At 43.7% G+C, this 288,358-nt stretch overlaps 6 protein-coding genes across 6 annotated transcripts; 3 read left to right on the top strand and 3 right to left on the bottom strand.

Moving 5' to 3' along the window:
- Positions 1 to 29,429: 29,429 nt before the first annotated feature.
- SMIM36 (small integral membrane protein 36) lies at positions 29,430 to 29,759 on the top strand (the record flags this gene model as incomplete). Its single annotated transcript, XM_084273467.1, has 1 exon — positions 29,430 to 29,759. One exon carries the CDS (start codon positions 29,430 to 29,432, stop codon positions 29,757 to 29,759), a length of 330 nt encoding a protein of 109 aa, XP_084129593.1.
- Positions 29,760 to 56,802: 27,043 nt separating this feature from the next.
- On the top strand, positions 56,803 to 75,357 carry MMD (monocyte to macrophage differentiation associated). Its single transcript, XM_084273434.1, has 7 exons — positions 56,803 to 56,913; positions 63,427 to 63,508; positions 69,629 to 69,789; positions 70,514 to 70,588; positions 70,979 to 71,080; positions 71,866 to 71,935; positions 73,158 to 75,357. Exons 1-7 carry the CDS (start codon positions 56,885 to 56,887, stop codon positions 73,356 to 73,358), a joined length of 720 nt encoding a protein of 239 aa, XP_084129560.1. The 5' UTR covers positions 56,803 to 56,884; the 3' UTR covers positions 73,359 to 75,357.
- A 14,234-nt stretch (positions 75,358 to 89,591) lies between these two features.
- Positions 89,592 to 125,327, bottom strand: HLF (HLF transcription factor, PAR bZIP family member; the record flags this gene model as incomplete). Its single annotated transcript, XM_084273435.1, is given in 7 exon segments — positions 89,592 to 91,358; positions 95,513 to 95,733; positions 123,247 to 123,582; positions 124,986 to 125,097; positions 125,100 to 125,154; positions 125,156 to 125,240; positions 125,243 to 125,327. Coding segments are annotated over 7 exon segments (1,110 nt in total). The 3' UTR covers positions 89,592 to 91,142.
- A 23,562-nt stretch (positions 125,328 to 148,889) lies between these two features.
- Positions 148,890 to 219,947, bottom strand: STXBP4 (syntaxin binding protein 4; the record flags this gene model as incomplete). The annotated part of the gene is made up of 22 exons (XM_084273605.1): positions 148,890 to 149,001; positions 164,771 to 164,828; positions 184,722 to 184,855; positions 185,948 to 185,997; positions 186,394 to 186,510; positions 188,556 to 188,732; positions 195,154 to 195,219; positions 196,725 to 196,811; positions 197,455 to 197,567; positions 198,959 to 199,055; positions 199,547 to 199,629; positions 202,387 to 202,465; positions 203,445 to 203,628; positions 204,024 to 204,130; positions 206,813 to 206,945; positions 207,488 to 207,617; positions 208,241 to 208,326; positions 210,572 to 210,646; positions 211,508 to 211,577; positions 212,511 to 212,606; positions 212,797 to 212,870; positions 219,910 to 219,947. The coding sequence occupies 22 exons, from the start codon at positions 219,945 to 219,947 to the stop codon at positions 148,890 to 148,892; spliced, it is 2,166 nt and encodes a 721-aa protein (XP_084129731.1).
- Positions 219,948 to 222,331: 2,384 nt separating this feature from the next.
- On the top strand, positions 222,332 to 225,720 carry COX11 (cytochrome c oxidase copper chaperone COX11; the record flags this gene model as incomplete). Its single annotated transcript, XM_084273654.1, has 4 exons — positions 222,332 to 222,667; positions 222,755 to 222,910; positions 223,619 to 223,744; positions 224,214 to 225,720. 4 exons carry the CDS (start codon positions 222,332 to 222,334, stop codon positions 224,394 to 224,396), a joined length of 801 nt encoding a protein of 266 aa, XP_084129780.1. The 3' UTR covers positions 224,397 to 225,720.
- Positions 225,721 to 227,820: 2,100 nt separating this feature from the next.
- Positions 227,821 to 250,608, bottom strand: TOM1L1 (target of myb1 like 1 membrane trafficking protein; the record flags this gene model as incomplete). Its single annotated transcript, XM_084273684.1, has 15 exons — positions 227,821 to 227,881; positions 228,811 to 228,883; positions 229,162 to 229,249; positions 230,117 to 230,177; positions 230,620 to 230,716; positions 231,584 to 231,707; positions 233,097 to 233,157; positions 235,473 to 235,606; positions 239,065 to 239,181; positions 239,839 to 239,946; positions 241,532 to 241,651; positions 242,073 to 242,222; positions 248,017 to 248,095; positions 250,273 to 250,357; positions 250,551 to 250,608. 15 exons carry the CDS (start codon positions 250,606 to 250,608, stop codon positions 227,821 to 227,823), a joined length of 1,416 nt encoding a protein of 471 aa, XP_084129810.1.
- Positions 250,609 to 288,358: the final 37,750 nt, after the last annotated feature.

Genomic DNA, 288,358 nt, shown 5'->3' with positions numbered 1-288,358 from the left:
CAGCTGTTGATTTGGGGCGAGCCATCAGGTGATGGTGAGCCATCAGCATTGCATGGGGCCTTCTTTTGTTCTCTTTCTTTTTTTTTGAGGCTTGGGACAAGAACTTGCAGTTTCTGTCACTAAGAAAGTAACCAATGGGAAAACTAGAAAAGCTTTCTGAACACAAGCCATCCTCATTTAACTATACCATGAGGGTAATAAATACATCAGAGGGGTAAGCACCACTGAGGAAGAAGAGCTATTTAAACAGGACCGTGTTGGCACAAGAACAAATGAGTGTAGGCAGGACATAAATATACTTGGGATGGAATTTGGAAGAAAATCTCTGGCCATCAGAGAGAATTTCTTTTGGTTAAAGGAGTGTGGGAAAGAAAATTATATTTTTTATCCTAAGATGAAGCTTACTACAAACACATCTCCAAACTGCTGTCTGCAGCTCTGCAGATCCCTTCCTGATCTGTGCTATTTCAAAGGACAAAGGCAGATTTTTGTTACCTTGCCTCAGTTAATTTTCATAAAGAAGGACTTCATGTGCAGTTCCTTGAAAACACATGCAATGGTAGTTCCAACTTTGGACAAAAGACTTCCGATTCCCAATGACTTTTTGAGTCTATTCAGGTCAACTGAGCACACCAGTGGAAAAGCAATGTGAAGAACAGCCAGCAGAACTCTCTGGCATCATTCTGCACTTTGTTTTTCCAGTGCTAAAACCCATGTCAATAGGTAATAAACTGCAGGGAGAAGGTAGTAAATCTATCATGTCTCATCTCTATAAATCAAATGCTTAAATCCTCAACTTTATTCTGAGGGCCACAAGAATGGTTTATACTCAGAGCTGGTTTGCCACTTTAATTTCTGAAATCTCATATTTCATCACATGATGGGATGCAACTCATCTGCTCTGTTGCACTGGAATGACTCACCAGGGGACACACAAGAATCAGCTTGCTCTTTCCTCTCTTTTCCTCTACATCCTTAGAGAAAGGATCAACCTCAGTAGAAGTATCCCAGAAGTTCATGACTCAGTAACTCTAGCTCAGGTCTCAAGCACATACTGTGCTTCACAGCCTCCTAGTTCAGACCCAGGCACAGGTCTACATCTCCACATGAATGAGCCACCTTCTTTCCTGGCTGTTTGCACCCCACAAATCCCTTCCAGGCCTTTGGCAGACTAGTTGCTTCCCAATGGTCCTATGAGCCTTACCCTATCAGCCCAGATAACAGTCCCTACATGTCCTGCATTTGATTTCTAAAAAAAATGCCTTTGGACTGAATAAATTCTAGAACAAGCCAAGAATGTGACAAAACTAGCTTTTCAGGGAGGGGGGAAGTTGAAGCTGAACTTCTGTGTAGGAAAATGCTGTTTCCAACTAAACTTTCACTGGAGTCCTTTGATCTAGGGTGGAATTTCTAGGCAAAATTAAAGTTCACGTGAGGCCAAATCTTGTTTTCTTTCCTCAAGATGTTTGGCTCCTTTGAATCCTTTATTGCATCCTAAAGGCACAACTGTGTGTGTCTGGACCAACCTGCTCACAGCTGCTTTTCCTCTTCTTTGGCTGGCAGTTCTCATACTTCTAGTTGGGATCAGTGTCCCTGTTACTCCTAGATTATCTCCATACTCACTGCCTCTTCTAATCCCAGCTTTAGAAACTGCCTGGTTTCAGACAGGGTAAAAGAATGGTGTGGAATGGAGGCTTTTAGGAAATAAAAGACCTGCCTCTGGTCCCTGTTTGTGGACCTTAAAGTCATTGATTGCAGACTTCCAACCCAAAAGCCTGTCTGCTCTGTCCTAAACAACTGAGTTTCAGAAGATTTATTCCACTTTACCTCAGTAACTTATTTAAAACTGCTAATAAAAATGGATAGTTTCTCTGAACTTACCTTAGCAACATAACCACAATAATTTCACCTGACAATCTATACTAATAATATCAGAAGTACAGAAACAATTGTAAACAAGCAGTCTCTGCTGCAGAGAACTGAATGCATAAGCCATTAGGGAAGCTGATAAATGAGAAGATATTTTTGTATGCCTTTACAATCAGATTTCCTCCCTTGATATGACCTGAGTTTACTTCAACTCCTGCTTCTGTATAATTTCTTGCAGTGATAAATTACCCAGTCTTGGAGATGTTTATGGTTCTCAGTTCATTGAGGGTGGAACAGATGCCAGTGTTCACATCTTCCCCTTGTTCTCTGAAGATGCTGTTACTGACCACAGGGAAACATTGTCAGGAGGTGATCTGTGCTATTTGTAGGAGTCCCTAAGCAATGAGACATGTACACAGAGCCTCTGAGATGGGTTTTAATTAAGTTTTGTAGCCAGTTTCCCTCTCTCTTCTTGTTTTTTTTTCCTTTTTTGTTTTCAAAATGTACTGAAGGAATAAACTGAAAAGCACTGTATACGTTATAAGCCCACAAGGAAATGAGCCAGAAAGTGATAGCATAAGTCTGAGTTATTAAAGTCAGGTCATACCCTGAAGGAGATTACAGCAAGATGAGCCAACATAAATATAAACCATATTTCTGTCATGTATCTTTGTTACCCTGGGTGGCCTGCAGTCAATTAACAAGGCAAGGGAAGAAAACTAGGATACAAGTATTACAGGATCCTAATCCAACTGGTTGGAATACATTTCTCATTAACCAACTAATTTATCTTCTTTCTCTGGGCTGTAGTTTGATATTAGTCTGGTGTAAATCTGGAGAAATGACTGTACTTGCGTGTTTTACTGAATTCAAGTCCCACATCTATCAGAACATACCCCTTTTCCTCTTCTCTTGTTGAACTCTAGAATCACAGACTGGTTTGTGTGGGAAGGGATCTCAAAGCCCATCTAGTCCCATGACTTGCTATGGGCAGGGACACTCTCCACTAGCCCAGGGTGCCCAAAGCCCCATCCAACCTGGCCTCAAACACTGCCAGGGATCCAGGGGCAGCCATATCTTCTCTGGGCACCCTGTGACAGGGCCTCAGCACCCTCATGGGAAAGGATTTCTTCTTAATACCTCACCTAAATCCACACTCCTTCAGCTTAAGGCCATCACTACTTGTCCAATCACTCCATGACCTTGTAACCAGTCCTGGAGCCCTTTTAGGGATGGGAAAGCTGTTATAAGGGAAGCATGCTATATGGATATTAGAAATGCTATTAGGAATATTCCTAATGTCTTAAATAGCAAAATGAGGTTTTTCAGGCAAACATGAGTGCCTTGTGATAAAAAAGCCACATTACATTAAATGCAAATCTTGTTTTATGGACTTTCAGACCTTGATCCCTGGATAACCTATGAGGGAAGGCTTACAAAGGTTTTGGAGATAGATGCTCAGGGTTGGAAGATATGTTGGCCATGAGTACAGAGAGTGTTATCTCTTAAAATGTAGAGCCATAATCTGGTTTTCATTAAACTGGTGCAAATCCAGCAAAAACTGCTTGCAGTGCCATCACCCAAGGTTTACTCTTGGTGTAATAAGAAACAGAATTTGTCCAAACATTAAAACTTTAACCCACACAGCCTTAAGCTCTGGGCATATGCAGCCGTAGGTCTGATTTTTGCTTGGGGCACAAATAAGGGCTGAATTTCCGCTGCTCTGTGTCAAAACCCTTAAAAACCTTACCAGTAATATTGCACCTTTAAGTCCCCTGTGGCAAAGTGTAGCCTTGGCTGTGTTGCTCCAGCCTGGGAAGAAAACGGGGCTGCACTGTTTGCTGCAGGGCTTGGCTCTGGCAGTAGCTCAAGGCCAGGCTGCATGAGATAGCACCAGTCTCCCAGGGGTGGGTGCCAGACCTTCTCCAGGAGGGACACGCAGCCCAGGGTGCTCTGGGGCAACTCAAGTAAGGGAGACACTTCTCACTTCAAGCCACTGAGGAGTTTCATGTTTGAGAGCAGCCTGGTGCACACATGCGTTGCAGGGTGGGTTGGGATGCTGGAGCGTGCTTGGTCTCACCTTGCAGTTTAGGCCCATGCCCTGCTCTGAGCCAGACCTGTGCAGGGATTGGGCTGAAAATATAATGAAACCAGTGCCAAAAGGGAGCAAAGCCTGTCTTCCTTCCTTGGGGGCGGGGGGGGGGGGGGGGGATTTCAACCCAACTTTTACGTGCTGAAGGAGACACCCACGCGGGACAGGGCTGGGAGCTGCAGTGCGCAGGGCACCCCTTGGAGCACAGGAGTGATGGGAGGTGAAGGTTCCTTTCATCCTCCATTGCAAATCCTCACATGCTGGCACGATGGTTTCCTGCTTGCATCCTGGCAGACCTGGGAAAGGGCATTTTAGTGAGCTCAGTAAAGGCCATTAGACAAGTTCTGGGCCACCACAAGCCTTGTACACAAGGTACAGCGAGGTCCTTCCTAATCCTCCCAGGGAACTCACAACAGTGCATGCCAGCACTGCACCCAGGGCAGGGCAGGCAAGGGGACACTCTGCACTCACCCTGCTTCATCCCAAGGCTATAAAAATAAACAAACACACTTTGGGGAAGGGGGGAACAGATGGGACGGACATGACCCCTCCGAAAACATCACTCACTTGTTTTGCTTGCCTATCACAAATCTAAACACAATATTTTCTCATTCCTGGGCCTGTATCAATTTCTGACAGTACAATTGGAGGCCAGCGCCCAGAGCATATTGTCTTGAGGAGCTTACCAAGGAAATCGAGAGTTTGGTCAGCAATTGTAAATATCCTCCCATAATTGAGTTTGTTTGTTCTGCAGGGCGCTCCGGCGTCACGGGCTGTGGGACACCCTGGCACCAGGTTACTGGTGGGAAAGATCCGCTGCTCAGATAAGGATGGGAATAAACTCCACCCACAGAAATGCCACAGAAAAATCCCTGATTTATCCATTAATTGCTTTAAGGGGTGGTGAGTGCAAGTACAACAATGGGGTATTGACAATAATATGCCTTGTTGGCAGGAAAAGGGCTTTCCCCTTGCTCTGAGGCTTTAATGTGCTTGTTCTTGGAATTATTAAATGTTTGCAAATCCTGCACTGGCTCGGGGATGCAAAATGAAAGACAAGTACCCAGCAGAGAAACCACATGTTGGAACAACCGTTTCCTGCTTGGGATGAAGCAAAACGCTACTCTCACTGTGAACTATGCCCAGCACTGCAGGGATGGAGTTAGTCTTGAGGGACTTTTTAGGGTTTTCTAGGTTTCTTTCATTGACATGCTCCTAATTTGTAATTCACAGTCTAGGTGGTGTCCTGAGTTCCCAGTGAGTACAAAGAAATCTGTTAGCAGGAGAAGAGCTGTTTACAAAACCCAGACATTTCCTAACAGGCTGCACAAGAAGTTTAGCAGAACCTGGGGGGGATGGCAGGCCTGGCTGCTCTGCCTCAGGGTGGCAAGTGAATGAAGGAGCAGGTGGGGAGCTCAACCCCATGGATGCCTGAGATGCAGTAACTGCCAGGGCTCAAATAGAAAGAGTGTGGAAAAAACCTGCTCAAACCTCTTTTAAGTCTTTTCAGAGGGATGGCTGCAGGTCATGGGGCTTTCACCCCTGAGCTGTGCTCCTATGAGGACCTCTGATAACCAACACACTGATGTGATGCAGTACGGTGTCCACCCACAGAGACTGGTAAACTGAGGCATGGCCTATCACTGAGCCTTCTTCAAAGATGATAAAGATCCTGAATGCTCAAAATCCCAAGCAATGGCCAGGGCTTTGGATAGAAGTGGCACTCAGCCAGTTAGGGCCCTCCTGCTGAACCCTCCTCCAGGGGGAATTCCCTGCACCAGGCAGCCTGCCCATGGTGCGGTGCTGGGCACAGCAGCCAGGCAGCCTGTCCCCAGGGTTCTGAGGGACTGCTCTGCCTGTGGGGGGAAACAGCTATTTTCTGTGCTGTTTGTCTCCACATGCTTGTGAAACATGAGTGCTGCTGGGATGGGCATGCCAGAGGCCAGCACCATCCAGAAAGAAGCCGCCTGGCCCTACGCACAGCTGACCCACAGTAGCCCTGTCCTCCATTAAGGGTTTTCTTCCCAAAGCCCAGTATAAGCAGTCTCCACTCTGATGAATACATCAATAAATCAAACCCAGCTCCAGTGGACTTGCTAGGGAGGAACTAGGTATGATATACACACACAAGAAATACCTCTGGGACTCCTGAGGTCCATGGCTATGTGCTGGTAGTGCCGTACCACCACCTCAGGCTTGTCTGCTCGCTCAAGGCCACTGAGGGTGCACAGACCCCCACGGGCAAGATCGCAGGGCTTTTGCTTTAAGTGTGAAATGGGTTTTAAAGAGACTTTCTGTTTCACTCTATCAAGCAGATGAAAACCTTTCCAATGCTACAGAAGGTGGCTGTGGCAGGCAGCGGGCATCGGGCTGCAGTTCAGCGGCAAGTCACGCTGTTTCCACAACCCCAGCAAAAAAAAAATGGGCTCAAGAGATGTTTACCTCCTGGGAACTTAATTTCAATATATGTTCCCTTGCAAATGAGTCAGAGGTTCAAGTCTGTTCCCTATTACACAGCATAAATCTAGAAAGCACACCAGATCCTTCTCCTGGTTAAATTAGGTTATGCTGTGAAAGTCAGTGGAGCTTTTCCAAATTTGTATTAACATAATTGAGAGCAGAATAGGGCCCACCAGTTCAGCTGACAGCAGTTGAGTCAGTGCAACGTGACCAAACCAGAGTGACGGCAAACAACAGGCTCTTTGTTGTTTTATGACCAGCCTGGACCACTGTAAATGTTGCTTCTCCACCTGGTGCACCAGGTGCTTAGGAAATGCTTCAGCCCAGCTGTTTCTTTAAAGGCCTTTTGAAAGGCTTCAGACTGACATTATGTACACCTGCAAATGTCTCCATCCCAAGTGGATGGTGGAAGTGGAGTTGTGTCGAGGCATCTGTAGCCATGTAAGACTGGCCAGTGGGCTTCTTGTGCCACTGGGCACAGAACAACCTGTCTCTGCTCAGCGTGCAAGTGTACAAACACCTGAACTCTCAAACCCTGCAGCATCCAAGGGGGTGGGCAGAGATGCAGGACCAGAGCCCACTCTGCTCCCTTTAATGTTGGTAGGACTCATTCACAAGCAGCAGGAAATAAATTACGCTGCAGATCTGGTATCACAGTGCTGACTGCTGTGCAGACAGCAGATATCCGAGGTTTGTGAGGAGGTGAGGTTGGGCATGTTGTATATCTTTTTAAATGCCTATGGTTTGAAAGGCAGGGCTCTATTGTTTGTCTGTTGTGCAGGCTGTTCCCTTGAGGATATCCTGTCTGGGAGTCCCTGTGCCAGTTTGCTCCATGGCTGTAGAAAGGCTGGATGGTCAGTATGGAAAGAATTAAATAAAGCCTTGTGCAAGCAGGGGTTTATCTGCGGGGGGTTATCTGTAGGGTTGAAGTGGACAAGGCAAGCCTGAGGTTTTGTCCCTCTTGTTGGGGTTTTAGCACTGTGCTAACAGTCCCTACAGACAGCTGGGCAGCATGGTACCCACATAGGTGTACAAGAATGTTTTACTGATGGTGATTCTTTGCACTGTGGGAACATGGCCACAAAGGGGAGAACCCAACCACAGCGGAGCCACATGAGCAAGCGCCAGCCCTGGGACTCCGTGTGTCGTGATGCCATTGCCTTATGCTCTGGGGAAAGCCCTTTATTCCAGTGAAACTGCCCTGCTCAAAGACTCACGTCATATCCCAGGTCTGACTCATTTTCTGCCCTGCAGAAAACGTTTCAATTAAACCAAATAACTCACCATGCTAATTGGGATGTAGAACTGACCAAAGACAGCAGAGTTTTGCTCCGGGTGACTTCTTACAGGGATGTGCTGTGCTGTGAGCCTGTCCTGGGAAGGACAGATCCCCAAAGAGCTGTTTGGAGAGAGAGCGGCTGGTGACGCTCAGGGTGGTCTGGACCCTTGCCCATCCTGTAACTCACCCCCTTTGATGCTGGTGCTGCCCACTGCACCATCAGAGCAGTGCATGTGGGGATGTGGGTTGATCCCAGTTTGGAGGGGATGTTCGTGAGGTTGGGATGGGACAGGAACAGGCCCCAGGTGCAGGGGGAGGGTGGCAGCAGCCAGTCGGTTCCCATCATCTTACTGTAAACACAGGCAAACAGTTCTCATGCTTCTTTTTCCAGTGAAAAGTACAGATTTTGGTGACATCAGGATAAACATCTGAGCCTATGTTGTGTTTGCTGAAGCTTTTTTTTAGATATTTAGGTTTTTCTCTAAAAATAACTTCAATGTCCTCTTCTGACCTCAAAACTAAGGTGGTGCCACATTTTGGGCTAGGGTGGTGGAAATAGCTTCAGCGTTTCCTCCAATTGAGAAATTAAAACATAAAAAAGAAGAAAAAGAAAAAATTCAAACCCTCAAAATTTGAAACACAAAGTTGGGTTTGTTGAGGTATTTTTTCAGTCGATCCAGAATTAAATTCCAGTCTCAAAACCTCCTCAGACGTGCTGACGCTTCAGTCTGCACTGGCACATGCCAGGACGGGGCTGAGTACTGCAATCAGTCTCCAGCCCTGCCTCTAGGAGGGAAGAGGCAAGGGATGACCCCTTGCTCTGGCAGTTTAAGCCCAGTTTTGTGAGCAGGGCCACTGGAACATGGCAGTGCCCTTCACTCCATCCCCACCGGCAGCTACAGAGCTGAAGCCTGCAGCAATTTAGCTTGGCCCTGAAGGCAGCAAATTATCTGGCCCTTCCTTCACTTTCCCAGTCAAGTCAGTCATCATTCAACTTGCCTGACCTCAGCTTGCTCTGTTAGCTGGATGATGGTTCCTGAGCAACACCAGAGCAATCGGAGGGGATTTGCTGTATTAACAGTTATAAATCACAGCCCTGAGCTGAACCACCTCACCAGAACTCTCCTCACAGCTCTTCCGCTCTCCCATCCAGCAGAACAGATGGCTGTTGTCCTCCCCTGCATCTGCAGAAATGCATCACACAGGCGTGTGTGGGTAAAAGTCAGGCTTGCTCAGCTTTCAGATTTTACAAGAATCTGCAAGAATTCAGATTGCACTTTCCACAGGATGGGAAAAAAGATCCATTATTTGCTGCTGTTTGGCAAACATGAGAGGGGAAGGGGCACGTGAGCCAGCACTGCGATCCTCCCCTTGGGCTGCACCAGCAAGGATATTGCTTCCACAGAAGTTTTAGAAGAAATAACTTGTTTCAGCACTTCATTTGGCTACAAGTTCCTTTGGAATTGGCTCAAGTCTGGCTTTTAATGAGCTGAGAAGACTTGAGGTCTTCTGCACCCAGGCTTGATATTCATCAGAAATTCAGCTCTTTTTTTTTTTCTATATAATTCCACGAGCAAACTAAGGAAATGAGCAAGGCAGCATTTTGAATTCCCCATTCAGGACATTGTCCATGATGGTGGAGAGGTGCAGGTCTCGTGGGATGCCATCATGGAGTTGGGTCATTGCTACGTGCTGTGGATGTCTGGACATGGTACCACAGGTCCTTGATTTTGGTGGGTGGATGATGATGAGGTTGCTGCAAATGCTGACTCATTTGGCAGCTGGACACAGCCTGTGAGTCACTGTGAGTCACATCCATCACATCTTGGGATGCATCACTTCTTGAAGTCTTTGATGTGATCTATATGTATGATTCCTTGGAAACAACTTCCCTTAATTAAAGCAAAGGAAAAGCCTCACTGGAGGTCAGAATCTTACTTAACAGGAAAAGCAACCTCCAAACATAAGTATTTAAACCCATTTCTGGCAGGACACAGTGAGCTCTGCTTCATGAAGCCAGGACTTTCCAAATGGCACCAAGTGTTGCAAATAAGACAACAAAGCTGATTACAAAAATTGCCTTGATACAGCTTAAAGATGACCAGAGACCAGCAGCCAAACTCAGCTTTACCTCGTGCAGCAGCTCTGCAGGGCAGGGCAGCTGCAGGCCATGGAGGTGTGTGATGCAGGAGGGTAACCTGGTACCTGTGGTCTGCTCCAGAGCCCATCAAGACCATTCATCAAAATCCCAGTGCTTTCCATTGACTTGAGCAAAGGTTGCAGGCAAGCACATATGCTAATTGGCTAATTCAGCAAGGCACTTAAACACATACTTGAAGCTAGACGCTTTTAAAGTGCCTTTATGAGTGGGAGCCAAGACAACAGGGAACACAGCAGATCGTTCTTCCCTGGCTTAAGATCAACAGCGACTTCAGCAGATCCAATACAACAGCCATCTTCACATCCCCTCTCTTCCCACCCCTCCTGCAGGAGCCAGGGAGCTCAGCTCAGAGTTGCCAAACTCGCTGCAGTTGTCACCTCCATGCTGGAGCTGGCAGCACTTTCCTGCCAGCCTGGCCCCAAAGCAGTCACTACTCATCATGCCCAAAGCTGTGCTTTAACCCTAATAGCAACCCTACTTTTATCCATGCTATTAACCCACTCTTTCTTTTTTCCCCAGACTTTCTGATTGTTAGAGACTGCAGGGTTTGAACTGTCATGGGCAGCACTGCCCCTTGGGTTGGGCCAGGCTCTGCACATCTTGTGTGGGAGCCCAAGTGAGATCTTGGTGTGTTGCATCCAATACTGCAACCCAGCAAGAAAGGGCAGATTATTCTTTGTGGCTCCCACTCTTCTTTGAGCTTTGATAAGCCTGTTCACTTTTTTCCTCCACATTTTTCTTAGTTTATTCCTTTGGTTCAGCCCCAGCTGGAGTGGGAGAGATGGGTAAAGCCTTTGGCAAAAGTCTGTGCCCCAGACAAGCATCGGGCCTGCCAAGTATTTCTCCTGAGTGTGCATGTATTCATGAATTCATGACAGTGGGAGTTACACATCCCATCTCAATGAAAAGATCATAAATACTTTCTCCTCTTGGATATTTTATTATCAATGTTTAATTTAATTAATGAATGCCTGCACCTCTTCCACTCAGACAGAGTGTTCTTGACTTGGTGATTTTTGTTTTGGGTGGTGGTTTGTTTTGCACAACAGCTACTAGGAGGCAGCAAAGGCAGTAAACCCAGCCATAAATCCAGACTGTCAGTCCTCTGTGCCCAGTTGTGAAAACAGAAAAGCAATGATTGTGCTGGCTGCTTTGTTGGCTCCACTTGCCTTCACTTGAGGCAATTTCCTTTTGCAGTTGAGTTAAGCCATCCAGGGAGATGGTTGCTGTGAGAGGAGCTGTGCATGCACTGGAGTCAGTGCATCTCTGATTTTGAAGCTTTTGGCATTACAGGTTATTGCTTTTACTGCTCTTTTAATCGGGGAGGAAGTACATAAACTAGGAAAAGTTACTTGGTCTCCAAACCATGCACACCAGGTGATAATTGAATTGTTTTCTCTCACCCACTGAGTCAGACCATGCCACAGCTGACATTTGAAAGAGCATCTCAGGGACAGAGCCCTTCCTTCATAGGTGATTTTGCTCAGAAAGGGAAGCTGGAATTCCCTGTCCTTGTGGTACAATTCCTTACATGGTGAGCACCTACAAGATGACCCAGGACTGGCCCAGATGCCTTCCAGAATGGCTCTGTCCCTCAGGATGGGCTGGGACCTGGAGCTGAGAGTGGAGTATGATCCTGTGAACTCAGAGCCTTTCACCAGTCCTGTCGCAACAGACGAGAAAAAACCCCAAACAACCCACAATATAAAGAGAAGTGTTTGGTGAGTGAGAGAAATGGAACAACTTATTGCCAGTAAGTAAAGGAAATTAACACCAAATGAGCTTAAGGGATACCAGAAAAACAACCCTCTGCATTCTTCTTACCAGAGAGGCACAGACACTGTAGGGGACTGAGGCGTGTGATTCCTACCACAGCTGTGTGGGTTGTGTGGCTGTCTCCTGGCTGGCTGTAAAAACCACTTCCAATACGTATATCTCTGAGGATGTGCAAATTATGGCAGGGAAGAGAGCCCAGTTGAGTTTGCAGCCCTAATCCAAATGAAGATGATGTCATTTCCTACTCTGCTTAGATCCCTCCTGTCACCATTGGTAAAATACTCTTAACTGTTGATGGGCAGGTTGTATTTACTGTGAATCTAGGAACCCAGAGGAGCCCCTCTGCCTGCCTCGGGGCCAAGAGGGGCCCTACCCACTGTTTTTATTGGATTGCAACTACATTAACATCTTGATGGTTGGATTTAGGGTTTTTTTAGTAAAAGTGTGGTGGTGTTAATGAGCTCATGAGCAGGACGTGGATTCAAGGGGGCATTGCTGCAGTGGCTGCACGGGTCTGAGACACTGCACACCCTGCAGAAAGCCCTGAGCACCTTGGCTACAAACCTGTAGCATCTCCTTTTTGCAGCATGGTTTGAGTTACTGTATAATTCCCACTTCTTTTTGCACTTTCTGGGCAGAAAACCCCAGGCTGGTGGTGCTGCAGGGCAGTCCTTGCTGATGCAGGCAGTGCAGCAGTGGCATCGCTGTGGTGGTGCACAGCCATCACCCAGATTCTCACCCACAGCTCCTGGGGTGCTGCTGCCTCTCCTCTGGTGTGCAGAAACCAGCCCATGGCCCGAGCCTGGGTTTCAGCATCAAAGCACACAGCTCACACAGAGCCAAGTGGTCCTGTCCCCACATTCTGCCCTGGGGCAGGTGGGTAGGGGAGGGCTGGTCCTTCCTGAGCATGTCTTCATCCTCTGGCCATGCCAGGCAGGAGGAAGATTTCCTTTGCAATTCAGTGGGGCTGAGGAGTGGCTGTGGCACACGTCAGACTTACCTAAACCTGGATATTGGTTTGTGTGACAGCAAAGTGTGTGTGCTTGAGGCAGGGCAGCTGCTCTGGTCTGGCCCCTTGCACGGCCGCTTTCAGCCCCGGGGTCAGCCCACTTCAGTTCAACCCACTGCCCTGTGTTTGCAGGGTCAGAGTGAAGTGAAACACAGCAGGTCTGAGGTTGCTGCACTAACAGCCTCTGTCATCTGCTCAGGGACAAATGCACACTGTTTGGCTGCAGAATACATAGTTTTTATGTGTGTGCCTGGAATTACCAAAACAAAACCGTTAATTTTTACTTTTTAACATTTCCAAGCGTTTTTTCTCTCCGATGTGTTGCAAAGCACTGGTGCTGTAGATTTGGTCTTTCCTGAGTTAAAAAGAACGTGTGGCTTGCACAGGCTTTCATATGCTCCTTCTCCCTGTTTGTGGTTGTTGAGTTCAGCATTTTTGGTGTGTGTGTTTTAAAGAGTGACTCACTTATTCTTGCTGAGGGCTAGCTCAGTTTCAGCTATGAGCCAGCCAAGGAGGTTTTGCTTTGGTTTTGCAAAACCTCATCAGTGACTTTCATTTTGCTAAACCCAACCCAGAACTACAGGGTGGCTTGAGTCCAGCTTCCAATTTATCTAAAATGAAGTGATTGAAAACCAAAGCTGAGGTTTGCGAACACGGATCTCTTTTTAACCCTCTCTTGCTTCATCATTTTATGTTCTCTTTGTGGAAGGAACGAGCAGGAGTCTTTCTAAATGAGCATTCAATGCCAGAAAAAAAATTGATGGCATTTTTTTTGATTACATGCTTGTTTCCTGATCATGACAAATTTCCAGCTGGCTTTGCTCTTTGCAAAGCTCAGGGACACACTGCTTGGAGGTGTACCTGCCAGGGGGAAACTCAGCACAGAGCAGATTTGTGTCCGGAGCAGCATGGGGGTGGTGGGACTGCGGTGCTGATTCTAGTTTGCTCACACCCAAGGAGGAGCCTGGGCTGTGCCAGGGGATGCGCGTGAGCCCGCGCGGTCCCAGCCAGGCAGCCTCACCCCAGCCCAGCCCTGGCCCTGATAACCCCAGGGTGTAACTGGCCAAGGGGACATTGTTCTGGTTTATGGCTGGGAAACAGGGCTGAGAAGCAGAGTTTGCCCAAGGAGATATGGCAGAGCTGAATGCTGAATTCAGGGTTTCCAGCTCTTTTCCTGCTCCCTCTGACACAGGATCGCCTTTTCTTGCTGGTCTCAGCGCCACTTCTTGGGGGTCCAAGAGAAAGCTGCAATTTCAAGCCTATTCAGTGGCAGGGAGATGCTTTACACTCCCACAAAGGCAAGTGGTGCACAATATAACCCTTCTGGCCCTTTTTTTTGTCCCACCTTTCCTGGGTACATTCCTGCGTGAGCGGAGCAGAGCCCTCTGCACAGCCCAGCACCAGTGGTGGGGAGCAGCTCAAACAAAAGAGTTTGTGTCAGAGGATTTTTATTTCCACTTCAGCATTTCAGATTTCTGAGAGCCTCCAAAACAGTGCTGCAGTGTCTGCAAGTGAGCACGAATTGAACATCTGGTAAAGGTTAGGGTCAAACATATAAATGGGGGAAGCACAGCACATTTCATTAAAATGCTCAATCTGTGACGTCAATTGAACTGATCAAGCCCTTCTGCATTGCAGTTAGGGAACCATTAACTTTATTCAGTGGAGAGTGTTTATATGGAAAATATGAAGCCAGGAAGTTTCTCCTGATTGTGATGTTAAGGCTATCAAAGGAGCCTGCTCTCCCCTTTCTTTTTTTAATCTCTACGTGGTGCGTTTCCACCCTGTTACCGTAACACCGGGCTCTTCCCTGGCCCCTGTGGGGTGCCACTTGCCATCTCCTCACCAGCTGAGCCACTGTTGCTGCCTTCTGCTTCTCATGGCCTTGCATGCCACAGGAGCTGTGGAGCTGCTGCTTGCTCTCAGTTGTCCCGTTTTGCAGGGAGTTGTGTGAGGCAGCTTCCTACCACACGTGCACAGATTGGCCACAGTCCAAAGTACACTTGGAAGAATTAAGATTAGGTTTAGGAGTGTAATAAAAAATAGCTTTCATGGGAACAAAATTTCTGCTTAGTTGTTTAAAAATCAAGCTAATGTGTCTACATGGACATAAAATATCAGGGGATCTCTGTATGACACCCCAGTGTGCTCACAGAGCACTTACAGTTGTTCTTCTGTGTAAAACATTGAAGGCTTTACGTTTTTCTCCAGTAATCCTGATTCATTCAAAACCTGTTCAGTTCCTGGCAGGCAAGAAAGGGGTCTTGATTTCTCTGCTCCAGGAAAAAAAAAACCCTGCTGTCGAATGTCTTGATTACAGAGTTTGGTTCTTGGAAATCTGACCAGTTGTGAAAGTGGAAGCATTCGTTGTGTGCCTGGGGAATCCTCCCCTCTCACCAGCTCCTCCTCATTGCACAGCAGCCCAGCCATGCTGTGGAGATGGCTGTCCCACCCAGACATGCAGCTGTATTTCACTTGTGGCTGCTTATGGTGGAGCTCCTTGAGTTACTTGATGGCACAAGGGTAGGTGGTACCTCCTGAAGGACAGATGGGACTTCATGCTGGCACCTCTTTAGACCCAACCATCTGCCTTGGAGGGTGGTGTGCTATGAATCTTCATCTCTTGGACCGTAACCTGCAGGTCCTCTCCCAGGACTAGTGACCTGACTGTGCTCAGGACAACAGGGCTGGGGAATGCTGGGAGAGACCACCTTTGAGCAGGACAGATGGAGTTACATCGCCAGCTGGATGTCTTATGTGGTCTGGCTGTGAGTTGCTCACAGCTATAGGTTATGCACCTTGATCCTGAACAGTAAAATCAGAGCAGTTACTTTTAGTGTGTCCCCAAAACATCTATGAGAGCTCTGCAGCTGTCTGGGGTGGGACTACCCATTTAGGACAGTGCAAGATGGCCCTGTCTCTATTTTCCCACAGAGCAGGGGCCTGACCATATTCCAAGAAAAACAAAATTAGGAAAGAAGCATCTCCTTCCCTTTCACTCCCCAGGGTATTCAGTGAACAAAGATGAGGATGGGGGAGGATAGCTAGGGCTGAGTCTGGGAGCAGGTGGACTTCCCCCTCCCTCCTTTCTCTGTTATTCAGGTGCCTTAACAGCTCATGGTACCTTGCAGCCAGACGTGGATGTCACCCCTGCAATCATACATGAAGCCTGTGGCTGTGGTGGGAACTGAGCTTCTGTTACAGATCCATCCATTTGAGTTTTGATCTCCATTTAGGTAGTCCCTTATGCCCTCCTTAGTTGATCCCGTGTCTTAAATCCTAAATATATATCTTCTGTTGCTGAAACCTTTTCCTTAAATTATCTTACCTTAAAGAAATAGTCAAATCTCACCTACCACACACACCTTGGCAATGTTAGTCATGAGCCAGCTGGGCCTTGGATTTGTTGCAGAAAGGTCTCCAAAGCAAACTCTTCCTGGAGAAGGAGGATCCCTGCAGGTGGGATTTTTTTTATTTTTTTTATTTTTAAACTTGAAAGAACTGTTGTTAAACTCCTGAGCAAGGCCTTTGCTTTCAGTGACCTGATCAGGCACACAAACCAGCTGGGAAAACAAAGACCTGTAAAAGCAGCAGTCCAGCAAAGACATGGCCAAAACCATGAGAAAAATGAGGTTTTTGCGTGCAACTGGGTGGTCCACACAGAGCCTCAGTGTTGTTCTGAGTCTTGTGAAACTTAACACACGTCTGAGCACCAGTATCTTCTCTGCAGGATCAGACATTTAATTTACCTCTTGATACATCTAAGACTTTTCCTAAATCTACATGTTTCTGCCTTAAAACTGCCCTTTGTGAAGGTGAAGGACAAGTACTGGGGGATGGCTACCAATTTCCTCCTGAGCCATGAGGATTTATGGCTTCTTAGGAGGTTTCAGCCTTGGATCTGAAAAACACACTTTGGTGTGAATCCAGTTCAGCCAGCGTCCGATAACAGCAACTGCAGAGGGTGCTGCAGAAGAGCTGGGGGTGCAAGACACCAAGAAGTCACTAAGCACAGCCTCTCCTTGTGGCCTGAGCTTCTGATGGCCTTCAGCACAGCTGATCTGCCTCTCTACCCTTGAAGTGTGGATCAGGTCACCCAGATAAACCCACCACCCATGCAGCAGCAGACCCCTTCCTTGCTGTCCTGTGGTCACCTTGTCTCCAAGTGCTCCTAGCACAGATCAGTCCCAGCCTGGGGTGGCTCAGCCCTTTGCCTTCCATGCTCCTCCAGCAGCAGGGGTAAGGCAAGCTTGTTGGGGGGAGACTGACCCCTGCCTACGGAAACAACCTTCTCAAACACCTACTCAATAGAAAGGGGAGAGGATCTCTAGAAAGTGATGGGATGTATGGAAAGCCCCAAAGCAAAGTTGCTGTATCTGTGAAAAACACACACCCTCCCTATTTTTTCCACCTGAACCTTACCTTTAAATCCTTGCACTTACAGACATACACTCACATAAGTGAGCCATTCCCTTCATCACTGAAGAACTGTCTGTTTCTACTATGGGTCTTCTTGTACACTTCTTTGTGGTTCACAGCCGTGCAGTTGGAACTGGGGTTGGGATAACATGGCAGTGTGGGTCATTCTAGACCTCTGTGGGACTCCCTTGAAACAGAATCAAGGGGCAAATGGGCAGCTCCTCTCCCCTTAGTGCAGCTGTGAAGCTTGAGCATCCGTTTGATGAGGCAAGGCAAAACTGTATTTTCAAAAACATATATGTGATCCAGGATGGTTTAGCCAATGTGCTGTTTAAAAAGCATTACAGTATTAAAATGAAATATTTTTTCTCCTTTGAAGCATGGCAATCAATTGAAGTGCTTCCAGATCAGAGCCAACTGTTTGAAATTGAATATTTAATTTTTGTGTGGTTTAGCACTGACTCTCAATCTTGTCTGAGCAATTGATAAATAAATACATCTTTCAAAGTCAAAAGTATTTGCCAAACATGAGAATATTATTTTACGCTCTAATTAGCTGATCTATGAGAGTAAGAATGAAAATAACACTTGGCTGTGCTTAGTTTATTGTGGGACTGCCCAAACCCAGACAATATTGGTGGTGGTGGTCAGGCTTTTCAGCATCAGGAGGTCCAGCTGTCACTGCCCAGGTATAGCCCTCATGGGAACTGAAGTGTGATCAGTGAAGTGACACCAGAGAGGAGGTCAGCATGTGCCAGTCTCACACAGCACAGGGTTTCTCTTTGGCAGGTTATGGCTCTGCAGTGATTAGGGCTGTGTGGGCAGCAGCTGCCAGGCTGCTGGAATGGATCATTGATTCTCAGTCAAAGACAGCACTAGAGTGTCTCTGTTCCAAGGGATTATTGATTATCAGAGAATAATTGTGACCAAGAGCTGCTAAACATTAGACAGAAGACAGGTTTGTTATATTAACTTGCAAATAGATGGCTTTATACAGTGTGGCACTCAGCCCAAGACCATAAATTGGTGTATCATCCTCTCTTTTCAGAGGATGACCTACCTCTGACACAGATGGTAGCTTTAGTGCCTGGAGGATTTAAAGCTTTATCTCTCTAAATTTCCTCTTTGACCACCTTTTCTACATAAAGATTAATTTTGCTGTGAATCAAAAGAAGTTGCTGAGCAAGTGCCTAATATTGTTGAAACTGTTCTCAAAATAGCTGGGGAAAGCTTGGGGCAGACAAGTCCTCATTTCATGTTGTGCTTGTGAACGTTTTCACAATCACCTTCCCACCACCTTGATTTCTACTTCACTCAGGGCTTCTCAGCCTGTTGAAGGATATGTTTTAACTGAGGTCAGCTGAGTTTTCACTCAGAGAATTTGAAATACATTGACAGGAACAGAGTGAAACCAGAGTGAAACTGTCTCCAGCAAATGACCCCATACAGTTCAGTGTTACTGGGTGGTTAATTACGTGAAAGCATGAAGAGAAGTAACTGTATTCACATGTGCATCAGGTTGGCCATCTGCTTGATCTGGCAAACCAGAACCTCAGCAGAGATTTGGAAACAGGAAATGCAGTAGTGCTTCCATACCAGATTTTCTACAGCAGGAAGAAGTTGATGCTCAAAGTGAAGTCAAAGTCAAAGCCAATGTGAACAAAAGCAGGCATAAGGCTCTGGCTGCAAGCAGAGCAGCCAGAAAGAGTTTAGAAACAAGGATGTACCCACCTGCATAGCTCTATCCATATGTTCTCTGGAAATGGTATATTGACTTGGGGACGGATGTAATCATCTGGTGATGTCTTTGTGAGATCATCCTTTACTTTGGTCTCTTCATTTCAACTTCAGTTCCAGACTGACTTGCAGCATTTATATCCTACCAATATATTTATTTTATTTTATTTTATTAGGAAAAAGGAACTGGAAGTGTAGAGATCAACCAGATTTCAGAGCAGAATTGTGTTTCAGCAGGAGTTCACAGAAATGGGTCTCTAGAGCATCACAGGGATTTCAGTCAGCTGGGCTTGGCTCCACAGCTCTGGGGAAAGCTTGGGGCAGACGAGTCCTCATTTCATCTTGTGCTTGTGAATGTTTTCATGATCACCTTCCCACCACCTTGACTTCTACTTCACTCAGGGCTTCTCAGCCCATTGAAGTATATGTTTTACTTGAGATCAGCTGAGTTTTCACTCAGAGAAGTTGAAATACATTGACAGGAACAGAGTGAAACCAGAATGTAATGAATTAGCGGTAACAAGATGTCCAATGAATGACGTCAAAACTTGCCTGAAGCTAATCCTACAGTGATACACAGAGAAGACAGATAGGAGCTGCAGAGGAAGCCAGAAAGGAACAACGCAGCAGTGATAAGATAGCACTTGGAAAGAACAATGCAGAAATGACTGGGGCTAAATTTGCAGCAGAAAATGCTGCCTGATGCCAAGAAAGAAATCCAAGGAACATGGCAGGATTGGTCATAGTATAACTGATGGGTCTAGACAAAAGCAAGGGCTCAAGTACTAGGAGCAAGGCTGAAAGGAGGAGCCCAGAGGCCCAAACCTTCCAACAACATGTGGATGTGGTTCCCTCCTCATCAGAGACAAAATTAACTCCCAGAAAAAGCCCCTTGCTGCGGACTAGAATCCTGGTTTTGTCCAAGGGAATACAATATTAAAAGATGGGTGTGGGAGAAAGAGGGAGAGCCCTAAAAAAACCCGCCTGGTGGTAAACAGAGTGGAAGTGGGTGAGGCAGGGGAACAGGATTTGGTTCAGACTGACACATCAGTTATTTATTACTGTTTGTATCTCACTATCTTACATCTCAAAAGGAAGGCAGAGGCTTTGTCCTCAGGGGCTGGTTATCTGCACCCAAGGGCAGCGGGCAGTAGCGTGGTTCCCATGACAGGGGACCACGTCCCTGCGATGGAGGTGACGCCAGGCTGACCTTGTGAGGTCACCATGAGGTGTGGTGATAGGAACGGGAGCTTGGGACGCTGGGTTGGTTATGGGCTACTGTCACTGTCACATTTAACTTTTCCTGTGGGCAGATGAACTACAAGAAATGTGGGCTGCTGTGGAGGGGGGAAACGAGACGTGGCAATGCTGATTAGATTTGAATGTAGTGGGAATGCCCCAGTTCAAGGAGTCCATCTCTGTTCAGCAAAACATTTAGGTGTGAGCCTATGTCATGCATCAACAAGTCCTGCAGCTTTGGTTGAGGATTAGGTATAAGCCTTTTCTTTTTTTTTCTCTGAATTAAACTGATACTTTAAAAACTTTGCAAACTTGCAATCGAAGACAGCAAAGCTAGTCTTGCTCTGTTTTTTGTATTTATTCCCAGAGGCCTGTTGGCAAAGTTGTACTCAGTGTACTTTTACAAGAGAAATCTAGGACATAATTATTTGAATAGAAAGCTATACGTGATAAAAATCTGTTTATACCACAACATCTCCAGCCAAATGATTGACGTATACATTTCTGTCCTTCCATTGATGGAGCTTTTCAATTTCCTGTTGATGTTTAAGCTTGATTTATTTTTCCATTTATTTGGGTTTTACAAAGAGCACTAAAGAGCTTGGCACTTAGGTCTCTTTTTTTCATCAGTTCAACCCTCTTAGTCCTCGATCACTTCATTGTTTCTGCAAACAATGAAAAAGAGAGATGGAAAGAACAGCTGTGAACAGCTGGTTTGTTACCAGGTGTCTGACTGGTAGTCCAGTGTCCTCTTTTGAGGAAGGCCTGTATTCCCTGAAAACCCCCTAAAAAGCTAAATTCAGAGTTTACTTTATTTGCCACCTTCACACATGATGTCACACAGATTTGCAAAGATCGTAGCTTGAAAAATCAAAACAAAGAAGAAAAGCTGCTTCAGGAAACCTCAAGTTTTTTCTCTCCAATTGAAACCCAATGATACCAAGCAAAGAGCTCTGCAAGACCTTTTTAGGCAGGTTTTTAGAGAATCCTTCCTCTTCTCATTATTCAAACCCTCTCTCTCTTCTTCACCCACCATTGTATTCCCTAAGCAGTGGTGAGGAGTCAAAGCTGGAGACCACTCATTTTGCAGGTCTGCTTGGGCAGCATCTGCTCACGACCACGGTGACTCTCATGTTTTATTCTGCCTGCGAACCTGCACGTTAGGCAAAGAGCCTCTACCTATTCCCAGCTCATAAAAGTCTTCTGGTTCCTTGAGAAGTAGCTACATGCAGCCAGTTCTCCCAAGGTAGCAGAGTCTTGAAAGCAAATCACGAAAAAGTGGGTTGAATTCAGAAGCAAAATTGATTTACTGCCCACAGATTTGTAACACGATCACATCAGCACTCAAACATGCCCCAGGAATAGTGATGTATTCCTGACATCCTGCACCACAGAGGTTTATTCAAGGCAAACAGAAAGGCAGGTAAAAACACATGGGTCACCCTGAGGAAAGACACACAGGTTTTACACCAGAGCTGGGGAACTGCTCAGCAGCTCCAGCTGCAATGGCAAAACTTGGCATGAAGCACTGCCAGAGATTGGAGCCTTCAGTTCCTCACCTTTCCTCTCTCAGCCTGGGCACTGGAGTTTCTCCTGTATGTCTTTAGCACCTGACTTTTTCCAGGAGGTCACCTAAGGGTGCCAGCACCTATCTTCTTCTTCCAGCCTGCAGTTATGCTGGTGAAGAGGTTGCCGTCCCAGCACACCCCCACTCTCGGTGCCTCTTGCTAACATTCCTGAGCCTCCTCCGGTCACAGCGAGCCAGCTGGGCAAAATCAAAAGCACACAGCCTTTAATCTTCATAAGCAATACACCAAGAAGCTGCAGTGCTCTAAAATGAGAACCTATGGCTCTCACTTTGTGATTTTTCATATTAAGTGTTTCACTGCCTACGATAACAATTGTATTTCTGGCAGCCACTCTGTAGTTAATAGCCCAGGTTCAGCTAAACACATATGCCTGAGCTGAACGCTACATGCACCTAAATCCATCCCAAGTCAGCAGAGCACACGTACTTCAGTGCCAGGAAAATAAGTGCATAGTGTAAATAAAGACTTGGCTAAAGTTATTTGTGCAGCAGCAAGACAGACCAGTGGAAAGGATGGGATGCATTACGTGGTGTAGTTCTGAGTTTGATCCGAAACTCGGATGGGGTAAGCAAAAGGAGACTCACTACGTTTGATGTAGGGATGTCCATATCGCTCTGACTTGATATCTGCATTGTCTTGCAGAAGATATGTTACAGGCCAGAAGACAAAACAAGAGAGCAGCTCAGCTCCAAGCAGTTGTGCTGGTGAAGGGGGTAGCATCCCAGCATACTCCTTTTGGAACTGAAACCCAATTGGAGTCTGCTTTGCCCACGCATGACTCATTCCCAGACACTTGCATTCAATATCAATTTTCTTCCTCCTGTTTGTAAATCATTTCACCATTAAATTTTCACCATTAAAAATGAGAAGGCATTTACATTTGCATATGCATGCAGGGCAGCTGGAGACAAGTGCTCTGACTAAATATTTCAGGGCACATCAAACCAGATTTGCTGCAATTTGAGGCAGTTGAGCTCTTATATGAAAGTTACATAGAGATGAAGGGTAAGCATATTCCCTTTCTTCAGGTATTAATCCTTCACAGGCTCTCACTCACTGAAGCACTGACTAAAATGCACAAATGCTCTGTTGATATCAGCCTGGTTACACTGATACAGTTGTATTTATCTCACATGAGAATTTTGACCACAGTTCTAAAATTAGTCATGGGTTTTTCCTTTCACATCAAATCTGTCTTCCTCGTTAACAAAAAGTCAATTAAATTCTAGGCTATTTTATGTGGACATTCAGCATCATTTGAATTACATGTTGCTGTCTAACTGTCACACCTTGTGAACTCACTCAAGCTCTCTAACCCCTCATTCTCTTTGCAATGCATCATCCCAGGCTTGTGCAGACTCTCTTATGAAAATTATTTTGCCTGCAAAAATCCTTATCCAAAGGAAAACATCACAGCACAAAATCAGATCCCTTCAGGGTATGCTTGATGCAGGACCAGAGCCAGCTCTAATGCCAGCAGGGAGCTCAGGTGAGACCAAAGACCAGCACCCCATTTCTGTTTGATACATCTCAGCTGGGCCAGGGGCTTGATGAGCACATATCACCTGGAGCCCTGAGACAAAGGAAAAGCCCTGAGAAACGTAGCTGACCAGCACTTGTTGTCTCATGGCAGTTGGGTTTATTTTACTGAGGAGCAAATCCTCTCCGGCTGAGACTTTTCTAGTAAGTTGATTTGCAGATAAAGGAAATTGGATTTAAGTCAGTATGTTGTTTTATTGGGTGTAGGGGGTTGGTTTTGTAAGTGTGGCAGCTATGGGGCTCAAGTTTTTTGGTGTGAGGTGCTGAAGGGGTGTGAGCAGTGTTCATGAGCAATACTTAGTGTGGTAAGACTTCAGTCTTTGTTTTGAGCTTCTGGCTTTGATGGGGTTTTTTCCCCTCTTAGTGTGATTCAGGATACCTTCAAGTGGTAGCTGTCTCTTTTGCCTCTAGGACTGTTCACGGGCTTGGTTGGGTGTTTCACTGACCAGTGTATTTGTGGGCTCAGGGTCCCAGGAGGGAGCTGTAACACATGGAATGAAGTGGGCTAGTTCTGTGTCATAATGACTATACTCTGTTCTTCCTTCTTGAATCTGTACACCTCTCTCAAAAGCAACATCTTAATAGCTGTTTCCTAGTGTCAGATAGATAAGGAATGCACCTCTCAGCCAGGACATGGTGTCACCACTGCACCCAGGCGCCTCCTGGGAGAGCATCGTGTAAACCCTGAGCAGCTGTAGCGGGAGCTCCTTTCTCCCTTCAGATCCCAACAAAGGAGGAACACCATTGACCAAAAGAGCTTTAATAACTAGAAATCCGCTTCTCAGCAAGCGGTGCCGCAGCTCGCAGAGGCGTTTCCTTGCAGCCCGGGTACCGCGCAGAGCCCGCGGCGTCCCGATGCCACCTGCCGGGACCCGCAGCTCCCGCCGCTTCTGGCTGGAGAAGCAGCATGAGGAAAGCAACAGCACCTACGTGTGGCCAGCCCGAGCTCGGCACGGGCAGCGCTGCGGTGACGAGCTGCTGGAGCCCGAGCTGGAAGGGGCTTGTAGGACTAAGGAGGCCTGAAGTCATGTAGTGCTGGCTCTGTTTGCTGTGGGGTCAGGTGCAGGGCGCTGCCGCCTTGTTCTCCGTGTGCTGCTGGGCTCCTGTCTGCCACTCGCCCCTCTTTGCTCTTAGCAGCTCTGGTCATGCCCGGTCCCCTTTCATCACGGTTCCCAAATACATTGGATTGCTTCCTGCACGATGGAAAACAGGCGATGGGGGAGACCTGGATGAGCAGCTCCTTGCAGGACAGGCCACTGACGTACCCAGCGTATGGGATGGGTGCTGAACCCTCTTCCACTCCAGCAGAGCTTGTGCTAGAGAAGGTAGGTAAGTCCCCACAGTGACAGGCTGACTGTGCCTCTGTGTGTGTGTCCTCCACAAACATGGTTCAAGTAGGTGTTTGTGGAGAGGAACTCAGTGACTGTGTTTCTGCTACTCTCATCCACATACCACGTGCTCTGAGCATGTAAAACCTGGACTGTAGTATTGTAGTAACTGGAGTTTGGTTCCTGATCACAACAGGCTTCTCAGTGCCCTTACACCTCTGCAGTTTCCTTCTTAAATCATCGCTTCTTGTTTGAGGTAAGCAATGCACTTGGGCAGCTGCCTGCAGCCTGTAAGCATCCACCTGAGCTGCAGAGACAAGGCAGGACAAGGTGCTGTCTAGGGGATCGGTCTGTCCTTTCCAATACCCCATCTCAGTCCATCCATTATACTGTTTGAAATGTACTGGGATTGCTGTCGTAAGTGTTCCTCTTTCACACTGCACTGGGATTGGAGAGATTTATTTCCTAGGGGCTATTTTTAGTGATGACACCACAGTTAAGCCAATCAAGCCTGGCAGTGGCAGCTATCCCGCTGAGTTGCAGCTCTGCGATGCAGCCGGCAGGAATCGGGTTGCCCATGCCAGATGTGTTTAAGCAGCACCAGGGCTGGAAAATGCTTTGTGCCTCCATATGGCTGAGTCCAGAAGAGTCTGATCCCTTTTGGAATTTCTGCTGTGTGGATCCATCTCAACATAGAATCAAAAAATAACCTGAGTTGGAAGGGACCCGCAAGGACCACCGAATCCAGCTCCTGGGTCTGCACAGGGCCAGCCAAGTCAGAGCATGGGACAGAGGGCATCATCCAGATGCTTCTTGACCTCAGCCCAGCTTGGTGCTGTGACCACTTCCTTGGGGAGCCTGTTCCAGTGCCCAACCACCCTCTTAGTACAGAACCTCTTCCTGACATCAAACCTAAACCTCCCCTGGTGCAGCTTCATACCATCCCCTCAGACAAGGTGCCTCCCTCGTACTGTTTCCTTGCACAACATATTGTGTGATGTGTCACATTCTGAGCTGTTGTCTTGGATCCGCTGGCCAAAATGCTTGTGTAATCAGTCCTAACTTGCTGTAGTCAGAAAGAGAGGATCTATTACTTAATTTCTGTGTTAGAAGAGATGAAGCTGTAGTTTTTCACTGCCTGATTCCTTTTCTTCAGTCACTAACTGCTGTCCCTTTGCTGCTCGTGCTGTAGTTTCTCTCAGAATAGAGCACTTCAACTTTCTCACTCCTCCCAAGACTTTCATTTTAAAATCTGGGGTTGTTTTTTTTCTCTGACCATAGAGAATATTTTTGCTGGTTTTAATAGCCTCTGAACTTTTGTACTGTGAATTTCATGGTACGATGGCTTCAAGCAAGAAACTATTTTAAAATATGTAAATTTTATTATGTACATTTTATTCCTTCATCTCTCATCCCAGATGAACTGGGTGCTTGCAAAAGAGATGCTTTCTGTCCAGAAATGTCTATAAATTGGGGTGGACAAACTAAGAAGGGGAAAAAAGAAAAAGAGGGGAGAACCAAGCGGGAAATTGCACTGGTGGTAGCTGGTGGCCTTAGGTTCCCAGCTGGGAGCTCTGGCTGTCAGGGTAGGCTACTCATCAAACATTAGATAATACAATAGAGGAGTAAATAAATAAATAGCAGACTCCAGCTAATCTACTTTTAGAGGATCTGTCAAGGGTTTGTGCAAAGCCCTGTCTCTGTACTCTGGTACAGCTGGTGGCAGAGCTGATCTGGAGCACTTAGAGCAGAGATAAATTTTGGACATCTGAGGAAGTGGGTCCCAAAGACACTGTCTCACCTCTTGTTGCTAAAGCCAGCCTGCACAGGCTCAAGGCAGCACTCTGACCATCATCCAGGCTCCAGGCAGTGCCTGGGGAAGCACATGTGCAATTTGCTCAGGCTTTTCCCAGTCTTCCAAAATTCTTGAGGCTCCGTGGTGGGGATAATATGCTCCTGCTCACTGCAGAGCTGGGGGAACTGTCAGTACTCCATCTGTGTACATGGAAACAGGGGTTTGAAAGACTTCAAAGAAAAGAATGCCCTTGAGAATAAAGAGCCAGAGGAGGGTGAGATGCCAAAGACTGGGAAAGGATGGACAGCTAGGGAGCTGAGGTCACAGGAGAGAGCAGTGTGGGACAGGGGAGGACTCTGGGACACTGACCCTGAGAGTATCGCCAGCTTGCTGGTGCAAGATTCTGCTATAAAAAGCATGTGTGGAAGCTGGGTTTCCAAGGTGGCATGAGGCTCCTGGGTCAGGGATGCTGGCAGGCAGTATTAGACCCTGGTAATCTTTGGGTGCAGGAATATCAAATGCTGAATGTCTACGGTCAGCCCAGGACGTAGACTGGGAGGAGAGAACTGGTAACTGTGTCAAAGCCAAATCTCATCAAGACTTCAGTTCTCAGCATGCTGACTCCAGACACAGGCTACTGCGAGCAGCACTGGCTCAGGGACAGGGCTCCTGGGAGTGCCCCAATGTGAGATCTCACCTCAAACCAAGCTCTGCGTACAGCCTTGGGCGGGTGTTTTGAAAGTATAATGTATTTATACTCTGAGGCAGTGTTCTGAGAGGCTATGGTGATGTAAAGATGTGGAGGCTTTTTTCTCCAAGACAGCATGTCTGCAGCAACAGGAAAGGTATCCCTGATTTTGCCTTTTGAAAAGTTCCCTTAAAAGCTGGCACAGTGCCTACTGAGGTTAAACACTTAATGTAATGTATCTCCCAGCTGCAATACTAGACAGCAACCTAAACCCAAGCTATTAGTGCTGAGGACTCCAGAGGAGATGATTCAGGTTTGGTAAACTTGCTGGTACTAAATAAATGTGAGGGAGGAAAATCCCATGAACTTTCTTCTGCAAGCACAGTGCTGAGTTCTCAGAATTCCGGGTTGCCATTTGAGGACTAAAGACTTTAACATAAAATCATAGGGGTTGGAAGGGACCTCAAGAGCTCATCGGGTCCAACCCCCTGCCAAAGCAGCTCCCCAGCTCATATTGCACAGGTTGGTGTCCAGACGGGGCTGGAATCTCTCCAGAGAAGGAGACTCCACACCCCCTGGGCAGCCTGTCCCAGGGCTCCCTCACCCTCACTGGGGAAAAGTTCTTCCCCATGTTGGTGTGGAACTTCCTGTGCTCCAACTTGCAGCCATTGCCCCTTGTCCTGTCCTCACAGACACTGAAAAGGGGCTGCCCATTCCCCCCTGCATCCCATGCTTAAGATATTTATAAACATTAATAAGGTCTCCCCTTAGTCTTCTTTTCTCCAGACTGAACAGCCCCAGCTCACTCAGCCTTTCCTCACAGGGGAGATGCTCCAGGCCCTTAATCATCTTTGTATCCTCCTCTGGACTCTCTCCAGGAGATCCCTGTCTTTTTTATCCCAGGGAGCCCAGAACTGGACACAACACTCCAGGTGGGGCCTGACCAGGGCAGAGCAGAGGGGGAGGATCACCTCCTTTGACCTGCTGGCCACACTCCTCCTGATGCCCCCCAGGATCCCATTGTCTCTCTCAGCCCCCAGGGCACACTGCTGGCTCATGGCCACCCTGTCATCTATCAGGACCCCCAGGTCCTTCTCCACTGAGCTCTTCTCCAGCAGGTCATCCCCACCCTGTACTGATACAAGTGGTTGTTCCTTCCCAGGTTATTCTGTCCCGTATCTTGCTCAACGTGTGAGTGTATAGTATTTACCACCTTGCTATTAGTATTTTGTAGTGGAAGATGATTGAAATTTAAGACCATGAACCCTATTGCCTTTCAAAGGCCTTTGTGCTTCTGAGGGAATTTTGAAAGACACTGAGTTTCCCAGCAAGCACTGACACCAAGTCCCAGCTTCGACTCTCGTTGCTTTGGAAGAGAAGTGCATAATCAAAAGCCTAAACCTTGAAGTATCTCAGCCTCATCTAAGCCACACTGAACAGCCACATGCCTGGTCTGCTTGAACAACTGTTCATTTCTGTACAGGCTGGGGATGACCTGCTGGAGAAAAGCAGTGTGCCCTGGGGGCTGAGAGAGACAATGGGATCCTGGGGGGCATCAGGAGGAGTGTGGCGAACAGGTCGAAGGAGGTGATCCTCCCCCTCTGCTCTGCCCTGGTCAGGCCCCACCTGGAGTGTTGTGTCCAGTTCTGGGCTCCTTGGTATAAAAAACTCACAGGTTTTGTGTCTAGGCAGCTTGGCACTGCTCCCAGGCATGGGAGAGTCACATTGCAAACTTGACCTTTTTTAGCAAGCAGAGGGTCTGCACAGGGAAAAGAAACTGGTGGTGTCCAGGTTACAGAAAAGCTCGAATTGTGTTGCATGTTCTGTGTGGGAGACTCGAAGGGGACAGGGCAGCCTGTGGAAAGTGGATTCTGCAGCTCGGTTTGTGCCAGGGCTGGCTGGGCAGCGTGTGATACAGTGGTGTGACGTGTCCCAGGAATCCCAATCTGCAATTGGGTAAAACAAGTCTTTCATTCACTCTAAAAGCTCTTCTGTAGCATTAGGTCAGGGCAAGAGGGTCTTAGTGGAAGTCAGAATTGAGCTCATTAGACTCTGAGAAAAGTTACCTTGGAAACTACTGTCTACCTCATTTATTTCTGTATTCGTTTACTAATCACACAGTTTTCTTTAGCCTGTGAGCCCAAAGCCACTTGTAGAAGGGAGGTTCTGCAAAATGCCCTTAGAGGAAACCCAGTTTGGTACCTGCCCGTCAAGGAAAGAGAGTCCCTGACCAAGGAGGATGTTTTCCTGCCAATATAGCATTCAAATTTAGCTTCCGCCGCTGTAGGCAACGTGGCATTAAAAGAAGGAGCTTAAGTTATTAAACTGAGCTGCTTTAATCATCCAGTTCGGGGAAATCCATTGCTACAGGAGACCTGAGGATTAATGTATTTTTACCACAAAGCCAATACATCTACTCTGATCAGTTAGCGGCCGCTCACTCGTGCGTATGAAACTTCATTCTCTGGGTTTCCACTCAATAGCATGGGACCAAATGGAGTTTTATTTGGAGATTGACCCCGTTACCTTGAATCTCATCATTCTGGTAGCTAGCTATGTTATTTTGCTTCTGGTTTTCCTGATCTCCTGTGTGCTCTATGACTGCAGGGGGAAGGATCCCAGCAAGGAATATGCTCCCGAGGTCCCTGCAGACACCCAGCCTCCCATCCGGCTGGTGGTAATGCAGCAGGGCTCCCCCAGCACCCGCTGGGCAAAGGGGCTAGTCTCTGCCTACCAAAACTCCTCTGACCTACCAGGGAAAAGGACTACTGTTGTGTAAGGGGACCCTGCCTCGGAGCTCTGGTTTCTGCTGTTCAGCTTGCCTCACCTGCTATGTTTACTCTCCATTTGCAGAAGGATAACGCGTTCACAAGGTAAGTTGAGACATCACTTTATTTGATACGGTGCCATAGCCAAGGGCTGTGTTCTGCATTGACACAGGCTCACAGCCCTGCCTGCCATCCACAAAGAGACTAATTTCCTTTTCTGCTGCCTTGGAGCCCACTGGCAGTCAGGAGCAGTGATGCTGTTATCCACCCAGGCACTAGAGAAGGGCCTTGGTTTAGTTGTGAGTCGTGCTTGGTACTGTAATTCTTGCAGGAATACGGTGTTGTTCAAAGCATCCCACCTCTGATGGGCTGAGCTGTGCTGCCCTGTAGTCTCGGCACATCTTCCTTGGTCGGCAGAGTGCAAATGACCTTGGTAAGGTCTTCAGCAAGAAAAGAAATGCTAAGGATTTTGAAAGGATAGATAATGCCTTTCTGGTAAAGCCAGCTGCTGCTCCCATCAGAATGTAATACTTTGCATGTGGTCTGTAAGGTCCCAGGGGCAATGCCCAGCCTATCTTGGCACTTACTTTCTGTAGATAGAACATGAGCTCTGCTCTTACAGGGCAGAGTACTCATGCCCCACAGAAATTCCCTGACAGGATACAATATGCTTCCTGGAAAAGCTGGGCACAGTGCCTCCTGCCCAGGGGAAAGAGTGAAGCAGGGTAAATTTCCCAGTAACATGACATACATGAGTCATCCCCACTGGCCCCACTGAACAGGAATTTCTGACCCTCTGCAGCAAGTGAGATCCACGTCCTGGCTTTTGATGCGTCTGTGCCCCTTGCATCCAAGCCTTCCTTCAGCTCTACCACATTCCAGTGGGGCCACATGAAGGCCATTAATGGATCTCCTATAAATCTAACATCATCTGCATCAGCTCCAGTTATTCTTCCAATAATTTGGGAGCTATAAGCTAAAGGCCTTTCTGGTGAACAGGCTTCTTCACATCCATCTTGCTGTTTTCCTCCTTTTGGTGCCTGATAGACTTAAGTTCATGTCTCTTGAAAAGGGAAATGTTTTCTTTGTCTTGCAGGTGAAGCACAAAGAGACAGAGACATGTTAATCCTGAGGCACAGAAGTGGTTAGGGTGTTGTGTACCTGTGCCCAAGCATACCCAGCTCAGGTCCTGCTCTGTTCCCATCAGCCTGGGCTGCAAATCCCACCCGAGAAGCTGGGGAGGCCCGCGTGGGTCCCTGCTCTGCCTGTGCCAGCAGAGATGCTTCATCACTGGTGGCCGAACAAGCTTCTATAACTAATTTGACTGCAGGGAAATTGTTGCTTAAATTAGTGTGTTCTACACAAACTCATCCATGGTTGAGCATGTAACTGAAATCTGTTTTCTGAAATCCTGAGATGCAATGCTTAACACCAGGTTACTGTGTCCCTCTAGACAGGGCCTCAGTTGCTGTGTAAGCTACTCTAAAACTGGTGGATTTTAACTTGATCCTAGGGGAGAAATAGCACTGGACCCACACCATTGCAGATGCCTGACCCATATGCTGTTGTACATCTTCCTAATGCAAAGTACTCAGAGTCCTATAGAAAGCTTTAGTAAACACGGTGAGATTTATTACCTGTCTACGTCAGGTGTTGTGGATGACTCAGTGGATGCAATGGCCCTAATGCCTTCAGGACAAGCATTTTAAATACTTCCAGAAATAAACTGCAGCAAAGTCAAACCACAGTTGAACAAAGTTATTGTCTGGATTCCACATACTTCAGCTGGGTAGTAACCAGCCACCTGCACTACACCCCAGACGTGCTGGTTTATGCATCACTCATCAGAGCATCCTGGCACTGGCCAAGAAATCTTAAGATAATGGAGTATCTATCTATATCTTAAAAGAATCAGCTAGTGGTTAGTGGGTTTTCTCTTGGTTTCTAAATTCCTGAGGGTGAACCCAAGTTTTGTTTTCAAGATGTGCTTTGCACACTGTAGGTTATAGACATGCCTGATTTTGGGAAGAAGGCTCCTGAGAGCTGTGGGCTTGAGTAAAACCCTTCATGTGATGAAACTGGTATATCAGAAGCTGGCAGGATGATCCTCTGAAAACGTATCACACTGAAATCATTATGTTGAATGTCTCATTTCAGTTATTTAGCACTGAAGAAGTGCAATTAGTTAACTGCAAGCTGTAGCTGCTTTAGCAAAACTTGGCAGTGCCTTAAGCTGCTGGTATGTTATGGTTGTTCTCACCCCCATAGGTCAGCGTTATCTTTCCTTGGGCTCTCATGCCCGTCTTACCTTCAGCTTGTAAGCTCTTTAAAGCTTTTGGTGTGTTCATAGATCATCTAACATGCTAGGAGCCTTCTTGGTGATAAGAGATCCTTGGAGTTAGGGAACAGAAATAATCTTTGCTCAGATGACCTTGGGGAGGGGACTAAAAAGAGCTTAAAAATATCAGTGTGGCACAGCTATGTGTCGATGGTGAAATGTCACATGAGATGCCACACCACCAGCAGAAAAGTTCTGCAGTTCTTTAACAAAGGTCCTGCAAATGATCTCACAATACCATTATGTATCTGTTGTACCTTTGCCACCATGTGTGTTGATGTCAGCAGCTGTGGTGGTTGGGGGGCACCTCATGTCCAGCCTGGGTCAAAGCCACCCTATCACTGCCCAGCCCAGGTGGACAGGGGAGAGGAAATACAACAAAAGGAGCCGAGATAAGGGCAGGGGAGAGATTATTCACCAATTCATGGGCAAAACAGACTCAACTCGGGGAAATCAGTTTAATTTAGTACCAATCAAATCAGAGCAGGATAATGAGAAATTACAAATTACACAGCAAACCTTTTGCATACACCAGCCACAGCCTTGTGGCTCCTTGAAACTGGGTGGCAAAGCCGCTGATTTTGGCACAGTCACGTTTTGCTGGTTCAGCTTGAGGAAGCAGGGCTGTAGTGCTGCAGGCAGGGGAGAGGCTGGTAGGAGCACAGTGTTATCAGTTGTGATAGAGCTGGTGGACTCTGCCCTGAAATGTGGAGGTAAAACCATCAAATGATGCTTTCTGCCTGATAGTGTTTCTAACCAGTGAGCAAAATTCCCTTCCAGAAAATGAGAGGCTAAAGCCCATCAGGACTTTGTCTTCCTAATGGGAATAAAATGGCTTGCTTAAAGCTTCCTCTGTACTACACCAATACTGGCACGTTAATGCTGTGAGAGAGCCCTTGAGTATGTCCAGAGAATTAGAAGTAATCAAGTCACTGTGAGTGAAATTACTGCTTTGTGAAGGTCTCTGCTCCCATGCTTTACTTAATGACTCTGGCAGGATTAATGCATGCAAATGGGCATTACCAGGCCCAGCTTGCAGGAAATCACCCTTGAAATCTGCATTGCTCTGAGTGCTTGCAGTGCTCTGCCATGTCCTCAGCATCACTGTGAGGAGATGGGCACGAATGTTCTCAGAGCAGTGCAGCTATCTTCCCTAAACTGTGGGGTGAAAGATGCACACCCCCTTGCTGGAGTTCATGAGCTATGAGAAGCAGGCTCTGCTGATGGCTGTACCAAACCGAGCTGTGCTGGGAAGTTCTGCAGAGACTGATAATTCCCTCTGAGATATCTGCAGAGCCTGGCAAGCCTCTGGACCAAAGCTTGCGGCAAGGGGGACCAGCTGGGATGTTGTGCTGTAGAGATCCACAGCTGCAGTAAAACAGCACTCGTGTAGCTCCTTGCACATTGTCTGTATCCGGCTTTTCCATCATGGTTCAGTTGATCATGGATTTGTGTCTTGCATAATCTTCACTGTGCCTGTGTAGGCATGTGTTTTGCCTAGACAATCAGGCAGTATTAAGGTCTGGATACCTAGCATAGAAATACTGTTTTGAAGTAGGTGCCATTTGCAGTCAGAATGGTTCCAAAGAATGTTTATCTACACAGTGATAGGCACTTTATCTATAAATATATATATTTAAAATGTTGGTTAAAATTGTGTTAACGTTTACTCAGAAGCAATACAAGTTGAAGAGCACTGGATGGATTGACAAACATTTAGGAAACATGTTTCTAATTCTGCCCTTGATTTATGGGGCATCCTTAGACAGCTCATGTGCCCATTGCACTTCATATGCCTCTGCTCTGGGTTAATTTTTGGTGCTCTTCTGCCCTCTCCATTGAGATTTCTCTCTCTTCTTCAACATTTGTGCAGCCCATAATGGGGTTACTGCCCAACTGGTGTTGTGGGGCTGTACTTGAATTTCACTCTATGAACTAATCCCAGTAGGGTCAAAGGAACAAAAATTATATATGTTAGAAATGACAAAAGGTACTAAAAACAGGACTTAAGGTAGACAAGTAGTGAAGCAGTAATTTATTATACGTTCTTGCAAGACCGGGTGACCCAACAAAGTAGGCACACTTTTGGTCAGTGCCTGCAGCCTTTTTATACCATACATCTATACATATTCATCACCTGTCCCGCTTCGTATTAAGATGAGTTCAAAGAGGTGGTTTCCATAAACTCCTCCCAATTGCGTCTGCGCGTTGTCCTGTGGTAGTGGTCGTCGGGGGTCTCAGCGATGAAGGCTCCGAGTCTTCCTCAGGTTGAACCTTTCACCTCCTTCCTCTGTTTGACTATGGATTTTACAGGCTCAACCCAGGCGCCCCATCCACAGCAGTACACAGTATAATACACATGGCATGTCTGGGACATTCCCACTTCCATTGGTGAAGTAAATTAAAACGTATGAGTCCTTTTGTCTGGGACAACTGCTTACTGGCAAGTAGTTGTCTTTATCTTAACTTTCCCGGCAACTGACATGGCCCTGGGCTGAAGGAAGTCAAAGCTCCATACAGGTTTCAGATTGCACATGTTAATTTTGTGAAAGGTTTGTTCACTCCTGATCAAAATTATTAGATTTATCGAGACCCCACATTGTTTTTCCTGTTTGACTTGATGTACAATCAACATGATTGAAGCCTGTTCGTTGAGCCTGATTTCCTTAAATTCCAGCCCATGTCCTCAGTCGCGATTTAACCCCTTATCTCATTGTCCAGGATCATCTGCATCTTTTAGCAGAGCTATGTACTCAAATTGAACCCTTGAGAACAATATTCCCCCTTATTTTCCTAAATCCTTTAAGCCAGTAAATAATACAATAACATTTTTCAGTTTGCAAAAGCAACATTTCTTAGCACTTTCCACATATATATATATAATATAAATAAATATAAGTATATATAAACATTATGTATATTAAAAAAAAAAGTGTGTGGAGAAGTTGATGAACAAGCCACAGTAAATCTGGGGAAAACAGGGACATGGAACCTAAAGACACTTGCTTTGGATGAGCTATGGTCACCATGGAGGTCTGTCGATCCGTAGTTATGTGGTTAGAAGGGAACTGTGTGGTGGTGGGAGGATTTATTGCTGTGCTGCTGGAATCAGGAATTCACTGTGCACTGGCTTGCTTTCATTTGGCTTTAGCACCTTTATTAAGTTACATATTACTGCTCTGTAAAGCCTTTATTAAAGGGTTTCACAGAAACAACAGAAAAAAAACCCACCACATGTCTACGTTTATCCAACATTAATTCAAGTCAAAGGTGTCATTACATTCACTGACAACACATCTTTCACGTGAGCCTGTTCCACTGTAAATATACTGTCTAAACCTTCTGGTTTGTTTTTTTTTAAATCCCTAATAAGCCACTACATATGAGTAGAGGATTAGTCCAGACAGACTAACCCAGATTCACCAGGGAGAATTCCTTCCCATGCAGTGATTTTTATGGTGTTTTTTTTTTTTTAATTTGAGGAGGGATAAATCTTCTCCTTTTTTTTATTAGCACATTGTTCTTATGGTGCAAATGCTCATCTGCTGATAGTGCTAAGTATAGAAGCAAAGTAACATGTCCAAGCCAAACCCCTTGGCTGTCAGAAGAGTTTAAGAATACTCTTTAATGCCTAGAGCCACGTGACCTTGCATTATCAGCTACTCAACTTGTGTAATGTTGGTGCTTTGATGGGAATGCCAGGAGGTAAGAATTGGTGCTGGGTGTTTAGCTGGAGATACTGTTCTTCCAGCTGTGAACTGACACTGCTTTGTGCTTAGGGGAGCCCTAAAGCCCAGCGTGCCACCTTTTAGACAGATTAAAACTTGCAAGCCTGAGTCTCTCCAGATTCCTTTGTACTTTTTGCACAGCAAAGCACTGACTTGTCTCCTGGCTCCAGTGCAGGTGACTTTGTGACTCTCCAAAGTGCTTGGCTCCCTGTGCTGAATCTGTCCCATTGGGTCTTGGGTGTTGACAGCAGATGCACATGTGCTGCTGTCCCTAAGGCCCTCCTGCATCATCTCCCCAACATCGCTGCATCTCTGTGGTGTGTGGAACGCCAAGCCAGAGCTGCAGTGAGGGTATGAACTGGAGGAGGATGTGGAGGATGGAGTCTACTGGTGGTTGCTGCTGCAGGAGGAGAGCAGGTGGGCTCCTGGGGCAGCTGTCAGGACTCTGAGGTAGAGATCTGATCCTTCACATCTGAGTGATAGGAAGCTAAATTAATTGTTTTCAAAGAAATGGCTCTGACATCCACAGCAGAAAGCCAGCTAACCTACCAGGAGAAAATCATACCAGGAGTAGAAGAAGCAGGGAGTCAGAACGGCTGCCATCTCTACCTTCTGTTCCAACTCCTGGTTCAGTCTCCTTGCTCCCTCCTCATGTCTGCTGGTTTCCTTGGAGATGCTGCTGCTTAGTTTCCCTCTCTAATAATGACACTGTTTGACATTAACCTTTCAAAGAGGCATTTCCACTCTGGTGTGACCGTACGGATGCAGTTTTTGGAGGCAGATACTTGTCATGAGGCATCCAAATCCAGCATCTGCTCGTTCAGCCCAGGATGTGGATGGGTCAGTCTCTTCCCAGATCTGCAGCAGATGTTCTGTGTGGGCAATGCAACTGTGCCCTAGTTTCTCCATCTGCTAATGGCAGTAATAATTGTTATGCAACTGGAGTGTTGGGTTGATTTAATTAATATTTATGAAGGAAGATGAGATCCTTTCACAGGCACTGTTACAGAGATATTGTTAATTATAAATGATTATATATTTGTGTCTCTTCCTGAGCACATATGAGGCTTGGACATACTGTTTAAGCACCCACATGTCACACTCCTTCAGATTGAAGCTTATTAGGCCCATGGTATAGCTCTTCATTAGCCTAAAAATACACTGAACTTAACTGTGATTGACTTCAGCATGAGCAAAGAATATAGGCTTAGCATCCACCTCTCTTTGTATTGATGATTTAGGGAAAAAATAATTATTTTTCTATATTACTAGGTAGTATTTTTCATGTTCTTTTTTAGCTCAACCACTTATTTTTATATAAAATAAATGCAGAAATTCAGGCCAATTGTATGCTTGCAAGAAAGCAGAAGGGAGGCAGGAATAGGGCACATCCTTCCCCTTATGTCATCTTCAAGTGATACAACAGAGCCCCAAAGTTCTGAGGGATTAATGTGAGTTTATTGCTGGAATCCAGGCATTTATAAATCAAATCTGGTAAGCATAAAGGTGGATCCAAAAGTAAGATCTGTGAGTAGCAGCACTTGATTTAATGTCTGCATGTACTGGTTACCTCCCCAAGAGGGGAAATAAAGCCAGGCAGTGCTTGATGGAAACACAGTAATAGTGCTTATTGCAGGTGATTTCTTCCCTATGCTCTGCATGTTCTTCCCCTCTCCAGAGCATGTTAAGCACAGGCTTAACATAAGTCACATACATTTTTTTCCTCAAAAAGAGGAAACATACTCCTCTCCCTTCCAAAAGAAGAGAAGACAGGAGCGACCTTGGCTTGCCAGAGGACACACACTTCACCTATCCGGACCTTAGAAAAAGCATCTGTTGGAATTTCAGTTGGCTCCTGGCTCACAGCAGTGCAAGGATGTGGTTTGTTACCTGCAGGGCTCGTGGCAAGGGTTCCATTGAATCATTTCTCATCAGCTACCAGCAGCTTTGCAATTTCCAGCCCTCCAGGCAAAGCACACAGGTTACAACAGCAGATAAGGTGTGAACCCCAGGACACCCGAGGGAAAGAAAAGCTTTTTACTGAGATGCAAATAGAATTTTATCACTTTTTAGACCAGGTTTACACTGGAACCAAGCTGGTTTAATGAAGGGGGGGTGTTTTTATTACTAGCAAAAACTCTGATGTGGATGTGATTACACCAGGAGAAAGTAATTTGACATTAAGCCTTACTTTACTTGCTGAAACTATGTGTTCTAACTGGGCAAATAACCCCCTTAATTAATTGAAGCTCTATTTAAAGTTGATGAGAGAGCCAGCTTGTAGGGACTTGCTATCAAGTCTTTTCCAGTGCAAACAGGGCTCTCTAAAGCTGCGTTTTTATTTAGATACATCTGCAGAATTGAAAATCGAGGCAATACTTGTAAAACCAAGTGCTTTCTCCCTGGGGGTGTTGAATAGAAGGCAAATCTTTGGCATCAGGAGGCTCCGTGTTTGTTTTGGGAGGGTGAACTGGCAGGGATCCAATGCTAACTCTGAGGATCTGAGGAAAATGCTGGCTGGAAAGAATGATGTTGTGACGCAGACAGGGGAAAGCCAGGAAATCTGAACCCAGGACAGAGGCTCTGACCTTAACTCATTCTGGCATGGAAAAAAAACCTGTGTTACCACCACATCCTTGTCCTTGGGACACACATTTATGAAACATGCTGGTGGTTAAGAGTTCCTTAGCATGATGGAGGTTTTTACCAATTCATTATGGCTAGAGAACTGCTTGGACAACTGTGAGCTTCAAGCCGTAACTGGAGGTGAAGATACAGCTTGTTGTTGTCAAGTCTGTGTGTTTCTGCAACTGTCTTGGCAGGGTTGCTCAGCCTGAGAGGACCCACACTGCTCTCCTGTTTTACCTCTACAGAGTTCAAGGGACAAAGGACCCTTTTTCTTTCCCTCTGACTAAATTTTTCTTGCCAGCTTTGCAATGAGACAGATCCCAGGGGTTCTCCTCTCTCGTGATTTTGTGTTCTAACATTGTATTTTAACAGTCTATCTGCTTCTCAATGACAGTTAAACTGCCACTAGGAGGATGCAAGATACTATCACAGGCTGGTTAATGGGAAATGGTTTTGCAGATGGAGTTTCTGCTCTTCCCCTTTCACAAACAGAAAATGCTTTGCCTGCTTCGTCTTCTTAAGGTGAATGGCTGGGTTTATTTTGCTGCCAGTTTGCTCTGTTGATGTGCCATGGAAGGGAGGAAGCCCTGGTGTGTAGCATCCAAAGGGAGTGGGCAGCAATGGGCAAGAGGGCAAAGAAGGGTTCCGGCATGGGGGGGGCTGACAGGGGCCTGTTAAAGCCTCCCCCAAAGGCTCCGGAAGCCTGTCCCTCAGGGCAGAGCTTCAAAGCCTGGCCACGCTGTAGCGCCCTCATTTCCTGTTTTGTTTAACAGCTGCTTGGGAGGAGACGACTGGCAACGTGGTGGTTTCTGCGCTCTCTCTGCGGGGCAGCGTGTGGGGTGACCTGGGGCAGCGTGTGGGGTGACCTGGGGCAGCGTGTGGGATAACCTGGAGCAACAGGCGCTGGAGAAGCCAGATACTTTCTGGGGGTTTAGAGCAGAAGCCCAGGCACACTTACTGGGTGAAAAGGATGAAGGAAAATGACCTAAGGCCAGGCTGTGCCCTCACTGCACAAGGGTGGGGTGCCTCTCTCTGCACCGCAGTGTCCTGCTTTTACCTGCACTGGACCAGGTCCAGCTTTCTGCTCTTAGGTGCAGGTGCACAGCAGAACTCAGCGATGCACTGGGCAGGCACCCTTTGATCTCCAGCTACTTCCCACCCCATGGAGCCCAAGCTGGTTGTCAGCAGGTGCCTGCATGTGCTCAGGGTGCAGATCCCGACAGAGGAGCACCCAGACCTCTCAGGATTGCAGCAGTACGTGTCCTGAGCAGGGACAGGTGGCACGTGTGCTGCCAGTGGCATGGCTCCGGGTCAAAGCAGCGTGTGACAGTGCTGGGGCAGCTTCCTGTCACTGCATCCTGTTCTGCACAGGGCTTGGCAGCATCCTCCTGGGTCAGAAGCGTTTTGCTGCTCTCCTTTGATGTAAGCGCTACCCCGGCAGGTCAGCTCTGCTTCTGCAGGGCACCAGCTTTTCTGTCTTAACGGATCAACCTCTGTCAGCCAGATCGTGTCCGTCTTGAACTTGCCGAATAACCTGCCAGAAGGCAATGAGGGCTCAGATAAGCTCCAAGTTCAAAGGGGCACTTTGGGCTTAAAACTCTCAGTCTGCCTGATCATGACTTTAACCTGAGGTGGGGACAGCTTGTGCCCAGGATGACTGGAGCAGGGCAAGGCTGCCACACTTCAGAGAGATAACCAGGTTTGTAGGTGCAGCCCGTGCTGCTGGCAGGGCACAGGCTCCTACAAGGGACACGTGGCAAAGTCAGAAAATGCTTTATATGTTTTGCTATGGATTAAAAAAATTGCAGCACTTATAACACGTATGTTCTAATAAGAGGTAATCATAGAATCAAAGGGGTTGGAAGGGACCTCGAGAGATCATTGGGTCCAACCCCCCTCCCAAAGCAGCTCCCTAGCTCATATGGTCTTACTTTTAGCAGAAGAATGAGTGCAGATTCTTTTGGGTTGGAATAACTTGATTGTTTGCTTGACATCTCAAGTTCTGAACTTCTCTTCCTCACAGTGAGTAAATCAGAAAAAGTCCTTACTGAACAGAAATAGCTTGATCATTACAATCTACTCGAGAGCCACAGAACACCAATATCTTCAGATGCTTACAGCTGGATTGTAAAAGTTGGTTCAACAAAAGTAGGAAGGTAAAATTTGATTTGATAAAGGCTCATTGCAGCAGAGAAAAACGAAGCTTGCATTTTGTTTGCTGGCAGAAAAATAATATTCAATTCCCAAGAGCACATATAACAAAACCAAACATGCAATCTATTGCTTTAAAAACTTTTACTGCAACAGAACATTGAAGTGAACAGTAATTAGATCCCTATCATACAGAAGAGCAACGAGCAGCTGCTTTGGTTGTCATACCTGTATCAGTGTGCAATGCATGCATACACCTACACATGCAGAGACATATGGCTTTGTGCACAGAATTACAGGTGGTTGTATGAAGATGGCAGGTGCTTCTGTTTTCACCCTGTATTACAGTACCTTGAAGTCAATTCTTAAGTCACCCTCCCCAGCTTGATTCTGGTTCTTCACCTCACCTGAAATTGCCCACACTCTCTCCTCTAGAAGCTCCTGGGACAGGACAGATGATTTGACAGTCAACTGTACAAAGCAACTACTATCCTAAGCTCATCTTTCCATAAAGCATTTTCTGGGACACGGGTACAGCCCATCATGCACACTTAGTGTCTCACCATAAATCATTGGTCTCTCTGTGCTTCAGTTTTCAGATTTGCAGGGGCCAAACTGTGCTGCCTGGGACTCAGGCATGAACCTGGAGTGGCTCCAAAGCCAGCTGGGCTCTGCTTTCTATTTCACCACTGCGGGCAGAAGGTTACTTGAGGTAATTCAGCAGGATTTCAGTGGAACTATCCAGGGGTGACATGAGTGCTATGCAGGAGATTAGGTCCACGTTTGCATGGGTACAACCACGATTAATATTTGGACATTGTACTTCAGAGCCTGTGTCAAGATAGGATCTGGCCACTGGATGTGGATGTGCTGCCTGGGTGTTTCTGCCATCCATCTGGTTTCAGGTCAAGCAGCTCTCTGGCTGTCAGTTTTCACACTCCCTTTGTTGCTCTTCCTACAACATGACCACTAATTGCTCCAGCTAATTAACGGTTAAAAGACAATGTCTTGGTCCTCAGAGCAACCCATGGGCTTGAGGAAAGTGTTCTTCAGAAGCAAAGGCAGCTACAGCTGCCATGTCCCTAAGCTCACTCATCAGAGCATGCACCCCACAGCACTGTGCTTCCCTTTGTTTCCCTTTCAAGGGCCTCGAGCAATTTCTTTTCCTTAATCCTCAGTCAGGATCCCTCACAGTGGACAGGTGGCCTTTTTCGAGTGTGGATGGGATGAATTAAGTATTTGTTTAAGTTTGAACTAAAATAATTTGTCTAATCAGACTCTTTTCCTCTGTCTATGACATGCAAACTACAAAGTTGCAAGGAAGGCTCTGGGCTTAAAACTCGAGTGCCTCCCTAACAGAGTGTCTTGTTCAGCAGAGGTTGCACTGTGGTCCTGGGGCTTTCTTGCATTATTTGAGGTCTGATGCAATAGCAAAGTAACTTGCTGCTTTTGAAGGCTTTTATACCTGGCAGAGCACCTCATTCTCAGAGTAGCTTCCCACCTTCAGAACCAGGGTCCTATGGATAGACACCCCCCAATGTCCCGAGGGGATGTGTAATGTCATCAACAAGGCAGCGCTGGGGGCTCCTTGCCCAGCCTGGGACGACTGCTGGTAACAAAGCCCTTGGTTTTGTCAACCAGAGTCCTCGTGTCTGGCAGACCTGTGCATCACAGAAGGCAGACTTGTACACAAGCTATAAATCACAGGGTCTTTTTCTTTCACTACCTTTTGCATATAAGGTAATAGCAGCAATTTACCATTTGACAGCAGCTAATGAAAACCCTGTGGTGCTCCTTCCTCACTGGCGTTTGAGAATTGACATCACAAAGAAGTCCTTCCTTGACCTTTCCCTCTTGGCCACTCTTGGAAATTAGAGTGTCTTCATTTTAATGAGCTCAGAGGATTGGGGAGTTGCAAGAAAAAAAAGATCAGCTTCAAAAATACCTGGCCTCCTCTTGTGAATACGCCAGGACATGTTTTTAGATCCTGAGCTTTCTTACCTGAACAGGCTTGTGCTCTTCTTATTCTGTGATTTCTCCAGCTGAGCTATTTCTTGGCTCTAGCCTGTGGTTTATGATGCAAGGCCACATTTATTTTGCGTGAGGTATGTTGCAACATATAGACCAGATCTTCAGCTGGCATATATCACCCACACCTTTGCTCCCCTCACTCTCACTTCTGCAGTCAAATCTGGATGGCAAACCATGGGGCACCTGTCTGTGTGTGTGTGTATATATAGCTTTCTATACAGACATGCACATGCCCATCTGCAATATATACAGACCTCTTTGCAAGGCTTCCAGGAGCTGTGTCTGGACTGACACTGCAATCACAGAAGCAAAATGGAGGCAAGCAGACTAAGTGGAAATGACAGTAAGAACAGGAGGAGGTCAGGAGATGCTGATTTCAGGGCTTTCCTCTGTCCCAAAGGCAGGTGGAGGGGACCCTGGAGCTGCATGGTTCCTTCCCTGTGGATCTGTTCCTTGACCTATGCCCACGGGCTGGGAGGAACCATGGCTAACGTGGAGTCAGACAGAACGTGGTGCCTGGAAGTGCTGCCAGTCTGCAGCGCTGGGCTCACACTGCCTGGGGTGTCACTTGTGCTTCAGGGCCAGGTGGCTGCTGTTCCTGTGGAGTGATGGTTCGTGACCGTGTACCCGCTGGTCAGAAGGGGCTGTAAAGGAAAACAAACTATTTGTCAGGAGTTGGAAAAACTCAGCTGAGTGTTGGGGTCTTTTACCCAAAAGTTTCAAAATTGGCCAAGCATCTTGTTGCCTTTCAGGGCACTGAAAATTTCCCTTATTTTGCCTTTTTTATTGGGTGAGAACTGGTGCAATGGGGTCAATCAGGTTTCAAGCCCAAGCTCACAGCTATGGAAACATTCCTCCTCTCTTTTACCACCCTGAGCTCCCAATTAGAAATCCGGTCTGCCTTCCCAGTCAGAGGAAATTCAGATCTTAGGTGGGTTTTGCTGCTTCTGACAGAAAGCTGAAGGGGATGAGGCTTAAGGTTCAGTGGGAGGAACTCTGGTTTGGGCTCTACTGTACGTTTTGTGTTTCTGGTCCTGATGTTGGTGTGAGCACAGGTGTGAGACCACTCCCTGGCTTAGAAAATGTTTGTTTGTGTGAACTATACCTTTGAATTTGTCTAAGCTTGGATGTTGTGTAAATAATGATCTGTCTTTCTGGGTATTTGTTTAGTACCAAGGTGGAAAGCTTGGAAGAGAAATGTGTTTGCAAAGGGCAAATGTGTTGATGCACAGCACATAACAGAAGCCACCATATAACTGGGAATCTGTAGGGAAGGTAATTTATTCTATCAACACCACATGCACATACAGAACAGTATGTCTCTATATTTGCAGAGTTTATTAGCACGAATAATGGTGAAATGAACAAAAAGTAACCCCAGTGAAAGTAAAGTAAACCACACTGAAACACAGGAGAAGTGTCAGTGAACCTTTCCTCACTGCTCCTCCTGTGCCCTTATCCAAGGTGAGCGCTGAGCACTCCCACAGCAGGACTGAACTAAAGGAGGGAAGGTTTAGATGAGATATTAGGGGGAAGTTCTTTACAGAGAGAGTGGTGAGGGGCTGGAACGGGCCGCCCAGAGAGGGGGTGGGTGCCCCGTCCCTGGGGGTGTTTAAGACCAGGTTGGATGGGGCCCTGGGCAACCTTGTGTAGCTCCAGGCCTGGAGGTTGGTGTCCCTGCCTGTGGCAGGGGGGTTGGAGCTCTGTGATCCTTGGGGTCCACTCCCACACAGACAATTTTATAATTCTATGAACAGTTCAACAACAAGGAGAGCCAAGGAGGAAAAGATGGTGATTATTGGTTATGAAATCCGTATGAAACCTGGATGGAGCAGCTGTATGTAAATGTGGACTTTGCCATGTAAAGGGATGAAGGTGCTTATATAGAATTCCCTTAGGACTTAAATCACAACAGGAGTCCTGCACTGATGCTGCCCAGGATGGGACTGGTCTGCACAGAGCAGGACCTGCCATCAGCCAAGGGGTTCTTTGATAAAGGACAGCTTAAGCCTACGCTGGGTTTGGCCCATTTTAATCACAAAAAAGAGCTTTGCTTCTACATCTGCAGGACAGCAGAAGATAGGGCTCACTCCTTCAATGCTGCCTTAGGTCCCAGCATAAGAGAAGTGATTGCAATTTCCTTGATCACTTCAAAAAAAGTTTGCCATAGCTGATAGATTCTGACTGTGGCCTCTCTGGGGACCTGGGTGTTATTTTTCAAGTGGGATGGTAAATGGATTCCAGCTTTGCCACTATAAAATGAGGAAAAGAGCTGCAGTTTTAACTATTTTTTAAAAAACAGTTTTGCCTGCAGTTTTAACTGTCAGGTAGCTAAGCAAGCTCATCCCCAAGAAGGAATATTGTGTTATGCTCACCTAACTGTGGCGCAGTAGAAATTATACATGCCTCACCTCCCCAGGGATTTTACAGCCTTGGAGCTGAGCACATTCATTATCCTGCCGTCAAAACAAACCATCCTGTGGCACTGAGGACAAAGCTGCTGCTCGGAGATGGCCTCAGGAGCTGGAATAACAGGGGCTATGTGAGGTCAGGGCTGGAGGTGAGCTGGCAGAGCTCTCAGGGTGGCATGCAGAGTGGCTGCCCACATTCCCACGTGCTTAGCTCAAGCTCACACTAGGCCTCCTGCTATCATGCCCATTTTTGACAAAAAAATGAATAGCTTCAGCACCTCAACTGTGTGAACACTGAGGAAAGGATGGTCATCATCCCATTCCCCTCCAAGCTGGGAAGTCTCTCCAGAGTGCAAATATTTCCATTCAGCGTAGACACACCGTAGCTCACGCTGCAACCAGCCCTTTTTCAGCAGTCAGGCACCTGGTGTTTGTGTTGGGGTCACAGTGGGCACCCCAGCTCAGAGACCATCCTTCAGAGACCTCAGAGACCAAGCTCCAAAACCAGTACCACACAACTGGGATGGAGTCCAAGGTAGGCTGATCATGGGTGGTAAGACTGCAGTGATGATGAGCAGAGCTGGTTTCTTCATGATGCTGTTCTCCATCCCTCCTCCACCAAACCCAAACTGCAGTGGGTGAACTGTGACCGAAACAGCCTCTGAACTGCTTGGTTTGTGTTTTACACTTCAGTATGAAAAGCAGGACTTGGGATGTAAAGCTGCCCAGCTAACCAGCTGGAATAGAGAGCCAGAGAGCAGCCCAGGCCAATACCAGCTGCACTGGTGTCGTGGCTCTCGAGACCAGCTGAGGATGTGCCCTCGAAGCTGAGCTGTTTCATTCCTGTCAGGCCCTGTCTGGTGTTGAGCACAGCACTGCTTTCAGCTGCAGGCACGTTTATCACCTGCAGCAAAGTTTAATGGAGAGCCAGCCTTTTGGCAGCTTTTTATTGCAGGTTGGGGAGAGGGTTTGTGTGAACTGGATTTGCGAAGGCAGTCGTACAAATATTTGTTCTGTGCTCCTTAGCAGCAAAGGGATGAGCACAAACAACATCTCCATTTAAGGCCCTACTCACTTGTTACAGAAGTCTTGATCCAATTTTGGGTTTGTTCTATTCCCCCAGCTTGTTCTGTGGCTTGTGCAATGCGTAGCTCAGCTCCCACAGCACTGAATGGAGGCAAGAGTCTTGCTGGAGCGATGCTACAAGGATGGAAATCCTCACAGGCAATACCTTTGGTCTGGGTAGTGGCTCTACAAAGGGCACCCTTGGGATCCCCAGTCACTAGTCCAACTCCAGCTGTATCTAGTCCTCATGAGCATTCACCTGCACCCTGTGAATTCAGGATCTAGCCACAACCACCCAAGCAACAGCATAGCTGGGGTAGATGGTTATTTACCCAGCAAGACTTGGCTGCTCTAGGCAGTTGCTGCATCAGAAGATGCTGTTCTGACTACAGGCAAAGAAAAAACATATCAGTGCACAAGTTAGATTAGGACTCTGCAAATGACCCAGGATCAGACCAGATTACCAGGACTGCAGTGTGTAAAACCTTCCCCTCCCAGCCTGGCTTAAACCTCAGACCACTTATTGGAAAGTAAAGAGAAGATGAAATATTGACTAGCTGCTCCCAAAGGGAACATAGTCTGTCCAGCGTGTGGCTTTTCCTACAGGAAAAATACTGTTTTATTATGGCCTTAAATATCACCATGTATTAGAAAGACTAAGCCAGAGGTTACTTTAGTTCTGGTGCTCCCCTAACATTAAGGCCTTTGATTTTACAACTTTAGTACTGTTCTTTTATGCTGTAGGTAGAAAGGCTTTTGTGCTTGGAAGTGTCTATTCTTAAGCCACTCCTTGTGTGGTGGAGCACAGGTCTGAGCTGTGCCTGTAGGAAAACTGTAATACAAGTAACAGAACAAACTCTCTTGGATGATTCCAAAGCCATTTAGCCTTGATGTCTTCTGGTGATTTTACACTGGACTTATATCATCCCTGTAATTTGATATTAATATTTTTGAAGTTTAAGTGCAGGAATACTTCCGACAGTTGTTTCTACTAAGTTCCCCATTAATGTCATCTTAACTGGAGACAGAGAGTCAAGCACACATTTAATTACTGAGATGTCTGCATGGCAGCATAACCTCTCAAATAAAAAAGCAGCACTCTGAATATGAAGAATCTGGAGATTTAAAAATACCAGTCATCTTTAAATAGCAAGATATCGATGGCTAAAAGCAGCACTACTGCATATTGCCCTATGCAGCTGGCAGTGTAACAGCCAGTTAGTTGAACCTTCCCCATGGCAGGAATGCTCCCTGAAACTGTCCCAGTGCCGAGGGAGCCGGTGGCTTTGGGGTTCTTTTCTACAATTTAAAAAGCTGGTATCTCAGGAACATGCTATTGCACGACTGCAGTAACATTACAAAGAGCTGGTAACAACTCAGGAACAGCTGCTCCCATTCCTATCAGATGTGAGGCCATTTGAAATGAGTCCTGTGTGCTCCATACGAGTGGTGTGGAGCACAGTTGCCAGCTGAGACCCTGGGCTGATGCCACGGGGGCGGTTAGCTGGGGGACGTGTACTGCCCACACACCGGGCGAGCAGCGCTGTGCCTTCCTCATCTGTGCTCCCACACCGGGGCTGCACCTCATCCCAGAACTGATAAAACTGATCCTGTTAAAAACAAACTGTAAGGAGGAGAGTGGTGTGACCTCAGCCAGGAGGAATGGTCCGAGCATGCTGCAGGAATCTCCAGGCTTCGCTCCGATCCCACTGCCACATCCCCCATCCTGAGAAAACAGCGTGGCCTTCCTCCAAGGCTCTGGGTTCCATTCCCAAAAATGTGGCCCTGCAATTTTGCATCCCTGAGGAACAGCTAAGAAAGGTGTAATGCCCAGTGCAGCGCAGCAAGGTGAGGACCGCTGAGGATTCCCACTCCAGAAAAGCAGCAGTTTCTGCAAAGCCACGCTCAATGCGCACAGACAGCTCTAATTCATCTCTTCATCAGGGATGTTGTCTCTTCATTTCTTGACTTTGTTAAACCAACTTATCTTCTCTTTGTAAATATTGCTATTGAGCCCGGAATACAGAGGACAGGAATTTGCTGTCTGAGGTCCAATCCTGTAGACTGGCTCAAGGGACTCCTGTGACCCTTGGGATTGTTGTTTGCCCACTCACTGTCCAGCTAGCTCCTAAAACCCTCCCTATTATCAGTGGTTTTGTCCCCTTTAGATCTTCTGGCAGTTGTGTGATGGGTCAGAGTCTCCTCGGCGTCAGATAAGTCAGTTGCATCACTGGAACGCTGTAGACTTTCATCCACCACAACAGAAAGAGAAGTCAGGTCAGAGTCTGTCTGAAAACTTATCCCTTCCACCAAAGCTAATACAATTTATAACTCTATTTCAAGGACAAAGTGACAATTAACTGGATGGTAGAGGCAAGGCCTTGCGAAGCTGTCAACAGCTGTAACGTTTGTTCTGCAGTCGTTCCATTTGCCAACTGAGCAGACAAATTTGTGCTGCCTCCATCTCTTGGAAGTCCCCTAACCTCTCCACAGCTTGGCTTGTCCACCAGTAACTAAACAGTACATACCAAGACTTGCCTGCCACCCAGAAGGGATGTTGTGAAACACAACTCCCTTTCAGCTTTGCAACATACCACAGCCAAGAGAAAGAGCCTTTGGAATTTTGTCCTTGAACACAACAGAAACACTGAGAAAAAGTCAACATATGAGGGGAATTGCACATCCAATGATCCCCCAGCTCTTCTTGGCCCTGCCAGCCCCTCCACTCGCTCTTTCCAAGGCTGACAAGTGTTATTTAGTTTGAGGGATACAATAGGGACAGTGTGCCCGATGTTTGTGGGGCTCTAATAAAGAACATGTGCATTTTATTGCTGAATTAAACTTGTAAACATTTGCAAGCAACAGAGAAAAATGGATTCATATTTTATTGCCTGTTTACAAAACCCAGACCACCTGAGATAATGCTGTGCACTGGAGTATAGATGTTTTCTCCCTTTCCAAATGTATTCAAGGAACCTAAAAAAAAGAATAAACCAAACAAGCTGTCAGCAAGAGGCTCTGTGAGAAAGCCCCACACACTGCTGGGAGGAAGGGCAAAGTGAGTTCACAGGCTGCCTGGCCTCAGAGCGGTCCCTGCCATGGAGACTGAGTCTCCAGCAGCCCATGTTTCACCCAGGCAAGGCAGTCAGGCACCTCTTCAATTTAACTGACTTGCATTCATCTTGATCTTTGTCTCCTATATTTGTGTTTTCCTAAACTATTAAGAAAACTAGGTACCACTTCAAGCTAAAATACAATCATAAAAGAATATATAATTGAAGCACACTTATCTTAAATATCTCAAAATGAGAGACTACCAGAGTTAAATTTCAACCATTCAACCACTGACAAGAAATCAATTTGTTTTCTTCTGCTAAATATGTTTAAAAACCCTACACTGTGCAAATGGGATGTGGAAATCATTTCCTCTCAGATGACAAACGATGGGCTGAATTCCACCCCCTCTGTTCACTTTAGGCTTGACCCAGAGCTGATAGGAAACAAAGAGAGTCTTGAATGGATTTTATGTCAGACCCATTAAGTAACAGCTTCTTTCACTTCATTGATTGCGATGTCAAAAATGAGGTATTAAGAGTGATTATGGGTGGCAGACGTTCACAAAGCAAAAACCCAATGGTGGGAAAAAAAAAGGAAGGTGAAAGTTTTTGCATTGTCAATGAAAATCTTGATTAAAGATGGTCTGCTTTGCCTGCAGAACTGGGTTTAAACATGGAGCTGGTTTGTTCTGGCCTCACTATAAGCGTGAATATTTTTTCATTTACTTTTGAAAAGGCAAAAATCTGTGGATATATAAAATATTGGAGCAAATTTGGTGAAATAATTTGTTCTGCGTGGGTAGTACGATGCTAAACAAGTCTTCAGAAGCCTCCACTTTTGGAGGCTTAGTGTGGATGCCAAAATCCAACATCTTCAAGAAGGCAATTCATGCACTTTTTTCCCTCAAGTGTGGGGTGCAGCTGGTGGCAGTACTTTTCTTTGCAGGCCACAAGAAGGAGACCACATCAGTGCAACTGGAAAATAGGGTGGGAGGCTCTGTCTCCTGGGATCTACTGACACTGTAAGTTGATACTGTTATAATATAGCAATTATTTATTCTCTGTTGTAGACTTCTTAAAGGCAGGCTACAACACTGAATCTCATCATTCCAGTATCCCTTTGGTTTAACAAACTCAACCATAACCAGCAGGTTCAAATCCCTGACGATCTTTTCTATGGTGCAATTATGAAAGCCAACCTGCCCCCCCTGCCCCCCAACTTTTGATATTACTAAACAAGTCCTGAAGAATTCTGGTACCTTTATGACTAAAGCTTCCCAAAGACGATGCTACACAATCAATATCTGAGACCAGGGTATTTCTGTATTTTTTGAAGCAAAAGTTCTCTGCAGTCATTTCCAGACTTGATTCATCTGATGACTCAGAATTTGTGCAGCTGGTCCAAGGCCGGTATGGAGACTGAGAAGTGCTGCTTTTCTCTCCTCATTCTCTAAAGACACGATCTTTTCTCCCTTACACAAAGGACCTCCTGCCCTTCTTCGTCTGCGGAGAAGGTTGAACGTGTAACATGCAGCAAGGAAGAATTTGCTTTTTCACCCCAACAGAAAGTTCCCTTTGTAACAAATACATCCTTGTGACCCTACAAGAACATGTCATGGATTGAAATACTTCTGAGGTACATCATGAATCCAGATGAACCCAAATTTGCTAATCATAAGAAGGAAAAAATATCAGTGTTTTTGCAATGGCCTCAACAACTCATGTATCAAAGATGTACTTGTAGGACCAAGTGTGCCATGGAATCTTAGCAACTTTCAGAAAAAGACCTTGTCCTGTGTTCCTTTGATTGAAAAGATAGATTAATCTTGAATTTGATATTCTTTGGTTGCCTCAAAATACATTTTGAAATCTATGTAATTTTGTTTACCGCTGACTATACAATACATGGCAGGACTATTATTGGATACACAGACCAAATGACTGCAAAATAATGTTTCTCCATTATTTTCCTGAAGATGCAGTTAAACTTCATCAGTCACATAGATAATCCAATTGTAATTTCATGTCTGTCTCTTGTTCAGGAGCATTGACATGAGTCCCTAAATGAGCAAACAGCCAACATATATTCTCTCTGCAGTTTGTTAAAGTTTTCTAAGCAATCAGAGCTTACATTTTCTAGGATATATTTAGATTTTATGTTCATTTAAAAAATTCCAAACTCACACCAAATTTGAAAAAGTTCATAATTCAGCCATCGGTTCCAAAGGCATTCAATGGCTCCATTCATGGGTGGTTTAAATAGTCAATTTTAAAACATCACTCTCTTCTGAGAGTTTATAGCTACACTCCTCATGTCCCATTAACTGCTCTCATATTAAAGATTCCTATCGACTTGAAGTACATCCATATCATTCCCCAAGGAAACTGTTTGTTGTCCCCTCAAAATCTTGTGGGTTTGTAGCCATGAAAAACATGCTTTTCTCAGAGATACTGACAGAAGAGAAACCTTCAGCAGAATCTGAAATTTCATTATCTCACCTAATCTAATCTAATACAAGGCACATCCCTCTACAATGACTTGTTTTACTTGCAGTAAGTCTTCTCTATCGTATTACTAGGTGACGCTGTAATCCCATTGCAGGTTCAATGCTGGCAGCCAGAGCGCTGGGACATCAGGTCAGTGTTGATGTTTCAACATTTCCACTGCAAGTGGCTGTGTGTGCCAAGGAGCCAGCCCTTCTTAGATACCTGTGTCACCCTGGAAAAATTGTCCAGGCCAGAACTAATTCCATTAGTGTTTGGAAAGCTATTTATAAGCCTGCCTTCAGTGGGATGACCTTATTAATTAGATTGGGGGAAGGCTGAGGGAGGGAGAGGAGCTCATTTCACCAGACCATTGACAGGTATTTCAGTAAAAAATGCTTCTCCTTTATGCTCAAAAAAAAAAAAAGACTGTTAGATAAGGTGAAATCTGGGTCAGTTTGCAACAAGGAAAAAAAATAAGAATAGCTTCACCATGCTGCCTGCAGGACCCTCATCCCGTTCAGACTCAGAGCATCACTTTTTAGAGGGTAGTTCTGCTGCCACAGGTCCTTGGACATGCTAAGTCCAAACCTTTCTCTGAAAGGCTCTGGGTTGATTTGCACACTTGATCCATTCTGCAGAGATGTGTTTGAGGACATGCTAGGAGGCAGCACAACCTTGGGCTTTCCCCAGTGCCCCAGAACATCCCAGAGCTCGCGCTGAAGTGGAGCAACACTGTTTTACCTTGGGCAAACCTGAGACTTGCTGCTGCCCTGGTCTGATTATTGCCAGTCTGATTTTGTATTAGAAACCTGAAGAAGAAATAGAATTTCTTTTAAAGGCTGCATGGGTAAGTTATGTTTTACAAGTCAGTAAGATCTTTCTTAGAATGCATTTGGACGATAACCACTCACACGTCAGGAACAGGCACTCAGTTACAACCACACTTCAGAATGCATTCTCTAAATCTCAGGAAGGGAAAGAGCTTTACCTCAAGCTTCTAAATCAAACCTTAGAGAAACCACCACCTTCCTCCATTACCCCCTAAAGAGGAAGGCTAGATCCTCAGCTTCTGTTTAGCAGAAGGATTTTTATTTTTTTTTTATTAGATTTTTTTTCCCACCCTTATTTACCAGAACTGCTTGATTTATACACCCATGTAGACTGGGAGTGGAGAGGAGTTTCACCTGTCAAACTTGTTTCCTGTGCCTCATTAAGGGCTCTGTGCTGCTCAGCCTGTCTCCTTGCTGCATTAAATTGGCCAAGAGCTTCCTGAGCCCTAGCATGCTGCTCTGCTGCCTCCAAAGTCAGCCCATCACCACTAGCAACTCCAAAAAGTAAGTACCAGTGAACATTAGTCAGTGATGTCTTGTCACCAATATGTCTGTTTTGGCAACCACAGAGCTGCTTATGTATGTTTGCTTCCCTGTTACCTGTTACCAAATCAGGAGGCAAGACACTGTGAGAACTTGTGTGTGCCAAACAGCTAGAATAAACTCAGCTTTTGTGTGAGATATTAAGTTTTATTAATATAACCTCCTGATAGAATTTCAGTCACCACTGACATTATGTGTCACTTAAAATTTTATCTTGGGGAGGGGGGAAGGCAGCTTTCAGCAGGTTCTGCCTATTTGTTGGATAGATCTCTGCAGCCCAAGCCAACTTTGCAGTTGAGAATTGCCATTGCTGTAGTGACAGACCCTGCTTTCATCTCCCTATTGCATAATCCTATAAAAGCATTTGATGTCTGAATCGGAAATGACGTCTGTCTGTCCATTTAATGTTCATAAATAGTCCAGGAGGACAAACTCCTCCATCCCTAAACAAGTAGATAGTGCCCATGAAGGACCAGCAGGAGATTCTGCACAGGTAAAATGTGACCTAGAAATAAGGAGGGCAAACCACATAGCTCATGTACTCATCGACCTGGCTACTGAGGCCATCAAGAATTGGGATTAGCAAGAGATTTGCTATGCAAACACCTATGAGCTGTCAAGTGGGTGTCTGGTAGGTATTAAACTGGGATTGCCTAGTTCAGTTTGGACAATCCATTTTACAAACACCTCACGGCCCAGATCAGAACTAAATTCTCTTTTACCAATTTAAGAGTAATAGGATAAATTTCTTATTAACAAGTCCTTGGCTGCTCATTCTCCATACGTTTGCTCCCTCCTCCAAAGGCACTGCATTGATAGTGCCCCACAGCAGGGCAGCATTCACTAAGGAAAGTTCTTCCCTCTTCTTGGACCTCTGACTCATTGTTTAAAATACATTTCTGGCTGAGCCCACTATGATATAATTCTAGTCTTGAGAGCACTCTTTAATCAGATGGACAGCGGGTATTTGAAGGAGGATTTCTCTTTTCTTTCATACTTTGTAAATAAGATTAATGAAACTAATACAGTGTTTGCTGCCTTAGGTTTGTATGCTTAATGCCAATTTTTAGGATTTAGATGTAATAGTTACCTGGCCCATAATAAGGGGGTTCTTTTGTTGTGCTTTTATTTATTTATTTTTACAGGCATTCTGATTCATTAGATCATAAAAAGCAATTACTGAGATGAGTTCAACAAGAGTCACTGGTGCTAAAAACCTGTTGCTGGTCAGGACCGCTGTAACAGTATCTGTGCAGAGTGATTTGATGGTTGCCTTAAGAGACACAAACATTCAGTTCAGAATCTTCCAGTCTGACCACTGCTGTCACAACGGTTGGTGGTGGTCTTAGCCTGGTTTCTCTCAGTCAGGCTTCATGGTTTGAATGTTACTGTTTTCATTCAAAACAAGTTTGAAACAGTGGGTTTATTGGGGTTTTTTCAAACTGTATCTTGAATCTGTAAATCTGTGATGCTCCAGCAACAGGAAGCTACCCCAAATGTTTTTAAAATGTTAAAAAAACATGTTTACAGGAGTTAATTAAAAAAAAATAAGTTAAAGATGTCACAGTCTGAGAGCACAGAACAAAGGTGGAAAAAACACACTCTGAAAACCGCGAGGGGAAAAACTTTGTGACACCTTTGCTGGCAGAGTCTGTAACGTGTGAAAGGCAGCCCGGAAGGAAATGGCAGTGAGTTGCTTGGGGAGAGGCAGAAGAGTTGAAGAAGAGCAGAGGGAGTGAGAGCACATAGAGACAAAACTCAATGTGGGCACCTTTTCAGGTCTCAACAGATTTACTCTATGGGAGCCAGTCCAGCTCTTGACCAGATGCACAAAGAAACCAGCCTTCCAGTCACACTGTCTGTCGTGTCACATGTTCCTCAACATCTTTACAGCCTGAAAGTGAATTGTTGGGGCAGTCACAGAGGGATGCAGGGATGGGTGAAGGAAGGGAACTGCGCCACAGGTTCTACCTCAAAATAAAGCCACACCATTAGGATACTACCAAAGCTCCACATGTTCGAATGCAGCTGTGTGTGCTGTCCTCAAACTTTGCTCCTTGTGGATTCACAGATAACACAAGCAATACGGAACTTTATTGGCACTGACAGTTAAATCAGATGACAGATTGTACTCACTTATTAACAGTGATACCTCACTGAGATTAATGGAAGTATTTCTTAAGGAACTGGCTTGGCTCTGCATTTCAGGAGCATTCCTTTCCAGCAACAAGCTCTACCCTCCTCTTTGAGCAAAGCTGACAGTCTGCAGCAGTCTTCTGGCCCAGCCATCCTTGCAGCAAGCCCACATTGGAGACCACAGCCTGCAATTTGTACCTTAGTCCATCCTGAAACTGGAAAATCCAAGGGGCGAGCAAGTTGTGCTGCGGCAGCTTACAAAGTTGTTACCACCAAAGCATTTGTTCACTCTGGCATGGAGGAACACTTAGTAAGAGGGACTGAGAGCCGTGTGAAGTCAGAATTAGCCTGTTGGCCAAGTCACTGCCCACGCTTCCTGCTGGTGCCTGTGGTGCAGGTGGTTACCTGGCAGAGATGGCTCCTTCGGCTCGGAGGGGACTTACAAACCAAGGCAGCAGCAGCTGGCAGATGCCATCCGTCTCTGTCCTACCGTAAAAGATGTTGATGCTGGACACAGTTTACATGTCTAACCTGGTGTTTTGCTTTGATGTGTCTATATTAATTGCTTTTATTGAGGGCTGGAACTGTTCAAGATCCCACTGTAAACAAGATCGTAAATTAGACAACAGAAGCTGGAATTGACCTAAATATTCTCCTAATTCATGCCATGATTTGTACTATACAAGGCAACGCTACGTTCATCTTACACAAACATGCTCCACAATCTCTTCGCTCACATAAAACAAAGGAGAAGTTTGGTTTGAGGAGGTAAGATTATGGTTTACAGCTGGGGTAACAAGATAGCTAACCAGGCTATGGCAAGCAGCCTAGCCACTGCAACCTTGATTTACAGCAGAGTAAACTATTGCACGTGTGGCTTTCTGCCACAGCAGAGCCACACGTTGCTGGAGAAGAGCTTTGCCAGGCCGGGCGGGTTCTGTGTGCTGGGGCAGGCTGGGGGCTGTGGCGCTGCACAGAGCTCAGCCTACGCTGGATCCCTCGCCGAGGGGCTCTGTCAGCTTGCAGAGGTCACACAAGGCATCGCCAAGCCAGCGGCTATCTGCTCATCTGGGTGAACGTGTGGAGACGAAATTTCACCGCCATCTCCCATCGCTCCGTGACGTTAGATCGCTGCCACCCCCCGGGGGGATGAAGCGCAGGGCCCCGGCCCTCGGGCTGCCCCCGGCCCCCGCTGCTGCTGCTGCTGTTTCCTCGTCTGGGGCCACCCTCGGCGCGGCCCCGCGGCCAGGCCGCGGCTCCCTGTGCCCACCCGGAGCTTCTGCTCCGAGCCCCCGTCTCCGGGGAGAGAGGTGGCAGCCGCGGCAGGCCGGGCCTCCGGCAGCAGCCATCACCTCCCTCGGCCGAGGGAGGGGGCTGCCGTTGCCATGCCACCTCACCTCCTCGCCGGCATCCGCCCCGCGCCCTCCCGCCATTGCCGCGCAGGGGGCGGGCCGCGGCGGGCCCAGCTACTGTGGGCGGGCAGGGGCGGAGGGAAGCGCGGGCCGGGCGGGCTGGAAGGAGCCGGGACGCCGGTTAAAGCGGCCGCCCGCCCGCAGCCTCCCACCCGGCTCCCGCCTCTTGCCGACGGACGGCGTCGGCCGTCGCTGCGCGCCGAGGAGGCTCGCACGCCAATGAGGGCCCGGACTCCGGCCCTCGCCGCCTCAGGAGCCGCCCGCAGCCTCCCGTCCCGACCCCCCGCCCGTCGCCCTGCCGGGGCGGGCGGCCCGGACCCATGCGGCGGCTCCAGGAGAGGTTCAGGAGGTGAGGCCGCCCCCTCCCCCGGTGGGGATTCCCCCCGCTTCCTTCGCGGCGCGACACCCCCCCCCCCCCGGGTTGGGTCGTCCCCCGGCGGGACCGCGCAACGCTGCTCCCCGCGGCTGCCCACAGGGCCGGGACCCCCCGGCCGCTTCTGCGCCTGCCTCACGGCAGGGTGGGCGCGCTGCGGCTGGGGACCCGGGGCGGCCGCGGCGGGCCCTGGGGTAGCGTGAGGGCTGCGGGGCTGGAGTGGGGGTACCCGCGCTCCTCTCGTTCCCCCGCCCGATGTCGCCTGTCCTGGCGCGGCCCCGCTGCCGAGGGACCGGCCGCCACCCACGGGGCTGAGGCCCGCAGCATCGCCGGTAGCGAGCGGGATGAGCGGAGCTGTCCCGCCGGGCGTGAGGAGGGGGGTGCGGGGGGGGGGGGGGGGGGGGGGCTCTGCGTGTCTTTTGTGTTGTTTCGTCGCGTGGGTTGTTTTTTTTCCTCCTTCTCCCCTTCTTTAAATGGGTGAAGGTTCACGCATCCGGCCGTGTGTCACAGCCGCGGCCCCGCTGCCTGCCCCGGCCGCGGCTCCTGCGGAGCCCGACCTGTGGCTCCCGAGCCGGGCAGCTTGCTGCCCGCCGCAGGGCCGGGTAGAGGGACGGCACCCCCACCGCCTCCTCGGGCACTGGGGCTCTTCCCTGAGGCGTCTCGGGGCGGATCGAAGATGTGTTCAGCGGTTGGCTGGGTAACTCGGCGGTCGAGGTTCTCCTGTGTACATATGCGGGCTCTGGGTACCCAATTGCTCAAAGTCCAGACGCGAGGCCAGTAACTGTTCAGCGGCAGGCGATCTCCTAGGTAAGACGAGCTTCTGCAATGGTTTCCCTCAGCAGGTACGCTGCTGTAGGGCTGCCCGGCTCGCTTTTCACCAGCCTGCTCAAGATACCGAAGCTGAAGGGAAATAACGTTGGAAGACAGAAACACGAGCGTGGTCAGGACTGGGTTCTGTAGTACCCCACACCTAGACTGTTAGGCTAGCAGGTACCCTGCCCCTGAGCCCAGAGGTGCTGCAGCACTTGGTTTGACTTTTTTTTCCTCTCTTCACTTGAAATTTTGCCCTTTGTGCTTGACTAAAGGTTGAGGAGTCTTTTGTGAGGTCAGTGGGATGCACAGGCATCGTTTTCTATGATCTAATCTGCCTGTGATACCACAGTTGTTAATGGATTCCCGGGCTATGGCATTTTATCTGTAGTATCATGCTGTAAGGACACAAACCTTTGCACAGCGTGTGGTCTGCTTCAGTACCCATCTGAATTATTCCTGTGACTCAGTTGTTCAGTGATACTAGAGGTTATGTTGAGTTGCAAACCACAACTAGGTATTTTCTAATCCAGGAAGGAAGATACCTTATCTAGGGGAACGTGGCTCTAATTTTTAACTGAATAGACTGAGTTTGTAAAGAGGAAATACCTGCCAATTTGTTCAAAGAAAGCAAGCTTTTTAAAAACCTACTTGTTCCTTTCAACATCTTATTTAACTGGTCATGATGAAAATGTAGTGCTGATCTATTTTGACCTCCTTATGATTTATTTTTCCCTACCAAATACAAAGAGCCTAGGTAACGTAAAAATTGCTTCAGTGTCTAAGTATGTAACCTCATTTAATGTATGCTGCTGCTGGTTTTGTGGAGTTATCCCCACCCTGTTGCAGTATCTCATATGCTGGTATTTGTGGCAGGGGGGTTGGAGCTCTATGATCCTTGGGGTCCCTTCCAACCCAGACCATTCTATGATTCTATGATTAGGTCTAAATGGCCTCTCCTGCTGTTGGAAAGCACAAGGAATAAAAGATACAAAAAAGGGTAACGTGCTTTTAAGCTGGTAAAAGGAAGTATGAGGCCTTTTGAGCTGAATAAAGGAAACTTACTTCCTGAAAAGGCTAAAAAAAAAATTCAGATCTTTGAGCAACCGCTATTATCAGTGCTTGGTGTTTTTACTGATGCCTTACTTCATGCTTCAAAGAACAATTTGACAGATGGGAATTGGAAAGGTGCTCTGCAGTTTGGGTAGAAGCTTGCTGTGATACCAGGTAAATGCCATGCAGATATGTGCAGTAGATTTGGGCTTTTGTAATTTATTTTTCTAAGCTGGTTTGCATGCAGAGACAAAGCATTGCGAATTTTTCCTCCTTCCTCTCTCAAATACTGTCACCTCTTAATTCTGGAACCACTGTGAAACATACAGCATTTATTCCTTGAGTATGAACAGGAGCTTGAGACCATGGGTCTCACAAAGGATGGCTTAGTCCATGTGTTTAGCATTTTAAATATTTAAATATTCGAAGTGTTTCAAGATCAAGGTTCTAGGAAGGTGAGGAGAGGGGTATGGGCTTCTCTTTTGTCTTTCTTAATGCCCCTTTTCCACTTACAGGGAATGTGCTCATCAGGGAAGGTGGTTTGTGTGCTGTGAAATCATGAAGCTTGGACTTCCTTGGCCTCAAGTTGTTCTTGAGCCTTCAGAATACATTTAGAGGGTGAAAATAAACTCATAACCCAGTTCAGTGCAGAAGCATTCTGTTCTCATGGCTGGCTGCAAGTAGGCTGATAATTTAAGAAAGTTCAAATTCTGATATTGGAGGAGCTAATATTTTATATTGGAGATCTTAGGTTGTTAGTATCTTAAATAGTGAAGTATTTGTGTGTGTGAGAGAGAATTTCTATGCATCTGCTGATGAAATTATTCCAGTTTCACAACAGCTCCTATTAAATAATATATTAGAGATTATCTAGAGAATTAAAAGGCTTCACTTAAAGATGTTTCCTGTAAATTGTGGTCTAGTTCAGTGAGACCTTATCAGACTGTCCTGCATTTGATAAGAACCTTAATGGTTGTGTTAGAGAGCTGTTATTTAGGACTAAACAGTATCTGAATGCTGTGTATCCAGTCTCCACTTTTAGGAAGGTGAGATTATATTCTTCACAATTGTCTTTTTTCAGAAGAGGCAAACCTGACTTGTAGCTGGGAGGAAAAACAATGTCCCTCTGTTGCAGTATTCATGTGGCAGAAAACAAAAGACATCCGTTGGTGGTGGTGTGGGACTTCTTTATTTATTTTTCTTTAAGAAAGAACGGAGCAGTTTTTGCCTCCGGACTGTGAATAAGTCTCCATCCAGATTCCTCTGCCTTCATATTGCAGAGGCATACCTCTGTGTGACTGCAGGAGTGTACAAACAGCATGTGTCAAAACAATTTTCCCTGCCTTTGCCAATTACTCTAGGTGCTGGCAGAGCAGCTCTTTTCAAACCCCAGGTCTGTTTTCAAGGCATTAGCTGGGAGCAGGAAATGAAGCAAACTCAAGAAGCATTGGCTGGAATTACTGCCCTGTTCAAATGCTTTTTAAATTGTCCTTCCTCTCAAGTTGTTCCTGGTAATGTCTATAAGTAGCCTTATAAAAAGGCATAGGGAAATGGCTGAACCTTTGCTTTACTGAAGGTGTCTGAGAGTGATGACCTGAGTAAAGATGCTCCAGCATTAGGTGCAGGGGTCTTGCAGCCTGTTGCAGTTGATAACCTGTGGAAAGGAAAGGTGCAGGAGTGTCAAATGTACAGTGAAGGTAGTTTCTGGGGTGGTGTGAGATGTTTTCCTTGAAGGCAGAGGTAAAGCCTAACTCCTCCTGTCCTGCCAGAATGCCCCAGCAGAGGTATTGGCACAGACATGAAGGTGGAAGGATAGGTGAGGCATCACTAATGGTGATGTCCAGTAGAAAACTGAGTAGCCCAGTAAAGCTTTCTCTTCAAAAGGCTGACCATTTTTGTTGTTGTTTTAAAACAAATAATCAGCATTGAAGTGCTTATAAAAAAAATAAAAAATGTTTGAACTGTCTTGCAAGTGAAGTTTTCTGGAACCCAATGCTCCCCTGTTTTGCCAGCCTATGGTTACCACACAGATGAACAAATATTTGCATCCTTCCTGTGCTGGCACAAACAAGGGGGAAAACCCCAAGCCTTTGTGTAGATAACAGGGAAGGGATAGCTTTGTGGATGTCTTTGTGTTGTTTCACTGCTAATAACACTGTATTTATTAGGACTTCTTATTCTCACTAATTTAATAAATGGACTTTTCGGAAATTTTTGTTAATAAATCTGCCTAAAATCTAACATTAGCCCAGGCTCTGTTGTGACTGCTTTAGAAAGGCCCAGTATCTTTCCTGCTAAATAAATATAAATGGGAAGAGAAAGAAAAAAATCATCTAATGGATAATAGAAGGTCCCATTAGCAGGCTGCTTTCAAGTATTTATAGCTTTTTAGATGGTGATAATACCTTCTCTAGAAAATTGGAACAACAAAAGTGATAAAGCTAATACTGAGCATAAGCTTATCCCTTTGATTACTTTAGTTGTTGGGTTTCTTTATTCTGTGCTGTGTGAGACTCCCAAGGTACCACTGTGGCCTTTGGGGAGATGTAATAATACTCCAGACGTAATCGGTGAAAGGTTTCTTGTGACTTTGAGTCTAATCCTGGTCACTCAGCTGAGCCAACAGATGCTTTTATTTTTAAATGCTGTCCTAACTTGGAAGCAGAACTGAGTAAACCCAGTGTTCCCTCTTCACAGGATGCAGAGATGGTCTGAAGCAGCTGTTGAAGAGCTGTGCGTGCTGGGCAACAAAATAGTTTTCCAAATGCTCTGTGAGCTGGTGTATCTGACAACAATGTCATCATCCTCTTGGAGATGGGAGCACTGACAAAGGGATTGCCATTTTTTAACAATATATTAACTGGTGTGGAATTATTCATGTGCTAATAACTTTTTATACTGTGGGAATGAAATTCATGTTTTTCTCATCCTTCTGTATTAGTAACAGTAGAAACCTTTTTGAAATTGCTACAGTTTTGGAGAAACATGGTGGAACTGAGCAGTTCTATCAATGCTGTTAAAATTTGATACATCCATTTAGGAAAAAAAATTGTTTTACTGGCTGATTTAGTAAGTCATTTGTAAAGAAAGTGGTTTATATCCCAGAAATCTGTAACTGCTTACTCAGGCTATAAGATTCTAGTTGGATTTTTTTGAGTTTTTTTGCTATTTTTCCCTAGTTTGAGATTTGCCACTATTTTATGGATGTCATAAAAACAGGACTGGTTTTGACTAAAACCAGGAAGCAGATGCAGGAGGACCAAAGTTTTTCTAACAAGCTCTTTATGTAAATGCAGCTCACAAAGCTGCTCTCAGTCCTGAACGTACAGGCATGTTCTGTATTTGTTGTGAAACTGTTCCTGGCTTGTTGGATACCTGACTAATTGTCAATGCATAGTTTTATAATAGTCTGGAGTGAACTGGAACGTGTTGGTGAAAGAGAATCACTCCATAGCAGACTGTGCTGGGATCACATCCATGCTAAGGTAGTTGGAGTAGTCCATAACTTTGGGTGTGTATCAATGTGTGCTGTCTTCTTGAGGTTTTTATCACACAATTTAAACCAGGTCACTTCACAGAAACAACTCGAGTGGGGTTTTTTAGAACAGTTAAATGCAACATTTGTTTTGGCAGGTTCTTTGAAAACTTTCTCCAGTTTCATCATAGTTGGTTTGATTGGCATAGGCTGTGTGCGTTAGGTACTGGTGGAGAATTCATAGAGAAAACGAATGTCTGTGCTAAGCCTCTTGAAGGTTTTCCTCTTCAGAGTTAACCATTAGGGTCTCCTTTCACCCTAGTGTAGCTTGGGTCTCAGGTACAGAAAGAAGATAGCATTAGCTCCAAAGGAAAACCCAAGCCATCTAATGCTCCGAGCACAAATACTGCTTGCTATAGGAATTGGAAAGTCAGGGTTCAAGTTGGTTTGCTCCAAGGTGTAAGAGAATCATAGAATCATAGAATGGTCTGGGTTGGAAGGGACCCCAAGGATCACAGAGCTCCAACCCCCCTGCCACAGGCAGGGCCACCAACATCCAGCCTGGAGCTACACAAGGCTGCCCAGGGCCCCATCCAACCTGGCCTTGAACACCTCCAGGGACGGGGAATCTACTACTTCTCTGGGCAGCCTGTTCCAGCCCCTCACCACACTTTCTGTAAAAAAACTTTCCCCTAATATCTAATCTAAACCTTCCCTCCTTTAGCTTTAGTCCATTCCCCCTTGTCCTGCCATTATCTGCTCTTTTAAAAAGTTGAATCCCCTCCTGCTTATAAAATCCCCTCCTGCTTATAAAGAGAACTGGAATATTGCTGTAACTCTTGGCAGCTATGATGAAGCCTGCATTTCAGGAGTCTGTATTGTGTAATTTAAATAGGAAATAGTTCATTCTTTATCCAGCCAAGCTTTTGGTGAAGTAAGAATTTGATTTTTGTATGCAAAGTCCTGTATAAAGATAACCACCCACTGTGAGAGGCACTCACAGAAATTTATTAATCTATGTTTCTGTTAAGAGAATGTACAATTTACTTTTAACATGTCTCTGCCTAAAATACCTAGGAGGTATTACTTCATGAGACTCCAAAGAGATGGTTTATTAACTTTCCTAAAAATGCTTCTTAATTACTCAACAGGTTCATGAACCACCCAGCTCCAGCAAACAGCCGCTACAAACCCACTTGCTATGAACATGCTGCTAACTGTTACACACATGCAGTAAGTACACTTCCTTTATTATAGCTTTTTTTTTAAACCAGAGATTTTGGGGGTTTTTTTCCTGTTTGGATGGCTAAATACTTCCCTTTGCCTGTGTGTATTCACCTTTACAACCCCTCTGGTTTTGTTATATAAGCTCCAGCTATTACAGTCCAGAAAATGTAACATGAATTAGATGGCTGGTAGACACTAATGCCTCTTCTCAGTCTCTCAGAGCTCCAGATCCTTCACAAGATTCCTTTTCACCAAAGTGACATGTCTTCAGATGGTTTTCCTCTATTCTGGTGAAAGGATGACTGTGGTGAAGTAAATGCAGGTCTAACTAGTATAGACCTATAAGGCAGATTTCCTAACACTGTGTTCTCATGCTATTGTGTGATTTATCCATGTCAGAAGTAGAAGGCTTCGTAGGACTATCACCTGGGTATCAGCTAGAAGAGCTAGAATGGCTTAGTTCTGATACTTAATAACTCTGAATTCATTCTTTGAGAAATCTATTAATTTCCAAGAGGCACTAATAGTGCTGACAGCCCTTGTCAAGACATCCTACTCTGTCCTTGTTTTTGTAATCCAAGGGCCCATGCAAGATTTGACTATACCATATAGACACCATTAGGAAACCAGTCTCTTTTTCTTTAGTAGTTGGGAAGTTTAATTTGTTGTCTGGCACTTTGAAAAGGACTTAAATGTGTGTGTTTGTTTTTAAGATAGCATTTGCCCTTTTATAAAAGCTGCTTATGCTTCTCAATCCACTGTTTAACTCCAAATATCTGAAGTATGTTTGACTTTGCCCTCAGTCTCTTATCTCCAGCATGTCTGACAGAGCTACAGATAGGAATGCTCAAGCTAATGCATGGGACTGTTCAGTTCTAGAAAGAGCTGTTCTTAAAGATCCTTTGCATATAGTTTATAACTAATGAACATATAGCTCTGTGTTGCTGGTAAAGAAAGAATCACCTTGGTTTACATACAGAAAAGCTAACTGAAGCTTATGTTTTTAAGCCAAGGGTCTCAACATACAGCATTGCGTCAATATATGCCTATTTAGCTAGAGAATGAAGCAACATTCTGTTAGTTAGCACAAATATGTAGTTTATCTCATAATCCTTGGACAAATCCTGTTTACTCTGGCCAAAAAGTTAGATTTCAAAATATCTGGCAGAAGTTGCTGTACTCCTTAGCAATTCTAGCCTTCATCTAGTTGAAAAACAGGCATGTCTTATTCTTGCCTGTTATCAGGAGGTTACAGCCAAGATGTCATCAGTATTTTCTGGTATGCTGCTGTTTCTGGTGAAGCTAATTACTTTTTGAACAGTCAGGCTATATGCTGAAACCTACCATGAGCTGCTAGCAGCCTGGGGATATGTGATGTTAACTTATCTTTTAGAAGAGAATAAAATGTAGTATAATAGTGGGATTCTTAGGCCTTAAATAAAATTGTGTGCAATAAATAACCTTTAATCAAAATGTAAAGTTTTGAAATAGGAATCTAATCTGGCAAAGCACACTGTGTTACACAGAAGCAGCTGTGGGGATGCTTGCTTCTCCTCTGTGTTTGCTAAGTGTTAGAAGGTCAAGTGGTTGGGTCTTTGCTGGTATATTACAGTATGAGTTTCCAATTAGACATTGATGTAACTTTTATAAAACAGATTTTGGCAATGTTTCCTCTTTTTTTTTTCCTTTTTTCCCAAAGCTTTATTCATAATTCAGAAAGTACTTACCTTGTATTTTATGACTGTGGCTGTACTCCTCACTGTGTATCCTTTCTGGTTTCTTCCTTAAAAATACACAACAGGCAGATCAGGCAGCTGCTTGAAAAAAAGGGGGGGCACACAAAGCCCCATGCATAGGTTTTTGGTACAGTACTTAAAAGCTGACTGTATAGTAAGGTATCTTCTACCTTCTAACTAGTAAGGCTATTTAAAATGTCTTGATATTTTTAGCTTTAAATCAAACACTGATTTGTCTTTAGACACTAGGAGACAGGAAGGGCAGCTATGCAGTTGAGTACAGAGACAAAAAAAGCTCTGTGTTTAGAAGAACAGGATGGAAACAGTGTATGAGAGAAGCAGGAATTGCAAGAATTTAAGTTGTAAGGTAAGCTAAATCTAAGGGGGGAATGGCTCTTTCATTGTGAAACTTTCTAGCATACATAAGGTATCAGACAATATATATATACACTCTGTTGTATTAGAATGTCAGAATTTAGACATGACTTGCTTTATACTGCTCTAAAAGTTTCTTAAACTCTCTTTGGAGGAGGAACTACTCTTCAAGTAAGTTACAGTCTGAGTTTGTGCATGCATGGGAAGAAGTAGTACAAATATTAAAAAAACATTACCAGGCTGTTTGAGCATGGAAGAAGGGGTCATCATTCTACCTGATACCAGCAGATTCTCTGCTCTGTCTATTGCACAACCCAAGTTGGCAGTAGGCTTCCCACTCCATGATGCTTGTCTCCTTATTTGAGAAGATTGATGATGTTGTACTTGGCTCTAGGGCAGGTGGCTTGAGGTTGACACAGTCCTTCATGGTTCCCTCCAAGTGTCATACATGGATTTGTGAGATTTCTTGATCTTTCCCACGTTCTCCTTCCCAGAGAGGAAGTGTAGGGGGTATTATTGTGGCTGACTACATAGCCTTGTGTGCAGAAAGAAAGTAACTCAATATGATGTGAATGTTCTACAGAAAAGCAACATTTTAAACAGATTTTAAAAAGTCTTTACAGGAGAAATGCAGATAAAATACAGTGTATCAGTATCCTGTGCACCCCCAGATAGGTGAAGGATCCTTTGCTGTAAGTTAGTAACCAGAGGGTTTAATTTCCATGAAATATGTCTGATGTTTTCTGTTACTGTTTCAGCATCCTGCTCTGCCTAAAGGCTTTTTGCAGTGGCTCCTGTTTGTGTCATTAGGGGTTGTTAGTTAGTTTCCCAAAATACATCATGTGGGAGTTGTGCCAAATCCACCTCTTAAAGTTTCCCACCTGTAGCTGTAAATAAATATGTTTTGGTCCTTAATGTTCTGTATTGTAAAGGGGTTTGTAATGTCACAGTCTCATTTTGTTCTAGCATTGCTCTAGAAAACTTAGTGAAACTGTTGCCTGCTCTCTTGTTCTGTAGATCTCTCTACCAGCCCCATTTCTGATTTAGCAAGTAATAATGAAGGTGCTAAAATTAGTAAACTGGAGCATCACAGTTTTGGTTTATAGTACATTAAGTTGGTGGGTTTGACAATATCATTTGGAAGAGTTTCACTTCGTGTGCAGCTTTTTGTGACTTGTAGTGACTAGCTTTGCTGCTCTGAATGTTGGCAACTTAAGATGCTATGTCATTGCTGTAAAATGATATGGCACAATCACAATTGTTCTGTTAGTTCTGATTCTCTGGCTGCTTTTTTAGTAAACCCCCCCTACTTTCAAAGGAATGATTGACCACTTCTCTATTCTGAAGATTAAAATGCAGTTCTTGCACCAGAGATCCTTTTCCAAATGAGCATGAGAAAATCTTCTTTGTTCTGTTAACTAAAGTGCTAGATTTCTTTTTTGAGATGGATGTTAGGTATAATGAAGTAATTTGTGTGATGGTACCTGGTATGGCATTAGTACCTGGAGAAGCCTTATCCAGTTGGCTGGAACAGCAGGGTAGCATTTCTGTATTTTGTCTTTAATCTAGCTTTTTTGGTCAGAAAATGAATAATAAAACATTTCTTGTTTAGTCTAGCTTGCTCCCATGGAGCACATTGGGCACAGAGGGAGAGTGTTTCCAAATAGAATACTTAGAAAAAGCAATAAATCCTTCTCATGGTAGTGTAGTGCTGTTCCCTGGGAGTCGAATCATCCTTCAGAGCCAGGACAAGGCAGGAAAGAGATGAATTCAGGTCTTCATCCACCTACTCAGTTGTAGTTGTATTCTTCAATCTGAAGATGTGAGGAAATAGGTGATAAGAGAATTCCTTATTTGTTTTAACCCTGTAACTTTATACACAATCATTAATAGAAAAAATTATTGGCAACAAACTCTGTAGGCTCATTTGGGTATTACACATCATAGCTTAACAGGATCTGTTTGCTTACTCAGACTAGTAAAAAGCTGGCATAACTGTGTAAGAAAAGCAAGTTGTTCTGTGTAATAGTGGAATCTGGTTTCCAATGAGGCCTTCTGTCCTGTAAAACTGTTTTAATCAGAGCTCCAGGCAGAATCCTTGAGCAGCTCGTGCCTGGTCTCCTGGTAGGGAATTAGCAGGGATTTGCTGTTTTACCCAGTTACTGGTGCTCGTGACACCTGCAGGTACATAATCCCTCTGAAACCTTTTAGTTCTCTGTCAAGTTTAGTCAAAACTGACATTTGCACCAGAAAATGGGAAGGAAACTGATAAATGTGGATCCAGCATGATTGCACAGTTTAGAGAAACACAGCTAAAAAAACCCTATTTCTGGAGCTTAGCATTTTCCTGCCTCCTGCAAAACCCAAATGAAACTGTCACATCTAATCAGTCTCAAGGGCTTCAGTAACACTTTAATCCATATGTCATCTGTGGAAAACAGGAGAGATTCATCTCCTGAGGAGTGAAATGCTTTAACCTTTCTTGAATTTGGGGGCTCTCCAGGATATGTGTGTGGCAGTTTGTGTTTGTGATAAATGAGAAGCCAGATGCACAGACTATTTTTGGCCTTAAAGTGCATGAGGTCAACTTCCATAGTCCTGTTTCAAAACTCAGACCAGAGGTGAAAGCAGTTTCTCCATTCTGTGGGTATGGGAATGCCCTTGTCTTCATTTCTGTGGCTCTACAGCCATTGGTTTAAAAGTAGTAAATTTTGCAAAGAGGAAGAAATAGTAGTGAAGCTACAGTTCATGAACTTCAAAAGCCAGTAGTAAAAGCCAGTTGTTTGTTTCGGTGTTTTCACTCTCTGGATTACCTGGCTGCTTTCCAAATTGACTCAGTATTCTCTGTATCTCCTGCACTGTTGCTGTGATCACAGCCTCAGTTTCTTCTAGGCTCTGAGTAGGTAAAGGATGAGGACAGTGCAGAACCTGCACTCAAAGCTCTCAAACCTGTAATGCAAAGCAGAGTTGCCACATTTGTTTAAACATTACTTGTTCCTAGCCTTATTGTTTAGCATGCAAAACTTGACTTAAACTGCAAAGAATTTCTCTTATGAAGCTTATTTACAATTCAAGTGAACTAATTAACATCTTAAGACATACCAGAGGGGCTGGAAGGGGACTTATGTGGAGGTTTTAACTTAGAATCCCAACCAAGATACATCTTCATAGTGAAAGGAGACAGGTAGAGATGTCTGAGGCAGCAGGTTATTTTCTTTTCTTTAAATACATGTTGGACATGCTTTTTCTTTTTGGTACTTTGGGTTTTTTCTGCATTAGACAAAGGTGTGTGACGTAATTTATTCTGGAAAGGAGGAGAGTTTTAAATGTATATGTAGCCTGCAGCCCACTTCCTAGATACTTATGTGAGCATGTGGTGATGTTCTAACAGTGGTTGCTTAGGAAGATAGGAATTAAAGCTGCTTGAGAGGAGGGTGGTGAGGAAAGCACTTGGATACAGTGCATTAAAAGAACATCATCTTTGTGCATTAAGAATCTGTGCATAAAAGAAGTCTGAAGCTACTTTATGATATCTAAAGCCTAGGTTCTGCAAAACCTTTGTTTAATTCTCTTCTACTTAACTGCATATTTCTAAATTTCTTAACTTAAAATTTAAGTTTCTTTTGGTCTGCCCTGTGCTGCCTCTCTGTGCACAAGTGGTGGTTCAGACCCAGGCCTAAGGTCAAAACCTCTTTTAAAACAGAAAACAGAGGTGAAAATAAAAACCACTACTCAGACTGAGCAAATGCTTTGGTTTGCCTGATTTTGTCATGGCTAAAGCTAGTAACCTAGCCTAGCACCATGTGAGGAGACCTGACACAGGTATAACCCAGGTGTCTGAGATATTGTTGAGGTCTTGGAGCTTGTGTGTTGGCAGATAAACAGCTGCAAAGCTCGCCCCAGCTAGGCTGGGCACACGGGTGTACTGCTGTGTTATCTCCCTGCCGTTGCTGTCCTGTGGGTGATGCTGTGTTGGCTGCCATAAAGACTTAACAAAGGCCTTTTGTTTTCTTAGTTCCTCATTGTTCCTGCGATTGTGGGCAGTGCCCTTCTCCACCGGCTCTCGGATGATCGCTGGGAGAGGATAACGGCCTGGATGTATGGCGTGGGGCTGTGTGCACTCTTCATTGTCTCCACAGTCTTTCATATTGTTTCTTGGAAGAAGAGTCATCTAAGGTATGGCTGTAGCTCTTGTGTAGGGTGATGTGTTTTCCTGTTCTGTGTGGTGCTTCTTGGGTGGTCAACAGAATGGTTTTACAGAAGGCTGGAGTGGTGCCTTGTACTGCATCATGAGAAAATCACCTTTGATTCTGATGGAAGAAATAGCAAGCCAAGCTGATATCCAAACAAACACACAGTGTCTGCTGCCTCTCTGCAAGTAAAATAGGTGTTTCTCCAGGCTCCTTAATCCAGAAGTTCCATTGGAAAAACATAATCTAAGGGCATGATGGTTATAATCCATAATCCACCCATTGCAGAAATGAGAACCCTATCTGGACTATGGTATGCAGAGCACAGCTAACTATCAGAAAGCCTTCTTGGAAGCAAGCCAATAGCAAAACTAAGGTGTGGGGCTTTATTTGGGGTTTGTTGTTGGGTTTTTTTGGTCCTGTCCTCACTCCTGTGTAGGTCTGGACCATAAATTGGATGTAACCAGTAGTCACTGAATAGTAATTGTTTATGGATTAGGCAGAACTGATGTGACAGCTTTCTGCCTCCTTGCCAGAGAGCAGGATGTGTGATGGAGTGGAGATGGGGAGAGGAATGGAAGGATGCTCAACTCCTACATGTCCTGAATGACCTCCTGAAATTGAAATCATCTGGATAGTTTTAAGAGGTTATGGAGCTGATGGTAATTTCCCCAAAGTAATTCTGAAGTGTGTTCTCTCTTTTTTACTAGGACAATGGAGCATTGCTTTCACATGTGTGACAGAATGATGATCTATGTCTTCATTGCAGCTTCATATGCACCATGGTAAGAAATCTGAAGCACAGCTTCAGAATTCAATCTTTTTCCAGTATAAACAGTTTATCATTGCAGCTTCACAAAATCTAAAGGGATCTTCTTAGATTCAATAGACCACATCCTGCATTGCACAATGTAACATGATGTAATCTCCTGGGATTTGCTGAACAGAAAGTCATACTAGAAAACAGCAGAAGGGAACTTACTTATATTCCACATACCCCATAAACACCCCTCTCATCACCACAAACACACCTTTGGTCTCCCTGTGTAGAACATCCACATGTCTTCTCCCCCATCATGGCTAAGTGACAGCTCTGACTAATTTTGTCAAGCCCCACTACTCATGTCACTGAGGCCTGTTCATTCATCTGTCTCTGGAAATCTTTGTGCCTCCAGGTTAAATCTACGGGAACTTGGACCTCTGGCGTCTCACATGCGTTGGTTTATCTGGCTGATGGCTGCTGGGGGAACTGTTTATGTATTTCTCTACCATGAAAAGTAAGAATTTTTATTTGCATTTAACTTTAAAATGAAATTAAAAAATGGGGGCTTTCTTGTGTTTGGAGTGTCCAGCCTTTCACATGCTGAAGTAAGAGCTTTGAAACAGTGAAAATAAGTGATGAGCACGATGCAGACTTACATCTTATCAGAAAATAGTTGTATTCACCCTGTCATAAATGTGTCTTTAGGTGATACTCTTACCTGCTCTTAAAGGGGTGGGAGGAAAGTATCCAGTTTTACCATTCTCTTAAGTTTTGCTACAAGGGAGTAAGGTAAGAAAACAGTTAAGTGATCCTTATGCCCCTAACTTATGTGCATTTTGTGTAGATTATACTGCAACATTCTGTTGTTTTTATATATATATCTGTACACTGATGGTTACTGACTCCTGCTGCTTTCTTGATTTTGTTAGAGGTGCAAGTCCTTGGGTTTCAGATTCGAATTCTTGAGCCTGCTTTCCTTCCTTATCCTCAGGAAGCAGGACCCAACTGGTTTTCTTTTCAGAGATGAGCAGTAGTGTCAGTGCTTTATTCTCACTAGTACTTAAAGCAAATGACTGCATTTGGCAGTATTTAGAGAAGGTGTTGCCTGCAATGTAGCATGTAGAGAGAAATCCTAGCTTTCTCTTTCTTATAAAACATGAGTTGCATATAAGCACGGGAGCTTTTTGAATAGTTTAATGGACCCATGCTAACATTATGTTTGAAATATTTCCTTTACTGTTGAAGGAATGTTCATTCTCTTGCACACCTCCTCAAATGGCTCAAATTGTTCCTTTTTAGGTATAAGATCGTTGAACTCTTTTTCTATTTAGCGATGGGATTTTCTCCGGCTCTGGTGGTGACATCCATGGTAAGGAATGTGACCCTTAGCATTGCAAACACACCAGCTTTCCTTTTATAACCAGCTGAAGTTCCAGTGCTGCACTCCTTCTTCTGAAAATATGTTAATTTTAGGCTGCCATAATTGTAAATCCTCTCTGTAGAAGAACCAAATACAGTCAGTTGTATCTTGGGCTTAGTTTACATTCAATGAAATGTAACCTGGTTTCGTTGAGTCTGGAACACTGGGTCTAGATAGAGAGCTTCCATCCCAAACTTCACCTGGGAAGACCCTCATTTCTGAAAGGACATGGGACCTAAAAAATTCAACCAGTTCCATTTTAGTAAAAATTTTAAAGATGTGCAGTACCTTTAGCCTGTCAAGGAGTGTTTTCAAATTTTACTCTTCATGAAATTCCTTAATGCTCACCACTAAAACTGGGAAAGAAGCTTTGTCTTTAGGAGAATGGAGTGGACTTCTGATAACATGTTGTCCTTTTTCTTGGTGTGGGTAAGAATTCTCTGGAAAATCTAACCTAATTGGTGCTGTGGTCTGAACCAAGATGTGGGGAGAGTAAATCGACCCTTTCAAAATTACCCTTTTCTTGCCTCTTTGAAAACGACTTAGAGGCAACAAAGTTAGACTTTGTCTCTTACTAGAGGCTTCTTTTTATCAGTGAAGGAGGGGGCAGTAGAGAAGTGGTTGCAGTGCATGGGTTTGGTAGGGTTTATACTTGGATCTGTCAGCACTTGGGATGTAGATTTATTTTTTTAAAAAAAAAAGGTTTCTTGGTGAATATGTAAAGAATCTTACTCCATCCTGTCCACCTCAAATGTTTTACTATTACCTACAGTAAAACTCTAACAGTATAGACTGTATATAGTATACTACAGCAAAACCTTGCTGGATGCTTTATCCAACTAGTAGGAGTTGCACTAAACTCTGTGCTTACACACAGTAACGTGGTTTCCTTTTCTGAATGTCTTGTCTGTTCTGCTAATGAGTATGAAGCAAAACCCCACCTCATCTGAATTCTTGAGTTACCCAGCTATTAGCTCTACAGTAAGATAGAGCTATTGAGACACAGAACTAACAACTACACTTCACAAAGCACAATATCAATATACTGGTTTTCTCCCTTGTCCGCCTGACACATCCAAGATGTTCTGAGTTGACAACCAGCTTGCTTGGTGCATAAAATACCCTTGTGATGCTTACACTCCACCACTCATCTTTCCTTGTTAATTGACAGAGCAACACTGAAGGACTTCAGGAGGTCGCCTGGGGAGGTTTGATATATTGTCTGGGCGTGGTGTTCTTCAAGAGCGATGGAGTCATTCCGTTTGCCCATGCCATCTGGCACGTGTTTGTGGCCACAGCAGCTGCTGTTCATTACTATGCCATTTGGAAGTACCTTTACAGAAGTCCTGCAGACATAATTCGTCACTTATGAGATACAGATATTTTAAAAGAGAAATCATCTGCACTTGGCCTCTGTAACAGTATTATTTTGACTTCAGGAATTCGGGGAGATTGGAAAGTTGCACAGAAAAGCTGCACTGACTTTGGTAGTTCTCTGAACACAATTACTGTGAACTGATGCTGTGTGTGTCCTGCAGTTGCCCCTCACATGGCAAGTGCTGTAAATGCCCACGGTACTGTACTGCAGTACCAAGAGTCCATTCCATGTTAGTAGAACTGGCTACCTGATGTTTACAAATAAATTTTGTATTCTAGTGTAATGTTACGATTTTTAACTACATGAATTTTTCTAAATTAGTGATTCAAATGGTGAAGTCAGTGCAATAGTGAAAATGTAACTCTCCTAATTTGACTTGGTTACTCTCACCTTGCCACTAGTCATTTATTAAACGTGAATCCCAGACAAATAATCCACTTTTACCACTCGTTATCTTGGTATAATGTGACTTTTATAGAAACTTACTATGGTTTTTTGTAAACTTTAAAAGTACATTTATTGAACTGAAAACACACAACTGTCATCTATGCAGTTCCTCATGTTGCAAACTCTTGCAAGAAATGGTTACATTCCACATACTGTACTGACAAGCAGACTTGTACCTCTTCTACAGCTTGTATTACAAGTGTAATTGTAATAACCACTTTTACAAACTAAAACCTAAATGTGATTCTGCTGAGTTTTAACAGGATAGCATTCTGCTCATCTACAGTACCACTTAGCACCTGAATTTTGCTTCATCTGAGTGGAAATTAAGTGCTTTAAAAGAAATAGTTGACACGAGCTTCTCCTGGCGCTTCCCAGCTGTGCTCCGTGCCGCCTGGCCGGGCAGCGGAGGGATGACAGCTGATTTACCACAGGTCAGCAGTACTGAGGAGGGTGGGCAGCTGCTCTCCCCCTACCCAAACCAGTCAGTCATTTCTCCAGAACTTGTAGACTTACACCGGTGCTGTAATATTAAGGCTGGTATTTTCAAAGGGATAGAAACTGACCAGCAGAACCAGTTCCCACCAACTTTTGCCGGGGTTGTTCTGCTGGGAAATCCTGGTCAAAGCAGCAAGTACAGGGCAGTTGCTGACCAGCTGGAACTCATGGGTATGGGTTCTTCAGCAAGTCCTTGAAGAACTCACTTGGCATTCTGGGACTTAGTGCTGGGTCAGAGTGATCTTCAGCTGCATCGCTGGCTTTATGTGCAGAAACCCACCTGTGGCAGCAGGACCTGGCTGTAGAACATGTGCATTAAATGACCAGATGTAGGAAAGTCCCTGTAATACTGGTTGCCCGACACTTGTATGCTGTCCCACTGTATAATGAATGTCTTATATTAAGATTGACTTTATCCTTTTTCTAATTTACTCACTTTTTCATGTCAGTATTGAAAAACAAAACCAAAACGTGTTGCCTTTTTCAGATTTTGTTCTGGATATTGCCTGTCTGCAAACAACAAGTAGCAAGATAGGGGAGTTTAATACTGCACCAGAGGGTTGCAGGTGGGATTTACAAGAGGGACAAGCTTTAAATCCAGGGCATTGGAGGGGAATTGCTGTGCGGTGTCAGCAGGCGGTGGGAGAAACGGCACCACTGCAGCAGACTAGTGAACCGCCCCGGCAGGCACACGAGGAGCAGCCGGGCGGGTGATGAATTCCCAGTACGAGAGTCGCACATCTGGATGCCTCAGTTTTTTTTTAACATTATGTCTATTTTAATATTTTCCACTTTTTTGTGAGTTCATGTGTTTTGTTTAAACGCAGTACTGTTAAAACCACTAAAATACAGGTAGTTTTCTGTAGTGAGAAGTGAAGGTATTGCTGGGCTGTGTGTTGTGGTTGAGGTCTCCATGGTGTTGCTTTCGGGACTGTTTGAAATGGTTTTTAAAAAAATTCCAATTCGCCAAAAAGATTTTGAATGACTGTATTCTAGTCAATATGGTAATGAATGTACTAGACTAACAATAAACATTTTGTGCAATTTGGAGACTTCTACTTGTGGTAGTGGGTTTTTGGGTGGTGGTTGTTCCCCCCCCCCGCCCCTTTCTCCAACTCTTAGGCAGGGAAGGGACTGACACTGTTGATGCTCTGGACACAAGAGATCTGGTGTTGAACCTCATGACCCTCGTGTTTGCTCAGTCGACTCTAATGAAAACAGTAGGAAAGATTTCACTCCACATCATTCAGTTGCTGGGGAAGACAGTGTGTGTGTGTCTGTGTGTCTGTGTGTCTGTGTGTCTGTGTGTCTGTGTGTGTGTGTCTTGGTCAGTGCTGGGAACTTGCTGCTTTCCCCTTTGCTGTTCCAGAGCAGGGTTTCCATACCAGGTTTTGTCTCAGTTACATAACACAGAGGTTTGCTCCTGTCCCTGTAGGAGTGTCAGTGCCTGAAATACAGACAAGCTGGACTGAAAATGTGTTTCTGTCTGGGAAACGAGTATGTTGATCAGCCTTTGAGCAAGAAATCGGGAAAGACAGGCAGAAGATCTGCGTGGATGAGCAGGGAGCTAATGAGTAAACTCAAAGGGAAGCAGAAGGTTTATGAACTGTGGAAAAAGGGTCTGAGCAGCTGGGAAGAGTATAGGAATGTTGTTAGGGCTAGGAAGGCTAAAGCCCACTTGGAAATGAAGCTGGCAAGGGACATAAAGGATAATAAAAAGGGGTTTTTTAGATACATGAATAGTAAGAGGATGACCAGGGATAATGTGGGTCCCTTGCTGAATGAGGAGGATGTCCTGGTAACGGAGGATGCTGAGAAGGTGGAGATACTGAATGCTGCCTTTGCTTCGGTCTTCACTTCAAAGGCCCCCCGGGACCCACAGATCCTGTATGAAAGTTGGAGTGTTGGGGAAATGAAGAGTTTCCCTCTGGTTGAGGTAGGGGAGGTCCAGGAGAGGCTCAAAGGGATTAATGCACACAAATCCATGGGCCCTGATGGGTTTCATCCGTGTGTGCTGAGGGAGCTGGTGGAGGTGATTGCTGAGCTGTTCTCTATCATCTTCAACAGGTCTTGGAGGACAGGAGAAGTGCCTGAGGATTGGAGGATAGACAATGTCACTCCAGTCTTTCAAAAGGGCAGGAAGGGAATCCTAGCAACTACAGGCCAGTCAGCCTCACCTCTGTCCCAGGAAAGGTAATGGAACAGCTTGTTCTGGATGCCATCTCCAAGCACTTGGAAGAGAAGAAGGTCATGAGGAGTAGTCAGCAGGGATTCACCAAGGAGAGATCGTGCTCGACCAATCTCATAGCCTTCTACGATCTCATGACAGGCTGGGTAGATGGAGGGAGAGCAGTGGATGTCATCTACCTTGACTTCAGCAAGGCCTTTGATACTGTCTCCCATGACATCCTGATAGCAAAGCTGAGAGAGCAGGGGATAGATGAGTGGACAGTGAGGTGGGGTGAGAATTGGCTGTCGGACCGAGCCCAGAGGGTGGTGATCAGTGGAGCAGAGTCTGACTGGAGGCCCGTGACTAGTGGTGTTCCCCAGGGCTCGGTGTTGGGTCCAGTCCTGTTTAATATCTTCATTGACGACCTTGATGAGGGAACAGCATCCACCCTCAGCAAGTACCTGATGATCCAAAGCTGGGAGGAGTGGCTGACACGCAGGACACTGCGCTGCCATCCAGAGAGACCTGGACAGGCTGGAGAGCTGGGCAGGGAGAAACCAGATGAGATTCAACGAAAGCAAGTGGAGAGTCTGGCACCTGGGAAGGAACAACCACTTATATCAGTACAGGCTGGGGGATGACCTGCTGGAGAAGAGCTCTGTGGAGAAGGACCTGGGGGTCCTGATAGATGACAGGTTGGCCATGAGCCAGCAGTGTGCCCTGGGGGCTGAGACAGACAATGGGATCCTGGGGGCATCAAGAGGAGTGTGGCCAGCAGGTCACAGGAGGGGATCCTCCCCTTCTACTCTGCCCTGGTCAGGCCCCACCTGGAGTGTTGTGTCCAGTTCTGGGCTCCTTGGTATAAAAAAGACAGGGATCTCCTGGAGAGAGTCCAGAGGAAGCTACAAAGATGATTAAGGGCCTGGAGCATCTCCCCTATGAGGAAAGGCTGAGTGAGCTGGGACTGTTCAGCCTGGAGAAAAGAAGACTAAGGGGGGACCTAATTAATGTTGATAAATATCTTAAGCATGGGATGCAGGGGGAATCAGCCAGCCCCTTTCCAGTGTCTGTGGGGACAGGACAAGGGGCAATGGCTGCAAGTTGGAGCACAGGGAGTTCCACACCAACATGGGGAAGAACTTTTCCTCAGTGAGGGTGAGGGAGCCCTGGGACAGGCTGCCCAGGGGGTGTGGAGTCTCCATCTCTGGAGAGATTCCAGCCCCGTCTGGACACCGACCTGTGCAATATGAGCTGGAGAGCTGCTTTGGCAGGGGGGTGGACCCGATGAGCTCTCGAGGTCCCTTCCAACCCCTATGATTCTATGGGGTTTTTCCCTCTGTCTAATTGCAGCTCTCCAGGCTGATTCCTCCCAGGAGTAAAAACAGTGCTTCTTCCAGTAGTGTTTGCAGCAGTTTTTAGCAGCACTTGCATCTGTATTCTCTACGCTTCTTGGCTTTGGAAGTGCAACTAGTACACAGAGTCTAACTGCAGCAGGGGCAAGGTGTGTGTTAGTGTGCAGCTGGACCTTGCCGGAGGGTGCCTAGGATGCAACAGGGTCTTGCAATACTGGATGCTTTCAGTCTCATCACTTCCTGGTTGTATTATTTTAACATAATATTGTGTGCATCTAAAAATTCAGTTATCTGAAAGGATTAATTTAGGGATTTATCCTAGAGTGCACTTGGTATTGTACTGGGTTTCTAATTCACACCAGTAGGGACTGCACAGTGGATTAACTCTGCTGTCAGCAGCAGCAGTCATGACAGCTTCTATTCCAGTTCTGTCCTCCCCACATCCCTCTCTCTCCTTGTGTCTCTTCTAGTTCCAGGTGAGCACTGAAGTCCTTGCAGAGGAGGCCCATGTCTAAACCTGGCGTTTGCGCCTTTCCCCATGCCTGCTGAAGGGCTGCTGTCAGAACAGGGTACTTCAAAGACTCTCTGAAATGGTTGTTTACCATGGTTTTCCAAAATCTTTAAAGGTTACCAAATCCAGGTCCTTGGTTTGGATGCTCAGGGTTGTGCCAGGCCATGGCATGCGGCTTGTTCTCGGTGCTGCAGTAACAGAGTCACAGAACTGCAGGGGTTGGAAGGGACCTCCAGAGCTCATCAGGTCCAACCCCCTGCCAGAGCAGCTCCCTAGTACAGGTCACACAAGGACTTGTGGAGCTCGGGGCCATCGCAGGTCACACTCTGCAGCATGGTGGGTTCTTACGTGGTTTTCAGAGCCGGTGACGGAACTCTGACACGCTGGGAATCACACCGCTGTCAGCATTTCCAGAGCTCTCTGTGTGTGTCAGGGGCTGGAATGAGCAGGTTAAAGCAGAGATACGCAAGTCTTTCATAGAGATTTTCCTATTAAACCTCTTGCTTAAATGTCAGGACCCTGCTGCTTGTTTGGGAACCTCTTTGAGTCACCCACACAGTTCTTTTCTTCAGGCCTGGTGTGTTTAGCCCCGTGACTGCCACCTTCAAGTCTTGTCTCCAGGACTGGCTGTTTTTGAATGAGTGGAGGACGTCAGGGTCTGCTTGCTAATTGCTTTCACCATCAACAGGTGTCATAAGATTAAAGCTAAAAATAGTTAACAAAAGGATGACCGGGAGGGTGAGGCAGCCACAGCTCCGCAGCCCCGGCGCCTGCAGCCTGCCTGCTGCCCTGTGATGCTGAGCAGGATGCTTTGCCTGTGGCATCGCCTGTGCTCCTCAGCAGCTACAGCCTCCTTGCTGTCCTTCTGCTCTTTGGAAGTGTTTGTTGTCATTTGACTAACTCACTGAGCACTGTCACAAATCTGGAAGGGGAATGTACCTGAAATGTTCGCTACTGGCTCTTGGGAAGCATAGAATAGAATCATAGAATCATAGAATTGTAGGGGTTGGAAGGGACCTCAAGAGATCATCAAGTCCAACCCTCCTGCCAAAGCAGCTCCCTAGGACATATCACTCAGATAGGCGTCCAGACGGGTCTTGAATATCTCCAGAGATGGAGACTCCACCACCTCCCTGGGCAGCCTGTCCCAGGGCTCCCTCACCCTCACTGGGGAAAAGTTCTTCCCCATGTTGGTGTGGAACTCCCTGTGCTCCAACTTGCAGCCATTGCCCCTTGTCCTATCCCCACAGACCACTGAAAAGGGGCTGGCTGATTCCCCCTGCATCCCCTGCTTCAGATAATTATAAACTTTAATTAGGTCCCCCCTTAGTCTTCTCTTCTCAAGGCTGAAGAGTCCCAGCTCACTCAGCCTGTCCTCATAGGGGAGATGTTCCAGGCCCCTAATCATCTTCGTGGCCCTTCTCTGGACTCTCTCCAGGAGATCCCTGTCCTTTTTAAACCAAGGAGACCAGAACTGGACACAACACTCCAGGTGGGGCCTGACCAGGACAGAGCAGAGGGGGAGGATCCCCTCCTGTGACCTGCTGGCCACACTCCTCCGGATGCACCCCAGGATCCCATTGGCTCTCTCAGCCCCCAGGGCACACTGCTGGCTCATGGCCAACCCTGTCATCTACCAGGACCCCCAGGTCCTTCTCCACTAAGCATCTGGATGCTTTTAATTTAGTGTTGGAGCAGTGCTGGGAGGACGGGTGGCACAAGTAGCCGGGTGGTGGTAACGCTGTGCCTGGCACGAGCTACCCCCAGGCTGCTCGGTGTGGGGTTTTGCTGCCTGTCTTGAAAAGCAGGAGCAGGAAGCCTGAGATGAAGTTCCAGAGTATCTGTAGCTGAAGGAATGGAGGCATTTAAGCCTTACAGGCCCAACCTCTGGGCAAACTATGGTTTCTTTAAGCGTTTTCAATTTCCTCTTTGGGAAGTTGGAAGCAGGCTGACATTTGGTTACTGAGCTGGGTGTCTGCCTGCAGCCTTGTTTTCACCCCAGGCACCCTCACACTGCACGTGGGGAAGCTGACAGCGAACAGCAAGGGTGGCAACACTTGTTCCCTTTGTAGAACCAGGGCACGTGTTACTAAGGATAAGCTGGGGAACCAAAATCCTCTTGCAAAAGGCTCACAGTGAAGCCAGCACCAGTTTTATAACCAAAGTTACATCACTGACTCTAATGAGGGTAGCACACTCTCCAAAGGATATATTCAGATGTCTGTTGCTTAGCAGCATGAGCCTGCCAGCACTGGGTCTGTGTGCCCAAACCCGTCAGGTGCCTCTGAAAATCACCCTCAAATTTTCACATAGGTGAGAAGCCGTTAGTGGAGACCTACTGAGTGAGTGGGTTTAGCTCCAGCAGACGTCTCCTTGTGTCCTGCATGTCATGTTTGCTGCCAGGAGGGATGCAGCACTGTGGAGCGCAGGCAGTGACCAGCTATGGTCAGCCAGCAGCCTTGTCTGCAACAGGATGTTCAGCCCATGGGATGTTTGGATGGAGAGCTGTAGTTAGTCATTAGTCTTGAAACACTGACACCCAACCCACACCACGTGCTGAAATTTGGGAGCCTGTGGTATCATTGGCTTCACACAGCCCTGGTTGAGAAGTGTTGTGAAGGCTAAAGGACTGAGCATCCTTGCTGGGGGAGCTCAGCCACCTTCTCAAATTAAATACCATGCACTTGGGAAGCTAAGGGTTTGTTTAGAAAGGGAATATGGCTTTTATTGAAGAAAAAACTCCCAAACAACTGTGTCTTTGTATATGAACATGGTGGAGTGAAAATGGCTTTTGTCTTGAAGCTGAGGGTGGTGCTGAGTAGCTTCACCAGCTTCCTGCTAAATCACAGAAAATAAAGCTCCAAGGGACTCTGAGCTATTTTTAGCGCATCCTCTGCCTGCAGGCAGGACCATCTCTGCCTGTCATTCCTGACTTGCTCGTCCAACCTGTTCTGAGCAGCCTCTCACAATGGGCATGGCACAGTCCTCCCAGGCAGCTTGTTTCAGGGCTTCACCTGCTGCCCTCTTAAGATTTAAGCCTGTTACTCCTTGTCCCGACTGCAGTGGGCTCAGAACAGCCCTCACAGGCAGCTTTTATATAGCTGGAGAGCGTCACCTCTTCTTTTATTCTCCCCAATTTAAACCCAGCCCTTCAATCTTTCTTCACAGCCACTTTGTCTAGTAGAGCCAGTGGGATATTCCAGAACTTCAGGCAATTTTCCTGGCTGATAATGTGATAGAGAGACAGGAGGAGTCAGTGACGGCGCAAAAGGAGGGAGAGGTGGAAGCAGGAGCTGCGCTGCCGCGTTCGGAGGGAGAGGGAGAGCGAGCAGGGGCCGCCCATCCCCAGAAATCAGCGGAGAGCTGAGAGGGGAACCGCTGTGGAGACATCGACCCCTCCTGGGGCACAGCATCATCTCAGGGGGGAAATCCCTGAGGGACTGTGTGGGAAAGGAAAAGGGACCGATACTGGCTGGGGAGGGGGCTGTAAATGTCACCTAGTGACTCCCCTGCATCCCGGGGAGTGGGAAACCGCGGCCTCTGGCCATGCGGTTCAGGGCAGCCAGGAGCTGGGCCGGGGCACCGGGCACCCGCCAGGCACCTTGGCCACAGCCCAGGTGACAGAGTGACCTGGGGCTGGGTGCTGGGGCCCACCCGTGGGCTGCGGGTGGCAGCGGTGCCGCTGCGCCGGCGCTGCCCGCCCCTGGCCGGGGCTGCTCCAGGCACGGAGCTGGGGCCTGGGATGCCGCCGGATGGCAGAACTGGAGGTCTGGTTCCTCCTCCTGAGCCGTTTAGTTTGGTTTGTTCTATTGTGAGCGGGGCTTTGGGGGAAGGTGCTGGGGGGGGGGAAGAGGGTGTGAGGGTGGTGTTTGGGGGTTTTTCAATTATTATTTTCTGGCTTGCTTTACTTTCCCTGCTGCTTTTTCAGTATTTTAACACGCTCTCTCCCTCATCTCCATGCCACTCCCAGCAGCATCTCCAGTCCAATCCCTGCCCCAGCCCGGGGAGGGTGGGGGTGGGGGTGGGGGTGGGTGTCCCACCAGACACACCTCGCTGCTCTCTGCAGCAAAGCGCTGCAAACAGCCATCCCCATGCTAGCCAAGGGCAGGTCAGGGCGAGGGGTGGTGGGGTGGCTGCGTTTGTCCCCTGACCGCGGCTGACATTTTAGTCTTTGACCCTGCAGCCCCTCACCACGCGTCTGGTCTTTGGGGGGGTGGGGGGGTTGGGGGGCTGTCTCTTTCCCTGCTGCAGCGTCACACTGGGAGAAGAGCGAGAACAGAGCAAGTTACTAAGCGGGAAAACCGCCTGATGGTGGTTTCGAGCGAGCCCAGCGCTCAGCAGCCGTGACGGCTCTTGCGGGACCCCTTGTGTCGGCGCTGCCGGGGGCAGCCGGGCCCACGATGCCCACGGGGTGATGACGCCGGGACACGGTGTGTGCAGCACCGGAGCTCCCGTGTCACACCCACCGGTACCTCCCAGCTCCCTCCCACACGTTTGCACTTCAGGAATGATTACAGGTAGATGTGAAATGTAGGGGTGGAGCAGACACACGGATCACACTCTGGCGTGGGGGCAACTCCTAGTTAGTCCGTTCAGGTATCACTCCAGGCTGGCTGTTTGGGTGTCACTGGCTGCCAGATGTACCGTGGGTGCAGCTGCCTGTGCAGCCCCCTCCTCGGTAACGTTTTCTAAGCATCTGTGTAAGTGCAACAGAGGGGCTAAAGCATCGCGAAGCCTCTGACATGCTGACAGGTTTCATGGAAAGTGGGTCTTGATTTTAAAAAAAGGAATGGGGAGACCTGGCAGAGCTGCCGCACGCACCCATCGCCCTGGGGGATGCTCGGGGATAGTCTGGCTGCGACTGGGCAGAGCTGGGCAGCCCCCGGCGCTCTGGGTGGGTCCCTGCGGTCTCCGGAGGCACCAGAACAAAGCGAAGCTGCGGCGGTGTGTGAGCCAAGGTCCCCGCAGCACCGTGTCCAGCCACCAGCGCGCCCAGGACTAGAAACTGGTGCTTATGTCACTAACCTAAACCATCTTCCTTACACCTCAGCCGGATGTTTGGGTTATACCTCTGGGGCGTGGGAGGGGGAGGAGGAGCGGGAGGAGCTGGGCTTGGGCGATGGGCACGGGCCACTGGGGCTCTTTTGGTCCCGGCCCCAAGACGTTGGGGTGACCGTGGGTGGGGATGGGAGTGGAGGAGCCGCCGTCCTGGGGGGGGGGTTCCTGTCAGCGTGTCCGAGCCCCAGATGCCTCCAGAGGGCAGCAGGCACCGCCCGATTGAAACTCAAACGCTGCCCCGAATGAGCCGGTTCTGCGCCGCGGGTTGTCCCAGGCGGCTGCACCTTCCTGGGAACCGGCATCCCCACGCCGGCGGGGTTTGGGCTGGTACCCCACCCCCCCATCACCTGCCCCGACTCTTCTGTGGCACGGGGCTGTGGACCTGGGGGGGCTTCAGCACAATCCTGCAGCTTGCTGGGGCCTCGGGCGGGCCAGAGCTCCCTGCAGAGAGGCCAAAGTCCCAGGGGATACCAGCGGCCGCGGCACAGACGCACCGGGCGGGCTGCAGCCTGTGCCGCGCCGGCAGCGTCACACGCGGGTGGCCAGAGCCCTGCGCGACACAGCGACACGCGTGTCGGAGCCCCGGTGACATGGGCGGGGGGGGAAGGAAGGAAGAGGGGGGGATGGGGAAGAGGGGGGGATGGGGGGGCGGAGGGGTGAGGAGGGGTGGGGGGCAGTGAGGCGGGGGGGGAGGGGGGGGAGGGGTGTTGTTGTGGGGGTGTCTCTCTCCTGGGCGCTGATGGCTCAGCGCATTACAGGCAGCTGGCACCATGCAAGCCCCCACCAGCTTCACCCCCCACAGCCCCGCGAAGGGCCCGTGCGGCAGCTTTGGCCTTGGCAGCGTGTGAAGAGCAGGAGCCCCTCGAATGATGGGGCCTGACGTCACCGGGCGCGGGCACACGTGGCCATGGGGGACACAGACACCCCCACACCCGCCTGCACACGCAGCAGACTTGCTTTGAACACGTGTGTGTGTGTGTGTGAACACACACAGTTACAGCTATGGCTACAGGGGTGTGTGCACATGCAGCTGTAACTATACACCTGTGTACACACATATACACAGATACTGACAAGTTTTATCTCCATAAGCTCCATTATATACCTAAAGACAACTGTTCTGTGTACTTTGTATGCTGTAAAAATGCTACTAAATAGGTTCCATCAATAGTAAGTCTTACATTTTATATGTACTTGTGTATGCTGGTGAGTACCTAATTGTATGTGACAATCCTGTCATGTATATTACTGTATGTAAACATACAACTGTCTCCAGAAGCGTGCATTAGCTGCTACAGACATCAGCTAAAGTATAGTAATAAAAAGCTGCTGAATACACAGCTCAGCTACATCACTCTTGTGCTCCGTGTGGCTGCAGTGATTTCATCTGAGAGTGGGGCTTGGTACCCAACTGAGTTTGGTTTGGCAGGGCTGGGCCAGCATGGCTTTATACACCACTAAAATCTTTTTATATATATCAAAAGAAAATGAATTTATTAACACTATGCTGCTAATAACACACCATTTTATAGCAATAAAGTATATAATTACAGCTACATAAATTTAACCCTAGGTTATTACATTCTGCTGCATGGACCTGGAACTGAAGCTCTCTCTGTGTATACACAACTCCACAGAGATGTACACATACAGAGTGCTGGCTACATGGACACACAAGCACAGAGGTGAACACCAGTGTGGACTACAGCAACTCTATTTTGTGCATAACACAGCTCAAAAACCAGAACCTTATGAGAACAAAAGCTATTTTTACATGTTACAAAGCTGCACTAGTGAGTAAATAGTGCTCAGTGTGTTGCAGGAAAGAGCATTAGTCCCTCTGCAGCACTGCAGAGCTGCACAAAGGGGCACCAGGAGCTAAGGGCATGTGCACACAGAGAGTGCTGGGCAAAGGGGAGCTCTGTGCTCGTGCTGCTGCGTGTGCTACAGCAGCTACATTGTGGGCAGAATATCTACACACTCTATCCACACACACAGAGAGCCTATGCGCGCGCGCACACACACACACACACACACACACACACACACACACACACACACACACACACACACACACACACACACACACACACAAGAGCGACAGTTTAAGGTATAGACAGCTTAAACCCAGAGCTTTTTCTCAATAAAATGGATATTAAAAAAAAATGAAGTCATGTTACTGAAGTAAATGCTAAATACACTATACACCATGTAAGTAAGTATTGAATGTATCTGAGCTATGTGGGAATACAGATATATAGGTACAGAGAAAGAGTGTGAGAGAGCATAAAGCTAGCTTTTAAAAGCAAAAATTGCTAATTATGGTATATGAAGATAGAATTGTAAAACTCAATCCACCTTTTTTATATGTGTGTGTGTGTAAGAAAAGCTGGAAACATGTTATTATCCCTCATACATGTGTAGGAAATGCTGCTTTATGCCAACTAACTCTGTTACCCACATGTGACCTCTCATTAAAGTCTGTTTGGCTGAATGTGCTGTATGCCAATGTAATCCTTAAACTCACCAGGGAGCCAAAGGGCTGTTGGAGTGTGTGCACATGTGTGTGTTCTGGCACAACACATAACAGGCACATGTGAAGAAGCCCAGTTGTGACACGCAGGATGAACTCCCTCCACACACACCCCGTGCTTGTGTGTCCGAGCTACCTAAGCACATGTAGGATCTGCTGTGTCTTCTATGCAAATTAGCAAGTCTAATAATGTAGTGTCTGCCCTGGTGAGGCCTCATCTGGAATAGTGTGCGTGGTGCTGGGCTCCCTGGTTCAGGAAGGACGGGGAGCTACGGACGGAAAAGGGCTGTGGAGATGCTGAGGGCACCAGAACATCTCTCTGACGCAGAGAGGCTGAGGGACTTGGGACTTTTTAGCCTACAGAAGACTGAGGGCATCTTCTCAACACTGGTAAATCCTTGAGGAGTGGGGTCAAGAGGTGAGGTCAGTCTGTGTTCAGTGGTGCCCAGGGACAAGAGGGGATAATATAAGGGTCCCACCAAACCATGAGAAGGAACATCTTTCTTAGGAGGGTGACAGAGCCCTGGGACAGGCTGCCTGGAGAGGTTGGGGAGTCTCCATCTCTGGGCACACTCAAGGTGACCCTGCTCTGGCAGGGGATTGCCAACCCCCATCACTGTGGTTCTGTAATGACAATTAAAAGCAGTGAGTTATTTTGTAAACTAGAGGAAAATTACTCCTTAATATACAGTATTTTTATGGGTGTATCAGTCTGTGCAGGGTGTATTAATGAACAATGACATCTCAAGGTCAGCGATGTAAAGTGTGAATGTAAAATGTAAAGTGAATGGTACAGTGTGGCACACTAACTTTAATACATATTGTTACATAAAGTACTGTTTTAAACCAGGCAGTTGTCCTAACTATTCTGTGTTAGGAATGACTTGCCTGAAGCCATAGCTGCTGGGACCTCAGGACCTGGCAGCAGGTCGGGGGGATTTGCAGCCCCGCGAGTCCCAGCCCAGCCCGGGGTCTGTGGGGCACTCACAGACCAGCTGGTGAGGGAGAAAAATGAAATACCCCCTCACACACCCCCTCCCTCAAGCCCTCTGCCCAGCCCTGACACACCAAAGCAAGCACACAGGTGAGAGAAGAAAAATTTAAAAGTTTATTAAACATTAAGAATAACAGACAAAAAAAAACAAACAAAAAAAAAAAGAGAAAAATAAAAAGATTTGGGCTGAACAGCATACAGGATGCAATCCATTTCATGTCATACAGTTAATTTGATCTTATTTGTTAGACTTGTAATTAAACAGATGCAGTCTTGTGGTGTTGCCAGAAATACAATGGTTGATCACTCGTAAATTTTAACAGTTTTTCTTTTGCTTCACATAGAAAAAAAACAGTCAACAAGAAATAAAAATAACCTGCAGGTCTCTATTGTAACTTACATGCAAAAATAGTCTCGAAGCAGTAACTGGGGTTATTACAAACCCACAGAAGCAAGACATTCACATGTCAGGGGTGCTGCAGCACCACCAACTCACCCCACCTGCGCCCGGGGCAGGCGCAGGGCAGGCGGCACGGAGCCTGGCGCAGGCGCCTTCCTTCCCCCTATGGATTTCTTGCTTCTGTGGATTCAAGTCAGAGCTGTATTCCCATGGTGCTGGGTTTAGGGACTTCAGCACCACTGGGAAAATGAAAAAAAAAGAGAACAACTACTGGTCCTCTGCCTCCTCTGCCACGGGCTTTCCCTCGGCGAGCCCCGAGGTGCACGTGTTCACACGTGCTCACAAACACCTCTCAGACTCAGTTGATTTTGAGGGCATCCTTTAAAAAGAAGGCTTTCACTTCTAAGTTTCAGCAAAAAAAAAAAAACCCAACAAAAAAAGAAGACAAGCATTTTACCAATGCTTATAGTTTAATAGAGGTCAGTGAATTATTTAGACACGCTATTAATTATTCTGCAAATATATATATTTCTATTTTTATAAAATTACAGTTTCATATACCTACAAGCTCCTTCATGAGCAACAAAGCCATCAGAGGTGTGATGAGCCCAGCTAAGCTGTCCTTGGGAACTGAAAATGAGCTGAACTTTTAAGTCTTATTTTGGGGAGACAGCCTGGTTAGAAAACCAGGGGGGGTTCCCAAGTTTTAGCCCACATATTTTGCCTTCCCCCCCCTCTGGAAGTCCTCCCCCCTGAAGGAGGGAAGGGTGCTGGCAGCCCCTGGCCCCACTCCAGCCCCCACAGCTGCACGCCTGCCGACAGCCCTCCCGCACCGCAGGATGGGGCGAGGAGGCATCTGAGCAGCGGTGGGGCTGCTGGGAGCCTCCCTGCCTCTCTGTGGCCGTGACAATACAACCTGTGACATCCAGCCTGCACACCCATCATCCCCACCCTTTCCCTGTGCAAAAGAAACAACAGAATTGGCTGTGACTTTATCCCAAGCTGCCTTTTCCATTCTGAGGAAACCTTTGTGGTCACAGTGCAACCCACCAACAGCTCTAGCTAGGTACCTACCAGCTGATCTCACGCACACCACCCCTGCTCGTGGAGTGTCACCCCAAGAGTAACCCTCCTGAGGGCGATTACAAGCTGTTGTAATTTGCTACGTTGCTGCTCAAAGTGTCTCCCCAGCAGTGGCTGGCTGAGCCCTGCTTCCCAAAGGGAGAAACACAGCGTTTATGTCACGCTGGCAACAGCAGCTACACCGACTCGTGCCAAGGCCTCACTGCTCTACCCATGCATCCAGTGGCTTATACTGACCTTTAGAAAAATAACTTACTACACTTGAAACCTGGCTGCAGCACGTGGAAACTCCACCTGCTGCAGAGCTGGTCCACAGGCAGGTACTGCACGTTAAGGGACGCTGCAAGTCGGGGACGTTTGAGGAAGAATCCTGGGGCAAGGCCATTGATGCAAGGGTTATTGTTAATGCTGCACAAAACGTTGAGTCCTTTGTAGCAATTTCCTGAAGCATGAATAATGATTTAATGGAATGAACAACCTTTTTATTTGAAAAGAACGTCAAAACACTTAGAACACTGTGAGCAAGACATGTAGCACCATATTTTCCTCACATGTGAATAACCGTATGTGGTACGTACAGCTGTATACATGGACAGAGCTACCTATGGAATAAAAACACCAGCTGGAAACAGATCCTAGCAGCAGCAGCAGCAGCTGAGAAATGGCTGAGAGATTTTTTGTGTTACATATTCTTTTTCTGCCTTTACAGAATATTGTACTGTCCGATCAGTAGCTGACTGAAACCTGCACTGTGCTTTGTCCCTATTAAGCAGTTTCTTTATGGGTTTCTGATGGAAAATAATGAAGTCTCTCTTTTTCAGTAATATGGAACATCCTGGGAAGCTGTATTACTTCCATAAAAATTTAATTTAAAGCATGGAACATGCCGGTGTGCCAGTGGTAGGCTTAAAATATTAAAGATTTAAAAAAAACCCAATCAAACCCAAACCCAAAACAACAACCAACAAAACCCTAAGCATTTCCTTTCTGTACAATAATGGAGAATATATATCTTTGCTAAATATTTTAAACATGGAATAGCTTTTTCTTTTTTGCTATATATATGTCTTTCAAAATACATTGTCAGTATTTGTACTTGAAAAATACTGTACAAAACGAACATACTATAATTATTCTGTATAAACTTTATACATTTTATAATATCTATTCTTTTGGTCTATAGTAAACACTTAGATTGATTGGATTAACCACAGTATATGACAACACCATCCCCTCCTGAAATACACCAGTGTCTCTTACATTCATTTTTCAGAAGTCCACTTTATATTAGAACATATGTGTTCAAAAGCAAATAGAGAGTTTAAAACAATAAAGTTCAGAACCATCAGTTCATGTCACACTCAAAGCGTCAATCACTAGGAAAATGGGCTCTGCAAACCAGCGACTCCTTCTCACCGAATAAACGTGATTTTTTAGAACAGCAAGATAGAATCCACAGAAAATATATTACAAAACATGGGAAAAAAACGACTGAATTTAGGTACTTACTCGATTTTTAATCACAAAATGGAATTTGAAGCAATGCATAACTAACTGAAAACAGGAAAGCCCCTCGGATTCCGACACCGGATCTGATCTGATACTATTAATTTTGTTCTCTCTTCAACTAATTAGCCTGCTGCTTACACATGCGCTCCCTGTGGCAGGGACACAATTAGCATGCTCACGGTTATGTGTCTTTTACTCCATAACTTTTTGTTAAAGACATTAAAACTCCTGTTGGGTAGGGAAACCATCCTACGTCCACTAGGAACACCCGGGCAGCATGCGCGCTAGCGTACAATAGGATTATTGCTTCAGGTACAGACAGTGCAAAATACACACTCTGTGGGCTATCAACAGTACTCCTACCTACCTGGGGTCTGTGGAAAGAAAAGGAACCTTAATAGCTACAGAGAAGCCATTATGGGATCTATAATGGGTATCGCTAACTCAGTCTAACAGCACTTTAAATCTGAAGACAATTATCACCAAAACTTAAAAATACAACAAAAGCAATCTATAAATTAATATTTCTGCAGTGTAGTACTAAGTTATTATTTGTGCACTTTATTAGCATGTTAACTCTTCTGATTAGACATACTCAAACAATAGCTTCTCACTCTGGGGGGGGAAAAAAAAAGAGCTCTACTTTTTTTTCTTTTTTCTTTTTTTTTTTCTTTTTTTTTTTTAATAATTTATCCTGGGACCTGTCCAAGGAGATCAGGAGGGTGGAACATAAAAACCCTAATCTGAAGCAGCACTGAAAAAATATAATAAAAAGCTTACTATGGCGATTCTCAACAGTCCAGGTAAAAATGTGGCACCCTGTGGAGAGGGCTTCATACACACGGGAAGTGCTGAGACGCGTGCGCACACACACGCACACACACACACACACACAGGGACGTACACACACACACACATGCACACACACAGAGACATGTTAACACACACACACACACACACACAGGTACAGGCATACGCAAACGAACAACAAAATAAACCTAAGTCAGTTTTGTTTCTGCTTCTGGTAAAGTGCTGAAGACAGAAAGGTTGGTTTGGGTGTGGTGCTATCAACAGGAAACACATTGTCCATCTAGTCAAATGCCAACCCGCAACAAAAACCAAAAGAAGAGAAAAAAGAAGAAAGAAAACACCCCGCTGCCCTGGCCGTGGCCTTACAGGGGTCGTGGCCTTACAGGGGCTGTGGCCTTACAGGGGCTGTGGCCTTACAGGGGCCCGTGTCGAGCTTCGTACTTCGCCAGGACGTTCTTGCACTTGCCCAGCTCCTTCCGCAGGTCGGCCACCTCCTGGCGCAGAGCCGAGTTCTCCTTCTCCAGGAAGGAGGCGCGGATGGCGATCTGGTTCTCCTTCAGCCGGCGCGCATCCCTCGATCGCTTCGCTGCCATGTTGTTCTTTCTACGCCTTGCCCAGTATTTGTCATCCTGCTCATTAAAGACAGAGAGGGAAACAAACAAGGTGTTAGATTGCAGTAAACTCAGCAGCCACCCCAAGGTGCTCTCAGCCACAGCCTCTGGACGGGGGACGACTGGACCTGCTGGTTTTGCTCGCCTGGCCCGGCGAGCCCCAGTGATGCCAGGCACTGCTGGGACAAAAGCTACACTTCATAACCCACCAAGGGAGCACAGATGCCTGTCCGTGTTTCTGTCAGAATGTTTACAATAAGCTTCTCATCCTCTTGACTGTGAAGCCCTCCAAGGAAAACGAAGCAATATTCCAGCGGTACAGTTCATCTCCCATCCATGCTGACCTAGTTAGCACATGCACCTTCGCATGCGGTGACTCACTCTCTGCCGGTTGCTGGAGCAGTACTAATTACCTCCTGTGTGCCCCTGCTCCTCTTTGCCAGCCAACACCTGGTTCACTCTCTCTGCTGGCATCATCCATTCCATCTACTGTTCAAAGCTCTTCTCTACAGAGCCCCAAAGCGTTCCTGTCTGCACTCCGTAACAGCAAGTCACTGGAAGAGGATTCCTTGGCACAACAAGGAGGGCTGCTTGGGGACCATCCGCAAAGAGATTAGCACAATAGGCTTTGACCATAGAAAAAAAAAGCATTTGTCAGAAATAGGCCTGCTAACCTCTGAAGTTTCATAACTTCATGTTCCCAAAGTGCTACCCCTAAAGACTTGCCTCTAGGAGATCATCTTACTGCATCGGTGCATCAATGGCTCTGAAGTCATGACTTCATTTCACCTGATTTTTCCACCCTTCAAATGAAGCAGCCTTCAGTTTTAGTGTTGCTTGAAACCGAACTGAGTTCTAGGAATTTGGAAAAACTCAGTACAAAGTGGGCAGAATCTCCCACAAAAAGTGAAATTCAGTCCCTTGCAGAGTGAGAGCAATGCAGTCATTCAACCCTCACATTGCCTGGGCAAGCTGCACATCAAACTTCCCCTCAGGGCGTCATCCCTCCATTTTTAAATGCTTCCATTTCCTTGCGTGGCTTTTGTCTCACCATGCCTGGCACCAGGAGTCCACATCCACTAGAAGAACCAGGAGCCATCTGCTCCAACACTGCACCAAACAGACAAATACCTACCACTCCTCTGCCCTCCAGCAGGAAGCACGCCAGGCCTGAGGCTGCTGCTCCCTTGTCTTTGCATAAAGGCAAACCAGGAGCACGCTGGCTGCTCGCAGCACTCCAACTGCTTTCTGTGAGTTTAGCTCAGGGAGGGGTGCAGCAATGCCCATTTGGAGCCAGCGTATCTCTCAATTGCTCTTCACCTGTACTCAGATGGGATCTCCAAAAAATCCTCTTAAAAACAAGCATGCAGCAAAAAAGCTATGACCCAAATCTTGTTTATAATTTCCCATCTCATTCCACTCCATAAAAATCAGCTTTAAGCAATTTATTAGTGTGCCACCTAGTCTTCATCCATCTTTATTTTAACAAATTGCTATGGCAAATCCCTTAATCCAGGCCTGAAAGAGGTAAGGCTGGCATTTCAAAATCACATGCAGCCCAGAGACGATTGACTGGTCTAATCTGCTTACCCTCCTCCAGAACTCAACAGCCATTCCACATGCCAGGGCAGAAGCAGCACTTGGGTCAAGCACTCTGAAATGAGTCAAGGGCAACTGATGTGATTATCTCTGGGAAATGAGAGACCCTGAACTTCCAGTTCCGTCTCAGGCCGAAAACTTCTGTGCCCCACTGCTGTGTGCAAGACACACATTCTCCACCTCTGGCGTAAAGGAGTCCAAGGGCATCCTCAGCAACAGTCTGCTTTCACACCTGAGGTTCCCTAGGAGGTATCACAGAATGCCCAGTGGCACTGAGGGGCAAACTCCAGTCTCCTTACACCTGCAGATGCGTTTCCATACGTTGAACATCTCTCTGTGGCCACACATCTCAGCACACTGCAATGCTAACAGAGCATCACTGCATGTCTGCAAGGCCTTTGACAAAGTGTCCCACAACATCCTTCTCTCTAAGTTGGAGAGACACAGATTTGAAGGGTGGACTGTTCAGGGGATAAGGAATTAGCTGGATGGCTGCATCCGAGGGGTGGTCAATGGCTCAGTGTCCAGATGGAAGACAGTAACAAGCAGTGTTCCTCAAGGGCCTGTACTGGAACCAGTGCTGTTTAATATCTTTATTAATGACATTGACAGGGGGATTGAGTGCATCCTCAACAAGTTTGCTGATGACACCAAGCTGGGTGGTAAGGTTAACGTGCCAGAGGGATGGAATGCCATCCATAGGTCCATAGGGACCTGGACAGGCTGGAGGAGTGGGCCCAGGTGAACCTCATGAGGTTCAACAAAGCCAAGTGCAGGGTCCTGTACCTGGGTCGGGACAATCCCCATTATTCATACAGGTTAGGAGATGATGCGCTGGAAAGCAGCCCAGCTCTGTGGACTTGGGAGTACTTCTGGATGAAAAGCTGGACACAAGCCACCAATGTGCATTTGCAGCCCAGAAGGGCAAACTCATCCTGGGCTGCATCAAAAAGTGTGGCCAGCAGATCAAGAGGGGGAATTCTGCCCCTCTGCTCTGCTCTGGTGAGACCTCACCTGGAATACTGTGTCCAGCTTTGGAGCCCTCATCACAAGAAGGACATGGACCTGTTGAAGTGCATCCAGAGGAGGGCTACGAAAGTTATTGAGGGGTTGGAGCACCTCTCCTATGAGGACAGGCTGAGAGAGTTGGGCTTGTTCAGGCTGGAAAAGAGAAGGCTCTTGGGGGACCTTATAGTTGCCTTTCAATACTGGAAAGGTGCCTACAGGAAAGCTGGAGAAGAACTGTTCCCAAGGGCATGGAGCAATAAGAAAAGGGGTGATGGTTTTAAACTTTAAAAGGGCAGATATAGGTTGGATATTAGGAAAAAAACTCTTCAATATGAGCGTGGTGGAGGTCCCATCCCTCCCAACCTTGAGATATTCAAGGTCAGGCTTCATGGGGCTCTGAGTGACCTGATCTACTGAAGATGTCCCTGCTTCCTGGAGGGGGATTGGACTAGATGGCCTTTAAAGGTCCCTTCTAACCTTATTCACTCTGTGATTCTAAAGTTTACCCAGGTAAATAATGGCATGGTGCAGACAAACCTTTCTAAATGAAAGCTGAGGATACTATGGACAAAGTGACAGCAACAAACCACCCGAACACTACTGGCATTGTGTTCTTTGTGCTCAACAGTACATTTAGGGATAAAAATAGCAAATAGCATCAGCTTCTCTCCCTAATGCTATCAATCTGGTGTAAACACATGGCATCCCAGGCTCCTCACGCACACAGCCAGGGATTCCCATTGACTCCAACTGCCTGAGTTTCAGCCTGTGTCTCCTGGGGCAGCAGCAGTGGCAGAATGACATTCCACACTGCCTGCCTCTGATAGGAAAGATTCTTTTGGAAATCACACACTGGGAACAGAATCTTGAAAATATTGATAATTTTTGCAGTTGTCTGATGAGCTGAATCAGTTGATCAATTTGCTCTGCTCTCTTCATGTTTAAAACTCTTCCTATCTCAGATGCAGTAAGAGGCATAGACAGGGGCTCTCTGTAAATATTATATTATTATTGCAATATATTGAAAATATTGTATTAAAATACACTTCTTGAGAGAATAATTTTGTTCTGTTTTCCTACAACCAGGTTAGAATCTTTCCCTGGGATCAGTAGCATTTACTGTAGCGTTCCCATTCATGACTCAACACAGAGCTAAAGAAACTTCCCAAGAAGACACAATATACTTCATGGAGCCTGCAAGAGATGGGTTCCTCCTTGAAGAACTCACAAACTACACTGATGAGACAGGCAGAGGGTGGGGGAAAAGGAAACTGCATCAGACTGTTTCATAAGTGGGAAATATGGGACAAAGTAAGACAGCCCAAGGTCACGCAGGAAGTTTCTGGCATACAAAGGAAATGAATATTGATCTCATGAATTTCAACTGTTGCATAACTAATAAGGGACATCCTCCCCTCAGTCTTATTCAGAACTGTTGCTATTTTGTTCTACATATCTAGTTTGGCAGATTTATCTGAGAAACAGATTCATGCTCCAAACCTGTATCTTAGAGAGTAACTGTCACAGAGTCTGTACAAACCACCTCGTCACCAGTTCCAATTTACCTTCAGGTCATCTGGAATGAAGACTTTGCGAGCTTTCTTAATCATTGGCTGTGGTTTCAGCTCTTCTTCAGAGAATTTGCGCTTACGAGGGTCAAACATCTCCTGGCCAGGAATACTGGAAAGAGCAAGATCTGCAGGATCAGGTTCATAGCCAACAGGAACTTGGATAGTCTCAGGATCGATGGGACTTGGTGTGTTTCGGTTTGCTGGCAAGATCTGACCTACAGAAATAAAGGACAAATTCAGCTGTGTTAGAAGAAAATATGTAAATAATATCACTGAACATGGATTTTAGAAGTTCTCTAAATACTTTACAAGCAGTAATTCTTTGAGCTTTCACTGTAAATTTGGCACCTACTCTTGCTAAACGTCAGACTGTCCATTTGTAGGGTGCATATTCAGATCCAGACACAGTCATGCCATTATTTTCAGAACTGGTTCCGAATTCTGTTGCTAAGCTTGGATTCCCTCTTAAGACCACTAATACACTAGAATCCATTACACTGAATCTGTCACACTAGACTGCATGCAGGAGATACATTGCTCCAACCCATGTCTCTTCATTAAGATCACACGCTCAGGAACAAATCATAAGTAGTGCCACTTAGCTCTGATTTATCTGCCACACTGTAATCCTTCCCAGTTTTCTCATACACAGATTTCTTCATACCTACCTTTAAGGGCACATTTAGTGTACAACCAAACAACGTACAGCATTTGCAACAGGACAACTGCTCATGAAAATGGACTGAAACACTCTGCTAAGGAGCCTGCTATTTTTGATGAAATCCCACCTGTCACATTCTAAGACAGTGAAGGAAACCAGCAACAAGAAAGGCTACAATGAGGACTTGAAGATGCTCTGGAAAAAAATGAATGCTTACTTATGCCACATTGCTCTCTTATGGTATCTAAAATCCAATAAAAAGGAACCATTCCCAGAACAGAACGACATCTCCCCCCACCCCCCTTTATTCTTTTTAGATACAGCCTTAAAGATCCTACAGCACCAAGTCAGGCACCATCCCCACTAAAAATCCAATTTCAACGCTCAACCACAGGTTCCAAAAATAGGAGCCTAAAGTCAGCTGCCTAAACATGGGCTATCCCCAGAGGCAGAATTTTCAGAAGTTTCTACATGCCTCAGAAGTACAAGCCTCCCAGACTTCAGAGGGAGGCCTCCTGATTGAAGCAGATATTCTTTTATAATTTTGGCTATTAGCTAATTCACTTTGACTTTAAAGACAGGGCAGCTTTCATACTAACTAGACAAACATCCTGTGCCTGCATAATGTTTCCCTTATTTGTGCCCACATTTGCAATATTTAGGGGTGTAAAATGGTAAACATGAAATGTCATTTCTAATTCCAAACCAAGGCCAGCGTTAACAATGTAGGTTTTATTTTGATCTAGAAGATCGCAGCAACAATATTGGAACCACACAGGAAACACCCCGGGGATTACACTGCGTAACCAGGGCTCGGCAACAGAGAGCTGCCTATTGTAACTCCTCTTAGACATCAGCACTCGTAAAGTCAGCTTCCAGGAAAGGCTGGTGAGGGCCCGGGAGAAGAGAAAAGGAGGATCAAAGTTATTAAAATACATATACGTCCATAGGAGAGAGAGAGAAAGGAAAGGATGCCGCTGCCCGCGCCGTGCCGAGAGCTGAGCGCTTCCCCCTCGGGGCCGCGCAGGCTGCTGCCAAGCCCCCGGTGCTGAAACGAGACGTTTCCTGCCGTGCCTCGTTAACGGAGCCGGATCCCAGCGGGGCGGCCCCAGGCAGCGAGCAGCCGCGGCGGAGCCCGCTGCCCGCCCGGCCGGTTCCGCGGCGGGGGATCCCCCCCTCTCCCCCCCCTCCCGCTATCCCAGCCCAGGCTGCTGCAGCCAGCGGAGCGACCAGGGGCTGCGGGAGAGGCCGCGGGAGAGGCGGCGGCGCGCTCCGCTTCGTGCGCGGGGCGGGTTCTCCCGGGAAGCGGCGCGGAGCTCCCTGGAGGGAGCTGCTGGCGCATCGGTGCGGGAGGCACCCGGGCTGGGAAGGGCTCAAAGCCAGCCCGAAGGGCTCGCTGCGCCACGGCGTTCTCGCAGCCTGGCTTTAAATGGACGGCTAATCTCCTCTCAGCTGTATGGCGTGGCAGAAACGGGCTTATTTAAAGGATTAAACGCAGGGCAGCTTCCTTTGGTGCGAGCATGCTTGGACCAGAGCAGACAGGTATTTTTTTAACACATACACATGTAAAAACTGTGCAAAATCTGTAATACAGATAACAATGGAGCAAGCCACGACCTCTGAACACTTCAATAATATTTCTGGTGAGCACACAGGGGTTCCTAAAGCAGAAAATCTGCTGCAGCTTTCTAACTGCCCTACACAAAAGAGCCTGTATTTAAATATTGCTTAAGTTCTAGATACAGGGTATCAGTTTGCATAGTATAATTTATCTATAGTGTGCTGTATTACACAACTACATGAGCTTTGTAATCATTGGCCTGAAAAAATAGTACTTTTTCACTGGAAAAAAAAAAAAGATAAAAAATACTCCTTTTAAACGGAGGGAATTGAGGTATTGCATCGATGCAACGGCAAAATAAAGGAAAGAGCCATGTATCTCCAAGGTGATTTGGGCACAGAACCTACAACAGTGAAGATCCTGCCTTGGTTCTCTGGGTGAACACATTTCACCTCCCCTAAGAAGCTCTCATCACTGCAGACCCGGTCCTTCAGCAAACACAGGATGCAAAGGTCCAATGCAAAGCTCGTCCGAGGTGAATGCTATTCACTAATGCAAAGCCTGAGCAGATCGTACACCCAGCTGGACCGTATCACCCAGGAGCCTAAGACTGTTGCCCTGTAAGATACTCCTACACGCACATCGCACGCACACCTCTATGGGTCTGTGTGGGTCGGCTCTCTGTCATGTTGCAGTCCTGTAAATCTTCAGGAGCTCTACACAGAGCAACAGAGTTAACAAGGGTCTCTCAAACCCTAGGCAGAAAAAACCCCAGTGTTTCCTTGGCGAGCCTTTTACGTTAGGCAAGTCCTGGCACTTGGTATCTCTATTTATTCTGTCAAGTTTTGCCAATAACACAAGCCAGGAACCTGTCTTCATTCGTTTACTGGCTAATGGCCATCACATCTATGTGGTGCTGGAACTTGTAACCCAAGCCGATAGTGCGGGCTGCGCTGGACTTGGCACCGCTGTTCCCGCCGGCGTACAGTACGCAGCCTCACATTACACGGCTCTTCAGGCTCCTCTCCCCCATGTCCACAGCGCTTCAGCTTTGCATCCTTCTGCCAAATTTGTTCAGGGTGTTATTTTTATGCACTAAATTCCTCACAATCAGAGGTAGGTCAAATAAGCACAGCAATCTGAACGTCATGTGCCCAGCAGCTAGCTAATCCTCACATCAGCAAGCTTCACAGCTGTCACAACATCCAGAGAAAGAGCTGGTCAGAGGCTGCGATGCACAAGGAATCAGCCAAGGAGAAAGCTTACAACGCCAGCCACCAAGGCCAGGCAAAGGTAAAGCACCTCACTGCTCAGCATCAGGAGCCAGATGCCTTTGTTGCCAGTCTCTGTATTACTTAAACACTCCGCACTCACATCAGCGGCCAAGTTTTCCCACCAGTGAAGTGGCCGGACTGTTTAATGTGCTTAGCTTTGTTCTCAACGGGGGCTGATTGCCAAGTGTTTTGGAAAGAACTTAGCCCCTCTATTTAAGTTGCTGAAATGAGAGCTCTTGAGCATTAAGCTCTTTTGGAAATCCAGCTGCAGAGAACTCCACAGCGGTGGTGGATGCAAGCTGGGAACAATAGTTAATGGAAACTTCCCTTCATACCGCCCTAGTGATGTGTCTCAACCATGGCCTGGAGAGACTGCAACTATGTCAACATGGCCTTTCATCCCTCCCACTTGTAGAACTCCACTCAAGCAACATTGAGTATGTCAGGACAGACAGGTCCAAGTGCCTCCTGGTAAAGGAATCAGCAGGTTTAGACAACCCCAGCAGTTACAGCAGCCTCAACATCTTGCTTTCCCTAATGCTCTTGGTGTTGCTCTGGCAGATATTAGCAATAGAAAATTTTCCAGAAAGGAGGACTTGAAAGAAAGTTGGCTGTTCTAACCCCTTCAGACCTCCTCCTCCCAGCAGAGACTGCCAGTAAGGAAGTCCAATGTAATGGCAATATTTTCAGTGTGGTTCCTTGTTCAAAGAGAAATGGACCAAAGCCATTCATTTGTGTCATCTGGGTCACCAAACGGCTGGTAAAAAAAACCAAACCAGCAGCTTGTAATTGCTTATAGTAATTACAATCCACAATTCACAAGTACAGTAGCATTTCTATATACCTACAAAAACAAATGCTGATGCGGTATCGTGGGGAGCTCAATCACTGTATTCTGACTCTTAATTTCCCCCTTTTGAAACATCCCACCTACCAGCTGTGCCCAGGAGAGTTAAGACGGAAATAACCTCTTCAACTGCACCACTGCTTGACAGACTTCTTATTTGTATCGCAAGAGATCCCTGGTGAATTATGTGGAACTCAATTTTGAGTCATTCAACTCCCATAGAAATGTGCCTGACTTTCAGAAAATCTCCCTTCTCACAGCCCTTCCACACTTTTCATCAGCTCAACAGCTGGCTGGAGAACAGTGACAAAAAAAATCCCAAAAGGGAGTAGAAATGTTCTAATCAAAATATTTCCCCCTATTTTTCACAGCTATGTTGAAGGGAAAGAAAAGAGGAGTTTTTCATGCAATTTATTAGCAGCCCAGAGATAAAATGTGTTTGCTAATAATTTTTCCTTCTACAAACTAAAGGCACATTGGGTATGTCAGTCAGACTCTGTAGCACAGCAGTTAAATTGACAGATAATCCTCACCCAGCGCTGCTCCAGAGAAGCCCACTGCTCTGCTGAGATGTGCTCTCTATCCGTGTGGCGGCTGGCCAGCCATTTGGGATAGCTCTCTTACTCCAAATCACAGCTTGCCCCAGACCAATCTGTCATCTATTTCTGCATTAACCCCTTCAGCCCCTGGGAGAAGTTCCCTCAATGCAGCACACAAAGCAGCATGCAGGAATCGAGACCGGCAAAACCCCCCACGGGCATGTAAAAGGAATATTCAGGAGACCAAAATTTACCTAAGGACAGTACTGTGCCAGATTAGAGTTCCTCAGATTCAGTATTACAAGCATTGTCTAATTTCTCTACTATCAGAATTTTAGTGTCTTCCAGAAAGCCAACAACTACCCAGGTAGTAAGGCCATAATCTGTACTAGCACTGAAAGGCAGGACAAGCCACGCTGCGTGATCTGCCAGCCCTCACGTGGCAGGACCAACCCAACCGCTCTCTGCCTGCGGGTGAAGACGACACTTCACCCCTGGGTGTATTTATGTAAGCAGTTATTAGAGGAGCTTTATTTTCTTCTGAAGCAATAGGAAATTAGTATATTTTGACCAGTGCTCCAACCTGGCACAGGTATTCCTCTATTTCTTATCTTACACATACTCAATTCTGCTGGACACGGGGTGACTGCAAACACTTCCCTTGGAGAAGGAGGATTTTAATCCAGTGCAACCACAACATGCTGGCTGCAAACAGGCATTAAAAGACTGGCAAGTTTTTCAAGTGTGTCCTTTTAAAAGATATCAGCATTGTTTACAAATTTTGTGCATTTAATTAGAAAAGAATTGTCATTTCCCCTCTCAGCATTGTGTGCCTCCCGCTCGGGGCCTCTACAGTATTATTGCAGGCAGGGCTGGTAGTCTCACTAAGATTGCCTGACACTTCCCATTAGAGGATGCTGTCTTCAGTTCCTTAGATCTTTGCCAGATTTCAACCATTCTGTTTGGATTTTTATGTGCCAATTATGTTTCTGCCAAAAATGGCTCTACAGTTTCCCGAAAAAGGTTCAGCAAAAATACTTTGTTTTGAACCTGTTAAAAAATTCTGGGAAACTTTTCACTGAGCTGTGTAAGCACCCAGTGCACTGAAGAGAGGGCAGCTCCTGGATCCAGGGTATTTCCCTTTCATTTGCCTTCTTACAATCTAGGGACTGCAAGCATGCAAGGCTGGGTGAGAAACAGGCATTTTGAGTAAATGATTAGGACTTAAAGCTGAGAAGGGTGCAAGGAGGTGGGGAAGTTGAGGATGAGGGAGCCTGGGAGCCAAAGGGGTGAGGCTGGAAGAGGAAGGCTGTTTCAGCAAAGACTGGGATGAACACGTTCAGTGGAAAGCATGTCTGAAGGGAAGACAGCAGACAGCTCCAGATTCCTGAATCCCACAGATCCTCTGCTATCAGCAAGCAGTGAATGAAGTGCTCTCACAAAGTGCTCTGTCCCCCTTCAGCTCCTTACTGTGACAGGAGCTTGTCATCCTCCCATCAGTCCAAGCGCAGGGATGCTGTGGGGTGCTGTCAGGCCCATTCCTACACATTGCCCAATGTGCCTGTTGTAGGGTGGGCACACAAGAAAATCCAGGTTGCCTTTTCAATTTGTTTTTACAATTGAATGCAAGGGTTGCTTTAGGAAGCACAGTCACGGTTGCAACAATCTTTAAAGTGCTGATCACATGCTACTTTTTCCAGATTCTTTCCTCGTTCAGGAGTCACTTGTTTCACCCATTTGGATTTACTGAAATGGACCCCTACATTATTTTCCACAAATTATTCCAACCTCCCATAGAGAAACAATTAGCAACTTTTCAGGAGTTCCCTCCAGCACTAATGACTCCTGCATCTGCATGCTTCACTGAAACAGGTTTTCCCCCCCCCCCCCACAAGAACCCCATGAAATAAGAGGGAGCACTAACTCTCTGCAGGTGAAGGACAGAAGCACAGACATTCTACATCAGAAGCATGCAGCCAGTCTCTCAGGTCAGCTAACACTGCAGGCATCTGCATTTCAAATCAGCTCTCACCAACAGGCTGTGTAAGTGAGGGCAACCCAAGGCACCAAACTGGGCCCCTCACAAGAAGGGAAGCAAATCACATGGCGTGACAAACTCATGTAACCAAGTGAGTTGCTCAGAATTCTGCTGAAACTTTGCAGCAAAATCCAGCCTCTCTAGACAAAATCCTCCTGTCCTTCCTGCCAGACTCTCCCTTCTCCTCCGGCTGTTCCCTGCATCCTCTCACATCTGCAGTAAATGAGGTCAAGATCCAAGATCCTACAGACAACCACTTCCTTCCTGATACAGTCCTGATTCAACCCAGAGCTGGTCTGACCTCTACATTCAAAAAGGGAAAAAGGAAAAAAGAGGATATAACGTAATTGAAGCCTGCATCTCCAAGCAGACAAGGTAGGGGGATGTGCTATCTGAAGCTGCACATGTGGCCTTCGATCGAGTGCTTGCAGGCTTCTGAGGGCTTGACTTTCCAGCTCCTGCATGTGTTTAGCATAACGTGCATGGGATACCCCATGCCTATTGTGCCTGTAACATTCTGCTCTTCAGAAGCAATAAACAAATATGAGGCACCATCAGGTAAAATTTTCCTCTATGTTTATTGGACTTAAAACTCTTCTGTAAGATCCACGCTCTGAAAACCTTACCCTGTCTCCAGCCAGTGTGAAGGCAGCATTTAGCTCATTACCCCCCCACTGCAGAAAATTACCAGAAAAACCAAGCTTTCCTTCCCCCCTCCCAAACCAGCCCCTGACAGCCAAAGTGCAAGAGATCTGAGAGTAGTTGTTCCTATTCTGAACCTTTCCCTTGCACACATGCTACGCGCAGAAAGTGATGGGTCTGACCTGCTTCTGGGCACTGCACAAGGATTTGGAAATTCTTGAATGCTTTTCCAATTTTTTGTAGGGTGCTGCTTTCATTACAAAGATAGGCCACGATGATGTTCAGCAGGGAGTGGGCCTTAGGAGAAGCTGCAGGGAAGAATGTGCAGACAGGTATTTAATTTTGATTTATACTTGGCTTAGAAGCACATTTCACTTCGAGGTGCCAGTATTCTCTGGTGCATTGGAGCTTCGTGGCATCCTCTGGCACATCTGTGTGTATTTTCATTAACTGGCAATTCACATGTAGGAAGGTTCCTCAAAAAGTGCAATTCTTCTTTCTTTTCTTAAAGGTAAAGTTCTAGACAAGCATCAGAATTGTTAACCTGTTCTGAAGGAGACAAAAATATCCATTTTTCTTTCTTCAGACATCTATATACCCAGCTTTAATAGACCAATCCTGAAACAGCAGACTTTAGATGGAGTCCCTGCTTCAGATAACAACCTCATAAGGCATCCATAAATATGCTTGCCTGTGGAATACCACTAAGCCAAAGACAACGCTTGTCCTCAAGATGTGCTCCTGCCACTGTCCCTAAGATGCGCTCGTGCCACTACCAACATGCTTTGCAAGATTCCAGACCAAGTAAGTTCTTTTCACACTGTTCTATTTATTTGGCTAATGAACATCCAGGACAGCAGGCTCTCACTCAGTAAACAGGTCTTGCAAAAAGCCATCATGTAATCCTGCAAGCATATGCCACCCATGACTCATGTATCTGTTACCCAGTTCTGGTACCCAAGCCCATCTTGCTTGGGTGTGTTGTCAAAACACAGCCAAGTGCAATTTCAAATGGCATGGAAAAGCCACGTGAAACAGGCACATTTCCTCTCACTCCCAATCAGGAGCTAATGGCAAGCCTGAGAGACAGACAACAGATGCTATCAGCTGCCCTCTGAATATATCCCGTAAGAAAAAGGGGTCACTGGGTAGTTACAGGAACTTCCCAGTCCCGCCGCCTCTTTTGATCTGTTCTGGATGCACACATCTCAACTCTCAGTTGAAGTAACTTCTTTGTAAATTTTTTGTTCACTAAAGCAAAACACACTCTGTGTGACAAAGCCAAAGTGATGCATTACAGAGGATGATTTGTATAAAATAATCCCCGTTTAGGAAGTAGAGATGCCAGGATGGGGACGTGCTGTTCCCATAACCTTCTAAGTAAGACTTAGTGCACTTTCTTCTTTATCTGATTTAAATTAGGACCCTCTAACATGTTCTGGAAAAAAAGAACCCCAAAACCCAGCAAAAACCCCACACCTTATATTTGGTTATTACAACCCAGTCACTGCAGAGGCACAAGTTGCTTTTACACACTCGTTTTATTCCCAATGAGCTCACACAAAGCACAAGGGTACAGAGTTCTGTCTTTTTCTCTATCAATATATTTATCTTCATTTACAATGTATACAAATGCATCAGTCTCACGTTGACTGAAAAATGGGTCAGAGGAGGAAGGGAACACGTTACCATGGCTTAGGGAAAATTCCAAGAGAACAGACTGTTGCACTGGACATTACTTGCCTGTCCCCAGCTGCTCCTTTCCAGCTGCTGCTTAATACCAGTGGGTGTTTGTGGCACATCAGACACAAAGTCAGGGAACTTCAAAAAGCAAATCTGATTGAAAGGAATTATGACACCCAACACCGGGCAAGACATTGCCATATACACTCCCTTCTGAACGTGGGAGAGTCATCTAACACCAGCAAATGGCAAGAAACTACTATGCTGAGGAGTCTCAAAAACCAAAGTGATGCCTGCAGAGATCTCTGCACCTCACAGCAGGCACAGTTTGATAGGAAGATGAAAGCGAGCAAAAAATCTCAGGGAAAAGTGACCAAAAAAGCAACACATACCAAAATCTTTCTGTTTTTATCTTTAAAAATAGCAGCAGGGAAAAAGGTAGGCAAAGGAGTGTTTTTTAAGAAATCCTGGAATCCTAATACTTATTCCTCTGCGATCTGTCCAGAGCCCTGAGCTGAGACTCTGAGCACACTACAGATGCATATTCTGAATACAACAGATAAGCAGAACCTGTGAAGATTCTGAACTATGTCAAAAATGAAATTAAAATGCCCCAACACACAAAAGTTAAACCTCCTTCCATCTACTGTGCAGTGCATTTATTGTGTTCCCTTCAGGAGGCATCTCAGCAAAACGGATCAGCAAAACTCAAGCACATGACATTTGAGATTCATTTCTTTCTAACTTTTCCTCCAATTCACAATAGAGATTTTACTTTTACTATCATGCACAGGGTGTCTCTCTCTTGCCAATCAACTAAAAAAATATTATCAATAAAGTAAACAAATTTTTAAAGTATCCATATTAAACATAAATACACATTTGAGTGGAACCTTGGGGCTAACATGAACTGCAGAATCACTTATCAATTCACTGCATACAGGAGCTTTCAAACAGACGTGTCTGCATTTTAGATAAACAGAGGACCCTCTTCACTGAAAATCACCATTAAGAAAAGCATAAGCCAACAGCAGCCTTATTCACAGGAACTGAATTTCTAAGACAGTGTTTCTTCCAGTAACTGCAGCCACACATTTTAAAATTACTTGCCAATCCAGACATAGCAAGTGACTTTCAAACAATGCCTTGGCACTGAAATATTTCTTTCAGAGACCATTCTGCATTCTTTGACTACAGTAAGTTTCATACAAGTCTCTGCCCACCCGGGACAAAAGCCCTGTGCAGGCTGCAGCAAGCAGCTCCGTGCCACCCTGAGTAAAAGCAACACCTTGTTCTTCCTCTTCATAGGCAACATAGCACTGGTGTGCCACACCAGTTTTGGGTTTATCTAGGAGGGGGGGAAGTGCCAAGGTACCTGTGAGATCTTCCATCTCTCCAGTATGTACAGTTAATGTTAAGCATAGCAGTTCTTTACTGAAGGCTGATTCTAATGTTAAGTAAATGGACTGGTCTGGCTTCCCTTTCACGACAGGGCTCACCCCACTCTCTGTACCAAGTACCTGTGGGACATACAGTATTTTATTGTCCAAGGCTTTTGAGAGGATTTGGGGGCAGGACATGACATAATCCTTCATGTTATTTTCCTGTAATTTGCCAGGTCACTCGCAGGCAAAGACACTGCAGGCTTCAGAGCTCCTGCAGAACTCCCACCACGTGCCCCTGCTGAACACAGGATTAGGTCTGCAAGAGCTGGCCACGCAGAAAAAGGTGCAGCTATGACCAAATGAAAGGAGAAAACTGGAGAGTTGGAAAGCACTGCAGGCTGAGGGCAGCAACAATTCATAGGCTTGGAAAATTATGTGGGCTTTACCTTTTACACTCCTGTTAACTCTGATTTTCATGAAGTAGGTGGTGTTGCTACAGCAACTGTCTTATCACATCACTTCTGCTGTCTCTGTCACAGAGATCATCTTATTTTATCTTAAACTCAAATATGAAGCTTTTCTTCTTCTACTCTAAAGCTCTCTATATTTTGTATGTAAAATATTACACAAAATAGAGCTGTGCCATATAAATGATATTGTTTTTATAATATAGCAAAATTTCCAGAAGATTTTTGTTTTCCTTTCACAAATGCAGAAGGAATAAAGAAAAAGGCACTGACCAGATTTATGGTGCTCCAGAGTTTCAGAAATAAATTAAGAGCTGGTTTCATGATAAAGACCTTTAATGTGTTCTTCCTGCAGAAGCTAACCCTGTGTTCTGGTGCACTTCACCAGAAGTAACTCATCTATTCACAGGTGAAAGCATCTTGCTTCCTCATGCCCAGGCCATTTATAAATGTACATTCCTCACAATTCACACCCAGCTTAGATGATGTGGCCCATCCACCAAACACAATATGCTGTTATACTCAAGTACACCACCTGCTTAACCTACAGCCTGAAAGAAGCATCTACTGAAGCAGAAGTCTCAGCCCATCTTTACCTGCCTCCAAAGGTTTGTCCTTGCTGCCAGGGATGAGGTTGCCACCCAGCTATTCAGCTTTCCTTGCTCAGTAACCCAAGAACCTGGCTCTACCTCCTTGGCCTCCATTTTGCTGCCTGGATAAGGTCTTTGAGGACTCAGTGCACAAGCAAAACTCAACAGAATCCTGAGGACAGAACGGCTATATTAAATTTTTGTTGATAACATACATTCCAACTTGTGCATTCACAAATCTTCCTTTTAAAAAATAATAATGTGGAACAGTAGTAAATACTCAGTTACAGCCTCAGGCTTCTCAGGAAACAAAAGAAAACCCTCTCTACAGTCAAAGATTATTGTACCAACTGCTCAGGCGCTAGCACGGCTCAGACCACCAGCTCAAACTCTGCCATAGCTTAAGCTAGAGGGTGTATCTGCTCTTCCTAAGTGTTTCCTGTCACTTTTCAGAACAGTCAATGCAGGCACCAAATTACACTTCATCCTGTCTTCAAGATAGAACCGCAGACTGGTTTGGGTGGGGACCTCAAAGCCCATCTAGTTCCAACCCTGTTGCCATGGGCAAGGACATCCTCCACTAGCCCAGAGTGCCCAAAGCCCTCTCTTGGCCTTGAACTCTGCCAGGGACCCAGGGGCATCCACAGTTCCTCTAGGCACCCTGTGCCAGGGCCTTGGCACCCTCAGAGAGAAGAATCTTTTCCTTGTATCTAATCTAAATCTACCCCCTTTTAGGTTAAAGCAGTTATCTCCTGTCCTGTCACTACATGTCATGACAGGTCCTGGGCAGATGGAAATCTACCTGCACGGATCTAACCTGTGGACAAGAACTGCTTCTGTGCACGTGGCTGTGCACACAATTAAGATACCAAATGGCCTTTTAGATCTTTCAGTGATTTAGCAAGCTTCACTTCAATGCCCCAGCACTTGACAGTTATTCTTTAGCTCAGTTTCCTAGAAAAGCAAGTTCTGTGCAATGGTGCTGGTACACATCTGACTAGCCCCCTCCCAACAACTTCTTGACCTACTGTCTAATTTCAAATAAGCTTGGCAGAGAGGTATGGACATGCATCACTCACAAGCTTTGTGAAGACACTGTGCATGAAAAGTTGGAACTCTGAAGGAAGGCTGCAGGAGCCCTGCTACATGCTTGAGAACCTGTGGAAATTTTGCTGCTCATCAGAATGATTCCTTGGGCAGGTAGTAGGAAGGAAAAAGTACTCACCAAGATATTTCTTATGACAGTCAGAAAAGTCACTTAGTCCTCTTGTTCTCTACTGGAATTGAGAATATCTTTTCATCTTATCCTACCTACCCATTTACTATTGCCAGTAGCAAGCGAAATTGTTTGTTTGACAACTGCACTGCCACTTGACAATCTCTTTGAAATACACACAGACACAGCTGGTATTGACAGCCATTAAAACAGTCATGCATCTTGTCCTGGCTTAAAAATTAATGTAGAAGACAGTCAGATGTGGACAACCCAGCTGTCTGGTATCTCAGCATTTGTTTATTCTTCTATGTAGTCAAAACCAGAGCTCGACTAGAAAGAGCTTTTTGATAGTATTTGCAGCACTTATTATGCAAGTAATTTAAGTCTTCTGACCAAAGACACAGTAGGAGTGTTTAGGAATCAACAAATTCACCCTGGCAGCAGTGAAACATTCATTATTGGGTTTGGGGTGGGGTTGATTGGAAGGGGAATTTGTGTTATTTTTAAGATCTTGTTAAAATGCAAGATAAAAAGGTAGGTGAGGGACACTGGGTAGGACTCAGCTAAGAAGTACAGTGCTCTAGAATTCGGCTGGAGTACATCTCTGCCCACTTGAGGGATACATGCTAACACACAGATCAGACTTCACAAGATCAGAGAGATCCCTTCCAACCCTCTTCCTTCTTACTCACTGCTGTTACTTCAGCATCACAGACGTCCGCAATCACTGCGGCTTGGGGAATAACAGGTTAAGCTCAGCAAAAGGAAAAATAAGCAAGAGAAACACCTTTCCTCTTTCTGCTTAACTGGATAATTGGTTAGCAGGAACCTGCTTGATGAGTTTCAGCAGCTCCTAGAGATCAGGCAATGGTGTTTCTGAGTGCAGCAAAGGCTGTGACTGTGTAAACATCTTTAAGCCAACCAACTGGGTACCCCTTGCTAAGGCTGGGTTGTTTTATTTTGACAACTCAAATTTCCAGAAGGCAAGGAAGCACTGTGCATACCAAAGATCCATCCAAACCCAGTAAGGGCAGGGAACTGAACTGTTAGGCAGAATACTTTTTACATATCATATACATAAAATGGTCAGTCACGATAAATAGAGGATTTAAAAAAAATGTTTAAGTGAATGAAGAAAGACTCCATGACTCTGCAATGGAGTGAGCTTAGCAGTAAGATTCAAATGAATAAATAAAAGGTTCTGTCCTAGAAATTTAAGGGGCTAAGAAAGTTCTAGTCCTGGATTCATGTGACAAACGAAAGGGCTTCACTGGATCTGTGCAACCCTCTGGGCTTATTACCTGATAAAAATCTAGCTACATTGCAAAGATTTTACTGAAGTAATTGGTGATTTTGAGTCCAGCTGGCTAATAAGAAAGTACATGTCAGTTAATTTTCACACAGGCATTATCTTGTCCTGTATCAGATATGCCTGTGAGCATGTGCAATTAAAAAAAAAAAAAAGACAAACTCTGGTAAAATCTTGCTATAAACTCCAACCAGTCATACCTGGATAATTACCAAAGCAGAAACTACAGCCACCAGTGCCAAATGCTGGAAAATATTTAGTTAGGACTGTCCATATTAGCATCTTCATTTCTATTTATTCACCTTGATGTTTCAATCAACTAAGCGCTACAACTGATAAACTGACATTTATCTACGCAGAGTTTTAATACCAAGATCCAAGCTCTCCCTTGGATCAGTCAGGATTCTCACCACAAAGCTCTTTCTCCCAGGTTCTCTTTTCTCTGAGGATGCAGGAGAGACTAAAAGGCAGCAACTGAAAATTTATATCCTACAGAACAACGTACAGATTTTGGGAAAAGTCTTTCAGCTTTCCCAGTCTTGCTCTGCTGAGACATAACTTGAGATGTGTGATGAAGTTACCGTAAAAACAGACTCCCAGGCTCATTACTGCCCATAGAAAACAAGCCAACCAAACTCCCCCCATGTTTCAAGGGAGACATCCCTTCATAAACTAACAGGAGCTGCTGCTCAAACACTACTGCCTGCAACCCTGTTTTGTACCCCCTGCCCAAGCACCATGTCTTTTTGCAGTATTTTGTGGTACAAGGGTGCCCTCAGAGATGTTGGGGTTTCAAGCCCAGAGCCAACTTTCCAAAGCATGCTGCATTTTGAAAAGCCTGTTTTTGTTTCACAGAGAAATAAATGAGTTTGCATCATAAAGCCTTTATCCCCCCAAACCCAAAGCCTCCCATACAGTTAAAAATCAAATCCAGCTTTATTTTCCTGTATGAGTCAGGCAGCATGCAAACAGCTTCAGAGGAAGGCAAGCTTGGGGTGGGGAACAGAACTGAGGTAAGAAATCCAGAGCGGGATACTTGTTCTCCTAACAGCACACTCCTATTTTCCCAAGACATTTGCTAATATTTTCATTTTAGAACTAGAGGAAAGCCACCCCCTTCCCCCAAAAGAAGTTTTAAAGATTATAAAGACATACAAGGACACACTTTATTATTTTAACAATTATTGCTATTTTCAGAGCTCCAGCACAGCTACTTCCTTCCATAATTGGACTTCAATCAAACCCTAGTGAAGCTTTTGATCTTGGAAAGAGTAACAACACAGCTCTGTTATCAGCACATGGGGGCAAAGAGTAGAACATCCAGAATTTTTCAATACAAGAAAGTTAATTGCTTTGACTTATATTTATCAAAGGTCATGGCTACAAGTTCTGAGTGCACATACATAACGGTGCACACTGAGAAATCTTGTACAGACTGGCCAACTGAGCGTTGGGATTATACTATCTGTGTGCATTAAAAAAAAAGAGAGAAGAAAAAAGCAGCAAAACAATGCTAGATTACTATCCAAATATACCCCAGTGGATGTCCTGCCAAATAGCAAATATGTGGCTGTAAGCTCCAAACTGAAATAAAAGCTTGGCCAGAAGCCCAGAGCTCCACTGTATTTTGCTCAGCTAGCCATAGTCTGGCAGAACAGAGTGAACACATTCTCTGCCACGTGACAGAGAAGCCCGACCGGCCAAGCTGATTTCCTTGTGTTGGGTAAATGTGATCTTCAGACTGTACACACACCAGCAGCTTGGGAAAACGTGAGAAAGTGGGAAACAAGAAGCCAAGGGCTATAAACTGAAGGGCAGCAGCAAAATTAGTTAAGGGGTTTGCTTCAATGAAGGCGTTGCCTGTGCTGTGTTTTAACGAGGTGTCAACTGGGCTGAGCTCATTCGGAAAGGGTGCAGAGCACCAGGCGTTCACCTGCATCTCCATCGGGGTTACACACCACCAGCTCCTGCAAGGATGGGATTCAGGAAAGGCACTCTAAAGTCTTCACTGTAGAGGATTATGAGAGCTTCCCATCCCTTGCTCAAAAATGCAAAACACTGTGTGACTTCAAATTGCACATTCAGGATGTGGCCCTGCATAGGAAGGGTGATGCCGATGCTGGTATACATGCTCTATGGCTCCAGCTTTGCTGACACGATTTAAACAGGCACCAAGTAGCACTACACAACACAGAGAAATGTTCAAGTGAGACAGAACATGGCCAAAGGATTCAATCTGAAAAACATGCAGGGTCTCACAGGACAGAAGCTGCCCCGATTATGAGGTATTACATTGTGATAGGAGTGATAATAATGTTTTTAAATAACTGACTTAGGAAGAGACAAACAGCATCCCTGGCCAGCATCAGAGGTGCATGTGACTTGTGAGAGCATGTTACATGTGGAAGCAGAAAGAAAACCTTCCCAACACAAGACCTCAGAAGTACATCCCTGCTACAGATAAGACCAACTCAGATGAAGCAGTCGTGAGAGTGCATAAGAAAAGTGAGATTTGTTTACTTTCTAACAGAAATAAAGTGATAACCTAGACACGAGCAGCAGCTGGTGAAATCAGAGACATGTATGAGTTGACAATTACACCTCCAGTTCTTTCCTTCTATTTGGCTAATGATTTCTTTTCACATGTTCAGAACAGCTTCCAGAGGGAGACTACCACAATTTTCAACAATGACTTCAACCATGTCGCACCGAGAAAATTGAACAGATAAGAGAGTTTGGAAAAGTGCTTCTTAAACCTGGTGGTGTGTCCAGCCCAAGAGAAAGATCAGCCTGAGAGCAGCCACGTGATGATGGATGCACAAACATCAGGTCTCAGTCTGGGCAATCCATGATTTTTTTAAAGAACTGAGACGCCAACAACTAAGGTGTTTCAAGTAGACACCAAAACCACAGCTGTTCTCCATCTGTAACTGAAGGCTCGTGGTTCAACCTTTTCAAAAGACTGATATGCAGATTAACTTTAATTAGGATAGACTGCAGCATATTTCTCTCACAGTTGAATGATGCAGGTGCTCACAAGGTCAACCTCCTGCTCCATTTTACCTAATTTGTGTTGCTCTCAAAAAATGGCTCCATCACCAGACTACTACCACTCCAGAAACATTTCTCTAATGAGCAAGCCCAATGTAATGACAAATGGCTAAGGAACATGACAAAATTTTGATATATCTGACTTATTAACCTTATCTGTTATTTATGCTCTTCTCTTCCATGAGAAAAATCTTCACTACAGACAGGGGAATTCCTCATTTTTCAGTGTACCTGTATTGATACAGTAGAAGGTGACAAAGGTTATACTATGGGCAGGCTGTTTTGACTGCCCTGCTTGGGTAGCTATGGCTCCCAGAGAAGTCTAAAAATTGAGGGTGGGATTCAAACAACGGTGCCTTAAGGTATTTGTAGCTTCACTCCCCAGAGTATGTACACACTGTACTAATCTTCACAGAGCAATCACCTGGCTCCACAGGGCTCTGATTCCAGCCACCTTTCTTCAGCTGCCCAGTTGTACTCAGTCACTACTCCACCCTCACTCTGCAGTAAGCAAAGAAAATTGGGCTACTCCGTGGGGCTACCCCAGCACATAAAACGGATACACCAAATTAAATTATCTTAGGATGTATGTAACACAAAAAACACCCCCATTGAGCAAATACATACTGCTGTGAAAATTTCACTCCGACATCAATACGTCACTGCAGTGTACTTCCAACAGCAGCCAGCACAGCCTGCAGTTATTTCAGACCTGGATCTGATTTTTTTCTTCTCCCAAAGCTAAGCTCAAGGCCATGTCTTAGTTAAGAAAAAAAAGAGCATTAAAAAAGATTAAAAATTTACAACATTTCCCAGTAAACTTTCTCCAACTTAATCCTGAGAAAGCAGGGAGAAACTCTTGAGTGTCTTTTTATCCAGCTTTTTGTTATTTTTGGGGTGGGTTTTTTTTAAAAGGAATTTCATACAGTGTATATCACTGTCAGACCAAACGGACTTTTGGCCACAGGGAAGTGCTACCTTACCACAAAGGGTATCAGAATGTCTTGGTGCTGTGCTGGAAGCAAAATGCAGGAATGCAGAGAGGTTCTAACAAATGTCTCAATGCCCCAACAAGTATGTGCATTGAGGGGTAGAGGGAATGGGATGCTGAGGGAGCCGGGGAGTCCACCCAGCAGCGCTGCCTTATACTGCATGTTGTGTCATTACAGCTTTATCCCGACACACCCATATTTACAGCACACAATGTACTGTACAATTCACAATGCCAAGAAACTCAACATATCTAATCTGGCAGAAAAACAAAGTCATATCAGGTTAATCCAATTCTTAAATTGCACAACTTTGAAAAGCCAATAGGAAAACAAATCTTCCCCTAGCTTGTGCTCCCCCGATTCCTCCTCCCAACACATATACCCTGCCACGACCTACTTTTCCTCTTTGATCCCTCAACATTTTTAGCCGGCTCTCACTCTCCCGTTTCTCATTCACTTCTAACCTACCTCGACCCCAGGTCCCAGTGGCAGAGTGGAAAGTTCCGCTGATCAGAGCGGGGCGTGAGAGGCGGCTCTGAGCGCAGCGCCCTGCCCGAAACGGCTGCGAACAGCGAACAGCAAGACACAGACGCAAGGCTGCTTGGACACCTGCCCACATGTGATACTGCAATAACTGTGATAACAGGCCTCAACTTTGAAGTTGGCTGACTGCAAGGTGGTTTCAGACAGAGCAGGGGACCTGAGGTGCTGCTGCAGCACAAGAGAAACAGGATACAGCGAGGTTGCAAAAAGTTCAGAGAATTTTGAGGTAAAATAACGATACACCGCTTTGGAGAAGAACACTATCATTCCCCTGCCCTGTCAGTATCTTGCCTACAAACCCAATAGCTGTTTTTCTAATTTCTCTTTTTAAATGAAACCTTGGAGTCTCATATAATCCCATGACTCCAGGAGCTAAGGATTCCAAGGGAAGAATGGTGGAAAAAAAAGGTGGAAAAAAGTTTGCGCCATTCCCTCCCAACACACACTAGACCAATTAAACCTGGTTTCTTGCAGATTCATTTCTCAAAGTGGATTGACATCTCATGGTGTCTGAAAAGGTGTCAGCTTTCCCAGAAGCATTTCACACAAATCAAAGCATTTTAAAGGTCTTGTGTAAATTCTCTGATGCGTATTTACATTGCAGTTCTTCCTGTTCAGTAGCCGATTCCCACCCAAGCTGCTCATCTATTTTCATGAAATTTTAGGGATGTAATTAATTCTTTCAGAATCACAACTCTCTTGCCACATTCAGTTAAAATCAGCTGATACACTCAAAAGACCACGAAGCAGGGATATGCAAGAGGCCACACATACCTAACATGACTGTATAGTTTGTTTTCACAGCAAACCAGGGAAAAAAACCCAAAGCAACAAACAATCCTCATCTATCCCAGTAAGCAACAGAGCTGCAAGGGTTACACAGCCAGAACGGCCAAATGCCCCGCGCTGCAGCGAAGGGCTGCAGCTGTGGGGATTACAGACATCAGTAACATCTATATTTCCACTATGCAGCACAAAGCAGCAGTGGTACATCTGATTGCTGCAGGGTCCTTCAAAATAAGTCAGTTTAACCCTCTCTGTTCTGATGAGGAACGGGATTTGTTTTCAAGTGTTTAGTTCCTACTTATTAAGCACTGGAAGCCAAGCACACAGCTGTTTCTTGAACAGACTTCTCACTAGGGTAGGACTCATTTCCAAGTGCTAAATGGCAAGTTTGTAAAAATAACTAAATTGTTTTAAGTCACCTCCTCTGTCTCAACTAAGCCCTCTTGCTTCGAGCCTGTGTTTTATATCCTGCAGCCTTGAGTAATGCACTCTTCCACAAGGTGGTTTAGTGCTATTATTTCAGTAATCTCACTGTGCTAAGAATATTGATCCCTCTGGCAAACGGGGTTCAGCAGTAGCATTTTGTATTTACAAGTTTCACATTATTGCTCTCTCACTTTTCAAAAATGCAAGCTCCAGTTTTCTTCCTTGCCTCCTTAGAATCTCAAGTTGTACATTGTTCCTAGCAGGACTCCATTTAATTTCTGAATGTTTTCATCTGTACCATGATTGCTTAGTTACCAGGTCACCTCAAATAGAGCAATACCCACAGACAGCAGTTAAGTAAGTGGGGAGCCTTGGAAGCATTTTTTTTAAAAAAAAAAATTAAGATCCAATCATTGCCACACAAAGTAATGGATCTTGCTATGGAAGAAGAACCCTGTTCATTCATTTGTTTATTAAATTCAGGAGTACCAACCCATTCTGTAATGAATTACCTAATCTTTGACCTATTGTCCACAGCCATGTTCCAGAACAAAGAATTTATAGCAAGCTGAGCTCCCTAAGGCTAATTGGAAAAGAACCTTTTCTTTAAAAAAAAAACCCCAAAACAAAACCAAAAACCACACCAAAATCCCACAACGTTCTCTATCCTCAACAAATCTTTCACAAGCTGTATTTTTGCCCCTCTTCTTCTATACCTACACATGCAAGGATGACATTTTGTTACAGATGAGTTATTACCATAGCTCACTCTAGCATCTGCTTATAGTAAATGCAAGCTAATACATCGATCTGTGGGTTCCTGTCAAGTGATCTAGATCTGTCTTCCAGCTAATAAGGACTTGAGTTTTCTAGGACCCTAATGCAACCTGGATTTTTTATTTTCTCCTGCAAAGAGCCAGACACCAAAATGCAAACCACGGGTTTCAAGATCCTCAATGCCTGTTTTCACTGAATGGAAAAATAACACGAACAAAAGAATACGACCAGTGAGATGAAAAGCTAAAGCTATTACAAAATTGAGCAGAGAACCCTGAAGCAAAAGCAAGCTACATCAGAGAAGCTAAGCAATGGCATTGGATAACATACAAGGAAAATCTGGGCCAAATTTAGCCCTCCAAGATTTAGTTCAGAGGATGGAACAGGGAAACGTAACTGTTCAGCAGCTTCAAGTGTCAGAAATGTGAGAATGTGAACAATAACTTGGATTGGTTTAAAACCTGATGTGTAGCACCTCAGTAATGCAAAGCTGAAGAGCTATGAAAAGCTCTAGCAGAAAAGAAAAAAAAAGCCTCACAAAAAAAACCCAAGCCAAATGTTAGGAGAGATGCTGCCTTACCCCTACCTGTTTTACCATATTTAGCTCTGAAGCTCTCAGGACCAAATTCAGCTTTATGATAAATAAGACAGCTTCTTTAATGCTATTTGTTCATTTAACAACAACAACAAAAGGTGAATAAAGCTACAAAATCTGTTTGCCATGCATTCATTTTCACACAGTGATGCACTTTACATTCATTTCTTATATTAACTCACTATATATACAACTTCCAAATTGATCCCTTTTAATGGAGTAAGTTTAAGTAAATGTTTTTTTCCAGAGCTTTCGTTATGTACTTAACATAGAAGAGATCAAACTAGTTTTTCTTGAATGCAACTTAGTTGAAATATACTTTTCTGATCAGTCTTGTGTGATTTCAGACAAAAGACTGAAAATATGTTATTCACTATGAAACTAGGACTTCAAAAAAAGGCAACTCATGATCATGTTTCTGTGATATAAATACTAAATAACTCCACAGTGTAGTGCCAACCATTCGAGCTTCTGATTTCATAATGCTCTACATTATTCTTTACCCTAAATGAGTATTCTTTCATCCTGAGAAAACTCCACTGGTGCACTGAGAGCTGTTAGCCCACCCCTTCCAAAAAGAAAAAAATTAAATCCAGAAAGATGAATGGCAGGACAGTGAATGATGACATTTTCCTGCTCCACCTAGGAGTTGATGGAGAGCAGTCAACAAGCTGCCTGCCTGCTGAGCAATACTAAAATCAGTAAGACCCCATGAGGAGTAAAGTACTCATTCCTGAGGTTAATTGGGCAGAATCTGGCCACTGCTACTCCCACAATTGCCAATGTGCTGTCATATAAACATGTAGAGATTGAACAGTTTCACGTATCTCCTAGTAGCTTCATCTAATCAGATACTATCAGTGTTTTCTTCGCATGTATCTTCTGATGAGGTCTTCTCTCCTAACTGTAACATATTGTTTTATGAAAGACTTCAGGGTATACTTGCTTCTTAAAAATCAAATCACTGCACTGGAGTGCAGCATTCAATCAAACACTCTCCAATGCACTTAGAGACGGGAAGCAAGGCTCCAAGAAAGACACACTATTTTTTCTAGGTAATTGTAACTCTGACATCCTTGAGGTGTCTTCTAGGGGTACAACCCCCCCACACTTACTCCCTCAATGTATCCTCTTCCTAACCTTTGATATCCCTTACTTGCCTAAGTAGCTCTCTCTGTGTGGAAAGCACTATTCCCAATGAGAACTGAAGAGTCAGACCAGGTATATTTTATAAGTACAGTATAAACCCCAGGATGTTTCATGCTGTTTACTGTTTGAACTCTGAATTAACTTCAAGTTCTTTCATGCAGCCAAGCAATTATTTAACCAATAATCAAAATTTAACAGTGAATATTAAAATTAGATCTCTTGAAGGAGACACAGTGTTCTTGCTTCCAGCATTAACAAGGCTTGTGCGTTCAGCACTTTTTCCCAGTTATCATGTGACAGTCTATTTTTAATATTTGCCTGAATATATTTTGCATCTTCCTTTGATCCAGTGAGCAATTTTGCGAGGCTTGTCTGCATATTGCACCTCCCTTGCCGTGGCAATCCGGAGAAAAGCTTTTCCATTTCACTGCCATTTCAGCATGGGCTGGGAATGGCAGGAGCACACACAGCCCTGCGAGCGTGCCTGCTGCTCCAGCGAGAGCCACGCTGAGCAGGCTGCACAGGGGACTGCCACGTGCCTAAAGCACATGGTCATGCAGGCAACCGCCACCCAGAGCCTCACGTGAGAGTCAATGTGAAGAGCAGCTCTCTCTCGGTACCAGCCTGCCTGACAGTTAAGCTGGTCATTTCCATGTTGTCACGTGGGAGAACAAAGGTCAGGAAATTCCCAGCTCCTCCTGGTGCGGGAGGTAGAGTCCTTCGACTCTAAAGAGATGGGGTTCACGCTGTGGCTCATGCAACACCTAGCTACTGCTTGTAAACAATCATTACAGCTTAGGAGAGGATTCCACACACAAGACGGCTGCTGGGAATGCTGCCCTTCACACTACAAAGGCTGTGCTAGGAGAGGAGGTCACGTTAAGAAACACAGGGGAAGGAAGACTGCAATAAAGGGAGTGTTGCACACACACCCTTTTGTGGGCTGCCCCCTCCACCAAGTCATCCCTGTGTGCACTTGAGTAGCTGGATCAAGCAAGAACAGACCTCTCCCAGTTGGCTGCAGTGCATATCACAAACACCAGTTGAAATAAAGTGCCAAAAGCCTCCAAATCACACCTGCTGTCAATCATCACAGTTCAGTATCTACGCAAGAACTAAAAGGTAATGGATACTGTGCTTTACATGAAGTATCTTGGCTGAGTAAATAAATCACAGCATTTAATAAAATCTGTGTCTTCCTGCAGGGGTGGGAGGTATGAGTACACTTCATTCAGCTTTTTGATTAACATACCCTGAAATCAGAGGGGCTTGGGGGGGATTTTTGTTTTTTTTTTTTTTAAACTGAAAGTGAACACTAAGTTGTATGTATTTCCACAGCAGATTACAAAGCTTGTTTTTCTTTCTTTCTTTCCTGAAATAAGCTTCGGCAAGTAGTCTAAGGCACCCAGCTATCCAGGCAACACAGACTAAAACCCACTGTCACAGGAACGCCAAGAATGAGGGAGTTTTTTCAAAGCCTCCAGGAGCCCTGTCCTCCCGAAGTAGCAGGGTAGTAACAAGACATGGGCTATCACCGTGCCAGCAGCATCCTGGCGACGCAGCCCCACATCCAAGGCTGTGGTGGCAAACAGAGATGCAAACCACAACATCCCAAAAACTACCTAAGTCTGGTGAGAGACTCTGACTAGCTGATACTTCTGAACTCTAATTCACTCCCTTCAAACCCCTCACTGTAGTTGCCCCATTCACCCAAACAAGGGCTACACACACAAGGAAAGGAACCAGATCAAAGCCACCACACCAACTAGGTACCTGCAAAAGACGAACCTCCCTCTACATACAAACAGGCACAAATACTCCCAATTTCCTTGAAGAATTCCATAGTTAAATGGAGACTTACATTCACCAAAAAGCTGGCAAAAGACAACACAAGGACTGCAACAGATGAAGAAGCATGAGAATGTGTTTGCTTTAAAAGCTAGCTTTATAAACCTTGTTTTTCTGAGGGAGACTACAGATTTCAGCCACCTAGCCAACATCCAACACAGCAAAAGGAAAAAAAAAGCCATTTTAAACATGTCTCCACATTACACTGAATCATGGTCTGTAATGCTAAAATACATTTTATTAACAAAATTGGTATTGTGGAAAAGAAATAAATCAGATTCCAATATTGCAACAGACATTACCCTGTGTCCTCCCTCTTCCAAAAACAACCAGTATTTGCTTTATGTACATTCCCTGATTAGAAACATATAGGGAAGTAGGTACTTGGTTTATTCTTCACTATAGCCCAGAGAACAGATGACAAACTGGTGAGCCTAAACATTTTCCATCGACCAGACAACCTGAGCTGGAAATACAGAATTAAGTTAAATTTATAAGCAACCTTTCTGTTGGTATTTTTTTTTACCTTTAAAGGAAAAAAAAAAAATCAGTGAAGATTCCGTAATGTCACGTTTACAGTCAGGATCAGCTCTGCTTTGCTGAGCCTTGATCCCACTTCTCAGCAAACACCAATGCAGTTTTCCAGATCTTTTACAGAGACAATATAAAATATGTATTTGGGCAATACCATTAGCTTCTAAAGACAGGCAAGGCTTGTATTTCAGCACAGACACAGATTAAATCTTCTTATGCCACTCTTCTCTAGACCCTGTATGTCCAAGATACACCGTGTGCGTCCGTGAGTCACACTCAGTGCTCCACGTGCCTGTGTGCTTCCTCCCCCGTACACAGTACATGCAGGTAGAGGAGTTTGGACCAACTGCACGTGATACACTGATGCTAAATGCTGCAGAGCCATTTACAGTCGGGACATAAGCCGTACAGGATTTGACCCTTCCTTCAGCCAGAGTCCAAATGCTCAAACAGGCTTCCCTTGTAAGTCAAAATTCAGGACACAACCACAAGATACTTTTAGGAAAATTACTATTACCTAAAAAAATTCACTTTTCCTAAAAACAAGATCACATGGAATTAATTTTTATTGAAATTGTATACTTCTTGCTATTTGTTCTTGGGTTTATTACAGTAATAAAAATCACAACAGTCATGCATATGGGAACTGTAGCTCACACTGATTCAAAACCACCCCACCTTTCTCCACATACAGTTTAAAAAGGTATTTTAGAAGTCTTAAAATATATTAACCAAAAAGCTCCGTTACAGTAATTTTAACATTTACCTCCAGACTTCTGCATTTTAAAGCAGCACATTTGCCTTGGCACTTTTATGCTCGGGTTTAGTTTTACTTTTAACTATATAACACCTTATTTTAAAACTTGCTCCAATGTTAAACTCTAAGATGATCTTCCCTTCAAAATAGATTGTCAAAGTAATTTTTTTTACATAACACAAAAATTTTAACAACTCGATGATAAACGAGACCACTGTTAATAAAGTTGCATTAAGAAGGGAAAAAAGAAACTATTACTTTTTAAAAGTGAAGTTAAAAAGTGAATGAGCTCCCTTTAAAAAAAGCAACGCATTTAAACATTTAAAAAACCCAACATTCTTAAGGCAAGATGGCACAGAGGAAAAATACCTACAACTTCAAATGTTTCATCCAGACTTGACTTCTTTTACAGCTGTAAAAAACCCCGCAGAGTTTCTAGTGAGAAGAGTTTCTAACCCTGAGCAGCAAAGAGATGAAGAAAACTAAAAAAAAAAAAACAAACCACCAAAAAGCCAAACCACCAAATCAGTAAGTTGAAAAGCCAGGCGGACAGCTGATTACAAATAAATTCTGACAGGTGATCGTTAAAAGCCTGGCTCATTACCAGGCTCCTCTGAGAAAAAGGACGAGGACAGATTATCTGCTTTTAATTTTGTGTGTGCACGCAACCAAAAAGTGGTGCAGCACACACACGCTATTTTTAAAAACTGGCTCAGAAAAAGCAAGGGTTTTTTTTTTTTTTGTATTCTGCTCTTGCCAACTCCAAATATATTTTAACTTTGGAACCCCTTATAAGTTATTAGTTAACTATGAGATGCCTTGAAACTGAAATATAAACCAAAGTCAAATCCACAGAAGGTAAAACTGAGTGAAATCCACAACTACGCACACACTTGTGCCTTGGGATCGAAGAGTCTGTTGACAGGTCTGGAACAGTATTTTGGGGGGGCTGTGCTTTATTTCTTTTTAATGAGAAAGGAATGTTGCAGACTTACAAGACTTTTCTATTTCATCCTGTCCCACAACTTTTGTCCTTCTATTTATTTATTTTGCCTCCTTATCAGATGATTCTGACAATGACTTCACACGCTGAGCATGGCAAATGATCAAGCAGAAGGGAGAGGAGTGGTTTCCTGCTCCCAAGCGCACACTTTGCTCTAGCAAACCTTGTGTGAGCAGAAGAGCACAATAAGTAAATCACCCTTGGCTTTTTTTCCTGTCACAAAAAAAAAACCAACAAAGAAAAAGGAAAGCTCCATGTTTTCCAAACTTCACTGCTGACACTATTCCACTGACCATGACCTGTCATGCTGGTGTCAAGCCAGAGCAGCTACTCTGAATCCGTACTAGTGTTTCTAAAGAGATGCTTTGAAGCACTAATAAACTAGCAGAAGACTTCAGTTGACATTAAATGGGTTAAAATCATGCACTGCAATTGGAACTTTGACTCTGTGATGTTTTTCTTTGCCCACAGCTTAAGGCAGTCAACTCTAGCTGGAATTTATCAACTCAGGTCAGTCACACTCAGTTCATGCTCATTTAAACAAGATTATAATGCAGTTCCAAAACTTAGTTCCTGCCACATGTACTGTTGCAAATTTCACTCTGCTCAATAGAGAGTAAGATTATGGCCAAAATTTCGAACAGGAAGCACTGTCTTTAAGTTCAAAATAAATACCCAATCCTGTGTTCTCACATCACACTGCGGCCACTGAAACGTTCTCTTTCACAGTCCCTCTCCCTGTTCCTTTAATATGCTGGCATCTATGCATTGCAACTCCATTTGTTGGGTTTTTACTTGCTAATAGCTAGGCTACCAATGAAGAAAATAAGATAGGCAGGTTTCCTTGGAATTCCTACAGCTTCCTTACATAATTTAAGGAAAAAGATTCACGGTGGAGCAACAATAGCTAGAGCTGTTATTTTTATTTTTTGGAGTACGAGTGACTCAAATCGTATCGGGTCTCCCAAAGCTGCCTGTCAACCATACAGGGAGAAGTAATGATTTACACCAGGGAGGAGCCAAAAATCCACAGGAAGTTCTTAGTGCTGATTTACCTGGTCTGACCGGGCTCTGCATGCAGTTCTGCGACACCATGCCTGGATGGACTGAAGTTGAAGCCCTGCTGCTGAGGTCCATGACAGAAGGTGATGCTGAGGTAGCTTGCTGGAGACCTGACTGGTGCGGACTATGCTCGTGCTGGTTTGGGCTGGGTGGAATGCCATTTTCTGAAAGGAATTCTTCCAGGTCCATGTATTCCAACTGGAAAGTGTCTCCATCGTATGGCAGTGTCTTGTCCCACAATGTTGGGCCCAAGAAAGCTGACTGAGGGACTGTGGTACTGGTGCTGTCATCGTCTAACTTCTTCTCCTTGTCTTTTTCTTTACCGAATGCTTAAACAAAACACATAATAAAGATATAAGAGCCAAGCAACTAAAACATCAGCTACTACTGCTTCAATGATTTCTCCTGCTCTCAGTTTTAACAAATAAATACTCCTTTTATAAATATAACACATTTGACACAACCCATTTGGCAGAAAATTGAAGGATCACGTTAACTGAGCACTGCTGCTGTATCCAACTGTGGTTTTGAGCTTTTCCTCTATTTTTAGTTTACAATTTCACCGCCTGCATGGCTTTGATCACTGGCTGAAGTAAGTACTCAACAAATTTAAAAGCGAGGATCTAAGTACAAGCAAACTGGAAGACATTATGTATTCTGTACACAGCATCCCCGTAACTTATTATCTCATAAATTAAAGTCACAGTCTTCAGTCACTGAAAAAGAAAACCAGTCTTCAAATTCAGTACTTCTTCACATTGTGAGCTAGTAACTTACACCAGTGAGGTCTGACAAAATACATGTTTTGATGTGCAGAAGAGCTAACAATAAATTCGAAGTTCGAGGCAAACCAAGAAAAGTTCAAGTGGTGCTTCCCACTCATTCCTACAGCATCCAGAGATTTCAGCACTTTTGTGAGGTAACACCCGGTTTCTCTACAAGACTTGCAAGAATCCAAACTGATAAATCTTTCAGCCAACTTAACGTTCCTTCTTAACCTTTTCCTTTTAGCCGCCTGCAACACCACCAGTGCAGCCCTGCGAGCTGGTTCACGATGGAACGCCGAGTACACGAAAAGCCTCGGCTCTGCAGGACTGCTCACAGGGGTTTTGTCTTTAACGTGCGCATGATTCACTACAAACACACGGTGCCATTACGTCCGCACTACCCTGGCTTTCCCGAAAAGTTGCAACTTTTGCTGCGAAGCCGCCTCTCTGCTCTCCGGGGGCAGGTTCGGCGGAGCGGGGCTGCGGCACGGCGGCAGCCGGCCGGCCCCAGGGGACGCTGCGGCGGGACCCCGGCTCAGGTCGGGGAGGCGGTTGTCCGCGCCGCCGCCCCGCCTTCCCCCACCCCCCCCCCCGACCCCAACGCTTTGCCCCAGGCAAATCGCCCTCCCCTTGGCTGCTCCGCAGCGGAGATAGAAAAACCGAGCGTCTTCCGTTAGGTCAGGCCGAGTGTGCCCATCGCTCACCGCCCAACCTCCCGCTACTTAACCGCCTTCGGGGGCGAGGGGAGGGCGGGAGGGAGAGGTGTCCGAGGGAGGGAGGCAAAGGGAAAGCCACGCAGCGGTCCCCGATGCGACGGCAGGCCAGGGGCCGCCATTTCGGGGGACCTACCCTCAGCGGGCCGGGCTGTGAGGGGGCCCGGAAGGGCAGCGGGGAGCAGGGGGGGAAGCAGAGCCGGCGGGCCCCGGGAGAGCCGGGGAAGCGGGGGCTGCCCGGGGAAACCTCACCGTCTTCATGAGCGAGCGGCAGCTTGAGCGGGTTTTCCAGCAGGGACTTCAGCACCCCGTAGGTGGGAGGTAGGAAGGTGGGGTTCAGCGGGAGCGGCCGCGACATGGTGGGGCTTTCCCCTCAGGGCAGCTGCGCGGCAGCGGTTCCTTCCCCTTCCTCTCACGGCACCGCTAGGAAGCGGCGGTGAAACGGGCGCGGAGCCGAGCCCCGCTGGCGAGGGGCGCCTGGAGGCCGCCGGAGCAGGGGAGCGGGAAAGGCCCCTCCGCCGCGCAGCTCCGCCACCGCTTCCCGCGCCGCTCCCGCCGCCCGCTCTGCGCCGCGCGCCCCGGCCGCGCGCCCATGTGCAGGCGCTGCCGGCGCTGACGTCAGGCGCGGCGCGGTAACGCCATTGGCCCGGGGGGCGCGGCGGACGGCACCGCCCTCCCCGCTGCGCCCCGCCCCGCGCACCTCTCCCCCCCCCCCCCCCTCCCTCCCCAGCCCCTCCGGCACGCGAGGCGGCCGTTACTCGCGGCGGGACGGCGGCAGCCGAGGGGAGGGGGCGGTCGGCCTGGGCCGGGTCCGGCGGGGGGGGGGGGGGTCGGTGCGGAGCGCGGCTGTGGCGCTACCCCCGCCCGCGGGGACCGCGCCTGGCGAGGCCGCGACCGGGAGCCGTCTCCCCGGTAACCGGGAGGAATGTTAATGGGTTTGAATGTTTGACCTCGCTCGGTGCATCCGAGCGTGAGGGCAGCGGGGAGCGCGGCGGCACCCCTGAGGGAAGCGGGGACCCCCCGCCGCTGCGGCCCCAGGGACCCGGGCCCCGCCGCTCTGTGAGGGGGTCGCGCCTGGTCAGGGGGAGCGCCGCGGCCTCGGGGCAGGCTGCCGGCCGGCTGCCCCGGTGAGGCGGACGGCGGGGTTCTTCTCCCATCTCCAAGGGAGCTGGTGCCTGGGCTTGCGAGCCGTTCTGTCTCAGAGCCACGGCAGATCTCTGCGACGTCCCATTTCTGTGAGCAGATTGCCTCTCTCGCCAGCTACCAACATAACCGGAGTGAGAGCGCTGTCACCACCAGCGGGGATCCCACTGTCTCGCCCCAGTTCTGTGTGGAAGGGGCTTTCCTCTCTGCTCCAGAGATTCTCCTCACCAGTATGGGTGACTTGCTACCCACTTAGGCCTTCAGACCCCTCTCGGGAACTGAGCCCAGCCCATGCAGAGTGTTGGAGAGCTGCAGTCTTGCTGTAGGAACTTCCCCCCACTCCACCAGGTTGCTCGTAGGTGTTTGTATCTCCCTGCTTCTCCCTTTTTCTTTGGATGGGGTTTTGCAAGGCTTTACCATCGATATTTAAGCGTTACTCTTCTTAAGAAGTCCTTTTACCATTAACAATCACAAATAGTCCTATAAGCAAATAAAGGAAAATTACATGCATAAACTTTAGTTGGAGTGGCCAATACTTAGAAATAAAAGCTGCCTGAGGAACTAAGTCTGCCTTGAACAGTTATGTTCCCTCCTTGATGTATCTGCCTATGGTACGTGCATTGAGTAGCCTCTAATCAAACGACCCGACTCAAACAAGCGACTAATCAAAGTCCAAAGTACATTTAAATAAGCAAAATTGCATTGGCAGAACTCAAACCTGAACTCTGGCAATGGTAACCATCAGGCCCTCCAGAACCAGAGACAGCATAATAGGAAGGTATTTATGGCACAGCTCAGCGCAGGTTGTGGAAGAACCTTCAAATGCCCCCGAGGCCGCCCAGCTCATGACCACTGGGGCTTCAAGCAGTGATGTGACAGCAGCAGCACAGTACTTCTTAATGCACCTAACCAGGAAAAAAGCACTAGATTATTAAATGATTGTACACATACCAGCGTTGCCTCAGACAGCCAAATTGCTAGTTACAGGAAACCTTTAATTATAGAGGTACAGAGTGAGTGACATAAAGATTAGGGCAACGACTGGCAATCCATATGCAGATGTGGTACAGTATGTTTTTCTATGTGGTACAAAGGGAAAAAAAAGATGCATGTAGGAGATTTGGCAAGCAACAAAGAGGAGTGAACAGAATAGAAGATGTAAATTAATGTGATATTGGGAAATGCCAGAAATGAGATAAGTTAGCTTAACTTCAGGAGAACTACTTAGGTTTTGGTGGTTATTGACCGTTACAGACAAAAAATACTCAACAAAGAAACAGTATTTTCAGTGCAGCAGAACGAGGGGGAACTGCGCTGGTTTAGGACTTGACATTGCACAGGGTAAATTCTGTTGCGATCTGCACAAGTGTGGAACAAAGCGAAGCAACCAGACAGCCTGAGGACTTCTCGCAGTTACAAACCCAGTATTCCCAGCACGTGGGAGCTGGGAATTCCCTGGGTGAGAAAGCTGTAGCAACTCTTGCCAATACACTGCCGACCCGTCAGAAGAGCTGAGCAGAGCACCTGAGTGCAGTGCTCGAGCTGTGCTCAGCCTCACGCTACAGCAGCAGCAGGAGTTTCACTCCGGCTGTGCCACACAGGCAGCTTTCATTCTGGGCTGCTGAAATTGTTGTTTCTAACAGGTGCACCTGCGAGTTACCAATTTTTACTGACTACACTCGTCCAAAGGTGGTCCCCAACTCCTTCGACCACTGGCCAACTTCCACATGCTACACTCCAGGTAAGGCTAACACAACCAAAAACCAGAGCTAACAACACGCTAGCTGCATTTCTGCCTTTTCCAAACCAAATACCATTTGTTGGCATGTATCTTAGCTTAGCGCTCTCCCAGAAAATGTTTATTTTATGGCTTATGAAGGCCCATGGCAACTTAAGGGCTTTAATAGAAAGCATCGAAGATTGGTCCCCCATTAAGAAATAAAAAATCTCAGCCAACATTCGTGTCTCTGCCCATGATGTTCTCATCACAGGAGTGTCATCAGTGTACAGCCCAAGGACCCTAATTTTTCCAAAGCAAGTACACAGGAGATTAATACATTTTCCAAGCTCCTTTTTGAAATGTAATCCTTTCAGTAAAGGCACTTTGAAAAGACCGTTTTAAATGCAGAGCGCCATACGCTTTTAGGGGTACCTCCTACCACCAGGACCAGCCCCGCTGGGTTAGACACCCCGGTGGCAGCGTAAGCCTGTGCTGCCCGCGGGGACTACGCAGCCCTCCGCGGCCGCGCTGGGGCCGCCCTCCGGAGCGGCTGGGCATCGGGGCTCGCAGCGGCGCTCGCACACGGACGGGCTCTGCTGAACGCGCAGCTCCTGGCCCGCTGCCTTGATGTCCTTCGGGCTTGAGCAGGGAGCCTTGGTAACGGGCACTGCTCAGCTGCTGCAAGTGGAAGCCGTCCGGTGCCACGGCGTCGGGACTCCCGGGGCCCGGCCCTGCCCTGCCCTGCCCTGCCCGCCCTCTTCCCCACGAGGGTCCCGGCCGGGGCTCCTCCCCGCTCGCAGCGCCCGCTCGCCGGGGAGACGCAACCACCCCCAAAGCCGCCGCCGTCACGCGGAGCGGCGGGAAAGGCGCGCGAGGGCCGTCACGTGAGCGGGCGGGCTGACCTACTTTGGGCCAATGGCAGGGCCCGGGCAGCTCGCGTCCTCCCTCGCGCGGCCCCCGCGCGCTGCCCGCAGCGGGAGAGCGACCGGCAGCGACGGGCCGCGGGCTGAGGCTCCGGCACCGGGCGCCCCGCTCTTTGTGACAGAAGGACCCGCCCCGCCACGCTCCGGCCGCCGTCCCCCCAGGCCCCGGCACGGTGCCGGCCCGGGGAGCGCCGGCGCCCCCAGAGCCGCCACCTCACCGAGGGTGGAGCGATCTCTCGGGCTCGAAGCGTGGCTGGGGTGCGGAGCTTCCCGCCGGGGTGTCTGCAGCGCCTCGCACCGCTTGTTCCCGCGCTTGTCAAAGCGCAGGGCGGGCTCTGCGTTGGGCTTTAGTGGGAAACGCGCTTTGGACAGGGGGCCCTGCCTGGCCTTAGTAAAAGATGTCAGCAGAGCTGGCCAGAGAAGGGGGTTTCTCCACTGTCTGCAGTTCCGCGCTGCTTGTAGGGGTAACTGGGAGTTGTCTTCTGAAACACCTCCTGGAAACCAGGCTGCGGGTTTTGTCCCCCACAGAAAGCGTGAGGGAACACCTTTAGGGACACGCCAAACACGTGTCTTCCTGGGCACCTACTTGTATTTTCTCCATAGAGACAGATAAAAGTGGGCCAGCAGGACTGTGCGATAATCACAGCTCAGCAGGTCGCTACTGAGAAAAGTGAGATGCCAAATCCTGTGCTGGAAGACAGGTACATCCTCATTTGTCACCTAGAGCTCCCAGGGGTTTTAAATAAAGATTGGGCTGGAGGACCCAGGCCTTTCCTCGGACCATCTCATTGTGTCTTGGGGCTCAATACAGCCAGTGCTGTACGTGCAGTTTGAGAAATACAAACCTGAGCAAAACTTTCTCCCATCAGGTGTGATGTGGTCATAGTTGGACTCCCAGCGGCTCTGAATTCCTCTCTTAGGTTGTTTTCTTGTAGGTATGTTCTCCCTAGGGAAAGGAATTGCAAAAGTAGGGACATGGATGACAAGATACAAGGCGGAGAGAGAGGACAGCAGGCTTTTGGGTCAAGGCACAGGTCAGACTGGAAAGGCAAATGGTTTACAGTACCCTAAATGCCTACCAGTTTATCGACGGTGATCCCGGACTCAGCCATTGAGGAGCCAAAGCAATGGATGAAAGGGACTGAGGTGCACAAAAGCCAGAGAACTTGAAGATTCAGGCTTTGCTTTAGTTCTCATTTGCCCTAACACAGTGAATCGTCCCCAGATTGGCCTCAGTGGTGTGTTTCCAGCTGTACTATGTGACACGTAACTCAGGGGTACATAAGGAGCCGCCTGAGTACATTCAGACACCCACACCCTAGCTGGAACTAAAAAAGCAGCGGCTTTTGGAGACAAGGTTGCGAAGCACTGAGGAGCAGAGTCTGTGCCCTGCTTCCTTCCCCAGCGCAGAAGTTCTGGAAGTAGCCCTTGTTTGGCTTTCCAAGTGAAAGCCACTTCCAACACCACTGAATTACTTAAAAATTGGTGTTTATAGTCCACGTGGTGTGCAGCTGAGCAAGCTGCTATGGCTCCTTGCAAGAGGAAAAATGTTTGTTTGTTGAATCAACCGTAATTTGCCCCTGGTTTTTTATTTTTTTTGCTTTTTTTTTTTTAATTTAATGTGGGAGGGACAGGTTTCAAACTGCTCTTGGGTGATGGCAGAGAAACTTAAGTAATCCGGAGCGGCTCCAAAAGGCATTCCAGTTCTCAGAAAAATAGGTATTACTAGTCATTGCTTATATTCTGTGAGTTGAAAGATTAATGATTTTCCCTGCCAAAGTTTACAGTCAGCCTTTACCATGACAGTAGATCAAATACACGTAGTTGCCTGGGCAGCTGACCTGGTTTGAACTCAGCAAGTGTTACTCCCTGCGATGACTACATTTTTGGAACAAATGCCCTGCTATGCTTTTTAAAGTAACCCTAGCCTTGTGGAGCATTAACCAGCCTCTCAAGCCTGTTTCAAACACCTAGCACCCTTGGGGCCTGGCAAATTATTTAGACCCAGTAGGTGCAAGCAGGCTGACAGAGCTGGGTTGAGACAAGTGATAAAGGAGTAGCTGCCTGTTTTGCAGTCAGACCTTTCCCTGAATAAGGACAACTCCCAGCTGGTGCCAATGGGAGAAACAATTTGATCCTTTCACTTATTCCTCTGCGCTCCATTCCTCTTCCTTTCTCACTTTTGGCTTGCATGCTGCAAAGAGACAGCTGTTCTTACATGCTCAGGCTGTTGGATTTTGGAAGTTGGCATTGGTTTTACTGGAGATAGAAGAGCACCCACGAGCACAGGATAAAACAGCCCATCCCCAGGCAGAGCTGTAACAGAAGGGAGGAGTGAAAGGTGCGGGCGCTGAGCATCTCCTCCTTATTCAGAGTTTCTATTGAAGTCAATGACCCAGATTTCTCTGACTTCAAATGACTGCTTTCAGAGAGCCTGCCGGAGGTGCGGGGCTGGGGAAGGTCAGGCAGAATTTTGCCTGAAGTATTCTGCATGTGTAGGCTTATCAGCTCCGGATCTGTAAACGTGATACTGCAACCCCATGTTCTTCAGCGAGGTCTGTGAAAGTCACTGAAGTCACTTGTGCCCTGGGCTGGCAAGGCTGCCTGAAGCTTGGCATTTCTCTGTCCTGTACTTCTGGGATCAGTCCTGAGACATCCACCTTGCGCCCAGATTTCCCTCTTAAGAAACATGGCAGAAGACCCAGACTAGTTTTTAATCCCGTGGGTTTAGATTATTAAGGACACAGAAATTTGGGAAAGCCTCTTTTACCCTTGGCAAGAAAGCCTGACCTGTGAAAAACTGGGAAAATTCCTACAGACAAAACCCAGGCTTCCATACATAAAGGCAACAAAGTCATGCTGTGTCTCTTTAGGAAAGAATCATTGTAACTGCACATATTTTAAAAGCAGCAAGTAGTACAGAAACGCATTATTAATCCATATGCAGTCTGATCTGTAGGTTTAGATTCGTTGCACCTTGCAGATGAGACTGGCTTGGGTTTCTTTGGGATTTTCTCCCTTTCTTTTTAATGCTCTCCCACTTTCTTATACACAGCAGCCGAATGAACGTTGGCTTGCAGTACCCTTCCTGAGCTCAGCCAGGGGCATGGGGGGGTTCTGCTAAACTAGCATCTCTCTCATGGCCCGTTTTATGCTCTTTAAATCTCTCATCAGAAATTGCAGTGGGAAACTGGTTGCTATCTTGGTATCAGAATGCACACACGGAACATGTTCAATATCAGTGTACCAGGCTTCCAGGGCTTTGCAAACCGATTTATGCGAACACTGTAATGCAACACAGAGTAACATCAACACTGTCTTAAGAGGCAAGCAGCCCCTGGATTCCATGCATGTATCTCCCTCCTCATTTTACTACAGGAAGTCTGATTAGATCTCTAGAGATTACAGTTTAAAAGAGCTTGGAGAGAAAAATACCCCAGTATTGTATTAGTAACTTGGATTTTTTTTAAACATATATTAAAAGATAGAATCAGCTTCACTGATGCTGAGCATCCCAAAGCTGGATTGCGGTCGGATGGCTCCATGTCCATCCAAAGGAAAAGGATGTACTTTCCCATAGTCGTGTGTTGGCTTTGTGACAGCAGCATCCAGGGCTGCCACGTGCCGTGATGCAGGACAGAGCAGCTGGGGATTGTGCAGCGAGGGAAGGGAACAGCTCCGCAGTGTCCGAGCTGCGAGGCCTCCCGCCTCTCCCTTCCGCTGGAGTCAGCAGCTCTGCACAAGTCCTGCTTCCCATTTCATCTCCTGAAAGACTGGACTAATTGCCAGCGTCTCCTACGAGGACAGATGTGTACAGAAAAGATGTACACTAAAAGAGACACGCAATATTTGCCATTTCAGGCTGGGTTTAGCTCTGTAAGGTTGTTTTTATGCATTCAAGTGCAATGTTTAAGCTAATTGAGATGAATACAATGATAGCTGGCAGCTGCACATAATAACCCTTTGATGTACATGGGGACAGAAGGAAGCACAAAAGCATTGCTATTGCTTGTTGCTTTTTCTGCCTCTGACTTATTTTTTATGTAATTTATTTTTTTATTATCTGTTCTGAGCTGTGGGTGCATAATTGGCTGTATTTGGACTAAAGATATTCCTGTCTATATGTTTTCCTGGCCAAGCCTTTAGACTATCAGCTACACTCAAAGCATCAGGCAGAAAGTTATACTGAAGTCATCAGACAAGTAGTTTACTATTAAACCAGCTTTGTATTATTTTTATTCCCATTCACTTTGAAAGACTTTTTTTTTTAATCATTAATTAATTGCTTGGCAGAATAAGTTGGTTTTGAAGGCTCACAGCTAGCGTGTTCACAGGCAGCTTGTTGGGGCTTTTTTTAACTGCCAAAGGGCATAAACATACTTACAGTTTTCTGTAGCCATCTGACAGCGTGTATGCAAGGAAATAAAGATGTCTTCCTCCTGTGTTTTCCCTTAAATGGCTTTGACCTGGAGAATAGATTATGTTGATTGGCACGAGGAAGAAGGCTAGGATCTTGCTTTCACTGTTTGTTATCGCTGTTTCAAACTTATCAAAGGAAAAAAATAGAGGCTTTTTCCATGGCTGCTTGCCAGCATCACTAATCAGAATTTTAATGAGATTTTTCTTTTCGAGGCCTAAATTAGGTCTAATTAACAATATATAAAGCAAATGTATAATGCTGTAAAAAGGATGCAGCCCACTGCACATAGAATTTGCTTCAATCTTTTCACAGAAATACTGAGCAAAAGACATCCTTACGCTGTTTTAAGTAGATTTGCCTTTTTCTTTCTCTGTACTGTGATGCCTTAATTAACAAATTGCTGCAGAATGTGGTCCTGAACTTCTGTAACAAATCAGACTTCTCTGAAGGGGAATAATCAAGTGCTTATGGCTTAACCCCTGTAGGATTTCTGTTCAGCCGCCACGAAGTCCTGACCCCCCCAGTCCAACACACGGTGACAGCGTGAGCTGGGCCCTTTGACTTCTCCTAAGTGCTCCATTTCCCATCGTCACATCTTTGGATGGACCATGTGTTCCTATTGTTTGTGGGCTGGGTAACTAGCCTGCAGCTCCCATTTCCCAACCATCATAAAAGGCAGGGTTATATTTAGTCTACACACTCTGTTTTTCTCCGAGCACTCCAGAGAATGATTAACAGCCACAGAACATCACCCTCCAAGCAGCATTGTTTCTCCCCCCCAAAGTGTATTTTGCACAAAGAAGGATAAACTGACAGGACTTTTCTCTTACCCCTTGCAAGATTTTGTTGTTGCTGATGGTCCCATAGTTTGGTTCTCACTGTGTCTTGCCATGGCGGGGGGGTGGACTAGATGATCTTTCAAGGTCCCTTCTAACTCCTAATGTTCTGTGACTCTCTGATGCCTGGCTTATACATATGAAATATTTCAAAAAAGGAGAGCATAAAGCATCTTTCATCAGAGCTGCTCAGATGCAGCTTAATGCAATTAAACACCTCAAAGTACAGAATGGCAGCTTCTGCCTTAACAACCCATTTTATTCACACACTGACACCGCTACCCAGGAAGCGCCTTTCGCCAGATTTCATCTGCAGTAAACCAATCTCACCTCTTTATTCCAGCTAAATCAATATCTCCTCTGATTCATTTCACTCACAAAACTAAAAATGAATAGCAGCAGGAACAACGGGGGTAAAAACCCTCCAAAGCACACCGGAGCAGAGAGTAAAACCCAAACCAAACACCTCTCCAGCACAAACTCAGGCACCAGTTCTAGTACTGGGCTGCTGGTCTGGGCACTTCAGCCCGACTTTCAGTGTTGCTCTAGACCAGGTTAATCTGGAAAGCTGCAACTAGAGTTTATGCTAATCATCAGTTAATGAGATAGTCTGTCAACTGACCATTATCTTCAAAGTAACATTAGACACAGTCTAAGCAAGTTTAAATAGCCATTTCAAATATGTATTTCTTGAAGGGTGTAAATAAATATATTCACAGCAATTTTAAGGAAAGAGCCAAACCACAGGGCAGAGCAAGCCAGAATCAGCTCGCATCTGTTACAACACTCAGGATGATGCTTTGCTTGATTTATAGTGGAAATGTTTGTTTTTCAGCTGGAATTTTGGTAACTCGGAACAGATGTTTGCAGCAATGTTGGAGTGCTGTGTACCCATGCTTCTCTGTTAAACCAAGTGCTGCTGGACATTTGAACTCATCTAGGAAAAAATTAATATGCTGTGAAATTACTGATCTTGAGACATGCAATAACACAGGCAAAAACCTTCCAAAGCCACCAGACTTCAGCTGGTCTGTGACCCCGGACAGAGAAGCACCTGCAATATTTTTCAAAGCCTCGTGGTGTTGAACCAAGTCAGATTTCCAACTTTTTTCCACCTTCATTGAGCTAGGGGATATTTAAACAAGGGGAGCAAAGAAGGTTCTTGTATTGAGTTATTTGTATCTGGAAAAAACATTAGGAATTCAATATATTATTTTTAAAAAGTCCTATTTATATTGCTTAAGGACCTCTGACTACAGAGCAGCCACAAATCCACTCTTCTTTTCCTCACTGATTTACTCCTGTCCCTCAGTGTTTGGCCAGAAAAGGAGTGTGTCTCCATGCTCATTTCACTAGCTGGGGATGTTCTGAAATTCATGGACATCTTTAAATTCCCTTCAGTGGCACCAGGCTCCTGAGCTGAGATGCAAATGGCACTTTTGTCCGTTTGGAGAGGCTGCACTTCGCTGGGGTATTTTCCCCCCTTTCTTCCTAGGGAGGCAAGTTACAGTCTCCTGTCCAGAGCTATGTGCTGATGGGAATTCCAGATCGCCAGTGGAGTGCAGTCTGATGTCTTTACCTTATGAGGTCTGTTGTTTCTTCTAGGAACTTTCAGATACTCTACTGCAATGTTTTTGCTTCCCAGGAAGGATCCAGCTCGGCTGGCACGCAGCTATTTAATGGCTATCCCAGTTGTGGCTACATTTCCTGCTGGGTAGCACCACTGTGTTTGTAACAGCTGAAAGCACTAAGAGCATCAGAGGGGAGGCAGGGACTTGTTTCTGTGTAAAGCAAACATTGTGAATTATGGGTACTGCATTCAGCTCTTTCTGATGTACAGAGATGTTTGCTTGCTGATCAGATGCTCAGCCTGGTTCTGGTCCTTAGTGCTGCTGGCTGAGGAAAGGCGAGCAGAGGGGCTGGAGCACGGCTTCTCTCCGGGCCTCAGCTCCTTCCCACCCGTGTGCAGAAGTGGAACCTCAGTAGAACTCTGTTGTGCACACACAGGACAAACACAGCTTCTACTGGAATATACTCCTTGCAAGCGCGTTAGTATTTATAGTGGTGACATGACTCACCTTCTTCGATACCATGGATACAGCATTTCATCCACTAGCTCTGTGAAGTACAGTCAGCTTTTCAAAGTATTTTGCACTTGCACAACTGGTGGTTTTGCTCCTCAGAGCGCTCCTGCCTCACTGTCCTGGTAGGAAGTGGAGCCAACTGGCATGTGAAATCCCTCTGCGGCCAAGAAGCTTCCATGCAGCAGAAACAATCTTGTAGACTTTTAGACGAGTTTTTAGAACACTTTTCTGGTGCTTTGCTCAGACATCCAGCACCATTATTTTATCTTGGTTGTTATCTGACTTGTCAACTGTCAGATTAGGTGAGTTCTTCCTTGGAAGAGCTGTCGTTCTGCAAGCAGGGCTGCATTGTCCTGTGCTCTCACAGCTCTCTGCATCCTGTCCTCCTGGCCGGGGCTTTGAGCAATGCATTCATTCTTGGTCTGTTGATAGTCCCTTTGCTTTGGGTTTAAGCTACAGGGCACCTCAAGACCAAGGCCCCAGCTGGGTGGGAAGAGCCACACAACAGCACTGGAAGGTGCAGAGCTCCATTTGAAGTTTATCATACATGTGGCCCAGGAGTTTTCATCACTGGGAATGATCTTCCACATGTTATCAGATGGAAAAGTTCTGAACCATTGTTTTAATACTGTGTTTGAAGAACAACATTTTTTTCTAAGTTAAACCTTTACACCTGTCTTGGAGCCTTCAGTTAGCAAGACAGTTTGGTGCAGGGGTTAAAGCCCTTGGGTGGTGAGTACTGCTCATCTCTCCAGCCTCTGCCACCACTTACCTTGTGACTTTGGACACATCACACAGATCCTGCCAGCGTTGTCTCTCATAGTTTATCTCTATTTCCTGTAGGACCAGGTAAGAGGATCTTAAGGAGTAACATCTGTGTCTCAGGTTACTATCTGCTGCAGTTAACTGTGTGAGTTCATACATAAATGAGGTGAGGAGGTCTGTTATGGCATTCACAGCCTGCAAACCTCTTGTGCATGACAGCCAGGTTCTTATTTCCAGCCATGAGTCCTGTAGCAGTACATCCTATTCCAGCTGCACAGCAACATCCTCTTGCTGCTCTCTTGAGCCCAGTAAAGAGCTGTTCAGAGGTTGGGAGGCAGCATCTGCTTAGTGGCAGAGTAGGTATTGATCTCGGTTATTGCAGATGCTGCACTTTGCTGGCACAGACAAACAGCCAATAATTGCTCATCACATGAGACCCAAATGGATTTTGCAGGTTTGATCCTGCCAGGTGCTGAGTGCCTGTTGAGAGCTGAGCTGTGCTCAGCACATCAGTGTGCCACACAGCCAGTCTGGCTCAGACAGGGACCTGTGCACCGTAGTGTCCTGCAAGAAAACGCCTTGATCTACTCTGGGTTACTACCAGCTGAGACAGATTCACTTACAAGTTGCACTGAGGTCCTTCCTAAGTCAGTCAGAGGCTTTATGATGCCAAACAGCTCACAAGTGATCTCTACTAGAGCGATTCCCTCTCACTAGGCTGCTGAAGTTTCTCTGGGGCTGTATCTCAGGCGCAGGGACTGGAAATCTGTGGAGACGTATTTTTCTGGCCTAAGAGTCAGGAAAGGGTCCAGCACAGACCACCTCCCACAAAGGTTTTATTGCACATGCAGGATGTGCACTCACCTGAAGGTGCTTGGAACTGTAATGAAAAGTAAAATATGCAGGAGTTTCAGGGGGGTGGGAGGGGATGTTGTAGCTCTGACACACGTTGCAGTTACAGGCACAGAACGTTGTGCTTTCAGTTCATTTAGAGAACAGACATTTAGGCACTCCGGGCTGCCCTCACGGTAGGGTAAGGTAAGGCAGCAGCACAGGCAGTGCTAAGGGAGAGCTTGCAAATCAACTGAGAAAAAAAGATTCATTTTAAGCTTTCCAGTTTTGTAATAGATTAAAAAAAAAAATCTATTGGTCTGATTTAGCTTTTTTCCAGGTTGCACATCCCTGAGGGGAGCAGCTGCTATTCCTTAGCAAGGGGATGCTGCATGCAGAGGAGCCAGCACCCTGACAGGCTGTTCCTGGCCATCTCTGCTCCCTGAGCAAGGCTGTAACAAAGGATGGCGGCTGCTGTTCCACGATGGTGCCTCCCCAAAGCATCTTTGCTTATGTTCAGGCATGGATTTTTTTTTCTTTCTGCTCCAATAGCTGCTGTTGCCTGTCACAAAAAACCCCATAAAATACAACAAAAAAATGCCAGCCAGGTTTCCTGCCACAGAACTCTGTGGAGCTCTGTGAGAAAGCAATCCATGTTGCCCAGTCCCTCAGTTTGAGGGAGCTGTTTTACAGCTCTTGGTGTGGCTGCAGAACAGACCTGGCACCCCTCATGCCCACTGCAACACGTTGCTGGGTTTTTCCAAGAGAGGTAAAATTTTGCTCCAGCTCTAGATCTGGTTTGGTTTAGCAACTTCTCCTTGTGCCTCAGTGTTTGGACAGCAAGGGTAATGTTTGCTCGCCTAGAGAGCTATGTTGGAGCCACGGTGTTCCCATGAGTATGGGCCTTGCTTTGGGAGCAGGTGAGGCTTCCCTGGCAATGCAGCACCGTTTCCAGCGGTGACTCTGGGGAGAAGGCTGCCTGCAGCCTTTTCACCTTCTCCACACCCAGACTCAAGAATAAACATTGGGAAGCAGGGAGCTAGATGAAAAGCAGCTAGGACCCACGGTGCTGCAGAGCTGTGGGTCTTCTCGAGTGTGAGCTATAATTAGCTCCTCTTTTTCTGGGCTCTCCAGGGTTTTAGCAGGTGTTTTGGTGTCTCCCAAGGAAGGGAGGCAGAGCAGCCCATTGCACCAGCAGGCCAAAGCACCCCCAGCTGATTCTGGGTCACATTAACAGCAAACCAGAGGGAACAGGCAGCCCCAGCTGGAGATCTCTGCTGCCTTTACAGCATTAAGCATGAGCCCACTAGTGAGCTGGCTTCAAGACAGGCTCTAATCCAGTCAAACCCCACCGGTCTTTATAAATTTAATGCTCCCCCTCTTCCCCCCGCCCAAAATTGTATGAACTGTTGCAGGGCCATCACGGCTGAGGCCCTTCTCCAGAATCTGTTTGTAGATGTGCAATAGTCCAAATAATCTCGACAGGTTAACTGTCAAGAAAGTCTCTCATTAGGCAGCAGTCACCACGAGCAAGTGCCACGCTTTCACCCGCAGCTGTCAATGCGCTGCAAAAAGTGGCTGTTATTCCCATTTTATAGAAGAAACAGATGTTCCAGGGACGTCTGAATAGATTTAATACAGACATTGCATGCCTAAACGGTGTTCTAGAAAATCCCATCATTATCACATGACTGACTTTATTCACTGCACCCAGGAACTAACAGCAGATCTGCTGGCTGCACTTTGCTTCTCTCCTTGTTAGATTTAAAGCAATAGTTTTGAAGTTTTCCTTTGATTCCCCTTGAGGGGCAGAGGAGAAGCCAGAATGGGACTATCAGGATTTTCTTTCTGAGGCGAACTTGCAGGTAGGGATTGGTTTGAAACTTCATGAGGTTTAATTTGGTTTTGTGATCGAGAGACACTGAAGTCGCATTTGTGAAATCCAATTAAGCTCCAGCCCTGGCAGGGACACGTGGCACAAGGCACGTACATCCCTCTGCTCCCTGTCCTCCCCTGCTCTCAAAACCTTCAGCCTCCGTGGCAGAGCCGCGCTTCGTACCGTAGGCATTTGGGGTTGCTGCAAGCTCAGTTTACCTGCTGGGGAGTTGCAGAGTTCCCCTTGGAGATGTGGTGGGGGAGAAAGGCAGCAGAGAATGGCGTCACTGTAGGGAGGGATCCAAGCGGGGCAGAGTGAGAGGAGAGCTGGGGAGGATGTGCTGGTATCACTGCAGCCAACAGCTGCTGGAGGCAGCGCTCAGAGCAACAGCAGTGCTGCTGGGGCCTTGGTCCTAACAAGGAGTTACAGACACTGCCGTGGATAACTCTTTCATCTAAGCTTCCTGCACAGGGAGAGGATGGTCAGTACCTTGGCAAACTGCTTTTTGGTTGAGGACTTTCTGCTGTTACAAGCTGGAGGTTGTTAGAGCAAGGAAGAGCTTACCTGATACTGATCCTTTCTCAGAACCAGCTCTCACACGCTGCAGGTGCAAGGATGCAATGACACACCTGCCTGCAGGCCATGTCTTCACTCCCAGCCACACAGGGTCCCTTGGTGCCTTCCCTGCCCAGCTGTAGCAAAAAAAGAAACAAGACCCTTCTGTTTACTTGGGGAGCAGCAATTTATCCCAGCCCGACCCGAAACCAGACTGCCAGTTACCCAGCTGTGCTGCTCACCTGGGCGACAGCAGGCCCTGGCCTGGAGGGGCCCTCTGGTAGCACCCACTTGTGCTGTGGGAAAACTTCATTCCCAGTAAGTTTTCTTGTAAGAGGTAACCTCTATTTTTATGAGTGTGGTGAAGTTACTAAGGCCCTTCACTTTCCTGAGACCACATTCACTTGGAAGCAGGGAGGGGGGTGTGTGTAACAAGCAAAGACAACAAACCTGGGCTGAAACAGCCTCCAGGTTTGGACCAGCCAGCCTCAGCACAGCAGCAAAACCCCTTTGCCATTGCCTTCAGCTACCCATGGGGCTTTCCAGTGAACACCTACTGTGGACGTGATTCCTGTGTTTTACATCATTTGCTGCAGGACTCAAAGTGTGCATTGGGGCACCATAGCCTGTGTCACCATCCTACTTTGGATGGTAGTCGACACCCCAGAAGGCAAGGAAGCCATCCAGAGGGATCTTGACAGGCTGGAAAGATGGGCCCAGGTGAACCTGATGAGGTTCAACGCTGCCAAGTGTCGGGTGTTGCACTTGGGACAGAAGAATCCCAGACACAGATACAGACTGGGAGAAGAGCTCCTGGAGAGCAGCCCTGCTGAGAACGACTTGGGGATTGTAGTGGATGAGAAGCTTGACGTGAGCCAGCAGTGGCTCTTGCAGCTCGTAGGGCCAATGGTATCCTGGGCTCCATCAGGAGAGGAGTGGCAGCAGGGACAGGGAGGGGATTGTCCCTCTCTACTCTGCCCTCGTGAGGCCCCATCTGGAGTACTGTGTCCAGATCTGGGGCCCTCAATACAAGAAGGATGTGGAACTGTTGGAGAGGGTTCAGAGGAGGGCCACAAGGATGATTAGAGGGCTGGAGCACCTGCCCTACAAAGAGAGGCTGAGGGAGCTGGGCTTGTTCAGCCTGGAGAAGAGAAGGCTGCGGGGGGACCTCATTGCAGCCTTCCAGTCCCTGAAGGGAGCTTATAGGCAGGAGGGGATTCGACTTTTTAAAAGAGCAGATAATGGCAGGACAAGGGGGAATGGACTAAAGCTAAAGGAGGGAAGGTTTAGATTAGATATTAGGGGAAAGTTTTTTACAGAAAGAGTGGTGAGGTGCTGGAACAGGCTGCCCAGAGAGGTAGTGGATTCCCCGTCCCTGGAGGTGTTCAAGGCCAGGTTGGATGGGGCCCTGGGCAGCCTTGTGTAGCTCCAGGCCTGGAGGTTGGTGTCCCTGCCTGTGGCAGGGGGGTTGGAGCTCTATGATCCTTGGGGTTCCTTCCAACCCAGACCATTCTATGATTCTATGATTCTACTTCAGCATCGACAAGCAGAATGGGTTAAGCACCTGCGTGGAGCATTTAGGTTCAAGGGACAAGGCTACATTCCCAAAGATGAGCAGATGGAGAAATGGGCAAGATTAGATTAGTTGTATTTACACATTTTCCTTTAATAATAAAATGTTTCTTTGTCATTGTGTCTCTCAGCTAAATAGCCAGACAGTCAAACTTTAACGCTGCTGGCGTCCTATTTCCTGTTCCTTTTTATTATCTACAACACTTTGGCATTTAATTTGAAGGAATAATATGTTCTGAGAGTGGCAGGCAGCTTTCTTAATGGGCTTCTCCTCTCCCGCTCATGCCATGACATCAATTATACACAGTTGTCTTTGACTTGGAACGTGTAACCCCCACGGTGACTAATTACAGTACCGAACATTGGGGTTCCCAGTGGCACGGGCTGGAGATTAATAAATGCAGATCGGGCTGCTGCTCGGGGACCGAACGCTTCGCCAGCCCCGGGGAGCTCAGTGCTTCCTCAGGCTCTCAGGGCTGGAAAGGAACAGTGAAGCAGGGCAAGGCTTTGGAGTAAAAATGAAACCAATAGAATGAGCCCCAGTGCTTTGCCTTTCCGAAGAGCCTGTCTCTTCCCCGTGCCCCTGCTATTATTGCTGCATTTTTGGTTTAGGCCACAAACAGAATCTTATTTCTTTTTCCATTTTAATCATAGGGTTTAATGAGTTCTCTTCACATGTAAAAGCAAGGATTGGGCTTGATGATAATCATAATTGGGCCATGGGGAAAGATTGCCTGCTTAAGAGCCAAAGAGCAGGGTACTTAGAAAGAGATTAAGCCGTTCCTGATCGGTGGTGGCTTTTAGGGGTCAGGGTGAGATCGTGACTTACCCAAAGCAGCAAAACTGCTTTTTCTTTTAGCCAAGAAGCCTAGCAATCAAAGTGATACTCCTCACAACAACTGCCTTGAGCAGCTGGAGTCTTCTTCCCCAGCTGAGGGATCATTTCAGCGAACTCCCTTGTTTGCAGCCCCAGTGAATAATGAGGCATCAGATAGCTGCAGTTCAGTGTCGCCGTTCATCCACATCCTCCGTAACTCAAAGGAAGAACCTAGTTTATGTATCATCTGGAAAAGATGCTGGACTAAATTCTGTGAGTCTCGAGCACTGCTGAAACTGCTGAGCGGGTCACTGTGCTCTCTGTTGTGCTGAGAGAAGCTGAACGTAGCAGACGCAGATACTGTAACGCAAGAAAATATCCTGAGACAGTAATTAACCTTATACATATTTAAGCTCATTTAATCCTGGAAGCTGTGACTGGAGATCCTCATCATACACATCAGGTCAAACATGGGTATATGGCTTCAGGGACAGAATTTGCAGGGGGCACACTAACCTCCCAGAACAACTGGGAGCAGGAAGGATAAGGAATATTTTTTTTTCTCATATATTCCCTTTAAATCAGTAACTTTAACGAGTTTGGATTTGATTCAGATACTGTATCATGGGGACAAAGTCAGGGCTGGTTATTAGATTTCAAGTTCCCATCCTCATCCTTGGAAACAAGAGGTTCTCTTTGTGACAGGTTTAGGTCCATTCAATTTCTTTTTTTTTTTTCAAGGATATGACTTAATGATGAATGATACAAAACTCAGTGTGTCTTTGTGGGAAGAAAATTCAATACTATTATCTTGTAATAAAATAACCTATCTTAAAAGAGCGTTACGAAAATATCAGCCTATTAAATCCATGGCAACATCAGCCTCTGACTGGGGGGAAAAAAGTCTAGAATGAGCAATAAATAGTCAGGGCACCAAAACCATGAACAGGCTGTGGATGGTACAGCCTGTGAGATGACCAGTATTTTTAGCAGTACATGAAAACAATCGCCAGGGAAAGGCAAAGCTGGTTAGAGAGGACAAAGGTTAGGCTTTATTCATTAGTATTTGATTTTTGGTACACTATCATTGCAAGAGGCAAGGGGAAAGATTTACTAAGGTATTTAGGTACCTAAACATGCCTAGAGGCATTTATAGCAGCAGCTAAGTAGGTTAGGTGCCTAATTCCCATTAACTCCATCAACATCTTTAAGCTGCTCAGCATCTTCGTGAAGCTGGCCACAGAGCCTGAACCGATGCGACCGTGCTCATCTACAGCCGCAGAGCTCATCTGATGCTCCTGGGATCAGGGTGGTAGGGACCATGGGTGAGGACCAGGGGCACAGAAGTGAACAAAGGCTCCTGAGCTGAACTTCAGGTTTTCCTGCTGGCTTAAGCTAGAGCCATACAACAGTCACTCAGAGTGGCATTTCCCAAAAGGTCACTGAATATCAGTGTTCAGGTTGCTTTGTGCTGTATGCCCAGAGAGGGGGTGGGTGCCCCAACCCTGGGGGTGTTCAAGGCCAGGTTGGATGGGGCCCTGGGCAACCTTGTGTAGCTCCAGGCCTGGAGGTTGGTGGCCCTGCCTGTGGCAAGGTGGTTGGAGCTCTTTGATCCCTGGGGTGCCTTCCAACCCTGAATATTCTATTATTAAGTGAGTTTCTTGAGCTGTTAAGAATCCTATTAGTGCCCAGAAAAGCCAAGATTTCACAGGCCAAGTGATAACAGCATTTGCTGGGCTTCAGGGGACCCCTTCCCCATGGCAGTCCTGACAGCTTGGCCTGCTCCACAGCCACACACACAAACTCTTCTTAGAGCATTTTTTCTTGCCTCAGCTTCACGCCAACAGAAACCCTCCTGCATGTCAGAAACAGACTGAAAGAAACCTGCCACATCCTCTCCTCCAGGCTCGTCAGGCAGCCTGTCACGAGGAGCATTTCGATAGGCGCTGGACGTTGCGTGGGGTAGATCCATCCGCGCTGAACGCTTTGCTTGGCTGCACCTGTCTCTCAGCCCCCCGGCGCGTCAGGTTTGTCTCCCAGAGCGAAACGCGCGGCGCAGCCCCGCTGCCGCAGGCCCCGGGTGCTTGAGGGAACTTGGCCTCACTCCGGCCGAGGGTCAGGTGAGGCTGCCCAACAGTGTCTGTCAAGCAACCACGTTCTGAGGGAAACCCGCTAGTTAAAAGGATCCAAGGAAGCTTTAGGACTTACCCTATTTTATTGTATTTCTCGTTTTAGTGTCAGTCGTTTCTCATTCCTTCATTTACAGCAGCAGCTAAAGCTTCCAAGGATTTCTAGATGGAATACCACCAGCTTCTGTTCCTTAATCTAGACCCGTGAGGCTCCACAGAGATCTGGACAGGGACCTCAGCAAGCCTGATTTGCCTTGTCAGCTTCCTTTAAAACCCGGGTTTTGGCAACTCTGAAAAATGTCACATTGGGGCAGAAGTGGGATTTGCTCTCTCCTCTGCCAGCTGTTGGGGCTTTTGCCCCTTTACATGCCAACAACTCCTCTAGAAAATGAGCAAGAGCTGATTCAGTAACAGGCAGAGCTGGAGTAGATGAAGAGATCTGTGCTGTTCAGCTATACAAGAGGTAAACCAGCGTATGGAGATCTCTGCTCTCAAGTACACAAGAGATTTCCACCACCACAAACGTGTTTGAGTGCAGAGGGGAATGGCAGTCTGCAACGGTTATGGTTCTAAGGGGAGGGTACTAAACTTGACTAGCAAGAGGGATTTTTTAGGCCAAGTCTGAGCAGGCTTATTCTCTGAGCAGAACACAACTTGAGAATTTATAGGGAAATTCTCTGCATGGAGTCAGAGGCGATTATGAGGGGCCTGGAGCCTTTCTCCTAGAAGGAAAGGCTGAGAGAGCTGGGACTGTTCAGCCTGGAGAAGACTGAGCAGGGATCTCATCAACACCTGTGATTATAGAGTGGAGGTCAAAAGGATGGGGCTAGACTCTTCTCAGTAGTGCCCAGCGACGGGACAAGGGGCAACGGGTGCCAGTCAGCACGTGGGAAGATCCATCTCAAGATGAAAAAAACCTTCTTCACTCTGCAGGTGCTCAAGCCCTGGCACAAGCTGCCCGGAGCGGTTGGGAGAGGCAGATTTAGCGCCGTGAGGTCTGTCCGAGCTGGTCCTTGCTTTGCATTAGATGTCTGTTGGCAAATAGCAACTGTTGGATTTTTACCCCAATTGACCATAAACCCCCAGCAGCTTTACACATTCACACACATAATACCCATCCCTCTTGTGCAGGCTTCGCCGTAGAAAACTCGGGCGCAGCCGTATCGTGGCCCTGCACGTGCCAGCACTGGCCCAGCAGGAACCTCGTATGGCTGCGGGATGGGCAGCTCACGGGTGCCTGTGCACTTGCAGTTGTCTGGTGGGGTTGACAGAAGCATCATCTGCTGCACCGAGACACCGAGGAGCATTACACGGGAGTTACTCACCACCTGCAAAGCTGAGTATGTAACCTGCCCATGTCGGTATCTCGCCTCAAGGGGAGAATGTGCAGCATTAGATTTCCTGGCATATTGACAGCGTGGCTGGGCAGCGTGGTGCCCGTGTTCAGGTGAAGATTAATGCCAGCCTGTATCCGAACAGTGTTTTTCCCAATGTCACCTTTACATGGGAAACAACTAAAGGTACAGGAATCATTCATGGCCCCACGGCTGTTCCCTTACAAAGCCCCGGAGTTGTTATTTTAAGGGATAACACGTGCACTTTCATTTCTTTTCCACTTTTTTTACTGTGATTATTATTTTGGAATGAAAAGGAGTTGTTGTTTACAGCGTGGTGTATTTTGACAACCGCTCTTTATGAATTCTCTTTAAGTTCTCCTAGAACCATTTTCTCAATACACGCAGTTCAGCTTCATCAAAATAATTTCACAAACCATGTCACAGAAAGGAAGAGACAAGGGGAGATAGAAATAACCTAGGAAACAAGTATGCCAGCGTACAAAAATAGATGAGAACATTTGGAGATTGTAGGTATGAAAATGTAGTCTCAATAGCAGAGAATGTGAACGAGTGGATTATCTGAAGAGGTGATGCTTACCGGAGAGAAGCCGGATAGATGCAGAGATCCGTTTCTAACATCGTTCATTTCTACACAAATTTTTGAGAGGGAGGGAGAAATAGTCTCCATGTTTCTGAAATGTTCCCAGCTGTGGGTGGAGATGGAAAGTAGAGCTGGCAGAACGCCAGCCCCTTGTCTCCGTTTCTCCCCCTCTCCTGCACAGCTGGCCGGGCGCTGCGCACCCTGAGCCCGCGATTGCTCCCGGCGTCCCAGGAAGGGCAAGCCGAGTGCACAGAGATGCCCTCCTCCAGCTGATCTAACAGGATGAAGTCTCTGCTCACACAGCCTGGCTGATCCAGAGTCTCTGTCCCTACATAGCTTCTCCTGTTGGAAACACCCAGCTAGCTGCCACAAAGCCACCAGCAGAACAAATCACCACTAGCAGAATAAATCAAGACTGAGAGGGTCAAGTGGAGCTTCAAACCTCTGTTGAATGGGCTTGGAAAACTGGAATCTATGCAATCCAGACAGCACGGAAGTATGAACTGAATGCACCTGTCCTAAAGCATCCCAATGACTGCAAAGGCTACTGCAAACATCGCGAGGGATTCACGGCATCGGATGTCCTCCATGGTCACAAGTCTGTGCCATTTGCAGAAAAGGGGGTTAAATAAAATCACTTCTGGAGTGCTTGACCCTGAATCTGAAGCACACGCTCTGTCCCTTCCGAGTGTGGTCTCTGGGAAGACAAGGGAGGCTGAGGAGCACACTGGAGCCAAATATGGCTAAAGCATTTATGTGTTATTGCTAGGAGACGTTTTCTTAGAAATCTAAGTTACCATGGGTCTGCTGAGCAAGCTCTTCTTCCTAATCCACACCACCTGTAGATCCATGGATAATTTGGTTCTGACCTAGTTACAAGTGCAAAACAAATTTTCCCATTTGCTTATTCAATATATCCTGACATCTTCTCCCAGCAAAGCCTGCAAAACTCTCAACTGGGAGCTGCGCTTTGTCCCTCCAGGAGGAGCGTTTGGTGACCAGCTCTATGGCTCAGGGGCTCGCTGTGCTTGCTGCTGTTCAAGGGACAGACCTGGGTTTAAAAGAAAACAAGGGTATTACTTTTGATTTGAGAGGATCCCCAGCTACAGCACGCCTGACCAGGTGCAGGGCTGTAATGCAAAGGACAGAGTGCAGCACAGGTACACAGGGCTGCAAGGTCTGGTCTTCATGTCCATTCCTTTGAGTACAAGGGTCTTAAATCCAGTGCCACAGCTGCTGCAGACAGACCTGGAAAAGTGTGACTGCACAGCCTCAGTCCTTCCCGTTGGCCAGCGGAGGTGAACTGGAGCGCAGAAGTGTGGCTGACCCTTTCCAGGGGTGGCCAGAAGTCCTTCGGCGTGCTGCTTGGAACTGCAGATCCTTGTTTGTAACAATCCTGTTCTCCTCCTTGGGCTGGAGGCCAGAGACAGGGTTTCCCTTTGGCATATTGACCAGTGCTTCTGCAAAGTTTCAGACCCTTCTCTCATTCACTAGCCAACACCCAACCACATATGTTGCACACACACACACACTTATAAAGAGCCTCCAGAAAAACGTAGCACAGAATCATGTGTTTGCCAAAGCTGGGGCCGTACATTGTTCTGTGAGTGAAGAGCTTCAAAATACTCTGCGCTCCGGAGCTACAGCGAGACCTGTTCGTTACCTTGCACCAGCACCTCCTGTCATCTTCTGCATCCTCTTTAAATCATCACCCATGCGTACAAAATCATTTTGTTCTACTTAAAGACCAGCTTTGAGGAGGTGACTGATTTCTGCTGATCCTGGAGGTGGTTTCACAGGTTTCATTGTACTTGAAACTTCACAGCTTTCACTGAAGTATTTGATGCGTGTATGTATCGGTTTAGCAGAGTACAAAAGTGGAATAATTTTCATTCTTGCCTCATATTGTTGACAGAGTATGGTGTCCCCTACCAAAACTGTTTCTTTTTACTTGACAACTTATCAAAGACTCATTTTTCTAAAGCCCAAACTCCAATCTTAATAAATATTTGTTCTAAAAGTCATCAGGGCTCCAATACTGGTAACAAATCGCTGGATTTCTATTAGAAAAACTGATTTGCAAATTTCTTCCATAAAAATAAAAATTGTTAGTAAAGGCATTTACACTGCTCTTCCTAGCATTGCTTACAAACACCTCACCTTGCATCTTTCAGTCAACCACCAGCTGGATTCTACCACTCGAAACCGTCCCAGTCTGAACTCTCACGCTGGTCAAAGCTGTGAAAGTTTCACATCAGGTCAGTGGAGTTATGCCAACAGAGAAGTCTTCAAAAGACCAGATCAGGCCTTAAATACAACTGATCCCCACACACCGACCTGGGACAGATTAAGGACTGAGGGGAGACTTCTTCAGTGCCTGCATCTTGTGTCGCACCCATCAATAAACCCACCTAAAAATGGCAGAACATCCTCTGACTTGAAGGGGAGAAACGTCATCAGGTACTACTACATCTGACTAGAAAGTGTGTCGATTCTGCTCCCTAATGTACCAAAACTACACAAACTACTTTCTGTCGACAGACGTCCTCAGCTCTTGGACGCTGGAAGCTCTCTTACTCCATCGTCGTCATCCTCAGAGCACAGCAGGCTTAGTGCGCTTGTGACGGGATGGATCCACGATGTGGTTTGGGTCACGTGGCTAAAAAGAAACAAGAAATGCTGTTAAAAACCCCAAACAAGTTCACCAAGCTCGAAAGAAGAAATACCAGGTGGAGCCTGGAGCTGCAATGATCATCACAACACTTTCACAGCCAGAATTCTCTTTTTCTTGCCAACTATGGGATTTCTACAAACAACACGTGGAGTCTTCTGAGTGCTAAAACCCGGGCTGAAAGTCTCCTTTCCCAGTACACTAGAGAGAATGCTTTTGCACAAGACTCCTGACACAGACTGGTGACATTTCCTGTTAACTAATGGAGCTGCAGACAATTAACCCAGCAACAACATACAGCCCAGGTTAGGAAACTCCAATAAGCTAGCGAGGTATTGACACTGCCATCCTTGCCAGTTAGCTGGAACCTGAAGCACAGCGGTCAAGGAGGTGACTGAATGTGAAATCATGACCCAGAAATAGGCTCAGTTTGTCAGAACATCAACTGATAGTCTGGTATTATTAAGTCATTCTTCTCCTTGCAGAAAAAGGTTGATGAATAAATCCAGGGAAGGATGTTCTCCACATGTGTGCTAAATGTGCTTCCACAGCCGTTACACGGGTATTAAAAGGGAGCCGGTGTTACTTTTTAAGGCTTAAACCCTACACTTGGCATTCAGTCTGAGCTGCTTTACAGTTTTTGATAAGCTTCTATATGAATGGAAAGTACCAACCAAAGGCTTGGTAAGGACAGAAAATGGAACAGGCTTAGTGTCTGCGGGTGAGAACACTGTACACCTTATGCTTGGTAGTGTGCACACTAGCCATACTGTGCGTGGGCAAGACACAGCCTCTTCTCCCTTCTGGAATAATATGTTCTTGGTAAAGGAAATAGCTTCTTTTCACTTAAAAAAAAATAATCTTGCTAATAAATTCACAGTTTTTATAGGCAAGTCAGTGCAAAGATGAATTTGTAATACAAGTTCATTACTGGAGCTAGCTGGAAAATATTCTACATACACACCATAAAAGACAAACAGTTCTTCTCACAACTTCTAACATACAGCACGTCTCTTCTCACCTGTCAGGGGTGCTGGTTTGATTCAGGGGCACTGGTTTGATTCAATGGCACGTGCCATGATAGAACTACTCCAGATTTACCTTTGTGAGTGAACACAGACTCTGTCTTTCTGTCTTCAAGAAGAGTCTCTTGAATAATTGACTATGGAAACTGATACCTTAAAGCAGGAATCTGAGCCAACGTTCCACTACAGTGAATTATGGGATGTCTATTCCACTTAACATGGCTGTGCCATGATCCTACCTTGTATTCACACCTTTCACCTGAGTCCACTGAGCTCAGAGGAAGTTGGGTATGAAGAACAAAAGAATCCAGTTTACCAGGATGTAAATACAATGCTCATGTAAACCACATCTTGAGATGCATCAAGAGATTAACCTCTCTGTGAACTGGCAATTTGTGAATTTACCCATGATTTCAATTGAAGCACTGCCTGAGTGAGGACCAAGCAAGAATGAAAACATGGAAGGTAAAGGCCATATCCTCAGTTCTTATCCTTAAAAAAAGCAAACCCAAAAGCTTCAGTCGTATAATAAAACCTCATAAAGGCTTTTTTAGTCAGAGCAGCACTGGATGGACTCCATTCCTTCCTGAGTGTATTACATTTCCTACTGGAGCTGTAGAGATCAATCTCACAGAAGTCAAAGCACAAGTATAACTGACCATGTAGCTACACACAATACAAGGCAGCAGGTACAGCAATCATTTCATTCTGAGACAGTGAATGTACCATTTTTCCTAAGAAGGAGAGCTACTTTCCAAAAGTTTCCAGTGTTTTCCTTCAGCAAGTAAGATGTCAGCCAACGTGAAGAGTAGAAGACTGGCCTTTTACAATTCAGAGGTTCCTGAATAAAATCAGTCCAATCAAGAACATAACTCCCCTCATTCCATAACATGGGGAAATGTATCTGTATTTATAGTAGGAATGGATTTATATTTGTAAATATTCTAAGGAAAATGCCTTTGCTGTATTTCTCTGCAATGTTTCCTATAACATCAGGAAATGCCTTATTTTTTTTCCCCTTTCCAATTACAAAAAGCAGTCCCTGTGGCTTACTCTGGAAGACAGCACTCTCCTTGATGAAGCCCAGGCATGTGATTTCATTTACCTTTGTAATGACACAGAACTCCCTCCACTTCCCACAGAAACATGGGAGTGAATGAACTGGATTCCACCCATTCCAGCTCTGCCAGTGCAGATTTCCTGCCTGCAGTTCAGTGCTTATATTCCCTGCTTTTATCAAGCTATTTCTCAGCAATCCATTACTCAGTTTAACTAAGGACAACATTCTATCCCCCCCCTGCATCTGAGTTCCCCACGTAGCGCTGCCTTGAGCTGCTGTGCACCTAAATAAATCCCCAGCTTGGTCTCCTCCTGAGCGTTCAGCATCAATCCCGTCAAATGGGGGGAACTCCCCGGGAGTGGAAGAGTTGTATGGAAAAGCATCCATGGATCTTTGATGTAACCAGCAAAAAATGTCTTTGCTAAATGTTTATTCCTCAGAAGACATTTCTCCTCTCTACTTCAGGACCGGGAGGTACAGGGTAGCAAGCCCAACTTCCTCCTGACTGCTCCAGGAACTCGGCTTTTGTTCTCAAATTAAATGCAGAAAGTCTTCAGATCTGTAACGCTGCAGAACTGTGACAGTGGAATGGGGAACACAATTTGCTATACTCAGTAGCTAACACTGTTTAATCACTGGTAGGAAGGAACTAGCTTTCATCCCTTCTCAAAATATTTGGGGCCCAAATATTTTGGGATTAATATTTTTTTCTCTAACATCAATCTGCTGTAAATGCTTCTGATCTGAACTCAGTTCTTCTGAACTCGCACTAGACTTTATCCTGTGAATGCTTCTACTAGGAGAGTTTGTTTTAAACCCTTTGCTAAAATCCTTACTAGGAAAAGAACTCTTATAAATAAACATTAAGTCCAGATAGCATGTCTCACATCGCAGACAGACACTCACAGTACACACAGATTATTTAGGTACAGAATAAATGTATAACCCCACCCCCCTGCTATTTATTTTTAGCTCTCCAAAAGTGCTGTGGCTAAAGAGCTTTGACATAATCAGTCCAAAGAGATAAACCCAGATTTACTGGTTTGCAGAACATTCTTGTATTAGAAATACATCCTCTCTGATTCTTGTCTCAGGGCCAGCAGTAAAAGTGAGACATTCAGATCTACCTTCAGGTTTTACTTATCTGATGAAACTGTTTTGAATATTAAAGGAATATCTGGAAAGCCAGCAGTACAAATTTTACATGTAAAAAAGTTTTCCAGTTGCAAATGTTCCTGTTCAAAAGATTTTTCGGAGCCATTAACAATATTTGAAGATTTTCAAGCAAGTCATTGCTGTCAGAAGGTAGCCAAAGTTATTGTTAGAAAACAGAATCAGCAACGTTTGATCTGGAAATACGTCAGGAGCTTATTCTGTCTTTTTAACACTAGTAAATTGCAGGACAAATCTTAGAGCTTGGAAAAACAAACCATGAGAATAAAGGGAATTTTTTTGGCAAGAAAATGGTAGCGAATTATTTAAAATACCATTATATTTACCCTCCTGATGGCTCTTCTTTGCAGGGAAAATCATTTCTTTTAAACTTAGAATTTTCCTTTGAACTATTCTTTTCTTAAAAGATTGTCTGAAATTCTAAGAAAAACTGATGGAAAAGATGTCTGCACCTTGGTCAGGTTCTGAACACCGTGAAAATGTGCTTTTCACCTTAAGCTGTATGCCCCACCTGGGGCCAAACTCTGGAGCCCAAGAGGGAAGGGTGAACAGCCTTGCACACAACTCAACCGCTGCAGGTCACCGTGCAGGATGCCCAGGGGCAAAGCAGGCACCTGGTATTTTCTGTTGGGTTTCTCTGGTCTGTTGACAGGGAACAACATTCCCACCACCTGCCGGGATTCCCCAGTGTGCTGTGGTTACTGAGCTGTGAAAGGAGAGATCTTGGGCCAGACCTCTGCCCTCTGCTTCTCTACCAAACTGAAGATGGACAGGAAAGCAGCACTCTGCCCACACACAACACCACAAAACCCAAGGTATCAATTTGCCTGCCTAAATGAACATATCCCATGACCCAAATCCATTTAATCAATAGTGGTAATTTTGCTAACCTTTTAAACTTCCCTAGCTCTTTAACATGCTGTGATGCCCAGCTAAGGAGCGCTGATGCCCCATGGAGCTCTTCCCAGTCTGCACACAACTGAAAGCTTTTACCAAGCTCCTGTTGAAGGCATCCAACAGCTGGCAGCCCTAAGGCTGAGGCACACTGAACTCAACACTCCAAGAGCTCTACCCTTCAGTGCTATTGAAATAATCCTTAAAAGACATAGCTAACAGCACTGCTAGATGTAGGTGCAACAGGTTGGAAGGGGCCATGCTCCATACTCCCCAGAAATACACTTCATATTGTGCTTTTTTTAGATTTACCAGCATATCCCAGTGGGAAGATCTGAAGTTCCTGTGAAAGGAGGACATGCCATCTGCTAGATGACTAGCACTATTGGAGACTACGCGCTCCTTGGTTCCACGCTGGCTCACCAGCCCCCATGCAGTGGTGGTTTGGAGGCTAACAAGGGCCAGAGCAACAGGAAAATAAAGAACAATGCCACCAGCTGAAGACCCTGAAATTTAATCCTTCATCTAGTGGTTATATCATCTGTCTGTGCAGCTCTTTGCTGGACTACACACAGCTCTGCAAGATTTAATTACTGCCTTTGTTTTCTGCTTCTGTTCCCCTTGGGCTTGGAATAGCCTTTTGCATTGCAAGGATCCTTCTTCTCTTTAAAACTCACTGTTCCAGCTCTTGCATCTTTAGAAGGTGCCCGGCTCTCTATTCTCTATTTTGATCATGCTTCTCTAACTTGCTAATGGAAGTCTCTCGAGCCTCCATCAGCATTCTTTATTATGCAGTATTTGGGAGGTATCTAAGGAAATGTGCCATCAAAACCAGATCCTGCACAAAAATGAGCAGCCTCAGCTGGCACCAGGCCTTGTGAAGACCTTCACATCTTGGTAGGGTGAGAGAGAATTACCCCTCCTCATGCCAGCAGGTGGCCACGGAATATCTGAGGGAGCTGCTACTCCTGAAGGCATCCAACAAGTTTTAACCAAGCCCCACAGCGATTGCAGAGCTTTCAGTTACAGCCCAGCCCCACGATTAGGAGTTTGGCTACACACTGTACAACAGGAGTTGGCACACAGGATGGTCTGAGCACCAGAACTCTGCTCATTCAGCCACCCTCAGATCTCTACCTGACAGCGTTGCTAAAGCCCTTCACAATCTGCACAAGCAGCCCAAACATCATGTGCAGTCACTGGTGCTGCACCTGACACGTTCTGTGGACGCATTCCCAGTTTTATTCAGGATTGCACAATTTTGGGGAGCAGAACTATTTTTCAGCTCTCGGGAGCCAGTGCTTTTCACACTTTGCTGTTGTCCTTTATCAATTTAAGTTTCTTACTCATTTGTTGTTTCCCTAAGGAGTGTTTATCATGAAATGAGCTCTCAGAGCTAGCACACGCTTGCAGAGCCTGTCATGGTACCTGTCGTGTTTGGTATTTCCTCTGAAAGTGCTGGAAAGCAAACATTAAATGCTGGAAGTGGATAGCAAGGCAAGCAACAGAAAACTCTTCCTATTTTGAAAAGCAAATGCTGGGAGGATCTGCAAGGAATAACTAACTGATCCTGAACTGTAACGAAAGGATTTTCATTTAGTAGATAAGCAATTAGAACAAAATAAAACCACTGAGAGATGTTGATGCAAATATAATCAATCAGTCCTGAGGGCATCAAGGGAAGAGATTTTCCAGCCATGTTTCCAGTTTGGGAAAAGGTTTTGGTTTGTGTTGATCAAAATCAGATTATTTGAAATTAAATGCTCTTTTTCCTTTCCCATTTTTGTTAAAATTGGTTTAAGACTGGATCCTCTTTCAACATTTCAACAGCACCCCCAGGAGACGCTGGGCAGGTCCTGGAAGACAGTAGTGACCCTGAATTTTATTGGCTGCAGTAAGATGGAGAGCACTTGTCCCCTCACAGAACCGTGTCCTAAGGTGACATAAATGTTTCTTGTATTCCCCTCAGGGATGGCAGGCTTTGCTTGAGTATTAATTAAAGATTGAAGGATATAAAGTCAAACCCCAGAAGACAGTCTCACTATTTATTCCTTGATTAAACCAATTACATACTTGTCTACTAAAGAAAAATCTATGAGCAATTCCAAAAGGCAGCGATCACTCGAAGATTTCTGCAGCCAAACAGCGTGCTGTATCGTTAAAAACTGTCACAATAAACAAATGTCCCTGTTGCAGTTTGGTGAGGCTGTGCTGCTGAGATGGTTTCTTTAAGCAGCAGTTAGAGTTTTCTGCCAGCCTAAACTATAAACAACGAGCAATTCAAGGCCAAAGTCACGGCCCAAGAGATAGTCAAGAGCCTGTGAGAATCACACAGAGGAGAAACAACCCGGCAGCAGCTGCATTTTGCCACCGGAGGAGGGAGCGAGAAGATGTACCGAGCTGTGCAGACACCAAGGCTGGGACAGGGACGGGGAGGAGGCGGCCCAGGTGCCAGAGAGAAAGATGCCCCTGCAGCCCCTGGAGAAACCCATGGGAAAGGCCCAGACCCCACCTGCAGCCCGTGGAGGGGCTCCAGGCTGGGTGGAGCAGGTGGGGACATAGAGGAGATGCTGTGACCCTACGTTGGAACAAGCCCCTGCCAGCACTTGCAGCCATGAGGAGAAACAGAGACACAGAGATGAGAGAGAGAGAGATTTGCACTGAACAGGTTTGCTGGGGGCGGCTGGTGACCCCGCAGAGGACTGGGACTGAGAGACACTGTGATTCATGACTGCACCCATAGCAGTGACCCACGCCAGGGGTGCCCTGGGGAAAGGATTCACGTTGGAGAAGTTCGTGGAGGACTCTCTCCTGTGGATGAGACCCCACGGTGCAGCAGGGGGAGGGTGTGGAATGAATGGCCTCCCCCCCCCCGCCCCTGGCCAAGAGGGAAACCAACTCACAAGGGCCTGACCAAAGCCCCATCTCCCAGTCCCTGCCCCCCTGTGCGGCCATCGGGGGGAAGAAGGGAGTGAAATCATGACCAGAGTGAAGTCTGCTAAGAAGGGAGCGGGGAGGGAGGTCAGAGGTGTCTTAAGATCTGAAAGAGGAAAACAGCTCATGAAGAAGTAACTGAGAACCCCATTTTCTCCCAGTCCCTGCCCCCCTGTGCTGCGAGCAGGGGGAAGAAGGGAGCAAGATCAGGGCTAAAGGGAAGTCTGCTTAGAATGGAGGGGTGGGGGGAAGGTGCTACTGAGAACCCCATCTTCCCCAGTCCCTGCCCCCCCTGTACTGCGAACAGGGGGGAAGGAGGGAGCAAAATCCTGACTAAAGTCTGCTAAGAAGGGAATGGAGGGGGGAAAGTCTTTTAAGATCTGGTTACGTTTGTTTTAAGATCTGGTCGTGCTCCCAACTCCAGTAATAAAGTAATAAAGTAGAGTAGTTTTTCTCCTCTACACTTTGTGTTGAGTCTGTTTTGCCCACTTTGATGACAGTGATCTCTCCCTGTCCTTATTTTGACTTCTGAGCCTCGTAATATGTATTTTCTCCCCTGTCTAACTAAGTAGAGGAGTAATAGACTGACTTTGGTGGACGTCTGGCCTCCTGCCAGGGCGAAAACCATGACAGTCCCAATCTAAAATAAAACCAGTAATAACAGTAGGATCTGAGCCAAGGCTGAACAAGCCCAGAGATCTGTGTGACAGAATATGAAAGCTTTTCAGTTTTAAAGCTCTACCTGAAATCTCTCTCACCCCAGTACTAGCCAACTGCTCTTACTCCAAAAGCACTGGTTTAATACATGCAGTTACTCATAGTCCTGAGTCTCTCAGTGAGCATCACAGAAATTCCAGTGCAGGCTGTTTGCATCAGAGCAGCTCAAAGCTTATGGTTAAGTTACCTGTCCCCTAAAATGAAGTAACACTGGAGTGATGGCTGAGCTTGTCCGATGAAGCACAGCCTGGAAACCCCTTGCTGTGCATTGTTCTGCTTCTGGTGGCTTTGCCCAAACCCAGGAGATCTCAGGAGAACAGATGAGCAGAGCTGTGTACATGTTCCACAGGTGCCAAATCCTGCCCAGCAAAGGAAAATGCAGTAGGATCTGAACTTTCACTCACAGAAGTAACTAGGCAAGTAACATCACGACGACTGCCCAGCAGAGGAAACCAAAACCAGCACACCGATTTCAGTGGGGTTTGTAGGTCTACAGCAAAAATGTGATTTCAGCTTCCTGTATTCCCTCACAGAATAAATTTTAACAGGTGCCTTCCATGACAGGCCAGAACCTGGGCAGAGTGTGCAGGGTCTATGGGAGTTGAGAGAATGTTTCTCTGTTTTGGTTCTTCCTACTAAAAAACAAACAACCTCTCAGGGAAAAAAAAAATCGCCCAACCAAAAGCAGCTTAACGTCTTAACATTCTTGTATTACAAGCTCATGTTATCATAAAGCCCAATGCCAAGTTTCCTAGTTTTACATCCAAGATTATTTTCCTTACAGTCAGACAAAATGATTTCAGTGAAAACCAGGGAAACTGAATTCACTACAACCCAAATATCTGGCAATAAACCATTCCTAAACATTATTATTTGGAATTTTAATTTTATCCTGGCTATCTGTGAGCCTTCATGAATTTTTAGTTAGCAAAATGTCTTACACTAACTCATTACTGTGTCTCTTATTTAGTTGTCTTTCCTAATTCAACAGTGCAAAGAACAACTGGGGGGGGGGGGAGAAGAATTTTCAGCAGAAGACTATTACTTCTGGATATATTTATTCCTAGTGATCACTGGCACAGCAGGGTCTCACGTACTTCAGATGGCAAGCATTAGCACCTTGTGAAAACACACATTCTCTGAGATGTCTCAAGTTGTTTAGCCAAAAAATCAAAAAGAAAAATGTCAGGATTACCCAAATTCATACAGTTACATCTGAAAGCATTTGAACTGATGTTGAGCTGAGGGATGCAGAGAGCTTTGGATCATTACAGTTAAATGCAGCAATAGCTGTGCTTGGGTAGTGCTGAGCCAGTTTTATTTAAATATTTGCAATTTTTTGTGCCTATATAACTATTCTTTCCTCTATTTTCAGATAGGAGGGCTTGAGGAAGACAGGTAAAAGGAAATATTTTCAAAAGCAAACTCTATCTCTGGTTGCCATGTAAAATAGGAAAGGTCCAGTTTTAAGAGATGCAAAGTAACTGCAACTTTCTTTGAACACAGTGAAAACAGAGAGCATGTCATGCCTCAAAATACCCATTCCTACTCAGAGAACACCAAAACTATTGGGATGAGGACACCTACAATGATGATATTGATACCTGATAATCTTGGTGCAGCTAACTTGACTGCTGCTGTACAGGGATCTGGGAGCAGAGCTGGTATGGGTTGAGTTGGGGGAGTTTCAGTATGGCAGATCACCCTTTTCTTAGCTTGCTGCTCTGAACTCACTGAAACTTGAGTGGGACAGACAGAGCTTTACTTGTAGATCAGCTCTGCTAAGATTTGAACTTTATTTATGGGACAGGGGAGGAGAAACTGAATGCACCTCAGTCTGTTTGCATTTGGGTCCCAAAAATACATGTATGAGCACACAAAGTACATGTAGAGTGCCCTTACCAAAGGAACAGCTTTGTTTTTTCAATTTAGCATACAGTAAGTAAAAACAACTGTGATTTATTTTCCTTTCATGATGATACCTTTTGCTCTAGTGCTATAAAACATCGATGTTTATACTACAGAAGTTCTTCATCTATCACACATGCTTTGCTATTCTTAGTTCAGTCATAAAATCATACCCAGTTTCTGTGAATGCCCAGCTTTCAGTAAAATTAATGATGGCTCCTTCCCAAGTGAAACCAAGCAGAATATTATAAAATATGTAAGTATGATGTGTTGGCTTTCAAAGTGGAAGCCTGATTTGTTAGGAAGGATTTCAGAAGCTACCAGAACACATCATGTGTGGATTTTTATTAATCTCTATTTCACAAGTATTGACTTTGGGCTCCTACTTAACATGAACCCAAGTCTCTCTCTTCCAATGAAGGTGCTTTCGTTGCCTGCTTTGTCACACTGAAGCTCACAATGCTTCCATGTGAAACTTCTGATTTTTAACTAAACTGCCAAAAGAGAACCCTAAATCAAATATTACTTGATTACTTCCAATATTATTTCCCCTTTGTTGTAAGGCAGAAAACATCACAGGCCATAATACAACTAAGGGAAAAGATCCCAAAAGTTTAAAATACTTGGCAACTTTTGCTTGTCTTTCAGGAAAATTTAATTTAAGATAAATGTTCTTGAGGAAAATAACAGTTAATGTGGAATAGTTGGAACCTGGTCCTATTAAAATGTTAGAAAAACAGTGTTTACAGGGGCAAAATTCACAGCTGGTCCTTACAAACTGTATACATATGCAAGGAGTGGGTGGGAGTGGGAGGGAGAATAGCAAGGCCCTACCTAATTTTAGGTGCCAGTCTCATGATACAGAGCTGCCATATGCTAAAGGTGAACACAGTGGGAGGATGGAAGAGATTAACTATAATGGGTTTTCTGGGAAAAAATTAAGTGTCCCAGCTATGGGTTTTTATAATACTGTTCCTGCGTGATTCTAAACCACCAATGTATAGCCATTGACTCTTTAGCATATATGATACTTCACTGGGAGAGCAGTCATACAGAGACTCTTTCTCCTATTTAAAACTCAAACCCAGAAGCTACTAATTCACAAAATCTGTTCAATGACAGAATACACTTGCTGTTGGCACTGCTGCAGTGCTGCGACTGCCACGAGGCCTTGGAACCCCAGAGCACCCAGCAAACGTGCAATCCTGTTCTATGAGTGATTACAACACTTAGTAACCTCACTCAGTGTTACACCTGTAGTAAACCTGGGCAGAACCAGACACAGGAGTAGCCTTAAAAGTGAACAGGATGGCCTTTCTCTTATGTAAAAAACTTCCCCCACCCCAAAGCCTCCCGGCTGACTGGTAAGCACATGTGTACACATCTGGATGCAGGATGGGGGCTTATTAACCCCATTGTGTTCCTGGGATTTACAGATAAATTGTCTATTTGGGACAGGAATTCCTATTAGAAAAATCAGCAATTTAATATCTTACAACAGAACACACTTAGTCATCTAGTAAGTATAATTAATATCAAACTTTTAAACTTTTTTACCTTATTATATGAGGTCTCTCACTGGTACTCCAAGTTCCAAACAGACAATGGGAAAATTGAGAAAGGATCCAGTGGAGGGTCACCAAGATGATTAGAGGGTTGGAGAACTTGGCACATGAAAAAACGTTGAAGTAATTTGGTTTGTTCAGCCTAGAGAAGAGAAAGCTCAGGGGGATGGGGGCTGAGTCTCTAATCAAAGTCTTCCAATATCTAAAAGGCAGTTATAAAGAAATGGAGACACTCTTCTCAAAGCTGTATGGCAACAGGCAAGAAGCAACGGGCACAAGTCGCTTCAGGGAAATTCCATCTAGATCAAGAAAGTATTTTTCACTGTGAGAACAACTAAACATTGGAGCAGTGTGCCCAGATAGGTGGTGGAATCTCCCTCACTGGAAATATTTGAGATTTGCTTTGACAGGGCCAGAGAAGGCCATGAAGATGACTGGAGGACCAGAGCACCTCTCCTACGAAGACAGGCTGAGAGGGTTGTGCTGGTTCAGCCTGGAGAAGAGAAGGCTCAGGGGAGACCTTAGAGCAACCTTCCAGTACCTGAGGGGACCTAAAATGAAACTCGGAAGGGACTTTTTAGAAGGGCATAGGACGAGGGGGAATGGTTTTAAATTGGAAGGGGGTAGATTTAGATTGGGTATTAGGAAGAAATTCTTCACCATGAGGGCAGTGAGGCCCTGGAACAGGTTGCCTGGAGAGGTGGTGTCTGCCCCCTCCCTGGAGGTGTTCAAGGCCGGGTTGGATGGGGCCTTGAGCAGCCTGGGCTGGTAAGAGGTGTCCCTGCCTATGGCAGGGGGTTGGGACTGGATGGTCCCTCAGGTCCCTTCCAATCCTAACCATTCTGTGGTTCTATATTAGTACGAGACTGGAACTTGCCCTTTTCCCAGTGCATACTGAGGTGTCACTCAGAGAGGCTCACGTTACCTCTGGCTGTTTCACAGTGACTCTACACATGTCCTTAATGCTTAGCAAAGCATCACGTGGGTTTGACACACCAGCAGCCTAAAAGGTAGTTTTCTCATGCATACCACTACTTTGTGACTGATCTCAGCAACCAGGTTGACTGACAATAATTTACTGAGAGACTGAGATGATTTCCTGAATAGAAAGGTGATTTCAAAATTGTCTTAAGGTGAGAATTCATGGGCAAGGTAGAGCTTTCCCTGGTGGGTAGGTAGAGCTGTGCAGCCCCTTAGGAGTACAGCCATGTCAATGTTTTGTTCATGTCAGTTATTCACATAAGTGGGTTTCACTTTAGTGTGTAACACAAGCCAGCTGGTTTGCTTCTTTTAAACTCTGATTTCTCATGCACTTCATATTGCTACACCCCCTTCAGAGATATTTATGGAAATTTCAGAGCAAGCTGTTTCAAGCTTATGTGCTATTAAGATTCCATTCTGGGGTGTTTACTGCATTAGATTTATAATGTATAGATTTATGGACTCAGCTACTTGATGGTCCAATAAAGCATGCTGGAACTCAAGGCAACTACTAATTAAAAGAAGATTTGATTGTCCTTAGCATATTGTAAAACTGCTGTGGATTTCAATAGAGCCACTGCAGCTTCTGTAGAGTCTCACAGCCTAACTGCAAGGGAAGAAAGCTGGCAATTCACATTAAAAAATCAGTTTAATTGTGGCTGCAGTTTGGGAATTGTAACATGTTGGACTAGATGATCTTGGAGGTCTTTTCCAACCTTAATGATTCTGTGTTTTTCTACCTGTTTACATACATGTTTGTAAGTAGGCTAGTGATGAAATGCTCTTAAACCTGCCATGGCTTTGGCTGTTCTAAACATCAAAGAATGAAAGGATTGAAATTCACAGCCAAAGGGAACAAGGTTACAGCATTAGTACCAGGGCTGTAAAGTATCCACTATTCTGCTAATCCCCATTTAAACAGTTAGATTAAATCCTAATGAAAAGAATCAGCTAATAAGATGCACCTCAAGCTGAGTTCCTCCTCAAAATAGGTATTTTCAATGTTGGGTAGAATTTTCATCATGAAATCTCTACCATTCAATGTCAAAACCCACAGGACTTAGGCACCCCCTGCTCCTTGCTCTAAATAGTTAACTTTCTCAGACTGACTACATATACCTTACAAAGGGCAGTAAGATACAAATTTTCAAGCATGCAAAAAGTCAGGCTTACTCTCTGTAAAGGCATTTGGAAACAGTGATAAAACAAAAGAAGGAAATAGTGAAAGGAGTTTTAATCACCGTAACGTCTTATCGCAGCGCTCAGCTAATTCCGTTCCAGGGAACTGCATTAAGAGCTCTCAACACCCCTTCAGTGTGGTGCCTCCATTCAGAAGAACAGAAGTTTTTAGACAATGATCACAAAGGGTGATTTCATACCCTTCTCTGCAATTAAAAGGGCTAAATTTCCCTTGCCTGCCACAGAAAGACTGACATGCCAAACTTCAGAGGACAGATTACAGAAGGTAACAAGGGTTGAAAACCTGGGGCACTGTCACTGCATTAAGAAGAAGGAAGAACATTTACAAGTGGTAACAGTCAGAGCTTCCTGCAAAAACTGTTGCTAATATGTAACTTACTGTCACATCAGCAATAGTTCAGCTTCCAAGTGCAGAACTTCAAAGACATTTCTTTTGCATAGTCAGCAAATCTAGCTTTCTGCTGAGTCATCAAGATAAGCACTTGTATGAGTAGCACAGTAACAAAACAAAAAATAGGGGGGAGAGGTGTCAAGAATGTCAGATTTCTTCTGTTTTGCTGCTACATTATATTTGTTATTATTGCCAGATAATTCTATCTTCAAGCTCAGTTCCAGTTACACAGGTATAAGCCTAGAGCATTGCAAGTGTTCCACCCAGAAGAGAACTTTCCTACTCCCTGTATCAACATATGGAGACCAATGGAACAGAGCTCCATTGTAATAGTTGCTCTTGTATTTATCCTCACTGCTATGAAATTTGCTTTTCATTCACTTTCATTTCCTAAGGTTTCTTGGATGCAATTGTTTTTGGTATAAATCCCATGTAGTAACTAACCTACATCTGTCTGAAAAGAAAAGCTGCCATTTGATTAGACCTGGAATGCAGTATCATATACAGTGTGTTTGGAAACCTTGGCAGAAAAACCCCATGTCTACTTTAATAGATCTAGCTCGGGGCACCATGGGGTGACTCAAGGACAACAGAGCAGTATGTTTGAAAACAAGAAAAGAAATGCCCCTGCTTTTCTTGGCTAGTGAATACATCAACTTCAGTGTTATTGACACAACTTCTTTAGAAGAGTCTGGGATAAAAGTAATTTTATCTCCCTGCAATGAATCATTTGCTGCCCTTCCTGCTCTTAGGAAATAGTGTCTTCCTGGCACCTCTGAAAATGGAGCAAGTTGGAAGAGTGGCTGATGAAAGAACGACTCTGGATGACATACAGAATGGAGATGAATTCTATTTTTCACTAATTGTTTCAATCTTTTAGAAGAATAATAATATAAAAAAAACTTATTGTATTTATTAATTTTCACCATGTTCTGGAAAAAGCAACAACATGCTGTTCGATTCACTTCCCGAAGCTTCTGAGACTTACAACATGAGCTGCTGCTTCTGCTCCCTGTGTTTTCCCTCCAGAGTCAGAGATACAATTGGAAAAGAAAAAGAAAACCTTTGCTACAGTACCTGACAAATTTGTACAGCTTTTATCAAGTAGGTCTTTGTAAAAGAGTTTTCAATCTCTAACTGCAAGACAGCAGCAGGATGTAAATACTTTGGATTTGGCTAAAAATGAATTTGCACTGTGTTTTTTTCTTCTTGTCTTTCAGAAAAATGGTCACTAAGGAAATGTTACTGTTAAGGAAAGCAAAAAGGCAAATAACAAGGGCCAAATCTTAGTGCTTTTTTGTATTTTTTTTTCCATCCCAGATGACAGTGTCTTTAAACGATTACTGCCTTTAAAGTGTTTGTAGAGGTTTTCTTTAAACACAATGTTATTGTAACATCTTATCAATGTCACCTTTCCTTTAGTCTCTGGAAAGGTTTCCAAAGGTCATTTGTTTGCATTATCTTCTAAAAAACCCCAGATATGGCTCCAGAGGCAGCTGTATTTTCCTTTAAGTTTTTTGGGGTGCAGAACAATGGCTCCCTGAATGTCCATCCTCAACATTTGCCAGAAAATTTGCTATTAGTTAATGTAAGTATCTCTGGTAAGTCAGCTGTGAAGAGTATGGCTTCAGCTTTGGCTGCCCCTTGAAAATAGAGAAAGGAAACCCTATGGAAACCATAGGTATAATTTGCATAGAGTAGAAATCAAGAACAGAACCCAGTCTGTATGCAGAACATGAGAGAAGGCTTTGGCATCTGGTGCAGCTACAGTGGCACCATCAATAGATTAAAAGTGGTTTAACCTGCAGCTGGGAATACTATGAAATATCAATAATCAGTGATACTCGTGTTAGTAAGCCTCTATTTAGCACTTAGTGTAGTCTGACCATTTTCTCCCAGAACTACTCACTTGATGAAGTATTTGATCCCATCTGCTGTATAAGCTTCTTCCCATCCATAAGGCAGACCTAAGATGAAATGAAAAACAAGATGTATCTCAAAGCTTAAGTGACACAACGTACAGAGTTTTGAAATGGTGTAAGTAGGAATGCTGTAATTTCAAACCATGACATAAAAGGATTAGAAATTAATTAGTGCTATTTTTTGCAATAGATAATAATATAAACTATACAATTTAATAAATACTCACTGTGCTAGAAAGCTATAAGGAATTTGATTATACTTTTATTACTATAATTTCCTTTTAGAAGCTGACAGTCTGGTCAAATTAGAGTGTAGCAGTTGACTTTTTGAACTTATTATTGTAATTTATCCCTAGAAATGTGCATTAAAATTTGTTCTGCAAGTGCTTTAGCTTGAAAGCAATCTCAAAATGTTAGTGTCTTAGGAGTTAAAACGCTTTTTGTTCAAGTCACACTGTATCTCAAAGGCCAGCTCATTGGAAACATCTGCCAGCCTGCTTTAGATTTAAAACTTTTACTTGGAAAATGGTCCACACACACCATATGATCTTCAAAAGCTGCTTCACAGCAAAGCATGCCTTACACACACACACAGATATATTTATTTAAATGATTTCTTAAAAGACTCCTTTCCTTCCATGGCCACACCTTTGTCTCTAGCATGGCCCTTGCTCCTGAGGAATCTCAGAAGGGCCAACTTCGGTTCGTAAAGAGATCCAGAGCTCATGATGACTGCTGAAGGGTTACTTCACACAGTGGGTACAAACCATCTGAGAAGTAATTACACCGTAGGCACCAAGCAAAGAGCAACTAGTAAGTCTACCACAACTCCAGAATTTGGAAATTGGTAAGAACCAGACCTGTAGAACTGCAACACTAATGTTCAGTGCCGTTTCCAAAGCAAAACCAACACTGGATTTTTTTTTCCCTTCCAGTTTTACCCCATATTGGGCACCTATCTCAGGCTTCTTCCATTCCCAGTTTAGCATAGGTCTATCCAATCTTCTCCAAAATATGCCACCTATTACTTTTGAGAGAGAAGAATCCACAGCTACTTCCCTTTAAAGACAAGGTGGTTGCTGCACAACAGTTTCAGGTTTTGACTCCTACAAGAGGACGCTTTAAGTTATAACTATGCTAGACCTGATCACTAGTTCTTCCTTCCTCTCCCATAAAAATGGGACCTTTATTCAACATGTGTGTTTTCTAATTACTGAAATGGCAATAGTATTCATCCTTCAATTGCTTCCATCTGCCTCAGCCTTTCCTCATTCCTGCATGCAACATGCATATCCAAAATAAATGACAACAGATTTGCTCAATTGCAGATGAAACCTCAGCATCTGCTCTGTGCTCACATGGATCCCCTGCATCACCTGTTTTGTTCATCAGTGATAATTACACTCTCTTCACTAGTAATTTGATTATGTCTTTTTCTTCTCAATGAAGAACAGTACATAGGTAGCAACAATAATTGATGCTCTGTGTTCTCACCCACAAAAGGCTGTGCTTTTCAAAACCACTGAATGCATCTGTCACCTGTAAAGGAAACTCTGGAGATACCTCCACAGCTTTATTTGCCTTTTTTGACTTTGTATGCATTAGATTATATATCCTGGCCATCCTTCATACGCTTCAAAATTCCACCTACATCTGTAGGGTTTTTTAATGCTTTTATTTTGCACATTTTTACTCTTTCTCCACTAGTTTTTCCCCGCTGTTCCCTTTACTTCACTGCTAGATTTGTACTTCTGTTTCTCGGTATTTCCCATGGTAGCCAGGAGGCTCTCATGTTTTCATCGTTTCCCTAGACATCATCCTCACTTTCTTCAAGCTCATTTTCTCCATGAATAATTCATGAGTTGATCTACTTCTCTGTTTTTTCACACCCTCCAGGGTCAGATTTGCTGCCTGTCCTAGGAGTTGCTTTGAAAGGCTGCTAAGCTCTCACCTGGAGTAAACGGGAGGTAAAGGAGCTCAAGAAGTCAGAAATACATTCTGGAAGATACAGGGTTTTGCCTATATAAACTCTGTCAGTCTAAGGCTTCCTACATATTTATAATTTCTTCTGTGGCTCGCTACAGTCTTTGATGAAAATTCATAAATAATATATCTTGTCTGCAGTTGTCTGCATATATCACCCATTGCAATATTTAAAAATAACTTCTTTTCAGCAAAAAATACAGGGCCTTCTCACCATCCAAATATTTGTGATTTATTACCTTTTGCAAGGTAAAGAAAAGGTAAATCTGCAAAAGGAACTACACATGAAAAGAAATGGATACAGCACGAAGCTCCCTGTGCCCAAACAGAATAAACAGCCTCCTAAGAGAGTGCACAGCAGCCAAGCTCCATTATAACCCACCATTATTTTGTTCTGAGTACACACATTTAATTAGGGTTAATGCAAAAGAGATTTCTCTAATTCTGTGTGAAAAACAACAAGCTGCTTGCTGTTGTCCTGTACCAGTGCTGCTGCAGCTGGTCACAGAGCAGCAAGGCAGTATCCCTGGCGACTGCTGGCCTCCTCAGCTGCAAGATGCCTGCTGCGATAACCACTCCTGCACAGTTCCCGTTATATAAAGCAGAAAGGAAATGAAACCCTAGGGCAAACAAAATTTTCCTGATACTCCAACTAAAGTGCAGATCTCATCGATCTTTATCGCTGCCTTGGGTTAATAGGACAAAGGAAAGAGCCCGGCAGCGATGCTGGGTTGTTGCAGTGAGGAGAAAAGATAAGCGGCAGCTCGAATGATGAACTTGTACGAGGCAACAGACGTGGCAGATCTTCTTGCCTGCTGCTTCCAAGCCAGAATGCATTTGCTCTCCCTCAATAAAAGCTGCACGTGGCATATCAATCAAAGTCTCTCCCTAAAAGGAGAGGGGGGAGAAATAGAGATAGGAGGAAAAGGACTCATTTTACTGAGCAGTTAGCAAACCTAGAAACGGGGCAGCAGTGTCGCTGGGTGGGTTATTTCCCAATAAGGGAGGTAAAGAAACTAAAGCAAAATAAATACAGGGATTGGCAAATGAAACTAATAAAAGCAAATACCACAGCATGAATAGTCAGTTGACTCAAAACTGATGCTTATTTCCCTAAGATGTAAATACTGCCATCCAAAATGTGTTCTTTTTTTCTGACAAAGTTACTGAAAGGAGATGGGAGATTCAGAGACTATACTAAGAATAGACAAAAACTTCCTGCTCACTAGGATTCGATATAGATTTGGCCAATTTGGGACTATTTAGATCCTTCAGGACCTGAAGTGCTTCAGTCTGGGCTTAAGGCCCTGCTTCTGTTAGAAGCAGTCACACAAAGAGTACTGATGAGAAGACTGCTCAGGGAAAGCTGCCTACCAGAGGTGGTAATCTCACCCCCAACACTCCTTTGGGAAGCACAAACCAATTTCCAGCAGCGTTCACGGCTTTGGCATCCACCATAAAAAGGATGGCTGGCCACTCTCAGGGCTACACAGTCTCATGGCTGTTATCATTAAGGCACCTTGTCTGGAGTTAATATGAAGTATCAAGGTGAAGGGATAGGTCAGCTATCTGGAATTCAAAAGCCACATAGTGCAAGTATTCAGTTCAACAACAAACACATTCTCCAACTAAGAGAAGTAAGGATGTCTTTTTCACATATCCTTTTCCTAGCTTGACTTTTCCAGTTACACTTTTTTTAAAAAAGGAAGAGAGCACCAGCTAGCTCAGAACTACCCGTTATTTAACTCCTTACAATTTATTTTTAACCCAAGATTCTCAAAAATTACAAAGTTTTTTTAAGAAATGGGAATTAGATGCTAAAAGTATTTCTGATACACAAGAAATGCCAAAGGACATAGGATCACAGAACATGTAAGGTTGCAAGAGACCTTTTGGAGGTCATCTCAACATTAGAAACTGTTTTCTCCATCACTTCAGAAACAAAGTTTTGAATCTGCTCTTTTTTCAGTATCCACCAGTTCAGCTCTGCTCAGCACTTAAATCTTCATGGCTCAGAAATACTGCAAAATTCATTAGTTGAGCTCCCCAATGCCTTTTCTCTTCTCTCACAGCTCTCTAGGCAACACAAAGAAGATGGGAAGCTGAAGGTCTGGCTGGCTGGTGCTAAGTTACCTGGTCTTGGACTCCTGAGTGCTACCAGAATATGAGACTATCCCAGCCATGAACTCAGAGGTATCACATGATGCCAGAGCAGCAGAGAAACTGCTCTGCAAGTTTTGCATTTTGATGCAGCTAAAGCAAAGATCTGTGGAGAAATATCCAGCCTTGTTTGCCAAGTGTGTTCAATGGGGGGCAGGCATGAAACAGCCCTTCATTTCTTGAGGCTGTCAATAATACATACTGGTTTTTACGGCTTCTTTGTGAATTAACTATAAAAATTCAGGTTCAGAAAAACAGCTTTCTGAAGTGGGAATGCACTTGTGGAGTTTGTTTGTGTGTGACTTTATTCTTTAGACCACTTCAAGTGTTCTTCCCACAAACAAATGTGTTTCATTTTATGAAGAATAGCCTGCTAAGGGGACATTCCATTCCTTTCTTTCACATATCAAATTCAATTTTAAAGAAATTACTCTTTTTCTTTTGTTGCTGTTGATTTAATAAAACAAAGATGGAGTAAGTAGTTTTCAAGTGGAGACATCTGGGAAATACAAGCAACTGAAATTTATGCTAATTTAGAGGATGGTTGGCAGATTGTCTTGTCTCCGGTCTTGTTCCTAGAAACCGTGCTTCAGGAAAAGTATTTTTGTTCCTTTGGCTATTCAGGGCACGGTGCAGGATGACTTTGTGCTCTCCCATTTCCTATTAATTATAAGATATTGACCCATCCATGTCAGCAGCCTCATAAATCAGTTATTGAAACAATTGCATCGCATCAAGTTACAATTTAGAATGAGAGCTATAAAACAGTTTGCTTTGCATGCTGAAGGGTTGTATGATCAACTCTAAGATCTATTGTAATGCTTTGTGAGTAACTCAGTACAGTTAATTAGAAACAGCATGGACAGAACAGAAATTGTACTATATGAACAGTGCCCAGTCAACTGACTAAGGGCAGAAGACTGACCTCCAGTCAGTACGTGTGGTTGGGCATTGCTGTAGACATTTTGCTCTCCTACCCAACAAATAAGGAATCATAGAATCACAGGGGTTGGAAGGGACCTGGATAGCTCATCGGGTCCAACCCCCTGCCAAAGCAGCTCCCCAGCTCATATTGCACAGGTTGGTGTCCAGATGGGGCTGGAATATCTCCAGAGAAGGAGACTCCACACCCCCTGGGCAGCCTGTCCCAGGGCTCCCTCACCCTCACTGGGGAAAAGTTCTTCCTCATGTGGGTGTGGAACTTCCTGTGCTCCAACTTGCAGCCATTGCCCCCTGTCCCCACAGACACTGAAAAGGGGCTGCCCATTTCCCCCTGCATCCCATGCTTAAGATATTTATCAACATTAATTAGGTCCCCCCTTAGTCTTCTTTCCTCCAGGCTGAACAGCCCCAGCTCACTCAGCCTTTCCTCATAGGGGGGATGTTCCAGGCCACTAATCATCTTTGTAGCCTCCTCTGGACTCTCTCCAGGAGATCCCTGTCTTTTTTATACCAGGGAGCCCAGAACTGGACACAACACTCCAGGTGGGGCCTGACCAGGGCAGAATAGAGGGGGCGGATCACCTCCTTCGACCTGCTGGCCACACTCCTCTTGATGCCCCCAGGATCCCATTGGCTCTCTTAGCCATCAGGGCACACTGCATTCCAGACTTAGAACAAACTCTGCCCAGTGTGTGCTTTTATGCTCTTCAGCAATGAGAGCTACAGGCACCCCAGCAATGAGGCTGCTGCTGTGTCTCTGTAAGATGGAACAAGACTTATCTTCCAGAAAAGTTACTTTAAAAACGTACCTTTTCTAAAACTGAATGTTGGAAATGTGAGAAAACCAAAACAACCTACATATTTTTCAAATAAAGACCAATCCTCTTCCAAATAAAAGCTTTAGGTACTGTAGGAGCCAAGCCATTTAGGCTGTTGTTATAAAGAGAAACAGTCTAAGCAATGCTCGTTTTTACCCATGCAGAAGGTTACTAGTGAAAGCACAACAGAAGCACCACACACTTCACAAGGGCAATAAAAATACTTTCTTCTACTTAGTTGAGGGCAATTGAGTGTGTACACCCAATACTATAGAAATGGCAGACATGGTGGACCTTCCTGCACGTACATTACAGTAACACTATAAAACATTCTGGCTTTTGAAGGGAACAGAAAGAGTACAGAAAACTAAGCACTGCTTGACCAAATGGAAGCTGTTCTTTGAAGGTACACTGGAGAAGATACAGCTTTTGTGAGAACAGGGAAGGTGAGTAAAGAAGCCACCAGCAACTGACTAAAGAAAACCAAACCCAAAACAACATCAACTTTTAAATAAATCCTGGTTTTAGCCCATAGGTAAAAGATTCAGGGCATTACCTACAGTCACAGGCTGGAATCTGAGCATCGACACCAACTACTGACACAAAACTGGGAACGTCCTTTAGCATACAAGAAGCTGAAATTAAATTCCTTGAAATATTGACATGAAAGGAATCCAAAGTACTGATAATGATTATCATTTTTGCAATGAAATCACCTTTCAGGAAAAAAAAAAAAAGGAATTATTTAACAACTCAGGTATCACATTTGGCTGCCAGGGCCTTTTTGCATGCCACAGATCTGACAGTGAGAAGTTCAATAACCAGTTCTGAGGAGGCTGAGACACAGTTAAGCAGTATGTCCTTCACCATTACAGGTACTGTGGTCATTAGTATAGTATGTTTGTCTCATTATTAGGGCAGGGCAGCGGCAGCCCTCAGAAGTACAGGATAATGAAAGCAGAGAGGAGTTTAGGACTAGCTCATTCTGACCAAACACTGAATTTTGCATCATCTACTGGCTTGTATTATTTGCTTTTTAAAATGCCTTTAACATACTGCTGATCTGGCAGTTGTTTCTGTGTTTTTGACTTACACTACTTCTCCCCAAAACACTACTGACTGTCCTGTGAAAGCATGTAAGAATGCAGAGCCCAACCATCTAGATTCTCTTGTTTATTCTGGCTAAAAAATCTGTGGATAAGGTGGAAGAAACACAGAACATCGGAAAACTGCAGAATGCAGAAATCTACCTTTCACAGAACAGGCTGCAAAGGAAAAGAAATAATCCCACCAGTGCCCTTATCCACTAGTGGCTCCCATCTGCTCTCATTTGCCAACTCAGAGGTGCATTGTTTTATTTTTAATGTTGAAGGCTGCAGTAACAGTCTCAATTAGTGACAGAGCAAGAGAAACAGGACCCAAGGATCATATAGCCAGTAGTGCTTCCCAATCAAATCTTGAAAATGGTAAGCATATTCCCCATTACATTTTTTCCTCTGCCTTATCCAGTAATCAAGCAACACTTGGAAAATATATTCCTTTCTATGAATTAATCACAGGGTTTTATTCTAGTGTTGGTTGTTAAAATGACTCTGTCTGTTTGGGAAATAACACACTGTTATTTCCAGTGCTGATTGAACAGGCTACAATTTACAACGTGATTTTTTGAGGAATACTTGCCTAAGTCAATTTAAAATTAATTCTGTTTACACCTACAAGTCTTCTTAAACTGCTGAAGACAGGAAACACATCATTTATTATAAAATTATTATTAAATGGTCCATGAGTGGGGAATTAAGCAGAAATGACACATCCACAGTAGATTTAGTACTGGTTCCTAAGCTCCTCCACACGTAGGCTAAAGAAGTTAAATTCATGTAAGTTAAGTCCTCTCTGAAGAACATTCTTGTTGTGAATTAGCACAATCCACATCCAGTTGACAAAATCAACCCAGAATAACACAATCTCATTCCAGAAATCCCAGCACAGGTATTTACACACAGGGCATTCGCCACCTGGAGACAGGAATTGGGAAGAGCCTGGAGCACCTCACAGTGTGGCCCAGCTCTAACCCATTCCTTGTCCCCCAGTTTCCCTACTCTCTCGCTCCTCTGATGACTCCCTGTTCAGGAATTCATCCTTCTCCTCCTTTCCTTACTGGATCAACTTCTCTTGTCACCATCTATTGTGCCATCCGCCCACTTCCATCACTGTCATCTCACATTGCTCACTGACGCATGTGATTGTTAAATATAAGTTTAATTAGAAAGCATTCATTGGTAACAAATTAAAATGACTGTCTAAAATTAGAATTAAGCAGAAATTGTCTGAGATTTAAAAAGCAATAGTATTCCATGACTTGCCTTTCTTGCTAAGTAATATCTTACTTTTTTCCACTGATGATGAAATTAAACTGCGCAGGGGGGCTGGAGTGAACCACCTACAATTGAGAGACACAGAACTACTCTCTGCTGAGCTCATGTCACAGTAGGAATAGACCAAAGGAATACTTTTCCCTTTTGAAGCAAGAATTGTAAAAGTACATCAACACAGAATATTCTTTTAGCCTGTTATAAAAACCACTGTAGCGACACATGAATAAAAGAAGGGGTTTATTTACAGGAAGACATGGCTTTAAAGGCAGCATATTTTACAAATAATGTCAAAAGTTCTTAGAAACTAGGCTAGATACCTTTCCTTTTTTGTTACAAATCTGAGAGGGGGGAAAAATCCACCCCTGTGCCTAAATTAGCACACATTATTTGCATTGACTGCAAAGGATTCAAACAGAACATCTGCAATCAGTGTGTGTGCTTTATAGCACGAGGTCATACATCTAGTACAAGACTTATGCACGTTTTGTACCTCACTGAGGTCCCTTCATAAGCACCAAGCAATTATGTTTTCCTCTTGCAAACTCTCCTTTAAATGTACTTTTAAAACCTTCCTCTATCATTCTTGGCAATCAACTTTCTCTGTACTTCATTCCATTTAAGTTATCACACTTGTGCACCATATATGTCTGAGTAACTCTGCTAGCCCTCAGCTTCTCACTCCTACCTACTGAAACAGTGAAAAAATGTGACAACTGAAGGAGCTGACAGGAAAGCACAGCAACCCCCTTCGCCTAGATGAGCACTGATAGCTTTAGCACACGTTGGTATTGGAAACAAAGGTCGGAGCTCTGCCCCCCTCCCCGCCACCTCCCTCCACCAGCTTTCACCAGCTCCCTGAGGATGCTCGTGGTTGCACAGCCACAGAAAGTTACCTGGGCATTACCTGCAGAACCAGGTGCACACCTCCTTTGGTTAAGCCTCATACCACAGGGGCTGCTTTATTTTTTGGTACACAGACATACAGACACTCCCCCCCCTCCCAGAGGGACACCGGGTTACGCAGCTCCCCTGATAACCAGCTGCTGAGGGCTGAGCTGTGCTTGCAGATCAAACGAGTGGTGTGAGCCTCCAGTGTGAGGCACTGACTGGGGATGGAGACCTCAGGCTTCAGAGCCCATCTTGCCTCTGCACCTGCATCTCCATGCTAGAAAATTTGGAAGGTTTCCCCCCCACCCTTTTTTATGTCAAAACACATTGCTACAATTAAGGACTAATATACTAAAATTCTAAATATTATGTCAAGAGAAATTAGCAGAGGGACAATTTAGGAAGTATTTACCATCCAGTAACACTGTTGATTCTGGAGAGTTGACTTCAGTCTCCATAGTTACCAAGAACAACTCATTTGGGAATAGGCACAAAGTCAATTATTTTTTTCATAGTGGGGTCACAGTATGAACTAAAGGTGTTCGCTGACTTTTAAAGGTCTGCTTTTTAATGAAGTCCTCCTTCAGAGATGCTGGAAATTAACCTAACAAGACTGCAGTAATCTTGTTAGCTCGTCTGCATTTTGAGGTATAACAATATCACTTACTTGTTTTTCATTATTAAAATGTTTTGATTTGAAAGTCAATACAGACAGTGCCTATTCAAAAGCTGACTCATCTTTTCTCATTAAAGGTAAGTGAATGGAGAGGGAATAAATTGCTTTTCTAGCAGCAACAACAGAGTTCTGAAATCTAGGTCACATTAAGGAACTGTTTTAAATACTGGCTTTAGCATTGTGTTTTTTCCTTGCTGTGAAACATTGGGAAGAACATACATGTTCAATCACAAGTAAATAGGATAGCAGCTTGATCATAATTGGTATTTTAATATTTTTTTTTATTTGATCAGGCTATAAAATTATTCCACCCTTGTTAGCATCACCTGTTATCTAGCATCTCTGCTTTTACATAACTACTGTCATGTTCTGATTCTTCGACATGAAATTAAACAAGTGGGGTCTAATTTCTAGGTCCTGTAACAATACCCCCAGGTAAGACCAGTAAGGTGAAAACAACATCATTCCTCTCTTGCATTCAGCAAAATGTGCTTTTTAGCTCAAGTAAGGAGAGTTCAGGGATAATTCAGGATTTAAAACCCATTTGTAAATGGACATTTATTTGAAATGTCATTGAAAAACAGGATTAGAATTTGGTAAGAGCTTGGCTAATTGGATCAAATATTTGAAATAAATAGGCTGTAATTCAGTAAATACAAAAGCAAAGTACTACCCTAGGTACAAATACAACTGCACAAAAGCAAGTGGGGTATGTCTAGCTAGCCTTTGCTTCAGCAAAAAAGGCTCTGGAAGTCCAGGAAAGCCCAAACTTCATACAAATCAGTAACACAAAGCAATCAGGAAAAGGGAACACCATCTAGGGACCTAAGAGCTGGTGCACTAAATATTCAAGCAAACAAACTTACTATTCCATTTTTGTCTCCCACAGGAAGGTCTCAACTACAGAACTCTATGCAACTTTGATGAATTGCAGAGGATTTGGAGAAATGAGAGGGTGATGAAATGGTTAGAAGACATGCTCTGTAAGGAAAAAATGAGCAAACTGGTATCAGTTAATTCTGGGGAACAGGAAACGGAGCCATGATATGGTGACATGATATGATATGATATGGAGACATGATATGGTGCTCGACTACATTAAAAGCTGCCACAGAAAGAGGTAGTAATAGGGTGTTTCAGTAACTATGGGGATGAAGACGAGTGGTAATGGGTTTAAGCCACAATGAATAGGATTTGGGCAAAAGGAAAAGCCTTCTAACTTCAGCATGGGAATATTGTGCCTAGAAAACCTGCTGGACATGCTAGACAAATACCTGTTTGGATCCACACAGATTTAACTCCCATTGCTGGAGGCAGGTGGATACACTAACCAACTGCTGGAGGTCCTTTCTAGCCAACCCTTTTTTACTATCCAAGCACTAACTTTGGCAACTTCTGTGTGATTTGCATTACACACAAACATTTCTCCTGCTTCCCACCTGCAAGGCATTTTTACCTCTTGCATTCACAGTAATAATATATTTTAGTTATACTCTGTCCCAAACAACTCCTTGCTCCTCTCCTACTGAAATATTTATTGGAAATCTAAACCAATCCTGGCCAAATAGGCTTTAGAGTGTGTTTCTTAAGCTTGCCAGAGAGCGTGTACACTCACTCCTAAACCCCACCCAACCACAGCACCACAGCCAAAGGTGAAGTGTGAAAGGCTTTTTGCTGCTTCCCACCTTTGCAATAAACTATTCAAACTTGATTTGGCTCCACTGACCTTACGTGTTTCCGTAACACTATAGGCACAGCTAAGTGGAGGTGTCTATCTAACAAACACCACTTCAGCAGTGAAGCTGCTATAGCTCAGCAGGCTCCATTTTCAGTCAGGGCTCATTACCCACCCACAAAAATTCTCATAGATTATCATTACAGACCTTTAATTGAAAGTGCCAAGGTCTGTAAACAAGCTGTAAATCAGTTCTGTGGTTCAGTACCTGTTGACAAGCCCCAGCTTAAAGCCACAGCTCTAATTACTTTGCAATACCTGCGTTGAAAATGTAACGCGGATCAAGTACCCAGCACTGCAATACACCATCAAACACAGGGCACCAACACACAGCAACTGCAAGAGAGCAGGCAAGAAACCAAACCCACTAAAACTTACTCAGAAAACTCCAACAGAGCCTACGGCCAGCTCTATTTTTAACTCTGTGCTTCCTCACCCGTCAGGCTCCTCTCCTGCTGAAGCCTTTCAGATGGGAAGACAGTGCAGAGGTGCTGCCTGACACTGTGCCACAGTCAAGGCACCAACTGACATCTCTGTTCAATGAAACTGCATAAATATACAGTAATGCTATAAACAGAAAGCAAGTACTTTTATAAATCACTCACAAGTATGACTGCTACCTAAGAATGCAGAAGAATATTATCTATATTGTAATACATTCTAGTAATAGCAGGTTACTATCCAGGAAGGAAAAAAAACCCCTGCTTTCAGGATTTCCTATCAAGATGACATCTAGTCAGGGAAAAAATATTTCAGAAAATTCTGTTAAGTCCTTCTTTTAAATTATTTTTCCTACGAATGAGCAAGTCAGCTGCTTCACGGCTCAAACTGTGCCCTAAAACTGGGATAACAACTTCAATCAAGGTGTACAGATGAGGTAAGTGAAGGAGATCGTGTCAGATTTACAGACTGATAATGGACTTGTTCATTGAGCACAGGTCTAGTGCTCCATCTTTAACCCAATCTCCCTGCACACTCATTTTAGTTTCATTTCTATTGGGAGTGTTTTAGATACTGCATGCTCTTAGGTGTCCTTTCTGTCACAAGGAAATATTCTCAAATTCTGGGGCAGATTTTCATTTTGGTATTACAGCTCTATGAGCACTGTCAAAATTACAACTCTTCATTCTCATTCACCATGCAGGCAAATTGGAAATTTAAATGATCTGCCGAAAATTCAAAGTCTTGCAGCAAGTAAATGGTTATGTAGAATAATTCTTGACTGTGTCCTTGTAAAATTGTGTTAAACATGCTTGGATTTATTTTTTTTTTAATGAGGATTTTAGAAACCATTTTGCCTGTTACACAACTCAGAATTTTAATTTTTGTGAAAGTACACAAGTTGTTCTCCTTTGGGTTTCTTACTGAGACCTGATTAGCAGTGTGTATCTTAAGAGTTGCTGATGAGCTCTCAATTTAAACAAACATTTTCATTTTCAAAATGAGGCAAAAAATCAACAGTGTCTCTGTGACAGGGCAAAAGGGCTCCACTTCTCACCATTTGATGGTATGTACAGGAACAATTAAAGTTAAGTCAAGCCATGGGTTCTTCTCAGTTTACATCACTGCAGATATAACAGGAAAATTATTAGTTTAACTTCATTTCCTAGACTATATTCCTTTGTTGCAAGTGTTCAGATCTGTAAAGAAACATGGGTACTCTGGAATTTAATAAAAAGTAATATTAATAATTCCTGCTGCCTTAAGATTAATTTTTGGACAAACTATTGCTCTGTCCAGTAGCCTCTGTTTCTGCATAGTGCCACTCACAGTGACTGGGTGACAGCAGGGATCTGCAATCCAGAGCACGTGCTGATCTGGAAGACACAGAGAGAAGACCTGGGCATCCAGCAGAAGAGCTGGGAACCAGAAAACCACTGCCCCACAGAGACTAAAGCAAGTGACACATTCAGCAGCTGCATGATGTTCCTATCTTGCTCTATCTTGCCTTGGCTGTGTTGTCTTTACAAGATGAGACTGAGAAAACAAAGTAACTGAAGTCCGAATTCAGGACAACTGGGAGATGCTTCTGCTACATAAAGAACAGACTGTGTGTCTTATGTTGCATCAGAACTCAGTGGAGCCCAGGAAGACACACTACAGGCATGCCTACTCCTGCTCTGCTATAAAGAAAAATGTACTTTGGAGTGCTGTTCTTGAGCAGCTGACACTGTTTGGTGTAATGCCACGGTGCTACATGAGGATACAGTGCTGACGTTCTGCAGCAGCCTCCACAAGTTCAAAATTCAGCATGATCCTGCAAGCAGGAGGAGCCACTGATGAGGTCATATTCCTAAATGACCATTTTCTGGGATTTACCTTTTTTTTTTTTTTTTTAAATGCCAACTCAGAAAAGATTCAACAGTAAAAGATAACTTAATAGCTTAGAATTATTAGTTTCTACAAAAATGAAATGATCTTCCCATTAAATTTTTATGTTTCAGGGAAAAATCCTTCAATCTTTGAGGACTAGTAAAACTGAGACATTCCCATGGGATAAAACAGTCAATGAACTCTCTTGTGAGAAAAGTCAGGGTTTTGTAGTAGTTGTTCAACATTTCAAAGGAATATTACATTTTACTTTCACCAAATCACTATTTTCTATCCAAAATACTGTGCCAGAAAATGACTGACAAATAGCACAGCTTTATCTTTAAAGCATACAGCACTGACTTCAAGATTTCTTTCTTTTGCTAGTCAAAAAACTATGAAAAAGGGGAGCTGGACAGATGAGGTCAGGATATACATTGTATAATTTAATAGGTCTCTTCCATTGCTGGTATCAGTAATTCACTGAAATATTTATGGCCTTGCCAGAACAACGAATACACAGTGTTATCTCTTTAGTTATCATGTTGCTCCTTCCCCAGCAGCTTTTCTAGTAGGGAAGAAAAGGTAGGTTTCTAGTTTATTAGCTGAAAGAGAATATTAAAGGTAGGCTGCCCTCCCAGTGCAGAACTGTCCCCACAAAGATTATCCTGCAGGAAGCTATTTTCTCTTTCCAATACTAAAAATATAAAAATACATAGCAGGTGAGTTTCAGCAGATGCTGGCAGACAATATTCTGGGGGTTAACAGAGGACAAGCCTCCTCTGCAAATGCATCTTTAATATCACTAGCCTAATTAGCGAAAGTCAGGGTTAGCCAGGGTACACCTGCCCTTGTTACAATTACATCTGGATTTGGATGTACAGGCATAAACCAAAATGGGGTGGGGAACAGCCCATGCTTACATGTCAGCTTTTTCAGACCTCCCCTGATGAACTATAGCCAATTATTGGTACAAATAGCACTGCTCTATTTGTGATTTCAAGAACAAAACAGTGTATATGGAATTAATTCTGTTGTAATAAACAAACATACCAGGGCTGCAACAAACAAATAAATATGAATACTTAACGAGATTAGCTCTTCTCAAAATAGCAGAATTGGTATTTGCAAAGACTTGCTACTCTACCTTAGAGCTTTGTCCTACCCACACTGTGAAATAAACGGGAAGGGCCAGCCAACGCTGCGCTGAGTAAGGAATGGTGTTGGCAACCTCACAGAGTAAAAAAACCAAACTGAAGAAGTGGAGAGCATCCATACTTCAGCTTTTAATGCCTGAGATGGAAGACTTTAAAAATCAAAGTAACTTAACTACCAAGAGACCAAGCACTAATGGGTGCAGCAGGTTCCACTGCTGCCTTCTTACACACCAGGCGGACGGACACAAAGACCGGGCAACGCAACTTCTACCTGAGGATACTCACAATGAAATTTAGTAGCTACTCTGATGAGCAAGTATAGGTAGGGAAAGGTAAGTGGGACTTTTAGAAGCTATACTAATTTGGAGATCATTTTAGTGAACTTCAGGATGATTATCAGATCCCAGGCTGACAGCAGATTAAAGGAACATGATGGGAAAAATAGTTCAAGATGCACTGCTTGAGCTCCTGCTGAGCAGAGAAGCAGGCTTCACTGCACTTAATGGATACTGATGACTGGGATTATGTCAACAGGAGTGAGATTGTATTTTTGGATAGAAGGTTCAGAGGCAGAGTAAGGAAATTAGCAGTCAAAATACCTGAAAGCTGCATTATGCCAGTGCACATTTCAAAATGCCGATTGCCTGCTATTTTATGGAGAGATAAGTATGTTCCAGGGTTAATCAGATTTTGGCCATTACCAGTACCAAGTGAATTTCTTTTCTAATTTTGAATAGAAAAGAAACTGCTTTCTCAATTCTTTTTAGCATGATTTGCACCATATGGGCTACTAAGTACAGCCAGAAACTACTTTTAAATGCTGCAGCTCTTCCACTGAGGCATTATTATCCTTTGTATGATGAAAGTAATTTCCTTTATGTCTTCAGGAGATTCTAGTATTCTACAGAGCAGAGAGGCCTCTCAAGACAGTTTCTAAAAATAGCTTACAGTCTTTCAAGAAGAAGGATGAATCTTCCAAGGGATGAGCTTGATTATTCTGTTTATTACTTTCTTATTTGCATTTCTGGATCTTGAGGATCCTGTTGTAGTAAGCACTGGGAAACGAGCTGTCAGCGGTGGTTGTTCTAAACAGAGTCCTCACTTCAAGGATTGCCAAACTGACTTCACAGACCTGTCATTCAACCTGCAAAGCTGAAAACTGATCTGCAGCATTATCACAAGGCAATACGTACTTGGAGATTTTCAGGAATACACTGAACTTCTTCAAACCTCTTCCCTCAGGCAAAATGCCATGCTATTATGTAGGAAGAGGATACTTGGTGTGGCTAATTCATAAAGATGTCATTTTGACCTGGTTGTCAAGGATGTTCTTTAACAACAGAAACAGCTTGCTTTTGGAAGAACACTTCACAAACTTGTCTTCACCCCTAGACTTTGTTTTCACATGTAAATTAATCAAAAATGATTTTGATAATCTTGGTTAAGGCTCCTTCACTTCGTGTTGTGCAAGAGAGATCTCTATCTAAGAGAAGATCTATTTAGAAGGTAAAATATTTTTATCCACTTTGCAATCTCAAAAATATTCCCTTCAATTCTCTAAGAATTCATTATGAAATGATTATGTTGTGGACATCTTTCTGCAAAAAAGGTCTGCACTGTAATGTCTATTATGCTTTTTGATTTCATGTCTGATATTTATGACATGACAGCCCATCTGCAAGAAAACTAAGCTCACATGGGAAACATTTTGTGAGAATCTGGCATAGAGGACTGCAGACAGAATGCTACTCAATAGTTACTCTGCCTTAACTCCTCCTGTTTTTTTTCCCTCCGAGAGAGAAAGCGAGTGAGGTTTAATGCTTTAATCTCATACACAAGCTCGTCAGAGCCTAAATCTATCTGTAATACTCTCCAAATCAGAATGAACTCAGGAGGATGACGTTCAATCTTTAAATCCTACTCTGCAGAACTATTTTTAACTCTCAGGTTCATAAAACGGATCCCTGCTATGGCTCCAGAGCTTTCTAACACGTATCCTACCCATGATGGTTGGCACAACCACGCGTTAGGTCTGAGTTGTGCTCAGGACTGAAAGCTTTCCTTGCACAATTCCCCGTGTGGTGTGACAGAAACAACTCGATGTGACAGAACTCTCCCACTGTCACTGGTGGAAAACCAATTATCTCCTCTCCTGCTATTCTTTCCATCCCACCTATCACTCTAATTCTAATATTCTGGGTGCTTCTAAACAATTTTTTGTATCTTTTTATTTTGCTTTTTGCTCTATAGAGTGAAGTAATCAGTAAATGTTACCTAAATAGTATAAAATAACTCATTTTGCATATCTTGAAACATTTCCTTAACCAATATGTTTATTCAGCCCCTTTCTAAATCAGTTCTCAAACAGCACACCAAGAATATTTCAATCTGATATGGTCAGCCATAATTCTCCAGCTTTCCAAAAACTCCCCTAATGTGTCAGGCCATCTCTATCTTATTTTTGCAAATCAATCCAACTAAGCTGGATTCAAGCTGACAGGTCTGCTCAACTATATGTAAATATGATCAAAAGATAAAATATTTTGATAATCTGTTCTGGGAATTGTATAAGCCACAGTTGTTTCTTAGATTCCCAACTAAATGTAGTTTATTACAGTAACTGGTCATTAACTAGCATAATTTTTACCAGTGGAAACTGGTTTCTGTTAGCGACCTGAGAATATACATGTACCTCCAAACAAAACTGCAGGCTACATCCACTCCCTACAGCAATAAAATCTTCATTAAGACATTACTTGATACACAGCAGTTCAAATTCAGCAGAAAAGCATTTTGTAAACATTCCGGTATGAGAATAACAGCCAGAAAGTTCTGCTGGTTCCACATGATTCTGGAAATCTTCATATTCCTCAATTTGGCATTAATTTGCTGCTTTAAATATTCCCTGAAAATCATACTCTGGAATGACTTTATATTCTAATTATAGTTTGATGAAGGTGCATAGGGAACCGACACTGAATCTGCACTGTCCTCTGGTGTTATGAATGATTTATTCTACCAGTTCACATCCAATCTGAAATAAAAATATCTGTCGTCTTTGCTGATGAACTGATACCAGATTTAAAAGCTCTGGAGGATTTATTTCCTCAAGGGCATTTCCTGACTTCAAAACTCACACTTAAAAATCCTTAATAAGAATGCTCTGATTTTCTTAAGTTTTGGAGAAATCTTCTCACTCTGATGCATCCTTTGCATCTTGGAAGAAAGGTTTAATAATAAATCTATTTATTATTAAAGCTTATATTCCAAAATCCTGTTGACTCTGACTGCATCCACCACCTTTTGTTTAAAGCCAACCAAGGTCAATGGAAATATTGACATCAGTGAGGTTCAGGTGATGCCTTTTGAGTCAAGGAAACCCAAGCTTCTAGATGCTTACTTCTGACCCTCCCTCCTAGTGTTTAGAGCAAAAGGATCTTGAACTACACAAAGCCCTCAATATGTTTTTGGAAGAGTTATGAACACTATCAAACAGAACTAAACAAACTTTTTCATATTACTCTTCCATTTCTTCCTTTCATGAGGTTTCTTTCAGATAAAAGCCTGCTGGTGAACCTGAAAGTAAAAAGACTGTGCAAAAGGCAAGGGAAACAGAAGAACAAGAGTAGAAGGGAAAACTGAATCCACCAAGAGATCACTGTATCTTAAAAGGATCTGCCCTGTGCCAGCAGCTCACTGACATCTCCAGTACCATCCCCTGTCCTTAAGGCACTCTATCACAGGTGACTACTTTGATCTTGCACATAATTTACCACTTGCCTTGTCAACCCTTCTAGAATGGGATGAAAATTATTGTATCCCCCTGAATTATTAGGTCTTTTCAGAAAGAAAAGACTACCTCCTCCCAGGTTAAACCTCAGAGAATAAATATTTCCTTGATTTATGAAGCCACAGCATTCCTATTAGAAGCTAGTAAAAGAGATACATAAAAAAAGAATAACATTTCCTTATTTGGCTTAATAAAAATGTAAGAATTTTTTCACTGACGACTAACAAAGAAGCTGATACATGTGTATCAGCAATACCCTAAGCAAACACCCAATGCCTTTTCCTGGATATTTTCCTGATCCCAAAATATTCTGCAACTTTATTAGCATTCAAAACACTGTTTATTACAAAGATTTATATAATTTACTTCTTTAATTACATATATATTACCTGTAGAAATCTCACTATTATTTATTACACAACTTCCAGTGAATTAGCAAATGTACCCGACTGTCTTAAATGAGATCATTATTCTTACATCCCATCTGTCACAGGTAAAATGTATGCTGTAAACATCTGGGATATCTGCTTAAAGTTAAGGATGAACTGCACTTACTGATTCTAGACAGTTTTCCCCCATTCTGTGTTGCATATCAGTCCTAGGAAGTACTGACTGAATTTTAAGCAGCCAGAATTAAGGTTGATTCATTCTTGGAATGAATTGAAAAAAAACAGTATAGAACAAATTCTGCAGGGTGAAGCACACAACAGAAAAGTGGCCAAACCATCATATGAAAACCAAGTGTAGGAGAAGGTTCTGGCTGAGAGTAGGGTAGGTTTAGGTTATGGTCAGGGTGAGGGTTAGAAAAACAAAGGGGATACACCTTAGCAGCAGAAGCCCTTTTTTTGCTGTTGTATATCTTCCACCATTCTGACACTGGACTCTGCACCCCTTATCTATACCACAGCCCAATTCAAACAGAACTCCTCCTCAGGATCCTTTTTCCACCTTTGGAAAAACCCCTCCACATGATGAGTACTGGAACACACTACTCTCAATCAGGAGGCAAGATGCTAAAGCCAAAACATTTGATGGTTAAGAAAGGAAATATTGATGGTGTGTACACATGTAGCCACACACACAGAGACACACAGGCTCACTCACAATCTACTTCCAAAATGGCACGGACAGACTTGGCGAGGTCTCTGGCTTCTGCTGCAAGAGCTGTTGTGACAGTCGGTCCAATCCTTCCCAACCGTGCAAGAAGAGTTTTATTGGATAATGTCATTCTTCTGTCACTAAGAGAAAAAAAATAGGTTTTATTGGCAAGATTATAAAAGAAGTTTTTTCTTTTAATAAAGTGGACTTGTGTTTCTAGATTGGTTTTAGTCTCACTGTGAACAAAAATGATTCATACTAACGAACCAATGAGTTTGCCTCAGAAGCAGTTCTGTTCAAACAACATAGTTCATATCTCAAAATCTAGGGTCAAAAACCCAGTGGGTGTCAGAAAAGTAACTTACTAAAACCTAATTTTATATTAGCATTTAAGAAGGGGCAGTGCTTAAGGGAACCAGATTCCTCTCTGTGAGCAAGCTAGTTTGTCACCTTAGCATTGTGTTTTACACTTCAGTCCATTGACTAAAATGAAGTCTACAAACCTTATCAGATATGCAACATCACTCCTGTGATGGGTACTACATTTAACTGACTTGGGCTAGTGTATGAGAACAGACATCTACAGTGTAATAGCTGATTTGATCCTGCAGAGTTTTTTGAAATGCAGTTCCAGCTGACTTGAATTAAATAGATCTAATTTCCTCGAGAGCGTTACTGGAAAAGATGTCAGGACAGAGACCAAGAACTGTACTGCTACTAGCTGGGATACACAGGCACAATTATGCCAATATTCTGAAGGACAAAGGCTACTCTAAATCTCAATGAATATTCCTAGGCACGTTTTTAAAGAAAAGTGCTAAAACTTACTTGGCATGCGTTACCAATTTATTATTATTACTGGATTTATGAGGATGCAAAATCATGTGGGGAAAAAAAATTCAAATAAAAAAATTATAACCCACTGTTAAATGTTCCTTGCAATTTCAACTAATCCTTAGCATGTTACAATTACTTTATTGAAACATCCAGACAAACAGAGCTATGTAATTACTAAGTGTTTTAATTTAAGTCTGAGGTTTTTAGTGAAGCTGTTTCCTGGAAGCATAATATATAATTCAAGCCATTCCCTCTCCTCCACTCAAAAACATACTGGAAAAAAAAAATACAGGAAAAATAGCTACAAGTTAGTGATTGAAGACTTTGAAACAATAAGAGAGTTTTTCAATATTAAAATTACCATTTCAATATTCATAACAGTGCCATTTCATTACCTTAAAACAGTCGGGGAAGTAGAGTTATCTGAAAGTATTTCATGCACAACCTGTTGGTCACAGTCAAGAGGTTAATGGTTTATAAATTGACAGTCAGAAAGTTAATAACTTATAAGTCAACGTTCTATTTGGGCAGGGGGGGATTGGGTTTGTAATTAAATAGTCACTCCCAGCTAGAAGTGTAAAAGTAAAAACCAAAATAGTTTAAGCCCTTTAAATGAAAGAAATATTTTAAAAAAAATCTGATCAGAGCGATTGGTTTAGTGTATAGCAAAACTTAAAAGATTAAATTAATTTCTACATCAATCTGCACACTTATACACCACCTGTATTTCCAGCAATGAAAGGATCTCTGCAAAGCTAGTTTATAATCAGGTTATCATGTTTATTGCTCAGGACTGTCAACACAAAACTTTGGTGTTGTTAGAAACAATGAGCAAAGTTACCTCTACAAACTGCAGCAGTTTTTCAGTTGCCACCTCAAAGGTCTTCCGAGCCGACTCTGACTTCCGCAGCTGGCAGTCCAGCACAGTAACTCTCTTTCTCAAGTCTTGGATGTTATCCTGGGAAAAGTGTTTGAAGGCTTTTATTGTGATCATTTCCTCCCATGGCTCACACAGACATAAGGTGTGAACTGCAATGCCTAAAATGTTACACACACACACACACACACACACACACTCTGCGTGCTCCTGAGGCAGGTATGCCTGATCTGCTAGTAAATCAGCTCCTGAATAGCAAGAGGTTTTGGCAAATGATATAAAGGTGAATTGAAACTGGCAGCTTTCAACAGCAACAGCCTGAAACACAGAAGACAGTTGGGACTGATTCAGGAACGGATCAAAACTACCTGCCCAATGGTGACAGTATCTGTCAGCAGGGTGGCATAAAGAGCACAGGAGCAAACTCAGTCCACCAGTTTGCATCTCTAGAGCCTTTGGCCACCACAGTAATTATGGGGTATCTTGGAGAAAATTACCCCCTAGGATTTCTCTACATGCACTTGTATAACCTATCAATCAGCACTACACATCCCTTCTGTACTGTGGCTCAGAGAGATGAGAGCCTCGTTCGATCGCGTTCTGGAGGCTTGAGCTTTCAGCTTCAGTCCCTGGTACTGCCCATGAGAAAGGACCATGAGTAAAGTCTTCAAATGTATATAGGGATGTTCATTTAGCTAAGCTGTCTGCTGGTCAGAGCAAAGTCGTCTCCAGAAATTAAGAAAATACCACAATCATTAAAAATGATCTTTTATATCCCTGTACATCTTTTCTGAAAGCCCACCATCTACAATTAAACTCTCATAAAATCCATAAAACCCCATTTATTATCTTCAGGTGGAGCAGATGTGTACAAGCATTTGTTTCTGTACCCAGTACAACGCAGCAGAATCAAGATCACTCTGAATGTCAAAGAATCTGCCAGTTTAAACACCTTTCTCTGCTAGTGCTGAAGGAGCCATAAGCCCTCAGAGGGACCTCATTCTTATATACTAAAGAGACTATACTACAGAGTTGGTACCTACTTGATATTGCCTCTTTGGAGTAAGAAAGAGAATCAAATCCCAACTTAGATTTTCAAATGCTCACTCAGTTTCAGGAACTCAAACTAGTATCTCAGAAACAAATCTCTAAGAAAGCAACCCATGGACCCTGAATTTCTTAAAAGTTTTGATATTTGTTCAAGCCCTAGAAAACAAACTGCTTCAAAAATACCTGACTCAAGAGATGGGACACCTCACCCAGATGTTCAGAAGGAAGAACCTCTAGGGTACGATTCATCTCATCACACACACTCACAATGAGGTGACAAGGATTCCTCCCTGAGAGCTACATGTTCTTACTATGCAGCTGCTTTGTGAGCCTGCAGGCCACAGAGCTCGGTTTTCCCTTTTAATACCATCATGTATTATTGAATCAGTTTCTGTGATTAAATAAGGCAGATTTCATCAATTCATACACACCTCTGTTTTTCATGAAAGAAACAAGGTAAACACACAAATGTCAACCTGCTTGCACTTGTTCAAACTCTGTGTAGAAAATGGATCCACAATTATGGGGGAGAATTAAAAAGCACCTCAAATATTTCATTCCCTGGCATGCTTTGTTACGCCTCGTTGGAGATAAAGTGGTTTTAAACTATGAGGCTCAATTAAAAACATTTTTTTGGGGGCAGGATACTGTTAGTAGCATTTAAATGATTAGCCTGATTAAATCTAAATTTACTGAGGAATGGTACTGGACCTCATGTTGTTATTTGACTGACAGAAATGTAAAGGCCATTTTTACATAAGTACAAAAGCATACAAGTATATGTACAGTCTTTAAAGACAGTGTACCTGCAGACCAGAAACTATTTCATGCTTTAATGCTTGGGATGTGTCATTTTGATCTATGACCCACATATGCTCTTAGTTTTCCAGCCCAAAGATCAAGGAAGACTCATACACTTCCCATTACCCCCTTGACTACGCATCCTTCCAGTTATTGAATAATACAAGACAAACAGTGACCTACTTTAGAAAAGCAGATGAAAAGAAAATGAAAACAAGATACATGACAACAGCAAGGAAACCATGGTAACTACGACAGGCAACTGCTTTGCTTACTTTATTTTGGCCGGAATGATCAGTGAGCTGAGCCTTCAGCTCTACAATTTCAGCTTCCAGCAGGCGAATTACTTCTTCATAGTCCATCTCCATCCCACGAGCCTGTCTTTGTGCAGCTTCTGCAAGATGAATCCTGCTTCTCAGAGCTCTTGTCTCTTCCACAGCTGCCTTAGCTTCCTGCAGATGATAGGATTGAATTGAAAAGTTAAACTCCAGCCAAACAAAGTAGTACAGATTTAGCCCCAAAATACTGCAGTTGGCATTAGGCTACCTTTTAGTATTTCTGGGGAGATGGAGATGGTCAAGGGAGGTGATTCTCCCTCTCTACTTCACTCTCATGAGACCCCACCTGGTATACTGTGTCCAGCTCTGGGGTCCCCAGTACAAGACAGACATGGACCTGTGAGCAAGTCCAGAGGAGAGCTGTGAAGATGATCAGAGGGCTGGAGCACTTCTGCTATGGAGACCGTATAGCAGCCTTCCAAGTACCTAATGCAGCTACAGAAAATCTGGAGAGGGTAATGGGTTTAAACTAAAAGAGGGTAGATTCAGATTAGATATTATGATATGAGATAGTCTTCTCTCTGGGGGTGCTGAGGCCCTGCCACAGGATGCCCAGAGGAGATATAGCTGCCCTTGGATCCCTGGCAGTGTTTGAGGCCAGGTTGGATGGGGCTTTGGGCACCCTGGGCTAGTGAGGAGTGTCCCTACCTATGGCAGGGTGTGAGACTAGATGGGCTTTCAGGTCCCTTCTGACCCAAACCAGTCTGTGATTCTATGGTTCAACTGCTAATTGTATGATGTGCAAAGAACAGGTATTTACAGAGAAGGATAATTTTCATAATAAATTGAATCACAAATTTTATGATTACTCGAAATCTCTAAAACTCCAGAAGTATTATAGAAACATATCTGGCACTGTTCATCTGTCCCCACCACTCCCACAGTAAATAAGAACTTTAATGAGATGTTATTTTATTTCACTATTATTACATGAATTCACAGTCAGTTTGCAGTTCACACATGTGGATGGTTTTCTAACACAAGTATTCAGTTGATATTGTTCTCAAAGTAAGTGAAGGGTTTTATTTTTCTGCCTAGTTCCTGCTTTTACATCATCACCCTGTATTAACACTGAAGAGTATTATATAAAATTTATATATAAATAACATATGGCAAACAGGAAATCAGAAACTGTTATGTTTTAATTCAGCTACAGTAATCCCCAAATGTTGTAAGATCTGATTTAGAGAAGGCTATTGCTCTATTCCTTTTACTACTGAGTAGCAATTCAAGGTAACTTTGATTTGTAAATTTAAAAAGTCAAACCAAAGGTCTGGACAACAGATGAGTTTACACCAGGAAAAAACAAACTGCTCATCAAAAAACAGACACACAGGCTCACTGGCACCAAGAGCAGTAAACCATCTTTCCCTGTAACTTTTTAGTAACCTGTGGAAAAATGAACTTTATATATGTTTTCTGAATCATTAAAGTTATAAGCTTTAAATATACAATTTCACAGGGCTTCCAATTCTTTCTACAAATTCCTTAGCTAAGGATACTTGGGTAAATATCCTATTCCTAGTTTGCCTGCAATATCTTATTATATATGTATCGTGGTAGGGAATGGGATGAGAGGGGAAACAGGTAGAGGCAAAGAAGAAAAAGACACTAAGAATCTCTAATAAGTAGGAAACAACCTTCTAGAAACTTGACTTGAATTCACTGTTTCTGAAAAACTAAAATGACCAAATCTTCCTTTTTCTGTGTGTGGGAGAAATGTGATATAATATTTAACAGGTGTCATCACATAAATATCTACAGCGATCAGTTAAGTTTACAAAAGCAGATTTAATTCTACTGTTTCCTAACTTGGAAACGTTTGCTCTGTGCAATCACTGTTCTCCAAGTCAGGCTTTCCTTTACTTTGTCATAATGTTTTTTCTGTTAAATGATCTACCAGTCTCAGCTTTGTACGACTTTTAACCTGTACACTGTTAGTCTTTATGAACAAATATGTATTGATTTCAAGCCAAAAGCAAACCAATCACAATGACATACACAGGACAATTTTCCTCATATCTGCAACGCTGTTACCATGTGACACCAATTTGGCAGGGCCATTCTGGTCCCTTAGAACATAAAGCATTAGAAGAAGTAACCACACATGAGGCAAACTGAAAGATCTGTATTCAGCAGTGAGGGGATTCAACTTTTTAAAAGAGCAGATAATGGCAGGACAAGGGGGAATGGCCTAAAGCTAAAGGAGGGAAGGTTTAGATTAGATATTAGGGGGAAGTTTTTTACAGAAAGAGTGGTGAGGTGCTGGAACAGGCTGCCCAGAGAGGTAGTGGATTCCCCGTCCCTGGAGGTGTTCAAGGCCAGGTTGGATGGGGCCCTGGGCAGCATTGTGTAGATCCAGGCCTGGAGGTTGGTGTCCCTGCCTGTGGCAGGGGGGTTGGAGCTCTCTGATCCTTGGGGTCCCTTCCAACCCAGACCATTCTATGATTCTATGATACAGGTGACATTGGTGCTATATAGCTTCAAAGTTTCTGTTAGAGGAAGACAGCTGACAAGAGGTACATCTAAATAACCTTTAATTTGTCAGCAAGTCCAGTGATTTACTTTTCTGGTTAAATTTTGGAAGCACACAGCGTGAGGTAAATCTTCCTGCGTAACGATCACCTCCACCAATGTCACCTGTATCATAGAATCATAGAATGGTCTGGGTTGGAAGGGACCCCAAGGATCAGAGAGCTCCAACCCCCCTACTCAAAAGCTTACTCTGCAGGCCTTCCTGCTGTTCAGCTAGCTGCATGTACAGCTGTGTTTGCACAGCACCGAGCGCAGCGCAAAGGCTTGTTAACAAAAGCACTCGCACTGCCTGGCTCCTGACGACCACCAGAACCATCCATCCCACCTGCAAGCTGCTCAGAGCAGCTCTTTTTCCTAGAAACCAGAAAACACAAGGGCTTTGAAATCAACAGAGGTCAAACTTACTGCTTCTGTAGAGGGCATTTTCTTGTCACTGTATGAAACACTGTGACTCACCAGCAAGGAAAGCTGGGCCCTGCTGATACAAAAGATGGTTCAGTAGCCTTCAGTAGCAAAGGCCTCCTCCAGCAGAGGTGGGAAACGCTCTTGGAGACAGAAGTGGTATTAAGTTTGACTAATAGAAATGAACACAGAAAGCTTGACAGAGGGTGGCATCTTAAAAATGCACACATAGGAATTATTTAAATACACCAGCAGTAGCAAAGCCATGGGAAAATTGCTGCAATAAAAAGGGAGGTCTTCATTTTGAAAGAAGAGCTCCTTCAGATAAAGGTTTCATCTCCTATAATCCAGAATTTCCTTTACTTGCCCATTGTTTTTTTTCAGAAACCCCATTGTTGAATATTAATTTCTCTCTAATAGCAGACTAAGTATGACCAGATTTCAACAGTGGAAGACCTAAAGGAATAATTAAGGAACAATGCATTCTTACATTACAATGAAACGATTATCCACACTACAACTGAATTAGCAAAACTTTCTGACAAGCCAGAGCTGTTTTCTAGAGCAGGGAGGCACAAAGGGAAACGATACCATCAGGGTTCCCAGTTCTCCAGTTACTGAAGCTGGTGGTTTGGTGGATTCTGATGCAGGTAAGGGCCCCTCACCAGTGAAAGACAGATGGATCGCAGCACGGTTCAGCAACATTTTCTCTTGTCCCATCCAACTGCTTGCATGAAGGAACATGCAACAGACAGGGAATCTGCAGCTGGCAGATATAAATGCTTGATCTGTCCTAATCTCATATAAAGCCACTACAACAAATAAGAAACTGCAGGCTGGAGGAGAAAATAATCCTTACAGAATCCATTTCAAGGTACAGGTTTCTTTCAAAGCCAGGGTCTATTTGTTCCTTGCATAAATTCAAGTGTCAAGAGCAGGTTGTATCTGACTAATATTCCAGCCACTACAAACACTGGATCAAAGGGGGGTTTTTATCTATACAAAAAATTGTAGCTGCAATTAAATTGTTTATTCATTAATTTTACGAAAATCGTGTGCTAAAAACACACTTTAAAAGAACTTTGAGTATCTTTACTATATATTAAAATAAAAAAGCTAATGCAATAAAAATAAGCCAAATGGTTCTTTCAGGCAGGCTGAAATAAGCTTCCCACTACTTCCAAAATAGCAGCCATTCAAGCCCTAGTCTTCAAAGCACCTCTTTTCCCCTTAGAAAACATAAGTGTAGAACAGCAAACCTCAGCCCTGTGAAATACAAGTCCAGCAGTATAGGATACCACATACTGTGTCCTATCTTTACAGCTTTTACATTTCCTATGTTTAGCTGAGGCGCTTCAGCTGACAATAACAGCGTAAAAAAGCTCGAGCAAAGAAGAGATCATTCAGGTTAGCGTGACCCAGGACTTCCAGGCAGCACCAAACACAGTCAGACTCATGCAGGAAGATAAAAGACACCATTACAGGTCTCTCATTCATAGTGTTGACAAGACTTCAGGGACTCACAAGTGCCCTTCCATGTTTTATCCCGATTTCACCTTAGATATAATTTCAAGTCAGACCTAAAGATATTGCTCTATCCCAACCTCAAAGTCAAAATAGACCATTAATGTATTTTAAATGCTATGGACTAATATCAGAAAATAATCACAATCTCATTTCAAATTTAGCAGTATTTCTAATCTTCAGTTTGTTTATTCTGCTAGCTACTGGTTCAAGCAGGGCTAAATGACTGGGTACTAACACAATGTGTCCATTAACCAGGATATCTGTACACCTGCCCTAATTAGGCTGCAATCTTTGCAATTCACAATTAGCAGAATATAGAAATACTGCAAAAGATACTTCTATAATGAACTGGTAGCCTGCACCCTATTATAAGATCATGGGCTTTTAGGAAAGCAATGATTTTTGTAAAAAAAAAAAGTTTAAATTCTACTTAATTCAGAGGACCTTAAGCAGATACTTAAGTTTGTTTGTTTACTTTTAATAAGGTTGTTAGGGCTCAATAATGTACTCATTAACTCATTTCACAAGCTTCAGCTCAAGCAGGAGTGCATCATCCTTGCATTACAAATGCAAGTTGCCATTAAACTAGCCCATTTTATGGTGGGCTTTCTATCACTGCGAATTGAAGCATCAACACTGGTTCCAAACTGCACAAATATGTAGATAAACCACCTGAAAATGCACCAAATATAAATAGAACTAAAATTCCCATTAAAACTCTGCTTGCATCTTCTGAAACAAATAGGTCACACAGTGCTGTGATTACATATAATGGATTATTTCTCTTTCGTTTCACTATAGGGATCCTTTTCAAACCAGAGCAGTTATCCCCCGGAGGCTCCTCCTGCAAAGCTGACCTTCCCTGTCCCAGTGCAGTGTGGACGGAAAAATAAAAGCACGAGGACCTCGTGTGGTAGAAACCAGACTCTGCTGCCCTCAAAACACCCTCTTAAACCTTTGTCCAAGTCTACCTTACCAGTAAGAGCAGGCAGGTGAATTGAATGAAACACTCATGTCCCTACGCTGTATTCTGGGGCTGTATTTGTACTCAGCTTTAGTCTAGACCAAGGGGCTCAACATCTGCTCTAGTCTAGAATAACAGACTGAACACCCCTTAGCAAGTGGTAACACCAGGTGTGCTACTGGAACAGACTTCCAGTTAAATTTTATCCAAAGAAGAATTCAGTTCTATTCAAGGAATAAAAAGCAATCATGAAGGTGCTGAACTAATCTACCTACATGAGCAAAACCATAAGCCTATTCTTAACACAACCATACACAGAAAGCTTTTGAAACTCTCTCTTGCATTTTTGTATCTGACATCTGATGGAACAGAAAGCCATGAGAAACCTACAAGGAATGTGTGTAGCAGCACAGGCAAGAAGAAAAGGTGGTCAGCCTGTGAGAAAAATAGAGCTGATGGGAAAACGTTCAGTAGCTGCAGGAAACAGCCAAGGTACTTGGGTTTGGATTCAGGCTATCAATGACATCAGACTTAAATATAAATGGAAATTTCCTTTAAGACATGTAAGAAGGCTAAATTTCATACAAAACCCTGATTTCCTCTCTCATGATTATAGATAGATATGGAGACAGGAACCAGACATTCCTCACAAAACACTTACCACCATTTTTTTCTGGTAAGTATCAGGTAGAATTGTCAAGTGCATCTATTTTTTTCATACTTAACACGCTGCTTGCCACATAAAGTAACTATGGTTAGGACTCTAGATTAGTTGCCTAAGAACTGCAAAATCATTCCAAGAACACTTACAACCAGAAAGGTACAGATGCTTTATTATCCAACTTCTCTGATCCAGCTTGTCTTACAGTTCCTACCTCGATTCAACAGCAGAGAAATATTATTGCTCTAAAAACTTAAGGATCAATATTCTCCAATTCCAACCAAAAGCTTTGTAGTAACAAAAGAACCACTCTGTCTTGAAATCAGTATGAAAGTGTAGTCTATAGGAGAATCAAGAGAGAAAGAAGTGCTCCCTCACCCTTCCAGAAAATACAGTAAAAAGAGAAAAAAGGAGAATAATTATACTTTTAAGAAACCTCAACATACTTGCTTGACTATCTGTAGATCCTCTGTTAACTGTTTCTGTAAATTCACAGAAGCAGACAATTTTTCCTGTTTAGAAAAAAGGAAGAAATAATAATTAGGTCTGAAAGAGTTTTTATTCCTAAAGCCTCATTAACACTTTGGAAACTACAAGCAGCAATATTCCTATCAACGTACTTAATGCCTTCTGCACCACCACTGTGTTTCTAGGCCACAACATGTATCTGTGAGTAGTGTTGCATAATCAAAACACATGTATTAAAAAAGTTCTGGTCTAAATGATAAATCAACAGATTTTACAAAACCTGTGACAAAATGGAATTGTTAATCTCCAAAAGGTAGTTTTTCAGAGAGTTCATTGATACTGTTTAAATTTCTGGAGCATCTGAGGATTAGTCACTGGACGTTTCTGTGACATACACAGAACACACATCTTAAGTCTCTTGTTACCTAGCCACCTAATAACCTGCAGAATAAAGACATTTTGCAGCTTTACCAGACTGCTGAACAACCTATATTCAAAGCCAGTTATTTCAAACATCATTTGTTTGACCAAACAGTTTGTTACACCTGGAGGTATCTGATTTTCCAAAGGTTAAAAGTTCTAACAAAGTTTAGAAAACCAAAAAAAACCCTGCTCTAAAAGCATAAAGTTTCTCAAACTGAGTCTGACCAAGGGTATTCTATGATTCTATTTCTCACTCAGTATCGAGTATTTGACTGTAGATTGTTAAGGTATAAGAAATAAGGAGACTCCAGACTGGTGGTTTCTGACAGCAGCAGTTTGGGGTTTCACACTGTCAGCATTCACTACATCACTGCTCAATTCCCATCAGGCACCTTCGTTTCAGTACAAAACTTTCAGAAGAATCATCTCAGTGCACCAAATGATGAACAGATCTTTGGGCATGCTCACCCATGTTTTTGTAATATATAGCAAGAAAGGATTTTTTTGGACCAAGAGGCAATTTGTAGAATTACCTGTATTCTGGCCCTCTCCAAAAGGAGGAGTTAGGAGGCTAAATAGAGAACCAGAATTGTTTATCTTTTGGGTTGTCAAAAGGAAATCCAGGAGCATAGGACTGTGATTGTAGTCCAGGGTATTAAGAAACAATAAATCTGTTTGTTGCTTTAGGTCATATGTATCTTGCAATGTCGGTGGAAATATGTATTAATTTTGAGAACAGATTCATTTATCCTCCAGTTCTGACTTCTTCCAAATGTATTAGCATATGCTCACACACTGTGGTTACTAGGATCACACATTTCCAAATAAAATTGCTATGCAAATCAGTCACTTCTCCAAATTCACTTTTGTGAAATGTCTGCTTAGTCCCATTTCTCTGTGAATCAGATTTAAAAAAATGCATTAGTATTCAGTATTACCAATAAAATTCGCTGTCTCCACACATATACTGCAAGCATACAATCTTGATCATAATTAGGATTGTCTGCTCTGCCTTTTATTCATCAAAATTACACATAAAATTCAAAAGAAATACAGTAAATTACTATATACACTTCAAAAGAAATTAGTCTTGAGTAATTTAAAATAAATAAAAATTCAGTATTACCTTTAATTTACTCATTTCTTTTAAAGCTTCATTTCTTTCTTTCTTAAGTCTTTCCATGTCACTCTCCAAAGAATCACAGGTTACAAACTGTGTATATTTAAATATGCCATGTTAGAATGTATTACTAACTGTATCTTCAATAATCTTTAATTTATCTTGAAAGGTTTCATTAAGAAAACAAGAGGATTTTAAAATAATTAAAGCTCTGAAAACGTTTAAGAAAATTCTGACCAAATTCTCTTCCAAAGGAACAATTATTTTTCCTGTCCAGAAGAATTAGTAAAAGTAACTACCAAGAACACAATACAGCCTCTGATTCCTTCAATATTGCAAATAATGCATAATGTTATTTTAGTATTCCTAGGATGCAAATCCTCTGTCTTGAAGTCACCTCTAGGATAAAGTGCTTTTTCACTGTAGCACTAGTTGAAATCAGTGGGCCCAATAACTGTTTATCATTCACATAAGTAGTAGCACTACATACTCCATTAAGAAACCTCAGCAAATCACTGCTGTCCATACTTGCAACAAATCACAGCGTAATTACATGAATTGCTTTCTGCAAAGCAGGTTGCTGTGAAAAGCTTCATGGAAACTAGGTTATCTTAAACAACACTGTAATATGGAGTTATTCTAAACATCTGCCCAAGATCTGGAGTAATCTTACATATCAGCAGCTCTGCAGTAATGTCCTTCCAACAGTTAAACACTGCACAGGCACGGATTTTACCTGTGAGTCCAGTAAGCTGGCGATTTCACCGACCCCAAATGTTACAGACTTCTGGCCATCACCTGTTGTGTCCAGTGGCACAGAAAACAGATTCTTTGAGACTTCCACAAAGTCTAAAAAACAGTTTAGATTTTGTTGGTGTAGTCCACAGGTTCAGCTTAGTAGCAGGACCACAATGCAACACGACTACTAATGTCACAAGGCTACCCTTCCATAAATGTAGTATCCACGTTCCATAAGCTTTCTAAAGGGAAATATTCAAATCAGGCACATCTCTCTGAACAGAAATATTTGGTAAAGGTGGTGGGAGTAAGAGCAAAAATGTTCAAAACATGTCTTGGGAGGAAATATTCCTGAATCAAGTTGTGAAAGGGAAAAGGGAAAAGAAGGGGAAAAGTGAAGTTCACCAGCAAAGTACTGGCTTAGAAATGCTCTACATTTGGCAGACCCCTGTGAAAAAAATAGAAGAAATCTGTGCACCTGTTATACCCCTGCCTTACTGGAGAAGACATGGTGTCTCTGCAGGAAAGAAAAATTCTGTGCCAGCTCAAAGCTCATAGGTGCCTTTGCAGGTCCCTTACACCCAACACAGACCTGGTAAAATTGATATTGACCAAGCTGGGAATTTTAAATACAACCCCGCGGCATTCTCAATCAGCATGGCTTGGATTGTCATTCGTTCTGAATGCATAAAAACAAACCTGCTACAAATGCAGATATAAATATATTCATATTTAAATATATAAATATAAGGAAATATAAAGGTCGGTTTGTTTATGCCACTTGAAATCTGATGGAAGCTTCAGTATCTTTCTCGATAAGCTACTTGAAAATCCAGTGTCTTTCTGGATGGTAAAATACAATAAAATAGTTTTCATCTACTTGTGTTTGCTGCTGGTTTTCATAAACTTCAGCAAAAGTGACATTTCTATCAGTTTTACCATCAGAACTGTCGTGTCCCACATTTTAGGAGAAATAATCTTAAATCATTAGTGTCGCCCACCAACACTCTCATAACCAAGAGAAGCAACTAATTCCCATCAGAATCAGGTTTAGCTGGAAGAAGAATCATTATGGTCTCCATGCAAATCTCTGTCTTTATGCAATAACTGAAATGTTCTGGCTCCTCACAAAGCAATCAAATTAAATAATCTAACACTCTAGTTGCTTAACAAGTCTCTCTAACCACCAAAACTCTCCCAAGTAACTTCTGGAACAGCTACAGGATGCTCTTGTCAAGGCAAAAATTTAGGAATTCGTGAGCACAAAATCAAAACTTTCTCAAGGCTGTTCTTAATTAGATAAATTTGTGATGTGCTTTCCAATTACTCAGTTTCAGAATTTCAAGCATATTTTTATACAGTGGAATGAGGTTCTTGCCTCAAAGTATCTTTTTATTTGCAGTAGCAACCTAGTGCTGAGAGAAAATATCTTAATGGTTATTATCTATCATTTCTATATTCCTACATTTCATGATTTTCTATGGTAATTAACTAATTATTACCTCCAAAAGACACTGTTCCTTTAGAATCTTTCTGAAGTTGTTGCCTTAGGGCTTGCTGCTGCTCATCTGTGGGCTGAATCCCAAGATAATTCAATGCCTGGAAGGAGAAAACTTATTTTTGAGAAGGAAAAAAAAAAAGACTAGGGATAATGACTGCAGGGACATGGGGGAGTAATTAAAGAGCTATACTTCAAAGGGTATTTGTATCATAGCACACTCTCACTGACAACACTTTTATTCCAGACACCCTATGACTTTTCCCTCTAATTGAGAGATGTGCAGATATTATTTAACCTTGAATACAGATGAGTGTAATGAGGAAACCCCTTTCTCCTTAATAACTGTCTTAAAAATCCTTAGGGATGTTTAGATTCCCAGAAGAGTTAATCAGTAATTAGATTAACAAAAACAGTAATTTGCCTGATATATAAATTGAAATACTGGCCTGCAACCTGAAGAAGCATCTACATAGGAAATATGGTGTACAATTTACACCTTAAGGTTTCTCAAACTGGAAATATGGATCAAATCTTTTATGTGCATTAGGAAGAGAGAGAAAGGAAAACTCAAAAGATTGTAAGGATTTACCCTCTCCAACTTTTCTGCTTTGAGACGAAGAGCAGAGTTCCTTCCCTGTAGCTCAGAATCACTGTTCTGGCTGGAGGCAAAAACTAAGAGGAAAAAAAACCCAACATTAAAATAAAGTAACAGTACAGTCCTAACTATTGCTTTGAAAAATTTGTTCTGAAGCTCTGCTCATCAAATGGAAACCAGCTCGCCACAAATAAATGGTAATATTTAGATTGCCTTTTGTTTTAAAGGACATAATTGCAATAAACAGAAATTATGGGTATCAATCACCTCAACTCTTTTTTCGCATCAAAAAGTGACAAGTAACAAATTAGCAGAAAGAAACCAGGAATAACTGAGCGATTCACTGAGCATATGGCTCAGATTTGTGGTATCTTCTGTTCCCTCAGAGATGCACAGTTACTCTGGAAACAGGGAAACACACTTGTGAATTCAGAGAAAGACCTTCAAGACACACCATCAGCATCATCAACAGTTCCCAAAAACATATCTAGTGTTCCAGAAAACACTGTGGAATGACCTGTTGCCAACTACAGGGTGTGTGAAGGCAGCTTAGACTGAATTCCAGCAGCCTTCTCAGCACTTTTCCCTGGGGAAGAAAGAACTCTTTTCCAAGAATTACCATCCATTAAGCCATCGTCCCCTCCTCTCCAGTCCTTATAATCAGAAATACAAGTTTGCACAATTTTAGTTAGCTGCATTAATAATTCATGGTGCCTCTATTTTATTTCCAACATACACAGCTAATTAATCTGAGGAAAGGAAAAGAAGCTGCAGTACTAAGCACTCCATGTGTAAGATTTCAGAAGAAATGCTGGGTTTTGGTGTGCATACTTATTTTTAATGGAACTCAAGAAATGCAGTCACAGCTTAGTCATGCTTTGATCACTGACAGTAGGTGAAGGGAGCAGCCCACAATCCACTTATCTGGATTTTAAATGTATGTAAATAGAACAAAGTCATTGCTTGGCTTTTTTTTTTGCAGAGAAAAATTGAATACTTGGATGTGTTCATTATTCAGAAATATAACTTAGAAATAATGAATTAAGATCAATAGAGACTACAGAGCTACTGAAACCAAAACCAGCACTTGAAAACTAAAGGATCTTGCAGTCTGAGAGTCTCTCTAAAGGAACAGAAGGAATTGCACAGAATTCTTTTTTTTTTTAAGTTTCACAGCATAGCTGTTTCCAAGCTCAAAGTAATTTACATTCTCTTCATATGCCAAAAGCATAAACCTAAACATCTTGAAAATCTCTGACACTAACACCTCTCACATGCTATATTAAATTCTGAAGACAGTGGGCTAGAACCTCAGCTGAATTGGCATACTTCATTTCAACTCAGAACGAGTGAGCCTTGTGTATGAGTTAGTGCAAGATTTTATCAAGATGATGCTGATTTTCCTTACAGCATGTAAAAAACCAACTCATCTAAGAGTCACTTTAATTTTTCAAGGTTCTCTTTGAAAGGTTCTCTCTCAAGCTTATCCTTGAAAAAGGGCAGCATAAGAGAAGTGGCAGCTTTGACTGAGGCTGTGCTATTAAATAAGGCTAAAGTGAAAGATGACAAGGAAGAGTACAAACTGGAGCTGCAAGTAGTTCTGCTTTCCACTCAACTAAGAACATTATTTAGGTACGTTAAGGAACCTTGGCCTTCTTGGCCTCTTTGAGCAGCAATGAAGCTCCTGTGTATTGCATTATATCAACAAAGAGTCTTATGTTCTGAATATACTAAAAAACAGCCTTTTGTCTTGTTCCTCTGATTTAGTTGTGGTGTTTTTCATGATCAATATGAAAAAAACTGTGTGGTCATTAAACTCCAGGTGTATTTGTTACTGCAACCTGCCCAAATTCAAAGCTTCACATTCAGTCAGCTCATCCTTCAAGGCAGGAACCCAACCAGTCAGGTTTGCAATAAGGAGGTGGTTTCTTTTAAAGTCAGGATATCTGATATGGGCCATAATAAACACCAGTTCAGTTTGAATAACATCAGTGGAGCACCCTCTGGAATGAATCAGATCCTTTTAGGTCAGTCCTTCCTCTTCTCAGTGCATTAGACATCAAGTTGAGAAGCACAGGTTATATTTACTTACTACTGCCTGAAGAAAAAGAATATAGTGCAGGTTTGCATATAGAAACACAAGGAGAATCAGTTATATTACTGGGTCAGTCGAGACTTTCATGTCAGACCACTGCATTTTCCCTGTTTGTAAACAGAATGTGTATTTGTTTCCCAAAGGAATTTCAATCATTCAGATTTGGTTCTGACCAAATCCTACCACTTTTATCTTTCCCTAATGTTGCATTCAAAGTATGTATTTAGATATGATCAAAGTTATTATGGTCTTTGTTTGAATGTCATGACTCTCAAATATAAACATACACATATATATTCTATCTGCTATTAGCTGAATAACTGTCAAACAGGCATGCCTGTTATTTCTGTCCTTCCAGCATGCTGCCCTGATTTAAAAAATATTAAAAAAAGTGCAAGCAGTATACATCCACAGGCTTTCATCCCATGGAGAAAGCAGTTTCTATGGAAACCTAATCTTGATCTATACATGAGTCTTCATTATCTGGTTTCTACTGAGTCTATTATCCTAGCAAATGTTGTGATCACTCATTTTGTTTGGTTTCAGCTGTTTGTTAAAGACAATGTAAGTTGTATTTGACAGAAGCTACTAAATCTATTGAGCTTGGTCCTTTATTTAGTACTACAAGAATAGTGCAATGTTCCTTTTTTTAAAGACTATGGAGTCTCACTTCTGTATGACAGTTTCTGGAGGAATCAAAAAAAAAAAAAGGTTGTCAAGGAATTAAATCAGCATTTACCAGTGGCAGACACATCAGTAGGACTGCTGTCTGGAGAAGTAATTGGAGATTGCTCTCCCATCTTCACTCCAGTTTCCATCTAGGAAAGAAAATCAGAAGTCAGGAAATATCATTTCTAAAGGCAATTGCAAGCCAGACTGGAAATCCACATTAATGTAAAAGAGAGGGAGAAGGAGGAAGGCCAAGGGGAGAAAAGGGGCTGGATAGATCAAAACAACCCTAGGAGAAAATGGAAGGTGTGGGGGAGGTGAGAAGGAATGCCATTCAAAACACTTAGATCATGGCCTTGACAAAACCTTAGCTAGGCTTGCGAAATCTTCACAGATGAAGATAGCCCAGACTCTCTAGGCAACCTGTTTCAGTGTTTGTTTCCCTAATAGGGAAGAAAAATGTGCAAGAATTTTAAGCACAAACATAGGCACAATCAAGAATCATTTTATTCTTCCTTGTTCAAAGACAACATTTAGCTTTAAAAATGCAATCAATTGAAACTGTGAAGTTTTCTAATTGAAATAGTGGAGAAGTTTGGAAATCTTCTTTCATACGGTCAGCAGAGCCACATTGCACTAATGGTGAGCTGTGTGAACTAAAACAATTGCTGCTCAGCCAAAAGACAGAGGAAAACACCACATTCCCATTCTTTTAGGACTCAAAATTTTAAGCACAAATCTCATCATCACAGAGGAAGTGTAACATTATGTGAGACTGTAACTGCACTCACACCTATAGGAGTACTTTATTTCATCTAGCTAATTCTGAAACTCTACTCCCTAGAGAGAGCAAGGACAACTCTGCATCTAAGAATGCCCTTAACGCTTATTTTATGTGACTTGTTTTCTTACAAGTAAACCACTACCCTTATCCCTCTCATCAGTGTGGTTTACTGTTACACAACATCTCCTGTAAAAGTCTTGGTCTTCCAAAGAATTAACATTGTGTAGGAAAGAGAGACTAGAATGGAAAGGAATTAAAATAACCCTACACTCAAATTTGAACAGAATTAAGAAGAACCCACCATTCTCTCACTTTACACTAAGAGAAGTAATAAGTATACTCACAGCATTTGGAGCAAATGCTGAAACAAGCTTCCCATTAGGAGATGTAAGAGAACTGAGTACAGCAGCTTGTTGCTCTTCAGGTCCTACAGAAGATGTTAAGAGGCTGGAAGGACGCTGAAGATTGTCCGAAGAACAAGGATTACTGCCTTGTCTAATAAAAGCTATCTCCCAAAAACTTTCAAACCTAAAATGGAAACGTTGAAGTTTCAACATACTGTACACTATGTCATTCACAGGATTATAAGTTACATTTCCCCAAACACTGTGGGTGATTTTATTTATCTGTGTTTCTAAAAGGATGTTCTAGTCTCCCTCATTAAAAAAGGCAAATACTATGGTTTTGGGTTTTGTTTTTTCCTTTGCAAAAGAATGAAAGCATCATAATTTTACAGGTCTAAAAGGTGCATTCAAAGTTGATTTTTTTCCTATGAAGTAATATTGTAACTGAGTATGTAAAAAAATTAATATCCCTTGAATTTTCTCTAAGCATACATGACAACAATTCCCATTAATCTGATCATAAATATCCTATAAGTAACCACTTTGGAGGTCTAGTAGCTGTTTGATGGTAACAGATACCTCATCTTTGGTCTGTTGATTATACTTTTTGCCTCTTCATAGGAGACACCAATCATTGACTCTTTGTTTATGGATACAAGTTGATCTCCAGGCTTCAATCGTCCATCCTAATGTAACAAACAAAAAAACCAAAGCTGCAAGTTTTATATTCATTTCTAACACTATAGAAAGAACTGTATAATCACAACAGTTAACATCTCTGGGTCTGCTAAGACAAGAAATATCAAGAGTGGCTATGCATTTTTGCCACTTTTCCAGAAATAAACAGCAGATGAAACATTTAATCATCATGACAGCAGTCATTATAAATACTTGATCAGAGTGGATATTAGTGTCTAAAGGAGAAATATGGAACCAGATACATATTTCTGTTAAAGAAACCCAAATAAACAGACAATGGGGTGTAACTTTTCCAGCAAGGAATACCAACCCATCTGACTACAAGAAGCTTCTTTACTCATTAATTCAGCTTTGAGCTGGATTAATTTGTATTTCAAAACCAAGTGTTCTTGGCTGTACACGGGACTCTCCACGCATTTACCAGACCTATTATTAATCTTAATGAGAAAACCAGATTAGCCTGGTAGAAATTCACCTGTCAAAACCATGAAAGAAATACTGTCAAATTAGTGCTTGTCCTGAATTCATTGCAACACACGAACATATCACACTGTAAGACAAACCTTCAAACACGCTAGGCTAGATTTCTCACTAAGATAAAGCTTTCTTTACTCATAATTTAAAAGAAGTCTTAATAATATCCTTGAAAATTTATGCAATTCACCTATTACTACAGTTAGTTATAACCTTTGTCTAATGTAATACAGATTAAACTACACACAATGTGCAATGGGTCCTACACTTGGGTCACAACAACCCCAGGCTACAGCTACAGGCTTGGAGAAGAAGGGCTGGAGCAGGCTGGTGGAAAAGGACCTGGGGGTGTTGGTCCACAGCCAGCTGAATATGAGCCATCACTGTCTGCTGGCCAAGAAGGCCAACAACATCCTGGCTTGTGTCAGGCAATGCAGCCAGCAGGAACAGGGCTGTGACCATCCCCCTGTACTCAGTGATGGGGAAGCCTCACATCCAGTACCACGGGGGTGACTCTCAAAGATTTTGAGGTGCTGGAGCGTGTCCAAAGGGCAACAAAGGTGGTGAAGGGTCTGTTTCATGAGGAGTGGCTGAGGGAACTGTGGGTGTTTAGCCTGGAGAAGAGGAGGCTGAGAGGAGACCTCCTCACTCTCTACAACTCCCTGAAAGGAGGGTGCAGCCAGGTGGAAGTTGGTCTCTTTTCCCAAGTAAGGAGCAACAGGACAAGAGGGAACGTCCCCAAGTTGTGCCAGGAGAGGTTTAGATTGGATGTTAGGAAAACTTTCTTCACCCAAAGGGTTGTCAAGCCCTGGCCAGGCTGCCCAGGGAAGTGCTGGGGTCACAGTCCCTGGAGGGATGTAAAGCTGCAGATGTGGTGCTCAGGGACACGGTTTAGTGCTGGGCTTGGCAATGCTGTGCCAACAGTTGGACTCGATGATCTTAAAGGTCTTTTCCAACTTAAATAATTCTATGAAATAAGTAAAATGCCTTTTCAAGAACAGAATAATTTTCAATGAATCGCAGGATTTAACTGTATTATTTCAAACTTATGACAGCGCTTTAGTACTTTTTATTGTTGGTCATTAACTGTTTTGGTTTGGATTAAAGAAGCTGTAGAGCTTCTATTTCCCTTGTGGCCAGCCTGCCAAAGGATACCCATGTCAATACTGCCCTCACGTGGCAGAGATGTACAATAGAATTGCTACTTGTTCTCAAACAGGAAAACCAAGACTGAGAAATTCTATCTAACATTGCTAATATTAGATCTTACTGCAAATTAATGTCTCAGTCTGTGAATCATATAAGATAGGCGTTAATTTACATGTTTATAATTAAAATGTTTCAGAAGCCATAACAAAACAGGAGAAAACAAGCAAACTAACACACAAAAAGATTACTGGTTATCTGCTAAATGAAGGCCTGGAGAAACACTGTATTTTTTCCTTACATCTTGACATTTTGGGATTACTTTAATCTACAAAAACTCAGTCACCAATAGGTATAGACTGTTTTGGGGGCAAAACTCAATACTCAGGAAGTTAACTTGTGCCCTCTTTCTTGGCAAGAGGCAAAACCTGGTTATCTACACATCAAAACGACCACAATAACTACAGATATGAACATAACCACTTGGATAAACAGTTTCATGTACCTGAAGCAGACAGTTACATTATTATTTTTAAACTGATAAACCTTCCTGATTGCATTTGTCATGAATGAAAACAGGAAGCAGTGTTCATTCAGTTTATTAGTCTGCACTATCAGAATTTTTGTTCATTCTAATTTGCCTACACAATCCTTTCCAACCTCAAGGATCCATCCAAATTAATACCAAAGGAAAAATGATTTTTGAGTATCCAAGAAAAAAAACCCCAAAAGGTAAAAGAGATGCAGTCTATACCTCTGTCCCATCCATTCTGATTAACCTTGCATCCTGCAACCTCTTAAACAAGTTGACATTTTTACTTTCTCATACCTAAATTGGTGAATAAGATCTTTATCTACCTCAAATGAACTCATGAATAATTTTCATTAACATGTACCCATGCTATGTTGCAATAAATTCTGTTTAAAAGAAAGCACACAAACATCTTCTGTATTTAAAATAAGACTACATATAAAATACTGAAGTGGATAATCAGTGAAGGCAAAAATACAGGTGACTGAAGGGTTAGGAAGGAAAAAAAGATCTTTACCTTATGACAGTCACCACCAGGGATAATTTCTTGAATATATACCAAAGGCCCTTCATTTCTGTTAATTCCTCCTACAATATTCAAGCCTAGGCTTTTCACTTTGCAAACAGAAATAATCTGAAATGCACTATCCCTACAAAGAGAAAGGAGAAAAGTGTAATTATTTCACAGAACTAGATACTCAATAAAGATACTCTATCATGTCATGTCAGTCTTTTATCTTACTGATCTCACAGGTACATGTTTACAGCAACCAACAGAGGGTATTTAATCTCAATGTTCAAACATTACACTGCCTACTCACTACACAGTCAGCAGCTTCAGTTGTTACTTCTGACAATTACAGAAAAAAACAATTTATTATTTCAAAAGAATAAAAGCTCTTCTCTCCTACATGTATGCAAGGCTTACAAAGTACCTAGGTACACATAAAACTGAAGCATTCATTCATTAAGAGACACTAAGATGAAAAGTCAATCTGATTTATCTACTTGTACCATGTAAACAAATAAGTGAGAAAAATACCTTATTAAAAAGTTTGCAATATTGATGGTATTATAATTTACAGCATTAAAAAAAAAGAAAGAAGTTGAACACAGTTCTCAACCCAAAATTTATCCTGTGCAGCCAAATACATCATTTTCTACAGCTCACACAGAGAGTTTCATAAATTACTTTGCAAGCTTTGGGGATGGTGCTGGGACAGAATTATTCCTGCTGGTGTTTGTGATATTGTCCTTTGGATGCAACTGAGGACTCTGTGACCTCGAGGATGAGCCAGAAGAAGGGCTGTCTAGAGATTTTGCTTAAAGAAACAATGGGAAAAGAAATAAAACACACTGTTAGGAAAAAGCTCAAAGTTTCAGCTCATGTAAGTAAATTCAGTGTTAGAAAACAAACAGTAAGCAATCAAATACCCAAAAGAAAACTGAAGTCTACCCAGCCAGGAACCGTGAGCCCCCCAGGAGCCCAGGAGTAGATTTTTAAAGTGCACAAAGTGATTTTTTTTTTGGACTGGATGCAAAAGTGATCTCAACAGAATCATCATTCATGCTACAGAAAGGCATCCTCAGTAGACAACCATTCAATGAGGTTCAGAATTTATGGTATTCTAGCTCAAATTATTATCATATGGTACATTTAATCTACAAATACCAAACATTTGTCATGATATTGATTAAAATTGCTGCAAGTAGGTGTTACTAATTTTAAGAATTGGGGAAGCTAACACACAAACCAGTCAAGTTACATGTTTAGACTAGAAACTAAATGTTAAAGTCTAAGTAAACATGTTTAACCTGGCTTTCAGTCACCTCCTCCAGTATACCCTCCCACAAAACAAGAAGAGTTTTAAGTGCAAGCTTCCACTCTACCAAAGTAAGACTATTGCCCTACAGGTCTATGTCAGGCCAGAAAGCAATCTCTCACCAGGTAACAGCTGTGTTGGAGAACTTCTTGCAGAGCTGGTGTCACTGTGAGAGCCATACTTATCCATCAGGTCATGAAATTCTTTCCTGTGGCAACAAAAGGAACCTTTCCATCAGGATTTAGCACCAGTTTAAATGCACCCTTTGGAACCTGCAACTGCTTCTGCTGAACAGCTGGTTACCCTTCCTCAGAGAGGGAAGCTCAACCTCAATGGACAGAGGAAAACCCTGTCACATGTTTGCAAGAGGCAAGAAAAAGATGATGTACTGCAGAAGGCAAAGGTCTAAGCAGCAATGACAATGACTGAAATGGGCTGGTGGTAGAAAAGCTTTATTATTACCTCTCTTTGCCCCTGGATTTCAAATTTTTATACACTTGTAGTTCCAGTCAGCTACAGATAACACGACAGAGGTGTTACTTTGGTCCAGAACAAGCTGTTTGTATTAGGAGGAATCAGGTAACATACATAGAGCACACATTTTTAAAGAATGGGTTTAGTTCAACTATACTGAGCAACAACTGATACTGGCAAACAAAGCCCTGGCACATCAAAAAAAGAGGATAGAATTATCTATTAATTATTCAAAAGTTAGTAAACAGATAAAAATTCCTAACTTCTATTTAGCTTTCTCAGACATTTGCAGGCTATTTTATCTGAGGTAAATATAATTATAAATTATATTTGTACACCTTGTCTGTGCTTGGGCTTTGCTTTTCTTTTTCATTACAATGTCTTTCTTAAAAATCCCCAACAGATGAAATAAAGGGCAATTCTTGGGCAGGCACACAGTTCAAAAATAATAATAAAAAACAAAAGCAAGGGGGTTTGGGGATGGGTTTTTTTTTTTTGTTTGTTTTTTTTATAGAATCCAATCATATTATGACAAACTGGCCAAAAAGCATGTACATCCTGTACTATATGCATTAAAGAGAAAAAACACCTCTTGATTAATTTAATACTGGATGCAGTCTAATTTTAAAAGAAGTTTATAGTCTGAGCTGTGATTACCTCAGTGATAACAGATTAAAATATATAAATAATCTAGAATGATGTAAGCCAGAAACATCAGCAAATTAATATAAAATTAGAGGAGGAGAACAGAAATTAACTGATTTCAGGGAACATAATTCCCAAGCAATTCCAGTGGCTGACCAGGGTTGTCAAGATCTGTGGGATGCATCAATTTTTTTTTTAAATGACAAAATCTATTGGACTAATGCCAGGCCCAAGGAACACACACACATACCCAGCTGAGTGCCAATTAAATAATCTTTTATCATGGGAATGTACAGTCAGAAGAGATGAATTCACAGGTGTCTGAGTGAGGGACTGTGTGCAGTGGCAAATGCTGCACAGGCTGCATACCACCACAATGGATGTTAATTATTCAAGGAGTTTAGAGGAACTAGGTCAGTATGCTTTAGATAAAAGCAGATTAAGGCTGGACCTTGCATATATCCAGGCAGTCTGAAAAAGAGGAGAAATCAGAAGCTACACAGCAATTTAACTGTCTGTAAATATGAAGGAAAAAAAAAGGCAGAAAAAGGAAGCTTAAATCGGACAAAAGGCTAAAGGAATTTAGATCAAATTTCTTTACAGAGAGATTATTCTATAAGTGGAACATCCCAGGAAAGGCAAATAACAGCAGATACTTGCAATGATTATCAAATATAGTTATGTAACAGCCGTTTCCTCCTGAGATTTATGTCAGGAGGGGATACAGACCTGGATTCTATCATTTCCAATGTTTTTCTGCCAATATTGGTTTATATGCTTAACTGCAGACAGCAAGGTTAAAGCAATATTTAACGCAGATGTCCTTATAACGGATGTATTTTGGACTGCCTCCTGCAGTGAACAGCTTAACCTACTTACTCAAACTAATTCAAAGCTCATTAAAGATTGAAAAGCAAACTTCTGAGGGGAAACAGTAACTAAACCTGCCTTTTTCAGAAGGCAAGGCCAGCTAAACCATACAGTACTGTGGTACTGTAGATCTAATGTATTCCTCTTTTTTTATTACTTTAAAATGTGAGAAGTATTAAAAAAATCACCACAGCAAATAGTTTTTAATGGTATTAGCTGGTAACATAACATTCCAATCCTCTTCATTAAACTGAAATTAGCCTGAGCTTGCTACTTTAATTGATGCAAATAGTCTCAGAATGAATTGGCATCAAATACTACACAGAAAAATGTGACATGTGGTGCAATTTTCCGATTAAAACTAATCTGAAAGAAAAATACATGCAAGCCTGCCCACCCAACCTTAGATGTAGTGTTGGCTCTGTTAGTTTTGAAGTTAAAACAAAGTTTTGTTTTTCTCTTACTTTGCTTCTTCATCTCTGGCAACTAGCAGAGACATGTGATTAGATGCTGATGCTGTTCTCAAGATGTCAACAGCCCTAGAAATGCGGAAAAACAGCCAAATAAATATACCAGCATGTTGTCATGAAATATAGGGTGAGTAATACTAAAAGAGCAGGAAAATGAACAAATTCTTCATGTAATTAATTGTTTTGACTGCCAGATACAGAGAAAAAAGCATGCCAGCAGCACACCCAAATCAAGCATTGGAGAAGTGAGTGGAAGACTGTGGTGAGTCTGTGCCAAGCAGGAATAAACTGCAACTGCCCTCTCTTTCCTTTCTCTTTTGTCCCCATCTCTCCTTTGTCCACCCTACTGCCTTCCTGGACATCCTGCAGGATTAACAGCCTGCACCAGAGAATAATTACTGCTCGGGAATGCGTCATTGCTCAGGATTTCCCGCAGCAATACATACTGTCATTTTCCTTTTCATGTTAAATCTACGTCTCCAACGCTAAGCTGCATTGATCTCTGGTGATCCAGCTACAGAAACCATTCAACTTATTCTTCAGATTTCCCTAAACAATTTCTGCTTCATTGTCCCATTACAATAATTGTTAGCTGCATCGTTTACATTCACTGGCATTGAACTGACAGACAGAAAAACATTTTAACAGCTTCATATGTTTTAATGCTAACCTCAGATATATTCTATAACCTACAACATCAAAAACCCAGCTGCTTCTGTCAATCTAAAAGCATACAAAGCCCTGTCACTTTTCCACAAAAGTTTTGCTGAATTAGATGTACAGGATATTTTAATAGCTGGTTAAACTCCAAGGACCACAGCGGAGTTGTGCTCTTACCATCAGCAATCACTCATGTCCCAAAACCCCCAAACCCAACCCATATGTAATATCACAAGTTCTAATAACATTTAATAATCAGCACAAACATACCTTTCATTGGTTACTCCAATTAAGTTTTCTCCATTGACATCCAAAATTAGATCACCGGTGAGCAAACGGCCTGGTAATGAAAGTGAGAATAACACATGAATCAACAGGGAAATGGTGAACATATTATTATATTGTGGTAATAAAATAGGGCTTTTTCTTTCAATTTCATGTGTTCTAATGCAATAGACAACCATACGACTTCTAGATTAGGTGTTTATACTAATTGAGGCTATTGTCATAAGAATTCTAATTATCAGTCTTATTAATCACAGAATAGCCACTGAAAACTTCTATTATTTACACATAGCACAAATATTTGAGAGATTGGAAGTTGTATTTCACAGTTGTGGAATTAGCTTGCAAATAAATTTTGCTCTTAACATACCTGTAAGTTAACACATATAAAAACCATTAAAGTTTTATATATTAATAAAGACATCTGAAGTATTTGTTTAGAATAAATTAAATTGTTGATGTTCTGCAAATATCAAGTTTAAGAACTATTGCTTTTGAAGTAAATTTAGATTATTTTAAATTATCATATACAGACCTATATATCAGATACAGAGGGTATATAGTCATAGGACAGAGGTATTTTTATTATTGCAAACTCTACCTAGTATAATTTGTTCTTTTCACACTGGTCATCTAAAGCACCACTTCAAAAAAATCTTAAAAAAAAAAAGAGCACCACTCATATCTTACAAATTAAAATAATTATGAATTAAAAGAGGTTCAGCATCTCAACACTTATTTAGCAGTGCTGAAAGATTACCGACTGCTTTCACAACAGCCATATCTAGATTTGAACATGTTTTGAATAGCTGAGAGTATTGAGTATCTTCTCCCATGAAGAGTCCAAGCTAGATTTTTCTGTCCTAAGATGAGCCACATCATCACAAATCCTGACTAAACTATTTTAAACAAAGTCAAATAAAGACGACTTCTTTTGACAGTGTTTCATATGCAGGGTGTTTGTAAGAAAAGAATATCAATTACTTACTATCTACAGCAGCAACCCCTCCAGGTAGAATTCTCTTGATGAAGATCCCATAATCTTCTGCTGTTTGTGCCCGATAACCTCCAATAATTTTAACTCCTGCAGAACAAAGAAAAGAAAGAAGGAATAAAAAGTGCTTATTCCTCCTACAGTGCTAAATGGATCTACAGTGAAACCCGTGAAAACCAGATAAATTAAACTTCTACTGATGCAGTGTGAACCGGTAAAGCTCCCCAGGTGCTTTTACATTTGGTTTACTCCGAATCAATGGAAGGTGCAATCTAATTACCTAATCCATTCTGACAATCAGAAAAAGAAATGCGGTGAACAGCTCGATTGATTCCATGAGGACCCATAATAGTCCTAGGGAATAAAAGAAAAGTCGTTAAATCCCTAATTACACAAACATAGGTAGAGCTACCATAGCACAGCGTAAATGACAGTGACCATGTTTTTAACTCTTAACACAAACCAAACCCAGCTTTCAGTAACTGACACCTTTATATTGTTTGGTACCTCTGTGCCACACCTTCCCCCAATGAAAAATCAACCTCCTCGTAACAAATGTAGGACAGTAAGGCAAAATGACTTACACACAGCATTAAACAGTGGCTGGATCCCACAACCTGGTGCAGTTTAGCTTTTAGGCAAGAGAAACACATCACATCTTAGATCAGGTAATGAATAATAAGACCAAACCACAGCTAAGACAGTGAATACAAAAATGTTTTCTGGAGTATCTAACATATAGCTTTGTGGTTATTTAGAACATAAGCTTTTCCCTACAGTCTCTCATTTCTTTACTTAAGATTGTTTTCTTTCTGTTTTAAAAGGTGGCTTTTTTCAAGCTCAGGCCTGTGTACCCTCCCACCTGAGACAAGATACCAGGATGGCACCTGAAATTGTGTAAAGGCAGATGAGTATTTTGGAAGCACTTGATGATGGCAAAGAATTGAGGAAGACAAAGTAAAATCAGAGGTTTGAACCAAAATTTGCAGTTCCATCAGAAACATAACCAGCACACTGCTACGAGAATGAGAAGTGTTAAGAATTCCTACAAAACAAATTAACCTTTACCATTTTTTAATTTATTACCATTTAAAACAATATTTTAAAATAATCTAGAGTTGTATCATAGCTCCTTTGTCCTCCTGCTGTAGTGTATCTGGGGAAGAATCATCAGATCCCTTCAAAAGCACCACGTGGGCTTCTCTGCTCTGACCTACATATTGTTCCGTGTTAGACAGTGAGTTGCCTTTTCTAGAACATGATGTTAAAGCAAAATGGAACAACTAGAATTCATTAGCAGAGGGTAAAAGAAGATCAAAGTGGAGGACATAGTGACCCAAATCCTCTCACGCAACCAAATCCAGCACACAGCCTGAACTCCATGCCAGAAACAGGGAATTTCTGCAAAAGCCAGAGTATGTGTCAATAAAAGGTACTGTACCAGAGGGAAGAGAGAAATCCAGAAGGTCCAAATGTTCCTAAATTCTAGCACCAGGCAAAAGATCCAGCTACTAAACAACACATCTGGTTCTTCTGCTTTTGTATAAGAAAAATGGAGGGATATTTATCAAGGAATAAGCACTTGCTCTGAAAAAACCCAATTTGTTCCACAACCTCAAATTCCCTAGTATTTGCAAAGCTACCCTTTGCTACAGAAGGGCTGGCCATAGGAACAGGCCCAATAATTCATCTTTAAAACCAGGAAGCCTATGCTTCAAACACTGTATAATTCTCACCTCAGTACTTCTTGCAGTAAGTGCTGCCTAGGCTAAAAAGAAACAACAAAATCTCATTAGTGTACTTGGCCACTGACAGGACTGCAGGTGATGGAGCATAAGGCATCCTTTGTAAGGCTAAAAGTGAATCCAACTTTTACGGAATCACAGCCTGAAAGGAAAAATAAATCCTTAAGCTTCAATCATCCCATGAATTTAAACTGTTTGGAAGCTGAAAGACAACATGATAGTCATGTTCTTTACAGGACTGTCCTCATTTGTATCCACCCCTGAAAACTCTGAAGCTGATCTTTAAAATAAGTAAACAATTATTCCAATTTTTCTGTCTTTGCTTCTGGTACCACAGTGCTGTGTCTTGCTCCCCCACGCTCTCAGCAGTTTTCACATAGCAGGGTTTTTATTAAAATTAAAAAAGCAAGAATAAATGCTAATTAAACCTCACAGGGAAGTATATTTTTGTGAAGTCTTAAAAGATCAAATCTCAGACTTTAAGTTCCGAGTTCACCAGAACCAGTAGAACCTATTTGTGTGTAAAATGATCACGAAATGGGATGGAATCCAGGCACTGAGCACTGAACAGGAAAGGATCTGCATTTCTGGAGTTACAGGCAACACTTTCAGTGAGACACCCTAATTAACATAAAATGGATTCCATTAAAGTGGATGCAGAGAATGTACAAATTAATGATTCATCATGGAGAGGAATAAGATATCTTTGAAACAGTGAAATTGTCATCAAGTTGCCACCTGCAGTGAGAAAGAACTGACACTTTGGGCACCTTTACAAGGCATTGGGTTGTGTTTATGCTTCAAAGACTAAACCTCTCCACTACACGTGGTTTAAAATTACTTTTATCACATAGCAGTGAAGACAAGGATCCTCAAGTGCCCCAAATAGTTTTAGCACAGCACATCTTGCTGACTTTTGGTGTTAGCTTTTCCCCCCCATATAATTTAAAGATGGATCTTCAGGTCAAGTTACTTATCATAGTTCTAATAAAATAAACAGGGCTTTAACAGTTGCACTATAAAAAAATAAGGATTTAGCACCCAGCCAACATTTATTTCATGTTATCATTATTTAATATTCATGCAATGCTAGAGTACGTCCCCCAAAACATTGGAAACATATCCAACAGGATAAATACAGAAACTGAATTCCAAACCGACTGGCAGTATTAACAGAAAATAATTTCAGTGCTCTTTCTAGGAAAAGATGCAAACACACAATCAGCTGTTGCTGCTCATTCCTCCACAACTCATGCAAAAATAACTCTAAACAAGCATTCAGAGAAAAGGCAGTAGATTAAATATACAATATGTATGTTAAACAATGCTAAACTCAGCTCTCCCACTGATGTCTTGGAATGCTGACAGACTAAGTCATATAATTTTGTGTAGATGTCCCAGTAAAGGAAATGAAAATGTAAGCTTTTATACTTTTTTCTATTATTTTTAGCAGTATACACAAGGAAGTTGGGGTTTTTAAACTTTCTGGAGACTTATAAGAATATACAGTCCAGATATTCTGTACTCCTGGGAAATTATTAATAATTTATGTGCAGAAAATGCCCCATTCATCTAGTTTTATCAATGGATAATAACGCCCTTCCCTCACAGAATAGATACCACTTGACATTTAAACAAAAATCTAAATTCCAAACTCCAGCTGTTTATGAAAAGAAGCTGAAAATAGCTACAGCTTTTAAATTCTCCTTACTGTACTCCTCCCAGTGACAGACTAGAAAAATGCCATCAGAACATAATGGTTAAGCATTACCAGTATAAGAGAGAAAGACCATCAAACCGCTCTGGTTCATCTTCGTCTCCTGGCGAGAGCAGGGACATTCTTCAGTGCAGCAGCAAAGACAGTGACAAGGCAAACAAAACACACTGCAGGGTCACCTCGGCTGGACAGAAGCTACGTGCAGGACAGTTTGTGCTACCAACTATAAACCCCCCCCAGGCAGAGCTCGAGAGGAGTGTCTGTGCCTACTTAATCTTCTCTGAAACCCTCTGCGTCACAGGGACTAATTCACCTATCGAGGTAACGTTCACTTTTTCTCTGTTGGAAAAGGCAATTCCCAGCAGCCTGACAAACACCAAGGAGGGGAAATTCACCTGCATTTCCTACACCTGTGAGGGTGCAATCTGTATGCAGCAGCTGAAGGTAAATGAAAGCATTAAAGTGAAATTACTTTCTCATGTTCTTCCAGTCACAGGCTCCCTCCAAACAAGGTCAAAAGCAGTAACTCACAACCTTTCTAAAGCAACCTTCCTAGCAGAGGGCATCATGTACACCCACACACAATAGGGAAAGCCCTCCAAGCAGTCTGAAGGCATTAATGAAGCCAATGCCACTACACTGTTACTGTGCATTCTCAGTCATGGCAGTGACTTGTATCAGGCTTTGACTTGGGCTTTAGCCTTTCAATACACAACAGTCAAAAGTTAGCACTGAATTTCTCTGGAAGCAGAAGCTGACACACCTGGATTTCTGTGAAAGCAAGAAAAATGTAGCTGAGAAAGTAAAAAACAAACCACCGTTTCCAGAGGTAGGAGTCTCTTCTGTTCAGGGCTTAGTCTTGCAGGGAGATGCCTATCATCTTCCTATCTTCAAAAGCTTGGAGCTTCTGACATCTTGGATAACTATGGTCCTTTCCAGGCTTGCATCAGAAGATGCACTCCTAGTACATTTCCTTTTTTTAAAAAAAGATTACAGTTTAGTTTGAAAACTAAATATTCAGGCTTTGTTAAAGTAGAAAGGTGAATCCTCTCCAGCAGGGAGTAACCCCACGATGAGACAGCATCTGTCAGCGCCTAGAGCTGCCCCGCAGGACAGCTCAGCTATGTGAGGAGTATCTCAGACACCTCTTTTTTTTCCCCCACAGTTGCAGTGACTGGTTTAACTTGCACGTCATTGTTTTGGGTAGAGGATCTTTTCACATCCGAACAACATGCTGGCGTTTGAATGCACAGGTCAGACCTGGGCCCACGCAGCTTGTGGTCTGTCCTTCTGCCCCTCTGACCCACCACAAATGACAGAGCAGATCAGCGATGCAAGTGGGAACACAGAGTGACCTTCTCGGTTCCTGAAACGCGAAGGGCTCCACGGGCATCATTTGGACTGTGCAGATCCAGTCGGTGATGAAAATCTGCCCCTTCACACTCTTCCCTCCATCAGTTTCACTCTGCTGGTGCTACTGGCATTGCAGTCCAATGAAAGAAGAGCCATTGATATTTTAAGCATCCTATCAATTAGATTCACTCCAGGCAAGGTTAATGAAGATAAAATACCAATAGTTTTTCTGCAACAAAGTTTTCACTGTTGGTAACTCCAGTGGAATTCAATTTGTGGGATCAGGAGCATTTGTCAAAACAGATTGCTCAGCCCAACACGGCTCATATCCAGCATCATGTGTGCTGTGACAGAAGCACGTCCATGCCCTGTCACCTCCCCAGTTAAAGCACCTCTCAAGGCTATGCATTTCCATCAGTAAAAGCCAAAAGAACAAGTCTGATTGCACCAGGCATGACAACCTTCCCAACAAGTTAAGTAGATACAAAGTAGTGTTAAAGTTCCTATCGCCCCCACCCCTTTGTTATTACCAGGAATGCATCACTTCTTCAAACAATTGTCCCTCCATCCCTTCTTCAAAGTAAACTAGGCATTCTTCAGCTTACTGAACTCATATCCTAGGCAGCTATCCCTCTTTACCTTAAAATTCTGCTGCTGTGCTGCTTTTAATGTTTCCAAAGGACTCCTATAAGAAAAAAGGTATCATTGCTTCTTTTCTACGTTCTCTGCCTTTCAAGAACATACTCAGGGAAACACAAATCACTTTTTACTAGGTAAAAAACTATATATCCCCAGATCTAGGAGCACTGTAACAACTTAACCCCCCATAAACAGTATCAGTAGGTAAGGCTAAATTTTCAAGAGACACAATTTTTTATTCTATGCAGCAAAGAAACTAAGATTCTTTTCCACACAGCTAGTAAACTATTCTATTCTGGCAACATTATTAATTATGAGTCACCTTTCCCAAAGGAAGTTTTGAAATGCTTTAGCAGCTGAGAGGGATTACAGGATAATTTAGCAGATGACAAAAAGATTTACAGAATCTTTCGAAGCAAGATTCCTAAGATCTTATTGTTATAAATAAACCAAAAGTCTTTTACAAAAATCCTGTAAGAGTCATTGACACAATTGTGCCTTTCAGGTTCACTAACCCTGGAACTGAAAATTCATTAAGATACTAAGGACCACAGCCAGGAGAACGCCGTATCGTACAGGACAAACACTTCTGGTCTATTCAAACCCACCAATTATCCAAAATACATTTTGGTGATCAGGTTGTAAAGATTAAAAGAAAACATGTAATTATACAGCACTTGGTAAACATGAAAAAAAAGCTTGAGCAACATGGTAATTGTGGAGAAGCAGGAATGGTTTGAGGCTAAGCCCTTGTGTAGAGGGGAGAGGTATTATTTTATGTTTAGGTAAACTTCAGTTAACATCTAGCCAAGTACGTTCTTGAAGCATTGTGCATTGATACTGTCATCCACATCCATCTGTCCCATCCCACCCCCTCAAATAAGTAAGTACAGAAAATTAGTCTTCCATCATGTAGCTGCAGCACAGTCATGTGCACCTTTCATGCTCATCTCTTATGCAAAAAATTGCCTTTGGAATACAGTGATCGCGTAACTATGAAGGAAAAAACCAACTTTCCCAGTGAACCTAGCAAGCCACAGCTGTTCTGAAGATTTATCTTTGCATTACATACCCTGTATTTCCATTGGACAAGTGGAGTGTTCACTTCTTCAGATGCCAGTAAAAAGCAAGTTAATTTTTGTAATGTTTTGGGGAACTGGTTTTCTCAACCAGTTATTTACAGGGTGCTGGAATTCAAGCTCTATGATAAACTGTTTTACACTACTTTTGAATACTACTTGCTGGATTCTATTGCACAAGCACAGCAAACCTGATAGTCCAGCAAGAGCTGCATCTGCTTTTCATTATGGCAATGATGACAGGCATTAGCATGGTTACTTAGCAGTCTGGGAAGGGGCTGAAGTTAACGATTTTCAATCATGACTGAATCCAAGTTTGCCACTCAGAATCTGATCCAACTTTCAACCTTCAAGTGGGTAACATTATAGCTTATAGTACAAATACAGATATCATTATATATCCCACTGGTAAAAAAATCATATGGTTCCAAAGCCTCCTCCTCCCCAAAACACTGAATCCTGCAGATGTTCTGGAAAAGCAGCGCATTATCATACATAAACTGTGGACAGGCCCTTTTGTTACTGTAGTTACCCTGTACATACAAGGAATTTGCTATATACAAGTGTCTTCACAGTTGCAGAAGCATTAAGAAGTTTCTGTGCAGGTTTTCTGTCTACAGAACCAGACCAAACCAAGTGCTGATTAAGTTACTGAAAAGCTTAAGAGCCATTCCTTCCCTTTATGCATAAATTCCCTAGTGTTGCTATCAGCTTTTCCAAGACACTGCTTCAGCCTGTTTCAATATCAAAGTTATTTAAGACTTCTTCAAACCAAGATCCTACTGAGAAAACTACAAGCATTTTCATATTACAATCCAGTAATTGTTGTATTCCCATGTGAGGGGAAAAAAAATACTTACTTCTTATCTGTATTTGTAAGAGGATCTGTATTGGACATCTTCATAGGTGAACTACTTAATAAAAGTTCAAAATGAAGAATTCTGACTCATGAAGCACTCATTGGCTTGTAACCATGATAATAACTGCTGGAAAAAAAGGAGAAACCACTTTTTGAAATTTATACAGATATGTTTCTTTCCCAATACTGACAACAGTTCTTATCACGGACCAGCTGAAATCAAGTGGAAAAAGAGAACTCCCATGATACCACAAGTATCATCGGGAGGGAATGCTGTTTTGAACATTATAAGGTGCTTTGAGCGTCTTGTTCTCTTACTTTTTTTTTCATTTACTGTGTAGCATTCAGCACCCATAGAATTCTCATGTGAGGTAAGAAAGATGTAGGTCAAAACCCATGCAAAACGGGTTTACGTACCACTGATACAGGAAAAAAACAGTAATTCACATTGTATTTTTATTGTGACAAGTGACAAGAAATACATTCCTAAATGTATCCAGCTACAATCATTTGAAAAATTACTAATGCAAAAATATACATTTGCAAATCTTCCTGTACAGCTACACCCTCACATGGCCACACAGCAGAAGAGATATTACTCCTAAGACACGGTAAGAGGGAATGGAGGAGCTCTGCAAAGGAGCACACAGGCAAGAGAAGTTACCAGTGACAGAGTACAAACCTGGGCTGAAATAAATTAGGGTCCCTAGGTGCACACAGTCTGTCTCTGCAAAAACACACAGACCAATGCATCAGGTTCTGTATTTCTGCATGAAAAAAAAAAAAAGAGTATCGCTTTGGAATACCACAAACATTCCCTGCAGTGTTCTCAGAGCAAAGATAACAGCATCTAGATCAAAGATAACAGCATCTAAACACAGAGGAAAGACCACAATACTGCTTCACTCAGGTTTCACGCTCTCATTCAATTCAACTAAATCACAGAATCACTGGGTTGGAAAAGACCTTTGAGATCACAGAGTTCAACCGTACCTGTGGTCTACTAACCCATATCCCTGAGCACCTCCTCTGCCCATCTTTTAAATACACCCAGGGTTGGTGACTCAACCGCCTCCCTGGGCAGCTTGTTCCAGTGCCCCATAACAATTTTGGTGAAGAACCTTTTCCTAAGGTCTGACCTGAACCTGCCCTGGCACAGTTTGAGCCCATTACCCCTCATCCTATCACCTGTTGCTTAGGCAAAGAGCCTCTCTACAACTTCCATGTAATTGTAAGCAGCAATACAGTCCCCCCCTCAGCCTTCCCTTCTCCAAAATAAACACCCCAGTTCCCTCTGCTGCTCCTCAGAGGATTTGCCCTCCAGTCCCTTCCCCAGCCTGGTTGCCCTTCTCTGGACTCGCTCCAGGACCTCAGTGTCCTTCTTGTGGTGAGAAGCCCAGAACCGGACCCAGCACTGGAGATGCAGCCTCAGCAATGCCGAGTGCTGGGGCACAATCCTTCCCTGGACCTGCTGGCCAAAGCAAAAGTGAAGCAGCGTGAGGAGCTGCCCAAGTCACTGCGGGACCCGCTCACCCGGAGCCAGCACCCGAGCAGAGCCCTGCGCCAGATCAGGCGCTGCTGCCGCCAAGCTCGGCCCAGGGCTGGGAAGGAAGGTTCTGCCTGTGTTAGCCTGACCCGCTGGCCCCGAGGTGAGGGCTGGTTACAAACACCGCTCCATCGCTTCACAGCGGGTCGGTATTTGTGCCTGAACAGACCCAAGTCTGCACACGGAGCGAACTAACCAAAGCACCGCTGGGAAACCCCATCGGCAGCATCGGTCCACAAACCGGGGAGAGCTGCAGAAGGCAAAGGGACCGCGTCTCCCTGTTCGCAGGGGCCGGAGCAGCGCAGGGCACTGCGCGTACACAGCGGGAGCGCAGCCCTACGGCGGGTGCACGGCCACAGAGGTGACTTTAGTTCGCTCCCGGCCCCGCCGGGCTCCCCCTGGCCCCGCCGCCCCGTCCTCGGACAACCGCCCCTCTCGCCGCCCTTCCCGAGGGGACCCCGCTTCTGGCCGACTGTTCCGCGGCCCCGCTGCCGTCCAGCCGCGCTCGGACAAAGCCCGCTCGATGCCCGGCGGCCGGTGCGAGAACCCGCCGACCTCACGGGCTGCGACAGTTACCTCGACACGCAAACTACCGCCCGAGCGGTGCCGCTGGGGAGGGGAAACACCCGGCGGGGGCTGCCGAGAACCCCCCGCGCCTCACCGCCGCTCCGCAGGGAGAGCGACTGGCGGCGCGATGGCGGCTCCGCCCCGCAAGCCCCGCCGCCTCCTCGGGCAAGCGGCGCGCGGCTGCCACTCCTCACACCGGGGAACGGGCAGCCGGCTGAGAGGCGCCCGCCCAGCGCGGCGGGAGGAGGCGGGACTCCCCCGCCACCGCGTCTCGCGAGAAGAGCGGCGCTCCGCGTCCCCCGGCAGCGGCATGGGGCTGGGCGGGCGGGTTTGGGCGGGCTGTGGGGGTCTGCGGCTGTGCGGGACGCCGGGGGCCCTCTGGGCTCTGGCTCTGGGCAGGGCCCTGCCCCGGCCGCCCCCGCGACTGGAGGGGAAGGCTCGGTACGGCCTCTGGGCTGCGGGAGGCGGGCAGGCGCCGGCCCCGCGGGGAGCCCGCGGGCTGCGGAGCTCCAACCCTTTCACCCGCAAGCAGGAGGAGGAATGGCGGCGCCGGAACCGGTCGGCGTTAGCCTACATCGCCGCCGCCGCCGTGGGCATGGTGGGCATGTCCTACGCGGCCGTGCCGCTCTACCGCCTCTACTGCCAGGTACCGGGGAGCCCCGCGGCCCCTTCCCGCCCGCGGCGCGCAGGGCGGGCGCCGGCGCGGTCACTCACTGTCTCTGCTTCCTGCCAGGCGACGGGCATGGGCGGAACGACGAGCGCGGGGCACGGCTCGGAGCAGATCGAGAGCATGGAGCCGGTGCGGGACCGGGTCATCAGGGTGACGTTCAACGCGGACGTGCACTCCAGCATCCAGTGGCACTTCAGGCCCCAGCAGAGCGAGATCTACGTGAGTGGCGCCGCCTTGGGCCAGAACCGCTCACACCTGGAGGCTCCGCCCGGCGCCCCGGGAGCGGCCCCGGTTCGGCGGGCAGGGCTGGCCCCTGCCCTGGGGCAGAACCTTACAGGCTCCGTGCGTGTAGCTGAAGCGCAGCTGCTCCCCTGCCCTCCCATCCAGCTACCGGAAAAGTCCCGCTGTCTAGAGTGTACTCACATGTACACACCTCGTAGTGTACACACGGTAACGCTGCTGTGTGTATTCAGGTAGAGATACGTAGCTGTACGGCTACACCCCTGGGGCTTTGCTGCACATCCCCCCCTAGTGCTTTCTCCTCTTGCCCCATCCTTGCAGGACTGCTTTTAGAGCTAAAAAAGGGAAACGTTTTCATCTAACTTTACAGTTTTAAATCAGTTCTTAGTCAAAGCTCCCAAAAGGTCTTCATGCATCTTTAGGAGACCAGTATAGAAATAACCACGACCTTAAAAATGCCACTAAACTGCTGAGAATAACAGCAGCCTGGGTGGGATTAAAGTGCACACGTGTACTGTGACTGGTGCTTTTCATGCTGAACGGGGGCGGATGGTCTGTGAGCAAAACATTAGTGTGAAGTGACCAGCTTGAAATAGCAGAAGAGCAAATGAACTGGCTCTAGCTAAAGAGCTCTGAGGGACAGAGGGCAGCAGTGGATTAAAACAGCTGTGCAATTGCTTTATCCAGGTGGTACCAGGAGAGACAGCACTGGCCTTTTATAAAGCAAAAAATCCAACTGACAAACCAATAATTGGAATATCAACCTACAACGTGATACCCTTTGAAGCTGGACAGTATTTTAATAAAATACAAGTAAGTGTGAACAAGTACAGATTACATGTTCCTTTAATTGACTGAGAATCGTTATCTGTAAGTTAAGTATTTCTCTTTTAACCCCGGGTACCATTCTTTGCATGGCAGCATTTTAAGGAAACCCCATTCTGAGCCGTGCTGTCTTCCTAACAAGCTGCTCTACTTGTCCAACTAGAGCAACTCCCAAGTACATGATATTTAGTACAACTGACAGGGAGGGCAGGTGGTAACGATGTGAGCTAGTCTGGCCAATTTGCATGTTTGGACACTTGATTAAAGCTAATTTCCCTCCCTATAACACAAAATTGCTGCCTTGTTCATACGGTTGATCCTTCCCAGGATTTTAGGGGTGTACAAGGAATGAGACCTGATGTTAAACCATGAAGCTTTCTCTCATGATGGCAGAGATTAACTTTACCAGAGCTGCTGTTGTCGAATTCTGTTGATAATTTTTTTCCTTCCTCCCCAGTGTTTCTGTTTTGAAGAGCAGTGGCTAAATCCTCAAGAGGAAGTGGACATGCCTGTCTTTTTCTACATTGATCCAGAATTTGTAGAGGACCCTAAAATGGCTAAAGTTGATTTAATCACCCTCTCTTACACCTTTTTTGAGGCAAAGGAAGGACAGAAGTTACCTCTACCTGGGTTTCGGTAATGGACAATCTGTACAATTTGACTGCTGCTACCCACCCACCAGGTTTGAAACCTTTTTCCATGGAAGGAAAATCTGCAGTAGTACTGTGCAATACGACATTTTATTATTAAACCACCCTGGCCAGATGCTGCTGCTATGAAAGGATGTGTTCCTGTTCTGTTCAAAAACCACCACAAACCAAACAAAAACATGTAGTTAGAATATTATTTCTTAGGAATAGTGTTTCTTCATCGGATTGAAGAAGGGAACACACGGCACCTGGAAGACAGAGGGTTTTATGAAGCTATCTTTTTATAAGATAGCTAATAAAAAGATGTTAATCTGAATGCTGTGAGGGAAGTTTTTGAACCCACATGTAAACTTAGCTCTTCATTTAAATACAGAGAAATGAGTTTACTAAGCATCTAAAATGGCCTTGCTGGCTCTGAAGAATCTCTTCCATGCAAACAACTTTATAAAGAGTTAAAAACAGTTAATTGGTTCATGAAAACTCAAAACTGAAGTGCACTGCTGTGCAACCCTCATGTGGCACAGGAGGATACAGTGATTCAGAAGACAACGCACCCTCACGAATTACTACTGAATCAGTAGTTCATTTGGTAAGAGCAGACTGCTCTCAAATGGTTGGCATTTGAATGAGGAACAAGAATCTAAGCATGTCACATCTGTGGTCTGGTTTCTGTTTAGAAATGCCATCTTCAAAGCTTGATGTTGTGTCCAACTCATTTAAAGCACCTGCACGGTGGATGACGGCTCGTTCACTCCACAGGGGCCATGTACCAGGAGAGAAGCTTGGGTTCTGTATGAAATGCTCTGGAGGAAAGGGCAGTAGGTAAAGAACTCTCCAAAGCCCATGCTGAGTTAACAGCACAGGAGTCCCCTCAGAAAACCCCAAGGGGCTCAACCTTATTCAGAGATGGAGTCTGACAGAGCCTGCCTAGAAGCCTGGCAGTTGTTTGGAGGTACTCCTAGGGGCTGTTTGCCATCAGAACACCTAAGCCTGTATTTATGTAGCTTTTGGTTGTTACCCGTGGGGCAGGGATAATAACACTTTATCACAGCTCACCAAATGAGTGAGTTGCAGAGCAAGTTTAAGCGACCTACTCATTTTCAGATAGGAATTCATCTTCTCTACCATGCCAGTTCTTTCTGCCCCTTTCAGCACATGACATCTAACAAATCAAGACTAATGTTGTTTGGTTTGGACTCAAAAGGTAAACAGTACATCAGAAATAACTTCCAGTTTCTTCAGTCTCAATTATGTTTCTATATCATAACTTAAGAAGTGCTTTTTTGAAAATAAATTAACATTACCTACAAAATGCATTATTGTATCAATCATGTGGTGGTTAAATAGAATCTGGATGACATCCATGTCAGGTCTTCACTGTGTATTTATTAAGTTTCTGAAGATGTTCATTCTTTCATCTCACATGCATTTTCTTCCACGGAACACGTGGAGCCCACAAGTGAAAAACATCTGTATGAAAACAACAGCAAGCTTTCCAATCTGTAATTCCAGTTGTGCTTGGGGGAAGGGAGGGAGAAGAATTAAAAAAAAAAAAAAAGCAAACCTGAGTCTGGGCTAGGGGGGGAAGAAAAAATATATTAGCAATTCTTACCTGGGTTGTCTTTTTGAAAGCTGGACTGATAATGGCAGCTCTCCACACATTGCTTTATTCTGGCCACGTGCTTCAGAATAAAAAGAGTATCTCCCTGGCAAATGTCAGTTTAATAAAAATGTGAGGTTGTCCCTGACTTTGCAAGTTCAGGTTTGGAGAGATGCTGAGTGCATTCCAACCATAAAAGCAGCTCTCCAACCTCAGTAATGAGCCAGGCCCCTTCGGAGCCCTCACCTGTCTGTGGCCATTTTGCTTCTCTAAATGCAGAAAAGTTCAGTTTGCAATCACACATTATGGGTTACCATATTGGAACAGCCTATTTTAATTTGTTATACTTCAACGTGCTCGGGTTTTAAATAATACAACTAAGCTGCAGAGGGTGGGGAGCACAAATCAATCCACCTCACAGCCTGTTCTCAGCAGTTCTCTCAGGATGCTCTCCAGACCATTGCAAAAAATACAAGAAAAATAGTAAAGCAGCTTACCTTTGCACCTTTGCTTACACCCCCCCCCCCCCCCCCCCCCCCAAATATCTGCAAGGTTGTAGTTTTGATAGAAGGTGTTCTAATGGCCCTACAGCAAACTGCAAAATTGCTAGCCAGGCAGTGAAACACCACAGACTCACACTTGGATACTTCAATCTTGTCTACATTCAGTGTTTGATGGAATGCACATGTCATCTGGTGAACACTCAGAAGTGATGGGGTTAACTCCTCAGTAAGTGTTTCCTTTTATTTGGAATTTTACACTCCAAAAATCACATAACAGAACTTCTTACCACTTAAACAGTTAACAGTTAAAATGCAGCATTTCACAAAATAGCTTATCAGCTATGAACATGAACTAAGTTCTCAAGTTTTATATCAGTTATAAATTCAGAGAACTGTACTTGTTAAAGTGCACCATTTACATTCAGCATTAAAGTAAGATAAGGCACTTTAATTATTAAAAGATAAAACTGTTATTAACAGGGTTAAACAGCTTGATTAAAATAAATGGGTAACTGTTGCTCATCTGCATTGTAGATGATTATTTTTTCCTTCACCAGAACAGCAATCTCTGCAGGGCAGGAGCATGGAAAGAAATGATTGATCCCCCTCCAATATTTACTGAGTAAATAAAAAGCAACAACAACTGAACAAGCAGGGGTTTTTCTGTTCTGTTAGCCATGGATGACAGCACCTCATGTCAAGTTCGGGTTCTTATCAAGACAAAAATCCAACTATAATGCAGGCTTTTAGGAAGAAAAAACCTGTACTCAGAATGTGGATGTAGGAAAGTAACACTGCATGTCCTCAGACATCTAGCAACAGGCCAAACTTTAGATAAAAGCTACATACCAAAAGCTCCTCATAAATTTCTAGGGACATTAACAGACAATAAAGCCTAAATGGAAACTGGACTCTGCAGTTTCTGTAAACATAATGTTTGGTTTGGTTTGGAGCATAAACAGGTAAAGCAATACAAAGGAGCAGTGAACTTGGAAGAAAAGCTTTCTTCTATAGTTGCAAGAGTCCTTTCTGTTCACCTGTGAACAAAAGTGAATTTGGAAATCCTATTTTAAAGGCCTCAAAAATACTCCAAAAACAATCACACAAGTCACCCTGAATGCACCATTGAACATACAGGTGTAGATCTAAGTAATGCTTCATCTTCCACACAGCTCAGTATTCCAATACTTATTGTTTGTTGTGCCAAAACACAAAGCCTGCTCTGTTATTCAGTTGTACATTATAGGAAGCACTGCACAGGACCAGCATCAGAGAGTAACTTGTGTTTGGTAAAAGACTTCACCTCCACCTTCAGCATTCTGTGTTCTTCTTCACTTCTGCCTTCAGCACATCAATTTCTTCATAAATAGCTCTGAAAGAAGAACAGGGCAAGTCCCACATCACAGTTGCTTCCTTTTGACAAAATATAACCATGAAATTCTGCCCAAGCACAAACTGCGAAAAGTTTATAGCAGCATCAGTGGCATGGTTTCCATGGAAACAGCCAATCCTCAGTGATTAGACATTTAATGAGGTACCTCTGGACATCATCACTTTTGATGAAGTAAGTTTAGGAACAGGACTGCAAAATGCAAAGGGCCAGCATACCACATGTCATACAATTAACACACTAGTTAATAAATAAAGTTTCTGATGAAATTTTTCTACTTCAGAATTTGGTGGTTCCTCAGAATCAAGTCTTGTGCAGATGGCTCACATTTTTTGCAATTTACTGGTAGAAAGGAGAGTTCTGCCATCAGTTTACCTTCATATTATCTTTCTGTCTGACTATCTGGCCCTCTGGAGAGTCCCCAGCATCCATTCCCTACTGTACATTCATTTAAATTGAGTGTTTTCTTGATATGCAGAAGAACAATGTTCTTAAAAAAATAAAAAAATCACAATTGCTGTGAACAGGGATTACTTTGGTTACCTTGCTCCAGAACCGTCTGTGCTGAAATGTCAGTCAGCTTCCTCCCCCAGGACCCTTACCATGTTTTACTCACCTTTTCATGTCACTGGATAGGATTTTAGTAGATCATTTTTGACACAGCCTTAATCCATCTTTGTGACAGATGTTGTTGGATAAACACAGTATAGGAACTTATTCTTTAATTGATTATTAGAAGAAAACATACAAAATGCAGCCACTCTCATTTACATTGGTGATCCAACTGGTTAGATAACTCCGTCTAAAGAGTGCAGTTTGTATCCTCACTCAGAAGAAAAAGCCACCTCAGAAATGGTCTTGCCTTTGGCACCCAAGAAAACTCTGTACTATCTATTTTAAGAGTTACTTACTCAGTGGGAGCCAAAGGATCAAATTCCATTATCTCGTAGTAATGAGATGATTGCAACTTGTTCTTTGATGCAGCTGAAGAATGAAGACAGGCAGATAAATCAAGTGAAAATCATGCTTACTGCATGTTACTTTTTTCCTACCTTCCTGAAAGTAGCAGATTATCTCTTACGTAGCTAGTCACTTGAAATGCTAAAATAGACTTACATGTCCAAGAGAAGCCACAAGCAATATGAGATTTTGTCAATGTTTGTTACTGATCCTAGTCTTTAACAGACAGAACATAAATCCCTTAAAGTCTAACAGGAAAAATACATCTCCATGACAGTTAGGCGCTCTGTGATATTTATTACCTGCTGGTGACAGTCCATCTAATGGTGTGGTATGGCCACTCTGCAGATTTACTGGATTCAGAGGCACTGGGCTTAAGAGAGTCGCCAACTAAGGACATGAAGCAAAACAGATTGTTTTGTAAGAACTCGCTTGACATAATTTATCTAACTGCTGACTTATCTTTAGACTCTCAGACTACAGCAGGTAAATTCTAAGGCAAACTACTAATCAATCTAATTAGCCTCCCTTCTTCACACAAGGTTCAAAACACTTCTCCATGTTACCTACAGCACATCTCTATCTTTCACATTTGTGTAATGTGCTACAGTACACAGACTCAAAGAACCCAGTACTCACATCACAGATACCTGCTTTTGACTTGTGGTTTACAATAGGGAAGATGCTGCTTCTCATCTTTTCTATTTCAAATCTAGAACACTACCTCAAAGTCCCTCCATATTCTCTGCATTCCTTCTGTTACAGGCTTCTCATCTTTTCTATTTCAAATCTAGAACACTACCTCAAAGTCCCTCCATATTCTCTGCATTCCTTCTGTTACAGGCATTTTGTCTGCAGCATATGCCATTTGTCCTACACTGTACTTGTTTTTTAACTGTTTGGAGATTTTGGTGGGTTTAAGTTTTTGTTTTTTTAAATATCTTATTTGAGAAAGGAAATGTATCAGAACAATGTAATGGCAGCAACGGGAGATCTTGGCTTGCTTCACACAGCAACAGGTTAAACACAAATATAAGAGCAACTCCTTTCTGCACACTCCCCTGAGATTGTGCTGGACCCAAGCATCTGTGGTAACGGAAGTTGGCCCAGTCACCAAGTACAAAGTGTTCCCTGATGCATGGAGAAAGGCCACAGAAAAGGTCTTCATATCCCATTTTGGACAGTAGTCAGGATAAATCCAAACATTCTGACAGTTGCCAGCAAAGAATGGTTATTCTGAGCATGAGTGTTACTCACATTGCTATATGAATGTCCAGCTGGGTTGCTTACACTATTGTTTTGTGCATCAGTTGCAAATCTAGGAGAGAGAAATACATTGAAAGTAACTGAGAAACTATCCAAACTGTATATTCTTGTTACACGATTTTTTGCTGGTCTGTCTTTCCCTTATATCACAACAGAGAGCAGCATGGGCAGGTTGGCTGGTTACAGGGACACCTCTCCTATCTTAAACTGTTCCTACTGACCTGCATAATTCATCTTTTTCTACCTTTCACTGCAGCACTGCCAACACTCAAGCAGGAAGTCAAACATGTCTCAAGTGCATTCTCATCATCAAGATAAATTTCTATCTATGACTAAACAGTGCTGCAATGCACAGTGTCTAACACATAGATGTTTTACTGAACTGTGTAAATCTGTGTTCTTACACCTTTCTATAAACTCATTAGATGAATTAGAGCACTAATAGCTTGGAAGATCTGTTATCTGTTACTGTTTCTTGATAAAGTATTACTCACGGGAATTGCTGAGCTTTTGTAGGAGTTGCTAAATCCAGCTGCGGATAAATGGATGGAGGATGCTTGCTTTTATTTTCAGAGTTTCCAGATATGCAATCTGAAAGTGGTAATTAATGATCATTTCAATATTATTAAGCAAATATTAGTTACTTGTACTACATTTACATTGAAAGGGTAAAGTTTGTTTGGAAGGCACATAGAGAGTCTGAAACAAATTGCTGTTTATCACATGAAAACCAAAACTTTATTCACTCCGAGAAAGGTGGAGATGTGATATATTTATCTCCTTACAATGCCAGAACATCAGTAGTGTTATACACTTAAAACTCCTTTCACTATTTAAGCTAAAAGATTAAAATGGAATTATAGGCATTTACTTCTGAGGATACATTCACACATTCAACTTCAGCATTTGGAGTCCCAGAGTGGATTTAAAAGAGGTGGTTCTGCAAACAGCAGTTCAGGGTGCCGAAGTTAGGAGCTCTACTCACTCCTCTGCCTATTAAAGAAAGAAATCTGAACTTTGAGGGGATGTGTACCTTTCTGAAAAAGAACTGTTTCTTAACATCAAGTGCCTCCTGAAAAAACTTGGAGCATCAAGAGGGTATGAGAAAAGCATACCTGTGCTTCTTTCTTCCAAGCCTACAGAACAACCAGCTACGAGACTGTTTTACAGGCTTCATTGTAATGAAAACCAGAGCATGTTCCACTGGGCAAATTTACATAATGGGGGAAAAAGATTATTGCTTCTACTATAAACAAATTGCAGGGAACCTGACATAACCTTGCAGTTTTTCTCCTGTGTACACACATCAGTTCTCCTTTTAAGGAGATTTAAGGAACACCCTTAAAGTTAAGGAATATGTTTGTTTTCTTTCTTACAAGAAACTTCTTTATTCCTCCATCAAGCTCTTGTGGGTTTGCTTTAGGAAGTCAGAGCAAGGGAAACCTGCTCATCACTTACTGCACGGAGACACTGACGGAGACACTGCAGAGTCAGTCTGCACCACTGTTGACACAGGAGATGGAGAGTCTATGGAGAGGTCAAGTAGATCACTTGAGGGAGCAGATGGCTGTTTCCTGTACAGCTTAACATTGGAAAAGGAATAGAGTTGTTTGGTTTTTCTTTGTTGTTGTGGTTTTTTAAAGGAAACTGTATAGTTTTAAACAAATTGCTATTTTCACAGAATATAAACTTTTAAAATCATAGTATTAAAACTGACAACTCTGAGACACAATCAGAATTTTTTTTGGGGGGGTGTTGAAAGATAGCTAATGAAACAAAATACTTTCCAGCAAAGATCGTTTCAGCAAGGATGCTATTTCAAAAATTCAAGGAAAACAATTCTGAATAGGAATTGGAATGGATTCTATTCTAAAAAGCAATCATGAGCTTGTTTAGATACAGGTTTGATATCAATCTTCTGGCTGATTTCGTACAATCATTTTTATGTCACTTATTTGTGTTACTGAGATATGATACATACTTAGGAGGTTGATTTTTTTTCAGTCCTGTTTTGGATAGTAAACGTTCAAAACCACAGCAACGTTTTCTAGGACACAGAAAAAGGTTCCCTTTGTTTCTCCTGTGCATATGTTAGAATTAAAAATGTAGCCAACCCAAGGTTTTAATGAAACCACACACTTGAATCACAATGGGTTTGGTCACACGAGTTTTAAAAAACAAGATGATGCATTTTAAACTTGGAGGCTCCTTAATAATAAAAGAATACACAGACTACACCATTTGGACTCCTAACTAATCCAACACTGCCTCCATCAAGAAAAAAAAAAAAATCCACCTACATAACCAGCATGTAGTAATAGTGGCTTTTCAAGGAAAACAAGATCGTCTTCTACTTTTTTTAAATACTTGTCAGCTGCATTTCAGCGCTCACAATGCAGACATGTTCATGTGGGGTCTGAGATGACTATGCAGTTATGGCTTAGCAGAAGCTGAAACATGTGCAAAACTACTTAGGGCAATACAATCATAACCATAATTATCAATCAATAAATGTTGGTAATTAAAGAGTTGCTACAAGCCACTTTTCACAATTCAGAAAGAAATTTGACTAAAAAAAAATCAGTAACAGGGAATTCTGATTGTGCAATAGTATTTTAGTCTCTAAGAGCTTACCAGAGAACAAATGAAAAGAAACGTTATGGTTCCTCATTTAGTATATGGCAGACAATAATGCTTAGCTATAGAGGTAATAAACCAGAATTTGAATAGATATCTCATTGTTCCTGACCAAGGTTCCATCTGAAATTTGATACTATTTGCTACTTTAGTTACATGAACTTGCCTAAAATCCTGCAAATCAGACTTTAGAAAAATTGACAGTAGTATCAGCCTGCTATCCCCTGTACCTCTCAACTACAGAATGAAGTTCTGCATAGATCATAACTGTATTTTTCACAAGGAACAGAAAAGGGGATATTTATAGTTCCCAAGTTCATCTCTAACTGCTCACCTCTGAGCGCTCACGCTGTATTCTCTGGTTCTCCAAAAAGCGAACTCTGTTTCGAGAGAACCTGTTGAAGTTGCAGAGTTAAATGTTTGTTCTGACATTTCTGTGATGCCACTCATAAGAATATGAAAACAGTTATAATCAGGGTTTATCAAAAGACTCCAGAAGCACCGAACAGGCACTACAGGTGCTCTTCTCTAGGGTGTTTGTCTCTGCACCAGCAATCTGGCCACAGTCCTCTGACCACCTTTACTAACACCAGTTTTGGAGACAGCCACTTTTTCTTTCAAAATAAAACCAAGGCACGTCCAACAAGAATGTGTGCCTCTGCTCACACCAGTACATAACTCTGAAACCACACTGTACCAAATCTGGCTCGTTCTGACCAAAAGACTCTTCCAAATAAGTGTGGGGAAGCCACCCGTGCTCAGAGGTCCCCACAAACCACACCTCTCTTCAGGTACCCAGCCTTCTCATTAGTCCAGGCATTTGAAACTGTTTTTTTAAAAGAAAAAACAAAAAATCCACCTGCATAAACATTTATGTACTAAGAGTCCTAACAGTGCTACACTAGGTCCAGAGGAAACCCAGTGAATGATACTCAGCATCCACAAGATCAGTCAGTCGGTTTCAGAAGAGCTCTTAAGTGGTATGGATCCAAGACTGCCTATGCAACTGCATTTGCTATGCACGGTTACCATACTGGTGAGACTCACAAAGACAAGAGAGGAACAGAAGACAGAAGAGAAAAAGCTAAAAACCCCCCACCAACCCATAACCTCTACGACTGCAGAACATAAAACACTGATCTAAAATACAGCAAGAGAAGCTGCTGGAGCCACTAGAGGGAGGCATCGCTACATACAGGAGGCCAGCTCGTAGCACAACGGTGATTGCTCCTGGCTTAATTTGGACTCTGCATTGATAATCAGAAACAGAGAATGCAGCACGACTTGTCTTCAACAATACACACAGTACGAAACAGATGCAGCTAGTTAAAACCAGTTTGGCCTTTACACATCTCATCATTCAGAGGAACTGAATCTGCAGCAAACATCAACCAAATACATTTTGAACACTATCAACTCTCGAGTGCATCTGCACCCAGGAGGGCTCTTTATATATAAACCCCAATATTATAGTAGTAAAACGCAGCAGTTTTCTGTCCAGTTTCATAATGGCCAATTAATTGCTCTTTCAATCACCAGGTGAGTCTTTCATAAGGAATTTGTTGAATTATACCCACGAGCTACCAATTATAGTTCAAAAGTTCTTGGCTTTGCTGGTACTCACCAGTACGAAGAAAAACTTAAGCCCACACCTGAGTTCAATGGATTTAGAGAGGCTGAGCAGAACTCTCTCTTTGCTTTACTAAATTAAAATATTTTCTAATGCAAGAAGTAAACACACAAATATACCAACACTGCTGTCCACATAAGATTAAAGGATAAATGAAAACTAAATGTTGTCAAGATTAGTCCCAAAGTTTGTGCCATGACACTTGAAAGAATCAGTGATATTTTTAGTGCAGCAGAGGATTGAAAAGAAAAAACTAGTAAGTTCTCTAAATCTGCTAAATTTAACCATCCACCACTGCACTTGATGCATAATGATTTCTAGAACATTCCTTAGCTGTGGAGAAGATCAACTACTTAACATGGAAAGCCAGTTCCTATTAAACCAGACTACTCTCCATGAGCATACTCATGGGATACTTTGGGAGATAATACTGAAATTTTGAGTTTAAAATTAATTGCAGTTTTTGCTAGACTCTACAAGATGTCAACACAAGCACTGCAGTGCTTCCATTTTCTGTTGCAAGACAAGCAGTAGAGTTGAGAAAAGCAAGTGACTCTCTTAAGCATGCAGTGAGGCAGAATGGTCCTCTGTGGCCGATTTCTGCAGTAAAGCTGTCAAGGTTGTTTAGAAAGGAGAACAAGTATTCTTTCCTGGAAGCACATGCACTTAATAGAGATAAGGACCATCACCTCTACCAAAGAGTTTGTAGCAGACTGGTGACAAATTCACTGTGCACAACCAAAAAGGAATGTCAAGTTCTAAATTGATTGTTGTTTGTGTGACTCCATCTGATTTCCCGTCTATGCTGTTAACTTGTTTTACCCCATTCTAATATAGTTTTCCAACTATCTTATGAACTGGTTTTGAAGTGTTTAGGGAAAGGCAAATATATAATTTTATTTTCTTACTTTTCTTTTCTCTGGCTTTAAGGATAAAATTTTCCTCCTTGTGTAGGTTCAATGTTAGACACATTAAACATGGGAACCACCTGCATCCATTAAATACACTTATTCAGTGAGGATACCAAATGTGAAGAGAAAGGCAGGAGACCAAATGAGAAGAGGAAGGTCTTGTACTTACCTTTCATGTCCCAGGAGGACATTATTCAGATCTTCATTCACCTGTATTAACTCAACTATCACATCTTCATTCTCCACTGTCACCAACAATTCCATGATCCTCTCCTGCATCATCCGACAGGTCTTATACAGTTTCTGCCCAAGGCAGGGGAAGAACAAAATTAAAACAAAACACCAAAAAACCAACACATCATAACAGTGGCCTCCCAATTTGTCAGCTCTGGAGAAGAATGATAAGAGACATGGGCACTGCAGACTCAAGGGTAACATTCCCTAATTTACACAAGCCACATGCATACCAAACATAGCAAATAGCGTAATTTTCATGTCTTTGATCTCTGCAAGGCAGGTTGACAAGTCCTATCATCACAGGCAGCACTCCTACCCCTGCCCAATCCCTACCTCTTGACCCCCTTTATTTCTAAAGATATATCTGTCTCTAAAGCCTAAATTACAAATTGCAAAATAACAAAGACCCCTCTGGGTAATGCAGAGCAAATTTGATTTGATCCTGTTTGAAGCTGATTAAACTCAGCAGGATACTTAACACAGATGTAATGGATGTGATCCTGCTCAACATCTGCTTGGAGACAAGACAATAGCAGGCTAAAGGACAGAAGTGCTCTGTGACACAAGTCTCTAGCTCTAACTGTTCCTCTAAATGGAGGAATCTGAGTGTTCTTATTCTAGGCACTTTTTGAGAAAATAGCATAAACCAGCAGAATCAGCCCATAGGAAATTTATGAGAGCTTAATGAGCAGAATTTTGCATTATTGCCAGTTGAAATGGAAGACAGTTTATTTATATTCCTCTCCACTGCAGATTTTGCATGTTCAAGGAAACAAATTCTTTAGCAGCAGGAACTTCAACTCAGCCAACTTTTTTTTTCCCCCCACAGTGCCTTTGCAAATGCTCGTAGGCTCTGCTTGAGAAAAAGGAGGGGGAAATTACTCTATTTGCACACTGCTATTCAGAAATTGCTCTGTTACTATTTTCAAAACAATCTGATTCTTCAAGAAACATATACTACACATAAATAAAATAATTTATTTATCTAAAAGGGAACTTTGTGCCTCTGCAAAATCTGCATAAGGATTACAGAGTACCAAACCTTCCAGAACTTCATAACCCAGGATAAAACGCACGAAAATGTATTCAGTTTAATGTCTGTAATTAAATTTAAAACCTCTCCAGTTCCACACTTCACTACCCAATCCACATTAAAAAAGGTGTATTCTTTACGACACCATTATACAGGCAGACCAGCTCCTTTGTATAGATCAATATTCAATGGAGAAGGAAATGGAGACACTCATTTCAAGCAGAGATTTGCTAGGTTTTGCTCCAACCCATAACCATGCAAACGCTCGTATGTTTTGAAAGATGGAGTTTTACAATGATAGACTACCAACTGGTGTGACAATCACCAGTGATTACAACAAATTTGTGTTAATTTTCACCAGCTGATGACCTGGACCTAAATTCCTGCACGTCCATCAAGTATGTTTATTCACTAACCAGTACAGAAGTTTGTACTCTCCTTGGCTGATAGTGAGCTTTAGCTATTCTTTAACTACTGTTGCCAGTCAGCACAACCTTTCAAGTGAGATCTGCTATCTCAAGCCTTGTCCAAAACAGGGTGGAGAAAGGGAGGAGCCTAGCCACTAATGAAGACACAGAACTGAAAATATGTTGCACTGATAAACTTTACCCTGCTACAGTTCTTATTGAGAGGCTCCACATAATTGGACAGACTGAAATTAATGTCTCCAACTCAAAGTCTAAACAAGCAGCTCTTTTAATAAAGGACTTTGTTCTCTGACAACAAAAGCTTAATTCAAGCAATCCAGGTAAAGCCACAAACAAAAGGAAACATTAAACACTGTTAAAGGCACAGACTAGCCATGCTTGATACTTTCAACCACTCAGTGCACAGGGGAAAAGAACAAGAACAACAGTGAAATTAACATAGAAGGAATGAGATTTTAGTCACTCTCCCACAAATGGGAACTCCACACCCTGTCCTCTAACTTTTGCCAACAATTATATTACTGGGAGTGTCAATAAGAATCCACCAGTTTACTGTGGACAACCTAATCTGTGCTCCCACATGCAGAAGGGCCCTAATAGGAGACAGGAAATGAAAAACGTGCTTTTCCTGTTTTGCAGCCAGAAAGACTTAGCTTGCCACAGACTGGACAGAGGTGGACAAACACATTAAGCCAGAGTGATACCTGGGGTATACCTTCGCTGCCTGGCTGAATCACCAAGGCCAATTTGCACCGTGGCAACCTCCCTGATGGCCGTAGCACTGCACAAGTCCAGTACTGTGCACAGAACACCCATAAATTAGCTGCTTAGGTAGCATCCATTTCTGGAACAACCTATATTCAATCCTTCAGTGCAGACAAAGCAAGCACTCTGCAATCTATTGCAACAGCTATTTGCCTGTGTTTAAAGTCTACTCTGCTCAGACCCTTCCTTTGCAGGCCCTTCCTCCCCAGACCTGTAGCTCCACAGACCTCTGCAGAAGAAACAGTGTTGGAGACGCAAGGATGCACCTGTCTCCTGTCTCCCCCAGAGCTGAATCACTGCTTGTCATTAAAGATGGGAGACAGTGGCAAACTACTTGTCTGATTCTGCCTCTCACGTCCAGTTGTGAGCCAGTCAGAGCTGAACAGCACAACACTGAAGGCAATCCAAGAGCACCCAACTAGGCTTCCTCACAAAGGAAATCATCCGCTGGGGAAGAGAGGCACACTGAAGGCTTGCACAAGTTAGATCAGTTCTCCAATGTTTAATGCTGATGAATTACCAAAACTGTTTCCTCAAAGAAGTTCAGATAAGTTTAGACACAGAAGGATGCAATAAATGCTTTTTTAATTCTTGCTGACAATATGAAACAGAAGCATGTCCACTGACACAGGGCACTACTGAAATGTTAAAGTAAACTGGATTTTTAATTTCTAATAGAAAATACAGTACAAGCAAATAGAAGTGACATCAACAAAGGAAGAATGTTTGCATATTCACTGTCAAATCTAAACTGGACTATTACACTTCCTTCAGGCTACACTTTAAAAGCACATGGATTCTTCTATAACACAGCAAGCTCCCAGTCTTTGAGGTCACGCACATAAAACCAACGCTTCATATTCTTCACTGGCCTTCAGTCTGCCTTTAAGGTACTGGTAACAATAAAGAGAACACTGAAAACTCCAGGACGGATATGAGAGAGAGACTGTGTCATCATCTGTTTTCCCACAAGACAACTGCATTCATCTGGAATGTTCTCAGGGCTGTTTGACAGAACATGCTTAACAGAGAACGCTCCATTATGAAATTCCTTTGCCGTTGGAATTCCCTAGAGCTTAAATTTGCATTGCAAGCTGTATTGTCCTTTCCTGACTATCTAGATGTCAGAGGAAGGTGAAGGAGACAAGAGAAAGCTGAGCAAAATCAGAGACAGAAACCTGTTGTTGGATTCCATTTGACAATACAAATCCATATGTTAAAAGAAAGGATACAACATATTTTAAAAGCAACTTTCATCTAGCCAAACCATTAGCCCATACCAATGAATTATCACATACCTGTAAAAGATTCATATCATCTGGATTTTCAGAGCCAGGAACATTGTCTTTTAATATTGATGACATCACTCTCACATTCATTTTTGCCATATCCAGTTCACTGTACAATTTCGCAATCTGTTGGTTCAACATGACAGAACATTGTTTAGGTAAACAGAGTGAGCAGAACAATTCTTACCTTTAACATGTACTTTCCTCCCAATTAGGCATAATATGGGCCTAATTAGCATTATTTTACTCCACAAAAAAGAATGGAATTAGCTCAGCTTTTATATATGCAATCTAACTTGAGAACCAAGTCTGACAGTACAACTCGCTTTCCTTACAGTTAATCCCCTTCACTAATATTACTGTCACTCTGTTTAGTTACCTACAGGCCAAGCAGGAATACAAGTGAACTGTCCTTTCCTTTTGCTTTTCAGAATAATCTCTTCACACAAGTCTCATGCAAACGTAAGTTTGGCTTTTTCACTTATTTTTGAAGTAACTTCTATGAATTTGCATAACAACATTGTAAGATGTGATTAGATATTCTCATGCTTAAGTAAATTCACTTTCCAGATGGGGTAGAGCCTGGCATTTATTGAACTCACTTCTGCATACTGTGCTTTGGCACACCACCATACAGGAGAATGAACCTAAACCCATGAATGCAGAGATTTGCCACTCAAACTAATGGTCCCTTTCAGTGGTCAATGCACCCAGATTGTTGAAATCACTTATTACTAGTACTTTTCAAGTGGATTTTCCCCCTCTAAACTTGTAGTACTGCACCTGCTCAGGAATCAACAATAATGTTGGGCCTGTGGGAAGAGGCAACAAAGACTGTTTTGCAGGATTAGCAGAAGATGGAGATGACTTTGTGGAAGGTGGAGATGAAGCCTGTGAAAGACAAAAGAGCAGAGCTTGGGTTTAACAGAAGAATGGGAACAGACATCCAGATGAGAGTGCTACAAAACATCTTTGTCAGACTAGACAGCTGGGCATTAACTTTCTCACAGCCAGTGTTCCCTAGGAATTTGCTGAGCAAGGTCTATTTACAAGAAGAAATCCAATGGCTATTTTGTAATTAGGTGAAACTTGGAATTCAGGTACCATATAAATGGGTTTGCAAGTAAATTCCATCACAGGATAAAGTGGGAATGGCTAAGAACAGGCTAACTCCTTGAGCTCTTAAGCCATCTAACAGCCAAGAGTCGTTCTCAAAGTGCCACTGAAGGACAGTTTAGAACACAGTCATACTTGGAGGTAGTGGAAAGGTTGGGGTGTTAAGTCTGGGTCTCTGCAGAAGATAAACTACAAAGGTCTTCTGGATCAAAAAGCTGGAATACATCTGCAGAAAGCTTCAGTTGCATTTGAAGTGACTGCTACCAAAAAGGAAAAAAAAATCCAAAACCTACTCCTCCAAAACCTACTCCTCCAAAACCTACTCCTCCACAAAGCTACACAATTCGAGTTCTTCACTTCTAGAGAATGAGCTAAAGTTTGTTTTCAGGTCTGCAGTTGCTGAGACCAACAGAAGGTGTGCCACTGATTTTAACTGGCAAGTAGATGTGGTAAACAGAACCTTTTTGGTGAGAAAAAAGAAATAGTCTCTTGATTCTCCACATAGCTCGTTCAAACAACCTTTAAATACATAAGCTTTTATGCAATCCACTACTGAATCATCAAATCAAACTCAGGATAAGTTTGAATCATTACTGTCTCCAATGATTACATATACCTAATTCTAGATTGCCAAGTCCCACCCAGTGGTAGATGGCTTTCACACTTCCCAAAGCTCTTGTGAAAACTTTTCTAATAAAAAAAAAGAAGAAGAAAGAATTGCCTTAAAATATGTCCTGTATTTTCAGCTAATGCCCAATGCTCAAGCCATACTTATACTTCATGACCTTCATGCTACACAATGATATCTATGACATATGCTTAAATAACTTTTATGGTGTACAGGCTGAGCAAACAGCTGGAGAGATACATAGATAATAATCTAAGATTTCTAGCTCTCTATTTTCAAGACAGATAAAGTTCACAGTTTGCACAGTACGTGTTTTTGAGAAAACTTTACTCATCCTAGTTTAGGCTTTCAGAAGTTGACAAGTCTGGAGCACTGGGGTCTCATTCATTCTGGGGTAAGTACCATGCCCAAATCCTGCACACACTTTGAAAGTCTCAGGAGAGAGATGCTTCTTTTTTTGAGAACATATTCACTAATCGGTGGTTTGAAATAAAATAGACTTTTCCATAGCCCAGGTTTCCTTGTTGTTATCTTGGCTGTTACAATTGAAACCGAATCCTGCTCATGTACTTAAGTAGCTTGGTCATAATCTGCCCTGGAGCATTTGAACTTAAAAAACCCAAACCAAAACACACCACAAAACAAACACACCTTTGTCGACAATGCTCATACAATTAACACATCCTGTTTCTGATTTACAATGGTTAATGAAGTATCCTTGTGTATTCCCACCTTAGGTCCTCCTCTGCTGGTGTCAGAGGATGGAAACTCCACTCCTTTCTTCAGTAATTCTAGATAAACTTCTTTTACTTCGCTCACATCCACCATTCCTTGGAAACCTCGGGCCCAAGTCTAGTTTTGATAGAACAGGAACAGTAACAGTGACAGAAATGAACAGTCAGAGAAGCACTTCTAAAATCGGTGGTCCTAAAGGCAGGTCATTCCCTCCATCCATTCCTGCTAACTCTGTTCAAAGCAGCAGGAACCACAAAAGCTCTGCAGTTACTTCTCAGCCTGCTTGGTAAGTGTAACCATGGAGGTAGCACATACACAGACTGGGAAGGGAATATAAAAGGTGGAGGTTGACAGCATCCCAGTTCTCTCCCTTTGTCTTCCAGACTGTGCTATTCCTGTATGAAGCAGGAGCAGCAAGAATAAAGTCTGCTTTAGGAAGAGGTTCCCATGAGGATGCTACAGCACAGAAACAGGCATCATCATTAAATATTTACCATATGGCAGACACACAAGCACTTACTGCTTACTCTAGACTTACCATGATAAAAGTCAAGATTTTTTCCTGCATGTCAATTGGCAGATTATATCTTGGATTCAGTAGCTTCACCAGCTTGTCTTTACAGAAATCTTTCTTCACAACTAAAGACTGGAATCTTGGGCCACAGTTCTCAATACACATGTCAAGCAGCTGCACACACAAAAAGCTTCTGTTACACAGACACTAGGAAAAAAACCAACTGGACCACTTTTGTTTACTTTAATTTGCTCCAAGGTGATAGGGGGAAGAGTATGAACAGATTATTGCCAGTTATCTCACTAGAATGTCCAATGAGGTCACTACAGGGAAACAGCAGCTCTCTGTATGCACTGTTATATCTACACAATACAAAATGAAACGTGTTAGCCACAGTTATACTATTTTTAACAGAGAGGTATGGTCACACTTGTTTCCATGTCATGGCAGTTATTGAATATATGGTACCTTAACAGCATGAAATCTGTCCATAGCTTAAAACCAGACTTGTACAGAGTCAATAACAGAATTAATTCACTGCCTAGCACATAGGTACCCTGGTCTGTCAGATTCTTGAGAGCTCCACAAGAGAAGAAAATAAGATTACTAAATGCCTCTCTTCTAATCTGCCCTGTAAGTGAGAGACTAATGAAAAAATGGAAAAGAACAAATTTAACAACTCAGAGTACAATTTCTCCACACGTTTTAAAGGTCACAGTGATTTGAAACAGAATAGCCAAATTGTTCCAATTGTCAGATTCATCTTCATGAACGAAGTCTACTGCTAAAACCCTGCTTGGAATGCTCAGAATAGGATCCCTGCAAGCATCATGTCTGCCCTACCCAACACAGCACTATGTGATAATGACATAATACTTCTCCCTTGTACACCTGGAGGTGACTGATGACAATTCCCATTTTACAGAAAGGAGATCAAAAGCTGTCTATGTCCCAGTCACCCTAAATCAGCACAATATGAATCATGATAGGAAACTGGGGTCAGTCAGGTCATGTGCAGCCAGGAACAGAACTCATCTTGCCTGGCTCAAATCTGAAGAGCAACCACAGGACTATGATGCCCCATGTAGAGAAAAACAGCCACTCTCTTGCTTTTTGCTCTTCAATCCTGTCTTTACTGTCCCTCTCAATTTGAGAGGGTAGATGAAAAGGTGAAAGCAAAGGGTAGACCTTAAAAATTTGAAAACTTTCATAGATTTCAAGAAAAAACTTCCTATGAATCATGCAACAGACAGGAAATATTTTCCAAAGGATAACCAAGTTTTAAAAGATGCTACTGTAATCTTGATAAAAGTAGGTTAAATATACTTTCCTATTCAGAACAGACAATATTTGACTAAGTTGAAATCATTTTAGTAACTCATTTTCTAGCCTCAGGACTTGGGGATTTTTCTCTCAGTGTGAAGAGAAACTTAATGGAGAAGAGGTTTAAAACAGGAAGAAAATATATGGCTGAAATGAAAACAGGATAGAACAAAGACACTGCCAGACTACTGTACAAAAAACTAGAGATAATTATAAAAAACCCCACAACACACTTGGCTCAAATCATTATTTTTCATTTGAAAGAATACATGAAACATATGCTAATAAGCCAAGTTATTTGCCTGTGCAATACTTCAAAGATGGTCTGTGTAAAACATTTTTAAGCCAGTGCATGGGAAAGTTGGTATGCTACTCTCTATTACTAATTCCCTACTTAAGAGACTGAGTACCCTCTGAATGAAAGTACTGAACTAATGGGCTAGATACTCCCCTCAATTATGCTAGCACAGCCTACTCACTTATAACAAAACTAAGCTGCTGTAAGAAAAAGAAAAATTTAATTCAATTATTTTTAACTGGACCATTCATGAACAAGCGACTTTGATGCTAATAACATCTTTCATTCGAATTCCAATGTGGTTATTTATCATTGCAAATAGGGCTTCACCTTCCCAAGCAGCTCCATCAGAATGAATAGATCTAAGATGGCCAAGTCAACCATTGCTCCACATAGCACAATGGAATCTTAACAGAAACACGTTTTAATTAACTTCAACCAAACCATTAAACTTCCTTTAAATGACAGGCAGGACCTGAGAACTGTTGGGATTGAGAGATGCTATGTTCCAGGCTAGCCAATAACCAGACATCCAACTGAGATCCATACTAAGAAAAGGAGGGAGAATTGCATAATCAAAGCCTTCTGGTTCACATGACAGCAACACAAAACTAAAACTATAAAAGGCATCTGAACAGAGGCAAAGACAAAGAAAAAAAAAGGGGGAGAAGTTGGTGGGCATAACAGAAAGTCAGCTACATTCTTTATCAATAGAGACCTCATCCAGAATCCATCTAAAGCAGCCAGGTACAGTCCATAAAGCTGTAAAGGATGGATGTGGTTTGTGAGGGATTCTCCTCAGACCTAAGGTGAATGCAAGGAAACACAGATGAACAGCTTGTTCCCTTTGAGTCAGAAATATGAAGCAGCAAGACATTAATCCATGTGCAGGATAACACTCTACTCAACATATACTGATGTCTACCCAGTAGAGTAAGTGCCAGCATTTAAAATAAACTTGTATGAGCAGCTTAGCTTTTCAGCTGCCATTCATCCATTACAGTGTCGTGGCTATGTAGACTTTACCAGAATTCTGCATTTCAAACCCATTATTTTTGTACAAGTCTTGAATTTTTCAAATTATGTACATAAAACACACTGAAATATTGATTTCTTCTGCTCCCACTTAATGTCCTTTTCTTCTTTGCCTACATATAGACCATAAAGCATAATAAGACTGAGTAGGACTTTTCTGATTGAAGAACTGGAGGACTCTCATGTTTTTGTTTTTTAGATCCTCTGCTTTGTGAAATGTTAATTTAACAAAGGAAAATCTGAAGGCCACATTTGCCATGCTAATTCTTTTTTTTTTTTTAACATGTGAAAACTTAGGGGATATTAAAAGGAAAACCAGAAAAAAGCCTAAGGCAGCAAAACAAACTCCAAAATTCAATTCTAACCAATGACTTCCTTTAAAATATTTTCCAATAAGGTATGCAGAAATGAAACAACAATTCCATCTTAAATTTCTGCCCACTGCTTTGTAGGTGAGAGCGTGTGTGTGGGCACAGGCAGAGGGACACACTCAATACACTGCTTCCCCCTGTGCTGTTCAGTTCCCCAGACCTTACAGGCATCAGAACTGGGGTACTACAGTAAATGCTCTACAGAAACAAGGCAGATCTACAAAGACAACTGAAGAGGTGTCTCAGCGTTCACTATGTAAACAGTTTACGTAGCCAACATCTATTAGTAACGAGTCACCAAATAACACATACACACTTAGTTGGATTCCTGCCTAAAAGTTCTAATCCTCTCCACTCTGATTGAGTAATTCCCACTGCCAAGCCTGATCTCTTGGCTTTATCAAAGACTGTGCATGAAGCAACTGCATGGCCTGACACACATACACCTCGATCCACGTGACTTTACAAGCACCAGGTAGATCAGTAGATCACAGCACAAGAAGTCAAGCTGTAGCCAACACATTATACAGCTGGCATTCACCCTTCAAGTAAAACACAAAAAGAATCTATAAAGCAGAAGGAAGAAGATACTGTTGAGATTTAACATGTCTCCATGACAGTATCAGGGCTAACACAAAGTTGTGGTACTTCAGGTGATGACTTTCACATTTCACATGTGTGTATTCTCAGGAAATAAGCTCTTTAACCTGTTTCATTAGAAAAACTAAATTACAGGGTTTCACGGTTCAGTAAATGAAAGTGGATCAAACTATATTTCAAATGAAAAGCAATTTGTAGATCTGTTGCCCTCTTAGTCATATCTAATGTAGGAAAAAGAGACCAGTTGATCTAGAGTCTCAAAAGCTGTAGGAGCACATTTACTGTAGGAAATGCAGGGAGTAACTTACAGTTCACTGAAAGAGAGCACTTCTTTTTACTCTGAGAAAAGAATTTTTAAGAGATAAGAGTTGCATGGGGGGAGGGGGCTTATGTTTAGGAATTTAAAATTATTTCTGTTTTCCATTTGCAATGATTTGCTGTTCTAATCTAAGCACTTCAAAATGGGAAACATTAAGGCAATCAAGAACCCAAAATAGAAGATATAGTACATACACTAATTTGGGAAAAATGGGTGTTAAGATGGTCATCAAAGGAAAGGTTTCACATATGCTATACTGATGGCAGTACTGGTAGAACACCAGAAAAAGGAAAGGAGCCAGGGGCAGAGGCAAGGGTGGAAGATGTTACATAGTAACAAAGGCAGGAACAAAGAGTCAGAAGAAGAGCTGGCATTTAAAGAGAAAAAAAAAAGCGTATGGTTAAGGAACTCAGGGAGAAGAAACTTGCAGTCAGAAAACAGAAGCTGGACCAAAAGAATGCGATTTCTTGGCAGGCATGGTTACATGTGAGTGGGTGAGAACAAAAAGAAAGGGTCCTGGAATGGTAAAGAGGCTGTGAGAAAGTGTTGAACTGCAAGCACAACTGAAACCTGGCACACATTCCGTGTGTGAGCAAATGCAACGAGCTTCCAAGTCCTCACAATCTTCTTTGGATACAACTGAAAGAAACAAGGTCCTTCTACTTCCACATTCTTAAGAGCTGAACTATAAAGTCACCTTGGGTATATCTGCAGAGTAAATAACCGATGACAGGCTCCTAACTGTAACTCCAGTTGGCTCTCAGACATTCAGAAGAGGCTCTAGGTGCACAGACTGCAGAAGAAAGCAAGCAGATCTGATATGTGGGTTGCAATTACAGCGGAAACCCAGTGTTTCTGTTATGCAAACGCTCAGAACACACAAAAAGGTGACTCATGAGACAGTGGAGGAAGCCAGGAAAGAAGTGCGGAAATGGACTGAGCTGCAGGTATACATCAGGATGTGTCCAACACATTTATCTGCATCTCCAACCTGTCGGGAGACACTTGGGCAATTGCTAAGCGACCTACAATTCAACACTATCAATCACCTATCTACCTTAATCCCTCCTCAGCACACATTGATATAGATAATGATTTTGCACAACAAATACCAAGCCCCTGAGTAATAGCACTGAGAGTGTAATGCAGAGAGGCCTCTGCAACCTCCAAGAAGGAAACTGAAGAAAAAACTTCTAGACAAATAATGAAAGACATAAATCCCCAACAACTAACAATACAAACGCGTGATTCTTTTCCCAGTTGCACTATTGTTAGTCAAGAGCAATTCAAATGGGGCATTCTGAACTTAGGACAGTATTAGGAACTTTCTGTCACAGAGAACTGTGTTTAACATACTCCAGTAAATCTGCACTTGAATTAAATCAGAACACTTCCCCAAACTCAGGAATACTTCGAAACCTGGCCTTCAGAATCTGACAGTGTTTATCTCAACTGAGGATAATCCCAGCCACTCCAACCTTTAGCCACAACATGTGAATCTGAAGTGGCTTACCCTGTGTCTTGCTCCTTTGCTTAACTCACCATTGTTACCTTTTCATTCAAGTTTCTCTTGAATTTACCTCCACAAAACAGGTATCTCACATTCCACCATGCTGCATACCATGCTTAGTTAAACTAAGATCAGTCCACAGGGTGAGTAATAGAATGGCCAAATGTAGTTTTAATGTAATAACCCAAGCTGTATCTTTCACAAACAGGTGGGGCACTCACAGAGGGACAGTCACTGGAGTAAACAGAAACTCTACTATTTTTACATAGTACAGGTTTAAAAAAAAAAAAAAACAACAAACCAAAACACAACAATACGTTCAAGAATTTGCATCATCTAGGACTATCTGGTACACCAGGAGACCAACTGATCTGCACTGTGGTAGTGCTGTACACACAAACAACAAAGACAACATCCTGGAGAGTTGTGTCAGTGATAATTTGCATGCCACCTTATCGTTTAAAATGTTTTCCTTCTTACTGTCTAATTAATATAAGTAGAGCTGTACTTACAGACAGGGTAAGCCTGATCTCCTTATGGTTACAGTTTTTTGAAAGCTTTTTCTTTAGTGCTTTAACTGCATCTTTAGGCCTGTGACAAGAAATCAAACACAAAAAGTTACCAGCGAAGTCAGACTGTTTCTCTAGTTTGTAACTTCATCCAGGAGCCAAAAATACTGACCTGAGATATGGGACCAAATTCATCCCTGTATTTACACCCACATAAAACTAGAGCAATTGCCCCATTGATTTCAGCAAAATCACTTCAGCATTGAGCTAGAGTAACAAAGCAGTGAATCAGGTTTGTTACTGCAGACGGTGCATTACTCCAGAGACTTGTGCAGAGAAATAAAGTTATTCTCTGCAAAGCATCCTCCAAAATTATGTTATTGCACTGTTGTACAATAGATTTACTTATCTAGCTTTTATTACTATGAAAGGGAATAACAATTGCCAGCTGTATCAAGAGTTGACTGATACCTATTTTCTCATATGATGCAATTAAAAAAATATTCTCCTGGGAGTGCTGTCAGGAGTAGGGGTGTCTTGGTTAACTTCCAATCTTATAATTGCAGGATGCTTTTAACTCATCTGAGTAATTACCATGTACGGATGGACATTCCACCCCAGAGATAGTGGCGTTTCTAGCCTAGTCGTTCTGATTTCTATATATACACCCCATATCTTTTAGATATCTATGTAGGAGGAAAAGGGTGGAAGATGTTATCAAGCTTATGACATGTGGGAAACAGTTTTGCCTGATTAATATGGGCTATGTATAGTATACAATTATTAGAGCCAGCTCAATGTTCATGATCAACAAAAACAACATGTCCTAAAGTCTCTTTAGGATCTCTCTAGAATCTAAGATGAAGCAATAGGCATAAATACGTTTCACTAAGAAAAAGGGAAGTCTTTGTTGAAAATATTTCCAAGACAATGAAATTAAATGGGTATTTACCATTGCTGCATTTTCCAGTTTGAAATGTTGCTGCAGTTCACCGAGAAAAAAAGATTTCTCTATTTTTCTTGATCCTAAATCATACTTAATCATACTAGTAAAGCATGAAGCGTTGTATGGGAGCATGACTTTCCCTTGCAAGAAAGCTTTAATACTACTATTCCACTCCTACTTCTTGCTTCTCTCACTGAAGCATCTGGAAATGCTCTGGTCAGGAGCTGGATATTGCATTAAAATAACCATTTGCCTAATTAGATACAGCAGTTCTGCTGTGCCTAGTATCCTGTTACAGACTGTGACTAGCAGTAGTTGCCTAGAAGGAAGTTATATGGAGTTCCTCTGTAAGCACAAGCTGTGCACAAGAGGAAGCAGTTTATTAAAAAAGCTCTGTTGCATAGAAACTCCACGTAAAAACTAACACTGAATGTCAAAGCACACTGCTGCTTATGGCAATGACCTGAAGGGAATTATTACTGACCTCCCAAGCCTTACGAGCCATGGGTGAGCGTGGGATCCAAAAAAAAAGAAAGGAAGAAAAAGCTGACACAAAAGAAGATACTTGTGCAGAAACTATGACATACCTTCTTCTCCTGAAGAAAGTTCTTCAGCTGGTGTTAAAGTATGCCACTGCTAGCAGTGAGTTCTTGCAATGCAATGCTCAAGCAGAACTTAGGTGAGAATAAGTTTCCTTCTCCTTTTAAAGGTGGGAAGAAGGAAGCACAAAGCAGCAAGTGGCTGAGCAAACCAGGACGTGTCCATTCAGTGCCAAAGGCCCATGGCGTCCTAGAAGCCCCGGGTACAGGTGTTGCCAGGACAGAAACCCAGCCATCACTTCGCTCCTGCTGTGATGGTGGGGAACTCTCCAGTTAAAGCCACCAAGTTTTAAATGGTGCTGTATAGGCAACCAAATGTTCAAGGTCTTTTTCAAGGCTGGGTTTTGCAAAGCACAGGGGCACCCACTTAGCCAGACAAGCAGCGCAGATTATACGTGTATGTTTCAGGTGAGAAACCTACCTTATCACCTTTCCCTTGTCTACAAGGAAGGGCCTACAAGCCTGATGGCTGAGCATGAGGCAAAACTCCTCCCTAGGAACCGAAGACACCTGCTCCCTGCTGCTAATCCATTTCGGGTGTCTTTACATATGCATCGTACTCCACCTGCTCCATTTTGCCCTGCCTTCGAGCAACGCTGCCTCCGAGACACAAAACCGGCCGCTCTCACCTCCCACAGAAGGGGCAGGTCACGGCGCCGCCGGTCCCTCTGACACCGGGACGCCCCCCACCCCGCGGCCCCCCGCCCCGCTCACCCCTCCTCCGTGGCGTTGATCACGTCGCAGATGTGCATGAACTGTCCCCACTCCTCCGTCTGCAGCGCTCCAAACGTCGCCCGGTCTGAAAGGCCAAGGGGATCCGCCGTACAGCCGGCCGGAGACCCCGAACGCCGCCGGGCCGGGCCGGGCGAGCGGGGAGGCACGGTCCCGCCGCGCCCCTCACGGCCCGGGCGGCGGGGCGGGAAACGGCACCCCCCGGTCTCCCTCAGGAGGGCTGCGGGGAGGGCGGGACGCGGCGGCCCCTCGTTACTCACCTACCAGGCTGCCCACGGCGGTGCCGAAAGGGTCCTTAGGAGCCTTCCCGAAAGCCATGGCCTCTGCCGGCAGGGTCGCGCAGCCTCTGAGGGGCAGCCCCGTCCCGTCCCGCCGGATCCGGCCGCTCCCCTCCCGCCCCGCTGGTCGCTCCCTTCCTGGGACTGGGGCGGAGCCGGCTCCAGGTGCCGTCGCGGCTCCTCGCTGCAGATCACGTGCGGGCCGGGGCTCCCCGCGGCACCGCACCGCCTCTGCCCCCGCCGGGCGGCCGGGAAGGCGGTAACGCGGTGATGGGCGCGGTACCGGCCCGGGCCCGGAACGCGGCCTTGCCGGAGGGCTAACCCGCCCGGGGGTCCGACAGCCCGGCCCCTCACAGCTGTGCCTCCCGCAGCACCTCTGCCCGGAACCCGGAACACCCCGCAGCACCCAGAGCCAAGTCCTCCTTTTCCCCGATCCTCTGCCGGCATGTCACGCGTGGCGGCGGGATCCCCGGCTCACGGCACGCTCAGAGGTCCCTCAGCCATCCCTGGGAATGGGACTTCACAGCCGAAACAAGGAGAAACTTGGCATTTCCCAAGGCAGAGCTTGAACCCACCCGGAGCCTCCAGCCTGTGGCTTGGACACGTTCGCTTTAGCCGAGGGGGAAAGCCACCCGCCTTGTAGCACTCGCCCCGGACAGAAGACCGATGGGAATTTTGTCTTTTCAGGTCCCTTGAAGAACTTTCTCTGGCAGAACTGACTTCAGAGGGTCGGCTCTGTGATACCAGTGTTAAGACCTTCGCTTCAGGTACAAGACCACAGAAAGTCCGGTTTTTCAAATGTAGCAAAACAGAATGTACACTTTGATAACGGGTGCCACGTGCTGGTTAAGCTGATTACACGCCATTTATTATAAAAGACGACTGCAAATGCAGTGAGAGTGACTTGCGCTACACCGTACTGCACACGGTGTGCAGACACACTGCGAGCCTTAGCACCCACCCCTGTGAATCGCCAGGGCTGGCCGCGGCTCCTGCAATGCTCATACATGTCTTTGTGAACCCAGACGGTCTTTTCTGCCTCACAGATTTAACAGGAACAGATGCACAGGTCTGAAAGAAGCAGGAGAAAAAAAATCCCAGCAGTCCATGTAAGTTACAGTCATAAAATCATCCTTCCTATTATGTAGGACCACTAACTCGTTCCTCTCACCACATACACGTTTCCACGTGTGGGACTTTTCTTGCTACAATTACTAACAATGACTTCCATTGTGTCACTTCATCACAAGGCTGACTGTATCTCAGACTATATAATACTGGCGAACAAATGTTGGCATGAATGGAAATTAAAACCTCAGCTGTAATTTCTGTTGACTGAGAGTTGTAATTATTTCAGTATCAAACACGGAATCATATTAACTAGCATTTGAGTACAACTTAATCAGTCATACAGTCAGAACATGATATAACCAAATAAATTATTTGCCTGTCATTAGAATTTCATGAATTAACAAAGCTGTATTTGCTGTCTGATAATGACAGTTCTTCCTAGGATAAACTCGTTTTACTTTCTTTTGCATTTTGTGTGACTCTGTGGCCCCATCTGCTGGAAGGCTTTAACATAAAGGCTGGAGAAGAGCTCTTCTGTGTACCTGCGTGTATCTCCGTAAAAAGCAAATCACTACAAGAATTTTTGAGCAGGTTGATCATGTACAACGCATGCAGTAGCTGGGTCTTCTTTGTACCCTTTCTGTATTAAATGGGTGCAGTTCATCATACAGCTTGCTGAGGTTCCATTTGAGACTGTTTCTCAATTTTCCACACAATCATTTGGTTATAAGCTAGACGTCCTGTGTCAAAACAGGAGTTTGTTTATTTATTCTTGGTTGCAGAATTTTGAAAGACATCGTGTAAACTTAGGTGTTTATTTCCTTTGCTCTTTAACACCGAAACTTAAATAAGGGCTTATTTAAATTAGACCTTGTTAAACCTGCAATGTGAGTCAGATCTTGTTTCAGAGAGCATATTTTATTGAGCTACTCAGGGTGAAAAAAAAAATCTGATGAAGCCTTTTTTCATTGGAATTTACTGATTAAAGTTACTCATTGAAATCAGCTACTGGTCTAGATCTGTGAACTCCTGGTGGGCTTCAGGTTCTGCTTGAAACAAGCCTCCTCTGGACAGCAGTCCTTGGTATTCATGAGTCAGTGATCAAAGAGTCCCAGGAGAGTCCCTCTGCACTCCTTGCTATTTTACTATTATTGCAGATAGAGTGTTATACTTAATTATTACTATTAAGGGACATTTTCCATCTTTTGCAAACACATCCAGTATGTTAGAAAAGCAAGGAAGAGGCTAAATAATTTCTCTCTGCAAAAGGTTTTGAAACAGGAGTGTTTAGTGGCATAGTTTATGTCCGCCTCTTGAGCTGACATGTATTATACCAACATAAGCAGGCTTGTCAGTGTAATTTTATTTGCACTAGGGATTTTTGTTGACACTATGTCATTTACAAACACGCAATCACATCCCTAATTGCTATAGCTATGCAGAGATTTTTTTCTTCAGTCTAGTTTTGCTGGTTTTACAGTTCAGTTATCTATCACTACTTGATTTTTTTAAAATTCACACCTTTATCTCATTTAATCTTCCTGTTTTCAAGGAATCACCTACGCACACAAAACATCGAGTGAAACACTAACCAGCTGTCATGTTCTTGTTTCTGCTGTTGTTACACGAAAATTATAAATTATGGTGATGATTTTTGTTTAATAACAAGGGAGATTCTTAAAAGATCATTCATTATCCAGTAAAGATTACATGAGGAGTGGCAAAGCGTCCCCTCCTCCATCTCCCAAGAGCTGTTTTTACTCCCGCAGCCTTCACCAGAATTCTGTTTCAGTGTGATTCTTCCTTGTTATCAGGTACAACAATGATAGAATCAGCAGCTCCTTAGACCAGATGCTGGTTATGGCCTGTGCTGGTAGCTCAACTTGAACAAACAGCTAGAGGGACTAAATCAAATCCCTTCTGCATCATCCCCATTAGCTCGTTGCCTTTAAGATAACAGCCAACGTCATCAGGCGCTATGAGGCAAGTTAAATTAATGCTTGGGACCCGGTCTCGCTAAGAACACAGAGCAGCCCCCAAATAGCTATTTAAGTAAACAGCGATTTATAACAATAACCCAACCCCGTTACGTCGGCAGCGCCTTTAACTTGCGGGGGGCGGGGGGTGTCAGCGGCCTGCAGAGGGCAAGCTTGTGCAGCGGATCGCCTCGCAGCTCAGCGGCGGCTGCTCAAGCGCGGGAAGCGCCAGGGAGAAGGCCGCGCGCCTCAGGGATGGCGGGCTGGCTGCCGCGCGTACAGGCGCTGGTGCAGAGCAGCGCGTTACCCTTATCACGCTTTCTTGCCGTTTGAAACTAATTATGCATGTCTGTATCGATCTGTACGCGCAATGCAGGGCGATCAGGAGGTAGAAGAGGGTGAGGAGTGGGGTATTTCTGGGGACTGACAAGATGACAGTCTGGGTGTCCCACTCTTGGTTCGTGCTGCGTTTGCTGGACCGTACAGACTCTGCACACTGTCACTGACCCGGGACTTTAAGGGGAAGTGGGACGAATCTGTATTTCTCCCCCTTCTAAAACACTGAGAATTCCAAGTGAAAACCTTTTTTTTTCCTTTTTTTTACAGCATGGGAGTCAGAGCTACTTTGAAACTAAACCCTTGAGTACATTGTTTTGCCTGAGGGTGAGTGAGTGAGTGCAAATTCTCTCAGAAACAGGGTTTTTTTACATGTATCCACACATTTTTTTTAAAAGATACTACATACTGCCTTCCTCTGGGATTCTACCCTCACAATGTGGCATTAATCCAAAATGTTTCCTGCCTTTTCTCCCCCTTCTTTCAGGAAATAATCCTCCTTTTTCCCAGGATCGAGGCTGGAGATAAATACTCTTGTATATTTAGGAAACTTACCAAAGCCTTTTCTCAAGTTCACCTTCTCAGAGACAAAGATGCGTCATCCAGTTTCCCCAGCTTCTCTCCAGAGGCGTATTTTCCTGCAGTAGATTCTAGATTTATAAAGAAATTATGAAATCACTATACTGTACAATATTGCAAGTCTTGACTCAACTTTCCTGTATAAGACTAATTATTAAATACACCTTATCTACTAGAAGGTAAAAACCCCTCTTTGACTCTCGCAGGAAAATTATAAAGAAATAAAAACCTCCCTGAATCTGAAGTTAGGGGAACTGTATATAGTTTTCCTATGAAAGGGATGTGACTGTTATACTGCTGTGTAAAGAGCAAGCTGGAAATGGAAATGAGGTATGAACACAGTAATTCAGATGTGCAGCAAACCAGCCCATGAGAACTTGGGAATTTTTCTGTTGTCTTGTCTGCAAAGGAAAATGGCAACTAAATGGTCCATATTTAAGCTGACAATGAAGAAAATAACAATTGGCCAAACATCTCTTTACATTAGAGGCTATTTAAATAAAGTTGATTTTGTAGGGAATCCTTTTTGAATTTGGGCAGAAGTAAAACACAATTGTCCAATTAAAATAAGAATGTCTTATGAGTTACCATGCTTTTTTCTCTGTGGTACACAGCAGGACATTCAGATCACATATGTTACAAATTACCATGTGCTACAAGTTTAGTTTAATTGGTTTGAAATTATTGAAGTTCATGAAAAAATCTTCCCTATCTCTTAGCTGCAATACAAATTTCTTTGCCCTCAATGTACAAGCTTGAAAAAACTGTGATGTTTATTGGTGTACTTTTTAAAACTGAAAAATACTTGATGGGTGGTAAGGTCTTCATATAGATATCTTCATTTGTAGGTGTGCTGAAATGGGATATAACAACAAATGTTTTTGCCTGTTGTTTTAAAACAAAACATAAAGCAAAAAACCAATCCCTAAATCCTTATGTATCAAGTATGTGGTATAAGAATCCTTTCAAAAGCTTCAGGAATCAACCTGCATCAACCTCTGTCAAGCTGGTATTTTCAGTACCAGGAACAGTCTTGATTATTTGGACACCTTTGCAATTACCAGTGTAGAAAGCAATTCTGGAAGAAACTAAAATCTTCAACCTTTGCATGTTAGCAGCAGGTCTGGCCTTTACCAGGAAGGTAATTTTTCTCTTAGTGACACTCCCACTGCCACTTGAAGTACAAAACAGCCCTAAGCAAGAGCTTAGCTCAGCACTGGTTTTCCTCATCTTCTTAGTGTTTGGAGTATAGTAATAAACCAGATCCTTCAAAAATACACGTTTAAAAACCCTGAAGTTTTCAGGCACTGTGTCCTGATTAAATCATTTTGGCACCATGTGACTGTCCACAAATAGACAAACTGGCAAGTGGACCAACTATCTGAAAGCTGCATAGTTAAATCATGTCCTGGTAGCATCGTGTCACCCACAGAGCCCTGGTTCAAATCCAAGCCTTCTCCAACTAATGCAATGCCATGGTGCTCACATGGCTATCTCCTGTCCTAATTAACCAAGAGTCTCGCCTGAGCTCTCTGCTGGATTTTAATTACAGAGTTATTAATTCATGGGGAAAAAAATTGACAGATGTTTCAGGTTGGTCGTAGCAAATTAAAAGGCAGGTGCTTGGCATAAAAACTCAGAAATTATTAAACAAATGACTCATGGATGTTTAGCTGTTTTACAGTGAGCAGTGTACACAGTACCATTTAGTATATTGTAGCGCAGGGTGACTTCTCAGGATAAAAATAACACCAGCAACAGACTTTGTCTAGTTTTTAAAGGTAAAGAAGCTTATAAATCTGTGTTCTTAATTTGCTTTACAGCTTTTGCTGGGTTCATTTTACTCCTTTTTCCTCTAAAAAGAAAATTCACTGTTTTCTTAGGCTGTTAGTTTGGGGAAAAAACCAAACCACCAAACGGTGTGATGCCATGGGAAATGAACGAACTAGTTGCTTACTGTTACTCTATCTGATGTATATATAATATGAAGTAAAAGACTAATTTTCATCTATTAAAAGGGACAACAAATGTTGGTGTAATTTTATTTATAATTTCAATCACTTAACAAAGCAGCTCAGAAAAACATTAGCTCACATAAAACAAACACATGACAGGATGCACAGGCACAGCCTGAAAAGCTACCAAAGTTAATATTTTAAGGAAAGCAAGAAGCAGACAGTGCCATGGTTTTGAACTCTCCATTGGAGTCGTAATCTAAGGGCTGTCTCTTGTGATGGTACACACAGTCTCCTAGCTGAACCAAGGAAACGCTAGGCAGTTATAAAAGAAGGTAATTTGGACACAGGTTCTCTGCCTATACAACATAGGTGGTTTCTGCTAGGGAAGGAAATGTTACAGGGCTTGTGTGTTTTGTTAGTTTTTTAAACAGAACACACACACCCCGTATGGTACAGTCTTCTTCTGAAGGAGCCTGTTTGTATCATGTGAAAAATGACAGTGTTTTGCCGTGTGAGGATTGCCCGAGTGCCTTTGGGTTTTCTTTAATGAAAGGATGGTTCAAACTATGCTTCTCACCCAAGTCAATGTAGAAATTTAAATTTGAAGTCAAAACCTATCAGTGCTTATTTTGAGAATGCAGAACCAGAGGTGTTGATAATGTCAGAACCAGAATTGAATGAAAACAGTATTTGCTTATCAGAGATGTTGTGTTGGAAAAATTCCTATAGGTTTTTCCACACATTAATTGCCTCAGAGCTAATGGGAAATTAAAAAAACCCAAAACAAAACCTCTTACCAATAGTGGAGACAAAGCTATGGAGGCCTACCAACACAGACCCACTTCACAGACAGTGATTTTCCTACTGTCAGAGTGCAGGATGTAGAGAAAACCTTGCCAACTTGTTAAATGGGAAGACTCAGCTATATCTGCCAGTTAATAGAAGAAACAAATAAATGCAGATTTTATTGCTGTAACTCAGTGAAAGCTGAAGATTATCTTTCCCTGTTGCTAAGGGAGGCAAACGATCATCCGGATTCTTAATCTGAACACAGAAACAGATTCTGCCTGTGTTTGGACTGAGCCCTCCTCTAAGGAAGAAAGTACTTGGATTTCTTTTACTTCCACCTTCCTGCATGGCTAGTGACTGCTGTCCAGCGCACACCGCTCTGATCTACAGCATTTCTCAACAGTTGGTGCTAATAGATCAATGCATGTGGCCTAAATGGAGATTTATGGCACTGTCACCTCTGTGTCATGCTAAGCCCTGAGTACTGCAGAGCACTGCCCATTTCTCAGCGAGTTCGGATTCGTACTTTGCATTGCAGCCCACTGGGTTTTGCAGAGTGTGTACAGCAACCTGTCACAGAGCCTGAGCTCACTGTAATTAAGTTCAGTAAGGAGAGAAATTGCAGAAGGTATGTTCCCTGCATCAGGATGGAGCCCAGTGAAAATATTGCTGGTTACTGCTCTGAAACTTCAGGTAAAAATCTCTGAATCTCTGTTTGGAACAGCTGTAAACCTCAAAATACACTTTCTGCTTTGGCTGCAGCTCCACACTGATGTTTTTGGCAAACATTTCAGTGAGGTACATTTTACCCAGCGAACTGGAGCATTGGTATTTGTGAGACCATGCAGCTACCAGTAATTTAATGCTGTGTGAAACAATTCCAAAGGCAGAGAACATTTTTGGATACACCATGCATGCTCACTCTGATGGCACATGTCCCATAGGCAAACTAGAAATTACAGCTAGTCTGTACTTGAGTTTTCACCACAGCTACCAACCACTGGTGACACACTGATATCAGCAATGTTGGAATTTTTTACTGAAATATTTAGTGCTGTAGAAGAGCATAAAAATTACTTGAGTATTTTTTGTAAAGAGAGATGTAAGGAAGAGCCTCTAAGAATTGCTTTTTCTACCATGATCAGTATGTCAGAGGTCTTCCCATACTAAAATGTTACACCAGGTCTGTTGCTGCTTACTAATGTGGTTTAGATCTGAAAATGAGCAAGTTCTTCCATCTTTTCTAGTAATTCAGGACACTCATTTTTACTTTCAATGACATTCATTTATGTGCATTCCCTACTTTTGATCTTGTGAACAGAAAGACTGCTAAATTGCACATGTAGCTCTGCTCCAAAAGATGCATGAAATTCGGAGTTCACCTATGCTTTTGGCCTCTCAACTTCACGGGAAGCATGAAACTCATTTCCTGATGTATTACATGCATGCTGACACGCTCACCTTCCTTAGGTCCTTGTCCTGCGATAGTTCTGCAGAACTTGCCCCAAAACATTTCTGTAATTGCACAGAATTATTTGAATTTATTTGATTTAATATTTCCTCCTGCTTGTTTCTCATTTTCTTTTGGCCTCTAAAATTGTTACCATGCCCACCTTTACACCCTTTCTAATGACCAAATTGTTCCTTCAAATGTTTCCCATCTATTTCTTATTTTGTGTGTCCACAAAAGGATTTCTTCCGTCACGGACTGAAGCACAAAGGGGTGCTGACACCTCTACTCACTTGACTGCTTGCTTACAGAGCAGCTACGTCTGGCATTTCCATCACGGCTACGCAGGTGCCTCTGCTGCAGTCTTGTCTGCAGGGTAGACTTCTGTAGTCTGTCACATCTCCATGCAGTGATCCCCCAGACAGCTCAACCCTTATGGATCAGAGATCAGACTATTCGCTCATAAGAGCTCAAACCTTCCCACCATACTGGCAATGCACTCTAGTGCCCAAACTCTCAGTGATTAGAAATGATAGCATCTGTTAATTTTAGCTACTTACGTGGTCCTCATTGCTACTGTAAGTGAACGCTTTATACTGCTTAATTCATTTACCTTCTGATTCCATAGTGAGGTTGTGATGCAACGATGGAAAGATGAAATGTTAGCGTCATTAATTTCTCTGAAGTCCTTCTTTTGATGCTTATTTCCAGAGATCTGATGCTTGAAACATGCTCTCAGCTGTGGCTGGATCAGACATTGGAAAATTTTGCTTCCATGCCTGCCCATAAAGTCTTTTGTTTGGAGGGTTGGACCCGATGATCTCTTGAGGTCCCTTCCAACTGTTACAATTCTGTGATTCTGTGACTGAACTGAATAGCTTGGCCTCTAATTCACACCTGTCTTTAGGAGCAGTAAGAAACTAGGCGCCCTGCTCTTGATGTAAGCAGTACCAGGAGCTTCTCATTGGAAGTATATAGGAGTATGCGTTCTTTCGTAGAATTGGCTTCCTAAAACCACACAGAAATTCTGTGAGGATGCTGAGGGTGCTTTCTTCGTGTCCGGCCACTGTGGTTTTTATGTTGCATTCCGTTTAATGAGCCTTGCTCTTCTTACACATCACATAGGAAGTGTCAGAATCGTCAGGATTCAAACTTTGTTCAATGCCTGTAAACTCTTTTTTTCATCCAGATATAAGGAATTTACCAAAGGTTACACAAGAGAGCTGTGGTAAATTAGGGAATTGAGCCTAAGCCTCTTATATCTTAAGAGTAGCAGCCTGACCGTTGCTTTCAGAAGATCTTCACTACATTACACCAGCTAAGTGTCTGGCTTAATCACTATTCTGTGGATTACCAGAGGGCAGATTAACTGGAGTCTATTGAATTTTTAAAACATAAAATAAATACCTGCTATAAGCTCTTAACAGGTTTCTCCTAGCAAGGTTTTGCAGAATTTCCAACACTGTCTTAATTCTGTATCGATATACACGCACAGAAATCGACAGTGTGTGTACCTACGCAGTCGTAGAGCAAAGCCTCATAACATTATTTAAGGTTAATGAAAAGCAATGTCATTCCTGACGTGCCAGATAAATTATGTTTTCCACTGCTACACACAACTGCACTGAAATACAGTTAGTGTTTCATCTGCTAGGCGAGAATAACCTCAGCCCCTTTCAATTTGGAATTCTCTAACCACCCATGGACAATAAGGTGTTGTGCATTTACCATCAATTTTCTGGTTTGTGGGGAATGAGGAGGGCAGAAAGCAAGGCAGATGGAGCTTCTCATGCAATGGCTTGTTACTTATAATTTCTTTATTGGGGGTTCAGCTGAGCCAAATCCGTATTCGGTTGCATCTGATAATACAACACTCACAGCTCAAGGTCACTAGCTCCAAATTGGTGCTCCCTTTTTAACTGGTCTCTCTTGAAAGGTAATAACCTTTGAGTAGTGCTTAGTCTTAGCTTTGATTCAGTTAACAGTGCACCATCATCTTGTGAACAGGGTACTTGAGCTGCAGTTAGACTCTTGCTGTTCCTGTTGCTCAAATCAATCACAGAAAATTCGTAATATTGTCCAATAGTGTCAGCAGACTCCTGAACGTAGATGTATGTTTACCTGCACACCAGGAAAGCGATCAGTAGTTTCTCAGAGACCCACATCTATTTTTTTTAGTAAATCCCATGCCAACGGAATGCAGATGCAATAAAAAAAGCAGCAACAGGGTGGTAATAGGTGCAATGCAGGCTGCAGTCCCCAGACTGCTCCCATGGAAGGCAAAGAAAGTAAAACAATAATCTTTCTTTTGCTCTTCTTTCAGTCTTTTTACTTTTGAGGCTAAAGGCAAGCCCAGTAAAAGTTGGCTAATTTAACCTCATCTTTAACCACTATGTGGCTGGTGTAGCCTTCACACACAACTCACACAGCAAGGCTGCCACAAGTAACATGCTAATAACCTCCTAATATTCATTAACGACGGAGAGGGAGAACTGGTTTCCAAATCCCTCTGTTTAACAAAGACCACAACCTTTATGTCTGCATACCAAAACTATTTTTAAAACCCCAGCTCAATTGCAAAGCGAAAGAGCTAAACCCTATGAGGAAACAGTAATGACCTTTCCTGGTATATAGTTTGCTTTGCCTCAGGATGTTTAATTTCCCAACTCAGTCAGTCATTTTGGACAAGTCACAGTTTGGCAAGCCCTTTGCAATTTCCCTCATTCTTATGAATGCTGTTAATATTTAATATTTAGCTATCAGTTGAGTCAATCTCTATTCCCCTGTAATTTTTTTCCCCAGTTCTTTATTTCTAATGGCTGATGGTAAATATATGTTCTGCAGAACGACTGATTTTATATTTTTATCCAGAAAATTTTAGTGTTGAGCCCTTTGCTTTTTAAAAGGAAACTCATTAGGGGTTTCTTTTTGATTAGGACCATGATGTCAGTCAAACCTCTACAAACAAACAGGCATTCAGTACTCTCTCTACATTCCTAAATAAAGAGGTGTTACTTAATGGGTACTTTATCTAATGCAAAACATATTATTTCTAGTCAATACATATTTCTGTGGCTATGGGAAGCACCACTGTACCTGACAGGAGCTGCAGTTCAGATGCTCACAAATTCCTACTCTGGATAGAAGTGTGTTTGGACTGTTTACTGTAAGAAATCCCAACTCTCTCAGGATGAGGTGTCACATGAAATCCTGGGATATCTGTGAGCTTGGCAATATGGAAAGCTCTTCAACCTTTTGGTATTGCCAATGATTTTCCAAATATTTCTCTACATTGCTGGCATCAAGGGAAGAAGCGACACTGACTACTAAAGTATATTTTAGGCAGATTGGCAAAACATTAGCAACTATAATGCTGTTGAGCAGCACCACCTCCTCCTCTTTTAATGCACAGGAACAAGTACCAAGTATAGGCACATCTGACTCATAATAAGAAATTAAATTTAATGGATAAATATTACCAGAACTCTCAAATCAGAGACAGTGCAATGAAGGTTATAAAACCAAGAGGAGGAAGCCAGGACTCAGGATCTCACATCTGGCTTTAAAGCTGGCTTGCTGTTGTCTCAGGAGGAAAAAAAAAAGAAAGAAAACCATATCACTCACCTCTCTGTGCTGTATTTTACTTATCTGGAAAAATGAGATAACTTCACTGATCTGCCTCACAGGCACTGTGTGAGACTCCAGTAATATTTGTGAAACTATACAGTGATCTCTTGCAAGAAGTGTTCTAATGGCCCACAAATGTCAAAGATTGCTTTCAAATTGGGTAGCTCTGGGAGCAAGTGAAAAGTATATACCAGACTGACATGGATGGTGCTGTAGCTATTTCCACTATGATGCTTCTCTTCTTGTTTCATCTCTTTTATGGCCTATTTCATGGCCTATGAGTTAGCATCGCCTACTACTTTTTCTCTTTTTTCCTTCCAAAATTTCAGGTGTCCTCCTCAGCCCTGCTCACAATTTTTCCTCACAAGCTGCTCGTGAATTGCCTTGGCGGTGTGACAGTAAAGTGATAAGTACTCTTAGAGTATGGCTTATGGTTCAGTGGACATCAGCAAATGCTGTCAGAGCTGATAACCTTCGGCTGGGAAGGTAACAGTAGTTTCACTCAAGCAATCATTAACCTACAGAGGGGAGCCAGGCTAGCAGCAGGCTTAGCTTGGCCAAGGCAGGCTAGGCCGCTGTCATGAGATTTTATTCATAGAAGTGACCACTGGCCATGAAATTTGAGTACCCAAATAACTCAGGTATCACAAGTTAAGGAAAACAATCCCCTTTTAAAGCAGCTCAGCGTGGGACTGGATGAGGTATGGTTATCCAGATACACCCACTGACCCAGCGTGTATCTGGATAACCATACTGACATGGTGGGTCAGATGTGAGGCTATGACAGGAGACTGAAGTATTGTGTCCAGTTCTGGGCTCCTTGGTTTAAAAAGGACAGGGATCTCCTGGAGAGAGTCCAAAGAAGGGCCACGGAGATGATTAGGGGCCTGGAGCATAATCCCCTATGAGGATAGGCTGAGTAAGTTGGGACTCTTCAGCCTTGAGAAGACTAAGGGGGGACCTAATTAAAGTCTATAATTATCTTAAGCAGGGGATGCAGGGGGAATCAGCCAGCCCCTTTTCAGTGGTCTGTGGGGATAGGACAAGGGGCAATGGCTGCAAGTTGGAGCACAGGGAATTCCACACCAACATGGGGAAGAACTTTTCCCCAGTGAGGTTGAGGGAGCCCTGGGACAGGCTGCCCAGGGAGGTGGTGGAGTCTCCATCTCTGGAGATAATCAAGACCTGTCTGGACGCCTATCTGAGTGATATGTCCTAGGGAGCTGCTTTGGCAGGGGGGTTGGACCCGATGATCTCTTGAGGTCCCTTCCAACCCCTACAATTCTATGATTCTATGATTATTGTTATAAAATATAAACACACAGACAACTGTAACTGCTGTCTCTCTTTCTGCAGCATACAAGAGAACTTACCAGACTGATCTCTGAGGTTTAATACCATGCCGGTGCATTGAACTGAAGCCTCTTTACATACAGAGATAAGGTACTGTTATATCATTTGGCGCTTTCCTTATATATCCCTTTTTTTCAAAAGGCATTAAGTACCTACTTACCTTAAGCATGTGGCTAAATCTTATTAAAACCCGCTGAGTTTAGGCATTCACTTGGATGATTTAGTAACTTAGATCCTTAAATGAAAAAGAATTAACAACTTATTTGTTCTACTTTATGCAAGCTGTACGTGGTAAAAGAACAACTGCCCCATAAATAGAAACAGCAAAAGAAACTAAAATTCTTCTAGGATGAACAGATTGATCTAATATTATATTTGTTTGGAACTTTCTGATGACACCAGACGCTGCTGCTGACTAGCAGGCCTATTCCAGGAAGGCACAAATCTGCTTTGCAAAAACAAGTGCACACTTACAGTGACACGTCCTTTCACAGACTCCTGCTGGAAGTCAAATCTAGTAGAAGATTTACTTACTGTGCACAGCAGGCCAGTACGCAGTGAGAAAAGCTCCTGATATTTCTGTATATTTCTAATACATTACAGATTGAACCACTTTGATTAATGTACATTGGGGAAAGAAATAATCTTCATGTGAATTAGCTGTGAGATGAGACTGGGAGGATGGAGGAGAGGAAAACCCCACAAACTTGAAAGGAGCTAGAGATTGTATTCATTCTCCCCGTGGCACAGCGACTGATCTACTTTGATTCCCACCTCCTGGTATTTACTGAAGAAAAAAACTGTGCCTGTGAGATGGTTGTCGTGTAATTTAGTGCAGTACTGAAAACTTCTAAGGTGAGGACCTCTAAAGAACAGGAACAGAACTAGCAAGAGGCAGCAGGGATGGACTCTGAGACCAGAATGGCAAAAAAACACTTACATTGACAAGTTTGAACTGCACAAACAACGTGGGAATTCTTCTAGTTCTAGCCTAGAGATGGACTGCAGGGGCAGACACTTGCTTTCCCTTTGGCATAAGATTGATATTGCTTCTGCTTTACCCCTGGCTTTAGTCCTCCAGAGGTACAGAAAGGGCACATTCAGCTTCAGTAGAGCAACAAGACAAATTTAGCAACAGAGTTAGTACAGAAAGGTAATGAAAGATCCAACTGTTTCAAGTTTTAAATTTGAAACATATTTGAAACCCATACAGAATTTTTATCTAACCTACAATATCCCACAACCAACCAAAACCATCCTGAAAAAATTCGAGGTGACTGCACAGAAAACAATAAACAAATCCAAGTGGTTGGTTGACCAGCAGGAGAAGAATAAGGTCAGACATATCTGAAGAATTAAAGATGGAAAGGAACCATCTCCTGATTTTGTAACAAAGACCAGAAACATCACATTCAATTTCAGATCTCCTTGTTTCAATCAGCTCTGCTTTTCATCTACGCGCATCCCTTCCTCTGAGGGCTTTCCTGCTAAGAGTCTGAATCACCAGCTTGGGTTTAAATTTGCATCAAGCTGGTTTTTATTGTAGTACGCACACTTAGAAGCTACAAAGACAGTGTGTTTCTTACTGCCCTGCTTATCAGTCACAACAAATGATTTATAGCTGAGCTTTAAAAAAAAATTAAATCACTCCAGGCACTAAATAATTCAGGACTTAAAACCGAGTAAAGTGATGCTCTTCCAAAGTGTTGGCACAAAAGCTAGTTGTGAATCAGGTAAGCTGAAAAATTACATCAATCTAATTTTTTGAAAATGTTTTAAATGACTTTTTGAGACTAGCCTTCAATCTCAGCAAATCTGAAAGCTGCTGTGTTAAATCATCCACGTAAAACAGGATGTGCTGAATTAATTTCATATTAGAACACAAGCTCCATTATTGATGGGGCTACGAACCCTCAGGCTGACCCTTTTACTTGCTCCAAAATCTAATTCAGATTGTTCTGAAATTTAATTTGCAACATGGAAACAATGGATGAAGTATTCTAAATTATGGGCTAATGTATCTCAAAGATCTTAGTATTTCCTCTTCACGACCCCAAGAAAAACAGACAGCAAAGTATAACTCGGACACCAAGGTTACTGGGGTATTTTGCATATATTTAGATAACCTGCACAAAAGTTTCATTAGACCTTAAAACTATTTCACATGGATCCCCAGGCCCTGGAGAGGTCTTCTGCAAGGTCTCACCTTCAACTACAACAAGCAAAAGTAATACAATCAGGAACATTAGATTTTTTTACCAATTTCTATTCTATAAGCAGTGTGGTTTGTATTGCTGCAGGGAAGATCTAGTCAGCCAAATCTTCAACAGTGCTTCCCCATTACTTAGAGCTGGCTGCTGTAGCAGAATGGCAGTTAAAGATGTTTTTTTCCTGGAAACTGGCACACGTTAGACTCCCTTCATATGTTTTGTTGCTTTCTTTATTAGGATTAACCTTCTCAGATATCCGCCTCTCTTATATCCATCAGATTGCTTACTTTCCATGGCCCAATTTTCTTTTTTTCCTACCATTGATCTGGGTTTCAGCTCAGCTCTTGCCAAGTGTGGCTGCCATTCTCTCCTAATACTAATTCTGCTTCTGGAGAGAGCTCAAAACCTACAGTATTGCGCCTGTGCGCCTCGCGTGCTTTAATTCCCCCCTTCCTTCAGCCACTGCTCCATCTGCAGACACACTCACTTTTAGCTCTACAAGGAAACCCAGCCTTAGCGTGAACAGGAATAATTACTGTGTAATCACTAGAAGGGGACTAGGAACCAGCAGCTTTAGAAGGCAGGTCTGAGCCTGGAGCCTGCAGAGTATTAACGGCATTGAATATGGTACCTGCGCTCTGACCAGTTCAACAGAGACAGATGGGCAGCTCTGGCCAGAGATGCAGAGCACCTGTGAGATGGTACTTAACCAGCTTCTTAATCATGAAGACTTGAGCCAGTATTCACCTTTTCACAAACCTTTCTTTGCAGAAATCACGAGTCGCACTCGATAAAATATTTCCTAGGCACTTCTTTTGTAGATAAACTAGTGCACAAGCCAGGATTAATTATATTGCTTTAATCCACAGAAACTCTCTTACTCTTTTCAATAACATTTTGGTTGCATCAGGCTATTAAATACTTCTCACAGCTGCTCTCACACTGATGATTTGAAAGGTGGTGTAGGAGATGCTTAGCATGTACTGTAGCAGTTGGTGTTTACAGATGGGGCAGGAGTTTGCCCTTCTAACCTATGCTTCAGCTTGATGACAGTGGTTGAGTGTGGCTCACTATTAGCCAGACAATGTGCATATATCTCTCATTAACTCTTTTTCTAATTGTGATAAATCCTTCTTAAATTAGCTTTAAAATGCCAGTACCTTTAACGTTCCCTGTTCCTGTTTTGTCTCATGGGATGACAATGTTTTTCCAGCATCAGGAATTACTATTTAATAACTTGGCTATTTAAGCAAGATTAAAGTGAAGGCTTGTAAGGATCATTTGTACATTAATATTATTATAAACAGATCCGTTTCCAGAAATAGCATGAAATTTGCAGAGGACCACTGTGTCAACAGCAGCAGCAGAATCATAGAGGGTAATCTTTTATGGTGCTGCATGTAGGGAAGATGTCTTGGCTTGAATACTCTTTGTAATTTATAAAAAAAGGATTATAAGTCCAAGCAGCAGCAGTACCAAGCAATTAATGAAATTACTCTTTTGGGAAGGCTCAGTGTACACTCTTAAATATGTTGAAAATTAGCCACAACTCCTTAAGGAGTCTACTTGGAACAAAAGCCAAATTTATATCCTGAAGTTAATACAATAATGTGGAATAAAACTTGAGACTGCTGGTCCACAAGTTCCCTTGACTCATTTGGTATGGTTTTTTTTTAATATTGAAAGTTAGCATTTTACCTCATGCACACGTTTCTTCATCTCTTTATTACATTCAGCTTTATAGTTTATTCTGACTAATATTGTTTCAAATGTAATATGTTTAAATATCATCATCTCCCTGGGCGATGGCAGATAAAACAATGGGCTGCATGCAGTGCAAGATCTAGTTCAAAGCAGCCAGGCACAGTCTTGGATTGCTGCAAGCAACATCAGCCCATGTCGCCAGCTGATACCTTTGCAGAGAAAGGTGGGAGGTGTTTTTGGGTGTCCCTAGGAAAAGGTGTTCTACAGCATCACTCTAAACTGCTCGAGTAGCATTTACAGTGGGAGAACAGGGAAAAATCCAGCCACTTTTTGTGAACCAAATTCATCAGCTGTCACTTGGAATTTGTGCTGCTTACTGACCTTTTGAATCTGTTCCCCAAGTAGCTACAGGAGGATTTAACAAGCAGATCTGTGTGGAACTGTGTTGGTGCCCAGGAACTGTACTGTCACCAGAGCATTTCTGCCTCTCAGGATGTAAGGGTTTTGCTTGTGCAGACATGGAGATGCCCTCTGACAACCATACAGAACTTCCCCAAAGTTCCTTAAAGAAGAATACTTTTTAAACCAGAGATGAAATTCTGTGTGTCCTTTCCTTTTTTCTTCATGGCTTATGATGTCCTAACTGCAACAGACTGGCCAGTTTCCAGTGCTTCATTAAAATGAGTCTCTCTGTTTCATTAACATCTGTCAGACATGGTTTATTCGTTTTTCTTTCATCCTGCCTCTGGAGAGCACTGTGTGAGATATGGAGCGTTCTGCTTTATTTTCCTGGGGTGCATGTGGTTTTCTTTGTTTTTTATCCACTGCTCTGTATTCAGTGAAGAAAAGAAGAATTCAGACATGCCTAGTGGGTTTTGATAGGGAAGATGGAAAGGTCTGTCCTAATCATTTACTCTTAGTACTTCACTTTGTGGCCTCAGACCAGTGGCCAAAAAACCTCTCCTTCCTTCACCAAAGAGGTGAAATTGCCTTGTGTCAGAGAAGGATTTGTGTGAGGAGGACAAATTCACTCAGGTGAAATTGTCAGGTCCAGAAGCTCAGGATATTTTGCAAGTCATAGCACTGTCTTGCAGCAGTAAAACTAAATATTTTTATGGCTACTGGAAAAAGCTGGGTGTACTGATGCAGCATCATAAAGGTAAATAACACAGCAGTGCAAAGGCAGTTTCAGGTAGAGAACTGGACCCTGTCCAAACGGATGCTCTTCACTTAAACAGCAGATTTTTGTTTGTTTCAAATGCTACTGACAATGAACCTTCTTTGGCTTATCTGTAAAAGAAATGGGAGCTAGAGGAAAGATAGAGAAATTTTTGCTAAATACTGGATGCTCATCCACCTGCCAAGGGTCAAGCACCCTTCCACAACAGATCAAGCAGCAGTTCCATTTATTAAGAGCTTAATTTACCAGCTACTGAAGCTTATTTTTCACTTGTGTAATGTTGACTGTTGCTTTTATGTAGCATCTCCATTTGACAAAGCTGATGAATGTCTGACTGGTTGAAAACCCAAGACTGCTGTCGCAGGCCGCAGGAATACGTGGTTGTGTATCTTTCTTTGGCTACATGGGAAGCTGCAACCCTGTGCTTACAGAGTTGTTTTGACTGAGGAGTATCAAGAGAAGGGCCTTAGAATGAGGAAGTGAGCTTGGAGAGAAACGGACATAATTAACTCACTACTGAGCAGGACAAAATAAGCTACTTGTGAAAGCAAGACCTGGAAAGATGTACTGCCATGGGCTGTGGTGAGCTCCACTTCTGGCCAAGGACGGCTGCTCTGCTTGGACTTTAAGGGAGCACATGCTTTCTCTAAGGAAAGTCATTGCAAGCTGTGGTGCCTTTTGGCACAAAGCAAAAAATAAATTTAAAAAAAGCCAAACCATGATTGTTTTCCATCTTCCCTTGACTAATTTAGGTCTGTGACAGATCTGAGGGGACTTTCTTCATTCCATTACCATCTTATATCCCAAGAAGACTAGAACAACTAGTGTAGGTGGTGGGTTTTGTACCAGAGGCTGCTTCACTTTATAAACCAGGGTGAAATTATCTTGCAGTATTTCAGACTATGACCTTTCAAGCAGACAGACCCAATGATTTTCAGTCAATGCTCCCTCTTCTTGATTTAGAAGCCCATTCAGAAGGTAAAAAGGCCAGTTCATTGTGGCAACTCATTATTCCACTGTGCTGCTACATCCTGATAGATAACAAATCTGACCTTTGCTACAGAAATAGGTTGTTGTGGGCAGTAAAAGTTCACTTTGAGTGACACCATGAATGCTAACTTTCCCGCAGACAAAGGCAGCATGGGGACAGAATGTGCAATCAATGTTCCATCTTGAGGTGCTCGCTGAAGACTTGTATGAGAAAACTTGTGTCATCTTCCCATTTCAACAGACAGGACTGAGCCAATGAGTCCCAGGTCTTAGTTTAGTTTCCTAATGATGATGGTCAGGACTTAAAAGTGGAGCTCTAACTGTATGGTAAACTTGGCCTTAAAAAGGATGTGCTAATAGATTTATGAGGAATGCACTAATCGTGGCAACATTCAGTGGATCACTGTTGGAAAAATTAATTCCAGGCATAAAAATTGATTCTTGACATTATTCATCACATCCATTTATTGTAATGTCATCTGACTTGGTATAATGAGAGATTATTTCTTCTTAGAATTGGGTTTTTTCCCTCCTAAGTCAGGCATTTCAAGAAGCAGCCTTGGATAATTTTATTTTGCAAAGTTTTGGTATTTTTCGCTACCTATCAGAGTCCAGAACACATAAGCTCACAGAAAACGTTTATCTGTTCTTCATGCAGTGCTCCCTACTAAATCAAGGTACTTCCTTGCCTTCCAAGTGAAAACAAACAAAAGCCCTGATGAAGCCATCAGCTGAAGCATGACCATATATCCACTCACAACCTGCCAGAACCGATGTGCCAGAGATAGGACTCTCCAGCTGAAGCAGGCAGTGGCCACCACTGTCCAAGGACAGCAGTAATGACATGATGAGTTCTGCAGACCTCTTACTGTGACACTGAATCTTTCTTTGTAATGAATGTTGATGTGACCTCAGCAATTATCTAAAAACCCTATATACAGAAAGTCACCAGCAAATTAGAGACTCTGCCAGGAGAGAGGTCTGTGGTATTTTGGAAACAATCACTGCTTTTCATTCTTTAAGGATTGTGCGATTATGTAAGTTTTTTGGCACAATTCCAATTCAACTTCATATCATATTTTCAGTGACACACATCAACAGTCACTACCTTTTCATGACAGCTGAAGATGTGCTCAGACCATACTCTTCTTGCCATTACGTGATCTTTTTTTATGTTTAACTGAAAAAATCTGTAGTTTTGTGAACAGATGAAGCACTGAAATCTCACCTCTAGCAGTCTCTGCCTCGAAGTTTGGTTCTTGTTTGGAACCCGCAATGGCTACTGAGGGTGGTGCTTGCATGGCAGGGTTGGCCTGGCAGGAAGCAAGTGGCATCAAAAAGCAGAAAGGCTGGAACCCAAAACTTCTTTTAAAAACTACATCCTTAATGGCCACAAAGCTCAGGACCGTTATCCTCCCTGATTTAGTGTTGGGTTGCTCATTAAGCACTGATAATTAGAATACCCCTGCTGCCTTGTTATAGTACTGATAAAAAACTTCATTTGGCTTCCTCCCAGAACAGCTTATTTCAGGGAAGTTCCTCCTAGCAGACTTTCTGTTGTGAGTTGCTGACTGGAATACTGCTTTAAGACCAGTCTCTTTGAAAAAGGAGGAGGGGAAAAAAAAGATGAGAAGGTAGCTATTTTGTGGAGCTTCTAGCACTTAAATTTCAGTTGCTATGTGACTAGTCCTACAGGCTATGAGGCAGACTTTTCAGAAGTGGAAGAGCGATTTAGGAACTCAGATCCTGTCAGTGCTCAATGGGCTCCTAACAGTGACCTGAAAAACCAGCCTCACCAACTGCCCTGGAAAATTTGCCAAAACTCCTCTGTGAAGCAAAATGTGTGTTAATTTTGTTGGCTAATGCCTTAGTCCCTCAGAGGATGCACTAGAAAGGACTTTTAAAAACCAATCCCATCAGCAAGAGAATTCAGTAAGAAACCAGCAGACTTGCAACATTCCTTTCCACTGATAAACCCCCTGCAAGGAGACGTGTTACTGCCTGGACTGACCTTTTTTTTTTCCCCTGAGGCTGCACAACAACTAAAACACAAGGGCTGGTCTGGGTGCTCACCTCTGTCACCCAGGTGAGCTGCAGTGCTGCAAAACAGCAGCAACCATGAGCTTACAGCCTGATTACAAGACGAGTAGGTTTTCCAAGAAGCCATCCCATAAATCTACACCCAGTTAACTAAGGCAGTGCATAATCCATTGCTGCTTTCACTTACTCAACACCAGACAAGCAGACACGTTGGAATGAACGAGCCAAGGAGTAGAATACTGGATTTGAAATATCTCATCTCTCAAGCCAGAACCACACACCAGATCTTGCTTGGGCTGTATCTTGCCATTCAAAGTTATGAATGTTTCAAACTTCCTTTATTTACCTCGTAAAGCTTGTCAAATCTTAGAACTTGTATTTTGCAGAATATTTCTGAACATATTAATCTATGCTGAAACAAAACCCCAACATTTCCTGGAAAAAGAATAAACTGGGTATGGGAAACTCGTATTTGGTATATATCATTTTATACTTCGGTCCTTTTGTATGTTCTTATATTGTTTTATGCCAGACCAGTAGCAGTGATTCATTATATGAAACTGGAACATTATAGATTCACTATGGAAGCATTTGTCTTAGTGACAGGAAAGGATCCTTTAGGTCACTGAGCCACTTCCCTGCGAGTACAGGAAACCACTAAAAGACACATAAGCCAGAACTATCCCCAGAAGCTTCACTCCATCCAGCACTGTACCCTGGGATTTAGAAAGGCCTGACAATCCCACAATAAAATGAAAGCCATTCAAGCTAAAGAAAAGCCTCAAAAGCTGATCTAGGCTGTAACTCTATGCTATAAACCAGAGCCCAGAAGCATTGACAGTGCACTAGGTCCTGGCACTGGCACAGACTTTGTGAGGTCTGATGAGCGGCAAAGCTCAAACTTACAGACAAGACATTAACATCCACGTGTGTTGTCTTCTCTGCAGGGTCATCTGAAAAAGGAAAATCCCTCACAGCCTTTGTCATCCAACCTTTGGTGCCCTCCCTGCTGTTGAGTGATGCACTGTGAACTTGAAAATGTTGCTTCACGTCTCCATGAGTGACGCGTGGGGCTGTGTGCCTATCCCTGGAGCGAAAGGAGCTCCATCATCAGTTCCTGTTCCCACAGCAGGCCAAGCCATAAGAACTTACTGAGATGCAAAGGGTTGTAATATAAATAGCACTAATGTAATGTTATTTTTATTCCTTTGATATTCTGTAAATTAATTTGCCATAGACATTTTACTGTGTTTGATTAGAGCCTTATTAATCCACATAAAAGAACAGTAAAGCCTTTCAGAGAGGATATTGAAGAGTAGGAATGGACTGTCTAAAGGCAGGAGCTAGACAGTTCAAAATTTAACTGCTTGGAGCCTATGCAAATAGCCAACAAAAAGTGGGTTTGTATTCACTACAGATATTCTTGCAAAAGAAAACTTTTGGGTTGGATGAAATCGTCTGACTCAGATGAGCGTTTGTAAACTGCCTCTTAAAACAGGGTAGGGCAAAAGTCCCTCTCTAAACTCAACGACTTATGCCCTGACCTTATTCTTAAAGTGCTTTCAGTAATATGCCAGTGATGCACCATTTATTTGTTCACTGTAGTCTTTAAATGCTTTTAATACTGAAAAGAACTGTAAAGAGTACACTGTGATTTCAGAAATTGCAATGTAGTGGCTCAGGCTCTGGTGGGTAACTAGAACTTCTAGCTGGCCAGTAAGAACAGCCAAAGTGTGACCTGGTTTGTCTGTGGACCCACTTATTGAGGGCAGAGATGAGAATCCTTGAATCTTGCTTTCCAGGCAGGTGCTCCAAATCACCAGATACTGCTTTTTTCACTTCTGGTTGAGGCGTCCAGCCAAATGCATGCATGGAGGTACTTATAAATATCTCCTAGGTCTCAGGTTGTATCTCTCTCTCTAAATCTCTAAAAGAAAAATGCATTTGGAAGTGTGGCGTGATTATGAAACATGCATGTCTGATTAGAAGTGTAATTACATTGCATTTTGATATCTGTCAGCAGCAAATGGCGTTCTTATAGTCTAGATCATAACATATGCACTCTCAACCCTAAACCTCACACATTTCTCATCTGCCATTTGAAGGCAATAACGGAAATCCATGTTTTAATTTATAATATTTCCAGTGCCTGTTCCTGCAGCCATTATATGCTTTGGAAATGAACGGCTGAATCTATCATCCTGTCTCCAATTGAATCTCTGGAGGCATTTTACCTGAACCTTGCTTTTTTCTCCCTCCTACACAGACTTGCTATATTTTCCTTTTTTATAACCAGGCTGTATATTAACAATAAGGACATTAACCCATAAAAACATTAACTCATTGGGGGAAAAATATACCAACAGCGTGCATCTAACTCCCCCATGTATTTTGACATTCCATTTAGCAAATTGTGTTATCATTTTAAGAGTGAGTAATCTCAGCTCTCTGCAACTGCAAGGGAAGTAGAAAGCATGTGAAAGAAGAAAAGTGTAAAGACAGATACATGCATCAAGTCTGTTTTAAATGAAGTCAGAACGGAGTGTCAAGGCAGGGAGCTTTATCTCCCACACAAAAGATCTGGATACTGAAATGCTAAGGGGCAACTCATCGCTGTGCCTGGTTGGTAACAACAATAACCGCTGCTCACGTTACTCTCAATCACTAAAATAGATCTGCAGCTTTCACACGCTGGCACTACCCTGCATCTGCTACTCTTCTTAGTCTTTCTTACCCTGCTCAGATCGAACCAGGGCCACAGCACCCCGACTTTGCTGTGCGGCTTCTTCTCAGTTACACAGAGGTTGCCAGCCCTACGCGTACCTGGTCACTCAAGGCTGCAAAGGACCAGCGGGCACAAAACCCGCCTGATGTTGCGCTGGAATCGATGCATCACATGGCAGAAAAATCACCACTTCAGCTTCTTTAAGGTACACGTGTTTTTTTCATGCTGCCAGGTACAAGAAAAATATGGTTCTATTTTTTCACCCAGCAGTGTAGCAGGGCGTACACCTGCAGCAGAAGGCATAACACGTCTACAGAGCGCAAGGGTTGCTGTACCCTCCCACCAGAAATCCTGTCCCGTGCCGAACTCACGTGAGCCAGTATGAGCAGCAAACAGCAGGCAGCTTTTGAATGCACCCAGACAGCGTGCAGCGGTAACCCTGCCCTTGGGGGGTTTTGCCTGCAGGGGAGAGGCCGAAGAGGCAGAACAGAGTTGAGACAATCAAGTCTGGGCAACTGTGGAGCAGGGGAAAGCCAATGGCACGAGGCTGCTTTGACTGCAAAACTCAGTCATGCTCAAAGGTGCTGTCATCCTAGAAAAAAAAAGCCACCACCATTTATTAGACAATCTGTTAAGGAGCCATTGGTAGGAAGGACCAGGAGTAGGGATACAGGCGGAGCACACTAGCGCCTGTGCACAGCCGGCGGAACAGCAGCCGGTTGGCTGCATCAGCTCACCGTGCGCACACGAAACGCTACAGGGTGTATTAGCTCCAGAACACCGCTGCCTTAATGCATCTCTCTCTCTCTTCCCAGAAGGGATCTGGCTTGCATAGAAGACAGAACTTTTGCAACCATCAGTTCAGAAATGCCTCAAGAAATGTAAAACTGAAACCAAGGAGCTACTAACTTGAAGATATATATTTTTTTAATGAAGAAATGAAACAGCAGAATCTGATGGAAGTTCTGATGTTTCCTCTCAAATCCCATGTTAGCATTAGCACTAAACAGATGTCCCATATTCCAAAGAAATGGCAGGTTTGGCACCTCTTCACGGTTAGCAAATTTAATTATGGCTTCAAATGCAATAATGGAGCAACCTTGCTTGGCTATAATTGAATCTGCAATTGGCACCAGCTTTCCTTCCGTTACTGTGCCATATGGGGAACAGCAGAACAAGGTGCTGCATATGTTCCTGCTGAATTATACTGGGTCAAATCAGGGTCAGATTAAAATATTATGGAAAGGAGGGGAAGGACAATCAAAATGAAGAGTAGGAATAGTCAGGATTTTCCCACAATTCCAGTTTCTCTGACCAAATTATCTGGGATCCAACTGGATGCAAGCTCCAATAAACATCTACTTTAATTAGGAGAATTCCCAGTCTGTCTGGAATAGCATCATGTTCTGGGCAGAAGATCAGGAGAGGCAGAAGAGTTGGCATTGTCTGAACAGAAGACAGTTCGGAGATAGACACAAAGAAAGGAAAATAACCCTTTAAATATGACACAGATTTTGGGGAAAGCGTTTTCTCCTTTCCCCCTTCTCAGAGTTAGTGACATTTCAGATTTGGAACAGGGTGAGGGGAAAAAAACCCCAAACCCTTCCTGTTAATATGCATTATGCATCTGCAACAGCATGGCAATTAATAGGAGTAAAGAGGGAAATAATGCCTATCTTGTTGTTTGGTTACATAAACCATCCAGCCTCAGCAGGCCAGGTAGCATAGCAGCATCTATGAGCGCAGCTGCCTGACATTTTTCATTACAAGACTCTGTTTTCTGTTGCTGGTAACTTTGCCAGACTTAAACCATTTGGGCTGAAATTCTCCTTGCTGACGTCCTGTCTCAGGCTGAGTTTATCTGCAACGTTTCCTTTCTGTGTATGCACATTTATACCTAATGGGGATGGCTGATTCTGATCCAGAGTAAGAAAAAGCAGCCTAAAAAATAATTGCTTCAACAACATCATAGCCCCAGAAAGGATAAATAATATAAGAATCATTGTGGCATCTCTCTGCCAGAAGAAGAGGAAAGCTTACTGCATGCAAGGCAGTTGCTACTGAAAAAATTATCTGATGTTGATGCTAATTCAAAGCAGCCAGCATCAGCAACATACACAGGTACTGTTCTAGCCCCCCCCCCCCTTGTAATTCAGCAATATTCTGACACACAATCTTTTCTTTCTGCTTTTGAAACCAATGGGACTTTTCCATTAAATGTATGGAGTCCCAAAGCCCCGTTCGCATGTTCCTTCAGAATCGTGACCCCATGACATTTCTTACGACACTATGAATTACAACCCACTGATGCTATTTACTATTTGAAAGCCTAGTTCTAAGCCCTGACAGTGATAAGGATTATTCTTATTTTCCTTTTTTTCTCGTACTTTTCACTTAATAATTTGAAATGATAATTATTATAGATTTAGAATAAAACATGAAATTACCCCTGATAGCACCAAGACCAGAATCAACACGGGAGTCAAGCCACACTAGACCGCACTGTAGTTATCTTCAAGAGTGAGCCAGTTGACTCTGCAATTAAATAACGTTGCCATGGCATCGGGTAGGTCTAGGGAACAGAACAGTAATGCTAATTACAGAAGGAACAACTAGAAGACAGTTGCAGGTGACTGCTGCACTGGAATTTGGTCTCTCAATAAGAAAATAATAAAGCCATTTCTAAATATTAATAATGATTTGCAATCTCTAGAAGTAAGGAATTATGGGGAGGAGCAATGAAATAAGAGAGCTGTTACTTTTTATGGCAATATCTGTCCAGGGTTACACAGCAAGCCATGACAGAGCTGAGGCCCTGCAATCCTTAATTCCCTCCTGCGTTAAAAGCCATCTAGACTCCTTTGTCATTCCCCAAGGAAAGCAGGAATCCCGCTGTCCCCTTGGACCAGTCTGTGCTTCAGCACAAGCTGCTCTTACTCAGACTCCCTTGTTCAAGCCAAGCAGAGAAAAAGAGAAGAGCCCAGCAATGGCATTAGCTGTTGGTGGCCACCCCATGTGTTTCCATCCCAGGAACATGAGCTCCAGAGGCCAGAGGTGATGCCGCGTGCTTGCAGACCATGGCACATGGCATTGGCCCTGCAGAAAGGCACAGTTCACTGTGATGCTCTGTTAAGCAATCTGAGGGAAGCACGTTATGTCAGATTTGCCTCCAAGTGCTTACTGAAGACAACAGGACCTGACACACACAAGTAATTAAAAATATAACTGATCCTCAATAGCTTCATAGGATAATAGCCAGTTCTTTCAAAAGAAGATCCCAAAGGGCCTTACAAAATAAGTGAGAACCACTAGACTTGTTGAAGGAGATGTGGGGATGAAATGGCTTCTCAGGGATGCAGAGAGGTTGAAGAAGCATGAGGAAGAGGAGTCAGATGCCAGAAGTCCCAGTCCTGCTGGTGTTGACCCCACCAGCCCCTTTCCTATTTCGGTAACACCAAGGAGCCTCTATTGCTTTTGCCGCTGCCATTTGCATGTAGGACGTTGTTGGCAGCATCACTGAGCACCTCCAACCACTGCCAGAGAGCAGCCAGCAGCATAACAATTCTCCCTCACTCTCTGCTTTCCCCAGCATGTCTGAGGTGGCTTCCCACCAGCAGCTGCCATGTGCTGAGCAGCATAACCTGCACAGTGGGCAGCTCTCGTTACCTATTTTAAAAACACTTCTTTGAGCATTTTAGACAGCAGCTGCCTGGAAGATTACCAGAGGGAAGAATGAGTTTTTATATCACAAGGGACCAGTCTTGGATTCATGCCCCCTTCCTTCCCCAGTTTATATCTTCAACAAAAAGAATGTGAGAAATTCAAATACAAAATATTCTCAGCTCACCTCAGGGGAGGAAAAAAAAAACCAAACCCAAAACAAAACAAATAATGAGCCCTAAAAACCACACAGTGTTGAGCTGAAGTTCCTCATAACTGTGCACATCTGAAAACACTTGCAGATGGCTCTGTGGTGAGATAAGCTGCATGTTAATACTGTCCTTGAAGCTGCACGAACAGAATGCTTAAAACTCAATACCTGGGAATAAGGGCAAAAGTCTGGAAGATATATTCCTTCATTACCATATCTGGATATATTATGCTGTAAAATAATTCGGTACTTTCAGAGAGAAAAGAAAATCTACAGCGATGTCCTGGGCCAGTCTGAATCCATACTGGTAGTTTCTGAGTTCTTAAGGGCAGAGACACTCGCTTCACGGGGCAGCGCGTGGCTTCACGCCCGCTGGTCTCAGCTGCAGCATGGTGCCAGCTCCCTGCCTGGCCTGTGGCAGTCGCTGCTGTCCCCGAGATGCACAGGGTGCTAAAGTGTGAGACAGACCAAAAGATCATGCCCACATCTCTGCTGTCTGGAAGTATGAGATGGAGGACAGGAGACCAAGACCTCCAAGGTCCCTCCAAACCAGGCTGTGGGACTGAACCTGACATGCGGGTATGTAAAACACTATTTTAAGGCATGCTTCTTCCTTTGAAGAAACATTGCCTACCTGAGAGCTGTCAGCCATGCCAAGGTTGCTATGGTAAGTAGTTTTCATTTCTTTGATTGAACATAAAATTCCTTGGGTATGGCTATTCCCTGGGCAGAGTAGCTTTTGGCCAGCTCTAAATTTATGCTCTGGCCTTTTTATGTAACATTTCTGGGGCTTTATGTGAGACAACATAAAGCTGACAACAGCAGCTTTATACTCATGTGCTTCTCAGCAGACGTGCAGCAAATTAGCTTTTTGCTCCAAGGGGAGGGAGTTCATCCATCTCTGTGCATCCCAGCTCGGCAGCCTCCTCTGCTTGCTGGAGCCTTCGCCCCTGAGCTCACAGGAGTCTGCTTTACTGCACCATTGAAGGAATTCCTGTGTCTCCTGAATACATTTACCATGTAAGCAGATAAAAGACAGAGAGTGGAATGTTCTGAGTTCAGTTATTTTAAAATAATGATGATAACTCTCAACGCCCATGTCATTTGTCTCAACTCCATATTAGTTCATCACATCAATGTAACCTTCCCCAAAGTTTCCTGCAGCTAAGCTGATTATAGAGAGATTATCCTATCCTGTGTCAAATTTTAAGCCACAGCTCAGTAAAGGAGCTTCATGCCAAGTCCTGGATGCTGCAGTCTCTCGGTAGGACTTTCCAAGGGACATAAATGCAGCCAGTAATTCTCAGGAGGACAAGGGGGAATTCCATAGACAGAATGGGTCTTGCCCTGTGCATCAGATTCAGCAGGAGGACACTACAAAACTGTCCTTGCTACTCTAGAAGAGGAGGAATGGTATTTGAAAAAACAAGCATTGGGACACACATTATTTTGGCCCTCCCCTTAAGGTACAAGAGATGTCCAGATACAGCTTTCTCTCATATTGCAGTCTCAGTCTGCTCATCATCAACAAACACGTCCACATTATGTGGGAAGCTCTAAAACGTAACACAGGCATAAAGAAATCATGATGAATTCACAGTCCCTCTTAGATACATCTCTGCTGATAAGTAGCATTTTTATGTCAATATTTTGTGCTTGTACCACTTACTCATGAGGTCAGACAGCTTGTGCTGTGTTCCTGAAGGCCACAGAGAAGTGGCCTGACCAGCATCTGGCAGGTGAGAAGGACAACCCATGCCTTTCATTTCCTTTTCCTTTTCTTTCATGGTTAATGATTTCACTAAACCTTGAGTTCAGCCAAGTCCCACGTACCACTCTGAATAAAATACATAGTGTAAGGAATTTATTGTGTCATAATAGATGCAGTGTTAGCACAATTAGATTTTATGTTGGCTGTATGCATGTGGAATATTAAGGAACCTGCTTTAAAATGGAATCAATTTCTAGGACACACATTTGTTGCAAAATAAAAATGAAGACATTGTTAGAAAGACCCCAGTCTGGTTCCCAGTGCCTGGCTCACCACTGTGCTCTGCCTGTGAAAGCACAGTGCAGGGTGTGCTGTTATGCTCAGCAGCGGGGAACGTGATCCAGCAGTGAAAGTAATAGGAGACAGGAAGGAGGAAAGAGGAAAAAAATCATAAGAAATAAGAAACCTCTGCTTCTTGAGGATAATTTGCCAGCTTTTCCCTGCACAGCTCTGTACCTAAATCTTCAGTGATCTAACGTATATTAACCATTAACCCACTTTAAAGGAACTCCTTGTCAACTTGACGATCTCAGCTAATTCTAAGCCCCTGGAAAAAATGCTGTTTTGAATCCGCTCTCATTTTATGGTGTGGCCATTACAGTGACAAAGTTCATTATGCTGAATATCTCAACAGCTTGTGGTGTTGTCAAAATACTTCTGATGATCTGGGCCAGAATCCTGTACTCAGGATCTCTCAAAGTCTGCAGCCAAGCAGAAACCCAGGGAAAGATATTGACTTCAGCTCAGTGCCTCCAGCAATCCCAGAGACAGGAGATAGATGATGAGTCACTAAATCCATTTCCCTGCTATTATAGGAACACCACTGTGAAATTCCTTTGATTAACCCTTGAGTGGTCTGCCCCTAGTCAAACCCCAGGGATGTGGGCACCCAGGGAAGCCTCTCCAGGCTCCTTGGGAAGGAGCTGACACCAGCCCAGCATCCTTCACTAGCTTCAGCCTTTGCTGTGTTTGGCCTTTACAATCCCAGCTGTTGGGCTGCTTGCTCCATTAACAGCCACTGGAGTCCTGCAGCTGCAAAAAGGAAAGGACTGTTCTCTCCCCATCACACTGGGCTCATGAGCTCAGCCCTAGAAAGCACTTGGAGGATGGGCCTCAACCTGCAACTTCCAGAGGTAATTTGGACTGGGTGACTAAAGCAGTAACATGAAGCAATTTTTCTTTGCATTGGGGCAGTATCCCATTTGTATGAGCGAGTCTTACAGAATGAAAAATGATAATTTATTCTCATTTTAGTAGGAAAATTCCCTCTTGTCATCAGTCTTTTATAACACTGAAACAGACAAGAGATAAAGCTGGGCTAGCAGCACCTGGTGGAAGTCCTTCACAGGAAAGAAACAAGTTCCAGTGGCTTTTTGATTAAATTCTTATAGACAGAAATAAAAAATAATACATTTCCCTGATGCCTCAATATCATAGTGATGGCAGTACTGGTTATTAGAAGGATATTCATGTCTCAAACACTTCTGCAGATCTACTCTATGGAACTCATCTTACCTCTCCACCACTCCTCCCAATTGTGAGACAACCAGCCTAGATGATTCAAGGATCTTTGCTTTTAAAAATGGGAGCTTACAGAGCTTCAGTTAGTGAGCTAGCTCATAAATTCAGCATTTCAGGTGGCAGCCCTTGGCAGAGAACAACCACCCCGTTAAATCACACTGGGCAAGAAACTGTCATTTTGGTGAATCACGAGAATTACTAATTCTATGGTAATGTATGTGCCTATGAGAAAGGTAATTCAGGGGGAGTTTTAGTTCCATCTTTACAGCGTCCTTCAGAAGATTATGAGCCTTCCCACTTTCCCCAGTTGTCCACCCAGTTTCCAGAGCGGCTGTTAAAAGTTTCAACAGCAGCAGTTAATAAAGACAAGCAAAGTATAAACCATTGCAAAACTCACTCCTGTTTTCCTACTCCCCTGATTTCCAGCATTAGCATCCAACCATCACCCAAACCTGGCATTTTCTAACCTCAGGGAACACTCAAGCTCCCCCACCTTCCCCACTGTTCCTTTACAACACGATGCAACAGGCAGGTCCCAGGGCTCTCACAGTGCTGGCCTGTTCTTTACCACCTCTGGGCCACACTCTTCATCTTATACAAAACCAGACAGTCATATTTGGAGATAGCTCAGGAAAATCTGATGATCACACAAAATGGGAGTGGACTCATCTGCACCCCTGCTTGTGCTTGAGATACACCCAGGAGCTAAGCTCTTGCTTAGACATGAGCTCTTCTCTGTATCATTTACAGATGAACCCAGTCAGGACTGCATTTTATATATAAAGGCCACCTTTGAATTTTAAGTTAGAAGCTACTTTTAGTCCAATACATATGATCACAGATATTACAATTAGAGAATAAGGACTTTTATTAACTAGGAGCTGAAATTCTCACAGTCCAGTGGATTAAAAAAAAAAATTAAAAAAAAAATCAAACAACAGCCAACCCTTAAAACAAATTCAAGAGCAGAGCAAACAGTCCTATCTGAACACTGCACACAGAGCCAACTTTTGTGTAGGTTCTGGTAGCAAATATTTAACTTTGCACTCAATTGTTACTTGGTGAGAGATGTGGCAGTAACTTCTATTTGACCTTAATTGTTATGAGAGATACAAACATACGTGAAAGATCCATGAAATTTTGCCATCTCACCATTACACATAAAATACATAAATCTTCTCCCAGATCAAATACATTTGCACTGTTGAGGAGACACCTAATGAATGCAGACAGATTTGATGTATTAATCCACTTGAAATAATACACGTTACATAATTCAGTATTAGCACGTTTAATGGGAAACTGCCTGAGTCCAAAGTTTTGGTAATTTCAGGTCCATAATTTAAAAGTACTTGATTTAATTCAGTGTAAAGGAAGAGATAAAAAGCAAATTTGTTCTTTCCTCCACTAATGAAACAGTACTTCAAGGTGCAATAAAGAAAAACTTTGGCTAGACTCTTAGTGCAGTCCGTGCTTGGAAATGGCACACTCTGTTCTCGATTCATAAAGTCTTGCATGTGTTTAGGTACTAAAGAAGAAGTCAAAGCCAGGTTTTGTCACCAGTATTTGCGAGACAAGTTTATCCATGTTTGCATTAGCAGATGTAAATTGCTGGAGGCAACTATTAAGCAGAAATAAACATGTGTTGTCTTTTAAACACTGTCGCTGCTATAACAGACCAGTGGTATGACTATAAATATGGCCAAGGGGCTTTCTGTGAATTATTCTAATTAATTTTCCAAGTGCTGCTCATGTGTGTCCTGTCTTGCTTCCAATACGGTCCCTGAACCTTTTGTCTTGAGAGATCCCAGGTCAAACAGTGGGGCGGGGAGTCATTTTCTGGCACCACTTACTGTGTATTTCTGTTAACTGCCCCTCCTTGGCGAGACACTTAACTACCCTTTTACTTCCCCCTCATAACAAACCAGAAAATGAGCAGAAAAACCTGGGATTGAGCTACAAAGAGATTAAGGACGTGTCTGTGCTGTGCAATGGAGCATGGCAAGAACAGTTTTAGGGAATATGTGCTTGTGTAATAGCTGCTGCAAACAGTTCTGCCCGCTGCACAGTGCTGTGTTGAGGCACTACTCAGGACCAGAAACCCAGGGCTAATTAGTGCCCTTACCCATGCCTGGCTACCTTGCTGCTGGTTTTGGAACTGGCTTGCAGCATCCCCATAGGCTTGCTCAGACCAACATGCTCAAGGTCACACCAGAAATCAATGGCAGCAGCAGAAAAAGAGCCTGGATGCCTCTAATATCTGCCCCGGCTCAAAGTCACCAGGCGCTCCCCTTCCCAAGCACACCACCTCCCTTTCTGCAGCACACAGACATGGTATCAGGGGTGCTGCCCAACCCACAACACGTGCAATGAACAGACGTAACCAAACCACAAGAGAATCACCAAACTACCCAACTGTAATTGTCCAGGACAATGGAAAACCTGGCCCTTTGTCGCTGTCACAGTGATGGACCTGTACAGGTAAACTACACCTGTGTTAAACAGCTGAGACTCTGTACAGCCTTCAAAAGCAAATGAAGTGTTTACTTGGCCACGAACTGCCACATTTGCTCACGTAAGAGCCCTGAGAAGCATCCCCTGTTTGGGCTGGCCCAGCCATTAATCCCGAATTTCTCTGCCACCACTCAGTCTCCGCTGGCAATCCTCCTCACTGGCACTGGGATCTGACTCTTAATACATGAACCAGTGACACTTAATGCCTGGAAGGAGAAATTCAGTTATCTGCAGCAACTAAAATAACACTGTGCAGCTTGTCATACCCAGTCCAATTTGTTCCATAGTTTTTCAGAGACACCAGGGAAATACTCCATTCTCTAGTCCAGCAAGCTTCATCTACAGTATATATTGCTTCCTAAAGAGTTGCTACAGTGGTGAAGAAAAAGAAGAACAAAACTACAAGCTTTCCACCATGACTCCCACCAACTTCTGTTACTGAATTTAAACCTAAAGCCATTTTCTCTTTGAGACAACCGCCGGTTCTTCCATTTTCTTAAACTACTTGCTTTGGTATGATGCTGCACTGATTTATTCTTGCCTTTGACTTCACTTGTTTAGGTGTAAGTGATGGGAAAAATGGCTCTAAATTTCATTGCTTTAAACATTTCTTGCATCCATAGATAACACAGGCAGACTGACTTTGTAAGTTATTGTCATCTTTGTTTCCCCAAAATCACAGTAGTCAAAACCATTATGGGTTTTTTCCATGCACAAACACAATTCATATCCCTTCAGCTTAAATTATTTTTAGACGCAGAGATGCAGAAGTAAATACAATGACAAAGCAGAGTGAGTTTCTCTCAATACACTTGGAGCAAAACCAAGATGGAGCTGTTTTCAGCATGCAGCAGGCTCCCAGAAAATTGCACTTAGGGTACACGGCAGATGTAATAAATTTCCATGCCTCCAGCCAGAACATCCAAGCGCTGGTTTCTCTGCCCCAAACCAGCAGCGTAAGAGGGAGTTCAGATAAAAGGTTCTTTTTGGGGCTGTTTTTCTTCAGTTCATTGCCACTGACAAAGAATTCCTCCTGATTTTGTAAAAACTCTTTCTGGGAAGTTTGACAGCTGCTGGCACAGGGCAGAGGCAGGGGTAACTATCCCCTTCCCCACTAACACCCTCAGGGCTCTCATGAGCAGCACCGGGACTTTCTGCAGGCGCTGGTGGAGATAACGGAGCAGCGCGAAGGGGAGATTACAACAGCCAGGAGGAACTGGATGAGCAGTCAGGAAGAAATGAGCAAAGGAGCCATCTAATTTTTCTTCTGGGTGTTTTGTTTCATAAATCTTCAGACAAGCCAACAACTTTTCCATTTCGAAAATCAAATCTCAACTTGATTCTCCTTGCCAATAACAAAACTGGATCTGTCTGCCCACGGAGCCCATTACGTGGTTCGTGGTTATGCCATCTCTCCTTGGTGCTGATACTGGAGAAAGGAAAATTAGAGCAGGGAAGAAACGCTTTTGATGATGTGTGAGCCCCAGAAGGATCCAGACCACACTAATTTAAGCTCTTTCAGTGCTAACAAGGAACAGCTATTACTGTGGGTACTTACAAACTAGAAGAAAGGGTTCCTTCAGCGGGAAGAACTCGAGAGCTGCTCCCCTGGAGGGTCTTAACTTTTAAAAATCATGTTACAGAAAAAAAGAAATCAATAAATACACTTGTTAGAGGAGGAAGTCAGAATCTGTGGCCCAGATGAGGCCAGTCCTGCCCCAGGGAGCGTAAAGATGGGATCCAAGGTAAGGCTTATGGACTCGGACCACAGAAATACAGTGAGGTTTGTTGAGAGACAGAGTGTGTGACTGTGCCTGGCCTTTTCTGACGACCTCTCCCATACAGCAGCCTCACTGCAGAGGCTGGCCTGGCTTCTAGCAGCAGGTTTTGTCACACACCTACGAAGTCATCATGAAAAAAACAAATAAGCTTTGAGGACTCCCTGTTGTGACTGTATATACAGGTTTTGCTGCCCTCGACTGGAAACCTGGGGAGCGGGTCTTTACCCTGCATAACTCACACTCTACTTGTGACAACCTTTCCTTTATTAATAAAAAGCTGCCTGCACTGCTTCTTCCAGTGCTGATCCCGCAATGAGCAATTCAGGAGCACTTGCTTTATTCACTGTTATTTTAACTGGGTGGAAATGTGTGACAAAACCAACCCAGAAACAAAGCTGTCTCTGCTGTCACAGAGCCCAGTGCCCGGCTGCAAACCCGCCTGCCCTTCCAGCAGCCATCCCGCTTGCCTGGGACAGACTCCTCAAGCAATCCACATCAGCAGCTAGCAAATGTCCTCTGAATGTGCCACCTGGCAAAACTGCTCGTTGCTTCCTACCCCTCCTGGAATAGCATTTTCCAGACTGCTCCTATCATACACCGGGCATTCTCCATATGTTTGCAAAATGAAGTCAAATACACATTTGGTTCCACATCTCCTGCAAGAATCCTTTATTGACAAAATTTGGCAGAAGACAAAGACAGGAGTTGTTTCTGACCTAATGATTTCCCTGCCCCTTCAGGTAGATTTTTATGCTGGGAGGCATTTGCATCTCAGAGCTTATTTTTCTTAGATGCTGAACAAACTCCATGCAAAAAATCCAGCAGAGCATTACAGGACAAAGGATAACGTGCGTTCAGTCAATTTTCTCCTCTGTCCAAGCTATGCTGAAAGCAGATAAGTTCACAGCAACTCTTGCCTCTGCTCCTCTCCAAATTCCTCCCTGATTTGTGGCATAAAGTAGCTCCCGGTCAGAGCTGATTTAGTTTACTCTGCTGTGGTAAAACTGCAGGAGCCATTGCAGCAGCTGGAACATCTGAAGGTTTGCAGAGCTCTACCCATAGCCGCCGTCCCACGTCTATATTTCTGGTATTTCTGTGTATTTAAGATATTTCCTGGTGGGCACATCTGCTGCATTTATGGCCCCGTTCTACCCCTGTGGAGAAGGCAGTACCTCGTATTCCTGAACGGGAACTGTTAAGGGAAGGAGTGAAAACCTCCTGGTATGTGCCAAGAACTGCAAGGATCTCTCTCTGCCAGCAATGGCAAATTCGTGTCCTGAAAAAGAGAGGGGCCTTGCCCAGAAATGAACGGCTCTCGGAAATCCCAACCTCTAACTTGGCTTCCAGCAGCTGGGAAGGGAAATTTGCTTTGAGGTTTTTGCTGTGGAGCAAAGAGTAAGATGAGATAAATGTACAAGTTCCCACAGCTGATTATCAAGTTTGCCTGGACAGTTATTTGACGTCAACATCTGCGGTAGATCCCTTAAATCCCATACACAAGGATGCGATTTTCTGAGGGCTAAAAGGCTCCCAGCTTTCACAGGAAGAGCTGTACCACAAAGCAGAGGAACAAACAAGGTCTGGAGATTCATGTGCTGGTAATTTCAGGGGAAAAGCATAACTCCTGCTATAGATTCATGGTGTGAGCTTTGCCAGCGGCCTCACAGTCCCACCTACAAACCGGTGACGGGACCTCCCCCATGCCCTGTCAGTGTGGGCTGCAAGGTCCTCCAGGCAGGAATGATTTTTCCAAACTCTGAGATGTCCCAGCTGTGGAGGGGTCTGTGGTCTCTGCTGCACTGCAAGTGATAACACAGGGATGATAACACAGGTCCTCTGAGGATGACCTTGTCTCCTCCTCCTGTTTCCTACTGCCTGTTTTAAAGTAGCATTTGTGCAGGGTGCTGAGGTCCTTGGTTGAAGTGTTGCAGGAATTCTTTAATTACTTCCCAGCCCAGCTATTTGCAATTCCGATGCTCATGTTACAACATTAAAAAGGCTTTGACAAAGTAATGTGGAATTTCTGGAGCAGGCTCCAGCAACACAGTTTTCTCCTTTTTATCTTGTATTTCAAGGAAGAGTGACAGCAAAAGTTAAATGCTGTTTTTATTTAGTGCTGTTTGATTGAAAGATTAAAGGTTGAATTTCTAATCTGAAGAGCAATTCTCAATGGAGATGCAATATTTGTATCTATTAAGGACAAGGTGCCCCTGAAATTGCAATCTGCTGCTCTTCAGAAGTTTTAAATTTCAGGAAATTATAGCTTTCTACCTTCTCCACAAAAAATACATGTAGTTTTATGATAACACAAAATGACTCAAGCAGAATATACATGTATTTCAAA

The sequence above is a fragment of the Gallinula chloropus genome (genome assembly GCF_964237585.1).
Source record: "Gallinula chloropus genome assembly, chromosome: 20".
Taxonomy (NCBI): domain Eukaryota; kingdom Metazoa; phylum Chordata; class Aves; order Gruiformes; family Rallidae; genus Gallinula; species Gallinula chloropus.
This window is presented reverse-complemented; position numbering and strand designations above follow the sequence as displayed.

Excerpts from the sequence above, each read along its gene's own strand:
- MMD (XM_084273434.1), top strand. The coding sequence starts at position 56,885 with ATGCGGCGGCTCCAGGAGAGGTTCAGGAG. Across the intron at positions 56,914-63,426 it reads CTCCAGGAGAGGTTCAGGAG|GTTCATGAACCACCCAGCTC; the intron begins GTGAGGCCGCCC and ends ATTACTCAACAG. Across the intron at positions 71,936-73,157 it reads CTCTGGTGGTGACATCCATG|AGCAACACTGAAGGACTTCA; the intron begins GTAAGGAATGTG and ends GTTAATTGACAG.